At 33.7% G+C, this 257050-nt stretch overlaps 6 protein-coding genes and 1 pseudogene across 14 annotated transcripts; 4 read left to right on the forward strand and 3 right to left on the reverse strand.

Moving 5' to 3' along the window:
- Positions 1 to 35125: 35125 nt before the first annotated feature.
- Positions 35126 to 56243, forward strand: LOC124361240. Its single transcript, XM_046815284.1, has 4 exons — positions 35126 to 35149; positions 42335 to 42471; positions 43834 to 43931; positions 56137 to 56243. Exons 1-4 carry the CDS (start codon positions 35126 to 35128, stop codon positions 56241 to 56243), a joined length of 366 nt encoding a protein of 121 aa, XP_046671240.1.
- Positions 56244 to 70608: 14365 nt separating this feature from the next.
- Positions 70609 to 84229, reverse strand: LOC124361241 (annotated as a pseudogene).
- Positions 84230 to 89939: 5710 nt separating this feature from the next.
- On the forward strand, positions 89940 to 108115 carry LOC124360364. Of its 2 annotated transcripts, none has more exons than XM_046813926.1 (5): positions 89940 to 90077; positions 97033 to 97211; positions 104613 to 104841; positions 106972 to 107148; positions 107549 to 108115. In XM_046813926.1, exons 2-5 carry the CDS (start codon positions 97046 to 97048, stop codon positions 107697 to 107699), a joined length of 723 nt encoding a protein of 240 aa, XP_046669882.1. In that variant the 5' UTR covers positions 89940 to 90077; positions 97033 to 97045; the 3' UTR covers positions 107700 to 108115. The 2 variants fall into 2 exon arrangements, with proteins under 2 accessions (XP_046669882.1, XP_046669881.1); XM_046813925.1 differs by lacking the exon at positions 89940 to 90077 and adding an exon at positions 90177 to 90278.
- A 17079-nt stretch (positions 108116 to 125194) lies between these two features.
- Positions 125195 to 169007, reverse strand: LOC124360365 (protein SDA1 homolog). 2 transcript variants are annotated; one of them, XM_046813927.1, is made up of 19 exons: positions 168808 to 169006; positions 166416 to 166619; positions 165433 to 165615; positions 164776 to 164841; positions 159111 to 159203; positions 157649 to 157723; positions 152113 to 152211; positions 151426 to 151498; positions 149115 to 149276; positions 147250 to 147308; positions 146696 to 146772; positions 146265 to 146350; positions 146040 to 146128; positions 139810 to 139914; positions 135520 to 135684; positions 132563 to 132732; positions 132202 to 132286; positions 126288 to 126443; positions 125195 to 125298 (listed from the first exon to the last, which is right to left on the reverse strand). In XM_046813927.1, exons 1-19 carry the CDS (start codon positions 168895 to 168897, stop codon positions 125254 to 125256), a joined length of 2082 nt encoding a protein of 693 aa, XP_046669883.1. In that variant the 5' UTR covers positions 168898 to 169006; the 3' UTR covers positions 125195 to 125253. The 2 variants fall into 2 exon arrangements, with proteins under 2 accessions (XP_046669883.1, XP_046669884.1); XM_046813928.1 differs by lacking the exon at positions 146265 to 146350 and having other exon boundaries at positions 146040 to 146214; positions 168808 to 169007.
- Positions 169008 to 176603: 7596 nt separating this feature from the next.
- LOC124360367 (ATP-dependent helicase brm-like) lies at positions 176604 to 222102 on the reverse strand. 6 transcript variants are annotated; one of them, XM_046813934.1, is made up of 4 exons: positions 221820 to 222102; positions 219859 to 220000; positions 212000 to 212333; positions 176604 to 176786 (listed from the first exon to the last, which is right to left on the reverse strand). In XM_046813934.1, exons 3-4 carry the CDS (start codon positions 212285 to 212287, stop codon positions 176619 to 176621), a joined length of 456 nt encoding a protein of 151 aa, XP_046669890.1. In that variant the 5' UTR covers positions 212288 to 212333; positions 219859 to 220000; positions 221820 to 222102; the 3' UTR covers positions 176604 to 176618. The 6 variants fall into 6 exon arrangements, with proteins under 6 accessions (XP_046669890.1, XP_046669891.1, XP_046669888.1 ...); XM_046813935.1 differs by lacking the exon at positions 221820 to 222102 and adding an exon at positions 221243 to 221721 and having other exon boundaries at positions 219908 to 220000; XM_046813932.1 differs by lacking the exon at positions 221820 to 222102 and adding an exon at positions 221243 to 221720.
- Positions 179828 to 196901, forward strand: LOC124360366 (inositol monophosphatase 1-like). Its single transcript, XM_046813930.1, has 6 exons — positions 179828 to 180080; positions 187580 to 187713; positions 190892 to 191142; positions 192863 to 192968; positions 195312 to 195463; positions 196671 to 196901. Exons 1-6 carry the CDS (start codon positions 179841 to 179843, stop codon positions 196775 to 196777), a joined length of 990 nt encoding a protein of 329 aa, XP_046669886.1. The 5' UTR covers positions 179828 to 179840; the 3' UTR covers positions 196778 to 196901.
- A 3984-nt stretch (positions 222103 to 226086) lies between the features above and the next one.
- LOC124360368 (LYR motif-containing protein 2-like) lies at positions 226087 to 236367 on the forward strand. 2 transcript variants are annotated; one of them, XM_046813937.1, is made up of 3 exons: positions 226087 to 226879; positions 230646 to 230786; positions 236255 to 236367. In XM_046813937.1, the coding sequence occupies exons 1-3, from the start codon at positions 226838 to 226840 to the stop codon at positions 236330 to 236332; spliced, it is 261 nt and encodes an 86-aa protein (XP_046669893.1). In that variant the 5' UTR covers positions 226087 to 226837; the 3' UTR covers positions 236333 to 236367. The 2 variants fall into 2 exon arrangements, with proteins under 2 accessions (XP_046669893.1, XP_046669894.1); XM_046813938.1 differs by lacking the exon at positions 226087 to 226879 and adding an exon at positions 227779 to 227869.
- The last annotated feature ends 20683 nt before the right edge of the window (positions 236368 to 257050 follow it).

The following is a 257050-nucleotide window of genomic DNA, read 5'->3' on the forward strand; positions in this document are numbered from 1 at the left end:
GACAGACCGATAATGGAACAGAAAAGAAATTTTATATACACCCCTCTCCCCCAGCCATACGAGAGAAACTGAATCTGCCGGCTCAGTGATAGCACAGAGGATCAAACCTGTAGTCCTACATCGTTAGGCTGTGATGATTGGCGATCGGCAAATTCCATGGTTGGAAATGTACCAGCACAGAGCTCATTCTTGTCTGTGTAGAAATGAAGGTTCATGTAAATTTTACGTTTGCATATGAAATTGGTCTCGAGATATGACACAATTTCTCCTACTATTTTCGTTGTCCAGTAGAGGCTACGGAATTATGAAACACTCTCCAGCATGGTTCTAAACTTTAGACAAAATAAATAGCATTGTTTTCATTTTTGAGTCACTGTTGAGTTTTCTTGATATCAACTTTATTGAGCCAGGAATTTCGTCTAATTCTTTAAATGTTTGTAAATAGGGCCCTCTCGAGTAGCTCTGTAATTGTTGTTGAATAACAGTGATTAAAAAAAATTGATATCATTAGAATACTGTGTCCATTTTTGGTTGTGAAGTGTATTTTATGATAATAAGCCAAGTCAAAAAAAAAAAATCCTTTCATATCCATTTTAGCAAATGTTTTCAACTTGTAATAATTGATTCATAAAGTTGCTGATAAGAAACTGTAATATTTTTATTAAACTTGAAAATGTACGAGTTTTAGTCAAAGAATATCTTACAATAGAGAGTTGTTTTGTATTGAATAAATTTTATTTTGTAACAGTTAAAAATTATTTATCAACTTATAAAAGTTGCCTGTATAGGGCAAATTTGAATAGCCATAAAATTAACGATTGTGATTTTAGCGAATGTTCAACCAGTACAAGCCTAATATCATCTTGCAAATGGGTATGCAAATGTAGCAGCCTTGAGATGCGGATAACAAGGCTTACGTGGAAGTCGTTATCTTGTCACACTGTACCCAGAGGGACGCCGTTTCTAGGCCAGGGAAAGTGGAAAGCCCCGTCCATCTTTCCGCTTATTCTAGTGATTAAAATTATGACAGAATAATAATTAATGCTCATTAAACAATTTTTAATAGTTTTCCATTGCATTTTCTTCCCAGTAATACGTAACTAAAGCTAACCCTAAATAATTGTAGATAACCGTAAAAGGCTTTATTCGGGGTGGGTTTCTTTCAAAATAAGAGCTGTTGTACTTGTAAGATAAAATATTAAAGTAATTTATTCTCCTTAATGTGTACGGTTATTTAAGGTTAAATAACGAAGGAAATCTACGTCGTTATCACTACCAACTCATTTTACAAGTAGCATATCTGGAATTTGTTATTTAGTTATTTTAATCCTCCAACAATTTCCACGGCGCTAGGGGCGAATTGAAACATCCGTGAAAACCTATGTAAACTCTTGGTCCAAAACATTCTGTGTACGCGTGAAGAGGAATGTGAGTAGTAGAAATAGTGGGTGACAGGTTTGGCTGAAATACGATCACTTCAGCATATACTCAACACACAAACACCTCAGACAATACACTGTCAGGAACCCATTGAGCGAGTAAGGCACTGCAGCCAACAACCACTCCATCTAGACAATTAAGCTGTGTTGATCACCTTGGTAGTCATTTTCTGATAGTTAATTGCTACTCAAAGCTAATAACTATAATTTTGTGCACGCGACAGACCGTGAAACCGTGAGAAGGCAGTACGGTATAGAAAGTAAAATAACTGTTCTTCTTACTGACACTTGTACTGTCTTTGTCGTTTAGTTGAGAGATCTAATCTTATCTTGCGTACTGCCGAGATTGTTTTAGAGTATGCTGCCTTAAAATAGTTTACAATATTTAATTTATTATTTATTTTGAATAATAGGCTATCTAAAGATATGCAGCATTTGAAAAAAGTATCTCAAAACTTGTTTAGTGAATCTCAAACAATTTTAATATATGTATGTTTAGGGCTATATGTATTTAAATATCAATAAATAAAATTAATAGTAATTTGACTGAAAATATACATTGAGGAGAAATGGCAGCAACAAATATTTTCATAAAAGAAATATATTTATATAATAACAAAAAGAATTTGGCATATAGGCTATGCTATGCAAATTCATGGAATTTAAAGTGAAGTTCCTTTGTTTTCTTTAATTTTCTTGGTTCTAAGAATTATTGAGCATAGAATAAAAATTATAATGCAGAATCAATCTTTCCAATTTTCTAGGTTTTGTAGTTTCTTTAATTTGTTGTTGTCAGTTTATTGTACATAATTTTGCAGAACCTCACCGTTACTCTAGAAATGAAACATACCAACTGAGCTAGCCGATGCGACAAGACTGTGAAGGGCTACTTAGTTTCTCAGCCCATAACATTCCGCTAGCAGTACAGGAGTTTGATTGCAAAATCCCATTAAAAATTTAATCACTCTGTAGTTTGAACTCCAATCTTTAGATAATGGTTTTCTTTTTTACTTCCATTTAATTTTTGTCTCTCACCTACAGGAATTTTCATAGTGGAATTAGGCCTAAGTTTGAATCTAAAATATTTAATGGACCTCCAATTGGAAATTCACAAATCCAAGTCACCTTCTCATTTCGAAGACATTGTTACTGCAGAAAACGTATCTGGATATCGTTAAAATTTCTAAGTCCGAAATAATTCTATATTCACTTGAATAATTTACAATTTGGCCAGTATTAATCTGGCATTTTTTTCTAAAAGTTCTATAAACGTAATGAATATCTGTGTTATTTTACTCAATTGTGATGTCAAACAGAAAGTTTTTACTTCCTTCAATTATTCATATAAATCAGGGTTGTTTTTAATTGGCATAGACCTCAGACTAAAAACTATACATCTCCAATCGTCAGTCTTGCCTTGTAAATCCGATATAAATATACAGGTATGCAAGGTGTTCAACAAAGGGTGTCACAAACTTTTGTGGCAGTTAGTACTTATGATTCGAAACAAAAAATGTTCTATAAACAATAGGTCGAGAAATGTGTCGTTTAGCCGCTAGCCGCCATTATGCATGAAAAAAAAACTATTATCTCTAGAACTAGTCATGCTACATTATCAAAGTTTGCACACAGGTTATGACAAATGAGAGGAAACTAAAAAAAATAATTGTGTGATTTGCTTTAGTTTTAACAAAATGACGCATGTAGAAAAATTTTAAAGCCAAATAATAAAAAATTAACCAGTTATAAAACATTTACAAGATACAAAACTATTTTTCAAATTTTTACATTTGCAACGGTACTTTTTTCAATGAAATCCGTCGACGCAATAAAGTGAGCACGACCACTCTACAGGCACAAGTCGGGAGCAACAAACATGACACAGTTGAGAGGTACAGCTGTTTACTTTGAAATAACAATTTTTATTAAAAAAAGTACAAAATGGCGTTTAGCATCTAAAACACATTTCTCGACCTTATGGTTATAGAACATTGTTTTTGGAAATTATGACTACTATCCCCCACATAAGTTTGTGACACTCTTTTGTGAACACCAGCTGTATAGCCAGTTGATAAAATAAAAATGGTTTGTTCTAGATGGTTTGTTTTATGTCAGATATCGCAAAAAGTACTTCACTAAGGTGTGTGTAAAAAAAGGTTAGCAGGACAGGACATACAAAAATGATGAGTAAAATAGCAAATAGTAGCAGTCATTAACAGCAGCCTTGGAAATTATTGGAGAAAATGTAATGATTTAAAAAACCTAACCGACAGGCTTTATTTATTTATGAGGTGAACGGATTTTAAAATACGACTATCGGTTAATCTAGTAATGGTTTATATTTTATATTCAGTATAATGTTTCTTATGTGGAAATCTATACTGAATATAAATAAAATCTAGGTTTTTGAAGACAAACATTTACGGATTTTGGCAGTGGTCTCTTCGCTAATATTACTACATTATCTGTTGAGGATAGCGTCTCATCATCTTTCTTCTTTTCAATAATGTTATTTGCACTTACATTTTTCTTTCAACTTTGAGCTTTACCTTCCATTGCTAATAAATCCCCAAATTAATAACCCAAAACATAGTTTTTGACGTGACAACGTCTTAAATTAGGTTGCGGCTCGGAGTCACTCATGAAAAAGTGTAACGCCCGGTAACGTTACGATGCCCGTCCAGTGGGTCCGCCGCACGGGATCCCGCACGGGATAAAGCAGATAAACTGTGGGTCCGCCGCACGACGGGATAAAGCAGATAACTATGTTTATTCGTGAAAATGTGGAGTGCTTAGATTCGTCATTTACAACAACTACAACAATAAAGGTAAATAATTGTACACTGATATTTCATTATCGTAAACTATGATTGATTGATTAATTGTTAGATTGACACAAAAGTTGAGAAACTGAGTTTATAGGTTATGTCATACTATTGACAAATGTTGATAGTGTTAAGTAAATTATTAGTTTAAATCACTCTGCAATCAATCGTAATTTGATAAAAATCAATCAACATTAAATAACAAATTATAACCTCTAACCTGTCATAACAGTGCGACCAAACAAACGAACTAAACCGACCAATCACCACGCGCGGAATTAGAATTTAACTGTGTTTAGCAAGAATTTCAAATTCCAATTTTAGTAAATGTTTTATTCAACTTTACCATTTACAATAACAAATTTTAATTATTTTCAAATTATGTACAATGTTTTAGTAAACAAAATATATTACTATAGTTAAAATTTGTGCAATTCTTATTTTCATTCAATTCCCTTGTTCCCATTGTGCAATTTAATAATATTCATATCAATAAATATTCTACCGAGAAAAAGACGTTGTCACGTAAAATCTTCGCCCGTAAAACCGACTTTACAGGCAACCATAATTTTTTTTTTTAATTACTACAGCAGCTGTACTGCCATCTTCATGTTACAATCTTCTTTTTGCAAACACTTACTGGTTTTATTCAGTCTTTCAAGCAAGCGGCTCCATACAATTGTCACAACGGCAGTTTCGTAGGAGGATAACTTTTTGGCAAGCTTTTTAGTTTTCCCCCATTAGTTTTTATCCTGAAAAAGTATTTTTGGTGTAGGCTCTAAAAAAATGTTTACTACCCTGAGTAAATGACTTTTTATGGTTTCAATTTTACCAACATTTTTAGGTACATTTTTCCATAATCTATCATTTCGTTTTTTTGGGTTTAAAGGCCACAGTGCGAGGTCTTAAGAAAATTCTGTCTCAGTAGTAGGCCTAGTTCTAGGGATGAGCTCAGTTCTACAACATTAGCTTCAAGCTCATTATTACTTAGACATAATTCAGGATTCAGGATTGCAAGAGGAAATAAGATTAATCCTGGTTGTCAGATGTATTTATCTGAAGGCAGTTGATTAAAAATATTTTTAATTAACTTAGTGTAACTCTACTAGCCTTAACGTCTCGTTTGTTAATAATACGGTCGTTAACTGATGTAACAGAATTAGATGCAGACATACCTTCTGCAATCTCGTCAACTGATTTTATATTACTTATGTCGGTCTTCTTAAAAGTTTTTAACATGCTGTCTTTGTGTTTAAAAATATCTCTTCATGTTCTTTTCTTCTTTTCCGTTTTTGTTGCACCGGACACATATGTTCGTTTCTTGATCTTATTGGGTTTACGATTAACACTGACCACACTTAACAAAATACTTAATGAAACACGGTATTGACACTACGGCGATTACACAAGTGTAAACAAACAACAACAATTTAGAGATTAGACTGCTTGATTACCAACATACTTACCAGTAACTGTTCATTCCCTCTAACTCGCAGAGTGTTGTCCAGCCCCAGTTGGCGATAGTTACCCACAACCGTTTGGTAAACTAAGGCAAACCGAGTGTCCAAGTTCGCGTGATCAGCCAAGGTCGGTGATATTGACACCCCCGAATGGCAATATGTTAATTAACATACACAAATATTAATTTTAATTTAGATTTTAATCTATCCAGTTCCATAATACTGGTTACCACATAACCATAAACAAATACGGCGGCTATGTTGTAAATGAATTGGAGATACTTGTAATTGGTGCAACAAAGAAGTTAATTATATATTATTACTAGCTGTTTCCGCGGCTTTGCACGCTTTTCATAAGTCTTCCACCCGTGTATGTGAACTTCTGGTTTAATTGGAATTATATTTCCGCAACGCCGGTATGTAGAGGTTTGCGTTTGCTTGCCCAACGAGTCAAAGAAAAATCTATTTATGTCTTATAGCCATTGTTAAAACGTACCTGTACTTTGTTATAAAGTGGTACGTACTTTACACTCAAGCCTTTAAGTCTCAATCAGAAAATGTACCTTAAAGACAAATTATACATAATAACTTAGCGCCTTCAAAATAGTGATTGGGCTATGGTACATTACGTAACTGTCTCATAATTGCGAGTTTATAATGTGCGCAGGCGACTATGAAAACCTTTTATCTTTTGCATCCCCCCCCCCACCCCCCCCCCCCCCCACCCCCCCCCCCCCCCACCCCCCCCCCCCCCCACCCCCCCCCCCCCCCACCCCCCCCCCCCCCCACCCCCCCCACAAACAAAGGTACTTCCGAATTTATAATACTGCTAGCAGTTACCCGCCTCTTCGCACGCAATTTCTTAGGTTGTGCACCTGTGTACAGTCCACTTCTGGTTCGAGTGAATTATATTTCCGACGCCAATGTGAAGTTTGCCTTCTTGCTACGATCAAGAAAATCTGACAAAAAGTGTATGTTTATGGCCATTGTAATTTATTCCTGTGTTAGTATTGTTGTTCCATAGTCGATTTTGCCTTTATCACGATCAAGAAAATATATATATACAATACTGAGGTCTGAGAAGTCTACTTCTGCCAAAGGACAACTAACGTAGGTTTCATAACAGTCTAAATGTATAGTAAAAAGTTAGACTAATTTGTCTTTTATATCTGCTTTTCTAGCAGTTAGCCGCTGCGTTTACACGGTTTAGCAGGCGTTGCACGTGTACAGGTATAACCACTACCGGTTCGAGTGCATTATATTTCCGAGGATCAATGTTGAGTTTACCATGTTCCAACGATCAAAAAAATACATCAGAAAGTGTATATTTATGGCGAACTGAAGTTTAATTCATTCTCAGAATGTTTTTACCGTAAGTTGATTTTGCCTTCTTTTTCCGATCTAAAGACTGCCACTGATTAAGAAAGACCTACGTCTGTCAAAAGACAGACTAAGATGGAATTTTAAGTCTTTAAATTGATAGCAATAAAATTTAAATAGATAATTTGGCCTTTTACACCTGCATTACCGTCTGACTAACCACTGCAAACTTAATATTTCGCTAAAATGTACAGTTACGAAGAGATATTTTTACTAGACTAAGATTTTTTATTATACTTTAAATTATAAAAAAAAACTTAAAATATTGGTTACATGAATTAAACCAAGTAGTTGTTGCTATTAATGTTATACACAGAAAAGTTTCTTACATTTATCATGTTCTTTCAATTAATAATGATGATTTGCTGTATTGCAATTTTAGAGACCAGATGTGATTTTTTTTCACAACTTTTACACTCCAGTGGGCCCGACGAACGCTAAGAATGTTCATGTAACATTTTCAATAAAATCGGTCCGAGTAGTTTTTATCGCGTGAAAGCGTAACAAACAAACTCATTTTCGCATTTATAATATTAATTCGATATAAAAAATTCCAGTAAAACAACTAAACACAGCTATGGAATTTGATTAAGCTACATTTAACTTCAAAAATGAAGTACATTTCTTTAGAATAGTCTACCGTAAAAATATATGTTATGTATTTAATAGTAAAGTTCGATAATTTTAACATTAACTTGTTTTAGAGCAAGAGCAAAAAATTATTATTCGGTATTTGAATAGAATAATGAATTGCGCCTATTTCTTATGAGCGACAAACAAAGCTTTTTTATGAAGGTTTAGTTAGTTGAAATATGTTTATTTAGTTACTGGGAAGCGTATTTATTTCATTGTTAGCGTACTCACAGTTACAGTAAAAACGCAACAGGTTTGTAGTTACGATAACTTAGTCACTGAGGAAATTAAATTGGAATATAGATTAATTCCTCTCAAAGATGGTAGAGTGAGATGTAGTGTTTTCTCTGGATGAGGTGTTACCATTATGTTAAAATTGGTAATGAACCTTATAAATATAGCAACAGACAATCTTTAACTAGACCTAAATAATATTTCCAGCTAATGTTTGGCTGATGTATTATTATATATTTGAAATGTATATGGGTCACAAGTTTTTCCTAACTGCCTCTTCTTCACAGGAAAGGGGTCCAGCAGGAGGCTTTGTTTGCACGAGTTTTTTTTTGTCTTCACCTAGAAAATATATATTTGACCAACTATTTATAAAAGTATTTAAAAAAATCTGATTCACTTAACATGGATACTGTAATAACTTATTGATCACATTTTATTGCCAACTAATGCCTGGACAATGATATAGTTTTGGTCATCAAATCAGTATCCCAATACTGGCTGGAATTGAAAATCCCTCTAAGCTCGAATAGACTTGAGTATATAATAAAAATAAAATGAGTCCAACAATGTGTTTACCCCATTTAATTCTACGGCAAGTTTCTAACTACGACAATACAAAATTGGCTGTATCAGAGGTTAGAAAATGTAGACAAACGTGAACTCCCCACTAACTTAGATCCAAAAGATCCTCAAGATTATTTTTACAATGGCTTTCGTGGATCGCGTGGATTCCTAGAATTCGATGTACTAACTGGGGCCAACATGATTTCTAGTGGTAGAAAGTGGAACTAAAATTTCAACCGTCCTATGCAGATTCAACTTCGCTATCGTCTTTCTCTCTAGGGAGCGCGGGAAGAGTGGCAGTAACCTACTAGCGCGAGCCTTGTGATCGCCTATAAGTTACTGTTTATCTGACTGTTATAATTGCAATATCAACAGAAATAAAACTGAATTGAGTTTTATTGGATCGACAACGAAAATATTTTCAATATAAAACGAATTTATAATGTAGCTTAAATATTTTTATCAATGCGTGAATTACAACTCATTCAAATCCTCCCCAAGGATAACGCCTATGGAAGTGCCGAAGCACAAGTTATCCCATTCGACTAAATTTTAGAACCGTTTAAACGCACATATAGAAACGTTTCTATCTGGAATGCAGGTGTTGCTGGCTGGAATGTTTATCTTTATAAGGAAAAGTGGAGCTGGCACTGACCTGGTAGAACCTTGTGGGTCGCCAAACATGGGGAGTCGGTTCGCCTTGAATTGGGGGTCGCATCTCTGCTGACTGTTTCAAAACTCGTCATATTGGTCATTTTGAGAAAAGAATAAATAGTAACGATGGTGAACGATTTGTAGCTGCCAAAGCAAGCTCATTAGAACAATTAGTTGATAAAGATAAATAACGGTTTGCCTTAAACCTAAAAGTATAATCGAAATTGCCAAGATTTATTAGTATTATTTTTGCAAAATAAAAAAAAACATATGGTCCTATTATGTGCGGGTCGAGCGCCACTGTAGAATTTGAATTTTGGGCGCGTTTAAGCCTATCAGTAGCCGTTGACACGAATAGTCAGCCGGGCCTAATAAATTGAGGTCCATAGTTTTCACAATTGGGTAGCCTCCTTCTATCTGGAATACCTCCAGGACAGGACTACTTCTCTGGTAGGCATATTCCCGTGCCAACGATAAACAAGCGGAGAGAGGAGGTTGTGTCGAAGTCCGTTTGGCGGCTATCGTGTTGAGTAAGCTGTTTAGCAGCGTGTTTTAGAATCGTATAGGACCAACTTTTTTATAGTTTAGGGAAAGGTTCGGAAACTTATCTAAAGTAATAGTTTATAAAATTCTCATCAAAGCTGGTAAGGTTTGATTAGACGACCTGGTGGCGGAATCCACGGAAGATAATTAGACCACTGTAAAGGTGCTCCTCTTCCGGTCCGCTATGACATGAGGTCGCAATAAGCAAATAAGCAGATAACAATTGTTAAAGATATTAAAAATATGTTTTTACATTGTTTAGAAATGAAATAAGTTATTAATAAACGAGTATTTACAAAATGGAAATACACAGAACAAATTTAGAATTTATTTTAGTCATTACTGTAATAGTGGGTACTAAAAAATCAATGTTGATTATACTGGTAGACATTCTAATGTATTGTAATGTGTTGAAAAAGTAAATGAATAATTTTATAAAGAATGTTTATACACATATATGTTGTTCATTATTAAACTGCCCTTGATAATATTTAATGCTAATATACTATGTAGTTTAACCTTTGGTAAGACGATATAGTGGTGTGAGGTCATGTGTCTTGAAACGATAAAATCTGTTCTCATCTGAAACTTTCAGGTTGCGCACTATTTATTAGCGTTAAACGAAACAAGAATAAAATAAACAGGTGGTTACCGAACTCTCTATAAAACCTTTCCAGATGTTATAACCTGGACCTAGGTACAACCCCAAATGTTTATAGTCAATCTTTCAAAAATCCGATACATATCATTTTGCATGCTTCTTTCTTCACTGATATAGTTTTAACTCAAGAACGTATTTTTTTGTAATCAGTTGAAATTTGGTTAAAAACCTTTTTTACCTAAAGATCTAATTACAGAATAACAAATATTTGTACCAAGCTTTATTTATTAAAACGGCGGCTTCTTGAAACATCCCTTCTCTTTTTCATCTAATCCTCACCCCAGCAACATAAGATTATTTGTCTCATATAATACCTTAAACCAGCTACAACGAAGTGGTCCCCTTTGACAAGAACATCAGTACATTCAATATGTCACGGAACACTACAATATTAAATAGACTGCAATGAGTGAAGAATGCTTGCTTGCGCGGGAAATCCATCCCCGATCGTGTCAGGCCTATTCGATATAGGCCTGTCTCCGATTACGAAGACTAGACAGACATTAGAGATCACCCGCAGGTCCACTCCGGGGGATGACGTCATCTAGAACACAAGTTCCCCGGTCCGCGCACCAAGGTACAATTTACATGGTCTATATAGGTGTATAGGGAACTAACAACACGATTGGCGAGTATATCCATAATTCATCAGTGGCTGCGATATACAATATACTAGTTCACATAGCCGTATCTATGATTAAACAAATAGGGGATACCACACCCAAACAATCTGTGAATTTCCGTACCTCTCCCAGTCAGGGCAATCATCGGGAATAATGATTAAATACTAATAATAAGTATATATACTTCAAGGTTGACAGACACTTTTTATAGCATAATATTCTTATTTTATGCTCCAAAAACAGTCATTCCCTAAGTCCAACATTGAACTTTTTTGTAGACCACTCGATAACTCATAACAATAAAAAAACTACGCTATTTAAAAGGGATTCAACTAGAGATTCTGGTAAACTGGACGTATCTTAAGAACATCCACATTCCTTACACTTACATATTCCTTTAATTTATAAAATCGTACAAAGGCTTCCAGAATGTATGCCTTTTACTTCAAAAATTGCCTATGCAATTGCAGTTTTTTAAAATGAATTATGTAACTGTATTTAAATGTTTTTTATAAATGTCCAAACTATTCCAACTATGATAAAACGTATTAGCATATAAACTGTGCATATAATTTTTATAAGTATATTGTTTACTGTAACTACGACTTACACAAATTGTGACATAGAGCATTAAAGTAATCGGTTTCCTTTTTAACCACCGAGAGGAGTCGACGTCCGCGCATAGCCGGCGTTGGCTAGGAAACAAACATAGGCATTTGAAATATAAACTTCTTTCTAGTTACATAATTATAATAACAAATCATGATAATTCACTACTTTAGTTGCGTAATTTCGGGTTTTCATCCCCCCCCCCACCCCCCCCCCCCCCCACCCCCCCCCCCCCCCACCCCCCCCCCCCCCCACCCCCCCCCCCCCCCACCCCCCCCCCCCCCCACCCCCCCCCCATTTAGAACAGCTGCTACACAATCTTAAACCGTAAGACAAATGCGAATGTACCAGACCAAAGTAGACCCTATTTAATACATCAATAGAACAAAAGTTTACTATGTTACGCAAAACATAAATGCCAGAAGCAACCTTTAAGCAGATGCTGTCAATGTGAACATCCCACGTCAGCCCCCGAGATCGGCTTCTTCCAAGAAAACGTCGTCCAATATTGTCGCGGGACGATACTCTTGGTCTAGTCGATGCTGAAGTTTATTGTATTTGATTTTTAGCTGCTTGTTTTCAAATTGAGTCTTGACAAATATTCGATGCGTGAATTTAATTCAAAAAATGATTTCACTTCATGATCATTTTTAGATATAGATTTTAATGCAAAAATCGTGTCAGCATATAGTATCATTTTTCCATTGTGTTTTGAGCTAACGAACTTGTTGACATAAATAAAAAAGATAACTGGCATTAATATTGATCCCTGAGGGACCATAGGGCATCTTGACCCGGCTTGACACGAGGATTCGAAATTCGCACGCATTAGTTTATTATATATACAGTTATTAGTGAAGATACAACGAGAGCTAATCGTACAGCGAACACCTGATACCACTATTCCATATAACTGGTGCAACAGTGTCCACACAGTAAAAGCTTTGGTGAGGTCGTATAGAAATATGCTTATCACAAGTTCTCTTCTCTGCAGTCCATCGACAACATTATCAATAAGTTCATTTACGGCAACAATAGTAGATTTGTTTTTCCTAAACCCAAACTTCTCAGGGCAGAGAATTTCGAAGCGGTCACGAAATTGTTCAAACTTATTAAGGAAAACTTTTAAAAAAAAACTTTGCTAATAACTGGAAGAATGGAAATTGAACAATAGTTGGTTCAGGTGCAAGGGTCGTCTTTTTGTAAATTCGGAATCACAGTGGCCGCAATTCAGTGCGGACGGAAAGACACCCTGCGCAAAGGAGAGGTTGGTCAATTTTTTGAATGGTGTAAAAATATGCTTGGAGCTTTTTGATTAATCACACAAACATGCCATTAATGTCACAAGGCTGGTTTGAGATCTTGCATAATACGGTCCACCTGTACCTCCCTGACAGCACAAAGGAACATGGGCGAGGCCGATTACGTCAATAACTCCCGCAGGGGATATTCTGATTGGGATAAAACTGTCTTATTATTAAGATTATTCAGGTAGGGTCTATTTTCCGCAATTTACGCAGATACTATTAATTCCTGGGCCAGTAGATGCTTGGTGTTCCTTCTAAGATGCATTCCACGTTATGTAAAAGCGCCTCTTCCGATGTTATTGAATTGTACCACCTCTGCCCCACGGTGCCTTGCACACAACTCTTCTATATTTCTTCTGTATTCTTCAGTGTGGTTAACCAGCACAGTTTCTGGATTGATTTTGTGACTGGCTGGCAGGTCGTGAATGTGAGGCAGGGTGGAAACAACTCTGGAGGTTTTCAGTTTTACACGTGATACGGCGTTTGAGATGCCGGTGTATGTTGGCACTGCTGACCTGAAGCAACATTATTGGTGCTACCCCAAGATGACGCAGCAGCAACCGGTCGGAGGAGGATCTTCAAATGTTGCTCTCAATAAATTGATTCCAGGCTTGTAGACGCCTCCAACCTTGGTCTCACAGGTCACCATCTGCAGTAAAACACCTGTCAAACCACTTGTATGACTATCTCCTTCAATAAAAGAATGGACATTGGAATTCAATGCTTCAAGAATTTCAATTGTGATCTAGAGGTTGTCCACAAGGTCCCTGATATCAGCACATTTTCTGTCTCAGCAGTTCGAGGGCAGGTCACACTGCACACCGCATTCAGCCGCGGAAGCAACCCGCAACGCTCTCGTTACAAAGACCTCGTCAGTATAATGCATCAATCGAGTATCTGATTTAGTTGCTATAGTACATATTTATATCGTTAATTGAGTTGCAGTTTACTATCTTTTAACTTGTTGTTTTCAGCAAGCAGGTTGGCCACTCTTTCTGTTGTCGACTCCTCAGAATTAGCTAGTGGAGTTGAAGTACCAACATACAGCACGGGTGACATGGCAAGAGGCGTAATCGGGACAACCTGTAGTAAGCGGTAGTCGCGGATGATCCAACATCGTTCACCGGCGACGATGGTGACACGTTGGATTGACCGAACGATGTTGTAGCCCCTGAGGACAGCCTGGATCCGATGGGAAAACACTTAAATGGAGATGTAGCCAACATTGTAACAGGGTGGAGGCCATGGTATTCACATAAAATTCACTATCGAATAGCGGAAAATTTCTAACTGGTGCCGCTTTCTTGTACCACACTTTCTTGTGCACTTGTAGGGCCAGTGTATTACATTGATTACATAACATGCTGTGTTAATTGCTTCTATCCATAACTACATCGGTAAATCTTTGTTTGAATTTAACATACTGTAAGCAGTATCAACAAGTATTCTCATTTTCCGTTCTATGGAACCATTTTCAAATGTCAGTGCGGGTTTCGGTGGCCCCGAAATTCTAGCGAAAAAGAGAAAAACATCCCTACAGATAGTACCTAAATTTAAAGCTCACATCACGTAATGTTTGTATTCATATAATACGTATGTATGTATTTATATACTTATATATTCTAATAACTAAAAAAAAATAGGGACTGAGTCGCCTCCTCCTCGCCGATAGTGACATCGCTTCCTTTTGGGAGGCAGAAAACAAAAACCGATCGTCATAATGAGATATAATTTTCACAATAGCCTAAGTCAAATCAAGTCTTTTTGTTCCAATAATGTGTTTTAGGTCCCTATTAAGAAAAACAATTCCAAAAATAGTAGTCTCCGAATAATACCAAAATACCATTTTTGTATTGTATGAAATAAAATGTATATTGGAAAAATAAAAATAAATATTTAACTATGAGAGAAAACTATTTTTAACTTATATCTACATCCAACTTTGTTTGTGAATTCTTATGTGTTCAACTTCTAATTTGCTATAATATTTCCAAATTTTTGTTAAATATTTTATTTTTCGCAGTATTTATATTTTTTAAAGAAAAAATACCCAGATATTAAATGTTTTAAACTTGAAAAACTACCGACTTTACAGGAGTTAATGTCTTTTTATTTATGTTTGCTCGTTATTAAGCTATAGAGTATTATTTTCATTAAAAATCCAATTCTTTTTTACTGACTATTTTATACAGGCTAAGTAGGACAAATACCGCCGACGCAAGTTATAGATCATTCAGATTTTGCTTACTCGTGTAAAGTAAAACACAATAATACAACAACGAATATCAACACTACGTAACCAAACAAACAAATGTAGGGAAAGACATAAACAATCGTCACCGTCAACTGGAACAGAAACAGAACGAGTCACGTGCAGTCAGCGTGTGTTTCAGGTTATTTATGTCTGTTTTGTGACCGGGCGTAACTTAATTGAAGGTGTTGATATATTTGGATGCAATTGTCAGTACACAGCAAAAAAACTATTAATATTTTACTTTAAAAAGGTGAAAGTATAGCTTTGGGTGGACATACGAAAAAATAATTTAATACTATAAGATAATTCAATGCCCAAGGCTTTTGAAAACAAAATGTAACCGAACAATAAGTTTGTGAAGATGAATATGGTAGTAAAGTGAATACACTGTTCAGAGAGGAGGTAAACACTATCACGTCTAACTTGTTAATACTGCCAACACCGCACCACAGACAACTCTGCCCCAGTTATGTCACGCTCGCTAGCGTGTTTACACACAATTCCCTCTGGAAAAAGCGTTTTAAAAGCACAATTGCAAAACTGTTACGGCGAAAAATTATGAGACTTGAGCCAATTGCCACCAAGCAAAAGTTAAAACGATTCTGTGAGATGTCCCGTTGTATTGCGTTGTCTTCCTAGCCCTTGTTATTGCTAAATGCTAGGAAACATGGCATTCTGTGTCTAGAAAGCTTTTTTAACAAGCGAGTTTTTATAAAGAGATCGAACTACTGGACTCTATAGTAGTACGCTCAAACCCGGAATAAGTGAACTATCTAAATATCAAAGTATCTAGAATTTGTTTTGAGTGATTTTCAGACTTATGTCTATGCAATTATGTCTCAACATGTTTTTCTATACATCCACTAAAGGTAGATTTTATACAAAATGTTGTCCGATTGTATACAAAAATTAATGTAACCCTAATTTCTTCGTTTGTTAAATTCTTTTTAAGTGGTGAAGATCGATTAAGATAAGAATAGTTTTTATTAAACAAAAACAGTTTAAGAGTTGTTTTCCTTTTCTTTTTCCCAAAAATATCTTACTGTATATTGTACAGAATTACGTGAAATGTTGCAGATTTTTGTCATTAGTAAACTGTTTCACTCTCAAACTTAAGGCCTCAGACCCACTGAGCGTTGGGCATCGGCGGAATTAGTTATCGAATAAACATCACTTATCTTCTCTTGGTATAAGATATTTCCAGTGCTGGAATAGAATTTACCATATTGTCGTCATAATTCTACTACTGTCAAAAACCTCTACTCCTGGTATAAAGTAAAGTATATATGTCTTTTATATAGGGGGAATATCCACTAAGTTCTTACAACATTTCAAAATAATCGTACATACTAGGTTTTGGATTATAAAAGTCTTGTTTTTTGTACTGCAGTCTGGAAAAGAATGGCTCGTTGTTCATTCCTCTTTTTTCCCTTAAGCCACTGTTAAAATGACATTGTGTGATAACAATGTCAAGGAAAACAATCAATTTCGAATACCTTATATGAAATCATTCACAGCTTTGTTCATTAAGGTGTCCTAACAGTGTTTTAGTGGTATTTCAGCATTAGATGTTTTTAATTTGTCATTGGCGCAATCTGGATAGTTATAGGGTGAGTTTGTCTTTATTATCTGCATTACACTACTGATCAAGCAATGTATACTTGATATTTTATAATATTTCAGCTTCTTTGACTTACTTCAGATGAGACATCAAAGAAAGTTTAAAAGTGTCAATAGTTGTCTAGTCACTTTAATTTGTGTTATAAAACATTATATTTATGTTTTACATTATTTTTTCCAAATTCGAAAGTGTTCCGGGATACTTTTTCGATATTTTTTTATATAAAATTCCTTGGACTTCTCAAGGCCCTCAACGAATATCTCAAAAAAATAAATGGTCCAGTCGTTCTTGGGATTAGCGCTTAGCAACACCTTTAGTGATTCTTTTTTTATCTTTAAGATTTTTTGAAAATCCATCTCCATCATATAAAATAACTATAACATTGATCGCAAATTGCGTGTTTCTTGTAACATTTTTTCTGCGTGATGTCAATAATAACATTGCCTGAGATACCGCTCGCCCTTGGCGTTATCTGCAATGAGTAAACGATACCGAGTACTCAGTGTGTCACGTGCCACCACATCACAGCCCGCCGCGCCGCGCCGCGTGTGTAATCAGTCCTGTGAATTGTCTTGGCTCATTGTTTTACAGAAGGCCTGATTTGTTTGCAATCCCAGCAACTCAAACGGCAAAATGGAATAGAAGATTTTAGTAGAAGAAATAAAAGATTATTCGAAACGTGTTGGTGCCCTCATTGCTATGTTTTAACTCACCGTATTCTCCACAGGTGGGATGGTGATGGACACATTCATATCCTTTCCTCGGCGAATCCGAGTGACAGTTCCCCTTTTAAACTGGGAGTCATCATTAACAGTGGTTTTTACTGATATTCAGCTGCCTTTGCGGTATACAAACCACTCTACTCCACTACCTTAGACACACTGACGCTTCTATTGGAGACTATATCGTGTTTATTGCATCTTCACCGGTGTGGAATGCCACAGTCGAGCCAGATTCAGGTAAATCCACCGCCACTTAGTGCGATCGCCATGTGTTCATTCTGTGGTAACTTTTCATCAGTATCCTGCACAAAGCAACTGAACAACGTCTTCCACTTGTATAACGTGTAGGTACATAGGTCATTTGAACATGGACAAACCGAACTGATCCCGAAATAGGATACCATGGAAGCGAAGTCCTTTCGTCATATTGATGCGATGACATTTAGAATTCCTCTTAACCCTTTCACTACCACTTTTCAATTTTTGAAATTTTGATTTTAATTAATTCGTTATATCAAATTATGCAAGAAATATTTTTTTCAGATTTTTTTTCTAACGTTTACTATTTTTTACAGACGTTTTTTTTAATTCTTTTTTGCTGGGACATATGTGTCCCAGTGGTATATGAACACGGGACACATATGTCCCACACATATGTAGTATACACAAGTATGTAATTGGTAACAATAAGGTAAATAATAATTAGTAATTTATTCAAACACATGTTTATTACAACAAATAAAAAGAAAAAATCAATTCCAATAAATTGCACAAATACGTGAAGAGATACATTTTACATAATTAAGTGTGATATATTGAAAAAACACGTTTTACAAAGTGGGAGGTCACACATTCTGCGCACATGGTTTTTGTTCGTTTTTCTGTCTGGTGATCCGAGCAGCGCTTTGCATCTTCTTCTGGTCTATCCTTCCACAGGCAAATGAGTACCGACGTTTGACATTGTTTTCACTCTCTTTGATGTTCTTCCAATGCTAGCTCTTCTTTTGACTGAAGTATTTGTTGATCCTTCGGCGAGCAGCTGTTCCGCTAGAGGCACCATGAACGTCAGAAGAGACGTTTTCCTGTGTTGAACTTCTTGGTGCAAAAATCCATGCGTTGACAACTGATGTTAGAAGAAGTTTATAGAACACCTTTTTCCACCATTTTTTTGACTTCCTATCAAAATCGTACACACCTACTTTTTGATCAGAAATATCAACTCCTCCCATTATTTCATTGTATAAAGCAATAGCTTCAGGGCATGTCCATGTAACATCCTTTCTTTCTCCATTTTGTTGCATTCTCTTGAACTGTTGTCACAGTGTCTGAGTGTAAGTTACTCAGGACAACAAACTGCTTTGAATCCTTCCATGACACTGCTACTACACCTTCCTTACAACATAAAAATTCACTCTCATATTTTTTAAGTTTATTTTCAAACTTAGGCACATTTTACCCTGTTCTCGATGCAAGTTGCGACACTAGGATGGCGTGTTTTCATATAACAATTTGACCGAGGTGAAAAAAAAACGATCAAATGACAGCACAACTTCTTCCTTGTCACCTCTTACAGTTGACGAAAGTTTGCCCACAACTCTTTCACCTAATGAACCGTCCACATTTTCAAGATCTTTACCTGCATAAACATTGAAGTTATAGCAATAGCCAGTGTCAGAATCGCACCTTTCCCATATTTTTATGCCCCTCTTTATGGGTTTCAAGGGAACATATTGTTTCATGGTCGACCTTACCCTTGAACTTAGCCATTGATTCATCAATGCTTTGAAATGTTGCTTCTGTTCTTGCCTTAGGAAAAGTATGTTTCAAACAAGTAAACTAATTCATATACATAATAAGTCTTGGTAGCATTCTCAGGTTTGTTTGGCAGGTTGAAGTACAGCTTCGACATCAACAACTGAAACCTGTTCCTTGATATAGCTTTCTTTATAGCTACATTTCCCATGGATTCTTGCATGGACCAGTAGTCAGATATGTTTGGTAAGCGATTGTAGCACATGATGAGAACGCAGCCTATTACAACCATTATTTCATGATAATTTGTCTTAGCTATATTTTTTTTCTTTTGTTTTTGTAGTATGTATAATCTTTCATTTGTGCAGTGCGATATGTACATAAAAAGGCTTTTAGGGAAAAACTTCCAAAAAATACTGTCATTTCCTTTGAACCTCTGTTGATTTTAGCTAAAATTATAAGCCTAACTTTTATTGGCAAGGATTTTCTAGGTTTAAAAGTTTGTTTTACCTTATTCCAAATGATTTTTTTGGTCTCTCGTTACCTACAGGCTTATTTTTACCTAGTTCCGTTCTATTCTTCTTGTTAGTTTTCGGCTGGGTACCTGTTCTTTCACCAGAAATCTGCAGTGGCCTGATGACTGTTTATCGGCAGTGTCCGGCTGGTTGCTAGTTCCCTCGCCAGGATCATTAGAAACCTGCCCCACCGTCATCAGCATCATCCAGGTTTTTGAGCAGCTGGATTTTCAGAAGCGTCATCACTTTTTTCGGAAGTATCAGATTGGTGAAACGTCATTATCACTGTCAGCAAAAAACTGTTCACATTCACTTTCAGAACAGTCAGAAAGGTTTATAGTCAGGGTCTTTGTCGCTATCATACATCAAATCACCTTCCGAAGGTCTATCAGGTTCACTTGAAGGAAACTCTAGCAAACTACTTATGTCTTTACTATTTAAATGCGACATGGTCCTACACTACCACTGGGACGTATATGTCCCGCACTGAAACACCACTGGGACACCTGTGTCCCAGCACAAAAAAAGACAAGAATATGGCAAATTTAAACAAGTTTCACTGAAATAAATCAATAAACAAATTGATTGTATATACAGTTACGGTTATCTGTAGCTATTAGGGACACAAAATAACTCACTATATTGAATTAAACAGTCACTAGCAAAAACAACAACACCATAACCTCAAAAGTGCAACCACATGGTCAGAACAAAACAACAGTGAAATAAAAACTGAGTGCTCCAGCAAGTTATTGTGCCAATACAGCAAAGTGAAAATACCCACCTGTAGTGGACTATTACAAAATTGCCCTCAAATTTAGCATCATTTAGTGTCCATATTTTTTTTTATTCTCTCGGGGACATTATGTGTCCCAGTGGTAGTGAAAGGGCCCTCTTAATAAGTCCTTCCCGTAGAACTTTTTAATGCTCTTCCCCATCTCCAATAATGAATGCCTGCTAGAGTTGTCTGAATATCCCATTTTAATTAAGCACATAAGAAAATATCGGCAGCGAAAATCATACAGACAATCCCTGGTTCCTAATCTCAAAACCTAAACCAAACGCTTTAACCTAATCTCAAAATCTGGACCGGCTCTAAAACTACTTCCACAAAATCGGTAAAAACAGACCACGTTATACCATAGCACATACGATAAAATGTGTGTGTGCAACTTAGAGACAACGCTATCAAGTTCATGACGAAAGAAGAAACTCAGTGGCTTGGTTTGTAAGTTTCCAGAGGAAGAATAATCCACACAAAAATGGACTCCAATATTTCGCCAAGGACAAATGGATTTTTTCTGAAGAGAAATTCCTGAAACATAAATGTCTCAGAACTAAAGCGACGAGAACTTTAATCGTTTCAATTCTCTACTCGAAAGAATACCAAGAAATTAGTCCACCCGTGCCACCCGTGGCCAACGTGATACAGTCTGGGTGATAGAAACATTTTGCAGCACCAAATCGGAACTCATACACCTGTCTATGTGCTAACAATGGTAGTTCGAACTACAGGCAACTTTATCTAAGCGACGATTCTTGTACTTGGCACTTATCTCAGATAACAGTGTTGGAGATTTCACGGACGTCTGAGAGATTGTTTTTACAGAAGAGAAATCTGAAAGCCTTTGGACAGGAGTGGCAGGCGATACCTGCAACTACTTCTAGGTTCAGAGCTGTCTCGACGAGGACCCTATACTCGAACATTCCTGACTGTACTTACCGACGGGCAGAAACGATATGAAATGATATTGTGGTTTATAAATAGAATACCTTGTTGAGCAATACAGGTTCACGAAACTCTTTTCTGCATTGCATTTATGAGAATACGCCATTTGTTGATATATCAATAAGTTTTGGTGATAATGTCAGATTTATGCAATGTTAATTGGGGCTTTGACTAAGGAGATCACTGACAATGTCAGTAGTAGTTTCAAATATGAGAGAAAATATCAGATCTCATTTTCGAGATATAAATTTTGCACAAATATTACAAAATACAAAATAAGTAGCAGATATTAGTGTTTCCATTCTAACCCTCACTGCATCACTATCGAGCGACACGATACAATCACGATGTTGTAGTAATTAAACATCAATACATCTGTAGTACTCTCGCTTACACACTCAACAGTGGTATGTCGTTGCCGGAACCCGCGCTATCGACAACGTCAGAGACCCCTTCTTTATCCGATCTGACGTCAGTGCTACCTACACATGTCCCAAGAAAGGCATTTTCCTGCTAGATTTGCAGAGAAAATTATAAACTTTATATGAGGTCATTAAATTATCGAAGGCAATAAACGTTCAGTGCGTGAACGCCAATCAAACATCCACCATATAGTTTATGACTAAACATTCCTATTTAAAAAAAAATATTTGAATGGTTTTTCTTAGATCTTATAAAATAAATTTAAACATCTCTGAATCGTTAAAGCAGTATTGGTGAAACTGTTATTTCGGCTTGAGTTTACGAACAGATAAACATCTAAATATGGCACATATAATACGCGATATTAATTTCGTAAGCGAATCGGTTCCCACGAAATTTCTCGAGCTGTGAGGAAAGTAAGATACTTTTACAAGATTCGTATTAAAGTTAGGGTGTACAGAAGGTGGGAAAACAACACAAGATATGACTGAACTGAAGAAACTAAATTGTAGTCACACGTTCAAAGTAAACTTTACTCACTTAACTCATGTTGCCACAATGAACTGGTATACCAAACTCAGCCCAGAACAAACCCACAATTACAACACAAACTGAACAGGTTGAGCAGGTATAAGTACAATTATATATTAATTAAGTAACCTATGTGTTACAAGTGTGTACTAGTCATGTAGTTGTTTTTAATTACATTACTGTTTTATTTATATACTGAAGTTAAATCTGGCATACTTATTAGAAGTTCTCTTAGTACACTGTATTATAGCAGAACCCAGTTATTAATTAATAATACGTTTTTATACATGTTAACAAATTGGCATACGAAAGTTTGTTTGGGATTAAACTACACAATATATTGTAATGTTAGGTAGCCAAAACTCATTAGAGTAAGCTATTATTTTATAAAGTAGTACACAAAACCGGGCCTACCCTGGAACTTGTCCATGTCCGCCAGACTGAGGGGGCGCGGACGCTGATGCTGCTGAGTGTGGGGGTGGTTCAGCAGATTATACTCGGCCACGCTGAGCGACATGCCCCGGCGGCGGCGGCGACCCTCTCCAGCCCTCGCCATACTATTCCGCACTCACTCACTATACTGCCGCTGTCACGGCTCGACTGCAGCTTATCGCTATCACAGGCCTTATCAGCGTCACCACTCATCTCGCCTCAACAATAGCGCGGTGTTCCTTTCCAAGAGTTCATGGCTCTCGGCGAATAATGATAACTTTTAAGATTTAAAGCGGAGTTCATGCCATGTCGCAGTACCTCATACAAATAACAAAACACGGAAACGAACAATTATGTAGCCTTTTGAAATGTAGAGTAGGCTATATAAAAATGAAATCGTAGATAATCGTAAGTTTTGATTTTAGCATTGGTTATACTACACTATTTTATTATAAAATTTAAACAGTGACTAAGTGTTTCTGTGGACATGTTCAACTAAAATGTCATGAAGTGTTTGTGGTTGCTTCAAGTAGGCTAATTGTTAAAGGAGGGTACGAGTGAGATAACGGGAGGAAGTCATACTACGTTTCGAGATCTGCAATCTAATATCTTCTTCAGGTAAATGTCTAAACTAATGCATACCTAAAACCTAGGTTAAAGTAAACAAAACATACCAGAGCGCTGCGACACGCATCAGTCAGGAATTACAACAACCATGTTGTGTATCTATTCCATGCAAACTAACTCTAAAACATGCACTTAATAAAAACTAAATAATAATTATTATTAAAACTGAGCTACACATACAGGTCACAATAGGTCTGCACTCACTGGCTAACCAAATAGAACTGATCAGAGGCCAATAATAAATGGCGGTCGTCATGGCAGAAATAAGAAAGCGCTATAAAAGGAGGGACGAGAATGGGGTTTTTTTATATTGGTTTATTTTAAATAGAACCTCTTAAATAAAAAAAAAAAAAAACACAACAAAACAGCGCTCTGATATGTTTTGTTTACTTTAACCTAGGTTGTAGTCATGCATTAGTTTGCAGATCAGATTGCAGATCTCGGAACGTAGTGTTACTAAATTTATTGTACTTCCATTGTCAAAAACAAACTCTAAACAAAGAAGTCATAATGATTCTACCTGATTAACCTGTTTCGTGTTTCCCCGATGCGGATTTCAATCCGCAAACCAAAAGAATATATGGATGTGTTCAACCTTTAATATGGTTTTATAGGTAATTTAGGATAAATGCACTCACTTTTTGGAACGTTTCCGGCCAAAACCCTTAATGGTATGAGTAAAATGCAGCGCGTAGATGCATTGCCTTAATGGCACAGAAACAGTAATGGTATAGATAAGACTATCGGGTTATGGTTGAGAGGCTGTCCCAACTCACTTTTAAATGGCGTTAGGGGAAGATTGTTTGAAAAGGAATAGTAAATATTATATGTATTTACATAATTACCGCAATTACCATGAATCTTTTGTCCAGAAGATTTTGCTTTTATGCTATCATATTAGACTACTTTAAAAACGCCTTTAGATCGTTTAAAATAGGCTAATAGTATTTTTATGCCAAAGAAACCTTTGTTGTGATATCTTTACACTACCTTAAATGCTGCACGAGTATAACATTAACATTCTCATAGATGCTGTAAGTATCTATTTGAGGACGTCCAAAATGTAGATTTAATTTTTAAAGGTTTTTATATAATATTTATATCAATATCTGGGTGAGTCCGTCTGAATAGCTTTAATATTTCTTTTCAGTTAATTAAAATAACTTTTTATGGCATTTATTGAACAATATTCATAGGAAAAGATGTAACGTGGAATTTCACGCAAATATAACCCACAGTTTCGGGTTAGACATTTTCAGAAACATTTTACCCCGCTTAAAGACTCGGAGTTGGCTGAGGCTCAGCCTTGGACATGCAGCTAAAGTACAGATCGAACTCCTCCCAAAACCCCTGCGGCACGTTTACCATAACGCACATGTCGCTGGTAGGAGAAGCCTTAAGACCCTGGGGCTCCAAAATATAATATTAAATTATAAAAATATTTTAGGTCTTTCCTGATTTTTTTAGTAACTGTTTTCTTAATAAATGTGATTTTTACTGCTCATATACAATTAAATGTAAATATACACTTATTTCTCTCTTTTATTTATAAGCGTAATTGGATCTTAGAAATGTGGAAGGAACCAACAGACGGAGATATGCGCAGTTCAGACGTGTTGTAGTTTGAGCGTCTATTGTTCTTAATTGAGTGTCTTGGGGAGCGTATCAAGTTCGCTGGCCAAGTTCGTGAATGACCGAATAGCAACCTACGCTGTAAATAAAGGAGAACATAATTATGTATTTCGAAATGAAAAATATATATGGCTGTACAAGACAAAAACTTACCAAAACAATTAATGTTATATGTTATATCAACTAATAATTCGTAGGTTATCCTTCGTGTATCAAATACTCATTTATAGACGAACATTGTCCTATTTATTTAATATTCAACATTACATTAGCACTACCAGAAATATAGCATTAAACAAGTTTTCACTAGAAAAAAAAGGATTATTCATTAATTCTTGACGATAAAACAAAACATTTTTTTACATAAACAATTAATTACTTATATTTTTATGCGCAAAACATTGAATTACACGGAAATTACTTTCATTATATTTAAGTAATTGACAAATTATTTAGCATGTTTTAATAATTTCTTATCAACAAATTCTAATTGTGTATAACTTGATGCACTAAATTTTTCATGATATGCTAAAGCAATAAAATTACTAACGTGAACAGCATATAATGTTTGAATATTTAGGGTACCATCCAATTTTTATGTACACCAAAGATATATATTACACTTTTTTACTACATTAAAGCCAATGCATTGTAACTAAATCTCCTTGGTGGACCAAAATATAACTAAAATTCCATCATCTTAAAAATATTATTATTTTTTACAGTAATAAAAGACAAATAATTAACTTCTTGTTGCACCAATACCTGTTTGGTGCAACCAATTAAGCACCAACAAGTATTCAATTCATTACACATAGCGCCGTATTTGTTATAATAACGAAAAATAAATAGTAATTAATGTTTTGTGAACCAGTATATGACTGGTAGATTAAAATATAAATAATTAATATTTGTGTATGTTAAAACATTAGCCATTCGGTTATTCACAACCTTGGCTGATCCGCGAACTTGACACGTTCTTTAGTAACAACGTGTGGGTAACTATCGCGACTGGGGCTGGTAACACTGCGATAGAGGGAATGACAGTACTGTAGTATTTGCTAATCAAGCAGTCTAATCTCTAAATTGTTGTTGTTTGTTTACACTTGTGTAATCGCCGTAGTGTGAATACCGTGTTCATTAAGTATTTTGTTAAGTGTGGTCAGTGTTAATCGTAAACCCAATAAGATCAAGAAACGAACATATGTGTCCGGTGCAACAAAAACGGAAAAGAAGAAAAGAACATGAAGAGATATTTTTAAACACAAAGACAGCATGTTAACAACTTTTAAGAAGACCGACATAAGTAATATAAAATCAGTTGACGAGATTGCAGAAGGTATGTCTGCATCTAATTCTGTTACATCAGTTAACGACCGTATTATTAACAAACGAGACGTTAAGGCTAGTAGAGTTACACTAAGTTAATTAAAAATATTTTTAATCAACTGCCTTCAGATAAATACATCTGACAACCAGGATTAATCTTATTTCCTCTTGCAATCCTGAATCTGAATTATGTCTAAGTAATAATGAGCTTGAAGCTAATGTTGTAGAACTGAGCTCATCCCTAGAACTAGGCCTACTACTGAGACAGAATTTTCTTAAGACCTCGCACTGTGGCCTTTAAACCCAAAAAAAACGAAATGATAGATTTGGAAAAATGTACCTAAAAATGTTGGTAAAATTGAAACCATAAAAAGTCATTTACTCAGGGTAGTAAACATTTTTTTAGAGCCTACACCAAAAATACTTTTTCAGGATAAAAACTAATGGGGGAAACTAAAAAGCTTGCCAAAAAGTTATCCTCCTACGAAACTGCCGTTGTGACAATTGTATGGAACCGCTTGCTTGAATGACTGAATAAAACTAGTAAGTGTTTGCAAAAAGAAGATTGTAACATGAAGATGGCAGTACAGCTGCTGTAGTAATTAAAAAAAAAAAAAAAAAAATTATGGTTGCCTGTAAAGTCGGTTTTACGGGCGAAGATTTTACGTGACAACGTCTTTTTCTCGGTAGAATATTTATTGATATGAATATTATTAAATTGCACAATAGGAACAAGGAATTGAATGAAAATAAGAATTGCACAAATTTTTAACTATAGAAATATATTTTGTTTACTAAAACATTGTACATAATTTGAAATTAATTAAAATTTGTTATTGTAAATGGTAAAGTTGAATAAAACATTTACTAAAATTGGAATTTGAAATTCTTGCTAAACACAGTTAAATTCTAACTCCGCGCGTGGTGATTGGTCGGTTTAGTTCGTTTGTTTGGTCGCACTGTTATGACAGGTTAGAGGTTATAATTTGTTATTTTAAATGTTTGATTGATTATCAAATTACGATTGATTGCAGAGTGATTTAAACTAATAATTTACTTAACACTATCAACATTTGTCAATAGTATGACATAACCTATAAACTCAGTTTCTCAACTTTTGTGTCAATCTAACAATTAATCAGTCAATCATAGTTTACGATAATGAAATATCAGTGTACAATTATTTACCTTTATTGTTGTAGTTGTTGTAAATGACGAATCTAAGCACTCCACATTTTCACGAATAAACATAGTTATCTGCTTTATCCCGTGCGGCGGACCCACAGTTATCTGCTTTATCCCGTGCGGATCCCGTGCGGCGGACCCACTGGACGGGCATCGTAACGTTACCGGGCGTTACACTTTTTCATGAGTGACTCCGAGCCGCAACCTAATTTAAGACGTTGTCACGTCAAAAACTATGTTTTGGGTTATTAATTTGGGGATTTATTAGCAATGGAAGGTAAAGCTCAAAGTTGACAGAAAAATGTAAGTGCAAATAAAATTATTGAAAAGAAGAAAGATGATGAGACGCTATCCTCAACAGATAATGTAGTAATATTAGCGAAGAGACCACTGCCAAAATCCGTAAATGTTTGTCTTCAAAAACCTAGATTTTATTTATATTCAGTATAGATTTCCACATAAGAAACATTATACTGAATATAAAATATAAACCATTACTAGATTAACCGATAGTCGTATTTTAAAATCCGTTCACCTCATAAATAAATAAAGCCTGTCGGTTAGGTTTTTTAAATCATTACATTTTCTCCAATAATTTCCAAGGCTGCTGTTAATGACTGCTACTATTTGCTATTTTACTCATCATTTTGTATGTCTGTCTGCTAAACTTTTTTTACACACACCTCAGTGAAGTACTTTTTGCGATATATGACATGAAACAAACCATCTAGAACAAACCATTTTTATTTTATCAACTGGCTATACAGCTGGTGTTCACAAAAGAGTGTCACAAACTTATGTGGGGGATAGTAGTCATAATTCCCAAAAACAATGTTCTATAACCATAGGTCGAGAAATGTGTTTAGATGCTAAAAGCCATTTTGTACTTTTTTAATAAAAATTGTTATTTCAAAGTAAACAGCTGTACCTCTCAACTGTGTCATGTTTGTTGCTCCTGACTTGTGCCTGTAGAGTGGTCGTGCTCACTTTATGCGTGGAGGGATTTCATTGAAAAAAGTACCGTTGCAAATGTTGTAAAAATTTGAAAATAGTTTGTATCTTGTAAATGTTTTATAACTGGTTAATTTTTTATTATTTGGCTTTAAAATTTTTTTACATGCGTCATTTTGTTAAAACTAAAGCAAATCCCATAATTATTTTTTTTAGTTTCCTCTAATTTGTCATAACCTGTGTGCAAAGTTTGGTAATGTAGCATGACTAGTTCTAGAGATAATAGTTTTTTTTCACACATAACGGCGGCTAGCGGCTAAACGACACATTTCTCGACCTATGTTTGTAGAACATTTTTTGTTTTGTATCAAAAGTACTATCTACCACAAAAGTTTGTGAAACCCTTTTCTGAACACCTTGTATACCTGTATATCTATATCGGATTTACAAGGCAAGACTGACGATTGGTGTGGTATAGTTTCGTCTGAGGTCTACCAATTAAAAACAACCCTGATTTATATGGACTGAAGGATGGAAGGGAGAAAAAACTTTCTATTTGACATCACAATCGAGTAAAATAACACAGATATTCATTACGTTTATAAAACCTTTTAGAAAAAAATGCCAGATTATACTGGCCAAATTGTAAATTATTCAAGTGGAATATAGAATTATTTCGGACTTTGAAATTTTACGATATCCAGATACGTTTGCCGCAGTGAGGCCTGACAATGTCTTCGAATTGAGAAGGTGATTTGGATTTGTGAATTTCCAATTGGAGGTTCATTAAGTATTTTGTATCAAACTTAACTCCACTATAAAAATTCCTGTAGGTAAGACAAAAATTAAATGGAAAAGTAAAACAGAAAACTATTATCTAAAGATTGGAGTTCTCGTTCCGAGTGATTAGATTTCCCGTAATGGGATGTGCAATCAAACTCCTCTACTGCTTGCGAATGATAGGGGCTGAGAACTTAGGTAGCCCTTCACAGTCTTGTCGCGTCGGCCAGCTCAGGTGGCCAATGTATATTATATTTTATTTCTAGAGCACAGGTAAAGGTTCTGCAAAATTATATACAATAAACTGACAACAAGAAACTACATAGCCTAGAACATTGGAAAGATTGATTCTGCATTGTAATTTTTATTCCATGCTCACTTCCTAGAACCAAGAAAATTAAGGAAAACAAAGAACTTCACTTTTTATGTTCCATGAATTTTGCATAGCATATATATGCCAAACTCTTTTGTTATTATATAAAAACATTTCTTTTATGAAAATATTTGTTGCTGCCATTTCTCCTCGACGTATATTTTCAGTCAAACTACTATTAACTTTATTTATTGATATTTAAATAGCCTACATACAGCCTAACATACAAATATTAAAATTTTATTAATTGTTTGAGATTCACTAAACAATTTTTGTGATACTTTTTCAAATGCTGCATATCATTAGATAGCCTATTATTCAAAATAAATAATACATTAAATAAATATAAACTATTTAAGGCAACGTACTCTAAAACAATCTCGGCAGTACACCAGATAAGATTAAATCTCTCAACTAAACGACAAAGACAGCACAAGTGTCAGTAAGTAGAACAGATATTTTACTTTCTATACCGTACTGCCTTCTCACGGTTTCACGGTCTGTCGCGTGCACCAAATTATAGTTATTAGCTTTGAGTAGCAATTAACTATCAGAAAATGACTACCAAGGTGATCAACACAGCTAATTGTCTAGATGGAGTGGTTGTTGGCTGCAGTGCCTCACTCCTCAATGGGTTCCTGACAGTGTATTGTCTGAGGTGTTTGTGTGTTGAGTATATGCTGAAGTGATCGTATTTCAGCCAAACCTGTCACCCACTATTTCTACTCACATTCCTCTTCACGCGTACACAGAATGTTTCGGGCCAAGAGTTTACAGGGTTTTCACGGATGTTTCAATTCGCCCCTAGCGCCGTGGAAATTGTTGGAGGATTAAAATAACTAAATAACAAATTCCAGATATGCTACTTGTAAAATGAGTTGGTAGTGAAAACGACGTAGATTTCCTTCGTTATTTAACCTTAAATAACCGTGCACATTAAGGAGAATAAATTACTTTAATATTTTATCTTACAAGTACAACAGCTCTTATTTTGAAAGAAAACCACCCCGAATAAAGCCTTTTGGGTAAATAATCTACAATTATTTAGGGTTAGCTTTAGTTACGTATTACTGGGAAGAAAATGCAATGGAAACTATTAAAAATTGTTTAATGAGCATTAATTATTATTCTGTCATAATTTTAATCACTAGAATAAGCGGAAAGATGGACGGGGCTTTCCACTTTCCCTGGCCTAGAAACGGCGTCCCTCTGGGTACAGTGTGACAAGATAACGACTTCCACGTAAGCCTTGTTATCCGCATCTCAAGGCTGCTACATTTGCATACCCATTTGCAAGATGATATTAGGCTTGTACTGGTTGAACATTCGCTAAAATCACAATCGTTAATTTTATGGCTTTTCAAATTTGCCCTATACAGGCAACTTTTATAAGTTGATAAATAATTTTTAACTGTTACAAAATAAAATTTATTCAATATAAAAACAACTCTCTATTGTAAGATATTCTTTGACTAAAACTCGTACATTTTCAAGTTAATAAAAATATTACAGTTTCTTATCAGCAACTTTATGAATCAATTATTACAAGTTGAAAACATTTGCTAAAATGGTTTCAATACACAAACCATTATAAAATTAATAAGACATAACACTTTGACATAACATATGAAAGGATTGTGTTTTTTTTTTTTTGACTTGGCTTATTATCATAAAATACACTTCACAACCAAAAATGGACACAGTATTCTAATGATATCAATTTTTTTTTAATCACTGTTATTCAACAACAATTACAGAGCTACTCGAGGGCCTATTTACAAACATTTAAAGAATTAGACGAAATTCCTGGCTCAATAAAGTTGATATCAAGAAAACTCAACAGTGACTCAAAAATGAAAACAATGCTATTTATTTTGTCTAAAGTTTAGAACCATGCTGGAGAGTGTTTCATAATTCCGTAGCCTGTACTGGACAACGAAAATAGTAGGAGAAATTGTGTCATATCTCGAGAACAATTTCATATGCAAACGTAAAATTTACATGAACCTTCATTTCTACACAGACAAGAATGGCCTCTATGCTGGTACATTTCCAACCATGGAATTTGCCGATCGCCAATCATCATCACAGCCTAACGATGTAGGACTACAGGTTTGATCCTCTGTGCTATCACTGAGCCGGCAGATTCAGTTTCTCTCGTATGGCTGGGGGAGGGGGTGTATATAAAATTTCTTTTCTGTTCCATTATCGGTCTGTCTATCGTGACGCTGGACATCTCAGGAATAAAATGAGCTATAGATTTAACATTTTTCATGCAACCTCAGCGAAGCCTGTTATGCGACACGTGGTACATTGTAATATTGTGGTGTTGAGAGTTTGGTTTCTCGAAACATGTTATAATAACTCAAATGTTACACTGGTACTGTGCTAGGTTTTAAGTGATTATACATAATCACTTAAAACATGTACAAGTGATAATACATTTATATATGGGATTCTAATAAAAAATAGTGGCTTTTTAAAAATACTATGCCAATTCCAAGAAACTTACGTAATAGAATATATATGTATGTATTATGAAACAATGAATATACTTTAATGTGAACATTTTGTTCTTCTCGTTAGAATTTGATAGAAACATTGCGTAATGCATATTTATAAATAATTTTAACCATGCATTAATTACATACAGTACTGCTGGTTTATTATAGTAGTCAGTAATTATCTAATTGAAGTAGTTACGACGTTCTGTGTCGTTATGGTGGTTTTTAAGTGATGATATAAAAAAACTTGGCACAACGAATATTTTTGAACAGAAACTTTTTACACGTATTAGTGGCATTGTAGAACGACATATAGTCATGGGTAAGTTACAGCTTATACAGAACACTATGTTGGGGTAAATATTTATAAATCAATAGTCACAATAATAAACAAACATTCGTAAAACGTCCTTTCTTTAAATAATTCTCTACCCCTATGTTTTCTTATAAACACGGTCCTGCATTATTTTCAACTACGACTGAAAGTTTTATGCAGATGGTTATGCAAATACTTGTTTTACACGAATCCAGTTTGACAAACCTGGAATTGGAATTACCCAGTTGCAGTGACGATGTGAAGGCAAGAGCCATCTACCGGCGACATGGAGAAACAATTATTTGACTCTTGTAGCGTAGCGCTCCCAACAGTGCAGTGACAACACAATGAACTACAAACTAGTGTTCGACCTACCGATACATGATAATATATCGATGGTTTAATCGAAACAAAATTAGTGTGTCATGACCATTGCGATGTTAAAAAGGAAAGAAAGTGAATTTCAAGAACGTATTGTAGTTTAGATACCATTACGTTTTATGTGTATGTATAGGCCTAAGTTATTTTAAAATAGCCTAATAGTAGTTTGTAAATGAAGACTCATACAAAATTTAAAGCGCATTACGTGACTATGGTAGAAGGGTTGATTCAATACAAATGTTGAGTTCAGCTCCATTTCACCTTCCGCTCAGCACAGTGCCTCAAACATGACTCTCCTAGAACTAAAGACCAAAACTGTCTGAAGAGGTTTAAAAAATTCGGCGACGAAGACGTTGAAATCGAACTCCATCCTTTCGAAATCAGGAATACTTAGACGACAGAGCTGGGTTTCCAGCAGCCACCCAGTGTAATATAGATGAATAGGTGCTCTCACTAGGCTATATATCATCAGGTGCACAATTGAGTAGACAACGATGTTTTGAGGCACGATCCCAAAGCTCGGTGGAGTAATCGAGTTACAAATAACGTAGGTCTGTGACCAGTGTCAGATTCCAAATGTGCCAATGAGCGGAGGGAGAAGTAGAGCTAAACTCAAAATTACTAAATCTTATCAATACTCTTCTGTTAAAGCTGTATTTTTACCAGATAAAATATCGTAAATAGAGTAATGTTGTTTTGCGATTGGAGTGCTTATAGTGCACACGACGGGTGGAATGCACACTAACAAAAAAAAACCCTCTATGCCATATAATTTCTTCACATATATCAAACATAGCTCTACAATCACGCCTCTGTGATCACCCGAAACATCATCAACCATTTCAGATACTACTATAAAATTTGACCTTACACTTTATGTATTAAATAAGTAATCACGAGCGTAGAAAATATATTACAAATGAAGCTTGAGAAAAAAGCTAAAAATACAGGGTATGCCAATGTTATTTTTTTTGCTGCCGCACTTTGCACTCGCACTGTTGGCATCCCAGTCGCGCTGAACCTTGCTGACAGACACGATGAATTCTTGTATCGTGATATGGAATGTGATCATCAACATTCCTCTGACACCACAGAATATTAATTGTACTCTCTTACTTCGCGTACTTATAGGGATGCAAGGCCTTTTATAAACTATTTTGACTGAGATGTAATTCTTTAATTATTTATAAGTCATAATTCACTTCAAAGATGAAGTCAGATTTATTATTTATTTTAAATTTCATTGATGTTTATCATGAACCCAACATTTTCAGAAAAGACTGGAATTGATTTAGTGCTGCTATCTTACAGCGAAACGTATAACTTTCGTAGTATTCTTGTACTAAGGACAGTCTACTTAGACGCTAGTGTCGCTTGTGCCTAAGCGCTGCTCGCAGCACGGCCAAATTTTGATGTACCAACTGAATGTATACAAAGTCCGCGCCTTTGCAGTGTAAGGCTAACAAACTGTTTCATGTATCTGTTTAGTTGTTTTTGCCAGTTTTATACAATTTAAAAGATGAAAATTAGTGATTTTTGGTGCCAAACTTAAAGGTTAAGTGGGAGAACTCAAATGGAAGTGAAAGCAGACTTGAACGATGAATCTAGGTCTAAAGCTAAAATGTGACTACTGGACAAGGTGAGCCTTGTTCAAAAATACTTCTTTAGAGCTATTTAATATGGGGGTCCTAACGCCAAAATCGTTTGTCCTGTGTCAATATGTTGGACAGACCAACTGTATGCTGATTTTAGACGTAAGAACACGCCGCTTATTATTGGACCAGAGCTACTATGTGAAACACACAGACATGTTTCAAATTTAGGTTCTGCTAAACCCTAGAGCCTTAAATCTGTTAACAATGGGTACAGGGCACTGTGAGACCCAACTGGTCAGACCGAGTCCAACCACAACAATCGCTGAGGAACAAACATTTGAACATAAGAACTTCAAAGCTTACCAAGCGGTAGAAACTATTCATGCTTTGGCAAAAAAGATATCAATTTAAATATATTTTGTATACATGCATAAAAAAGAGCAGGAAAGTACAAAAAGGATTTTCCGCACAGCACTATTGGCACTATTGAATAGACGAATTTAAGAGTTTGAATCTATAATCGATCAACAATGGACTAGACATGGGTCTTATCCTCCATCCCAAGGTTTGCATGTTCAAATATTGTCCATCACATTTCAAGAGAAATTCAGAGAGACTTGGTAAATAAATTGTTAGAGAATAATAGTAAGTTTTCTCTCAAAATCGATGAGTCCACATAGTTCAGCAACAGATCGTATTGTATTGTATATATCAAAACAAAATTAGAAGGGATGGATTAGAATAATAAAAACCTAATATATGTTACTACTGACAGTGAAGCTGTCATACTCGGTAAAAAAACAACTAAACAATAATTTCCCATTGTGCTATTTTGGTATTGTTATAATCGTCTTGAGTTCTTCTGTATCTTTCTTTGAAAAACCTCCCTATATTCATGATGTTCTCGAAGAACTTCCAGATCTTCTTCTGCTGTTACAAAAATCAAACTTAATCTTGATTCCAGCCCTCAAAAATATGTCACTTATAAAGTATATGGTTTTTAAGTATATGGTAATATGGTTTTAAAAAGTATAGTCGATCTTCCTTGAAGTGGAAAGTGTTTGAAGCAGAGAACGCAAGAAGTAACATGACTTTTAAAGGTGTCTTTATACAGAGAAACCCAAAATTCTTAACATACCTGGGACACAATTTTACAGGATTTAGTCGTATGTTAAATCTGTTTGTGACTTATTATTGATAAAACAAGTTTGATCCCCTGTTTACCAATACAAAGTAATACGCCACGTTAAATCTTAGTATTCAAAGGGAAACATTCAGAAAAGATACCTGCGAACTCAAAGGAACGATCGAGAAAATCTATATATATATAAAAAATGAAACTGTTCGTGTGTAACAGCATCACTCACAAACGGCTGGACGGATTCGCCTAATTTTTTTTTTAATTTGTTCGTCTTGATCTGTAGAAGGTTATAGGATACTTTTTATCCCTTTCCCGATTCAGGATTCCGCCCCACTGGTTACAGAAATACCCGTAAGAAATGCATTGCAGCAAACATATGTTATTAAGTGAAAGAGTCTTTTCAAATTTTTAATCAGCTGTTCTTTGTAAACATATATAATGCGACAAAAAATATATTTATATATAAATTTCTTTACACTTATAGTTTTAAAGCATAGAGTAAGCTTAAGAGAAACGACAAATTTTGTTTAAACTGTTTCTGCAATCATAATATATAAAAATGAATGTTTGTGTGTTTGTCCTTTATAGACTCAGAAACTATTGGACCGATCACTATGAAAATTTGTATTTTTCTATGTAGAAGGTTTATACGCAATGCCCATTGATGTAACTAACCACCAGGCTGTACTGCAAGATATAAAAGTTATCAAAGCGCCTGCACATTATAAACTGCAATTACAACACAGTAGTTACGTATATTAAAATATCCAAACACTATTTGAAGGCAAAGAAATATACGGGCAAAGCTTAAGAGACGCGTGCGAAGCCGCGGGAAACAGCTAGTAATATATAAGGACAAGTATGTTTATGAACAGTCATTTATGAACATTTGAGTTTATGAATTCTTAATGAATTATACGATGATAAATAGTTAATAGTCTATTTGGATTGTAATGTCAGTCTTAGATGAAAACAGTACAAGACTACAGTACCTACATAATATTCTTATATCTGTCCAATATTTAATTACAAATATAATAAGCTACATTGAGAAATATATCGTATTTTAGCAATGTTTTAATATTAAAATATAAATTTAAAATATAGTTACTACGGATGATGTATTGCATTGTATGTATTAATATGTAATTCTAAATTTTAAGTTCAAATTAACACTTATTTACTATTGTTGGAAATAAGTTGTTTCATTAACCTTTTCAGTCGTGTTGCCTATGTTTGGAATCACGAATTTATACGAATAATATAAAGTAGTCTGAGTCTAAAAGTTATTAACGCCTACATTGTGTTAATGATCTGTGTTCTAAGTATAATAACACTAATATACACTGTTTAAGTTATTCGGTTCCACGAACCCACTATACTATAGGGATCTTCGCCTGTGCACATTTGAATTTCAATTATTTTATTCTATTTGGTAATCTTGCGTGCTTGGAAGTGGCGCGTCCATGAGAAATTGTTAACTAAAATTATTTAGTAGACCAAAACACCAAAATTTTACTTCCAAATACTTTCCTTTACATTTTTAGCGGGAGGCCTTCCGGGCCCTTCCTATTTCTTGGGGATTATTCCATATACCCCGACCGAACCCCGATACTTCTAATTTTACAAATTAAGCTTTGCTTGAACGTCAGTTGTGATGAGTATTACCATCATCAATTAGGTGATAATCATTCCGACTCCAATGCCTTTACTTTGTATACTAATATAACGTAGTTACAGAACTGACATATATGATGATTACTTCCATCATCAATTAGGTGATAATCAGTCCGACTCCAATGCCTTTACTTTGTATACTAATATAACGTAGTTACAGAACTGACATATATGATGATTACTTCCATCATCAGTTAGGTGATAATCAGTCCGACTCCAATGCCTTTACTTTGTATACTAATATAACGTAGTTAGAGAACTGACATATACAGGGTGTTCTGAAAAAAGGTTTTGCCCATAAGTCAGGGGCGTGATTCCTCACATCAAAATAAGAAAAAAAAGGTCTAATTAACATAGGTCCGAAAATGCTTAGTTACCAAGTTATACAGGGTGAAAGATTTCGTCTGAATTTCAGATCCCCTGCTGCAACGAAGCCCTACGGGTATTTGTTGGCTGTTAATTAAGATGTACAATTTAGCGTACTTTATGTAAAATGAACTGAAAAAATTGAATAAAACCGTTTTCCAGACCTGTAGCTACAGTAATTTTTAAGATATGTGACGAAATACGCGAAACTTGGTCCCGAAAAAAACAAGTTACATTTAGGTTTGAAGCAGATTTACTATGTTAAAATGTACAATAAACACAAAATATTTTTTCACGGTACTTGTAGAAAAATTTAATTTCGAAGAGAAAGATGTAAAATAAGTCTATAATAGACAAACGCAAACTTTAAAAAATAATCCTTAATTACATACAAAACGCATGAAAAATAGACAAAATCTGTTAAGCTCTCTACAAATGTAATATTGAAATTAAAACAGCTGTTTTATTAAAATATTTGATTTGAGAAAACAAAATAATTTCTATTTAAAACATATGTTTTAACAAATGTTAACATTGTTTATAATAATTTAAATAAACATTACAAGCAGCTATTTTTCCATTGCTCATTAAGTGCGTGTGTTGATCTGTACTTTAATACAAGTTAGTGCGAGTGCCGTTGAAGTTATTTTTTGATAGCTAATAATATCTTATTCATCATGGCAGGTAATATGAATATTATGTACACTAATGGTGAAATGGCAGACATGCATTTAATGTACGGTCTTGCACATTGCAACAGTTGTCAGGCTAGACGACTCTCTATCAGGAACATTTTCCTCATAGACAGTTAACCGACTCATAAAATGTTTTCTTCCATTCATAGAAGGCTAAGCGAGACGGGAACCTTTAAATCTGGAAAAGTTGGTAGATCAGGACGGCCACGTACAACGTGTACAGCTGAAATGGAGGAGGGCGTGTTGGACGAAATAGAGAATCATCCTGGAAGAAGTACTAGAGAAACTAGCCTTGGATTTCGGTGTTAGTAATTCAATTGTCTGGAAGATTTTACACGAGCAGCAGTTGCACTCTTATCACTATCAAAGGTCCAGGCTCTTTTGCCTCGAGATTACTTTCCTCGTGTTCAGCTATGCCAATGGCTTATCCAAAGGTGCAGAAATCCACATTTTTTAAATTACATTATCTTTACTGATGAAGCAAAATTTTCAAGAATGGCTATTCTTAACACCCACAATACTCACATGTGGGCAATTGAAAATCCACGTGCTATTTCAGAGAACCGTCACCAATATCAGTTTTCTATAAACGTAATGGGCTGCTATTCTGGGTGATAAAATTTTTATTAGTTTTTTACCTGATACGGTCCATGGTGAAAATTATTTACATTTCTTGACGACTAATCTGAATGAGTTACTCGAAGATGTGCCACTATACACACGCAACAACATGTGGTTCATGCAGGATGGAGCTCCAGCTCATTACACATTACAAGTAAGAGAATTTTTTAAATGAAGCATATCCAAACAGAATGGATTGGTCGAGGAGCCCCAGTAGCATGGCCTGCAAGGTCACCTGACCTCAATCCTCTAGACTTTTCTTATGGGGACATTTAAAGACGCTTGTCTACGACTCGCCTGTGGGTACCATAGAAGAGTTGCGAATAAGGATTGTTAAACGGGATTCAAAAGGATACGTGAGACACCTGGGATCTTCAAAAGAGTTCGGCAGTCTATGAGAAGACGGCTGGATGCTTGTATTTTGAATGAGGGGAAACATTTTGAACATCTACGGTGACGTGGTTAGTTTTTTTAGGACAAGTGTAACTTTTTTGTTGAATGATAATTCAGATAACTTTTTTTATGTATGATAATGTATGATTGTTAAAAATATTTACTTGATAAAAAATAAATAGTAACTCATTAATTTGTTTTAATAAAACAGCTGTTTTAATTTCAATATTACATTTGTAGAGAGCTTAACAGATTTTGTCTATTTTTCATGCGTTTTGTATGTAATTAAGGATTATTTTTTAAAGTTTGCGTTTGTCTATTATAGACTTATTTTACATCTTTCTCTTCGAAATTAAATTTTCTACAAGTTACCGTGAAAAAATATTTTGTGTTTATTGTACATTTAACATAGTAAATCTGCTTCAAACCTAAATGTAACTTGTTTTTCGGGACCAAGTTTCGCGTATTTCGTCACATATCTTAAAAATTACTGTAGCTACAGGTCTGGAAACGGTTTTATTCAATTTTTCAGTTCATTTTACATAAAGTACGCTAAATTGTACATCTTAATTAACAGCCAACAAATACCCGTAGGGCTTCGTTGCAGCAGGGGAACTGAAATTCATGACGAAAATCTTTCACCCTGTATAACTTGGTAACTAAGCATTTTCGGACCTATGTTAATTAGACCTTTTTTTCTTATTTGATGTGAGGAATCACGCCCTGACTTATGGGCACCTTTTTTCAGAACACCCTGTATAATGATTACTTCCATCATCAATTAGGTGATAATCAGTCCGACTCCAATGCCTTTACTTTGTATACTAATATAACGTAGTTACAGAACTGACATATATGATGATTACTTCCATCATCAGTTAGGTGATAATCAGTCCGACTCCAATGCCTTTACTTTGTATACTAATATTACGTAGTTACAGAACTGACATATACTATAATGATTACTTCCATCATCAGTTAGGTGATAATCAGTCCGACTCCAATGCCTTTACTTTGTATACTAATATAACGTAGTTACAGAACTGACATATATGATGATTACTTCCATCATCAATTAGGTGATAATCAGTCCGACTCCAATGCCTTTACTTTGTATACTAATATAACGTAGTTACAGAACTGACATATATGATGATTACTTCCATCATCAATTAGGTGATAATCAGTCCGACTCCAATGCCTTTACTTTGTATACTAATATAACGTAGTTACAGAACTGACATATATGATGATTACTTCCATCATCAGTTAGGTGATAATCAGTCCGACTCCAATGCCTTTACTTTGTATACTAATATTACGTAGTTACAGAACTGACATATATGATGATTACTTCCATCATCAGTTAGGTGATAATCAGTCCGACTCCATTGCCTTTACTTTGTATACTAATATAACGTAGTTACAGAACTGACATATATGATGATTACTTCCATCATCAATTAGGTGATAATCAGTCCGACTCCAATGCCTTTACTTTGTATACTAATATAACGTAGTTACAGAAATGACATATATGATGATTACTTCCATCATCAATTAGGTGATAATCAGTCCGACTCCAATGCCTTTACTTTGTATACTAATATAACGTAGTTACAGAACTGACATATATGATGATTACTTCCATCATCAATTAGGTGATAATCAGTCCGACTCCAATGCCTTTACTTTGTATACTAATATAACGTAGTTACAGAACTGACATATATGATGATTACTTCCATCATCAATTAGGTGATAATCAATCCGACTCTCTTTATTATGTGTACTATTACAACTTAGTTACATGAATGAGCGCTAAGGCGTGTACTTTCATTATAATATGCCATTGTTATTATGTTGTAATGTACATTTCTTTGATACCACAGTCTCCATTTTGAATACTTAGACCTCTTACTCATAATAACGTATAATAGGTTCCAGTTGGAAAAGTAAAAATCTGCATAAATTCAAAATTCTTGTACTAATTCTTGTACTAATTCTGTACTAATTCTTGTACTAATTCTTGTACTAATTCTGTACTAATTGTAAAATTCTTGTAATTGGTTCCTTATTCCGCACATTTACACACTTTTTGTGTTTTATAATTACGTATAACGTACGGTAGCTATTTTCTAATTTAATCCCATTCATCTTAGCTCTTATTTATTTTTTTCTGAAGTAACAGAAATTACATAGAAAAAATACACAAGTGAACAAGCACAGTTACGTAGGAAACATTTCCTTGAAAATTCTCTGCTTTGTTTAATCATAGTTTAAGTCACCAACCACCCAAAACTACCTAATTAAGTCATCTGAAAAAGTTTCTTTTAAATTCTAAGAATATTTTTCCATGCATGGTGCATAATCTTTTTACAATAAACAAATCATATTCACCTTAATTATGGGTTAAAATTAAAACAGTAATTTCTCTCTTACTTTTACTTAACTAATACAAACGGTAAATCTAGTTAAGTAAAAGTACAGTTTTACCTACCTTATAAGACATAAATCAGTTTCTTAATTTCAAAATTTTACTGTTCAGTCTTAGAATATTTCTATGGTTTTACTATGATTGAGAATTATTGTTTAATTAATATTGAATAACTTTTCAAAATCGTCGATACTCTATGGACTATTTTTAAGAAGGCCACCTTACACTAATATTTAGATAATATTAAAATCTGTGTTAATTATCACGCAGGTAAAATAAATAGCTTTGAACTAGATTATTTTAAACATTGGCAAGTGAACATTGTTATATGAACACCTCCCGATCCTGTGGTTGATCTGTATGTACCAACTCCAGGTCGTTGTGTATCAACACAATGACCGTTGTGTCTTCATGTTTCAGAGCGAATGGTCCTCGCAGGAGTCGGCCGACCGAGTACCTCTGTGTCACTTCTACTTCAGTCACCCGTTCCGAGTGGGAGACGTCTGCCATGGTACACTGCCACTGCGACACCCGCGTCTGCCCGCCCCGGCTCCCTTGTCAGTACGCAAACTTATCTAGTAGAGTAACAACTCATTAGTATTTATTAATTAAATTAAATTAAATTAAAATTAAATTAAGTTAAATTTATCTAATCATTCGTGGGTTATCTAATTATCCCGTTTATAACATTTAAATTAATAAGTGTAACCAATGATTGTGGGATTGATTTATTTTAAGAGTTAAGGCTGTTCTTCTAGCCATATTGATTCTAGTTGCTTAAAAATAACCTTTTAACCTTAAACACTTAACGCCCTTGTTTTTGCCATACAATTATCGTAGATGTCTAATTTCAAGAATATTATTATTAACCATTCCAACGTTATTTATTGGTTTTTAAACATTGTTAACTAAGAATACTAATTTTAATATTTTAAATTCATAGCTTTAATATACACCTATAATAATTCGGCAAAAGAATAAGGATATAAAAGTGTTTTGGTGTTAAACATTGTACTTATGGAGGTAAAATCCAAGATCCAACTCTTAATACTGCGATGAATTTCCAAATGCCTATTACCAGATTTGCTTCAGATGCATATTTCGATATCCCAGTAGGAGTACTAGAAGTTCAAAAATTACACCATGCTTCCACTAATTAGTTGTATAGGATGTATCTACTAATTAGTAGTTCACCATGTATCCACTATTTAGTAGTGTGGGGTGTATCTACTAAATAGTTTTATAGGATGTATCTACTAATTAGTAGTTCACCATGTATCCACTATTTAGTAGTGTGGGCTGTATCTACTAAATAGTTTTATAGGATGTATCTACTAATTAGTAGTTCACCATGTATCCACTATTTAGTAGTGTGGGCTGTATCTACTAAATAGTTTTATAGGATGTATCTACTAATTAGTAGTTCACCATGTATCCACTATTTAGTAGTGTGGGCTGTATCTACTAAATAGTTTTATAGGATGTATCTACTAATTAATTGTATAGGATGTATCTACTAATCAGTAGTTCACCATGTATCCGCTATTTAGTAGTGTGGGCTGTATCTACTAAATAGTTTTATAGGATGTATCTACTAATTAGTAGTTCACCATGTATCCGCTATTTAGTAGTGTGGGCTGTATCTACTAAATAGTTTTATAGGATGTATCTACTAATTAGTAGTATAGGGTGTATCTACTAATTAGTAGTATAGGATGTATCTACTAATTAGTAGTATAGGATGTATCTACTAATTAGTAGTATAGGATGTATCTATTAATTAATACACACATAAAGTTACCAATCACAAATTTTCAATTAATCACAAAAAAATCACACACCTAACGACTTATATCGTATTCAAATGAATGCAGACATTGTATTGCGACCTTTCTGACTAATTCCTTGTTCCTGGGCAGGGCGTGGCGGAGGGGGCGAACCCGCGCCAGACGTCGCGGCGCACGTCGCTACGCCCCGGCTGCTCACCTCAAGGCTCACGTCTTCCTACACCCACCAGGTGAGAGACCCGAATTTGAGGAAATGCTTCCACCGCTACCACTCAAGCTTTAGTAGTCTAATTTTATACATTGAGGAACTCTCAGGTAATAAAACAGGCTACTTTGCGACACTCAGTTATTTGAGGCAGCAGATTGTCGTTACTACGTTGTTCTACTAGGCTCCAACACTTTTCTATTGATGCACATGAAACCGAATAACCAGTAGGCTACACAAATAATTTATTGTGTGGAACCAATACACCACCTTCATAAGTGACATAATAATACAATAATATTTATTTACTGTAAACGTACGAGTATGTTTGTAAAGACGTAAAATTTAATTGGAACTCAAAGTCAAATCCGAGAAAAATCTCTGTTTACACAAAACAAATCTCTGTTTATCCGAGACAAGTCTCTGTTTACCCAAAACAAATCTCTGTTTATCCGAGACAAGTCTCTGTTTATCCGAAACAAATCTCTGTTAAGTCGAGAAAAATTATGTTTATTCGAGACAAATCTCTGTTTATCTGAAACAAATCTCTGTTTATCCGAGAAAAGTCCCTATTTATCCGAGACAAATCTCTGTTAATCCAAAACAAATTTTTGTTTATCCGAGATATTTTCCTGTTTACCTGAAACGAATTACTGTTTACCCGAAACAAATATCTGTTTATCCGAAACAAATCTGTTTATCCGAAATAAATTTATGTTTAGTAAAAAAAATTCTGTTTATCCGAGACAAATCTTTGTTTATCCTAAACAAATCTCTATTTAGTCAAGAAAAATCTCTGTTTATCCGACACAAAGGCAATGTTGGAACATTTTGACTGAGACTGATAGCGCAATCTAAATAAAACAATTTTGGACTTATCAACAGAAATGGTCAAATTAACTATGGTCATTGTGGAACTAAAGTGCCAATCTCGGCTATAATACGTACGTAGCCTGGTGTGTTGTGGTGGGGGCGGGGGTGGAGCGAGGGCGCGAGGATGCACGAGACTCGGTCAACAACCCCTCCTCACATTATTCCACTTTCTGAAAAATATATGCCAGTTGTGCCGTTCATTATGCACTGACCCGACTGTATTAGCCGAGTCGTGTTTAATCCCTTGCCTTTAGAGATGGCAGATTACTTTTCGTCGGATAAAATAACACATTTCGGAAAGCTAATTTCTTTTGAAAAGTAAAACAGATCATTGCCGAGAATATGAAGAAATACATTTGAAATTAAAAATTCTCCTTGGGTAATTTATAAGGAAAATTAGGTCTTAATTAATAAATAATATTTCATTTGCTATGGTATATATAATAAATCTTGGCTGTTAAACTATTTGTTAAAATGTTCAATACATGTGACACACACACATTTCGTCACTGTCGACTTGCTGACGTGTAGGCTATTTGATACATGAGCTATATAATGCGAAATAATTTTTTTGTCTGCCTACGATGATTACTGAAGTTATTAATAAATTTTGGTCTCAAAATTATATTAAATAACTAAGTGACCAAATAACGTATTTCTTATTCTCGACGTATTCTATCTAAGTTCATTACAAGGGTATGCCCTAATCGGTAAGTACAAAGTATGTAGTGTAATAATAAAGAGTTTAGAGGAACTGGGCCTTATTTTGATGTCAAATGATGTTTATTGCGAGTAAAATTCAGAAGTTACACTTTAATAGTAATTTATTAACAACGTTTGTATATTGTTTCTTTGCCAAAACATAAAGACATTTGACAACAAAACATGTTGTATATATAAAACATTTAAGCAAATAAAATTAAGCAAAGGTGCAATTTTGCTCAGTCCACTATAGTAAACAAAAAGTAAGTGACGCCACTTACTATACATTTCAATTATGTCCCATCAATTTGGTAAAACAGATTATGGACAACGCAATGTTATATATTTTCATTATGTACCTAAATTTAAAATCAATTTTTGATATTTTGAAAGTCAGATATATTTTATACACTATAACGATGCAATACAACTGATGTTTGTTGACAGGGATCAGTTACATATATTATTGTCTTGATCATGTCGTCAAGATACAAAATATTCATTGATAAATCCATTTTAAACTGTAAACATCGAATTTGCATAATGGTTGATTAGCATAAATTATTTTTCTGCGTTATTATTATGGTATAACATCTCAGAATTCTATTACTATGTTTGTTTTATTTATCTAATAAAACAAAGATTAATACTAAGAGTTAAATTACAACAGTGTCTCAAGTTTATATAAAGCAAAGTAAAACAGTTCTTTGTTATTTAGTAATATAAATAACATGTTTTAATTTTACTATATTGCTATTAATAAAGAACTAATTTGAAGTACTGTACCTAAGCAATTCGATAATGTCAGGCTTCCAAATTTTGCTCTTTGAACCTATTTATCTACTCGTATGAGTTATATGGGCAGAGAACAAGAAGAGTTTCTGCTTTAAAATGGCCTCTGCTACAAGGACAGATCATTATTGATGTTACAGCAAGACAGTAAACTTCCTTACAATAGAAATAGTGATGCAGATTAGTAGAATGTAACAGGGGGATCTATTAGTCAATTGACACAGTTAAGTATATAAAAAATGTCTGTATTATTTTTATTTTCATATACCATAAAATATACATAAACCAGCTGTTCCCCGAGGCTTCGCACGCTTTTTGTAAGCTTTGCTCGTGTATGAGCACTTCTGATTCAAGTGAATTATATTGTCAACGCCGATGTAGAGTTTACCTTGTTGACACTAACAAGAAAATCTGCCAAAAGTGTATGTTTATAGCCATTGTACGCGTACATGTTCTTAAAATAAAGTGGTCTAACATTCAAGCTATAAGGCCAAACAGAAATTCATTTGAAAGACGAATATCCATAAAAACTTAGCGCATTCACATAATGTGTGGTTATTATACACAACTATATCGTAATTGTAGTTTACAATGTGCAGGCGCTTTGATAACTTATATATTTTACAGCGCCTCCTGGTGGTGAGTTACTTCAATGGGCATAGCATATAAACCTTCTACGTGGAAAAATACATATACATACAAACTTTCATAATGATCGGTCAAATAGCTTCTGAGTCTATAAAGGACAAACACACAAACATTCATTTATATATATACATACTAGCGGGCCCGGCGCGCTTTGCTGCGCATTTCAATAATTTTTTGCAAAAGTTGCCCGCGGCTTCGCACGCAATTTCCCGTTGAAAACAGTACACTATATTCACTTATTCTTTTTCTATCACATTCTAAACATTGCTGAGATAATTGATAGTCGTTCCATCGTGAGCCTCTTGGGCGTATTATGAAGGTATGTACCATATTCCTGCCTCTATCTAGCTGTTACCCACGGCTTCGCACGCAAATCTTAAGAACCGAAGTCCTTATATTACTTAGTAAATTTTTTTTTACTATAATAAATTTTAGATTAAATTAGTTATATCTCCGATGCCACGATTGAGCTTGCTTTGTTGTCTCGATCGAGAGAATATGTACACACGGAGTTTTGAGAACCATACTTCTGTCAAAAAAAAAAACAACTAAGGTTGATTTTATAACATTCTTTATATTTGTAGCCAACGTAAGATAGTAATTATGATATCTGCATTACTCTTCTGATCAAGCATGAGCATGGTTTATATTAAATAAATATTGCAGTTAAAGGTGAATTTTTACGTCAAATTTGAATTGTATTATCTGGATAGTAAAGTCTATGTTTAACAGTGATTGCAAAAACAGTTTTAAACAAAATTTGTCGTTTCTCTTAAGCTTACTCTATGCTTTAAAACTATAAGTGTAATATATGTTTACAAAGAACAGCTGATTAAAAATTTGAAAAGACGTTAACATATGTTTGCTGCAATGCATTTCTTATGGGTATTTCTATAACCAGTGGGGCGGAATCCTGAATCGGGAAAGGGATGGGCATAGCTTATAAACCTTCTCCGTGGAAAAATACATATACGTACAAATTTTCATCATGATCGGTCCAATAGTTCACGATTCCATAAAGGACAAACATACAAACATTCATTTTTATATATATAGATAACCAATTTGAAGTACTGTATATTTCCTAATTCGGTAGTTTTAGGTTTCCCAATTTTGCTTTTTGAACCTTTTTTTATCTGCTCGTCTGAATTATATGAACGGAGAACAAGAAATGTCCCTGCTTTACACTATTTATATCTTATGAGTCCGCTCTAAGACTTATTTTAAGAAAATAGCGTTCAAAGGTTCAGATTAATTTTATATATTTTGCTGAAACAGTAATTGGTCACTATCGATGGCATTAATTCCCTGGTGGTTTTCATTGGGCACCCTTATACGGACATCGGGGACTCCCCAACCATCTGCGAGAACAGAGATGTTAATTGAGAGAAAACTCTGCCTCCTTTATGGGAATATTGTTGTTCACGTCCGGAAGTTATTAGTACATGCCTTAGATGTAAATATCCTTAGATGTAGTATATGACTTCGGTTTTTTCGTCGGGCGCTTTTATAGGCGATGTCTCTAAGGGCTACTGAGATCACTGGAGAAAAACTAAAAACTCCATATACAACTCGCCGAAGTGGACTCAAGAGCTGGAGAATCTACCATAAATATCATTGCACTTTTGTATGTGGATGATGAGGTTTATTTATTCCGCATTAAAAATTTGAGATCTCGTTATACCTACTTATGTTATGTATATTTAAGGGGGATAAGTGTGGAGGATGGGTTAGTAATATGTAGGTAGCCTTGTTACTAGCTAAGTTCGGCTGGTTCTTAGCTCATACACAATGGAAACCAAGAGAGTGCAACCTACATTTGACGTGTAGTCCGAACTATACGGAAAAGGTGTTGGCTGATTGAATCATTTTCCATACCCTTATATATACCATTACTCCGTGACATTCAACGCCACATGACAGAAAACCCCGATTCCAGAAAAACGTTTAACTTACACCGTCCTCAAAATAGCTAGAGTACAGGACTTTGCCACCAGTCTTGAATTTATTCATTCTTCATTCATTAATAATGATTATTAGAAAAAACAAACAAAAATACACTTAGCATCCGACCTTATATTGCCCCCCCCTCCTTTAGTCCCCCAGTGTTTGAAATCCCCGAGAAGGGTAACATCGGGCATTTCTATTTCCAGGTGAGATATCTCATTGTATATTGAGAGTAATCCACCTTAGAAAACTCTATAAACACATCCAATTTCGTTTCCACATGTCCAGAAATTTGGAAACTACTGAAGAGGCTTCATCGGGAAATCTTCACTGAACGAACACTAGATTTACAGTTTGTTTGGATCTCACTTCAGAAACACATGTCACGTTAAAATCCTCTGTATTTGGCTTCGTGCTTTACAGAATAATACTCATAGTGTGTAACTATACCGTTACGAAGGGTGGGTAAAAAGTTAGTATCAATTACTATAAAGAGAAACACCTATCGTTTTTACAATAGACGTAGTAGATGTCCAAGAGATAAAAGTTCAAGCAAACTTCTCTAACTGAGCCAGAGAACAGTAGTCTCAGTAGCCAGAGAACTTTTTCATCATATTTGAAAAGATAACTGCATCAATTAGTGAGTATACTAGGTACATCGATTTACACCAAAGTCGAGGTTCTGAATAAAGGTTTGACAGGCATTGTACGAACAGTATAAATGTCAGGACTAGATAATGGAATTGCTGTCAACGACAAGGTTTCTATCAGCTTGGTAGATACAGTTAACTGACTGAGCCATGCTTGGTTGACGCTGTAGCCGAGTTCTGATGCTCGTCCTGCCGTATTGAACACTCTCGTGAACAACTGCTCGGTTTGATGAGTGCTGTACAATTACGCAAGAATACTTTAATGTGCCGGAGGTTCAACTGGTCGGGTACACGAGTACGTACACAACAAGGCAAGACAATTAGCCAGTGTATGAATGGTAGCACAGAAGGGGGCCGTATCGACCGAGGCGGTTGGTGATCGACTTCTTAGTCGCCAACCCCCCACCGGCCACCACACAGAGCCAACCTTCAACCAGCAGGTGAGTCACCAATGTTTATCTAGGTGAGTCGCACGTCACATTTCCGCTTACATAGCTTACTAAATTTACGAGTTTTAAAATGTAATAAATTCTATTTGGATTGTTTAAAAAAACTGTTAAACTTATGTTTTGTAATGTATTTGTAATATATTCCTATGGTTAATAACCGATCCTGTGTGGTATACAGCACTCATTATACGTTAAGTACTTATATACTCTAGGGTTTTTATGTTTTACTGTATTTAAAAACTTTTAACAGCTAATTAAATTGTATATTTCATCTATAGACTACATATACATTTTTAAGGTACCAAATATTCAAGTTAGATAATAAATATAAACAGTTCCAAATTTAAATTAACTAAAAATGAATTCAAAATATGCAGCTAAGTTCTTGAGTGAACGAGTTATGGTGTGTATTTGCGAAAAGGTGATAAGGGAGAAATGGGAGTGTTGCTAACATCAAACCACAGGAGGACCGTGTATCTTATCTATTCGTTATTATTTGGTCAAAGCACTGAAAAGGGCGGGGGGGGGGTTTCAGACCTCTTACCGGTCCGGCCTGTTTGTTTCATCGAGATTGTTTTGGTTGCACGTTGTTTTTATTTTTTTTCTCTTCAGGAAATGTATCTCAAGACGCTGATTATGGTTATTTATACTTAAAGAGGAATAACCTGACCGAATACCAACTAAAAAAATCATACTTTAATTTAAAAATACATAAACCTTACTTCAGAGAAGCATAACCGTTATTTCCCTATTAGCTGGGAAGAAGAATTTCACGCTAGTAAACAACGAAATCTGAGTGATCTTGATATTACGAAAAGACGGTGTTACTGATCTGTACACTGTAGGTCTGAGTTCAAAAGAATCTCTCCGCGTCGGGCATCTTTCAACTTGGCCAGTAAATATATAAACAGTTGATCTCCACCACTGTTAAGGCATTCAAAACCCAAGCGATTCGCTTCTAAACCACTCGAAGTCTGAAACTGCTGTGAAGATCAGGGATCATGACTTGACATAGCTTTTTAATCTCCCATGTAGTCAAACCTGAAGATGGAAGTCATAAAAGAGATGCCTAGTTTACCCTCATACACGTTATAATGGACCTTAAACACGTACCAGAGCAATCAATCGATCTCAACTTATGAGGACGAAAATGTAATAAATACGAGTGATGAGATATTAACGCAACATTTTCAAATTCTTCTGTGGATTTCAAAAGGGCATTAATTGTCTGATCAAGATATAGGCTAAGTGAATAAAAAAGCCATACAATTAAAGCCATAACTAACGTAGATTTTCTGGTTCATTCCTCAAAGTACTTTTGCTAATACATTTAAATTCTTTAAAAATTTCAACTGAAACTCAAAATTTTATCTCGAAAATCTCCTAACTGAAGATGGCTCTCAGCGAGGCCGAAATAGTTAAAGAATTTAATTGTGTTAACAAAAATTGGGAGTGGTCGGAACCGGATGTAGGTTATGAAATCAGATGAGCATATATATATATTTATATATATACATATATATATATATATATTTATATAGGTACTTCTTAACAAGAGAACTCTTGTGTATTTAGTCCTTAAGTATATATAATACAAAATAGTGAGATTTGGGATTTTATGTCTGTTTATATATTACTTAACGGACTAATTATTTCTAGTTTTACATTTGGTACCATGTTAAAAGTATTTGCGTAATACATTTATTAGATTAATTACATTTCCATAGTTAAATTAACATTATTTATTTTATAGATTTAAAATATTTTTTGCTCGGCCGTTGTAAAAAGAGGACGTATTTAATAAAATAGAGAAAACCTCGTAAGAGACATCTATATTATTATTTTACTTTACCTATATGATAGTATGTGATGATAGTAAATTATTTATGACAGCAAATAATACTTGGATCACCATTAACCATTATACGTTTAAGTATTATTAAATACCAGCTTAATGTTCAAAATGTATTATTATTTATTATATTTTTAACGTTATGGAGACTTTAAGGTGATAGGATACACAGCATCACTAATGGTCTTACAATATTTGATAATTTATTATGTATAATCCTAATATCCAAATAAGTCTATACTATTATACTCTTTTTAGTGAAATAAGACAGAATTTCCTTAAAAGAAGTAAAGAAGAAATACAATTTATGAAATATGTTTTATGAGACGTCAGGATTTTTCACAACTGTTCAATAACACTTATTCGATCTGTGCCGTGCAGTGTTATTAGTGAGTAAGGTCACACAGATCGAAGGTATCATCTATCATCGAGGACAAAAAATAGAACACTTACTTATTGATGTGTGCACTAGTCACGAAGGCCTATAGTCAAATCTACAACCCCAGAACTTTACAGCAGAGCAAAAGCTGCACGTACCAACTTTTTTAGTTCTCTCTAATTTTGAGCATTGTTGATATTTTTGGGTAGAGTCATTTTTAGGAAGACAGAAGCACTTCTCTCACTGAAAAATACAATTAATTAATTGTCCTGTGCAGTAACTTGATATTGACATTAACAATTAATGTAACAATCATTAATAGCATGATAAAATGTGTTGTTCACATTTAATAACTGATTTTTAAGTCTCTTAACTATGTTGATATTCATGATTGCACATGTCCAACGCTTACCCAGATTTATTCTTTTCAGTATAATCTTTTACTAACAATTATTTTTCCTGTTCCATGATGTGTTATTCACCACGAGCAGTTTTAAATTCTTTATACTATCTCTATCTGAAAATAAATTACCAACATGAAAGATTTGTGTAAAGATTGCAGTAAAGTGGTCGGAATAAACCACACAAGAAGAAAATAAAAGAACAAATCAACGCAATGTATACTTTTATAGAGTAGGTTGAAACATATATACAAGTCTAATATTTCTAACAAACACTTTTTTACCTCTGAAAGTTTATACTTGTATTGAAACGGTTGGGGTATGGGAACTTCCAATATGGCAGGGTTCCCGAGAGTATGGTCTCTGGAGCTAGTGGGCTCTAACAGTTTCACCATTTGACATTTCTGGCTGTTATAAACTTTTGGTAAATGGAAAACCGCTATGAAATAAAATTGATATACACTAAACTCGTTTTCACCTTTCGTCCAAAATTAATAGTCTTTTGTTTCGCCTATGGAACTATTTCGATTCATGCCATTTTCGCTAAGGTTAATGCATTTAAAGATGCTCTGGATTCTTTTAAAGAATGGGAACTCCACTCTTCGCCTGTGAAAGTGATCACAAACACAATTTAATTAATTAATGTTCATACACTGTATCTATAATTCATGTAGCTTTTATAAACTCTCATACTTATAACATACGCACGGAGAAACGTTTCCGGTATCGGTATCATTTTTTGTGCAAAAGTAGATAAACACTGTTTTGTGTCAAAATTATTTCACAAAAACATTCAGGTTTGTGAAAAAATTTTAAAGATGCATATACTGTACTGTTTACGTTAGTTGCATAGAAAAAAATCTAGGTTGGCCCTATCGGGTTTAGCGCTCTAGTTTCTAAAGGCACTCTAGAATTATGCTTAATTACATTCTATCCAACACAACGTACATACCAATTTGGTGTCAATCCATGTACATAGCTATTGAATAACTATCCTTGGATAGGCTACCATTGTCTGTATAATGTGCACTCCAATACTGATTAACACCATGGACGGCTAAGAATAACGTTATCATGTTTCACCTTTTAATGCTTAATAGCATTACAATTTTACAATTTGAAACATAAAATTCAAGCAATTAAATACAATTGTAATAAAAAATATTAACCAATGGCGGGCCTATTACGGGAAATGTAGAAATATTCAGGTTTCGATTTACACATCGGCTTAAAGTGCTACAATCACGGGGCGGCAGATTTTTTTGGGAGGGGTGGTTTGCAAATTTTGGAGGATAACAAACAGAAATACATATGAACTAAAAAAAGTTCAAAAGAAAGTGATAAAATACATTATAACAAACCGTTTAAAACATAGGAACTTAGATTATAGAGCCGAGAAAGCCTCTAATAGTATCGTTGCTAGAATTATTAAGACTCTGACTGCGGTTCGATAATTATCCTTTTGCTTTGCTGATTACTGTACTTGTACAGTATTACAAGATATTACGTTACTGATGGAAAATGTATCGATTTCTCACTCACGATTATAGTGCAGATTTGATGAAAACGTCGTAGAGAAAGATTGACATGTTCCTTCAGCGTGCGGCCATCGAAACAATACCTACTGCACGCTATATACGAGTACTAGTACTACCTCTATAATCTCCAACACACAGATTTCATAATGTTTGCTAAACCTGTGCAACGATCTTTGCAATAGTTGTGTAGTGAGTATGGGTCCTGTCGATCGCCATTGGACAACTCTGATACGCAATCCACAATGATCACAGTTGCGAAAAAAATTACTTTGATAGTAGTTTTGTAAAATATATAATTACTTTAAAAATATTTTTTGAAACCTTAATTATCAATATTTTTCATTTAATATAAATGCGGCGCCTTCCATAAAATATAAAAACAGTTATTAAAAACTCGTTTATTAAAAGCAGTTTTTAATAAACCATTTAATTTATAGATTTTTTTGAACGATAAACCATATGTAAAAGAATCTTCAAGAGCATTTTTATATATATACAAGATAACAATATAAATATTTTTATTTCAATGTTATGATGATAAAAAATTGAAATCAAACTAGCATGATGAGAAAATAAATAACTCTTTGAGGCCTCAAGGCACAGAGATACTGTATGAACAAGGAAACGAGGACGTTAGAAACAAAATCCCTCATCGCTCAGATTTCCATTATTCATTTCATTCATTTATACGAACTGTACACAGCTCTATTGTGTCGGTATGTAATGGTTTAGTGAGTGGCCTGTACATCTCTGTGTACTTAACTCGTACCAAACGTGGAGGCTGGAGGGCACTATTTCGTAAGTACTTTTTAATATCAGGCTAATGTACGTGTGGATTTCTAAGATTCACTTCAGTCCAACTCCTTCTATCAAACTGGATAATGTTTAAAAAGACATTACAATACTGTCTATTGTTTAACGATTTTGATTCGAAACACTTACACTATTTGTCTGTATTATAGCACTTTTTTAATTTTCAGAACAATAACGAGTTTGAACAAATACAATAACATCACTTTGTTACACTATTGATTGAACTTTGAATCGTCGCTAAAATATTGATCAGTGCCATGCAGTGATTGATTGTATTACCACTACTATTTCCTACTCGATTGTAACTAATTTTCTCTATTAACCCTTTGGACTTTACAATTTAACAGTATTGTTGCATGCATACCCTTAAAGTAAGTAGGTTGTTGTTATTAGTAGTTATTATTATAATGTGCTTGAAATCGATTCCACACAGTAGGCCTACCCTTACTTGGCATATTAGCCTACTCATTATTAGTACATTCACAGCCAACAGAAGCATGCTAAAACTACGAGTAACTGTAGTTCCAGTCACACAAACTATTGGTTTTGTTAGTAAATCTGTATTTATATGAACACATTGTAAAATGCCCGTTTTAAACGTTTTATGCAGCCCGTTACAGAAATTATAGGTTATGTCTGATAAATTTATTTCGTTGTCATTCAGGAATACCCCTCCTTGAATCTGCCTCTGTATGGCTATTTCTGTTGTGAAACTTAAATAGATCGCTTTCGCACTCTTTATTTTTGAAACGAATCTTAATTGATTGTTATAGCTTTTCAAACCATTCTTTAACTTTCATTTCTGTTTAGACACTGTTGAGGCTGACTTTTAATTTATGTTGAGAAAAGTGCTATATGTGTAGGGTTTTTACATAATATTCATTCAGATCAGTGCCACTAACGCACTTCTTCGTCACGTGACCTGTAGGCTACACGTCATTGTCCATATGCAGCAAAATGACAAACTGTTTGTGGTATCCGACTTATTAAACATAGTCTACAATTTCGGTGTCGGTAAACTGTGTGTTGGAGGTGATGGTGAGGGGGAGGGGGGAAGTGATGCTCGCTACAACGTAGCGGACCAGTCAATTGGTGAGAGTCAATTAGTGTTGTGTGGTGTAGTCAGCATGCAGCATGGCCGTGTGGTGGTGCCTGCCCTCACCGTGTTACCTGGTTACTGTCGCAGGAGCTGCCCTCGTGCCCCGGACACCCCCCACGATAGAAGAGCTTCTCTGGACCATCCGAGACGCCTGGCCGCCCCCGCCTCCCCGCAGCCTCTCCCTTGACAGGTAAACTTCTCTCTGTCAATTCACATTTTCAGATGTGTTGTGTCTTAGTAACAAATGCATTCTATTTTTGTATACCAGACACAGTTTATTTTTCAAGTAGAGGCACAGCCTTGGCACTGACCCCCGCACCAATATTTGATGAGCCTTTGTAGCTAAAATATGGGCTCAAACAAACTTAAATACAAGAGAATATAAATTTCTTTGTTGCAAAGTTTTAAAACATAGTTTGTGATCACTGTCTAGTCGTAGCATGTAATCTAAGGAAAATCACGTAATTATTGCTAGTTGATTGGAAATCGTGACTGTTTTCCTCGAAGTAATTCCTTCCTTACAATCAATCGTATTATATAACTTTATGTATCCTTGATGTCCTCACCATGATAGTAGTTAGTTGTGAAACACTGCACTTTGCATCAATAATGTTACATTTAGTGCAGATGCTATAAATTTAATATGATTCATCGTATAATGAATTCCATTCGATTTCGGACTGGTCTAGAAGTCATAATTCCGAGCAACATCAATCCGAAACAAGTCCAAATCCAAAACGAATTTAAAAACATTTAATTTGGGTTTAGGTTTTTGTACATGTAATATGTGAGATAAATTATTGTGAAAATTGCAACAATATTCACAATTATTTTTTTATTTTTTTTATTTTCATACGTTTCCACGAAGATTAAAGTGAGTATAGGTCTAAGTTAGTAGTTGAAAGAATGTAAGTAGAACTAGCATGTCCGATGCGGATGGCAGCTCGCAAGGACGTCTGTTGTGAGCTGTGCTGGTGCTAGTTTCCAATACGAACAGCATGTAGTATAACAACCTGTCGGTCAGAAGCGTAGCCAGAAAGTTTAAAAGGTTACAAACCGCCTATTCCACCATGAAACTTCATGAGAACTCAAGAAATTTAATAAAAGAGAAAAGTAGATTGGAAAAGCAATCCACGATTAAGAAACGTAACATATGCTTAGCATAAGTCACAGTTATGGGATTGTTTCATCCTGCATGATCAAAGTTCTCCGTGCTTCTTTGAATATCCTGGTTACGCCTTTGCTGGCAACTCCGATATCTAAAACTTAACTTACGATTCGTAGGTTATACGAAATTAAACAATATCTTGTTTTTCTCATCTTCCATATCTTTTTTTTACATTTCGAATACCTGTACGAAAAAGTAAGGCGATGATGACATAAATAGACATTTCTAAAGTTTCTTCAGGCTGCAATGTAATGAGTTCAGAATAGTAAGTAAATGCTCACGGAACCTTGTAAGCTAACCGCAAGTCTCTTTTACGTAGTGTACACACAGAAGGAGTTCTACCCAACCAGTGAGCCCTAGCCTATATACGTACAGTAGTGTTGTCTGTCTGTCTGTCAGCCTCGAGCAGGGGGGGCCAGCGCATCACATCCACATTTAGACTCCAGATTCCACAGTCAGCTCGCCTCCCGCTCCCGCTTCCCGAGTCTCATCATGCTGACTTCTCGGTACTTGTATCAGTTGTAAGTACCTAACTGTCATTACTCATACCGGCAATGACCACCAGTGTTCGGCTGTGTATGGTAGATACAAGGGGGTAAACACATTATATGTTGACTATTTTCGTAAAACATGACAATTTTGTTAGTACACATCTAATAAGATGTACATTGTACACAATAATAATTATTAACTGTGGAAAGAAGCCTTAATTTTATTTTTGGTTACTGTGTTGATAAGCTTATCTCGCAATCAAGAAGTATCTCTGCACGCACTCGACCAATATTGAATCTGGTCACATACAGCAAACACAGAACACGACATGGCCCAAAGCCACTTGAAACTTGGAAAAACTATATACATCTTGGAAACAATAAAAACTACTAGGAAGCTTTTATTCGTCATTTTACATAGTCAATCTTAAAGTAGTAGTTATGTGTACTTGAGGTTATAATAATTATCCCTCTATTATTTTAAGGAAACCAATCATCACTTTAATCATTTTACATTAACTTGGCATTGCCTCAAAACAACTTGGTGGTTCATTACATGGGCTAAAGGGAATAACTTCAGGAGGGAAGGACTTTTATTTTGTCGTTGTATAAATCCGTTGTCACATGGTCTGAAGGTGTCAAAAATATATTCAGTGATAGTATACGGTTTATGTGATGCTTATAGAGATAGTATTTTATTTTGGATTCGAGCAAGTTTCTTTGCTCCAGTTCGCATTAGGCTGTAGAGTACTGGTGTTAAGTGTAATCTTCCTCCACGAATAAAGCAAGCGCTTTGCATAAAAGAATAGGAAGCTGAAGAATTGTTTGAAGCGGAAATCTAAGTCAGCGGATTTTGCTTGATACTTTGGAGAAATTTACATTTCGGATAATAGTTTAAATGTATCAGTGTTTCCCGCCTCTCTTTGCTTCAATTTGGCTACATACAGTAACATCTCAAATAAGTTTTGCTTCTTTCTTTAAACCTGACTTCTGGCGTTCCAACAGAAGAAGTAGACACCTGAGATTTATCTTCAGCAGCATTTGTTATGAAGTCCTCGCAAAAAGCCACAAGAAATTATTCAATACAAATGTATTAGTTGTTCTACTGGATTGACCGAGTTTTCTAATAACATCACTGCACAATCTAGAAACATCGTTCTGTAGTATTTTGAATCCTCGGATTTATCTACCGTATTTCCTTCATTGAGAAGAATGACAAATGGTCTTTCTCTCCAACGTGGAATTGTCTGGATTTATAAAATAACGTCATATAGAGTTCTTGGCGGGAAATTGGTAACTCTATCGTGACAATAAAAATATATGTATGTACTATGTGTATAAATTATATTATTTTTCCTTTAACTATTGCTAAAAGTTTAAAATATGTTAAAGCATGTTTAAAGACGTTTTACTTTAAGCGCAATGGAATAAACTGAATAATTCGTTCATTCACGATTCTTGTATGCACTTCGAAACTGAAATTTCAACCACCTTTAAAGCGGGCAAGTACAGGCGATTTATTCTTACACCACAAAAAGTGCGTGGATTGAGCTTTACAACGATATAGTATCCAACGCCGGGACTCTTAGGATTCTTTTAAAGCTTTGCATAAATAATCAAGACAGGTACTTTATCGTGTATATTTTATTTTAAAGTTTTTTAACTTTATTAAATGGGAGAACGATTTTCAAATACCCCTATCCTAATTCTAATAATATTATAATGCGGAAGTGCCTTTGTTTGTTGTTTTGCTTTCACGCGCAAATTATTTAACCAATTGTACTGAAATTTTACAAGGACATTCAGTGCAGAGTTAAAGGACAAAATAGTCTAACTTTTACTAGACACTTAAAGACTGTTATGAAACCTATCTTATTTGTCTTTCGACTGAAGTAGGCGTCTCAGAACTGTGTATGTCTTTATCAGGAAAAAGGAAAAATCAACTTAGGAACAAAAAATCTAAGACAGGGGTAAATTACAATGGCCGTAAATATAACCTTTTCAACAAATCTTCTTGATCGTGGCAAGAAGGCAAACTCAACATTAACGTCGAAAATATAATTCACTGGAACCAGAAGTTCTCATATAGGGACGAAGGGACGGGTAACTGCTAGTAATATTATACATCCAACATTGCCTTTGTTTGTTTGTTTTTGCTTTCACGCGTAAACAATTCAACCTATTGTACTGAAGTTTTACATGGACATTCTTACATTCCCTGGGATGAAAATAGGCAAAACCTACGAAATTGCGTGCGGAGCCACGGGTAGCTGATAGTAGTATTATAATTGGGAACTATAAAAAAAGAAACAAACTGAAGGAATATAATATCGCTTACATTATTAGTACTCAGAGGTCTTGTAAGTATAAAGCGGTTATCATGTCAAATTAAAACTGCAGAACCAACCAAAGCAACATCTATCAACTATGAACCATTGCAATAATAACGAATGATCAGAATGATGGAAGGATCAACGATCAAGGAACCAACAAAAGAGTTCCTTGATTGGTTTAGTTAAACCCTACAAATAAAATAAAGCCATGCCCAATGGTTGGTCTTATCAAATTTTGCCAAGAATTTCCCTATATTTTGGACTACTGTACATCGTATTGGTCTTAGGACTTTTACTCGGTAGACTAGCCATAAATATACGAAATACTAGCCTCCGCACATAATCAAGGTTGATTATTAGTCACATTTTATTCAGGTAAACAACAATTTTGACTCGAAAACTATGCATACGCTGTAATTTTTTTTTATTTATTGATTATGGATATCTACTGACTATGTGTATTATTCAGACACTTATTTATCTTAATAATATAAAAATATATAAATATATATACAAATATACCTAGACAAATATCTTTATTGGAATTGAATACTATCTGGCAGTACAAAAAAATCATCATCTGGAAAAGCATCAATTTACTGGATTTTAGTGAAGTTAAAATCATAATTCCTAAAGAAGTTCATCGTTTCAGAGTTTCAGAAACATTGTTTTTGTTTGCGTCAATTTTATTTGAATCACTGATCAACGGCATTTTTTATTACAAAGTTTATTTTGTATATTCATTTTATGCTGGACTCCCAATTTAAGTGTTTTTTACGGTTACTTACTTTTACGTTTTTCATTACGTTTAAGAGTTTTATATAACGAATATGAAAGTGTATTCATTGAAACAAAGAAATTACAATTAGTAGTTATTTTTTAAATCAGTAAATACTAAAAACGCATCGTGTTATTTATTTATACAATATTGTAAATGTTATAAAAATCACAGTTTGAATCTTAAACAATACAGTAAGAACGTCAAGAAATAATTAATGTTAAAACCATACATTTTTCGAAACTGAAGCTGCCGGCCTTTTATAAGTGTAGGATGTTTGTGATTCGAACTATTCCTTTTCACAACAATAACTTCATAATTAATTGTGGCAATCATGTCGAAATGATCTCACAATAAAATATATGTTTTAACTAATTACGCTGTACTGTACAAAATACGTAAAACCCTTAAAAGATATCTCAATATACAAAAAAAATTGTGAATAATCCAACAACTTTAACGTATGCATGTACTGTACTTGGTATTACGCCAATGTATAAGCGTACAATCAAATAAAAACGAACAGAAAAAACCTTTTTTACCTAATCGCACTTATTAAATAAATGCTACATCCTACACTAAACATAACATTCCTTAAAGTACAGTGATTCACTGTAAAATACGTAGATAAGTTGGAACTATTCGTCATCGTTAAAAATAAACTAATCAGTCTCGCAGTGACGTGAATGGAGCGAATTGCCAAACATAGAAAACATTGTCTGCTCGTGACAGCCAAGCTCTTGCCCAGACATAGAGGCCACTTGCTGTCCGTAATAGGCAAGCCATTACCCAAACATAGAGGTTACTTACTTCCCGCGACTACAATCAATCACTAATTTCTAACATTAACAGCAGCAGTACAATAAGGACTATTCAGGGGCGGATTTCCCACTAGGCATTCTAGGCCAGTGCTGGCCCGAACTGTCGGCGGTGCACAGTGGGGCTTATTGACTCAAACCATTGTTTAACTAGATAGAATATCTTAGGCGCATTATATACAAGTTTATGCTTTATAGCATATGTACACACCTTTTTATAATATGAGGAAAAAGTAGTAATATAACACATTGTAAGGACACCAAACCACATCTAAGGTGATGAGTGGTATGTTAACTTCCTATTCCATAAAACATCTAGGCCCGCTGGGCCCCGCACTGTACACAGAGGTCATTACTATGTGATCGTGCAATGGAGCGAAGCTTTCGGCACGCGCAGTGAAAAACCTGCAAGCCTTTTACGAAGTGTTTTGTAAAATATTATTAAGTTGCTGGGCTCGTGCTTATGGACGGAAGGTGAGAAATACGTTTCAGAAGCACAAGGAGAGTACTTAACGGTTCCTGAAGATAGTCAAGACTTGGCTTAATGGAACGATTAACTTCTTGAGTAAAGGAGAGCAGCGAAATAAAAAGAAAATAACATTAAACCTTTTTACCAAACAATATTTTACTTGCGCAAATATAAAAAAAAATCTAATAATTATTAATTTATGTGTTCAAAAATAATATATTTTTACAATCTAAGGTAATAAATAAAATAATTTCAAAAATAATAATGAAGTTGAGTTGTTTTATAAATATTAAGTCTTTATTAAGAGCTGTAAAAATTGATTTATCGAGGTAAATATTGTACTTTACACGTAGCATTTACAATTTTGGGAAAGTATAATTCTTTCCAAATGTTGTACAAACATTCCGATTCCATATTCCAAATTCCGATAAAAAGGTCAACTATATTGTGGTCCTCATTTGAGTATATTTTGGGATTTTAAATCTTTATAACGTTAGGTCAGTTAGGTGTTTTCTAAACTTGTGAACAAGAACACTAGGGCTCCCAAATACAAGTATATAAGTGACAAAGGAAAGTTTATAGCCTATAACAATTTTATATATAATATATATATATATATATATATATATATATATACAGGACCATCAAGTGCCTCGTTTCCGTAGATATATATATATATATATATATATATATATATATATATATATAATTTCAATAAACATTGAATCGCAAAAAGTACGGTACAAAAAGTACCGCCGGGAGTCGAACCCGGATCTCTCACTTGCCGGGTGAATGTGCTACCATTACACCACAGAGCGCTTACTTTTTCCGATTCAATTATTTTGTATTTGGCCGTATCTGTCACATATGCGTTTTTAAATAAGCAAACTAACATATGATCGGAAGACCAAATAACTGTCAAATGACTTTTATTTACGTTAAACTTTATAAATGGCAATAGCCTTATTTAATTTCAATAAACATTGAATCGCAAAAAGTACTTGCTCCGCCGGGAGTCGAACCCGGATCTCTCACTTGCCAGGTGAATGTGCTACCATTACACCACAGAGCGCTTACTTTTTCCGATTCAATTATTTTGTATTTGGCCGTATCTGTCACATATGCGTTTTTAAATAAGCAAACTAACATATGATCGGAAGACCAAATAACTGTCAAATGACTTTTATTTACGTTAAACTTTATAAATGGCAATAGCCTTATTTAATTTCAATAAACATTGAATCGCAAAAAGTACTTGCTCCGCCGGGAGTCGAACCCGGATCTCTCACTTGCCAGGTGAATGTGCTACCATTACACCACAGAGCGCTTACTTTTTCCGATTCAATTATTTTGTATTTGGCCGTATCTGTCACATATGCGTTTTTAAATAAGCAAACTAACATATGATCGGAAGACCAAATAACTGTCAAATGACTTTTATTTACGTTAAACTTTATAAATGGCAATAGCCTTATTTAATTTCAATAAACATTGAATCGCAAAAAGTACTTGCTCCGCCGGGAGTCGAACCCGGATCTCTCACTTGCCAGGTGAATGTGCTACCATTACACCACAGAGCGCTTACTTTTTCCGATTCAATTATTTTGTATTTGGCCGTATCTGTCACATATGCGTTTTTAAATAAGCAAACTAACATATGATCGGAAGACCAAATAACTGTCAAATGACTTTTATTTACGTTAAACTTTTATAAATGGCAATAGCCTTATTTAATTTCAATAAACATTGAATCGCAAAAAGTACTTGCTCCGCCGGGAGTCGAACCCGGATCTCTCACTTGCCAGGTGAATGTGCTACCATTACACCACAGAGCGCTTACTTTTTCCGATTCAATTATTTTGTATTTGGCCGTATCTGTCACATATGCGTTTTTAAATAAGCAAACTAACATATGATCGGAAGACCAAATAACTGTCAAATGACTTTTATTTACGTTAAACTTTATAAATGGCAATAGCCTTATTTAATTTCAATAAACATTGAATCGCAAAAAGTACTTGCTCCGCCGGGAGTCGAACCCGGATCTCTCACTTGCCGGGTGAATGTGCTACCATTACACCACAGAGCGCTTACTTTTTTCCGATTCAATTATTTTGTATTTGGCCGTATCTGTCACATATGCGTTTTTAAATAAGCAAACTAACATATGATCGGAAGACCAAATAACTGTCAAATGACTTTTATTTACGTTAAACTTTATAAATGGCAATAGCCTTATTTAATTTCAATAAACATTGAATCGCAAAAAGTACTTGCTCCGCCGGGAGTCGAACCCGGATCTCTCACTTGCCAGGTGAATGTGCTACCATTACACCACAGAGCGCTTACTTTTTCCGATTCAATTATTTTGTATTTGGCCGTATCTGTCACATATGCGTTTTTAAATAAGCAAACTAACATATGATCGGAAGACCAAATAACTGTCAAATGACTTTTATTTACGTTAAACTTTATAAATGGCAATAGCCTTATTTAATTTCAATAAACATTGAATCGCAAAAAGTACTTGCTCCGCCGGGAGTCGAACCCGGATCTCTCACTTGCCAGGTGAATGTGCTACCATTACACCACAGAGCGCTTACTTTTTCCGATTCAATTATTTTGTATTTGGCCGTATCTGTCACATATGCGTTTTTAAATAAGCAAACTAACATATGATCGGAAGACCAAATAACTGTCAAATGACTTTTATTTACGTTAAACTTTATAAATGGCAATAGCCTTATTTAATTTCAATAAACATTGAATCGCAAAAAGTACTTGCTCCGCCGGGAGTCGAACCCGGATCTCTCACTTGCCAGGTGAATGTGCTACCATTACACCACAGAGCGCTTACTTTTTCCGATTCAATTATTTTGTATTTGGCCGTATCTGTCACATATGCGTTTTTAAATAAGCAAACTAACATATGATCGGAAGACCAAATAACTGTCAAATGACTTTTATTTACGTTAAACTTTATAAATGGCAATAGCCTTATTTAATTTCAATAAACATTGAATCGCAAAAAGTACTTGCTCCGCCGGGAGTCGAACCCGGATCTCTCACTTGCCAGGTGAATGTGCTACCATTACACCACAGAGCGCTTACTTTTTTCCGATTCAATTATTTTGTATTTGGCCGTATCTGTCACATATGCGTTTTTAAATAAGCAAACTAACATATGATCGGAAGACCAAATAACTGTCAAATGACTTTTATTTACGTTAAACTTTATAAATGGCAATAGCCTTATTTAATTTCAATAAACATTGAATCGCAAAAAGTACTTGCTCCGCCGGGAGTCGAACCCGGATCTCTCACTTGCCAGGTGAATGTGCTACCATTACACCACAGAGCGCTTACTTTTTCCGATTCAATTATTTTGTATTTGGCCGTATCTGTCACATATGCGTTTTTAAATAAGCAAACTAACATATGATCGGAAGACCAAATAACTGTCAAATGACTTTTATTTACGTTAAACTTTATAAATGGCAATAGCCTTATTTAATTTCAATAAACATTGAATCGCAAAAAGTACTTGCTCCGCCGGGAGTCGAACCCGGATCTCTCACTTGCCAGGTGAATGTGCTACCATTACACCACAGAGCGCTTACTTTTTCCGATTCAATTATTTTGTATTTGGCCGTATCTGTCACATATGCGTTTTTAAATAAGCAAACTAACATATGATCGGAAGACCAAATAACTGTCAAATGACTTTTATTTACGTTAAACTTTATAAATGGCAATAGCCTTATTTAATTTCAATAAACATTGAATCGCAAAAAGTACTTGCTCCGCCGGGAGTCGAACCCGGATCTCTCACTTGCCAGGTGAATGTGCTACCATTACACCACAGAGCGCTTACTTTTTCCGATTCAATTATTTTGTATTTGGCCGTATCTGTCACATATGCGTTTTTAAATAAGCAAACTAACATATGATCGGAAGACCAAATAACTGTCAAATGACTTTTATTTACGTTAAACTTTATAAATGGCAATAGCCTTATTTAATTTCAATAAACATTGAATCGCAAAAAGTACTTGCTCCGCCGGGAGTCGAACCCGGATCTCTCACTTGCCAGGTGAATGTGCTACCATTACACCACAGAGCGCTTACTTTTTCCGATTCAATTATTTTGTATTTGGCCGTATCTGTCACATATGCGTTTTTAAATAAGCAAACTAACATATGATCGGAAGACCAAATAACTGTCAAATGACTTTTATTTACGTTAAACTTTATAAATGGCAATAGCCTTATTTAATTTCAATAAACATTGAATCGCAAAAAGTACTTGCTCCGCCGGGAGTCGAACCCGGATCTCTCACTTGCCAGGTGAATGTGCTACCATTACACCACAGAGCGCTTACTTTTTCCGATTCAATTATTTTGTATTTGGCCGTATCTGTCACATATGCGTTTTTAAATAAGCAAACTAACATATGATCGGAAGACCAAATAACTGTCAAATGACTTTTATTTACGTTAAACTTTATAAATGGCAATAGCCTTATTTAATTTCAATAAACATTGAATCGCAAAAAGTACTTGCTCCGCCGGGAGTCGAACCCGGATCTCTCACTTGCCAGGTGAATGTGCTACCATTACACCACAGAGCGCTTACTTTTTCCGATTCAATTATTTTGTATTTGGCCGTATCTGTCACATATGCGTTTTTAAATAAGCAAACTAACATATGATCGGAAGACCAAATAACTGTCAAATGACTTTTATTTACGTTAAACTTTATAAATGGCAATAGCCTTATTTAATTTCAATAAACATTGAATCGCAAAAAGTACTTGCTCCGCCGGGAGTCGAACCCGGATCTCTCACTTGCCAGGTGAATGTGCTACCATTACACCACAGAGCGCTTACTTTTTCCGATTCAATTATTTTGTATTTGGCCGTATCTGTCACATATGCGTTTTTAAATAAGCAAACTAACATATGATCGGAAGACCAAATAACTGTCAAATGACTTTTATTTACGTTAAACTTTATAAATGGCAATAGCCTTATTTAATTTCAATAAACATTGAATCGCAAAAAGTACTTGCTCCGCCGGGAGTCGAACCCGGATCTCTCACTTGCCAGGTGAATGTGCTACCATTACACCACAGAGCGCTTACTTTTTCCGATTCAATTATTTTGTATTTGGCCGTATCTGTCACATATGCGTTTTTAAATAAGCAAACTAACATATGATCGGAAGACCAAATAACTGTCAAATGACTTTTATTTACGTTAAACTTTATAAATGGCAATAGCCTTATTTAATTTCAATAAACATTGAATCGCAAAAAGTACTTGCTCCGCCGGGAGTCGAACCCGGATCTCTCACTTGCCAGGTGAATGTGCTAACCATTACACCACAGAGCGCTTACTTTTTCCGATTCAATTATTTTGTATTTTGGCCGTAATCTGTCAACATATGCGTTTTTTTAAATAAGCCAAACTAACATATGGATCGGAAGACCCAAATAACTGTCAAATGACTTATTATTTTACGTTAAACTTTTATAAATGGCAATAGCCCTTATTTAATTTCAATAAACATTGAATCGCAAAAAAGTACTTGCTCCGCCCGGGAGTCGAACCCGGATCTCTCACTTGCCAGGTGAATGTGCTACCATTACACCACAGAGCGCTTACTTTTTCCGATTCAATTATTTTGTATTTGGCCGTATCTGTCACATATGCGTTTTTAAATAAGCAAACTAACATATGATCGGAAGACCAAATAACTGTCAAATGACTTTTATTTACGTTAAACTTTATAAATGGCAATAGCCTTATTTAATTTCAATAAACATTGAATCGCAAAAAGTACTTGCTCCGCCGGGAGTCGAACCCGGATCTCTCACTTGCCAGGTGAATGTGCTACCATTACACCACAGAGCGCTTACTTTTTCCGATTCAATTATTTTGTATTTGGCCGTATCTGTCACATATGCGTTTTTAAATAAGCAAACTAACATATGATCGGAAGACCAAATAACTGTCAAATGACTTTTATTTACGTTAAACTTTATAAATGGCAATAGCCTTATTTAATTTCAATAAACATTGAATCGCAAAAAGTACTTGCTCCGCCGGGAGTCGAACCCGGATCTCTCACTTGCCAGGTGAATGTGCTACCATTACACCACAGAGCGCTTACTTTTTCCGATTCAATTATTTTGTATTTGGCCGTATCTGTCACATATGCGTTTTTAAATAAGCAAACTAACATATGATCGGAAGACCAAATAACTGTCAAATGACTTTTATTTACGTTAAACTTTATAAATGGCAATAGCCTTATTTAATTTCAATAAACATTGAATCGCAAAAAGTACTTGCTCCGCCGGGAGTCGAACCCGGATCTCTCACTTGCCAGGTGAATGTGCTACCATTACACCACAGAGCGCTTACTTTTTCCGATTCAATTATTTTGTATTTGGCCGTATCTGTCACATATGCGTTTTTAAATAAGCAAACTAACATATGATCGGAAGACCTAATAACTGTCAAATGACTTTTATTTACGTTAAACTTTATAAATGGCAATAGCCTTATTTAATTTCAATAAACATTGAATCGCAAAAAGTACTTGCTCCGCCGGGAGTCGAACCCGGATCTCTCACTTGCCAGGTGAATGTGCTACCATTACACCACAGAGCGCTTACTTTTTCCGATTCAATTATTTTGTATTTGGCCGTATCTGTCACATATGCGTTTTTATATATATTCTAAGCCACTATCAGTCACAAATAACTTTACCTATCGTGGTTCATTCATTTTCCTCGTTTGATTCATTTTCGCTCCTTCTCAGTAATTGACGGTAATACTGTACAACAGTATTAATTGTAAACAGTTTTGCACTATTAAATGTGAAAATTTTACAGCTAGTCAGTTTCTTATTTACAGTGCTTAATTTCTAAGCCATCTATTGACCACAGCTCGGTTGCCCGTTTGAGGTCGGGGTTTCGGCATTGTACTCTACTAATAAAGACCTTTAATTTTATATATATATCTACCTATGCTTACATTTTAGATTTTCTTTCCGACTCCCTTTGGCCCAAAAGTTGTCAACCTTTGGTTTGACGGTCCGTCAACCTGAGGAAGCAGCAGGTGACTGGATATATGTTAAATTAGACTTTTATGTCCAGTAACTTTAACCAAGTTTTTTTTTGCTCTATGTTAAATCTTTTAAAAATATTTAACCGCCCCGGGACATTTTTAACATATTGTATGTGTTTACATATTGTATATGTATGCATATACATATATAGTATTAAAGATTCAACCCTAAAAGTGTGTTAACAATTACGTCTTACAACAATGGAGTGGAGTAAAATGATGACAAATGTCTACAATTCGTTATCAAAGTTCTAAATTCGTAAATTATATACGGTTTATTATTATTTTTTGTTGTACATTTTAGCTGATTTCACCTAGTTACATGTTTTATGTTTTTTTAACTGTGCCCATACGACATCTTCCTAACTAAAACTTGTGTATTATATTAATCAGTGAGAGTGATTTTACAACTTGAGGCATATAATATTACAATGAATATTGGTAACGTGTTAATCTATTAAAAACTGTTTAAACATGGTTATAACGTCATTTATATTCATTGAAATAGGGTTATTTTTGTTTTAAACAAATTATTTTTGTTAGAAAAACTTAAATACCAAGTATTAAACAATTATTTTGGTTACTGAGATTTTTGACAGCATAAAGTGAGTGCGACTCTACTTGCGGCGGCGGTGAAAACGGCAGTCAAAGGGCGCTCGCTTTACAATCTTGCTCGTAAACCAAAAACATAATTAATGCAATTCATTTTCTAACATTTCGATTCATAGGTGCAAACTTTTATTACTTTACTATATCAGGTATATTTTGAGCTGTAAATTTAACATGTTGCAACAAGCGTTGTCTTGCTGGCAACACTGTCTGTCAAACAGATCTCATATTTTTGATATTCACGTTCAGTAATGTTTAGTGTTTGTCAAATAGATATTATATGGTTGACGTGTAGTAGTGTTTAGCGTCGTCGTTTTTTAATGAGCCATGCTTACCCCAACGTTTAGTTTCATGTTAATATATATTTTCTTTTGCTTTCCTGTTAATAATAATAATGAGTTATAAAGTAAGTGGTTCGAGCTATCGGAAACTTGCAAGTGAAAAGAAAGAAAAAGAAACTAACCCTTCAAAGACTTATAAAAAGGTGGACAGTATTTTTAAACTCTTGAAAGAAATCCAGGAAAAGTGGAGAAGGCTTAAGCACTTTGAGCCCACATAATTATACAGGGTTAACAGACTTATGTTTGGTGTGAAGATTGATCTTTCCATTTGGCAATGATTCGTGGACAAAATATTACAAGGAATTTCCAATGTTTAGTGCTTCTTTGAATATATTGTTAAAGAAAGTTCTGCAGATGATCTTCATTCGAAACGTAAACACTGTACTTGAACGTCTGAGAAACAACTTGCAACTAACTAAGACAAGTGTAGACAAATATGAGACGTTCTCCCTGAACCTGGATTACCAAATTGACCCATATGTTCAGCAAGGAAAGGATCGAACTCGGCTATTAATTCTAGTGACACCATATACACCAGACAACAGTAGGAAGTTGCCTGGGTCCGATCCTTTTCACTTTGTATACATCGGATCTGGACAACTGTGTGCGCCACTCCACAGTGCACATGTATGCCGATGACTGCCAGTTGCATATGCCCTTTGGAGGCTATTTGCTGGAGTCAGTTCAGATTTGAAGAGCATAAGGATGTTGTCGGGAATATATGGTCATAAGCCGATCACTAATAAATGCATTGTTCTCTACATATCACTAACAGCTCGGCTGCATTGTATCAAAGAGAAAAACGTGCAAATCAGGATTTGTAAAGAGAACTTGAGCGTAAATGACACTGTAAATATGCTTGGCGTTGTGTGCTGAACAGTAGTCTATATTTTTATGACCATGTGACGTGTGTTTCTCAGAGAGCACTGAGGCTCTGACAGGCATGTATATGCTGAGATCCATCCTTTCAGAGTCCGCTAAGCTGCGTTTTGTCCTATCTCTCGTGATGTCAATGATTTTATTACTGTTTTCCTGTATACGGCAATAGCATATCAAAGGAAGACGCAGAAAGAATTCAAAGAATGCAAAACAATGCAATTCGATTTGTATATATTTTGTTTCACACTTTCGAGATGCTGCAGGACTCATGACTATGGATGCCGTGTGTAGGATGCAGATTTGCTGCCTTATAAACATTGTGCTGTTCCAACAGGAGTCGCGTTACCTGGCAGAAAAACTATGCAGTCACGGCGAGAGCGTTTTGCCGCAGCACTCGGCAAAATGAACCAAATTCACTTCAATGAGTGTAGAGATATGAGATTTTAGAGATTGGTCGAGGGAGGGGTTTCTCCACTTAGATTCAAAGTTGTGCAACTCCCCCCCCCCCCCCACCCCCCCCCCCCCCCACCCCCCCCCCCCCCCACCCCCCCCCCCCCCCACCCCCCCCCCCCCCCACCCCCCCCCCCCCCCACCCCAAAAACAATATTTGACATACCTTATTAACTTGAGTAACCACACCATCTAGTACTTCACCTTTGAAAGGCCTGAATACAATGGCTTTATACTTGACAGGATACCACCACAAAACCTTGTCCTGTCTGGATGATACCTGCTCCAATATTGTCTATTGTTGTCACAGCAAATAACAAAACCGTACCTAAAACAAGACGTTAAAACAATTTATAGTGAAAATATTAAACGTTTTGCTTCAGTTTATGATTTTGTGCAAATCATGCCAAAACTTGGAAGTGGTATAAAGTATCTCTGGAAGATTTCATAAGTGGCAGCCATGTAAAATTATAAAAAGTGAAGATACATTGTTCGTAATGAAGGATAATTTATATGACACTGTTAGTATGGCCACGTTAATCTCTTATAACATAATGGTTGGTACATTCACTGACTCTTATTACTAAAATTTAGAAACTACTTTATATTGAACACAAATGCCAAAAGCCACCATTCTTAAAACTCTTTATTAATTGAAAGTGGCTAATGTACTGATCCAATACTATCTCTGTTTTGTGGTGGACATACCTTTTAGGTGGACTTCGATTGATATCTACTTCACGTGACTGAAAATGGCTGTCGGCTATCAGCCTGTGTACCCAGTTGCAATTTTGTATCAACTCAATTGTTTAGTAATGGTATACATAGAAGATGGCGCCTAGAAACAAAAATTCGTTGTGTGGTGTTTGTTTCTAAAAAGGGTCACTAATAGCAGCGGTGGCATTATGTGCGAGGGAATTTGCAAGAGCTGGTTCCACTTTCATTGTGCAGGAAAATCTAAAAGTGAATATTCATATTCAAAAGGGGAAAAATCGGATTTTAAGTGTGATGGCTGTCTGGGGCAAACCGGTCTGCTAGATGACTTGAATACATCTTCTAGAGTTGCTGTGAGTACATCACCTGAAGTTGCTAGTGCTGTGAGAGCAAAGGAATTGAGGACAGTATGGTGTAAATGTTTTGATTTTATTAAAATTTTGACCGATCAAATTTCTGATCTAACACAAAATCAGCTAGAACTCAGAACTCAATTAAATATTATGCAAAATGAAAATGCCAAACTAACCTCAATCGTGAATAATCACACAGAGGCTATTGGTGACATTTATATTGGAAATAGCAGTGTTTCTTATGCTGGTGCCATAAAATCTGCTTTGCCGAAAATTGACTCTTCTTTGGAAACCAAAGAATTTGAATTTTACAAATAACTGTATGAAGTCAGTTAGAAGCGTAAATGACAAACATATTTTGACGCCAGCAGTTAATTCACCTTTTTCCTGTAAGAGCAAAGAAATTTCAGTGCTACCACCTAAAACTTTTGCCTAACGTGAAAAGAAACCTGTCTGAAATGGAAAAAAACGACAAGGTGAGGTCAGCCAGGCTACATGAGAACCAGGCATTAACCGTCCACATCACGTCCCAGGTCTGCAAAAACAACAGATGTTCCGTCTGTCCCATCGTCCAATGTGGAACAAGTGGTTTTGGAAGAGGAACGTGAGTACTCCAATAACGGATTTATTGAAGTGAAATACAGAAAGCGTAAACAAACGGAAAAGGTTAAAAATAACCCCAAAAGATATCAGTTCTTAACGGGCCGCGCTTCGGTTAATGACGATAGACTGAAGATTGTGGAAAAACATAAGTATATATTTGTTTCTAGGTTTGCCGAAGGTGTTGAAAGTGACAATATTAAGCAATATGTTAATGCTCGAGCCCAAAGGTTAAAAATAATTTTGAAGTGACAAAGTATAAAAAATAAGTTTCCAGGATACAGTTTCATTTAAAATAGGTGTCCCTTTGTCGCTGTGGACCACAGTATATGATGAAGAATTCTGGCCTGAAGGTTCTTATGTAAGGTCGGTTTGTGTTTAAACGCCAAAGTCCCGTGGAGAAAGAAGCCCATGAGGCTTCTTTTTTGGAAAATGTACAGGCGAATCTGCAAAATACTTAGGCCTAGTTTGTGGATCTAAGCTTGTACCCTCTATTGAGGATGGAACTAATGTTTGAGGTTAGTGACACTACTACGATTAGGTGCGACGGTGCCCTACCCAGGGTCGCCGACACAAGACGTCATATATAGGCCTACCTCAAAGGCCTAACCTAAAGTTACTGTTCTTAAATGTACAAGGTTTGCAAGAAAAAGAAAATATTTTAAGTGTCCTGGGTGATGAAAATCATTATGACCTGCTGTGTTTTTGTGAACATTGGCTCAGTGAATCAGGAAACAGGATTGTGTGGATGTGGAGGGCTATGTGCGAGCATCTTTATTCTGCAGAAGTAATCACATTAGAGGTGGAACAGGCATATTTATTTCAGCTACTAGTAACTTAAGGTATGAGCGTATAGCGGTGGATCAATTCTGTGAAGAGCTCTCCATTTTGAATGTACAGCAGTTTTGCTTTCTTACCTCAACCTACTCACAATAACTCTTTATCACTCTCCAGCTGGTGATGCAAATATATTTTTTAGAAAAACTGGAGCAGCTTTTAATTTATTTGGGTCGCTTCAAGGCTTACATAGTTAATAGGTGGGGATGTTAATGCTAAATTTGGACGTCACTATGAACTCGCCTACAGTTAAGAAGTTGAAAATTGTTTCTTGCTCAGTTTAACTGTCACTACGTCAACAATCAACCCACAAGGAATAACAACTGTCTTGGATAATATTTTCACAGATATTGAGACATCTGCTTATGAGTACAAAGTTGTATGCCCTGACATAGCAGATCATGAGGGTGTCGAGATGGAAATAAAATGTAATTGTTTGCTGGAAGTTTGCGGCCCCAAAGAAACTCCTGCAGTAAAAAATGGTTAGAAACATTTTCTGTAAATAGCATTTTTGTATTTTAAATTTTGCTTAAGTGAAATGAACTGGCTAGAACTTCTCAAGTGCAAAACAATGACAGCAGAAACCATGTTTGACCAGTTCTTCAACAAGTTTTTAGAAAATATTCAATGATTGTTGCCCTTTGAAGTGTGTAAAAGCTAAAGCTCATACCGTGAAGAAAACGGTCTATTAAATCACATCTTGCGTGGTATACTCCGGAGCTGGAAATTTTAAGGAAGAGGGTGATGGGTTACCGAACAGTTTTCAAAACTACTGGGAGCGAACAGGCTCTTAGGGGCCTATAAGGAGATCAGATGTCGGTACAGGAAATCAGTAAATCAAGCCAAACTAGTAGCCAATGTCAACTTTTATTGAGTCTGCGAGCAAACCCTTGTCAGGCAGCCTGGTCTCTTATAAAAAAGAAGACATCCCCAGCCGTAAACGAGACAACAAAACATTTCCGCTGATGAGTTCAACAACTTCTTCATCGAGTCAGTACACGCTATCAAGGCTGCGGAGTCACAACCTGTTGCGACTTCAAGCCACTTTCTGCGGAACATCGTGCAACCTCAGCAGCAACTTCATTGGGAAACTGTATCTGAAAAAAAGCTTGTTGTGTACAGTGAATAAAATGAAGTGCACCAAAAGCAAAGATGTATATGGCCTGTCTAGTTATATTTTGAAAATGGTGATTAGTGAAATAATGCTGCCTCTTATGCTGTGCATAAACGCTTGCCTTAAAGAGGGTGTGTTTCCTACTTCACAGAAAGTGTCCCAGAGTTGTGCCGGTGTTCAAGAAGAATGACAGAAACCAGGTCTGTAACTACCCGTCCTGTATCTCTTGTGCCTTGTATTGGTAAAAATCATAGAACATGTTGTACATAGGCAATTGTGTACCTTTTTAAGTGAGAATGATATTTTTTCAAACTCACAATTTGGTTTTCCGTAAAAAATAGATCGACAGTTGATGCCCTTGAGTCCTTTAATTTCAAAAATGTTACAGGCTTTCGAAGACGGACGCCTTGCTCAGATCACAGCTTGTGATCTGAGTAAGGCGTTTGACTGTATTGACCACCAGATTCTTTTTGGAGAAACTTAATTATTATGGTGTTTGTGGTCACCAATTAGATTTCTTTAAATCGTAACTTACTTGGAAGGTCGCAATATGTAGATAATGGTAAGGAATCAATCTAAAAAAGTTGAGGTAAAATGAAGGTGTGCCTCAGGGATCTATATTAGGCCCAACATTGTTTCTTTTGATTATGAATGATCTGCCAAATAATATTAGTCGATCCTTTACCGCTATGTTTGCGGACGACACTACTTTTTTAAGTGTTGACAGTGATGTAAATAGTCTTTCATTAGTAGTAGAAAACACCATGAAGCAAGCAGTAGATTGGTTTGCAGCAAACAGTTTTAACACTGAATCAGGGCAAAACCCAAAATCTTTTATGTAGCTTAAAAAATAGTGTAAGCCTAGGCCATATTGAATCCATCACAGGAAATTAAAATATTAGGAATTAATAGTAGATAATAAGTTAACTTGGACTCCCCAAATAGAATCAATGTGCACAAAGTTAGCCAAAGTAATTTACTTGCTCAAGAGTCTTTCTTCCATGTTACCATTACAATATTTACGTATAGTTTATTTTGCCTTTTTTTCATTCTGTGATATGTTATGGTGTTCTCCTGTGGGGAAACAGCAGTCATGTAAATAATATTTTATTGCTTCAAAAGAAGGCCATTAGGATTGTTACCAAATCTCTAGTCAAAGCTCATTGCAAACCCCTTTTTGTAGATAGTAGAATTTTAACTGTGATAAACCTGTTATATATTTGTCTGTGTGGTAAATGTGAAAAAAAACTCAAATTTAGTTTCCGTACATAGTGATGTTCACAATCATGACACTCGCAATCAGTCTAAGGCAGTAATCCCACTTTGCAGATTAAGTAAGAGTACAAATAGTTACAATGTTGTTGGCCTCAAGTTGTACAATAAACTACATATTGCATCCAAGTCCTTACCTCTTAGTCTATTTAAGGTCAGATTTCACAAATGGTTAATTGCTAACCCTTTTTATGACTTAAAAGATTTTTTAAAGTTTGATAATATTATAATTTAACTAGGGCCTACTTGTTATATAGACTATTATTTTAGGCTACTTATGTTTCATACATTTAAATTATTGTAATAGCCTAACTTATTGTTACAAATTGACTATGTCTATCACATTTTTGTAATGTTTAATGACAATAAAGAAACTTATGACTTATGACTTATGTCAATTCCACAGTTAAAGTGCTCAGCACAGGTTTATGACGGAAAGGCGACTTTAAACGACTAATGTCTCTCACCACTGCTATCTGAGATAGGCAAGCAGTGTCTAGAGAGGGCTGGTAGTGGCAGTACGGTACTGGGCTGTGATGAACCGGGATGAATACACCCTCGACCTTGGCCATGTTCCACCCAATTGTTGTGATACGTTGACTATGCATTGTAAATATACCGTTTTAAGAAAATGGTTCTTATAGATACACATATAACAAGGACTGTTTTAAGGTTAAATTTGAATAGTAAAACACATTTTACTGTGATTATATGTTTATTTATTAAGCCTATATTATTTATCTAAAATAATCCAACATTTGATAATTCGGCATGCCTTAAGTCCTGACCGTGTCAGATTAATGGAAGTTTACAGTATTTTAATGTATGTATATGACACTATTAATTGTGTAATACATAAAAATATGAATACAGATATTTTACTATTGCCCATGTAACAAACACAAAAGAAGACTCCTTAAGTTTTTTAAATTAACAGTATTCTTGATTTCTAGCGGGTTGTTTATAGTATTTTCTTTTATAAATTTTGTGTGGTACGCATAGGCGTAGCGTGACCTAATAATTTGGGGGGGCACGGGGTCTCCGGGGGGGGGGGGGTGGTCCCGTGGAAACTTTTTTGAAAACTACCACTTAAGAACTAAAGTAAAGTATATGTGTATTTTTGTTAAACATTGGTTTTAATCAATTTTTACTATATTGATGGATTGTAAAAAGACTCAATTTCAAATTATACAAGTTTATTCTATTCTAGACATAACTGCAAGGACATTTATAACACAAAAACAAATTTGTGTACAAGACAAAGTTTTAAGGTGAACAGAACTACAGTAATGGTTTTCAACGAACCAATTTTCGTTACTTCTAATGAAGCATTAGCCTCCTATCGGCTAGATTTGAAAATCTGTCAACTAACAGATCTAGTTTTTTTATCTTTCATGTATTCAGACGTCAATTCTTGCTCAATAGACATCAGGGCAAGCCCACTTAAGCGGTCTTCTGTCATGGTGCTTCGAAGAAATGTCTTTAGCCTTCGTAGTGTAGAAAACGATCTTTCTGCGCTTGCTGTTGTGATAGGCCACGAAAGTGATATTTCTAGTAGCTGCCAAACATCTGGTGCACTGGCTTGAAGATCATTCTCAATAAAAAAATCAGTCAACTCTTGGAACGTTATTCTTGTGGTTGCTTTGTCTGTTTTGACAAAATTGTTCTTTGCATAACAGTAAAAAAACTTAAGATGTACAGAGAAACTTAAAGACAAGTTATAAAACTTTTGGATTGCCATAACAGCGTTGTTGTCAATTTCGGTCCAATTAAATAGTAACTGGGCAATGCAGTTGATTTTATCATAATCGTTCTTGGAAAAACGAGATTGCAGGTTTACAATTACTGTGTCTAAAGCAGCAAAGTAAATGCCAGTCTTGAACATCTGTTCAGGTTCAGGTTCAGGTGATTGATGAAATGCAGCATCTGAAGAGCTACTACTAGCTTCAAGTTTTTTCGGAATCTTCCGTTTGCGTGGTAGTGAAGGCCTTTCAACTGACAAACCTTTCATACCATATTTGTTACACTGTTCTTCTGACTCATTCCACATCTGAATAAAGCCATCATCATTTCTGTCCAGTTTTAAACAGTCAATGACTGATTCAACTTTTGCAAAAACCTTAGAAACAAGAGATTCACTCTGCAGTTCTTTGGAGAGTATATCAGTCTGACTCAAAACGCTGTGCAATAGTTTTAAACTGAATACAAATTCAAATGTGCTGATTTGTTTGGCTAGACCATCAGCTTCGGCTGCAATTTTACGATTTGATACATCGTTTGCAATAACTTCCAAAGTTTCGTACACTTCAGGGAGCTGCTCTAGAATTACATGGATTGCTTTGTGTCGAACTGTCCATCTAGTTCGAGACAAGCTCACCAGTCTTTTCATTTTTTGTTTCTCCGCTTTGCTTACATATTGATTCAAATATTGAAAACCTGTTAGCTGATGCATTAATTAAGTTATACAGGTGATTTACTATGGATAAGCAATTCCGAAGCTGTCTTATTTCTTCAAAAAATCTCTGAACAGCCAGATCAAGCAAGTGGGCATGGCAGTGTGTGTACAAAGCTTTAGGCTCTTCTTCTTGGAACCTTGAGGCAACACCTTTGAATTTGCCGCTCATGTTACTAGCTCCATCATATGCCTGGCCGTGCATTTTATTTAAGCTTATACCCAACTGCTGCAGATACTGTTTAATAGTGTGATGTAAATTTTCACCAGTAGTGTCTGACACATCAACGAAGCCCAAAAACCTTTCATTGATTTTAATGTGTCCATCTATTTTAGTAATGTATCGAATGCAAATGCTAAGCTGTTCACGGGTTGAAATATCCGTAGTTTCATCACAAATAATTGAGTAGGCCAAAGCCTCACTCACCTCTTGGACAATTTGTTGAAGCATTTCACTTTTTATGCAATCTATTATCTCATTTTGTACCTGGGCACTTTTGTATGAATGGACTGGGGATTTCATTAATGTTTGGATTCCTTCCTCCATTTGAGTAGATCTCAGTTGTAGCAGTTCTATAAAGTTCCCCCTGTTAAATGAAGCAGTACTCTCATCATGTCCTCTTAAGGCAAGATTCTGTTTTCCAAGGAATAGGATGTTTTCAATTATGAATTTTAAATACCTCCTATTCATCTCAACCATTTTAGTATGTGCCGAGGACAACGAATCTGCTACCGTGCTTCCTGCTTTTCTATACTCATTGAGAAACTGTTTAGATTTTTGATGCATTTCACTATTCTCATGTTTCCTGAATTTTTCCAAAGCTTTCTTCCAATTGTTCATGCCCAGTTTAGTGAATGACTCCTCCCCGCGACCAGACTTATGTTGACAAAATAGTCGGCATGGGTAACAAAATGCAGCGTCTTTAATGGGGCTATATTCGACCCAATTAAATTCACTGTACCAGGATTCTTTGAACTGCCTCGATTTGGATTGAATCTTGCTTACCTACCTTAAAACAATCAACAGGCTGAAATGCTCCTTTTGCAATATCTGCACTTTGTACTCCCAATGAAGGATCTCTACTTTCGCCCTGGAATGTAGCATCACGATCTGGGCGTAAACAAGATGGCGATTCATCACCAACGCTACCTCCAGTGCTACTTCCCGCTAAATGTCTATCTTCATTTACACTTTCACTTGAATTTCCAAGTTTTTTAAAGAATGTTAGTACAGAGGACTGTTTCTTAGACATGATAACAAACGAACATCCGCAAAAATTACACAAACAATAGCAGCTCAGCTAGTAACAATAAGCTTATTGAACGAATAAAACGTGGCGACCACCTACACAACACAACACAACACACGCGCACTGAGCTGGTATGATATCCCTCCGCCAGGCGTCGTCAATGCTCGGAGGCCCTCGGCCGGCGTCGGCTGGGCTCGGGTGCATTCGATCGGCTGCTCCAGCTCGGGCGGAACCGGCCAGAGTCGGCTCACCGGCACTTGTAAATTTAGTTGTAACACGCGCATACTTTACACACACAGAATCAAATTAGATGCATACAGAAAAATAGACTAACGGGGATCTATATTAGTTATTCATTTGTAACTTTTAGTGTATACATATACGTAATTTAAAGATAATTTATATTATTTTTTTCTTTTTTTGCATAATGTTGGGGGGGCACGTGCCCCCCCGGCCCGACGCCACTGGTGGTACGTAATGGGCCATATAGCTAAATAAAATTGAATTTACCTAGATCATTTGGATACCACAATTATCAGATATAGATCTGCAGAACTAGAAATAAAACAAAAAACTACTTACTTTCCTGTACAAGTACCTTCAACTTCTGTGTATAATTTTTGTTTAACAGTTTCATGTAGTTGAGGTCCAAAGTACCGTGGGTGTAGGAGAATTTCATGTTCCAATGATATCTAAAACACAAATACTCAGTACAAATAAACAGAATTCACTTGGAAAAAAGAAGAAATAATAGGTATTTCAGTAACGATATTACATTGTTCTAATAATGCATCATCACATCTATTCACTAAACCTGAGATTAAAAATATACATAATCTAATGTGAAGTGAATAAACAAATGCTAAACTTGTGAGGCAACTACTTCAATGATAAGAGAAATATCTGTAAATGTATTGATCAATTGCTTGCTTCAGGCATTATATGAGTCTTTATTTTTGGGTAATTACTTTAATATAGTCCTGTTTTGAATTTCTGTCCATGCCTATGTCTGTTTTTTGATTATATATGTTTGCTCATTCACACATTTCTGTATGTTTTAATTATAATATGTTTATTATACATGTCATATGATGTCTTAGGATAAGCATGAGGAAGGAACACTTTGAAGTGTATAACAATTGCTTGTCTTGAATATTTATTCGTTATGAAACTCTAAAAAATTGTGTTAATTTAAATCTAAAGAAAAAGGAAAAAAACAGAATTCTTCATAAATTAACAAGTTTGCTGCTACCAATAGTCACATGAGCACTTTGTGGTATGTGTGCCAACATTAGACACTGTGCCACTTGGTAGTGAAAGTGTTATCATTGTATACTATAATCGTAGTAGTGTCTACATATAACACGTTCACAACCAATAGTCGTCACAGGAGCACTTTGTGGTATGTGTGCCAACATTAGACACTGTGCCACTTGGTAGTGAAAGTATTATCATTGTATACTATAATCGTAGTAGTGTCCACATATAACACATTCACAACCAATAGTCGTCACAGGAGCACTTTGTGGTATGTGTGCCAACATTAGACACTGTGCCACTTGGTAGTGAAAGTATTATCATTGTATACTATAATCGTAGTAGTGTCCACATATAACACGTTCACAACCAATAGTTGTCACAGGAGCACTTTGTGAAATATTATTTAGGCAATTCTCCCTTTTATATCTATTGTACTACTCTCCTATAACTTTATTTTTTAATTTTAAAAAGCCTAAAGAAAATAATTTATTACCAATGATTGTGTTAGCTTTTTTAAATTTCTAGGAATTCAAGTAGATAATAACCTATCATGGAGTGCACACATTGATTAAAACACATGCACAGTACACAGACAAAAAATGTTAGTTAAATTTTCAATATTAAACCGTATTGTTTGTTACCCGTAGTTACACATCAACAGTTTTAAGTCTATCACACTAAACACAATATGATCTAAAAGAATGTATCTCAGGTGAAATTTTTAGCTTAGGTTGAGAATCATAATAGTCCAGGAGCTAAGAGAATAGATAATAGAATAGATGGCTCTCAACTCTCTATAATCCAGATATTGAAAAGTTTGAATTCGTTTCATTATTAATTTTTACTGAACACATGCAGCTTGATCGTTCGACTCATAACAGAAAAGATCTGAAAATTATTACTGTACCTAACCAAATTTTCTATAATGAAATCCATTGACAAAAATGAGGTTTATTGAACGTGCCATTTAGCATATGTTTATTATTTTAGGGCTTTACAACTTTTAAAATCTTAATTTAGTGTTACAGAATGATGTTGTTATGGCCGTTACAAGTTTCTTTGGTTACACCTGCAACATAATTTTCAGAGTATTCTAAAGCTAACATTATTCTATTAAATACAGGATGTAATCATTGCTATTTAATCTAATATCCATTAACTGTGTTTTAGCTGTTTTGATATATTACCATTTTCAAAATAATTAATATACTACACATAATAACAATCTCATAAATAATGAAGGAGTTATAATGGAGTAGGGTACGATGAGCAGACCCGGTTTTTTATATCGAAATTGGCAAACCATATTACTTAACCCTTTGAGTGCCGCAGCGTTTTGCTATATGGTATGCATAAAATGCCGAGCCAAAATGCCTGATTCTGCAAGGGTCTGGTTAAAAATTCATAACAAATTTATTTATTGGTATAATGTCTTGGGTTTTTGTTTTTTTTTTTAGATAAATATATTTTCTTTATACATAATACATTGATCACTTATTTAACGGTTTTATACATATAAAAAAATCATTAGCAAAAACTTTATGAGAAAAAACATTTAGTTTTTTATTTTGACACAACTTTTAGTGTTATTGAAATATTTTATTTTTTCACTTTTAGTTATTCTATCTTATACTCCATTTAATTCTTTACAAAAAGACATACAAACATTTTTTATACTTATAAATAAAGTTTGGAAAATAAATATGAAAATATGAATCACTACAAAACTAGAAATTTTCGAACCTAACCTAACACTCTGTGTATTGTCGACACTGATAATGCTTAAATCTAATGCCTGCAATACTAGGTCTTCATTGTCAGCAATGATTTTACGACTCATTGTTTATAAATATCACTGAACAAACATAAAAACTATACAAACGTATTTAGTAAAGTACTCGATGCTTACAATCGCCGTAACTCGCAGCCAAGTCATTGTTCTACTTACACACAGACTAGAACAACATACACAAATGAAATAATTTGAAGATACTAACACTAACTTACAAACCCATTTACACTTAAAAACTTTCAATATCATTTGTGAAATAAACAGCAGCGCAAACAAAACACGTGACGGCTTGTCTGCGGAGCGGTTGATTCTAAACTCGACTGATGCGCTCACTTTACAACCGCCGTAAAAATCAGAATCTAACCAGAATTCAACAAAACCTACATCAAAAGTTACGTTGAAGCCTTTGGTCACATAAACTATCTGCAAGCAGATCAGCTGATATACCACTTTGTAAACTTCCTTTCACAGTCTTCCACGAGTTATAGGCTGTGTTTACTGTTTATAAAAGAAGGTATGTTTTTATATGAAAAAAGTGTTTAAAGGTTATACAAGTTAGTTATTGTTAAAAAAATCAGTATTAGTTCATTATATCAATAGTTATAATTAAGTAATATCTATTGTAAATATAGATATAAAAACCTGGGTCCTCTTATCCTACTCTAGTATACATTAGTATACATTTATTTATAAGTTTAAAATGTATTTTGAAGAGTAAGTTATGAAATGTACTTACGTGATAAAACATTTTCAAAAAGAGAATACAATCCTTCTAAGCAGGTCTAGTGTCTTGAGCGTAGCTCCCAGTCACCAATTCTATTTGGTTTGGTTAAATACTCAATAATGTACAGATCCAATTGGTAAGACTAATATCTAAAATCAAAATTATATAACAACACTTCCCAAGGCGTATTTCAATTACTTGATTGGCATCCGAAATTATTATCAAATAACCAAATTTAGACACAAATACCGTAGATCTAAGTTTGTATAACGCTGAATAAAACAAAACAAACACAAAGACCAAAGACAAACAACAACACACAACTCACATGGTCATAATACAAAGCATCAGCAGAACTGTTTTCAAGTTTCAAATCCCTTCGGAGTTGAAGGAGACCATAGAGTAAACTTATGGCAGAGACCCACAATTAATTTCAAGATTTTCAGTGAGGCAAAGAAGGATAAACACATATCACTATACATTTGTTTTATTTCGCTGTCACGGACTATCGTGTGATGCAATACGACTGTTTTTCTTAATGCCGAATAATTTCTCACTACTTCAGTGGATGGGTGTGAAAATACTGTAGATTACTTTTAGTTCGGAATTGTGAAACGATGTATTAAATTTTATATTCAGTTGGAAAATGACGTAGTAATTACATTTCAATGTAGTAAGTAATTTTAACAAACTATTTCAATTCAAAAGATCTTTAAATTCACTTATAACATTTTTTTCTTTTAAGCCTTTCAGCTACAGTGCCCTATTTATAAAATAATAAACTTAATATTCTATATATAATATTACAAATTGCGATTTTTTAATTTTAACTAATATCAACATATATTTAATATGTGAACAATAAAATCTACCTAATGGATGAATATAAGTGTCATTTGCGTTTTGGTTTGAAACAAAACTGTAGTTTCACTACGTTTTCCGAGAATACTTTTGGTAGAAACTCGTCCGAGTGTTAATCATCTATACTTTTATCCTCTTCCTCTTTCTTGACTTACTTCTTGACGGCAGTGTGTAAAGCGCGTTTCTCCTTTGTACTACGCATTTCCTTGATCAACTGCCAGTATTGCATTTTTAACATTTCCTCAGAGTCCAATTCACCCCGTTATAACTGATTATACCATGAGCGTTACCGAGTTCCTTTATTGGCTTACCAAAGAGGTCGGGAAACAGTTTGAACCGAGATAGCAAGTCTATAGGTTCACGCACCGTCCCGTTTAGCATATATTCATGGTAAATTATCAATTCAATAAGCACACTCTTCTTCTGACACTCTGCGATAAACGCTATCAATCTATATCTGTTGTATATATGTTGGCTAGATGAAATCATCAACAATACTATTGGCAGTAAGCTCCGGCTATAGCAGTCTGGTCTTTTATGACACCAACACCATATAATATACGCGTTGCTGTGTGCACCACGTCTATTGCAATAGTTTCCGCAAAACTTGTTTTATCCAAATAAAACCACGTGCAAAGATTCGAGCTTACATTTGTCGATCTCTTGATGCCACTTGCATCTGTATACTTTGTAAAGTCGTTGTAATAATAGATCACGTACTCTTAGTAACTCAAGGAAAGTGTCAATATCTAAAATGTATTTGCCCTTATAAAGATCGCGATTCTTGTCGATGAGAAGAAATCCGTGCCTGTAACTCTACGGTAGAGTGCATAGCTTTTTCAAAGAGTCATGTCTGTTTTGATGTAATCAGCGTACACGTGTTTAAGATTCATAGCATCCTACTTAAAAAGTATTACGAAATTTGCATTGTCCGTATCAACTGTTTTGGAATATACTGTACGTTTGGCCAAAATAGAAAACATCGATATTGTTGTGGCGGCATATAGTGACGCGGATTTTGTGGTTTAGCTTCATTAGGACTTATAATGGTGTTATTGTCATCTATAGGGAATCAATAGTTAACATGACTGTTAAACCATTTCTCAACCTGATCGGTCTGAAAAATCTTAATCTTGCGCCTTTTTCAAAATTGGTTCTGACGCTCTCCCTACCTTTAACCCAGTTTTACTTTTAACCGGTACAGCAAAATCAAACTTTGTAAACAGTTTACCATTGTAAGTACCTCATACCTTTGTTTTCACTAGTGTAAGGTAGCATCTCTACAAGATCCGCTTGGTAGAGATCGCCTTTGCTTTTCAAGGTAACGCAATGACTTTTGAAATTGTGACTAGCCTGTCAGTTTAGCTCGTTAGCTATTTCTAGTCGCTTGTCCATTACGAAAATAATTAATTTCAATGCAATCATTAATATTTACCCCCCAGATTCTACAGGCCCTCCACCGCTTTAGACCGTAGCACGCTCCAAAAGACGCTAGCGTATGCCTCCGTGTTCCCCCTAGTATTATCGATAGCTGTCAACACTCTTCTGGTCGACTATCAACAGTTTAAACGAGAATACCCATACAGCCCTAACCTAACCTTATCTTTTTTGTTCCTAGTAAAAGGGTATAATACTTGTGCAAGTAACGAGAAAGAGAGAGTGTAAGAGGGGAGAGAGAGAGAGAGAGAGAGAGAGAGAGAGAGAGAGAGAGAGAGAGAGAGTGAGTGAGAGAGACTTTGATACTTTCTTTATTTATCCTGCCCCGGTTTTGGACCAGAGGTCCACTCTTACACCGGGACAGGCTCAAATTTGTACAATTACATTGTTTTTTTTACAGAGTTGTGGCACACAATTTTATTAATAACACACATGAAACATTGACTATTATTTAAATCATTATAATCTTAATTAACTTTATCTAAACTTTAAATTGAATTGTTAATTATAATATATTATTTGACTAAAATAATTTTACTTTATAATTTTGGTCGATTTAGAAAACACTAGCTACAATTATTTTCTACGGAAAAAAGTTTACACAATTTATATTAATCTATTTTATTTTATTTACTAAAACTTAAATGCGCAAATGTTTCTACTTTTTATATTGCACACATAAAAAACACACTTTTACTGTTTTAAATATAATAAACTATTACTTAACCAAATTAACAACAACAAACATAAGTGGAGTTACTCTAGACAATTAATATAAAGATAAAGTGTTTGACATATTAAGACCCAAATTTTACAAAACTATTTTTCATATTTCAGTACTGTTCCTTCAATCACGATCGGTAATACATTTTCATAATCTATATTTGCTAAGGTTCGGGAGGTTCCCAATATCATAGACTTACATTTTAAAGCATTCAAATTTAACCCAGGACTTTTACACCAGCTAGAAATATTACATAAATCGGCGTTCATTGCATCAACAGCATCATTTACCTTATTTATATTACAACTTATGTACATCTGCATATCATCAGCATAACACATAAATTTGCTAAACATAAATAATCTCATATATTTCTATTTATATAAAGTGAGAAAAGTAAGGCAGACAATGTTGATCCCTTGGGGAACTCCTACAGGATTAATCTTCCAATTGGATAACATTCCACCACTATAGTTTTTACTCGTTGATTTCTATTCAAGAGAGAGAGAGAGAGAGAGAGAGAGAGAGACTGAGAGAGAGAGGAGAGAGAGAGGAGAGAGAGAGAGACTTTGATATTTTCTATATTTATCCTGGCATGGCTTAGACCAATGGTCCACTCCACCACCATGACAGGCAACACATATTCATATGTAATACAATGTTTTGAGCAGTAGCCTGATTTTACAAATTACATTTTTTTATATCTATCATCTTATTCTATTTTATTATGTGTTTATAAAACTCTTTTTCTACAACTATATTCTTATTTAAATCATATATATATATATATATATATATATATATATATATATATATATATATATATAGCACTTAAATATACCCTACTTACAGTTAAGTTCTATATTTTACTATTTGCTTTATATGTTTATTCAATACAAACATATTTTTTTTCTTTTTTTGTATGGTCTTAATTCTAAATTCCTATACGTATAGGAAAAATTAATCTTACACAAGAAAGAATAATTTACACAGTATTGATGTACTATGAACTTATAATTCATATCTTTCTAAAAGTGTCATTTTGTATTTTCTTAACAAAGCTGCATTGCTTTCCCTATCACTTTCCCGCAGTTTCTCTTTCTAGTACATTCAATAATCTAATAGATGTCACTAAGAAGGACTTACTGTAGATAACAGTTCTATGAATCGGAATTTGTAAAGTTATTCCTGAAAACGAGTATTTCTAAACATGTACATCAGTCATTCTTTTGTATCTTTCAAAACAAATACACTGGTTGTTCATTTTAAGTACTGCCAATTTCATTATATTCAATTCCATCCGCTCCTTAATTTTCAATAAACCAAGGTCTTTATAATATGGTGTTACATGTTGATTCCACCTTAAATTATAGATATATCTTATGCATGTATTTTGCGCTTTCTGTAACTTATCAGTTTAACTCATTATTTTATGTCACAAATAAGCTATATTTACATAATCAAAAAATAGGTAATACTAGTGTTGCTACTAGAAGCTTCTTAATATAAATTGGAGGATTAAAGCTCAATTTTCTAAATTTATACAAACACTGGAATACCCTCCGAACAATATAATTTACTTGTAATACGCCATGATAAATTATTAGACATTCTTAAACCTAAATTGACAATTGAGCTCTCTAAATTTAAATGTACATTGTTTATCATCAAAGGTGTCAAACTGTTTAACATCAATGTGAGGTAGCAACCTTGAGGATCCAAACAATACCGGCTTACACTTTGTTATATTAAGCTGTAATCCATGATCTTTACACCATGTAATGTAATGTACCCAAATCCGCATTCATTACAGTTAACAGCATCATTTACACATTGAATATTAGGCCTACTGTTTAAATATAACTGAAAATCATCTGCATACATCATATATTTTACAAAATATAACAGAACTACCAATCTTATTAATGTATAAAGAAAAAAGCAAAGCAGAAAGTGTGGATCCCTGTGGAACACCTACAGAGTTATTCTTCCATTCTGATAAATTTCCATTATTTTTTTGATCCGCTGAAGTCTATTGGTCAAGTATCTCGAAACCAATCAACCACAGCGGAACTAAAATTGTAAGATTCCAGAACAGACAATAATAAATTATGATTCACAGAGTCAAAGGCACGACTAAAATCAAGAAGCATTAATAATGTTATCTCTCTGTTATCAATAGCATGTCTAATATCGTCTGTTATTTTAACCAGTGCGGTTTGTGTACTGTAAAAGGATCGATAACCAGACTGATATTTATCTAAAATACTATTCCTAGTAACATAATTACAATTGGAGGAGGGAAGCTCCTCTTAACTCTGTTTTCAGTGTGAAATATCTCATTTGATTTTATTAAAAATTTCTGTGTCTAATTTTGCTACATATTGATAAACGAAGGATGTTAGACATATTAATAGTTAAAAAAAGATGGAACAAACTAAACAATTTTTGCACAAAACAGAACAAAAACACGTGAAAAGAAATGAATATTTATTTAACTCACTCTGTTGAGTCACTAATTTGTCATTAATAATTTGTTGCTTTGACGTAATTGGTATTTATTGTTTCCCCTCAACGATGCAGATCAAAATAATATATAGTTTTTATATATTTTGTGCAACCAACACCGGACTGGGCCAGTAAGTAAGAGAGTGCAAGTTCCGGTCCCCACAATGCTTTACAAACGGGCACAGTTCAGATTCTAAGTCACCGTTAGTGACGTTAAAACGGAAAGGAGCCTACCGACCCAGAGGTAATGCAGCCCCGAGCTAATCCATTTTCATTTTCCCAAATCCACTGTTCTAATAACAAAACTATGTGTATAATAGAAATATAAATGAGACCACTAACATACCTTACATGTTTGAACTCTAACCTTAACATTTTTGAAGATTCAGGATCGGTAACAACAATATAAATAAGTCTTTTAAATGTGTAATTCAGTCTTATTAATACTACATACAAAGTGTATGGCGTGGCTGCATGGTGATACCATGAAAAAAAAAAGAATAAACATTATTATTTATTATTTGGCGGCTAACTTTGTTATATTAACTTGTTTTTGTGTCAACGTCGTCATATTATTCTTTAGAACTAATTAATTTAATCGTATATTATAGTACATTTCCTAGGAACGGAATATGTTATAGTTTCTTATTATAAATAGTAAGTTTTAGGTGTTTAGGTTCGATTTTTATTGTGTATATGTAGGTTACCTTAGAGTACAGTATGTTTACTAACCTAAAATATTGTAAGGAATCGTTTATGTTTGAGTGATCGTGGATTTAAATCATCAAGATAAATTTTAGTATATTAATTTTAAGAAATCTTACCAATTTATACTATGTTGGATAAACTTTTACCCAAGTAACAGCTTATTAAGGCTATATAATATATTGATATGTGTTTTGACAGTAATCATGATATTGGCATTACATCTAGCCTATTTATTGCATTTTGCATCATTATTAAATTTTAAAATGTTGGTTAATTTTTACTTTATCCACGTTATTTAAAATGGACTAATCCACTTTTTGGTAGAATATGATAAGCGGACCCAGTTTTTTTTATATTGATATTGGCAAATGATAGTACTTAATTATAACTTTCGATATAACCAAGTGATACTGATTATTGAACAATAATTAACTTGTATTAACTATAAACACTTTTTCATATAATAAATGTATTTTTTTTTATAGATAGTAACAGACAGTTAAAAGCTTGTGCAGAACCATAAAACGAAGTTTAAAAAGTGGCATATCAGCCTACCTGCTTGCAGATCATCTCTGTGAGCATTTGTACAGAAGAGAAGTACTGTTTTCTAGAGAAGATGCTTCAATAACTTCTCGAAAGTGTTAATCATTGCTACCCAGGAGAAAACATAACTATGCATATTTTGTATTATTATAAATGTTTTTATCATTTCATTACTATTTGAGTTTTTTTCTATTTTCTGTTCCAATTGTTTGTAATCATTAGAGCTCATTTATTATGTATAAGATTATCACTTTATGTATTGTATTAATTGTTGTAATTACTTAAAAATATAATTGTTAATATGACTATAGATATGTTGATATGATTTATAAACACGTATTCAATAAATGAATATTAAGCATCAATGATTGTACTAATCAAAATGAAAACTGGGTCCGCTTATTGTACTCTACTCTCACTTTTATCAATTTCTTTAAATAGTATACTTTCCTTTGCAGAAAGAAGTTTCAGGCGGTCATGAACCATATATCACAAAAACATTATTATAGTGCTTTAATTTACTAATTACTTACCATAAGTATTAGGCTAGTGTTATCGATGTAGAAGAATGGGTGTTTCTTGGTGGGGGAGAATAACAACCTTAGAAGAAGGGATAGGAATAACAGTAGGGGATATCAACATTCACTTGAGAGTTGAAGTTGGAAGAATAGATTCCAACTGCATTTGAGGGTAATTGAAGAGGTAGTTGTTTTGGTACTTTTTCTATTTTTCATTATTTTGATCGCAAGTTGAAGCCAAACTTTAAGTACAAACATTATAATTTTTAGAAGAATTGTTGATAGGTGCAATCAAAGTCATATCTTGCTTTTTAAATTTGTTTAGGTTTTACGAGTTTGAAATATCTTAAATTTAAACTATTTAAAAATAATGGAAATATGCTGAAAAGTGACAAATGTAACATATTTTTAGAAAGAGTACTTATTTGGTAACCTGGGATAAAAATTTGGATTTGCTAAAATTTTTAATGAGGTAACAGTAAAAATAAAACTGTGTAACCATTTTGGACCACGATATACAACAAGCAAAATAAATTAAACCTTTTTTAAACTATCCAAATCCCTCAAAAAAGTGCTATTTTGGAGTATTTTTTAGTGTTAAAAATTATTTTCCCAAATTCTTTGGGGTCGAAAATGGGGATTTTTGTTAAAACAAAGAAGGTAGATTTTCGCTTTAGTTGCTATACATCGTGGATGGGAGGTCTGCCTCATCGTATTATTTGTTTTCTAGATACAGTTTCAACTGATTTTAAAATGCATATTCGAACACTTTTAATATAAATGATAGCAAAGCAACGATAATAGTTCTTTAGTTTGGTTTTGGTTTATTTTGGTTGTTTGCTGGCACTAACAATGTCCCTGACAACTGTGGTGGTATTCTTTCATCATTAAGTAAATCATTGAAAGAGTCAGTCAACACCAATGTTATCGTTTTGGGTATACCTCTGAGGTATGATAATAGGGCCCTGAATAATAAAATCGGACAATTAAACAATGAGATCAAAAAACTTAGTCAAATCCGACGATCACGTCACCTTCTTGCCTATAGAATCCATTCCAAAGCACCACTACACGAGACGGGGAGCTGCACTTTAACAATCGGGGAAAGAACCTCATAGCTACCATAATTTCTGATGCTATCTTGTCTCGTGCGGAGTACCGTAAGTCCCACGCCTTGTGTCATGAGATCCAGGAGAGAGTCAAAAGAACGTGGAAATGGTAAATCGTTCAATGATCCCCCCACGGGTATACCGTACAAGAATATGGTTATAACTCTCGGTTTGGCTCGGGCGCTTTCGGTGCGGAGAGTTCACCGCGAGAAACTCCTGAAGGTTCTGCCCGGCGGAGGGTGTGGGTCAACTCGGGAGTTGAGGCCAGCCATTTTTTGTACGGGGGTCGAGTCCGACAGCCAAGGGGATAGCACCATCATCCAGCTCTCTTTCTCAGCGGCAGGGTCGGGGAAAAATGTTCTTAAATGTATTTCACCAGAACATTTGTGGAATACGTTCCAATATTGACCTACTCCAAATTCATCTGGAATGCGAGCCGCCAGGATATCTTGTGTCTTTCCGAACACAATCTTACGCAAGCGCAGTTCGAAGTTTTTTAACTTGCCAGGTTACACAAGCGTTTCTGATTTTTGCTGCAATTTCAGGCAGAAGGGAGGAGTTTGCATTCTGATGGATAGTAAACTGCAAGGTGATCATGTCGATGTTTCCCGATTTTGCTCTGAGGACGATTGTCAGATGGTCGCAGCAAGAATACGTCTTCAACATGAGGATCCCCTTTTTTGTACTGGCGGTATATAGAAAGCCCGGGATAATGACTGCGAAGCCTTTTTTAACTCAATCAGCCAATGTCTTGAAAAACTGCTGAGTAAATCTCGAAAAATCATAGTGCTCGGGGACTTCAACATAGATGTCTTGAGTTCAAGGCCTTCAAGTAGAAACTTTATACATATAATGGGATCCTACGGTCTCAGGTGTACAATTTCATCGTACACAAGAGAGTTCAAAAACTCCAGAACCGCAATCGACAACATTTTTACTAACATTGATACACACTGGGATAAGCAGCAAAGTTGTTGTCACTGCCTTGACAGACCACCACGGCCAGGAAGACTTTAGTAAGGTTGTCACCAGTGGTCCTCGATAGCTTCTCAGTATAAGTGGTCTCGCCGTTTCTCGCCACAGAATGTCCAGACATTTAGACATTACTTAAGTAATTGAAATGTGGGCTGACATGCTTAGCACAGAGAATGTCAACGACAAATTTGAGGAGTTCCTCAAAGTCATCAATCACTACTTTGAGGTTTGTTTCCCTTTGGTAAAATCTAGGATTTGTCCTAGAAAGTCTGCCGGTTGCTCTGTCACAATCCCTGAGATCTTGCATATGCGGGATAGGTTGCAGTTTTTGCACTCAATAACAAAGGATTTCGATTCATCCCATCCCTCACGAGTATTGTATAGGAATGAGAGACGAGATTACAGGAAGGCTATTCGGAAAATCAAATCAGATCAAGTACTGACCAAGATTGCCAACATCCTCTAATAAAAGCAAAGCAGTGTGGGAAATCATAAACAACCAAAAGTCTTCAAATTCCAAGAAGAACTTGAACATTCAATTATTGGACGAAAATATACCCATATTACAGATCCTACAACAGTTGCCAATATATTCAATAAATATTTTGCTGTTGTAGGACAAACACAATCAGATGTGACTTGTGGTAACACTGCTGCTATACACTCATCTTCAACTAGTATGCAGACAATAATGAACTCCTTCTTCCTTTCACAGACGTCGGCAGAGGAAATATCACGCGTCATCCTTGCTATGAAATCCAAGCCATCTTGTGGATCTGATGGTATTTCTTCTAAACTCTTGAAACAGATCCATGACTTGATATCACCACTGCTGGCCTTTCTTGTGAATGAATTTTTTCAAGAAGGCGTTTTTCCGGATGTTTTGAAGCATGCTATCATTCGACCACTACACAAAAAGGGTAAAAGGGAGGATTGCAGTAATTATCGCGCCCGATTTCCCTCTTGTCAACCTTCTCTCCAAGGTAATTGAAAAGATTTTTCTCGAGAGATTCTTGTCCTTTGTAGACAAGGAATAATGTCCTTTTCTCCTCAACAATTTGGTTTCATCAGAGGGAAAATCCACGATGGATGCCGTGAACTTTGTTGTGTCATCTCTGGCTCAAGCCATGGACTCAGGAGATCCGGCCTTAGGTTTGTTTTTTCGACCTTGCTAAGGCATTTGACATGGTCAATCATGGCTTACTGATGGAGAAGCTTGACAGACTTGGAGTAAGAGGAGTACCACATTCCTGGATCTCATCATACTTAACAGGGAGGACTCAGTCTGTTCAGATACGGTACTCGGATGTCTTTGGGTGTCGTAGGTCAGCCAACTCAATCTCAGCTGGTGTTCTTAGGGGCGTTCCACAGGGCTCAGTTTTGGGTCCTGTCCTCTTTTTGCTCTTCATCAACGACCCTCCCGAGGATTGTGTCTGGTGTCAATGCCAGGATTTGCTTGTTTGCGGATGACACATCACTCACGGTAAGAGCTCCGAATCAGTTAAGTCTTCGGACCTTGACATCGGAGAAGGTTTGTGAGATTGTGCATTGGTTTGAAACCAAATGAGCTCAAACTGAATGGCTCTAAAACAAATCTCATGGAATTTTTCCATAAGTGGTTCGGTGAGTTCCGAGCCTCTTGCAATATCTGTGGGGGAATGACGAGATCTCTCCGTGTGCCGTGAGCAAATTCCTCGGCGTTCATATTGACAGCAGGCTCAAATTCCATGACCACATTGAGTTCGTTTGCAGAAAGCTTAGTTCGGCTATTTTTCGTAAATACGGAATCTCTCAAAGATCGCTGACACTCGAGTGACACTGGCTGCATATTTACGGGTTAGTTTATCCGTACTTGTCATATGCAGTCGGGATTTGGGGTGGTGAAAGCACGCGCACGGGGTTTATTTTTAAACTTCAAAAGAGGGCATTGAGAGCTGTCTTCAGCAAACCTAGCCGATCATCCTGCAGACCCTCTTTTCAAGGAACACAAAATCCTCACATTTCCATCAATTTACATCCATAGTTGTCTCACTTATATCCATAAAAATCCCCTCCTGTTCAGAAAATCCCACAACTCCAAACACTTACCATCTCAGACATTCCAATAACCTTCAGATCCCTCCACACAAGACCAGTTTCTTTGAAAGGCAATTGCGGTTTAGTGGTATACGGTTGTTCAATGCTCTTCCCGAAACCCTTAAGGCAGAAGGTGACGGGAAATCGTTTTTGCTAAAGGGGTAAAGAACTTGTTGGAGGTGAAGTGCCACTACAGAGTCAGGGACTTCCTCAACGATAGTAGTAGTCTAAGGTGAAAGGTCACCTATGATCATGTTTAAGTTATTGTTATGGTCATGTACCGTACCTTGTTATTCTTAAAATATGACTACTTTAGTATTATTTTTTATTTGTTGAATGGAACAATCCTATTTTGTACATGACGCCATTGTATGACACCATATTGTGTTTTGTCAATAAAGAAATTTGAGTTTGAGTTTGAGTTCTAATCTTTTTTTATATATAATTTTTAAAATTTTTAATTTCTTTGTAAAGTTCTAGAAATTAATGAGGAATATTGATAGAATGAGAGATAGGCATCGTTAACAGTTTCTTAGCTTTCTTTTAATGGTGATGGGAATGTCATCATATCCAGCACTAATCTTATTCTTTAGACTACCAGTAATATTTTCAGCCTCCTCCTCTGTAACTGGTTCTAGTGCAGTTGGCAATGTCAGCTTTGTTTTGGTTGAAGATCGAATGCTGGTTGGCAAATCAGGAAATATACATTGTTCAACAAAGTTTAAAAAATATGTGTTGACAAATTCTCTTTTAAAAAAATAAAAAAAAACTCAGCTGTATTTTTCCAAAACTTGCAGGATTTTGCGTTTTTAGCCAAAGCAAGCATTTTAGCTTTTAAAGCTTTTTTAAACATGCATGTAAACTTTCACAAATCAGATAAGGCTATCTGAACATTTAATCTGTTGAATTGAGAATATTAACATTAATTTTTCCTTGCACACCTTAACCAAATTAAAAATTTTATATTTTGGTAATATGATCAGCAGTGCTGTGTTTGCTTTTGATGAGTAATTCTAAAATTAAAAATTTTATATTACTTACTTCCTCATAATAATAATCCTACCATTAATTTACGTATTGTTATAAAACAAACTATTTACTAAAAACTATTACTATTTATTAAAAAAGCAGGAAAAATAGTAAATTAAAATATGTGAATATAGGCAAGATAAGTTTTGATATCATGTACATCTAATTTGTTTATATTAGGTAAATGTTGGGTTTAGTAGCTTCACTGATAATGGAATTTTAGCTTGGAACATAATTAAAAGACAGTATCAGGTAATATAATTTTAGAAGGCCTGCTTACAAATGTCTTCCTGCCATCAGTGAGTGAGCCAGATTTGCTGGTAACAAATTAAAAATATCACTTGAGATAATCCTATCTGGGACAACTAAGAATCATTCATCCTGTGTTTGGACAGTTATTCTTCTTGTATTTAAATGACAAATTGGTACTTTTACTTAATCTCTACTAAAAATGGTGGTGTTAATTAAAGTTTAAATTGTTAAGAATATTGTAAAGGTAGTTTTAGATTTGTATCAATGGAGCCATTAAACGTAATGCACACCTTACATTGCTGTATTACGTAATACAATTTAATTCTGTAACAAAATTATTAAAGTTTTTAATAAAAGATATTAAAATTGTTTTGACGTGGTTTATGCCTTTATGTTTTTCAGATACAACCGTAAAATGGAAGCAAGTTTAACATTATCCAGCATAAATGGCTCCTCCAAAAATATAACGGAGAATTCAACATTGAATGAACAGGAGAAACTCCATCAATTAGAACATGCTCTTACAGTGATGAATTTAATTGAATCTCGGCTGACTTTCGTAAAAGCCAAACTTAAAGAAGGTTTGTCTTCTATATTTAATTGTATGCTAGAATTATGTTGTTAACTGGTTTAGCTTGGAACTTCCCATAGTTATTTGAAATATGGCCATTCTATAGGAATCATTACAAAATATTATCAAGCTATTAAAATTTAATTAAGTTTAATGGAGTTGATGTTTGATCTTTTCATACAATTATCTACCTATCTTAACTATTCAAAAATGTCTTTTTTCTGTCTTTACTATTTTTATTCTAAACATTAATAATTTGATATTATTTAATGCAACCTGTTTATTTAAAATATAGATGTTTGCAGTATTGGGATATCTCGAACTAACCAGCCTAGCTAAGCACAGAAAGTTGATTTAGAAAAATATATTTAGGAATCTATGTTACCATAGTTTCCTCGATTCAGTGTCATAATATTCTACTGTTATACTGGTAAGTTGGTGCAAGGCCAAGAGAGACCAAAAACATACAATAAAAATTTTCCAAGCTGGTATTCAGTTTTACTAGTGAATGAACTTCTGAGTTGTAGCAACACCTTATAGTAGCATACGGTTGTTATCATGATCCCATAGGGTAGGTGATCAACACCTCTTTGTAATTCAAAAAGACGGTTGTCAAAACTTATCTCGTGGGTTTCACATCTTTAGCTTTGTGTTAGCTCATTCTTTTATTTCCACACCATACCTGTATTTTGTATTCAGGTATCCAGTGATGGCTCTATGTGTCACTCCTGGTTAATACTCACTTGAATAAACTATCTCTCTCATCATAAAAAAATTGCTTCAATTACAATGCACTGTAAGCAGGTCTGAACCCATTTTGCAAGACTTCTTTGAAAGATCTAGATCATTAAAAATTATCCTGAAAATAATTCTGAATTGTTTATATCTACATTCAGAGACATTTTATAAAGGATTTCTTCAAGTGTAGGTGCCAGTTGGTACCAGTGACCTTTCAGACATCATTAACAGTACATTTGTTGGAATTGGAATCATTCATTGTTCTTCCTTCAATGAATGATTGTCCTAAGGAGAAACTATTGGACCTGACATAGACATAATCACTGTAAATATCCGCAATGAATTTCAGTTGTAATTTTTTTTTTTCATTAAAAAAGGAATAACTCCACAAACCTGGCAGTTGGCAATAGGATAGGGGTAAGTTTAGCCTGACTGCTCGATTTATTGTCTCGTGTACAAAAGAAACACTTCTGCAATGACACCCATATGCAATTTCACTTCCAGATTTTTCCATCTACCACCACAGGGATAAAATAATTCAATATATCTTTTATTTGAAATCTTTTTGTTTGGTTAAGTTTTGTATAGTCATGGAATATTGTACTTTTACTAAAATGTCATAAAATATGCATAGATGTGCACATAGTTTAAGGAAAGAAATGTATATGTCTTAGCAAGAGAAGAATTATAAACATCAAATGGAGACAGAAGAAATTGAACATACAAATTCTCCATATTTCGTCTAAAATACAAGACATTTTCAAGAGATATAAAGGTGTAAATATACTAATAAAAATAATAAACAACTCATACATCATATGTTAATAAAACTAATTATGAATTACAAAGAGTAAATAATTTTGCATAATAAAAGGAATATTAAGTTATAAAATAAATTTGTAATTAATTGTGTAATTTAATAAAATAAAAAGTTTAATAGTTAATTTTATCCCTAAAACTATCCATATCTTAAATTTGGACCATCAGGATGTTTAGTTTGTTTAGGATGAGTTATTCCTAAATGGTTAATTTTAAGTTTATGTGAATTCTGAATTTGGTTAATAAGTTTTTAAGGAAAGCATTCACAGAATTCTTTGTCATGTTCCATTCTATGGACCAAAATAAGATTGGATTTAATTTTAAGGTTACTATCGCTGCAATTTTTGTTCATTCGAGTGTGCCATGGAATTATTGGAAACCATCCCTAAAGGAATCTTAGTCTTTTGGACAGTTTTACATGATAATTGGTAAATGACATTGCTGGATTCAGAAGTAATGTTACCAATTGTCAATTAATTTCTTTTTATTGTGTTACTACAGACATTTTTGAATTTATTATTAAATTGTACGTTTTGCAGTGAGGCTTACAACAAGGTTCAAAGCCAGAAGGTTTGCTTAAATATTAAGTTAGCCCAGTAGATAGTTTAGGTCTCCCTATTACATTGTTCAAATTTTGAGGCTTTTGAAAAAATTACTCGATGTGGATTACTAAATACATTCCTTATTACAGATGAAGCTTGTAGAATACTACAGGGAGCCACAAAAGTCAGTTAACTGAAATACAGCTTAGCTATATTTATAATAAATATCACACCACACCACCACATCAATCTAACAATCTGTAACTCCTGAGACAACATTTAATTTAAGTTCTGAGATATGTTGTGACATGAGAGTTTTCATCGGTCCAGTAAACACATTTATACCAGTGGTAATGAGAAAATTTAGTTAAAAATTTGCTTCATCTAACCACGGTATTGATTAAAATATAGTTATAGAGTACTTGTTGTACCAGTTATTCACTACTTGTATTACTCACAAAACTGAACATGCCAGTCAGGATTGTCATTATTAAGTGATTGCAGTAGCCTGAGCCTTTATGGCTTGAATTATAAATACTTACATAAAATTCTCATAAGACCGGTCAAAAATATAAACTTCTTTAGAGTCCTTTCTTGCAGATGTTTGTGGGGATTTAACCAACTTCACAATTAGATAAGCAGTGATACAGAGATAAACAACGAAACTCACAAGTCATCAGTTAATGTAGTTGTATGATCCCTGACACATTTGGTGGTGATTGACTTGAGACTGAGCTAATTAGTGTGAGAAAGCCTTAATCCTACAAAATAATTATTTACACAGAGATAAACAAAGTTTTAATTTAGAATCAGACTTGCAAGAGATCAGAATGGTGGACTGGAGCGTGCCAGAAACATTCATTATGATCATATTAATGAATTCATAACTACCAATATTACAAATGATAAAACTGCCCAGTGGTCACTAAGAGAAAAACCCCATGGAGAAGTGAGGGCTATAGTTAAGTTGTGTAAGGTATAAAATAAATTTTGAAATAGGTACTGGGAAATAAGGAATAGTGATAATTAGTTGAACTATTAAGAAATTAGAAACAATTTAACTATTTAATATTGAGGAAAAATTTGAGAAGGCTCTTCAATAAAGCCAAGTGCACTGGTAGGTGGGAAGAGTACCATAAAGCCCTTACCAGCTACGACTTTGAATTGATGAGGTCAAAAAGGAGGATCTGGCTGAACTTCTACGAAAGATCAGCTTACTGTAGCTCATCTCCAAAACATAATCTCAAAAGACCACTCAAATGGGTTAGGTACACTGTTAGAACAGTATTGAATACACACAGAGCAGCTGGGAAACACTGGAGCTACTTCTGAGTACTCACTTTCCTCCACTAACATACCTACCAACGGACGATTGGACTGGGCATTTACGAGTACATGGTCTACCAGTAGAATGTTAGGGCAGGGGAGGAAATTTTTCTGCGAAAACAAGATAACATTGGATATTCTTATCTTTCAAACCCTGCAAATCAACTGGAGCAATGGCATTTTCCCAGCTTTAATGCAAAATTGCATTAACGACATTGCTCCTATAGTAAGAAAAATGTATAGAGCCAGTCTAAGTGGAGAAAAGTAAATGTCATCTTTATACACAAGGTAGGAAAGCATTCTAGTAACCTACTTAAGTCTTGGGGACCAATCAGTCTTATCTCCGTCATGTTGAAAGGCTTGGAGAAGGTACTAGACCAAATTATAACAAGTTAATGTGAATAAAAATCACCACTTCACAAGTATCAATTTGCCTAACAAAAGGAAGATCTACAATTAGGCCTATATAAATTAGAAGGTTAGAACTTGCATGCTTAAAGCAAAGAAATTGCTCTCACGTGTTTGTAGACATTGAAGGTGCATTTGATAACATCTAAAGAGTGCGTAAAGAGAGCAGCACAAGACAGGAGTGCAAACCCTACCATAGCGGGATGGATCACTGCCATGTCAAATAGGAGGTGATGAGAGCAAGGTTAGGAGAAGAATCAGTCATGATCAAAGTGACAAGGGGTTGCTCTCATCAAGAAGTACTGTCATCCCTCCTCTGCAGGCCCGTTTTACACCCTGCCAGCGCCCTAGGCACAACGAAGAGTTGCGCCCCTTTTTATACCCTTGCCAGCTGACTACGCCCCCTCTCCCACCAGCCCTACCATAACGCCTATACCCCGTAACTTTAGATTTAGTCTGAAATGCCAGTTTTGGTTCGGTAGGGACTTTAGACTTAATGTCCTTTAACTCTCCTTTACAAATTATCCTGATTCTTTTCGTGAGCCTTCTCATTATCCACCACCTATGGACCTGCCGTGTCCCGGACTGGCAACCGGTAACCGTGAGGTATCTACTGGCCTCCGGGGGAATGCGTGTAACATACCTCACGGCATCACGGACCACCCACCCTCCCTTCTTTACATTTGAAGTATGTACATTATTTATAGTATTCGTATAATCACATTTTCTTTGGATTATTTTGGGTTTGTTGGCTTACCACGAGACTGACTAGAGATTCATATATAGCTTTTTCTGGTTTTCCGTGTTGCAAAGTCGTCAATAATGTTTTTGTAGTCTAATTTTATAGTAATGTCGTTTTGGGTGCACAGCAATAATAAGCCATTAAGCTTTTCATCAACCATCGACGATCTAATTTCTGACTTTACTCTTTTAAAACCTGAAAAGCTAAGTTCAAAGTCTTGCCCATCAATATCGTTTTTGTATACTTCTCCTAACAGTTTAGCTTCACAAGCCAACTCTTTGGAATTTTTCTCTTCTAGATTTTGTAAGATCTTAAATCTTGTGTCGAAATTTGTATAGACCTCCCTTCTTTTGTTGAGATGCGAAGCTATGTTGTGAACAATGGCAATAAACACCCCAGACAAAATCTTTCTCGAGGAGATGTTTCTACCATGCTTCTGTCCTTCTTTTCATCGGGCAATAACTTTCATTTTCTTACTTTGTCGTATACAGCTTCTTCATTTTCTGCAAGTTTTCAATGCTTTGGACTCGAAATCATCAAATAAATTCTCTTTTCACTCAAAAACGATGATAGTGTTTCAAATTCCTTTGTAGCACCAAATATGTATAAAGCTTGATTTTGAAGAGACTTACTTGTTTTATCAACTCTCTCGAGAATTTCGTCCCAGATCGCAGTTAATAACATGGTTTGGAAATTTCCAAGTGTTTTTAGAAACCCAGCGGCTGTGCATTGTGTTTCTGTTGTCTGAGTATCGTCTTTATTTAGCTCTTCAAGAGCATCTTTTAATTCATGTCGACTTATTTTTAAAGCTCGAAGAACGTCTGCCCTAGCAGACCATCTTGTGTCACTCAGGGGTTTTACCATTAGCTCTCTCTGATCTTTCTTTGATTTTCCTTCGTTACTCTTTTCAATATGATTTTTTTAGGATGTTCCACCTTTAAGTGGATGCCGAGAAAAAAGCATACAGCTCTTGTACGAATGTAAAAACTGTTGTGTGTTATCTGGACACGCCTTCTTGGCAGAAAAACACCCAGCAAGGTTTAGTGAGTGAGCTGCACATAGTACATAGTCAGCAAGATCATATTTGCTGTTAATCCTTGCCTGAAGACGTGAGTATATACCCGACATGTTCGATGCACTGCCTTAACTTTGTCCACGACAGTTATCGACATCCAGCTCAAGTTTCTCAAGTAAGCTGAGGGTTGCTCCTTCCAAACTTCCAGATTTGTGGCATACACCTGAAAAGAGTTGTATCAGGCGTTCGTTGGCACAAGCATTGGGCAATAAAACATACCGAAGTACTACAGCCAATTGGTCTGTGTGACACGTCAGGTGTGGAGTCTATGTTTAAAGAGAGATAGCGAGCTTGCTTGATTTCATTTAAGATTCGTTTCAGTACTTCTTTGCTCATAATCTCAATAAATTCACTGCAAATGTCAGACGAAAGCTATGATACACTACCTTTGCCTTTGTTACCATATGTTGCATGCGTTGGGCGAGAAATGGATCAAATTCACTTATCAGCTCAAGACAGCCTAGAAAAAGTCCGTTTGATGATGATGCATGTAGATACAACCACGGCAACTTGTTTTCCATTTTTTGCGCCCCCCCAAAAATTCCAATTGCCCAGCACCCTAGGCACGTGCCTACCGTGCCTATTCGGTTAAAACGGGCCTGCTCCTCTGGTCGCTAGTAGTTGGCAATCTTCTTGGTTTTATTATCCTGGGGATTTCACGTCCAGGGGTAATCGTGATAAAAAGGAAGGCATGAGGAGGTAATTTTCAACCTCATTCAAATCAAAATGCCCTGAACAATGTTTTGAGTTGGTGCAACAGCACGAAGCCTAGTATAATCCAGGAAAAACTGTAATCATTCCATTCACAAAAAGAAAGAAAGTGACTCTTAGAGCCTCAAAGCTGAATGGAATAGTCATAAATTGTTTAAAAGAAGTCAGATATCTATGGAAAATCTAGGCTAGTGCTAAATCAGAAATTGACCTGGAAACCACACTTATTAACTTGATTATAACTTGTCAATTTTTGATCTGGTGACTCATGTAACTAAAGCTCTGGAAATGCTTATAAACTATAAAGATTTTGTACATTTTGCCACAAATTGCACAACCAAAACTGATTCAATGTCTGATTGTCTCTGTGTTCTATTGTTCTGCATACAGCATCTCTGGAGATGGTAAGGGAACAATACAAAGGCTTCAGAATTCTGATTTGTAGTTTCTCTTTAACCTCTACCAGATAAGATGGTGTTTCACCATAACGGGATACTAACTAAGATTGTTATATATGGATGCTGTTTGCAAGGTGCAAACTTGTTCCTTATAAGTCTTGTCTTGACACTGGGGAGCTGACATATTTGACTGAAAAACTTACCTCCAGGGTCACTTTCCCACAGAGAACCTGGAATTAGGTTGGTAACATTTTCCCTGTATCGTTCAAAGATGTAGAATGACATTCCCAATAATTTTAATGCACACGAGGACCTTACTTTTAAAGGTAAATTTAGACTCCACTTTAAAATGTTTCAATATTACCAGTTCTGATTAATGAAGATTTTATTGTTTTAAATATTGTGTGAATTGTTTTATGTTATATTATTGTATGTAGCGGATATCATCACTTTATTGCTAATAAGCTAAATAAGTTGTTCCTAGTTTTGTATTTCTTTATACGCAGAAACATATAATAGCGATTTACTTGTGTATTGTTAATTTCAATCTCCTGTGAATATTATATTTAATATAAGTTTAGAATGTCTGTTCTTTTTTTCTGTACTATTTTTCAAGCATAATATTAACTTACAAATTCAAATTCTACTTTAGGAGTTCATCAGAGGAGAAACAGTGTGACTCAGACTTGCATGGATATAACACACATCAGCAAAAACAGCAAGACTAAACTTGATGAGTTATGGAGTGCTGTTGAAAATTTACAAATCAAGACGGCAGGTCTTAAAGCAATTGTTTTTAACATTATTGGGCTCCAATTGCTCTCCTCGCAGAACCAGGACAACCAGCAACTATCTGTTTTTGGCATCAGAGAACTATCAGAGTAAGACTTTATAATATATTCTACTCTCTTTTTAATTCACATTTATGTCTTTGGATTAGTTGAAAGTAAACATCATCCTAGGGTCAGTTCATCAACAAAAACATTTAGAAATCACAATCAGTTGTGTATTCCTCGCCAAAAGACAGTTTTATAATGCAAGAGTTTGAAAACAGTGATTTATTCTAATGAGCATCATAAATTTTATCGATGTTTGAAAACAGGTTGACACCAGCTTGTCAATTCTACAGTTGCAAATACAAAAGGACGAAGCTGTAATGTGCATGCTGATTTACAAAGTATCAAATTTTTATTCCAAGCGTTAATAGTTTTTATCACAGTTGCCATGGGAAAACTACAGATTGTTTGTTTTTACTGTGTGTTAACTTCAAACGTTTATTCTCTGAAACCCACAATCAGATTAAATTCTAATTTTAACTCATGGCTAACAAGATTGTTTTGTTTGGAATAAAAACATAATCTATCCAGAAATGTTATTGTACATTTTACAACTTTCTTTGCCTTTGGGGCTATAACATTAATCTTTTGGTATTGTCTTAATTGTTATGGAATTTAAAGTTATCACAGTTATTATAAACAGTAATGAATCCAATAATTGTAAAATAGATTGTATTTGTACTGATTTCATGAAATGATACAGGGACGGGAAAGACAATGTGACACTAAGCAAAAAATATCGTTTTAATAATGTTCAATATCATAAACTTTTAGTAATTTAATTTCTTGCTCAGCCAGGTCAGATATTCTACAACCTTAGGCCTACATATCAGAATAAACTATACAGTTTTGTTGGAGAATCATACAAAACATTTATAAATTAGTTAAATGTAGCAAAACACTATAGCTAATTAGTTTAATGATTAAATCAAAATAAACCAACGAAAACACTCATATTTTCAAGAATTTATTTTGGAGCACTGTTAACTAGACGCAAAAATAGGTATGCAACACAGAGACAGTCGTTAATGAGTATAGCCGACTTTTCATAGAGATCCCACTGACAAGCAGCGATGAAACGTCAAACTAGGAAAGTCTCATATCACTCCAATAGTCAATAAGTTAATAACAAACCATAGTAGAAAACAGAGGAATAAATACATAATAGTAGCAGGTTATTTCTTCAAAAGATTTGAAAAAAATTACATGTGAAGAATTTTTACAATCTCTAGGGTATGGGGGTGGGGTTCTGACCTCCTGGACTCCCTCCTTATCTATGCCAATGCGTTCAGCCAAATCCCATGGAGCAACATGCATCATCAAACTCAGTGTTGCATATATAAATATAAATTAAGCTTCATTTTAAGTCCTTAAAAGAATTTATAGGTAAATTCTTTCTCATGATATTGTCCACACACAGAAATGAAATGTTTCCGGCTAAAATTGTTATCGTAGTCTCATTGTCAGAAAATGATCTCTTCTAGATTTAATTATGTTTTCTCAATACTGACTTTTCTAAATAAGAACCTTGACTGTTAGCTTCATTTAAAGAAAACATACAGTATTTGTAACCACTTCTAAAATCTGGTGTCGGGAGACTTGATAATGAAGTTTGATTGCAGAATACTCAATATTCACATTCCATTCCCAATTTAATTTGCAAATTACAGTATAATAATGTCTTAATATGTCGAGTTGAGGGCCATCATTTGGACCTCAACTAATGTGAGAATTAAGAATTGGCTTTTTCAATCACCTCAGTGTGCGACCAGTATCTTAAGTTGTTGTGGTTTGCAGCCCAAATTCAAGTTTATTTTGCTTAGATTCTCTGATCTTACGGCCCTTTTAACTTGACCTTTTCTGAACATAAATCAACAAGACATTCTCAATCATACAATCACACATTCACCCATGACTTGATGTCCGACATTGAAATTAAAGGAAGATAAATGTTTGTGTAACCTCGTAATGTTCATAGTCGTACATTCATTACTATCAACTTGCTGATTACAAGCATTAGATATCTTGAATTTCCATAAAGACTAAAACGGAAATTTAATGCGTGATTGATCAGGAATGTTGGGCTTTTAGATTTATGTCTACAATTACAATTATGGACAAATTTTAGTCATGTTTTAATTGGATTAGTTAAGCACAACCTACTATTCTTTTCAGGAATATACTGACTACTGCATCTCGGTTAGCTGTAGTTTCAGATGAACAGAAGAGATTGTATGAATTACAAGAGAATGAATCGATTGTGTACATAGAGAGACAAGATCATTTCATTGAACTCATGGCAGATGTAAACCAGAAAATAGAGCAACTTGACAGCTTTGCTCAATACAATGAGTAAGTGATAATTTTTAATAATTTTAATTCAGTTATTAAGATAATAATGTCTATAATTTCAAAAAATCTTGTATTTATAAAGAGTAATGCAGACATTATCTTATTACTTAATACTGCTTTCTGTAGTTAATTGAACATTGCATGACACTGAAAGCAATATGACACAAATAAAGATTTGAATTTGAAATTTATACCTTCACAAGACTTTTGTGATGTGTCTGAAGAAGATAGCCTTGCTATCGAAAGGCCTCACAAAAATGAAAGTTTTAAATATTAGTTTATGTGTTTAAATGTAATTAAGTTAACAGTAGCCAATATAAGCTCCATCTTCAACATATCCAATGTAGTAATACTGTAAAATAATTATAATTTTAGCTAATATTCAGTGTTTTGTTTTCAGGCGTTATAAGAAGACAAAAGAACGAATTGCAAACATAAAAATAGCTAGAGCAATAATTAATGGACTATTGAGCAATGGTGATATTAACTTTGAAGAAAACCCTGATCTACTAGAATTGAAAGAAAAATGGAGACCACAACGAAGCAAATGATTTTCCAATTAAATGCAACAAATCTTGTTATAAAACTATAATTTTGTCTTTTTGTGCCATTTTACTGCTTAAAAATGCCAACCCCCTTTTGAAGCACTTTTACAAAGTGTTGTACTAAATTTTTATAATAATTTTGATTTTTACATTAATTAAGTAATAATGTTGTATCTACTTTTTATTAACTTGCTACATAAATAAAATATCAGCTTACAATTTTAAACGTTTAAACAATTTTGATTGTTTAAAGAATTATGTACCTATACACTTTTTAAGCCTTTAAAAAATTTATATTAACAAAAGTTTACAGCTTGAGCATTTTTTATCTGGAATACAAACAAATTTGATTCTTAGTAAACCTGTCAAATTTTATATAGCTTTACTAATATTATAATTAATAAAGGTTTACTGAAGTGTTTTGTAATGTATTATTTTCTTCACATAAAAAAATTTGCATTATCCAGTTTCTTTTGGGTACTCCCTCTATTAGGTATTGCTTCAAGTATGGCTATTAAAAATAAAAGTATTTTGGTAATAAAAGAATAAAACTAATATTCTTACTAATAAAATCAACATTAGTTTTTTTTTTTTTTTTTTTTTTTTTTTTTTTTTTTTTTTTTTTTTTGTCGATATGTTTTGTAATGCTCTTGTTCCATTTTTTAAATAATACAAGTAATGAAAGTTTATAAAACAAATATTCTTCTAGTGGGATTAAGATACAAAATTACACAAGAAGTTGCATTTCAATAACTCTATGAACTATTGATAAGAACTGAACATAGTACCAGTCGGTAACTAACATAATTCTAGCCCCTTCTGGAAAGATCCTATCCTCCCACGAGACTTCAATGCATATTTTTTTTAACATTTTTGCATCTAAGCTTTCCGATGGTGGTAGATGATCTTCTTAGCAAAGCAGAGAAGAGGGGAACAAGGCTACTATGCTATGCGGACGACCTAGTGCTTATGGTCAAAAGTAAAAACAAAGGCACGGTGGAACGCCTAATTCAAGAAGAATTAAACCTCATTAGTAACTGGTGTCATGGGGAAGGTTTACGGATCAATCCATCTAAAACAAACAGGCCCGTGCGCATGGGGGGGGGGGTTTTGGGGGTTCAAACCCCCCCCTTGAAGATTGGGATATACGAGTATCATATTGTTTCCATATATCAGTTTAATTGTGCTCTATTGCGCCGTCAGTTTTAGATGAATTTTTTTCTGTACCTCGACGCATCAACTTATTGAAAGAGTAGATCACATATGTTTTTATTTGAAAAAGTTTTTACTTTGTTTAAAGAATGAGTTACAAATGTATTAAAAGTATGTAGTTTTACAATTTTATAATAAACTCATTTTCCATACGTATTAATTTTTAATCTATTACTTATTTAAGTTTCTTCTTTTTTATTTCATAAAATAAGTATAGAACCCCCCCCTAAATAAAATTCTGCGCACGGCCCTGAAAACAAATATGATAACCTTTACCAGGAAATGAAAGTTCCAGTTTACACAACCTGTCCTGGAAGGAATCAGAATAAACCAAGCAAAGGAAGTGAAATATCCTTCTTTTGGGGGGGAGAGGCTCACTTGGAACTCACATATTGAGAACAGAATATCCAAAGCGACAATGGCCCTTGGGGCCTGTAGGAGACTATTTGGATTTAAATGGGGATTGAAACCCAAAATGATAAACTGGATCTACGAAACTATAATAAAACCATGGTCACATATGCTTCCTTAGTGTGGTGGCCAAAAGTAGAACAAACAACAGCTGCTAAAAGGCTACAGAGTCTTCAAAGGCTAGCTTGCTTAAGCATTACAGGAGCGATGAGCTCCTGCCCAACATTAGCAGTTGAAGCGGTCCTGAGATACACTCCTCTGTGGCAGGAGGTGATGAGAACAGTCGCTCTAAGTGCAATGAAGCTTCTAGGAATAAAGGTAATAAATACTACCTCCTTAGAAAGTCACATGAAGATAATGCAGGAATTTCCTGAGGCTGAAATGCTAACCAATGACAATGTGTCAGATGCAATGAGTAAGACATACTCCTTTGAAAACCCATATACGGTCTCTATCAATGGAAGGGAGAAATGGATTAAAAAGGAGGCCTACCCCACCAAAGGAATCCTGAAGTTTTACACAGATGGTTCAGGCTTTGACTCTAGGGCAGGATACAGAATATACGGACCAGGAGTAAACATGGCAGTGCCTCTGGAAAAACATGCCACGGTCTGGAAGTCATGGCAATAGACTCATGCTCCAGAAGACTCATACAAATGAGGACAAAAGGATTAAAATACTTGATACTTTCTGATAGTCCGGCTGCACTAAAGGCACTTGATACTGTTCGTTTGACTCGAAAGCAGTCTGGGAATGTAAGAATGCTCTAGCTGAGCTGGCAACGAATAACAGAGTAACACTCGGTTGGGTGACGGGTCATGAGGGCATTCATAGAAATGAAAAAGCAGACATCCTCGTCAAAAAGGGAGTGGAGTTCATAATGGTGGGACCTGAGCCAGGTTGCGGGATAGCCTTGTCCAACAGCAAAGCTCTTGTCAAAGATTAAGAAAAGAGAATAAGAAACATTAATTGGAGTAGAGCCTCAGGATTAAGACTATCCAAAATGTTTATCTCTCCTTACGTTAAAGGGTGGGCAGCTCTCTTGGATCAGAATAAGGAGGATATAAGACTGATATTAGGGATGTTGACAGGACACAGCTCTCTAAGGAAACATCTTATGAGGGTAGGCCTTAGCCAGACTGACGAATGTAGACTCTGTGGAGAAGATGAGGAATCAGCAGAGCATATTATTTTGGTCAGATTGTCCTGCCATCTTAGAAACTCGGAAAAGATTTCTGGGAGTATATCTCCTCAGCCCCAAGGACATCAGAAAACAGGAGCTCAAATCTGATCGGCTTCTGCAAAAACCTCGGACTTTGAGGACACAAATTTAAGTAAGGGAGGCACAAAGGTGCTTTTGGAATAAGCGCAGGGACAAACCGTCCTTTTCCCTCAGGAAAACAATAAAGCGTTTCCAATAAGTTATCAATAGAATTTTGGACAGAGTTCACTGTCTAGCGCGTTATACCTTAAGTGAATAACTTCCCAGCTTTACTATTGTTCCAACCACTGGAATAAGACATTGGTTCTTTACAGGGAAAAATTACCTTGGGACCCACGGAAGGGTCAGAACGCAGAAACTGGGTTGCTAAGAGGAGGCTGATGGTGTCTGTGTATGCTTCCGTAAAGATATGTCAAACCAATAGTTCATGGTATGGTCTCTTAAGGGCTTTCTGCAGTCTAGATATTTTCGGAATTGATTCTAAACGTGTGCAGAAGTACTTAAGGTGAACTCCACAATTACATCCAGGGCAAAAAAATTGTTTTCTTTTTCAAGATTTTGAACTCATATAGGGCAGACAAGTGTCAGTTCATCTTGGGGAGTTTCGAAAGTTCATGAGCAGGGTCTTGGACATCACCAGGTGTAAAGTACTCCTCTGTCTGTCTCAAAACATTGTGAGAGAACATTTACTACGAAATCATGTTTGGTACATGGTCTGTCAGGTTTAAACCTGGTTTAAAACCTGAGTCAGCTGTCCGTTGAGAACGATGTACGATAATCAAAGTAAGAACAATAAATCGGTACTATAGTTAATACTCTACAAGAATATATAAAATACAAATCATTTATATGACTTTAAATGCCTAAAATTAAAAAACGGTACATGTCTACTTTGGCGACAAATATTTGTTGTTGCCAAGTTAGACGATAAGTTTAACGACAAAAATTCTTTTCATGCCAAGTGTAGGGTTAAAAAAGTATATAGTTCTATTTATTTATTGTGTACTTAAATTGTCATAAATGTGTACCTCTAGCTGTGTTCAAATGTAGGTGTAAAAAACCTACACAAAGAAATATTTTTATATTTTAATACTTTACCTGTAGTATACCATGCCTAGTAAAAGATATTTGATTACTCTTTTAGTTGGTTTTGTTTATTTCTTGACATTGACAAAGGCAAATAAATTTATGTCCACAACAAAGCAAAAAAAAGTGACCAAACTCCAATTATTTCCACAGAGTATTAAATCGAAGTACGTGTTTTCACCAACATAGAACAAACAAAAAAACTGGTGTTATTCAACAGCTGGCGAAATGAATGTGTAAAACATAAAGGCACGCACATCGATGCTGCTACGGTCCACACGTTGCTGTGCCTATTCTGCTACGATCCACTTTGGTCGCCCTTCTGCTACGGTCCAGTCCCCAGTTGGCTGTACGATTTTGCTACGTTCCAGGCCCCCGTTTGTTGTCCCAATTTTCTCACAATCGGTATTCAAAGTGTGCTGCCCCTCATTGGTTGTGCGACTTGCTTCGTGTTGGCTAACTCATATTGTTCCAAGTTGATATTTAAATAACGATCAAACTTCAATGTCTGTGGTGTTGTTGAAAGTGTAGTTTGTATTAATGAAAGTAGGCTACACGTTATATATCACTAGCACTGGGTCTATATTATCTCAGGTTTTTTAAGTAGGTTGAATAATGGTTCAAACTTAATACTACTCTTTTGAAAGTTCTGATCAATATGATTGTTTATATCATAATAAAGTTCACAAAATATTCACTGTTCTTACCAATCACTTTGAATCAAATAAGTTTTGAAAGTAATATTCTTTAATTTAAAGCTTATTATCTTACTTACCACATTTCTTTGTAGATGGGATACTCAATGAAAGACAAAGCAAATGACTTTGACGTCAATTTATTTTATATTATACTGTCTAATTCTACTCACTTTGCTTTGATTTTTGTTCACTAACACAACATCCCATCCCTTATTACAACTTCAATGCACTATTGTACAGTTTCAAATTTCATCTATACGAGTAGACGTCCTTACTGCTTAAAGTCCAGACAGAGAAGAAGGATTCTCCGTATAAAAACTACGCATACCGGTTCACACAATGTTCATCCCCTCTCCCGTTCAAATCAGCGTCTTCACGATTAAATATAATTTGATTCTTTTCTTATGATTGTCGAAATTTATCACGTTCACTATAATTATTGATCAATTTAAGTCTTCCTTTTTTCTTTTATTATTTTTCTAAAGCTTTTTTATTTAAATTTTTAGCAACATGTGCTTTCTGACGTCATCAATACGCAAGTCATTTTATCCTACAATTGGCTTTTCTGCGTAATTTTATTTAGTACTTTTGTAAAACACGAATTTTGGTTATGTATAACTCATTTTAATTAATTAAATTTGTTCCCGTATAAAGTTTAATATATTTCTCCGTTATTAATTAAATAAATCTCAATTCCGACAACATGTGATTCACTGACGTCACAGTCTGCCGATTCACTGACGTCACAGTCTGCCAATTCCCCGCGAATATTCAAATGTCGTAATTTGACCTGTCACAATGCCTGAGGCATCAACGGTATTCATAGGGTTAAGAGAATTATTAATATAAGTTCACATTAAGTTTTACACATATTAAAAAAAGATTTGGCAAACCATCAAACATCTCTTGACTGAAATGAGAAGGTTTCATTAATGGTGTGTTTAAACAAGTATTTTTTTTCCTTTTACTTTGTACTCAGGCTGTGCAAGTGAAATCAAAAGTTTCTATTGTCTTAAAACATTTGACCTGTCAGAGATAAATGGATTGAAGGAATAAATCTATTTTCCTTATCATAGGATTTTATTTCATGAAGAGTAGAACAGAAACTCCCTTAAATGCTGTAAATCTCTTGTATGTGAAAGCAAGCAATATGATATAAAGTATAAGTCGAATCACAAATATTCGTTAATGTTAATAAAGTGATTTCATGAAAAATTATTATTTGTTGTTTACAAATGCATTCAAAAAATTTGCTTTGTAATAATTTAAACATAGATTCAAAGGCTTTTTTGTTATTGAATGTGCAGAAAATATTATCCACGGTGATACATGTATTTTCATAATCACAAGATTTGCCATTATGGTGCAACTCATATAATGACAATATGATCAAGACACTACAACCATAGGTAGTTTAGCTGAAGAATGTTAAATTGGTAGCTTTGTTGTTTATATTTTTCAGAAACGTTATACTGGTGATGGTCAAATCCAGGATATTTGAATCAGATTCTGAATTTGATAAATACTCCTAATTCTCAAATATAGAATTCTATAGTACAAGACATGTTTGAAAGATCACAATTTCACAACATTATTGATATGGAGAAGCTAAATCTCGAATCCAAAAATAAGTCTTGCTAAAACATTTGTATACTTTCTGTCTGGAAAAAAGTAGATAGAAGATAACCAAAGTAAAAATTACTGTAAGTTAACAAGTAATATTTTAGTTATAATTAGTATTTTTTATATTTATTTTGGCGCATAGAGAGTCTGCACTGTCTATTTGTGGGCAAGAACGATCGCCATTACTCAAATTGAATCGTGAATTGTAAAAACCCCATAACTGACATTTTGGTCAAAATGGGTTTTTTTTTTACATATTTGGATAAAATGAATGCAGATGCAAGTTTTAGTGTTAAAAACAACACATCTGACATACCCACAACACATTGAAAAATGGCCTTGAATTATGTGTTTGTTGGAAAAACCACACAAGTAACACTACTTATGTTGTTTTTACAACAAAGCAGTTGGTGGTCCTGTAAAATCAGCTGTTTTAAGGTATTTTTTTTTATGTTTGTGAAGAAACACTGTTATTGATGTGTTGTTAACCTAACCTCTAGCTGTGTTCTATGAAGAATAAGCAATATGAGTGATTCGATAGATAGTGAAATGAACACTAATGAAGTGTTGAAAAGAAAACGAGCATAAGAAATGATGATAAATATCAAAGAAAAGTTATTAAACATAAAAGGTTGAAAGGTGAAGAGTACACAACAAAGAAAAGAAACCTTGTGCCGAAGGCCACAATTGGACCAGATTGCAAGTAAGTTTTACCTTTTTGTGATCTTTTTAGACTTAATATTAACTTAATTCTGTCATTAGTATAAAACAACGCTTAGACTACTGATTGATTTGTTAGTAACTCTAAATGCAATAATTGTGTTTTATTGGGGATAGATTTTCTATATTTAGTACTTTTCATCATAACAGTCTAGAGTAGAGGTGGTTATATTTACATAAAAATATTATTCTTCTGAAGTTCAATACTTTAATAAATAATGTAGACCAGTATTATACCAACAGTGATGGAATAGTGATTTCATTGACTGCTGTACACACGGGTCAATTTTGTTATAGCCAACATTGCATGATATTTACATATAGGCCTACGTTATAATCAATTAGCCCTAGCTCTAATATCGGATATAGGTTTCAGTAATCATAATCGTATAGCCTAGAAAAGAATTGCAGGAGAATTCAATAAAAAGCCTCTTTTCTGGATGTTAATTAACTTTTTTTACTAAATCTAAAAGGCATCGACTGACCTAAAAAAATTGTTTTATTTATTGGAATGGGCTACCGTTGTAGCTTAGTAGTAAGGGCGTACTGTTCGGTTTTCTATGAACTAGGCCTACTAGCTGAAATTAGTACTGTTACTGTTTGTTTATGCTTGTTTTTGTTATCAGGTGCAGAAAAAAAATGTTTTGACCGAGTTAAATGAGTTTGGAACGTATCAACGCTATTTTCAAACTTTTGGGATCTGGATTCAAAAAAACAGTCAAGATGTGTACTTACAATCTTTGATTGAGCAACTGCAAGTCAAGAGGCCTAAGAAACCAAAAACTGAAAATAATGACCTTGCAAAACGTAGTGTTACGTATCAATACTGTGTGAAATTGCAAGACACTTCTTGGAGGTATGTAAATTTGCTTTCTGTAGTTTTCTTTGGAATCACAACTGAACGGTTAAGGAGGCTGTGCAACCTACTTAAAGACAACAAATTGCCTTGTGACTTACGTGGCAAAGCTCCTTGTAAATATGCTATGCCAGGAGATGTTTGTTGTTTGGTTGAAGATCATATTAGGTCTTTTCCACAAAAAGTCTCCCATTACTCTAAAACTGAAGTAACGTATTTGAGTTCAGACTTAACAGTAAAGAAAATGCACAGTCTCTTCAAAGAAAGACATCCTGACCTACAAGTTACGTACTGGTTTTTAACCATAAAATATTTAGAGAACGCTTTAGTTTGAGGTTTGGGCGACCACAAATAGACTCATGCGTGACTTGTGAAGCTTTAAATGTAAAAAAAAAAGCCCTTGTCTCAATGATGCAGCCAAACGTACAGCTGTCGCAGAGCTTATTGTACATAAGCGTAGAAGTAATAAATTTTACAGTAAAATTCAAGAAATAACTGAGCTATGTGCCAATGATGACACAGTTTGCTGGACTTTGTTTTGACTAAATGATGTGTGTTCAGCTGCCTGACATACCAGTTCAGGATATATTTTATCTTAGACAGTTAACAGTAAATGTTTTTTGTGTGACCAACTTAAAAGACAACAGCTCTAAACTATATGTTTATCACAAAGGCACATGTCATAAAGGGCCAAATGAAGTGACCTCCTTCATTCATGACTACATTCAAAATGAATTAAGAGGAAAATACTAAAATTCTGTATCTCTTTTCTGACAATTGTGGAGGTCAGAATAAGAACCATACTTTGGTCAAGTATTTTAATGATCTGGTTGAAATGGGGAAGTTTGAAAAAATTGAACAGTTTTTATCCTTTGCGGGGCCATTCCTTTTTGCCTTGCGACCGAGCATTCGGTACAATAAAAAGAGTAAAGAAAAGAGTTGATAGAATATACACAATAAGAGAACTAACCGAAATTATTGTAAACTCTTCCCCATTGTTTACAGTAAACTTGGTTGAAAAAGAAAATGTACTCGATTTCAAAAATTGGTGGCAAGCTTACTACAAGCAATCATGTATGTCTGATCGCTCTTATGGACGCAATGTTGCCAAAACATGACAAGGTTCATTTTAAGATCTCAAAGTTCAACCACTTTCTGCATACAAAAGAACAGAAAGGGAAGGTACTGTGTAATGAATTTATTGGGGGAGTTATTCCTCATGAAGTTTTCACCATACATCTACCCGTTAGAAGTTCTTCTCAAGATATTATTATCCCATCCACAGCGGCCTACAATGACCGAGTGCCCATAAATATAAAGAAGATGAACGATCTAAAAAAGATCTTTCAGTATATTCCCGATGAAAAGAAATGGTGGTATGAAGAAATTTATACATGGCCAACTACAGACCAGATTAATAAAGAAAGAGATATAATGATGCAGAATAAAGTCTTGAAAAAAATATTCTGTAAAAATATGATTTAAGACTATATTAAGTATCTTAGTAACATAGTATTTAGTAATAAACTGTTTTCAACTTAAATTACAGTAAAATGTTATTTAAACCCACCAATTCAGCATAAAACAATATGTTAAATGGTGATTTTGTTGGAAAAACCCATAAGTGCAACATAGTTAATTATAAAATTACAGAGATGCTTTTGGTGTTAAAATTTAAAAAAATATGTGATACATATGTCTTTTTACATGTACTAAACACACACAAAAATGTAATAGTATTAAAAACCTTAATAAACTATTTAAAATAGTTTTTTGTAGTTTACCGGAAGTTTACTTTTTGTTACTTATGGGGTTTTTACAATTCACGATTCAATTACAGTTGGGTGAAACATGTTTTTGTTGTTCTTTTTGTATTAAATATTTAGAAATATAGAGCAACAGAATAACGTGGTTTATATAAATAATATTTTAATTGAAGTTCGTTTTTTCTGTGTTTATATTTGTCAACGCTAGCGTGTCTGCTGGTTCTATGCGCGGACTTTAGCTCTTCGATAGTAAACAGACCGCTAATTCCTATTTTATCCGTACATTGTACTTTGTGTAGTTGTAAATAAATATACATCCATACATTTTTACGTAAATGTAATATATTCTGGAAGCTCATTTTATAACTTATTCTATTACTTAAAATGAAAAATGATTTGGAATTTTAAATATATTCATTTCCCTGAATCTTTGCAAATTCCTTTGAAGTAACGTGGTGTTCTTAGGCTGGTATGAATTGCTAGAGTACCGCAGCTTTGTGGCATTTTTTGCAAATACTGCTCTAGTGACGATAAAACGTCATTGTTGCACTTGTTGTAAGGGTTAAATACAGTTGTCTATTTGGTTTGAAAATAGACTAGAAATTTTCAACCAAGAATTTGAAAAGAGATTTTGAGTGGCCATTCTGATTTCAGATAATATACAATGAATTTCAAGAATATGTATTTGATCTACAAAACATATTTGTATTAAAGTACTTATAAATTGTAATTTATAACTTAAATTTGGACAAATTTCACATTATCTCTTGCTACGATATAAAATATAGTATGTGAACATGGAAGTATTTTACAGATGACATATGTATATGATTACAAAATGACAGATGTACAATTTGACACCCTCTTTCAACAACGCATGCTTCAGTTCGGCGGTTTAAGGACTTTCTTGGTCTTTGCACATGTCGGAGCAATTCTTATACATCAGGAATCTCTATTTCATACACCTCTGTTTGTAATTGAGTGTACCTATGATTAACTAAAGAGACATTATTTTTTTAAATAATATTTTAGAAATTATTTTTCAAAAACAATTTTGTCAATTGTTTACAGCAATAAAGAATTATTACTATTACTATTACTACAGTAGACTTCATAAAAAGCGTACTCCTCATTGCTGTAAATAGCCACCTTTTAAATAATTACTACTGGAATAAATAGTGCCAGTGAGCACCAATCTAAGTAGTATAGGAGCTAGCAACGTTTCTAAAACAAGAATTTCAGGTCAGCTGATTTTTTTATATGCTGTCTTTCTTGCTCTTTCGGTTGGAGTCCGGGCTACCTGGCTGGCGGTAATGGTTGCGTTTACTAATGTGCATCTTACCTACACAGGTAAAAATCCTGGAGTTTAAAAGAATTTTTGTATGCGTAATTTTCAATTTTTTCCCTTTAGATAGATCTACCAGACATTAATTTTTTATTGCCAGACATTTTTACTGTTGTTAATTATGTGCCATATACGCGAAATTTTTTTTTTAAATAAAAAATTCAAAGTATTTTTTAATGTCTGTAATTTTTATATTAGGTTATTTAAACATAAAATAATCTAAAATTAATTTGCCAGACGTTAATTTGATTGTTAAATATTAAATATAAATAAAAAAGTAATGAAAATTATTGCGGTATGATGCTTGTGGTTGGAGAGAGACAGTTTGAAGTGCAAGAGAGACAGAAAGCGACGGCAGCGCTTCGGCAAATGGACAATATATGGCGTCAGTCTAAAGTCACATGTTTGTTTTGTGTTTGTGTTATTTGTTATGTTTATTTATTAATTTCGCTACAATGGCCAGTGGTAAAATGAAATGTGTTTTCTGTAAAGGACATAAAGATAAAATAATTCTTTTCGTGATTGATAAACTGAAGAAGTGCCAGGAAGTTTTGAATATACGTTTAAAATATAAATTAAAGTACAGTGACATTGAACTGTCTACTGAAATAAATGAGACAGATGGACACCACAGACAATGTTATAGCAGTTTTACAGCTTTAATGGCAAAATATCGTGATCCATCGACTGAAATAGATAGTACCAGTAAATATATTCCACATAATTTGTCATCAAACACTCCAGCAAATATCAGTGATACTATTACGAGTAACACAAACAGTGAAATCGTAAGTGAGATTGCTGCTTCAAGTTTAATTCATCAGACAACATCCCATGATCTTGAACTGAGTTTAAATAAAAAAAATAATACCGGAAGATGCTGGTGAAAATGTAAATAATCTGTGTATGTCAGGACATCCTAACCCAAGTTTTAACGATGAGGTACTTTCAGAGGATGCAGCTGTAAGTTTAGATAGTCAGAGAATGCTTGGAGATATAGCTTCCAGCTCTGTTAGCAATTTGAGTATCAATGAAAAAAACGTTTGTGATAATTATCCTGACGCAAATATTGAATGTGTTGAGGCAAGTCGACAATTCAAAAATGTTTGTTTTTATTGTGACAAAGATCGTAAACAAAATAAAGGAAAACAACAAAATCTTCATTCATCAAAAGATCCAAAACTTTATCAAAAAATAACTGAGTGGATGGAGGAACTTAATAATGATGTGTTGTTACAAAAAATTAATGATTTAAAATCCACAAATACACCAATTTTTTATCATCATTTGTGTGAACTAAATTATTTAAATGAGTATAATAAAGTAGTTTCAGACATTCCATGTACTTCTTGGCATAAAAATCGTAATATCCATAAAGAAATTTTCAATCATATTGTATCAGCAATAAACAAAGAAGTTTTAATGAAAAAAAATTGTGTATCACTATCATCTCTTCGTGATATGTACAATAATGAGTTGAAGTATGAGCAGAAATTTCAGTCTCAGACAGATATAAGTTTAATAACTAATCATTATCTGGAAGAAAAAAAAAAAAAAAAACAAAAATATTTCAAGAAAAATATCAAAATTATATCGAAGCAAAAGAGAAAAATTATTATTCATAAGGATTGTGGTTTATTAGAAGATGATCTAACAAAACTTGAAGAAAACGACCTTATTGATAAAGTCGCGTTAATATTACGAAATACAATTTTGAAAATTGAAAAATCAAAATTACCATTAAAAATTACAACAAATGACTTGATTACTGGTGAATGCAAGATTCCTGATAAATTAGATCGATTCTTCAAGGGATTTATTGGGGGTAAAGATATTAGACGCAGAGATGGGTTAAATTGTAGTAGATTTGAGTTCTTCAATGGCTGCTGATACAATTTTTTGTGTTAGTAATGATACCGTTAAACCATCCAAACACATTACTCTTGGTATGTCTATAAAAAGTCTCACAAGTGGTAAGAAAATAATAAATATTTTAAATAGATTTGGACATTGCTGTAACTATACTACTCTAGAAGAATTGGAAACAGAAGCAACTATCTCATCAGTACATAGAACACAAGTTTGTCCTCCAGACATCATTTTAAATCCCTCACTATGTACTGGTGTAGCTTTTGATAATTTTGATAGACGTTGATACCTTGAATGGAAAAGAAACTTTGCATGATACTGTGGGAATCATATACCAAAACATTGATAATAATTCACATGCTCAACTAAATCAAGATAATGATAATTTAGAAGATTTATTACCAACAGAACCATCACAAAAAAGAAAACAATCGTTGACAGACTTCACTCCTGACATAATTCCTTATGGTAAGCGATTAAAGATGGCAGGTCACTTAACACCGGTCGACATTGATCGATCATCACCATAACCTGAAAATTTTTCATCTTTACAAACCATTGATCTGTTACATTTTCTATCATATGTTTTTCGTGTGCCAAATACACCATCTTGGACAGAATTTAATGGCAGAATGATAGAAAACAATACTCCAAAACAGAAAGTATCATATCTTACTCCTATTAATTTATCACCAACAAATGTATCAGTGGTCGCGTTTATAATGGAACAGCACAAACAGTTGGTAAAGAATGTGGTCAAACTTATGTACAGGTCACATACGATTTAGCAATTGCTAAAATAGCTTATAAAATTCAAGCAACAGAAGGTCTCAAGTTTAGTAATCTTTTTATACATCTTGGATCGTTTCATTTAATGATGGCTTTTTTTAAAGCTGTCGGTACTTTCATCGATGAGTGTGGATTATCCCATATGATGATTGAGAGTAAAATCATTGCTCTTCAGGGTTTGTAAATGGAATAATTGAGGGTAAACACTTTAATCGTTGTAAACGTCTACATCCGTTGATGGCATTAGGCTTACAGATGTTACATTTTGATCAATTTTTGAAAAGTAAGAATGCTGAATATGATTTTGTAAAAGGACAAATTTATGAAGATCTTTTAGAATATCAGGAGAAAAAAATTTCCTTCTCATCATCAACGGACACTGATTTATTACCTAATGAAATGTTATCGCAACTGCTCAATTCATACAAGAAATACGTAGCAAAGACCAGGCAAGGTAACCATAGAAAAACAGCACAGTTCTACATGATCTACATCCAGTTGATTAGTTATTACATAAACCTTTCGAGAAGTATACGTATGGGTGACTTTCAAATGTTTACGCACGCAATTCCAAAAATGACGAACTTATTTTTTATTGTAAATCAATCTAACTACGCTCGTTATTGGGTAAAATATTCAGATTATTTAAATAATGTCGATAAAACCCCCCCTTGGACTACAAGATGATTTTAATAAAGGATGTTTTTGAGTCAAAAGAACTGATAAGCCATTTTCACAAATACCAATAGATCTTACACTGGAGCAAACGATAAATGCCGATGCAGCTAAACGACTGAGCGGAATTGCTCACTTTACTAATTCTTTAGCTGCACGTCAACGCTGGACCAAAAGCCACAGCATAAGAGCAGCTTTAATATCACATGTCTTGGATGTTTGTGGCTTAAGATACTTACAAGATGTTACAGCAGAATTACAACCGAACAGAATTAAAATCTATGGAAAACAAATTGCTGATTTTAATGAAATTCTCAATAAAAATTGCTATCCATTTGATCCAAAATTAGACAAAGAAAATCTATACAACATTGCTACTTCAAAGCCTGCTTCTCCCAACGTTACTGATTTTTTACTAAATATTGAAGAGAATGGTGAGACTTTAAGAAAACAATTTATCAGTGAATGCATTGAAGATGAGAATAAATTTGATAAACCAATAACAAAAAATAAAGTTTTTAATTTTGCTGAGGTGCCAAAGAAAAAGAAGGAAATAAAGAAGACTTTATGAAATAAAGTCGTTGAGTTGTGAATGCAAAGAGATCTATTTGGTAGAATGCTGGGGATTTCTCTAACTCACAAGGTTCACATTTAGAAGGTTTTGACATTCCCACTCAACCCTATGCCAACATCAATGTGTCACCCAGATGGTTCAATCTGTAAAACTGATAAATCACAATTAGCAAAGCTCATCGAAAATAAATTGGGCAACACTATTCATCAACAACCGTCATCTTTTGATGTTTGTCTTGTTGATGGTTTCTTTTTGTTGCATCTCATGAAAGATGTACCACAAACGTATGATGGTATACCTAAAAAGTCTATAAATACTATCTCCCAAATGAAATCTATTCGTATTGACATTGTCTTTGACCAGTATTTCTCGCCTTCTATCAAAGATTGTGAACGTTCACGCCGAGAAGAAGCAACCAGTCTAGTATCAATTGGTCCAAATCAAGCTCGACCACATAATTTTGCAGCAGAACTTAAAAATATACAATTTAAAGAAGCTCTAGTAAACTTTTTTATAGATCACTGGGATAGTAAAGATATGGTACCTTTTATTGCTAATAAAAATATTTATGTAAGTTACAATAAATGTTATTCTTACAAGATTTTAAATAACAAAGTGATTAAAACAACTGAAGAATCATTATCATGTGAAGAACACGAAGAAGCTGATTCTAGGATCATTTTTCATATTTGTCAAATCGATGTTGACGCTGAAGTTGTTATACGCTGTTCTGACTCTGATATTTTAATTATACTTCTGGGAAATATGGATCACTAAATTAACTCATCTTTAAAAATCTGGATGGATATGGGCGTAGGAAATCATCAACGATGCATAAACGTCAATGAAATATACCAAATACTTGGAGTATCTTTATGTAAAGCTTTTCCATGCTTCCACGCAATCACCGGGTGCGATTACACACCAGCATTTTTTAGAAAAGGCAAAGTTAGACCTTTTAAAATATTAGAGAAATCGAACGAATATCAATTAGCTTTTCAAAATATTATTACGGATGACGAAGAAATACTTGAAACTACCTTTCTAACCCTTGAGAAGTTTATTTGTCAAATGTATGGAGTTAAAATTCTTCGAATGTTAATGATGTTCGATTTCATCTATTCTCAAGCACTTTACAGTCAAAAAAATCCGATGTGAACTTTGAAAAAAAAATATCGTAACTTCGACTCATCCAGTTTGCCACGATGTAAAGCAGAATTGCTCCACATGTATTAAGAGTTCGCTATGTGACTAAGCTATGGAGAAATGCTCACTTAAAACATCCAACATCTTTATCTCCAGTTGCTTCCGGTTGGACCATCAACGATGATAAATATGATTTTATCTGGTTTGTGGGAGAGCAATTACCTTCCACAGTTTCAGATGTTATTATTCAAAGTAAGTATAAAATAGAACATTTATCAATAAAAACTGAATTATTAAATAAAAAACAAAAACAATTACAGAAATTTAATTTCTTTTTTACAGATGATAGAGTATTGGAAGACAATGACAATTCCCAAGACGATGATATAAATAATTCTGACAGTGAGAGGAAAGATGATGATGATGATTATGAAATTGCCGCCTTTTTTGTGATATTATAGAATGAAAATATTTGTAATTTACATGTGATAACCACTTTTGAATAAAAAATGTCATTTTTGAACCTTCTATGATATATTTTAATTCCATTCTTTTCAATTTATACTTATTTTAATTTTTATATTAAAATTTTTTCATTGTAAGTTGTATTTACAAGAAAAAGCGTAAGTAATGTATTTTTGCAATTATTTTCTGTCTCATTCTTAAAAATATTCTGTTATACACTAGCCGAAGCGCTGCCGTCGCTTTCTGTCTCTCTTGCACTTCAAACTGTCTCTCTCCAACCACAAGCATCATACCGCAATAATTTTTCATTACTTTTTTATTTATATTTAATATTTAACAATCAAATTAACGTCTGGCAAATTAATTTTAGATTATTTTATGTTTAAATAACCTAATATAAAAATTACAGGCATTAAAAAATACTTTAAATTTGTTATAAAAAAAAAATTGTGCGTATGGCACATAATTAACAACAGTAAAAATGTCTGACAATAAAAAATTAATGTCTGGTAGATCTATCTAAAGGGAAAAAACTGAAAATTACACATAAAAAAATTCTTTTAAACTCCAGGATTTTCACCTGTGTAGGTAAGATGCGCATTAATAAACGCAACCACTGCCACCAGCCAGGTAGTCCGGACTCCAACCGAAAGAGCAAGAAAGACGGCATATCAAAAAATCAGCTGACCTGAAATTCTTGTTTTAGAAACGTTGCTAGCTCCCGTACTAAAGCCAACCTTAAAAAAAATACAACACGTCATAGCCTTGATATTAAACAATATTTTTTAATACTATTGTTAAGGAAATAATTTATAATTTTTTATTATCAAAGTAATATTTTATAAAACTACAGTAATTATTTATCTATTTACGTCTCTTCACACAAAAAATAAGACAATATGAGTTTGAGCTATTGGTAATTTGTGTACTACTGATCAGTTACAGAAAAATCAGTGAAAGAACATAAAAAGAGAAGACATAGGAACAGGTAACATTTTTTACCTCCTGATTTTTTGAAGTTGGTTAAAAGAAAAAAAACAAGGGTTTATATTAACATACAATAACATTTATTTTCCATTTATAACAAATATGTTACCTCAGGATCATCTCATTTTCTTTTGCTTGATCAAATAATTTCTCAGTGCAATCTGGAACAAATTATAACAATAAATGTGTTATGGAGAAAAATTGTCTTAATATTGTATTAATTATTGTTGTCTTGATAATGTACAGATGTAAAAGATCCATGACAGCAATATAATAAATAAATAAAGATGGAGGTGTGGAATTCGGGACACCTTACTAGGAAATAGAAGTAAACCTTTTAGTCACTGTTACAACTTTGCCTATTTCCCAAAATGGGATTTTTGGGGACGGCTCAAAATTTTAAAATGTAAAGATCCATTAAGTGACACTTCATTTAAAAAGTCTTGACAAAAGAAGAAAAATAGCAACTAGAGCTTTCCTTCTCAACCCACTACAAAATGGCAGTTCATTTAAATGAATTAAGTTAAAAGCATGGATGGATCCTGTTCAACCTTCAATGGACAAAAATATAAAAATGAAATTCAGGACACCCCTGCAAGAAACAAAAGTGAAATTATTTCCCCAAAATAAGCTTTTTGGGGGGTAGTTTAAAGATTTTAAATGTAAAGTTACATTAGCACTAATAATTGTATCAATTAACTAAAAAATACCAATATTTTAGAACATTTAGAGATTACATCTACTTTGAAGATCTACAAATAGCATGATACTGGAAACTTAGTGTTCATGACAGGGTGGCCAAATTTGTAAAGAATGTAAACTTTGTAAGATGTTGACGTTTTGATCAGTTGTCACAAACTACAATAAGTTTTTAAAACTGCTACTTTTAAAGACTATTAAAAATATACTTTCATATGAAAATAATAATTTTGTTAAAATGGTTTCTTACTTTCAGAACACACCTTGTACAATTTATAGGAACTCATTCAATAATCCTACAAAATCACAGATTTTTTTATCTGATACTTCTGTGTGTAGAAAACCACTGCTTTCTAAATATTTTATACATCAGCTATGAGACTGTATTTATGTATATACATCTCAGATTGACAATTAAAGTACCAACAAAAAGTTATACTAAATATATTACCTGTTTGTCTTTAAAGGAACGCTTTGTTTTCCCTCTGACTTTATGTTTTATCATCATAAAATTCTTGTTCTTCTTCTTTTCTCTGTTAGTTTTACTTGAAAAGGGATTCAGTCTTCCATCCTTGTAGCCAAACTTCTCCCTTCCTTCTTGTCCTTTCTAAAGAAATAAACACAGTTCTTTAGAAATTCTCTTTTAAAAAGTACATGGAAAGTATTTTCCTCATTAGTATAAAATCAGAAGTGCACGAAAACGTACATTTCACATGTACGTGTGATAATGATTGTCTTTGAATTCAAGCATCCCACATGTAGCGAGTGAGCAAGTTCAATCACTAAAAAAAACAGCTTTTATAAGTAAATGGCACAATGTTCTTGGTACCCATGAAAATAGAAGATTCCATTGTGTAGAAATCAATAGCTGGTTTTGTACCCAAATCAACGTTTTAATAAACAGAATAAATAAAAGAAAATGAACTGCGATTTTGCTTAAGTTTAGTGACCTTAGAATGCTAAAACCTGAGTCTATACCAACATTAAAAAATAGATTTCTTTCCCTTTTTATGGCACCAAACTAGTTGCTTCGACCTTTAATATATTTTGTTAAGATTTATTTATAAACTCTTACAATCTGTATTTCTATACTGGTTATGCCTATATATTGACATGTAAATAGTGATCTTTATTTTCAGATTTACTTATTGAGCAATTGTCTGAAGAAAATACCAATGTACAATTGAGACACTAAATGCATTGATGTGCAGCAGCGTTATTTTGAGTAACAAGTTGGCAGCAATAAAGAATTTGCATTTATGTCAAAACAAAAGTAACAGGGGAGAGAGGTGGTTGTGAAGCCAAGCCACACATTTTCTCGTTTGGTTAAGCTTCTAGTCGTGATCTTTCCAGTTCGTAAATTAATTGTTATTAGTTTATTTTACTTCAACAAAGTTATAAACATAAAATAAAAACCAATTTGTAATATCAAGTTTTATAAGACTAAATTTTTTATGTTTAAAAAGCTTTTCCGTAAGACTTTATATTTATTTTTCATGATTGTAACATTTCTTAGATAAATATTTTCTTAAACTATACTAAAGACATACTTATGGAAAAAATATCAAAAAGTAATTCCTTTGTTATTTTTTGGATTAGGAACCAAGTTCTCAAATAGACAAAATTTGTGCATAATTAAACATTGTTTAATAGTCCGGTAAAATAAGGATGCAACCTCGGAATGAAGATAATAAGCTAAAAATTTGCATACGTCTTTATTTTGATGGTATAAAACTTACCTCAAAAGTCTCATATAATCACGTGTACGCGTCTTTGGATATTTAAGGTCAAATTTCACGAAAATCAGTTTTTTTGCAAATATCTCGTTTCCCTTACGCTAAATGGCTATGAAGGTTGGTTAGAGAAAATTGTAGAACGGAAAATTCTCTTCAACTTTTGTCTGAAGTAATTTTATGTACGTTCAACCCTTTATGAGATACAGCGCAAAGAGTAGGGGACCGCTTACATGTATATACGATAATGCGAGGTCAGCCAGTAGAATACAATAAATAAATGAGTTATATTGTTAATTATTCACTACTATTATTATTACTTAATACTATTATTATTGTTAGCATTATTATCATTATTATTAAATATTTATTATTATTTACTAGCTGTTTCCCGCGGCTTCGCACGGTCTCTTAAGCTTTGCCCGTATATTTCTTTGCCTTCAAATAGTGTTTGGATATTTTAATATACGTAACTACTGTGTTGTAATTGCAGTTTATAATGTGCAGGCGCTTTGATAACTTTTATATCTTGCAGTACAGCCTGGTGGTTAGTTACATCAATGGGCATTGCGTATAAACCTTCTACATAGAAAAATACAAATTTTCATAGTGATCGGTCCAATAGTTTCTGAGTCTATAAAGGACAAACACACAAACATTCATTTTTATATATTATGATTGCAGAAAACAGTTTAAACAAAATTTGTCGTTTCTCTTAAGCTTACTCTATGCTTTAAAACTATAAAGTGTAAAGAAATTTATATATAAATATATTTTTTGTCGCATTATATATGTTTACAAAGAACAGCTGATTAAAAATTTGAAAAGACTCTTTCACTTAATAACATATGTTTGCTGCAATGCATTTTCTTACGGGTATTTCTGTAACCAGTGGGGCGGAATCCTGAATCGGGAAAGGGATAAAAAAGTATCCTATAACCTTCTACAGATCAAGACGAACAAATTAAAAAAAAAATTAGGCGAATCCGTCCAGCCGTTTGTGAGTGATGCTGTTACACACGAACAGTTTCATTTTTATATATATAGATTATTTAATATACCATATTTATAGATATTAATTATAAATTATATATTCTCTAAATAATACTTATTTTTATTTTTACCAAACATACAATATTAAAAGAAATATTTCAAATGAAGTTTAATTATATATTATTATTTATTGATCCAATAATCAATTTATTAAAAATTACAAATATAAAATATTTGTTTTCATTATTAATGATTAATATTTTTTGTTTAATTTTCTTCTTGTTCATCGTCTTCTTCTTCTTCTTCTTCCTCTGGCTGTTCAATATCGGATTCATTATCATCATTCTCGTTTACTAAATTATCAGAATAGAAAGATTCAAGAATATCAGGTACATATTCACTTTCTTCATTGAAACCATCCGAAGTTGATGAAGCGTTGAGGCATGATTGTCCATTACACTGCCCACAAATTAAAGTGCATCCTGATTTCCTGCATCCGCAATTAGAACCACAACCTTTCTTGCAATAATATCCTTCGTGTCTATTATCAGACCCAAATTTGGGAAATGATGAGAACCCCAGGAATTCGGCTGGGGTACTGCAAAATGAACTCCTGGAACCAATAACAACATTATTACCACCAGCACCAGAAGATCTGCTGAATACAATATATTTTCCAATAATGCTGACGAGCTGCTGTACTTGAAGGAAGAAGTCTTGATAACTGCACTGGTTGTTGAGTCTTGTTGATTTGATGAACTGGGGTGTATCGAAAAGAGTCTATATCGTCTTCTGATTTCGGAGCATTATACGTTGCTAAGAAAATACGTACTCCATTTCCAAATAATTCTTGTACAGAGCAGTTTTTTTGTTTAAATAGTTTCAGCTGATTGATTTAAATCGTGATGATTTTCGAACATTTCAATAAACGATATTTTACCTTTTCTATAAAGCGCAGAAGAAGTCATATCACATCCACTAAATGCGTGTAAAAATAATATGTGTTTCTTAGAATGAGGGTATTTATCAAAACTTTTCGATGAATACAGTTTTGTCTCCACATTACCCTTACCCATTTTTTTGAAAAAAATTTCTTGATGATGTGATTGAGCACGTCCTATCAAGATAACTAGCAAATAAATATCTTCGCCTACAATGACAGAAGTTTTTTTTTTTTAAGTTCAGACTCTGCAATAGCTGTTTCTACAATGACAACATCAGCATCATCTCTGGCTTGTTTTGTAGTGATATTAACAGTTTTTAATTTGTTGATAAGCATGTCTATAAATATTTTTTTATTAGATGAATTCGATAAAAACTGTTCTTGGCTGATTGGCACCTCCATTGTTTTATCAAAGCGGAGTTCGTAAGATTTTGAAACAACAGCAGTTCTTCTTAATTGTTCCATTGCTTTAATGTTCTTAGTGTTAGTCTGAGTAACCATCAAATACAACAACGATACTTGACCCATAATGTGTTTGTAAAATATTTGACGTATTTATTCAAAATAGATAGATAGAGATAGTATCATCTTTATTCCATACAACGCGATGCAAGAGAAAACCACCATCGATGATATATGTTGTAGTGGTTTCGTCTCGGTATATTAAATAATAAATATTTAATAATAATTGCTAACAATAGTAATAGTATTAAGTAATAATAATAATAGCAAGTGAATAATTAAACAATATAACTCATTTATTTATTGTATTCTACTGGCTAACCTCGCATTATCGTATATACAGGTAAGCGGTTCCCCTACTCTTTGCGCTGTATCTCAAAAAGGGTTGAACGTACATAAAATTACTTCAGACCAAAGTTGAAGAGAATTTTCCGTTCTACAATTTCTCTAACCACCTTCAAAGTCATTTAGCGTAAGGGAAACGAGATATTTGCAAAAAAACTGATTTTTTCGTGAAATTTGACCTTAAATATCCAAAGACGCGTACACGTGATTATATGAGACTTTTGAGGTAAGTTTTATACCATCAAAATAAAGACGGTAAGCAAAATTTTTAGCTTATTATCTTTCATTCCGAGGTTGCATCCTTATTTTGCCTAATTTTACTGAGTTATAAACTTAATAGAATATAAAGAAAACAATAAAAATAGCTAAATAAATTATTATTCTAAAAAGTAAATCTCTTTTGTAATGTTCATTTTCAATTTTATAGTAACAGATTTTTAGTTTTCGTAATAATATTATGAATCTTGAAATAAAAAATAAAATTCTATTATTAAAATGAAATGGTTTTTTTTTCCTAAAAGTAAAACTTAACGAGCTACACAATAACACTTTTTGAAGGGTTATGCAGTTTTCTATACAATCAGAAATATTTCAAGTATACAAACTTTTTCATTAAGTTATTCCTACAAAAAATGTACTACTCACTACTAGATGCATAAAAAGACTCAAAATATTCTTGGGCTTCTGGTGTATACTGCAGTTGTTATGACCTGCTGGATGTGATTTAGTATGATTACCTGGACTTCAGTGAATAACTGGTATAAATTAAAGGTAAGCTTGGCGAAGTCATCTTTATCCTTCAGAATCTTTCCTAACTCAAATACACTTAATGACAAAAGTGTCTACCACTATTTATTCGAGTTGCATGTCTCTAATACCCAGTTACCCTTTGAAGTGGTTTAGCATCAAGAATTAAAAGCATAAGTCACTTAGCAAAAGAAGGTCATTTGTTTCACTCTTCTAATAGTTCAAAAGCTTATGTTGCTGGCCAACACCTCCAATTGTGGGCCAAACTTCTGCTGATCCTAAAGTATCAAGTACAAAGAAGACAGTATTGGGCACTCAATTACTGATGTCATTCACAACAATACTAAGAAAAGGGCCAGTGTAAGAACAATACTCTAAGAAACTCGACAATCAATGATTTCATCAGTTTTTGACTCAAGATGCACCTATTGATATTACGGAATAGAATTTCAACTGAATGAGTCCCACTAACCAAGTATGATTAAATTGCAAACATTGCTTCTGAAAGCAAAATATTATAACTTATTTATTTATTAATGATATTTTATTAACAATATCAAAAGCTTTGCTCAAGTTAAAATATACACAAAAATTAATTATTTTCACTCATCCAGTGCAAATAAGGAAACAGGACATTTTTTAGCCACTGAGTGATAGCAAATGTCAGGAAATTCTTTTATTAGTAAATATTTTTTTCTGGTAGGCAAAATTTTTTCTTATAAAACAAAACTGATATCAAATCAATAGAAACAAAGGTGTATGAGAAATAACTATTTCAACTTAGGAGAAAATAGTCTGTGGTATTCTCATTTTGGGCAGATGTTTGGTTGCTAATCTAGGTTAATACGTACATTAACAAAGAAGGAGTATGGTATAAGTACAGGTATGTCTACATATACTAAGAGACATCATTCAGAGTTAGGTAGGACAAAGCATTCTCAATATACAGTCAGACCAATACCTGTAAGATTTATAGTCCTTTATTTTCCTTGATCTTTGAGTTATTAGTTTATGGCCCTTTATAAAGATTAGTCAATGAGTAACACAATTAAAAAAAAACATTAAATTTATTCTGTGAATCACATAAAAGGTTTTCATCTCTATTTTAGTTTAAATAATAACCACCTTAAATCTTAACTTACCTTTACAGATTCAATCCGAGCTTGTCTGTCATGTTTTCTTTTTTTGTAAATATTTTCAATATCTGCTAGAGACACTAATTCCTTTCTGAAACAGAAAACAAATATACTGATGTGCATAAATTTGTCTTGTCAGATATAATAAACTTGCCATATGTCAATGTTATATAGAGTGTTCTATACAATATAATTAGGAATAAAATGTTTATTTTAATGACTTTTATTGAGCTCACATAAATCTCTTGTCAATTTACTAATTACAATCAATCAATCTCTTTATAGACAAAATGCACATTGCACATATCATACTTTCAGGCATTGTGGCAATTGTTATTAACAACATTCACTAACAAAAATTACTTACTTTTCTTTTAAGTCTTCCATTTTTCTTTTGACTCCCTTCTTGGGAGCCTCTACTTGTTTTCGAATCAGAGCAGCATCAATTTCCTTAAAGTCGTCATCAGTAAGAATACGCATTACACTTACTTCAGCAGCTTGTTTCTTTTTCAGTTCTAGAGCTTCTTTACAGTCATCCTAGAACAAAATTATGAATAAATTAGTGTTATGATTCCTTTATCAAAAACTTAAATGAAATTCTACCAAAATTTAGCATGCATTTTTTAAATCCTAAAGATGGATTTTTGTATTAGCTTTTGTACAATTTATAAAAAAACCTAATACAAATAGCTTGTATTAGCAATTGAATATCTGATGAAAAAACGAGAGATGCCTTAAAAAATAATTAAACTTGAACATAATACAACTCTTTGAATGCCTACTTTGGTGTACACTTTTACACAGTTACTTATTGAATGGCACAACTTTCATAAATATTGAACTAGCACCTTAGGTTTTATTCATATACAGGGAGTTCATATAAACTGCCTACCACAGCGTGCATGCAAGTTTTGAACACTCAAAACTAAGTGTGAATAAAATATGTACATTATGAAAATAGTGTTAAATGTTATAGTCTTTTCTGTAATAAAAGTGAATCTCAAAATTGTTATGAGATTCAAATCCCTCCGTGTTTTTAAAATGAACTGTGATTCATCTGCAGTGAATAATAACGAGAAAGTACAATATTATATATCCTTTTTTTATAATTATCATTGCAAAAATACTGTAACACTGCAACATAGTCAACAGAAGATGGCACACTTATTATTCTCTTATAAGTACACTCAAGTTAATGTATAAAATTTAAAAAATGATCTTGTACAACCTGTAGTTACTTTTACATTGTATATTCAACATTTGTTTTCTTAAATATAATGTATTAAATGTTCTCTTATGCTGAAAGATATTATGTACACAGTTTACGTTTGATCATTTCCTTTGCAGTTTTTCCATTTTTGACATATTCAAGATACTTATTAGATAATTAATTAATTATTAACCAATTAAAGATCTAGTCCAAGTATCTTTTACTTTAAAAATTGCTGTACTCCTATTATCTTTCATAATTTAGGAGCCAAAATGATTGTTGAGCTTATTTTTTTACATATTTCCATAACTATAAAATTATGTTAGTAAAACTTACAAACACTTCTATAACATTCTTTATAAACCTTTCAGTGTCAAACACTTTTTTGGAATATTAATGAATAATGCCAAGTGTATGTTTACAGGTGTTATCCAAAAGTGCCAACGCCATTTTTAGCAATTTACATACAATTATAATGAATGTCATAACTTTGATATTTATTGGCCTAGTTTTATAATTTTTTTGTACAAAAATGTGTATATTAACACTAAATATTCTAAAAAATGTCTTATACTATAAGAAAAATAAAAGATAACAATAAAATCTTAAAAATGTTTTTCCTTTTATAATTTTCTGGTTTGACACTCAAATAAGTTCTAACAAATTCTCACACTCAACAAAGTCAAGCACACTAAAAGAACACTTTATTTTAAACATACCATCTAATTTTTATCCTATATTATTTTAAAATCCTATATTTTTTGTAAATATAGGATTTTTTAAACACTGCTCACGTTTTTTTTATAAGGAACTAAAATTCTATCTTGATTAGCAAAATGTCCATGTCTTGTACTACATTTCTATGAGTGATAGCCATAATAATAACTATATAGCAATGTAAAAAAGAATAGGCCTAACATGATTTTGGCTATTTACAAATATTTTCATGATAAAAGATATATTAGTTACAAAGTTATCATTTAGGTATTCTTCCTCCACTACTCTTCCGAGTATTTTCACTCAGTGGGCACCTTCAACGATTCATAATACTTCACTGCATGCCTAAATTACACACGATTTGATTATATTATAGTTATAAACAAACGTAAACATAACAACAACATTCTAACAGAGCACTCGCCTAAACAGCAGACTGGAAAAACTCTACGAAAACAAAGACTTCATTGACAATCGGCCAATTTAATCCTAAACTTCTGTCATTGTTACTGATTGATCAGCTGTGTTCGTGCACTATATAACATGCTTAACAGAAAGTACATTTACTTTTAATGCAAATTGATATAAAATATATGTACAAAAATAATGTATTATATTTTCTTAAAAACTACGGTAAACAGAACATTGGCAATTTATGCATGTTTTAAAAACACCCGGTTACCCAGACATTGGCACTAAAGGGTTAATCAACCAACAACTTAGTAAACAATCCATAGTATTTACATATGATAGTAAAATTAGAAATTTACAACACATGATAAAGTTTGTGGCTATGTTACCTAAAAATACCAAACAAAAAGGTATCAGTCCCATTGGGTTATCAATATTCTAATATAAAGTATGACAGAAGAGAAAGAAACAGGTTGAGTTATTTCTTTCAGAGTTAATAGCTAAGTACCATTACAGTGCATTCTGTTACAGCCAAATTTAGTTTATTTTCAAATAAAATTTCTCTTGCAAACTTTCACTTCCTTGGGAGGGGTGGAGTAAGACTATCAAAATTATGAACACGCTTCACGCCTGGTGATCCGCAAAACTTTCTACAGTTAAGAATTATCAAACTAGAATAATAAACTAATTATGTCATACTTCTTTATAATTAAGCATTTATATATTCAAAGTCTGCTTTGATTAAAACTGATTTAACTAATAACATTACATTACAACAATAAACTAGTACACTACTGTGAAATACTTTATTGTTACCTGCACATTAAAAATAATAATTATGAGATTAACTAAAGATTAAGAACGGAACATTTAACATCAGTTACAAATATATTCATTTCATTTGGTTTTTAACAGTTCAAATTACCTGTATTGTACAAAAAAATTAAGTCTACAGGGAAAGCTAGATTACTTTGTAATAAATTTACCTTTTCTTTTGACAAATCTGTATCTTTTCCATCAATTTCATCAGTTTGGTTCATATCTTTGTCCTTTTCCACGACTGAACTAATTTCATCTTCAGAATGTGAAATATCAACCCACGATTCATTATCACTGTCTGAGTCTGATTCATCACTGTCTTGTTCCTCAGCCTATAAAATAACATACATTGGATTACACTGTATACAGGTTTGTAATCAATTAATAAAACATCTTCACTCAAGACTCAAATATATTGCAGGGATAAGAAGAAATTTAGGGATAAAAAATGGTTATCACTTTAACTCTTCCTTATTTACTCAATGCTCTAGTGGTCTGCTTATATTATCTAAGTGGTGAAGAATTCTACAACTGTGACGCACTCAAGCCTTTTCAAAACAAGGACATGGATAGGCATCATGCATAAAAAGCATCATGAGTCAAAGACTTGTGTAGTTAAAAAATTGTTACAGAATCATCTTAGAACTGTTGCAACCTCCATATTTATTGTGATGGTGGAAAAATGCTGAATAACCACTGGTTCCTTGTCTGCTACAGAACGAATGACATATATCTATGCGTGATAGGTCAGTCAGCAGTCATGTCCAGGAATAGTTAGTTATAGAACTAACTGTTATGTATTTATGTATATATATACATGGTGTTTCAGAACTATTATAGGATATTTTAGAGGATCGTTCTTATGGTTAAGTAAACTCATTTTTGTCTATAGTTGGATTTTTAAGATTTTCGTATTCTGTCTGAAAGTATGTATATTTTTTATTTAAAAATATGTTTTCTGGAAAACCCTTAAACATCACTAACTATATACAACATACAGCAAACACATAAAGGACTCAATTACGCTAATAATTCAGAACATGTCTGTTTAGTTCAATAATTGCTTTGATAAAAACATAACAATGGTAAAATAAATAAATGTATGTACTGTAACAGCTGATAAGATTATGCACAAGTTCCAAACAATCAGCTGTTTGTTAATCTTAAAGCAAAGCAATAGTTTCAATAATAAACATGCTTAAGTGGGTTTGTTCTTTTTTTTCAGTATGATTACTGCCACTGGCCTACATTTGATAGTTAGTTAATAAATGTCTTGTCACCTAAATAATTTAAATTTTTACACTGAGAACTGGCTTGAATAACTGCAGAGTGTACCTGCCATCTTCACTAAAGTTACAATATTTTAGTTATTTTCCCCTTGTTTTACTTAAACATATGCTGTTGGCTTTCATAACATGTAAACAAAGTTATTCTTCTAACTTGATCATTAAGTCGAACATTTTAAATGGTCTCCATATTGAAATGGAGATATAAAATTTAAGTTTATGTTTTTTAAATATACATTATTACTGCTACCATCCATGCAACATTTGGTTAATGTACGTATAAGTGTTTCCAATATAATTCCATATAAGTGAAGATCCAAGTACAGATAAAAATGAATTTATTGTAATCTTAATGATCCCCTTGAATATCCGACAATAGTTCTGAAACATCCTGAATATGTATAATTGTATATAATATACAGGGTGTCCAAAAAGTCCCGGGTCGGTTAAATATTTTTCAAAATATTTAAAATAGATCTACAAAACCTTACACAAAGTTACTGGACATAAAAATCTATTTTATCACATATTCAGTGATCCGCTACTTCTTCAGGGGGGCGGCCCGCCAGGAGTCAGAAGAAAATCTTAAACGTAAGCATTGGTTGATATGCATATAAAATAAAAGGTCTTTATTAGTAGAGTACAGAGCCGCAAACCCGACCTCAAACGGATAACCGAGTCACAAATGGCAGCCGTTCAAAGATGGCTAGAGTTTGGGTCCAAAAAGTCCCGAGTCGGTTAAATATTTTTCAAAATATTTAAAATAGAGCTACAAAACCTTACACAAAGTTACTGGACATAAAATCTATTTTATCACATATTCAGTGATCCGCTACTTCTTCAGGGAGGCGGCCCGCCAGGAGTCAGAAGAAAATCTTAAACGTAAGCATAGGTTGATATGCATATCAAATAAAAGGTCTTTATTAGTAGAGTACAGAGCCGCAAACCCGACCTCAAACGGATAACCAAGTCAAAAATGACAGTTGTTCAAAGATGGCTTGAGTTTGCAACTTAGGTTAATGTAAAAAATAAACTGATGAGCTTTTTGATTTTAACTTTACTAACCCAAAACTCCGATCCCTCTCAGAAATAACGAAACTTATTATTCCACAACAACAATTAATTGTAAACAGTTTTGGGTTTATAATTAATTTTATAATTAAAATATTTAACCGACCCGGGACTTTTTGGACACCCTGTATATATATATATATATATATATATATATATATATATACTGGGTGCTTCAAAAAAATGTATACACACTTTGAACTATCGTAGTTTTCCTGCTCTACAAGGCTAATGTTATATTTCTTCGCCAGGTGGCAGCATAATCGTCCCTTTATGTTATATTGTTAGTTGGAATTTGTAATATCAACATGGCGGACGTACGTTTGAGTTTTGAAGAACGTAAGCAGGTTATTAAGTGGTACTGGAAGTTTGAGAATGTAAATGAAGTTTAAAGACAGTGGAGAAGGGAATATGATACAGAACCACCTTCAAGATTAACAATTACACGCATACGAGACAAATTCGAAGTTAATGGAACAGTGTGTGATGTGCATAAAGGTCATTCAGGTCGACCTCGAACAGCTACAAGTGATGAGTCTTCAACAGCAGTCTTGGAACTGTTTCAAACGCTCTCCTAACAAATCTAGCAAGTGGTAGCAGCGTGCTACGCATTCTGAAGAGAGGCAAGTATCGTGTTTACATTCCAAGGCTGGTGTAACAGCTAAGTGACGACGATCCAGATCAAAGGTTGCAATTTTGTGAATGGATTCAGGAGATGGTGATACGTGAACCGGTATTTATGGGTAGCATCATTTGGTCGGATGAAGCCCAATTCAAACTTAATGGAACTGTCAATAGGCACAATTGTGTTTACTGGGCTGAAAACAATCCTCACATTATAACTGAAACAGCTGTAAATTTGCCTGGTGTGAATGTGTGGTGCGGTTTGTTTCAAGGGGACTCATTGGACCTTTTCGATTTGAAGGTACTGTAACTGGTATTAATTACCTAAAAATGCTTGCTGATTCCATATTTCCTGCCATTCGTGCATTATACGGTAATTATAATTTTTATTTTTCAACAAAATGGTGCCCCGCCGCACTATCACAGGGATGTACGAGCTTACCTGGATCAAAATTTGCAGGATAGGACGCAGGGGGCCAATCGAGTTTCCAGCACGCTCTCCAGACCTTACACCACTGGATTTCTTCTTATGGGGCACAGTAAAAGATGAGGTGTACAAACGTAAACTACGTAATCTAGACATTCTTTGGAATGAGATTCAAGCTGTGTGTAGAGAAATCTCATTGGACGTTTTGATACGATGTACAGAATCAGTGGTGACTCGTACTCGGAATTGTGTTGATGCTGCAGGTCACCAATTTGAACAGTATTAACATTTGTTATTTACGTTTCATTTAAATTGGACTTTAAGCTTTCTAATTTACTGAAATTTTACTTTGTAGAACGGTAAATAAATTTTCTATGGAAGTTCAAAGTGTGTATACATTTTTTTGAAGCACCCAGTATATATATGTATGTATATATACACACACGCACACACACACACACACACACACACACACACACACACACACACATAGTATATATATATATATATATATATATATATATATATATATATATATATATTACTCATACCACCATAAATGCAATTTGCTGACATTGAATATATATTCAGAAAAATAAAACTAAAAATGAAATAGGAACATATGTTCTTTGTTTGGCTTACAACATTCTCTTATAAATAGCTACAAGATAGAACCACATAACGAGCTGTTGTGTTCTATGGACGTCAAACCACGTAATGAGGTTGTAAGTTGGCAATTCCACATGACGTCAAACCATGTAAATTGGTTAAAGATTCATTCAGAACAAAATAAATATCTTACAGCTATTACTGATATTTGAAGTTTTTGTTACAATTTTGTTATTATGTTATAGATTTTCACGTAATGTTAAATAAATGAAATAAGGTTTCAAGATTCTTTCAAATAAAATTTGCTCTTAAGTAACTTGTTTAAAATAATACATACCATTTAAAGTGAAATAGTCAACTACCATAGTGAAAAACTGATATTCCATATACTTAAATATGAAAATATTGTACATATTGTATTGTTAGACTTCAGGCCCTACCTTGTTTTCTTCAAGCAAAACTTCTGCCCCTGGGACATATTCTTGTACATCTATTTCTCCAAAGTTTTTCATCTTTAGCTCCACTGATGCTTCTGTTGGTCTTCCCTGAAAAACAAATTTTATTCAATTAATACATTTCTATTTATAATCCAACTGACATAAAATAATACACAGCACATGCATAACATTTAGTTTGTTTTATATGGTTCACAATTTTTTTATTAAAAAATTAACAATATAAAAATGTGTTAAGTTTTATCCTAAAAATAGCCTATTTATAACATGTTAAGCACCATACTAAATTTAATATATTTTAAAAGAAAAGTAAAGCATCTGAACTTGTAAATTGAGATCTCCTACAATAAATTTGTAAATTAGAACAATTGTTGGATCTGTTTGTTATGATTGTGTTAATATCTTTACATTTTTTTGAGGACAACTTAAAAAATGATTGTTACTCATACTTTTATTAGTTTATCTTTATCCTAAACTCATTTTTTAACTTCGCTGTTTAATAAACTTTGCATATTAAAAATATATTTAGTTTGTACTTTTCGTAAACTTCAAATAGTCTATAGGAGTAGTCCAATTAATTTTGTTATATCTTTGATTCATTTCATCAATACCTTTAAGATCATATGTAAAATAACCTATGCTAACAATCAAAATTTTTTACAGATACCTTAAGAAAGTGAATCTACTACACATGGCATAAAAAGTAGATTTTTAAGTCCTATATTGTTGTGCTATTTTTTTTAAAAGAACCATTAAAAATAATCAAATTATCCCAGTAGACAACGCTAAACAAGAGTGACTTATTAAACACAAATAAAATTGAGACTGGAAATGGAACTAACAGCTAAGCAGCCCAAACTAAATCAAAATATACTTTGTATACAATGTTCCATAGGCTATTTTATGAATATGTTTTTATTTATCAACCCTTAATCCTTTTAACATATAGTGCGGACATCCACTTTTTATTATTTTACTGGCCACCTATTTTACCATATACTTTGAAACTCCACAGACTAGCGTAAAAAGATGTATTGCAACGAAATAGAACGTTTCGCAATCCTTTGTATTTTGTCAGTCTGTCATTGAGAAATTGCAAATCATCTCAGCTGAATGCTAACTGACTGTCACAGACAGCTGTATTTCACTTGTTGTGAATATTCCACCTTGTTTATTGTTTTTAGGTTAAAACAGTATAAAGTAAAGTAGTTGATATTAGATTTTCATTTATTTGATTTGAAAATGAGTTAAAGGAATCGTTCTGTAGATGAAAATACACCAATTACTAACTTAGTTGCAAGTGGCGTGGATGTGGGCCAACAAATTGTTGAGTGATAGCTATCTTGACATTTCTGAAAACATTTTTTAGAGATATACATATTGTATTAACCCTGGAACTGGCAAACGCCTGATATCGGGCGTAGCGATGAGTCAAACTGGTTCATTCGGCTATTGTTATTTTCGTCAGCTGCATGGTGTTCTGTCTGGTTTATTATTTGTGTGAGTTTGTTGTAATGATGGTTGTGTATATGACACAATAATAGAAAGTTTTTGTGCGTGTTTATGTAATGGATCGTAATTTCCGCGATCATTCAAGTGGACTTTCGAGAATTAGTTGTACATTGACACCAATCGAAAGAGGAAGGTTCAATTTATGTAAATAATACACTAATAAATAATTTTTATCGTTTCGCTACACGTCCATACGTTTTTAATAATCTCTGAACTGTTTGTTTACATTCTCCCGCGCTAGTTGCGCGCGCAGCGATGAGTCAACTGGTTCATATTCGGCTTGTTATTGTTATTTCGTCAGCTGCATGGTGTTCTGTCTGGTTTATTGTTTTTTTTGAGTTTGTTGTAATGATGGTTGTGTATATAACACAATAATAGTAAATGTTTTGTGCGTGATTACGTAATGGATCGTAATTTCCGCGATTGTTCAAGTGACATTCGAGAACTACTTGAACATAAAAATAAGCAACGATGAGGATTCCGATTTAGACATTCAATCAGAACATAATTAAACAAATATATAATAAATATTAAAAAAAAAAGAAAATTAATATAAACTAATAGTTACAAGATTGTACAAATCCAAGTGGGCTTTGAAGTTCTTACTTTTGTTGGTAAGTAGCACTTTCGAATGTCAGTGTATGATTTTTGTATCATTTTATCACATGTAAAAATAAATACCTTATAAACTATGTGTTGTTTTATTTTTACTCAGAATTATATGCTCTTCCTTTTCTATATTTTGGATTTTGCATATCACTAACAACAACAATTTTACAAATCAAAATCTTTGAACTAACTTTTCTTTTCTCTAAACATTTTTTTTTTTTTCATGAAGAGTTAGAGTAAGGGTATTTTTTTTTGTTTTAATTATATTATGTGAAAAATGTTCCTTGAACAATGCTGAATAAAGAAATATATAATATGAAGGGCTCAGGGGAAGAAGGGGGCAAGTCAGTTTTTTGTAGATTTTACAGGAAACTGATTTTTAAGTTTTAAGATCGAAATCTCTATATAAAATTTGAGTGTTTTCTTAATTTTTTTTAGATTCTTTATACAGTTTTATCTTAAATCTACAAAATTTTATAGGTTAGATTGTCTTACCTTCCTTGATTTTTTTTAAAAATAACATAAATTGTTTATAAACTCCATATTTACACGTTATAAAGGGGGTAAGTCATAGAAAATAAATGGATGTCCAGGGAAAAAAAGAGTTAAGTCATCTACTACACAAAGTGATTTTTTGTTAACACCTGTTAATTGTTAAAAAACTATTACAAACTAAATATTCATGACATTCTGCAACTTTCTCAGCTTCTCTACTTGTATGGCAAGTTTTCTAAGTACTCTCTAGCTTCTCTTTCGCAGAACCTGGACAAGTGCTTCACATCTTCATACTTTGCCTTGGGTATCGGTATCAAAATCTATAAATGTAACAAAAACTGTAATGTAGAGATGTAAATTAATTACAATTCAATTTTATATAAATGAATACAATTAATTACATTATTTTTATTTTATACAATTTTAATTTAACGCTAACCATTTACATTGAAAAATCAAATGAGTGGTTCAGAATGTTTTCTAAATTATCCCTCCCTCTCCATATCCTACTCTTTATAATTTCTTATTACAAGAACATAGAAAAATACAGTTCATAAAAAAATAAAAATAATACTGTGTTAAATAGAATATTATTGTCGTTTTGTTGATTAAAGCACGATAACATTAGAGCCTTCACTCAAACACTTATTCTAATACTAAGCTTCTTAAATTAATAACGTTATAAGACCTACCTTCATATAGATAATCTGGAAGAATGAATTCGTTGTCTGCCAAGTTCCTTCGTTTTTTTTCACTTGTCGGTTACAAACCACTGCAGAATCAAAATGCCCACTGTAGGAGCTTCGATGAAAGATGAAACGAGGATGAGTTCCAGTTATCTTAAGTTCTCTTATTGGCCTGGATTTGAAGGGGCACTTGTTAACATACATGCTATTGAGAAGTCCAGACCAGTTCCGAAACATTGATTGCTTTACTTCTACAACGTCAAAGGGTCGAGGCTTAACCCTGGCTTGCCTGAACACATCTGCCCATTGGCTTGGTAGCTCGACTCTAGTCTTTTGCTTAATAACTCCATATTCTTATCTGTCCTCCATGTAGGAGTGACCTCTTATGGGGAAACAAACAATGATTTCATCAAATCTGTGTTTGCTCATGTACCAGTTGGTGAAGGAATCTAAAAACATTCCAGTTCTTGTTTTGCCCTCCACATGAATCGCAAAAAATGCGCAGTCGTCTAACATTGGATCTAGAAAGTTATATACAAAATCGTGAATCATGGAGCAAACCTCGTCACTGCCTTTGCTACCAACAGTCTGTGGATACGTATAAAAAAACGCTGGTTCCAGTGGATAAAATGTGAATGTTAAAGGTATAAACTGACAGCTGGCGTCTATAGTACACATCATTTTGTCGACAAGTTTGGGGACTGGCAGATTTTTCTGGAAATCAAAGCAAATTGCCTCAAGGTCTTCATTTTTTCTGCTAATGAGCTTGCAATCCTTTTTCGTTCATAGAACCTTTCAGCTTTTTTCTTATGAACTGTGTTCTCAATACGCAAAGCGTTTTAAAGTTCAGTATCCTTTTGCTCTATTTGATCGGTGTCTGTATTTACATTTAAATGTAATTTTTCTGCTTCTAAGATTTTTGATTTTGCAATGTACTCATCGCATGTGCCACAAGTCTCCATGCGGGGATAGCCAAATGATATATTAAATTCTGTGGAGAAAATTGTACGGTATGTTTCATAGGACACTTTTATATTTTCATGCTTAATACAGACATATCAAACATTTTTTTTATGTTTAATTCTTCTGGTAAATATATTTTGTTGGACTGTGACAGGTTGTAGTGGCCTTTTCTGCCCTTGAAAGACCCTATATGTTCTACTATAGCTGTTTTGGCTTCTTCTGAAAGTTTTATTAGGCCTTACATTGTGCTTACCTCGACCGTCTCGGGGTGCCTTAACCTTCTTTTTTAAGACCTCTTTGGAGGATTTGTAGTTTTTTTCTTTCCAATTCCGTGAATTGAACGAAATGCTTGCTGGCAAACCTGTACTTCCTTTACTGTTTCATCACACAAAAAATCTGACTCTGTAAGAATAGGTTGCATCACGAAAATTAGCTTCATCTTCAGCTAAACGAGGGCGCCTGTTTTGTATTTGTTGCACAGAAATAAGCCCACAAAGATAAGTATTTTGTTCGTCAACACAGAATTCATTAAATTAAAATTCAACAAAATACTTTTCCGGCAATGTTGTGGGACATTTTCAAAGCATTTGAGATGTTTACATTGGCAATCAGGCCCTGGAGTATGGCTCTGAAGGTTCAACTTCTTTATTCGCATCACTTAAACGTCCAAATTGTTTCTCTTCTCTTCTTCGTATTTTTTCACTTCATTCACTGCACTATGCTCTTCATACTCACTTTCACTCTCCATTATTCACCACAAAAGATTTTAAAACTGCAAAGAACACTATTACAACAGCATAACATTAAAACATAACCTCAAAATCAACTACACTGACGGATCAATACTGGAGAACAATCAATATTACAGATACGAAAAGCCTGCAGACGATTTCCTGTTTACTTCGCCAGCTGACTTGCCCCCTTCTTAGCCTGAAGCGCTCAGACTTACCTCCTTTATAACCTGTATGGATATTTTTTTTAAATACGATTTTAAACTAACTAGCCTCTTTCTTCTCCTGTATAATTTTAACACGAGGTAGCTACTTATCTGACCTATCCGCTGGTAATAGCCAAAACTAAAAAAAAAAAAAAAATTGACTTGCCCCCTTCTTCCCCTGAGCCCTTCATATGACATAGGTATGTATAGTAAACATGTAATAATAAAATAAATATGAGGCAATGTATGAAGTACTAAAACACTCTGCCACTGAGAGAAATATGACCGCCAGTTTCCAGGGTTAAAAGGTTTTTAATTTTCTTTAAAATAGGCTATAAACAATTTTAATTACTTTATCAGAAATAACTTTGGTTTTATGTAAAGTACTATGCATTTCAAAGCTTGTGTTACATTTAAGTGCAAAGAAATGGCAATAAAGAAAAATGACATGTCATTACCCAAATTGATGTGCTTCAAGGGTTGAGAATTAGAGGTTTTACAAAAAATTGGAATTAGAATTGTTGGCATTTTGAAATAGGCTATTATTAGTTAACTAACAAATATTTGTATTGGAAATAGCATATGTAATGTATCAACATGAAGTTTTACATTACGAAGTAATCTACTTTGTAATGGAAATCAAAAAGGATCATGGACTAGGACAAACGTTGATTAGACCCAGGCTGCATTAGAACTAAATGATAGCATACATCAGACCTCTATAAAAAACTTTGTTAAACTACTATACAAAACTCTATTACAGTATACTATTGCATGCTTGCCAGTATTCTTAGAGTAAAGCATTGCGTTTATCTGACTATTTTCTATTAAAAAAGTAATAAATCTTCTTATTTCAAAATGTATTACAAATGTATAACTTAGAACATTAACTAAAGTAATATTAACTGAAAAATATCTAATTAAATAATTATATGTGTATTGTGCATTGACTTAAAAAACTTAAAATATTGGCGAGTATACTTGACTAGTATTCACTCGTACAGCAACCTTACCCTATCTTTCTTGTGCAACATTTTTGGCATGGTATGACGATACAACTGGATGAGAGAACGGGCAGCCATCATGACACTACGCTCTCTATGTGACTTGTATTGCACCAGGTCTCTCAGGAGATCCTCATTCATCACAAGAGGACAGCGTGAACACATTTCCCGAACTGCATTCAGCCTAAATATTATCATAAATTACAAGGCATGACATGACACTACGCTCTCTATGTGACTTGTATTGCACCAGGTCTCTCAGGAGATCCTCATTCATCACAAGAGGACAGCGTGAACACATTTCCCGAACTGCATTCAGCCTAAATATTATCATAAATTACAAGGCATGACATGATATTTTATATGTTACAAGATAAGTACACTCTAGTGTCAAAATCTGTAAAATTATATTTTATGTTAATATTTTTATAAATAAATAAATAAATATATATATATATATATATATATATAGAAAAAGAATTAATACATATTAAAATATTTTGTTTAAGATTTTCTTTCTTTGACATTGTAGCCAAGAAATTGAAGGCTAAAGATACACATACACACTATAACAAATTATATCAAATAAAATAATTTAATGCAACAAATTTTTGACTGTTGGTTTGTTTAATACCCCTAATCCACTAACTGTCATTAAAACTTACCCAATAGCCATGACATCTGAAGAGTTCCTTTCAGTTACAAAGTTATTGACCAGAGTTTTCAACACAGGCTCTAAAACCTACAACAAACATGTACAATATTTTTATTTAACCGTCAGTTTAATACTACTGTATTAGTGGTAGTTTCCATTTATTAAAATGTGTTTTAATGTGGGATGAAAATTTATAATTTTCAATTAACAAACTTGAAAAGGTAATTCATCCTTATTCAGTGTTAATTTAATAAATAAATACACTAGTAGATGGTTTAATAATATTTGTTAGAGCGTTTACGAACATCCATTGATAGTATCTAGTTAGCCTTAAAAAAAATTTTAATACTGAGATACATGGCAAAGGTTTTACAACCAATGGATAAAATCATGATTCATTAAGAATATCACTGAGAGAGTCAGATCTCATCAACAACCACTTCACAGTTATGAATAGTTCTTATATACATTTATTTGTTAGCAAATAAAACTTAAGCTCTGAAATGAAAAAAATATATCAAATAAATTTATTTGCAATTTTGTACAAACAAAAAGTACACTCACATCAGGAGGAAGCAGTTCATGGGAGGCTTGAGCAATATACACCAACAACTTTGTGACCTCTGAAAAATACAAAATTACAAGAATTTAAATAAACATTACTTTATTAAAAAAAAAGTTAGGGCTGATTTGATTCTATCTGGATCAATTCGTAACAAATGCTGATTAACTAGCATAACTAGCATCTACTAAGCATCTGCTGAGATGCTTAGAAAATACATTTTTTACCTGTGTGTTTATGGCTATAACATTCTTTATTTTTGCTATATTTATTTCATATAATCTCCTACACAAAACCCTTGCATCACTTCACAAGAGGATTTCACTGTTCAAAACCATGTCTAAAATTACTATCTTCTGAAAGCATGTTAAAAGAATCTGTCTCTTTTTCTTTCGAACAGCTTCCACTGTTTCAATGAAGATTTATCTTTTAGGAGAAGGAAAAAGTCATTCGGAGTAATGTATGGTGAATAGAGTGGATGTATCAACATCAAACCCAGCCATCAACACCAAACTCCACGATCCTATGTTTTGCCCAAAAACAACGGTGCTGGCAACTAAAACAGTATGGCCAGAGGAAGTTTTGCTGATCAATCATTTTCCCACTACTTAGGTCCTTATTTTTCACAGAGCTCCTTATTCAAAGTTCAACCTTCTGGCACACATTTCATGTACACACAACAACATACATATTTTTTTAAAGATAATCATTATTGTTAATTTTTCTATTGAAAATCAAGCGTTCTTCAATATCAGTAAAATGTGGCTCTTTCAGAGTATTGATTTATATTTTGTTTCACAAATGAGAAACTACGATTTACCACACATTATAACTTTTAAATTAAATTAGTGGTTTCTTTTCGAAGTGTCAGCACAAATATTCATTCTTCATTCATGATGTTCCGGTAAAACCTGTCAAATTGATTCTTCGTCAATTATTACAGTCTAAGCAATCCCATTTATACTTAACCAAGAGTCTTTCTCTCTTTCAACTATTCAAACTATTTAGAAACTTGAGTGCTGGTCAGGTATTCATCACCATACACTTATTTCAACAGCGAATGAGCTAGAGCCTCAATTTGGACTGTCCATGGCTGACAGAGGTTGCACACAACCGGCTGTTGGGAATGGAGATGGTCATATCACGTAATTCGGCAGAGTAGACATTTTTTGTTATTACACTACTTACACAGAAATTAAGAAAATGATCATGCATCAAATAATACTATTTAAAATAAAGTATATCTTTGTAACCATCGGGTTTCCATAATATATTAGCTATAGTTTAGTTCATTTATAAACTTAAAAGTATTCACTAATTATATATTATCTCGTAAACGCACAAACAGTGTGAAGACATTTTTCAGTGATATGTACTTTTCTGGTAGTGTATTTCTTTACTCTTCCAAAGGTAATTTAAGAATTGTCTTCTTAGATTGCCATTTTTGTGTCAGCTTGATAGTACATTTACCAAAATGTCATCTCAAGGTCAAGTGGCCAGCACTCCTGGCCAATGTGTTTTCTCAGTAATTGCTCAGAATAAAATAAAAAAGTTAGTAAGTCTGGTTAGGGTTGACATCCAGTCTGATGAAAATATTATTAGTGCTGGACATCTGACCTCAGGGAACAAAGGAAGTTACTAATTATCTCCAAGCTCACACAGAAACTGCAACAGACAGTAGTTCTGGTCTCCTGAGCTGAAAATACAATTCTAACTAAACAAACTCAAGCTGGCATAGGAATTATCGTGGCCCTTCAAGTGCCAAGGTTTAATTCAATTCTTAATGGATCTGCAAGAGCCTTTTTGATACATTTTATGACACTACACATACTAGACACACTCTTTTAAAAGAATTTTTTTAAAGTACCTTTTTGATGTGGTTGAAGAAATTTTTGAATATAAGGATAAAAGTTTAGGAGAATTAGCTGATGCAAGCCAATCAATCTTGAAATAACGTCAATTGTTAATAAACGCACTTCAAACCTTTCATGGGTAGATTCAAGCTGATGAAATAGCTTCTCAGCTAAACCTGTAACAAACATTTCAATGTACAATACATACAAAACAGTTATAAACATGATTTACTAACAAAGTTATATTAAATTTTTAATTTCATAATTTATTTTTTTGTGAAGGAAGATTATTTATTGCTACTAATTCATTATTAATTTAAAGTTTAAAAGTTTCAATGTTTAGGTCATTTAAAAAAATGAGGTAGTGAGATTCTTATACTAGGAAACAATGGGAGAACCAAGAATCGAACCATCCGATCACAAGTACCTATATGAATGATCAGCTTTACAAATGAAACTGACTCGACTTCCCACAATTACAAGATTTACATATTACAATCACAAGTAGGCTACATATGTGTTATGAGATCCATAGATCTTGTAACAAAAATTGTAAATATACAAATCTTTTTGTAAGGCCAATAGTTAGAAGTTGAAATATTGCAAATGAAAATACTGAAAGAACAGGGAAATTTCTTCTCGCATCGATCGGAACATGTAAAACGAGACCCCGAAGGTTTCGTAATGCAGTCAAGGTATTGAAAACTGTTCATTCACTTAGTACACAATATTTACAAATAACTACACTGAATTATATATTATAGTTTTTAGTTATTTATACTAACATAAGACTCAAAAAACTCTTAAACAATAAAAGCAACACTAACTCATTATTATCACAACATGAAAAGAATTACGAAAGACTTGTAGCACGTTCTCGTACTAGCCGGTGCAGAATGGAAGGAGTAGACACAATAATCAAACAGCCAATAATGGGAGACTACAAATCAACAGTTCCTATGATTCCCCTTAAAAATGCAGCATATTGGAATATCCTCATTGTCTTATTTTACTTTATTCTGTACATTATAATTTTAAAAAATGCTGGGAATGTGTAGGAATGCGTAAATGTATTGATCTGTAATTGTCAGGAAACAAATTAAATTGTATTTCACGTGAAAAATTAATAAAAAACCAGTGCCATTTTTATTGACGGCTTGTCTGATGGTGCAAGGTGTGGCATGCATATTGTTTACCCACATATAAAGTGTGTCGTGTAAAACTGTAGAGCTTCCTTTAAAAAACATTGATTGCTATTTCTTTTTCCAAGAAATAGAAAATAAATTTAACTTTGGCAAAAAAAACACTAAATGCACGTTAATTGAACTGGGACCAAATTTTTTTCAGAGCTTTAATGGTTAAACCTAAATGCAGATTGCCGTAAATTAGAGTGCTTTTTTGTGTATTTCAAAGTACATAGTAAAAACAATCCCAATACAACCCAAAGTTTATTCCCATGCAACGCTATATGAAGTAAAATTAAAATTAAGAATCTCATTCCTCTGCTAATTCCGTTTTTAAAGTTAATAAAAATTAGAAAAGGTAATTCAATAATTATTGAATAAGTAAGAATTTTTCACACTAGTTACGTGGAATACAAGTTTAGTAATTTTTTTACATCTTAACGGCCAGCTGTAGTGAGGCGACCTTGAGTTTACCCCATCAGAACACTTATTAAACTTTAAACACTTTTAAACCCTTATTTTTGGCAGTACACTCATAGGTGGTGTCACATTTTAAAGGTATAATTAATATGTATCCAAACACCTTATAGTTTTTATTTTTTTAAATCACACTTTTTAAATATTTAAATGATAAAAGTACAAAAATGTTTCGGATTTTCCCTGCATAAAAGTACCAATACATTTTTTTAACTAAAAGTGTTTGGATGCATATTTATCATATCTTTTAAATGCATCACCTCTCACATAGTTCTACAACTAGCAATAAGAGCGTAAAAGTGCTTGAAGTTTAACATTGTTCTTACAGGGCTAAAATCAAGATGGCCACAGTACTGCCGGCACTTCAAAAACAAACATATTTAGAATTAATTATTTTATATTATTTATAAAAAAATGAATTTCGAGATGAATTTTGTAATTATGGCAACGGTTTACACAATAACAGTATAAATTTAAAAGATTTTACTAATTTCAGTAAAGTTTCTTTTTTTGTCTTCTGACTCAACCAAATTGCCGTGAGAATAATTTAGATTGACTATTAACATTTAGACTACTACTTGCCACCGTTGGCACACACACCACACAATGCTACTGTAACTTTTGGAAGTGAATTTGTTAACTCTGTGATATTTTTCTGACATACCTTGAGGATCATGGATTAGCTGGAGAGCTGAGAAATTATAAACTGGAGCTGCTGCTTTTTTCTTTTTCGACTTCTGAAAGAAAAAAAAAACTATGTTACAAACTTTTTAATGTTTTAATAAGATTTTACATGCAATGTTTTACTATAAGTTATAAATCTATTATTTTAAGTATACACAAATATTTTTGTTAACTGATTTGTATACTCAAGGCTGCTAAGAAATCTTTATTAACTAGTATAAAAATACTGTAATACAATTTATTATTTCAAAACTATATACTCATCAGAAGGAATTAAGAAATTCAAGGAGGTGAAATGTTTGGAGCCAAGCATTTTTCATATGAATGCATGAATGAAATTCACTCAATACCAAGTTAGATAAAACATTAAATCACCAAGTGGGTTTTACTTTTGGAAGTCAGTATGTGGCCAAATGTTCTTGTGTACAAATACAAAAAGACAAATATTAAGTTAGATTAAGACTTGAAATTTATTCTACTTTGCATGAAGTTAAGCAAGTGATTAAAATTTGGGAATTAACAAATAATTTTTCTCAGAAAAAGTGACCACAAAAAAATATTGACCAATAGTCTTAGAAAATATATCTGAGGCTGATGGAACCTTAAAAGAAACTAGAAAGTAACATAGAACTTTTCTTATAATTAATGTTCTCAATATTCCACGTACCTGGACTAGCTGTTTTACTTTCTTGAGTTGTTTTTCTCTTTTTCTTGTTTTTTTATTAACTTTGTTGGCCATTGCCACTTCTTTCGTATTTGGCTCGTCCTACACATAAATCAACATCAGTTTGATTGAAACTGCACCTGCTACATGAATATTAGTACCAAATATGACAAAATTATTACACTACTTTGGAACCATGTAAAGCTTACAGTTAATAATCAACAAAACATCCTTTAGAGACATCAAGTACCAGTCACAAAAACTTGGTATTGATACATTAATTAAGACATTTCATATATATATATATATATATATATATATATATATTATACACATTACATATATACATACACAGGTCTGAAAAGTCTACTTCCATCAAAAGACAACTAAGATGGGTTTTATGATGTACTTTAATTTATAGTTAAGTTAGATAGTAACGTTGTCATTGATATCTGCATTACAGTACTGACCACGCACTGCATACTTAATACTTACTCAAAAGAACAGTTAAAAGTATATTTTTACTAAAACTTTTAATTTTCTTGCCTGGATATTTTCTTAATCTGTGCTCAACAGCAGTTACAGAACAGGTTGAAATAAGGAGTGCTGTTACTATTAGGTTTCTCTATGCTTTCAAGACTTCAAATTGAAAATAGTGGTTAAATTAATTAAACATATGGTTGTACTGTCATAAAACAATATTTAAACAGAACAGTTGATTAGATTTAACAGGGTTTTTTCAATTAATAATACTACTTTAACCCTAGAGCTGGTATGAAACGAATTTTCGTCGCCAAAGGCCCGTCCGATTTGGCAACGACGAATATTCGTCGCCAAAGTAGACATGTACAGTTATTGAAATTGTAGGCAATTAAGATCATATAAATGATTTTTATTTGATATATTCTGGAAGAGCAATAACTATAGTACCGATTTACTGTTCTTACTTTGATTATTGTCTTCTTTGTTTACCCTAAAACATCGTTTTTTTTTTTTTTTTTTTGACAGCTGACGTGAACGTAGTACAGGTCAACCACATTGTTGATGAGACATCAAGAGAACGCAGTGCATTCAACGAACTGCTAAGGGTATCTAACATCCAGAGATTAGACCTCCCCACCTACCAGAATCACCGAAATTCGTATATCCTCAATAGATAGTGATGCTCAGATTCTGGATCAAGACATGATAAAAGTGTAGAAGTGACTATCTCTGGGCTATCGACCACACTGGACAAATACTGTACAAATAGACATGCCAAAGAGACCATAGGAAACACATATAAATTCACAAAGAATCTTACACATAATAATTCCTTAACTTAATAGATACCGACTGTCTATGGAAACTTGTGGACTCGTAATTAATTCAAATGGTGGTCGACGAGCATATTTCCACTATTAGCACATCTTTTTCCAGTTTGCACTTGACGGACTTGCCCTAGGTGAGATCTCGTGCTTAAGCAAAAAAAGGGAAAAAATGATTACTTATACCAGAGAAATGTTCCATCCTTAAAGGAAGAATTCCTGAAAGCAAAAGAAAAAGTTTTACTAATGGAAAATCCAGTTGGACAAACAGGCTGCCACTGAAAACTTAAGAAACATATGACCAATAAAACTTAACAGTTCCAAGACAGGGCCAAATGCTACATACATCAACAAGCAGATAATAAATCCCAAAGCTATATGGAACACTGTAACAACGAGAGGCAACAAAGGAAGATAGGCGTTGTGAACTACTAATATAAGAAATATATTTTTTCATGACGGAGAAACTGTTGACAGCTACTGACAAGAACAGCTAATTGTTTTAACGAGTATTTTGCAAACATAGCTGAAGAAAACGCTTTAAAATAAATTACATAAACAATGTTTTCAGTCCAGCCAGCTCAACATGTCGAAGCAGTTCTAAGAGAAAACTCAACAACTTTGGAAAACCATCCACAGCTGATGAAATGTACAAAATTGTAAGGTCTATAAGGAGTTCATCTTCTCTTGTTTGAGTAGATGAAATATCAACCAAAGATCTTTAAATGTTGTGCTGATGAATTAATAACACCCCTTGTAAAATCACAAATTTGTCCATTTCAATAAAGCATCTTCCATCAAAATTAAAAATTGCTATAACTCTATCCGAAAATTTAAACAGGTGTCCCTCAAAAACATTGCCAATTCAGACCTATCTCTCTTCTCCCATCAATCTCAAAACTTATGAAAAACAGTTACTCTTATAGGACTCACTAAGTATCTAAGAGAGAACCAAATAACTAAACTGACAAGCAGCATGGATTCAATCTCTGGAAAAAATCTAACACAACTTGCAAATTATTGACCTAGTCTGGAATATATAATTGACAATATGGAGATCTGCAACACTATCACCAGCTCTATACCTTGATCTCAGTAAAGCTTTGATTGCCTTGGACATGGAATCATATTGAATAAACTTCAAAAGGTTGGTTATTAGACAACAGCACTCAGTTGGTTTGAAAGCAATTCAAAGGACGAAGCAAATAGTGGAACTAAAGAAACAACCAAGGGAATCACACAAATCACTACTATCTCACCCGCTTACCAGTGAGAAGAGGAGTTCCTCAAGGCTCGGTCCTTGGAACCCAGTTTTGTTTATTTTATTTATAAATGACTTTCAGAACACTTGAGAGAATATTGTCAAATGATACATGTACGCAGTCGACACAGTTTGCTTGCAGCAAATAGATATGATGAACAACTGGAAATTAACACACCATACATAGCTTTCAACGTGGCTCAAGATATATACAATGAGAAACGACCTCGTTCATCAATGAGAAAAAAACAAAACAAATGACTCTAGGCAGTTAAAAAGGCCCTTGTAAAACTGAACTACCCAATATCCAAGCAGGCAGATGAAAGTTAAACATCTTGGCATATTACTTGACGAGGAACATGCGCTGGAAAATAACCATAAGACAGCCTATGCCTAAACGCTTAACTCAGCATTGTTTGCCATTAAAGAGAACCTAAGACTACTAGTACTCATGAAGCCACGAAGAACAGCCATTCATGCGTTATTCGAAAGGCCACCTGCGTTATGGAATAGCAGTGGGCTCGTTTTGGTCTGGGGCGTTGTTAATTTTTGTTTTTGGCGTTTGTTTTTAGTTTTTGTTTGGCGTGCCTCTTGTTTTTTTTTGTGTTGCTATTTTGCTTGTTTTGCGGGATTTGCTTTGTTTTTGTTTTTGTTTTTTGTGTTTTTTGGTTTTTTATGTGTTGTTTTTATGCTGTGGTTTTGTGTATGTTGCTTTTTAGGTTTTGTTTGTTTGTTTTTGTGTGTGTGATTTGTGCTTTTTTGTTTTTTTTGCTTGTTGGTTTTGGTTTTGGCTTGCTTTTTTGTTTTTTGTTTTATTGCTTTTTTTGGATTTTGCTTTTTGTTGCTTTGCTATTTTGTGGATTTTTTTTTTTATTTGCTTTTTTTCTTTTTTGCTTTTTTTTTTTAGTTTGTTTGTTGTTTTTGATGTTTTTGTTTTTTTTTTTTGTTGTTGACTTTTGTTTGTTGCTGGGTTGCTTTTTTTGTTGCTTTCTTTGTTTTGTTTGCTTGCTTTTTGGCTTTTTGTTTGTGTTTTTTGCTTTGCTTTTTGCTTTTTCCTGGTTAGCTATTTTGTGCTGTTTTTTTTTGTTTTGTGTTGCTTTTTTTTTTATTTGTTTGTTTTTTGTTTGCTTGTTGCGCTTTCTTTTTTTTTTTTGATGTGTTTTGTTTTGTGCTTGTGTGCTTTTGTGCTTTTGTTTCTGTTTGCTTTTTTGCTTCTTCAGCTGGCAATCTCACAGAGTTCTGGTGGATTGCAGAATAAAAGCAATAAGGTTAATGGCTGAATAGGGGACCTAGAGAGCAGCTGCAAGAAACACATCTTCAAAACTTGAAAAAATATTGACAGTAACATCCATTTACATCATAGAAACGTTAATTACTGCATAACTAAGTATCTCCAAAACAAAGAGATCTCCACGTGCCACTACACCAGACACTGCAGGGGATCTACCACTCTACCAGTCCATAGAACAGCATTATACTGAGGGAAAAAACGATCATAGCTGGACATGAAAACTGTCTCAACAAGCTACCAGATCACATCTGAAAAAGACAACCAAGAGCTATAAAAGTGAACGACTTACGGTGTTGGCTGCAAGACCACGCATACTACACGCTCGATGAGTTATCCTCATGGAATGTGGAATTTTAAAAAGACTCTCATTTAATAATACAATTCATTTTAAAACTGTTTTTTGATCTGTAACTATGTCTGATGATGTTGTTAATAAAGAATATTGGCTATTGTCTATTGTCTATTGTTGTGAAACTGTAAACAAGTGCCGGGTTTTGTGTTTGAGGTTACGAATCCAATAGTATTTGGTGTTGTTATTATTGTTTTTTTAGCTTTCTTAGGTTATAGTTTTAGTAGTTCAGTATGGGTGAAAACTTTAGAGACCAATCAAATGATCATAGAGAGCTCGCAGGGCGGGATCTAGTGACGCTGAGTGAAAAATGAAACTTTGTATATATTGTACATATGTAAATAAGGTAAGATTAAAATTTATTATTTTATTTTATTTTTGTTTTAACTGTCATACTTATATAAGTATTAATGCAGTCAAGAGATTATGTTTACTCACGAACAATAATATTTATTTAGAAATGTACGCATTTTGGAAATAAGTAAATATGGGTGCTTTTTCATACAAAGCCCTGTAACACATACGTTTTGAGGTAAAAGTTACAATAATTATATATTTTGGAATCAGGACAAAATTTTGAATAAATTATACATTTACGGTTTTGATGTAAAGCTTATTGCTAAGCAGTTACACAACGGAATATTTACAAAAAAATTTCAAAAAAACATTTTTCTTACATTTTGTAAAAAAAAAAAATAAAAATATGTTTCCATGGAAACAATAAGATATTGTTATTATAATGCTCTCCATATAGTTGTGAATACATTGACATATAACAGTTTATATTTGGACTAACAGTTATGAAATGTGATACATTATAAGAAACGTCTGCGAAGCTGTTAAAATAGAGCCGCCAGTACAGAGTGACACCATTGCCAGTTCTAGGGTTAAAGAACAATATGGAATGTTTTGAAACTTTAGAGACAAGTGGAGTGAAGCCCAGAGGGGGTTTCAAAATAAGAATTGGCCTATATGTTAACCAGGAACCCTAAGAATGTGCATGTAAAATTTCAGTACAATCGGTCCAGTATTTTTATGTGATTGAGTAACACACACACAGATAGACCCATTTGATATTTATGTAATGGTATAGATATAGATTTTCCTATATCTATACCATTTTAGTAAGAATATCCTATTAATTTCACCTTAACAGTACAATATTCTTATATTTTATTACCAATCAAAATAATGAAATTTCATGACTTCTTCACTGTGGAAACAAAACTCAACTAGCTGAATAAAACAGAGAAATTAATAGGAAACATTATTTATTTTCATCAGACACAATACAATTTAGGCATTAGGAAAAAAATATATATTAAACTTACATCTGAGTCACTATCCTCCTCATCTTCTTTAGTGACATTTGAACTGACAAAGAATTTTAGAGCTGTCACAACAACCTATAACAGAAAACTAATATGTCAAGGTTCAAAATGATGTACTGGTATCAGAAGTGTTACAGTTGTATTCATTAGTTCCAGTTTTAGGCTGTATACAAAATCAGTCTTATTACAATTGCCCTTATCATTTACTGAAGATTAAAACATGACTCCCAGAACCAGAAATATTTATACAAAAAGTTTTATATATCTATATAAATATCTAAACTATATAATGTAGCTTGTGAAAACAAATACTGTCCCAAAATATCCCCAAAAAAGTTGAAATTTGGTACAAAAATTGATTTTATAAATGTCTTGGTTAAGTTCAATGACCAGCTTGTCAAACCATTTTGTTTTCGATTCCAGTTCACCTAGTGGAAGCACCAAGTGAGAGTTGTCCTGTCTTTAGCCAGCCACGATGTTGTATCAAGTTAGTATTCATCTGTGATAGACCTATCAAATGTTGTGTATTTCATTATTTATTCTTGTGTTTTGTGCTGTGTTCCTAAATTTTAAACTAAGATGACTCCAGTTGGATAATCCTCACTTTTAATACTTATTGATGTCATAAGTCGAAACCGTTGTAGTGTTATGACTACAGTTTGAACTGTTTGACAAAGGTACATGTTATTGATTATTAGTTACTTTATTGGGAGTCATTCAATATGCAAACATAATGCATCAATTTTGGACCTTAATTTTTTAAATCATAAATGCTTTAAATATGTATTACTTGTGTTTTACTTTTACAATGTCTTCCAGGTAGTGTGTTATCTTCAGTTTTTTTAACAAGTTTTATTACATTTTTTATCTCATAATCAAGGGATTTGAGAATGTTAGTTCTTTATTTTCCTGAATAGTTCAAAGAAGCTGGAATCGGATATTGGCACTATATACTTTGACATCAGACTCCGGGGTGCCTCAGATAGACTGTAGGGCTCAACAAAGAATAAAAACTGATTTTGTACTATGAACTAGAGTCTTATCACTCATAAATTTTTGATGCTCAGCACACTTCACACTTCACACTTCAGCAGTTAACACTAGCTTTAAGGTAGCCATATTTGATATATGTCAAATCGAGGCATTTACAATGCACATCACTGTTACGAAATCTTTTTTATTGCCAAAGATTATAAACTTATGTCAAGCATACAATTTGACTAAAGGTTTAACGGCTCCACTTACAATGAAGAAAATTTAATAGAAATATCAAACAAATGAAAACAAAAACAAAACAAAAGACAACACAATATAACTAAAAATAATAATAATACAAATATAATAACAGTACTTGTAACTTGTTTTCACTAATAAATTTTAACTAAAGAATATCAAAGAAATAATTTTCTATATTAATAAATTAAACAAACTTAATTCAAAACTAGCTAGCCTAGCTACATACCTTTGTAACTTTAGAGAAACAAGCAGTAGATATTACATTTACAGTCTTGGTGTCATTCCAAATATTTTTCTTGTACAACTCAATCATAATATCCTGAAACAAAGTAAATTTAATAAAATATAACATTTGAACCAGATGGGATGAGGTAAACTCATTATGTATTCCTTCAATGATTTTGTGAACAACTATCTTGAATAAAAGTGAATAAATTGGATTACATGGTTATATAAAATTCTTGGCCGTTTAAAAATTTGTAATGTAATATTATGTAGGTATTAAAAGTTTAAACTTTATATATTACATTTCAGGTTTTTCTTCAATTTTATTTTTATTGGGGATATAATATTATGCCAATTATTCTATAACTAAATACTAAATGTTTAGCACAAGTATTTTAAACAGTAGTCAAATGGGTCAGCATTTCTTTATTTTCTATGATGAAAAAGTATTTCCTCCACAGGTGTCTACAATTCAGATTATTGGTGAAATAATGCAAGGCCTTTGTAATCCGTCTGTTCTGTTCATGGAGGCAAACCAAGGTTTATATATAAAGCAGTACATACTGAAGTTAAAATAAAACTAAAATCTGAAACTCCCGATAGTGCTAGTAGTATATTGACCCAAAACATCAGCCTGGACAATACAACCAACATCCAAACAGACATCTTGGACCAGCTCCTCTCCAAAGAAATAAGAAAATTTGTGATCATGACAATACAAATGTCAATAATCCACAGATATAACAAGAAAAATACTATTTTCTATTATGCTTCAACATAATTATATTCAAGTTCCTGCCAACTACAATAGCGCAACTAACCAAAACATCCGCACAATAGTTATCTTGAGAGGCCTATCAAACCATACTATGCAACTTGCCATATGAAATGTTCTCAAGCATCTGCTAGAAAACCAAAGAAATCAACAGAAACACGTAGGAAATCTGTATAGACCATTTCAAGACAAACATAGAAAATCAAACTTGGAAAGTATTCTCTTGACTAAGGATGTTAATCTGGCCTACAAAAATTTCCATAATATTATTGAGACAAATTTGAATAGTGCCTGCTCATTTTTAAAAACCTACAAATCTAAAACAAGAAAGCAGTGCTGGGACGATGACTGCACAAATCTGAAGAAAGCTAACATTAAAACTCTCAAGCATAATCTCTGCTAAAGCCAAGTTGGAGATAAAAGAATCACAACTGCAAAGAAAATGGAATGATGTTAAACTGAAAACCTATTGTAAATAGCAAAAGGTACTAGCTACATCAACAATGCAAAATTAGTCTAAAACACTCTGGTAAATAAAAAAAACTCACAGCTAATTCTGAGAATCAACCTCAAGTTTAAGTAAACGAAAATATCCATTAATCTAAGGATTTATTTCGCTGCTCTGCCGCGGGAGAACACTTTTTTGATTTAATTATTTTAACAACTCTATTGGAACAAACCTCTTACATTAGACAACACTATAAAAATTGGTAAATTCTCTAAAATTTAATTAAATTTTTATAATGTTATGGTATTTGAATAATATAAGTTTAATCATTTTTCAAATACCACATACTTCTCTATTTTATTGTTGCTACATTAAAAATTTATCATCACTGTCACCAAATTCTTTATTTCAATTGCCCCATAAAGATTCAGTTTTAAAATTAACATCAGCTGAACTTTGTACGATTTACTGTGACATCGCGGAAAAAGCCAGTTTTTAACATATAAGTTTTAATAAGAAAAAAAGAGCAGCCTATCTTTACCAGATTGGAAGGTTGTTTCTCTTCTTCTTAACACAGACATAAAAATAAATCAAAATAAATGGGATATTACTTGCCACTGGGCACTTTATCAACTACAGAGTGATTTAGATTGCATTTTCACTGTCTTTCACACACTTACTACATTTCTAATACAGTCTATCGAGTTCATAATCTATTCCGTCTATAGTTCATGTTACCTGATCCTTGTAAACATGCAAGGGAAGAAATTAAATATGAAATTTATCTTAAGTTTAGATTAGGTCATTCTCTAAATTTGGTCACCCAATAGTATGCTGACCCCCATTTCCTCAGTTGATTGATTTGTCTAATATGAGAGAGCTTTTATAACTCTGGCTGTGAAACAATTAATTATTGAAGGAAATGGTATTGTCGGTCAGCTGAGTGCTGAGTAAAAGGTTTGTTGTTGTATTTGTTATTTACATTTACTCTGTGCTCATTCATGTGAATGCGTAGACTATTGGATGTTAGGCCTATGTATTGAGCAGGTCAGTGATTGCTGTCAAGTTGGTAGATCAGATTTTCATTAGCACAAGAATTGAGTTCTTTTATCTGATAAGACTGCTTGGATAAGAGTTCTTAAACTGCTTTGTTCTTGAAATGTATGAACCATACAAGTATTGTTTTTAGGTTGGCCGATTGTTTCCTGAACATAGTAGTTGGAGGAGATTATAAGAGATCTTAGGTGTGTTGAGAAGCTTTATAATTTTGTTGGCTCCAAGCTTTTATTGGAGCAGTTGTTGTTGGTCTTCGTTGCTGATGTGTAAACAGGTAATTTTGTTTAACCCTTTTAGTGCCAACGTCCGAATTTTCGGACGTTGGATTATTGTGCGTAGTTTGCCAGCGTCCGTATTTTCGGACGTTTTGTAAAAAAAAAAAAATAAAAATTACTTTAATTAATTAGTCAAAATAAATATACTTGTAATGTTTTAGAATCGCAATACAACGATCTTTCCGATAATTATATTACCCAGTTTATGAGTCATACTAGGTAGCCATATTTTGATTTTAAAGTTGGCTATTCTGTGCATTTCGTTTCTCAGCTGTCAACAATTTTTTGAAACAATTGGAGAAAAAAGGAAAAAAACTGTTGTGTATGTAACGTAGCAAGCACTAAATCAGGAGGAAAACTAAAAAAATCATCCTATATGTGTGTTAAATGTAAGAGAGGAGTGCACACCAAGTGTTACCCTCTACACTTCTGCTGAACGTTCTCTAAAAATTTTCTATTTTGTACATTTTTAAGTAATTTTTTTGTACATTTTACTTGTTATTTTAAGTGATCCCTAGAGAACAATTTTTATTTATTTCAAGAGAGTTACTAGCCTATTGATCTGTGAAATATTTTGACTCTTGTGTTAAGACCTTCAAGAAAACAAGAAGACATTTAACAGATTAGGCAAAACGGAGTGTTTTTCCAGGTTAGCAAACTTTTGGATATTCTTTTTGTACTTTCACAATTTTTAATTTATCAGTTTGAAAGTTTGTAAATTTCAATAGAATAAAAATAGGAATTCAGTGATGTAATCAATGTTTTTCCAATGTTCTTTTTATTGTTGTGTATCACAAGTTAAACTCAAAAAAGTAAAAAATAAAAAATTTTAAATACTAATAATTTAATTTTTTTTAAGTAATAAACACAATTTTTTGTTAAATAATGTGCAGGATACAAAATACAACTATTTAAGTTTAAAACAAAAAAAACCCATGAATTTATCTTAAAAAATAGTGTATTTACAATTGTTTAAAGAATTACGGTACATTTTGGCTAAACGTGGCTGGCAATCTTGGTACAAACATGCATGTGTACGCCTGGCATTCCTGGTACAAATTTTGAAAATTTTGTTTGGCACTAAAAGGGTTAACACATAGTATAGAATCTTTTCTAAGACAATATTATCAATAATTTTTGAAAAAGTAGGTACAAGAGACACTGGTTGGTAATATTTATTTCTGTAGCATGCCTCTTTTTGTACTTTTAAATTTAATAACTGCTATTGATATTACTTGTTGGTTCGTGATATTCGGATTGATGGTGTTGTCTCGGAGGGTATTTTTCTGCTATTGAGTTGACCAAATGCTACGTTAGGAACTGCAAATAAACATATCTATAGAGCATTGTTGTTCTTGCTCAGTGAATGTTTTTCATGCCTAGGTATGCTACTAATAGAAATTTATGAAATGTATTCATGTCTTCATTGACTTTTAATTAGTTATTTTAATCCCAACTTTTTTTGTTATTGTATAGAATTATTGAAACAATTTGTAGATTTCTGCAATTACCGATTCACTGACATATTTTTATATTATTTTCTTTCTTTACTACTGAAGATGGTGAAAACTAAACTATGAAAATAACAGAACAATAGGATGACAGTAAAACAGTAGTTGTTGCAAAACATTCTTATAACTGTTAAAAAATCTTCAAAAATGTTAACTTATTTTAAGACTTATTTATTAACCCTTTGAGTGCCACAGCGTCACTAATTTTGACGGTATGAAAAGTGCATAAAGTGCCAGCGTCGCCAATTTTGACGTTTCGTATTTCGATAATATTTTATATAGTACAAGATTATTTTAGCCAAATAATCAGACAGCTGTATTCAATAGGTTCTAAACTAATAATAAATACGAGTTTTATGTTGTTTCTCTACTATTTTATCTGTAAAACTTATGTTGTTTGGGTACTTATCAAGAAGCCACTATTTTTTGGACGAGTTTTCCTTATCGGGGACAAAATAAATAACAGTATGAAAAACAACTGACTTTATTTAAACTATTTAGGAATTTACAAGTTATTACGACAATCAATTAAATAAAAAACTATAAGAACAACGTTTCATTATTCGAAAATATCAGGTCATTCGTATGTCTATTTGGAGACGATTTGGAGATAGGAAGTATGACTCATCGAGTATTTTTCAATTCATTATGGAAGAAGGAACGTATAATGAAGTTTATTTTGATCTCTGATAAGGAAAACTCGTCCAAAAATAGTGGGCTGTGATAAGTACCTGTACGATGATTCTGTCTTCCAGTCACGCGACGTAGCGGACGAGTACCGTGTTGCGTAACTGCCTTTCTTGTTGTTTATGTGCCGATAACCAAGCATTTGAGAAAATACAAAATAAAATAGTAACTTATACAGTATTTTACTGTATTTCTTTACAAAAGTAATGTATGATTTGAGTTGTGTTCAAGCGAAAAACGTGAATTTTCAGTGTAAATATAATTAGGGTTATTATTTAGTAAATGTAAACTTTTATGTAAATATGTTAGCAAGTATTTGTTTCTAAATTTACTAATCATATTTATTTGTGTTGTATTAATGTTTTATTAGATTTATTGGGAAAACTACATCATTACTAAGTAATTTCTAAACTCTGGCAAATGAAGTACAGTTTATACAATGTCCGTACCGGGCAGCATTTTGTTAATACATATAATGCCATGTTTTTAAAATTCGAGAAAAAGATATTACACATGGGTTTTATTTAGAATCATATGACCTTTATTATGTTATAAGGAAAAAAAATCTTAAAAATACCGTATACACACAAATTAGGTCGAAACTTAACTTTTTATACAAAAGTAAAAAACCTTTTTTTTATAAATACTAAAATTTTTATATTTTTATAAATCAAATTTTATTTGTAACGATATATATCATATTCTGCATTTAATAAGAAAAAAAACAACAACAAAATGATGAAAATCTGTTAGGTAGTTATTTTACAACAGCTTTTTTCCCAAAAGCTTACAAATATATGAAAAACAGCGTGGCACTTTATGCATATGCCTTCAGAAAAATACCCGTGGCACTCAAAGGGTTAATAACTTATTTTATTCAGTTTAAGAATAAGTTAAGACATAAATATCCTTACCAATGAAAGTTTTGCAGCTTTTGGATTGCTATCCTTGAGCATGCTAAACATAAAGTTCTGCAGAGTCTGAAACACAATAAAGTAAACAATTGTAATTAAATGGCTAAGTGGTTTCAACACAGATAGTTTTTACTTTAAAAAAAGTACATTTCTATCTTTTAAAATGTAAAAAAAATTTCAAGTAGCAATATTTTATTTTAATGTTGGTATATAAAGTGCTCAATTTGAGGGGAAATGCAATTGAAAGAAGTTTCGGTATCTCTCTCTGAAACATACAAGCACTTTTGGTTTGTACACAATAATGTTCCTCTGTACCTCAAAAATAAATAACAGCAACCTTTCTTGTCTTTCCTCTGGGAGATATTACACACCTCCAAGATCTCTAAGAGGTTATAGTCCACCACCTTAGTTCTAGATATGGAGCACTAGAAAAGGGTTGTCTAGAAAGTAACATACGTTAGACTGGTAATGGACAGGACTTGAGTTCTCATCTGATTTTATAAACATTTTATTAAAACTAACATCCTTGAGGAAAATCTATAGAAAGTTTAGTAAACATTTTTATTTTATGGTCTGCCACTTAAAGAGGTAAGATATATTTAATCATTTACATGGTTCATAATATAATATAGCTTCAAGCTGACATCAAGTACTTACTGTATTTAATTGTGCGTTCTTGTGTTTTGAGTTTAGATTCTTTATATCTGTTACAATGTGTGATTGTAAAAAATCTCTTAATGCCTTATCATTGCATCGGAGCAACTGGAAAAAAAGAGAAAGAAGATCTGTTGCTTGAAGCAAATTCTTGTTTCGAAGAAGAATCAGTGCTCGACAGAACGTCTGTAACAAATATAGTTTTTACAATTATTGTAACTTATAACATCTACACAAATACTACAAATAAGCCTAAAATAATGTTTATAACAATCCCCAAATATACTTCTATTTTTACAATTAGTAAAAAGACTTCAGTTACATTTTTTCATTGTGTACATAATGCGTTTAAGATAAGGCCTATATGCCTAAAATGCCTAGTAGCTAAAAATATTAGTGAAGAACCTTGGTTTTTTCCCATAAAATTACTTCCAAAAACTAAAGATGCTAAAAATTATATTCTGTACAGTTAAAGAGTTCTAGAACTGTAGGTCACAAGTTCACATATGGCGAAATTCAAATATGAACATGGGCCATGCTGAATTGAATATTACGGTACTTTAGAGGTAATTTGTACTGAACATTTTTGAAGAAAAATTATTTTGTTCCAAATGGCAGTCGGAAATGTAAATGAAATAAGTTTTTTTTGTTTTGACTACCATTCCTAAGATATGGATCAAAACTTTTTTATTCTATTTATTTCAACGTCTCTAATCCTGTTTTTGTTTCCTGATTCAATTATAGATTATTTGTTAAAAGCGGTCAATCTAAAGCAAGAGTTAGACTTGTTTTAAGATGTTAGTAGTTAGACATTAGTCTGAGTTAATCTGACCAACAACTCAACATCTAGAGACATAAAATCCTGTGGTAGTGCCAAAGAAAAGCTTGCATATACCTAACATCCAAATACAGCAGTTAAATGCCATATTATTTAAATACACACACAGCTAGTTAAAATAGGGCTTAATCATACAAATAAATCTTACCATTCGCATGGAGGGATCCAAAACTGTGTTATGGCTGTTCAATAAATCAATTAGCTCTTGTGCATATCCAGACAAAATGTCAGGATAGCAATGAGCTACTTGAGCAATGAACATGACTAATTCATCCAATTTTTTGTTTATCTGAATAGGATTTTGCCAAAAAACTTTTAACAATGCTTTGTAGTGTTCATATTGAAGCATAAACTGAAACAAAAAATTAGTTTTATAAAACATAATACTATTAACTTATATAACAACTATCATTGACATAATAATTCTTACAAGAATGGAGAAATGCTTCTCTACTACACATAAATTAGCAGTCTAATTTATTTCAACACCAATTGCATAATGTATACATGTTAGTCTTAAATACGAGACTAAAGTTAATCAAATTGACAATTATAAGTCATGTTTTTTTTCATCATAAGCATGGGGTGGAAACAACAACAAAAAACAGTAATGAAGGCCAGAGGCATTTGTAATCAGTAATTACTCATTCCAAATAGTCCATTATAATCTGAATACAAAAAACATTAATTAGAAATCCTTAGCTAATAGCATGAACTTTGATGCTACTGAAGTCAGAAATCACACCTTATGAGATGACAAGCAGTCAGAAGGTACTTGTAATACTCCTATTTCCTTTCATATTTTATTCTATCATATTGGTTTGTCTTAATTTAATAGCCTCAGCAGTTACTCAGTAACCATATTACTAACGTAATACCAGAAAGACGTTATGAGAACGCCAAATCATTCCGCTCTCCTGTTTCTGAAATAAAAGGGTGTTACTGGTATTACGTTATTCTGGTAGTAGGTTACCACTGAATAACGATGTTACCGACACTAATACTTTATATATCGCCCATTTAATCCAGGTTCTCCTGCTGTTCTTTCAAGTAAAAAGCTCAACCAGCATAATCTTCATTACTATAGATATGACGGTTAATGCACGCAATTTTCTGTTAGAGTAACTAGAATATGTATGCGAGGATTAACCAAAATAGGCTCTACCATTTTTTCAGATGAATCTATAAATTTGATTTTTTAGCACATAACGTGTAAAATCGGTGTGGCTCCGAAAATAGGCATGGCCTAAGAATGAGGGCTGTATTGTAGGATAGTAGACTATGTAATGAATGTGTATAGAAAGTTTTATCAAAATCGGCTAGTACGTTTTTGAGGTATGGTTATTTATAGATTGGTTTTGTCAGCACATAACTTGTAAAATCGGTGTGGCTCCGAAAATAGGCATGGCCTAAGAATGACGCTTATATTGTAGGATAGTAGACTGTGTCTCAAATGCTTATGTAGTTTTATCAAAATCGGCTTTGTTATGAGGTACGGGACCATTAAAAGTTTTCTCAGAACTTGCCTTGTTAAATGAGTGTAGTCCTGAAATTGGCCGCCATAAAAGGCGATTTTTATCATAAAAGTAGTGTTTGGTCATTTAAAATCTTTTTGTAGTATTTATGTTTACGTTATTAAATAAATATATGTTTTGTATCATTTAAATTGATGAACTAGGTTAGGATTCAGTTAGGAACTAGGTCCGGGGCACTCGTTTCTTTTTATGGATAGAATCTATGGCCAGTTTCACGTCTGCTCTTTTTTTTTAATGTTTAAACCTCATTGAAATGAATTACTTTCTATTAGGGCATTCAAATAGGGGTCATTAACAAATTGCTTATACTCAACCTTTTACAATTATCTGTCATTCCAAATGAAATCTGACCATAATTAAATTATCCAGAACTAGTTACAAACGTCCAGAAGATATTTAAAAAAATAAATTTTGCTTGTGAAAGTGCTTAATTTCTATGTGCGTCAGCCAGATCAAATCAACACTGCTGTCATAGAATCAAAGCATGGCCATTCATTGGACACTAGGCTGTGCCTGACAATTAATTTAGATGAAATTGTTTACAGTATATATATAACAATAGGTAATATGATCTAAATCACAAGCTATACGCCTATCATTGAAAAATAACATTTTTAACGTCTTCAACTTATTTTAAAATCAATAACTTCCTCTGTTTTTATTTTTCGCTACCTTTACAATTTTTTATGACATTTTTTTAAACTGCCTTATTTTAGTGTGGAACATAGCATATGCATATCAACTTAAAACGTGGTGGATTAATCAAAGATCCTTACACTAATAAGTAAACTCCCATTGTGTGTTATAAAAATATTTTAAATTCTCCTAAAATTATGTCATTAGTTGCTATGAATCAACTTTGACACTGCTACTTATCTAAGGTCCAGCATGCAATTTTAACACATTCATGGTTAATATGTTTATATAATCTTTCGGAAAAAATCACTAAATAAGTATGAAAATGACCTGTGTTAAATGAAAGTACTATAATAGGCTAATTCTAACCTCTTCTTTGTATGAAACTGTATCCCTTTTAATCAGATTCTGAAGCTGTGAGAGATTATTTGGTAGTTGGTTGTTGCGCCTTTTAACCATTTTGAAATGAATAAAGATGTATACAACATAGAATACAACTAAAAATATTAATTTCAGTTTATTCACAATTACTTTAACCTAACTTTATAGGTAAGCACATGATTCCACTGCCTAATTTGTTTGTGTTGAATGTTGATACTTCGGTCCAGTGTTGCCAACAATAAGCCGTCATATCACCACCAATCGAACTCAAAATTACCCCAAACTAAAATATAAAACACCATTTTTTTCCAAACTATCCCAAAATTGCATTACGTGGTTTCATTAATTATTTACATAATTAAATGTCAAAACATGCGTTTGCATTGGGTGTTTTTTTTTATATAATTTCACTGAAAACTATTTCTACATAAGCAATTGAGTAAGGCAATAACATCAGTTGTGTAATAACTATTTCCAAATTAAAGAAAAGACAATCCACAATTTGCTTTCATTTTAAAAACATCTACCCAGTTCTCAGTATTGTTCTGCATACTTTTATGGATCAAAATTCTCTATTCCATTATCTAAGAGTGTATGCGACTTCCACTTCGACTGTGGAGCTTACATATTAAGACGGGTTATCTCTGGACTACATTACAAGACTTTTAACTGTAAATTATGTTTAAACATATTTTAAAAGAGATCATCTTAAATAATAACTCAGCTGAAGTACAGCGCATTTTACACCAACCTACATCTCATCTTCCCGTTAGGTTAGAATGAGACTGTGGGCAGAAAGAGAGGTAGTTATGCCAAAATATAATGTATGTACAAAATTGAATTAGTTTACTAAATAGTGCCAAGTGAAATAATTAAATCTTATTTTTACCGAAAAACCAGTGAACACTTAGTTCAGTTACACCAAGAATATTGATGTGATAATAAAATAGTAGTAAATGTTAATAAAACAACATTTTTCAATGTAATAGATTTTTTGAACGAAGCCATTCTAAACCACAATCGGAATCGTCTGACGATACCTTAGTTTCGAAAGGCATCGTCCAAAAAAAGATAATATTTGGAAAATGTTATTTTAACAACATTTACTACAAGTTTAAATTTTTTCCCAAGTTCTCCAAGCGTCTTTAATTGATGAGATAAGTTCAGAACTAACAACAGTTAATCAGAGTTATCAGGTTAGATTTTCGAATCACCCCAAAATAGCCCCAAATACCAGGTTACCCCAAAATTATTCCAAGTGGAGTGATTTTACTTTAAATTGAGTACTCCATAATTGACAACATTGCTTCAATGAAGATTAGTGATTCCACTACAAAACCATTTGAATTCCGCTGCAACAACAAAAATTAATATTTTGTCCTGGTAATTAAAGAAAAATAAATCCTTTCTCATTTTACTTCAAGAAATTTAATGTGTGTGTTTTTTTTAATTTACAGCAGAAGTGCACTATAGTAAGCGACCACCTCCACAATCTAATCAGGGAACAAAATTATCGATTTAGATATACCTAAACTATCGAATACATTAACATTGTAGTTTATAGTTCTTTACATTATTGCCAGCTCTCATTAATGTATTAAATAACATGAATTCCAGTTAGTCTCGGAATTCAATTGTACGTTTTTAAACGTTCTAAAGCCGTTTATTATTTAAGTGCACAAGACAACCAAATTCTACCCACGGTTCTACGGTTAATCCAACTAATCACCAAAGAAAGCACTAGTGCAGTGTTTGTAACTTTAAATCTGATTTTGAAAGGGTCTGCAGAAATATGCAGGTTCAAAAGATTCTCAACAATAGTAGTCGGTTATGTCCGTCGCTTCGGTCACTTTCACGAAGATATTGGTACGAATGTGCGCTTTGAAGATATGACCATTTCATCTACGAACATGGAATAGAGTCCCATATAGCGGTCCTGTGTTGGGTCCTCTCCAACGCCATGATCGATATGACACGATTTCTTCAGTCTCTTCAACCTTAGTAGTCACTGGGCTTTTGTACGTGGACGACTTGTTCTTTGGACAATCTCCAGCTATATACCTAATTTGGAATCAGCTGTGAATTATGAATTGGGCCGGCTGTCCTACTGACCTTCAGTAAAATAATGGGAGGCAACAGTTAAGACAGAGTTTCGGTTTTTCACACTATCTATGGAATCTTACCCCATTTCTGTGTCACTTGGTGACTATCTCGAGAAATTTATGCAAATTGTAAGTACCTATCCAACTTATTAGTAACGTCTAAATTTTGTCGTAAATAATAATAATAAACTTCAAGTTGTTTTCATGTTAAAAGACAGAGTTAAATTGTTTAAAGCTAAAGTAAAGAATAGAATTTTTGTTAATGTATATATACATATATATATTCATATATATGTATATATATATATATATTAATCTTCAATAAGAATTCTTCAATTATTGTAATAAACATTTTCTATATTTCGGCTTAAGCCGTCTTCAGGAAATTACAAAAATTATATAAATAGGGCTATAAGAACAGAATAAACATAAAACATCAACACAGAAAATGAAAAATAAGAATGAATTATTGTACAATGGTGAACATATGATTTAATTTTATAAATTCACTTTGTTGACTAAGTCACCTTAAATTTAATCCACTTGGAAATTTTGATTTAGTGACGAGTTGATGGGCTTGTTCCATGGTTCTCAGACTGTGTGTACTTAAATTTTGTGATATTTTTCTAATTGGTTTCACTGAAAAATGTTTTCTTCAAAATTTAAATTATGTATTAAGCCATGTGCCACTACAGGTTGCTCTGTTTTTTTATGTTTATATGCATACCTGTGCCCAGTCATCCTTGTTCTAAGTGAATTTATCGTTGAACCAATATAATCTTTAGGGCATAACTTGCACTGAATTTGGTAAACAATATTTTTTGATTCGCATGTTAAGTCTTCAAATATACTGTATGATTTTTGTGTAGAACTACTTGTAAATGTTTTTGAAGTAGAGCACATGTTGCAAACTAAACACCTGGGTTTATTGCAAGGATGTGACCCAACTGTCATGTTTTCTTGGTCTTTGTGCTTAGGTAATTTTGGATGGACTAAAATATCTTTCAAAACTGGTGGTTTTCTAAATCTTATTTTTGGAATGTATTTGAATATGTTTTTAGTTGAAGCAGAGCTGTCCAATAAACTGTATGCTACTCGAAGTATATTGTTAATTTTATAAAGTCCTGGATGGTATTTTGTTAAAAACTTTGGATCATTATTGTCAAATTTAGATTTACTTGTTCCAATTGATAGTGATTTGGTGTTCAGTTTGTTGTTTAAAAGTTTTCGTGGATAACCCCTTTTGGAAAATGCTGATAATAAATTATCAATATATTGTTCTAAGTGATATTTGTCACTGCATAAATTTTGGGCTCTTTTAGCTAAACTCTTTGGAATGGCTTTTTTGACATGGGACGGATGACAACTATCATAATGTAGATATTGAAATGTATTGGTGTTTTTTATATTGATCTTAGTTTTCAACTTCTGATTTTCAATAAAAATATCTATATCCAGGAAACTCACAATTGAATCAGATATCTCCCACGTAAATTTTAAGTTGCAGAAAGTGTTCAGTGATTGTAAAAAAATGTTGCAATTGTTCGTTACTATATGTCCATATCATGAAGATATCGTCAATGTAACGTTTCCAAAATATGGGTTTGTATGTTTGTGTTTCTAGAAAATCATGTTCAAGCTTGCCCATCACAAGATTAGCATAAGAAGGAGCCATTCTTGTTCCCATGGCTGTCCCTTTTTGCTGCAGATAAAAGTTATTTTGAAACCTAAAGCAATTCATAGTTAGAATGAAATTTATTAATGTTAAAAGAAAATCTGACGAAGGAAGTGTATTTTTGGGACGTTTGTTTAAGTAGTATCTAACAGAATCAATTCCTTGTTGGTGTTCAATATTTGTGTACAATGATTGAACATCGATTGTTACTAATTTAGTATTTTCAGGAAGAGGTTGAGCTACATTTTTCACAAGGTGCAAAAAAATCATTACTATTTTTCACAAATGAAGGAAGGTTAGTCACAAATTCTTTTAAATGGTCATCAACAAAAGAAGAAATTCTCTCAGTTGGAGAAGATATTGAAGCTACAATTGGTCTTCCTGGTGGATTTGAAATATTCTTGTGGATTTTGGGCAATATGTAGAATGTTGGTGTTTTCGGGGATTTATTTATTAGTAAGTTGATGGAATGATCACTTAAGTTTTCTTCTAAGGCATTTTTCTTTATGTAATTAGATATTTTTGAACAAAATTCTTCATTAAGATCTCTATTTAAAATTTTATAAGTAGTTGTGTCACTCAGTTGTCTTTCTGCTTCAGCAATATAATCCTTTTATATTCATTATTACAGTCATATCCCCCTTGTCAGCAGGAAGTATTATTATGTCCTTGTTATTTTTTAAAGAATTTATAGCTTTTTGCTGCAGTTTTGTTAAATTATTGTTTTTTGGTAGAGAATCTGCAAATGAAGGATCAGAAATGTTAGAAATAATTGTATTTAAAAACTGCTCTATAGGGTGATCTGGATTCAAAGCTGGGGGATCCCAATCTGAAGGTGGCTTAAATTTCAAGAGAGATTTGTGAATCTTCTCATCTGCTTCTTCATTTTGATTGTTATTTAAAAAATAATGCTTAATTCTAACTTTTCTTGAAAACTCTAATGCATCAGAAACCAATTTTATGTGGTCGAATTTTGGAGTTGGTGCAAAGTTAAGCCCTTTGGTAATAACATCAATTTCATTTTGTTTTAAAGTGTAGTTGGATAAGTTAATATAGTTTGGTTTTGGTAAATTGATATCTTTAGATTCAAAACAATCATCTATGTTTGTAGTTGGTTCCAAGTCATCAAAAAGTGATGAAATATTCAATATAGCATTATTAATTGAGTCATTTGATGGTAAGGGCTCCATTGAAGAAGCTGGTTTAAATGTGTGACGGTTGTTACAACTCATTGAATTATTTCGTAAAGCTGACAGTTTTTTTTAAAAGTTTTTCTGATTTCTTAGACATAAAATGTATTGTTGACATCGTAAAGTTATTGATAATTTGTGAAACACTTGGAAATTTTTCCATTATTAATTCATGGTATTTTGATAATTCACGTCTATGCAATTCTGCTTGTTTTTTGTAAAGGAGGTATACTGTGTTGGTTAGAATTATGTTTGTGTTAGTTGCTATCACATTAATCGATTTATGCATATAATTTGGAAATCCAGACATAGGAAATTTCAATGTCAGTCCATTTGGTATCAAACCTGAACTTAAGCAAGCACCTAAAAAGAGGATATGGCAATAGCAGTTAGCTAATTTCATAGTGTGGAATTCAAACTGTTTTATCCAATATTGCTGTAATGTTTCTGTGTTTGACATTTTTTGCAACAAGAAGGTAAAGTACAATGTAACAAAAAAACAAACAAAATTATAACAAGTACGTAACTAACCAGAAACGAAGACAACAGAAGAAAATATGTGTCAATAGACTTTCCTTAGTGTCTTGAGGATTATTTGCCTTGGGCTTATATATTAATCTTCAATAAGAATTCTTCAATTATTGTAATAAACATTTTCTATATTTCGGCTTAAGCCGTCTTCAGGAAATTACAAAAATTATATAAATAGGGCTATAAGAACAGAATAAACATAAAACATCAACACAGAAAATGAAAAATAAGAATGAATTATTGTACAATGGTGAACATATGATTTAATTTTATAAATTTACTTTGTTGACTAAGTCACCTTAAATTTAATCCACTTGGAAATTTTGATTTAGTGACGAGTTGATGGGCTTGTTCCATGGTTCTCAGACTGTGTGTACTTAAATTTTGTGATATTTTTCTAATTGGTTTCACTGAAAATGTTTCTTCAAAATTTAAATTATGTATTAAGCCATGTGCCACTACAGGTTGTTGCTCTGTTTTTTTATGTTTATATGCATACCTGTGCCCAGTCATCCTTGTTCTAAGTGAAATTTATCGTTGAACCAATATAATCTTTAGGGCATAACTTGCACTGAATTTGGTAAACAATATTTTTTGATTCGCATGTTAAGTCTTCAAATATACTGTTATGATTTTTGTGTAGAACTACTTGTAAATGTTTTTGAAGTAGAGCACATGTTGCAAACTAAACACCTGGGTTTATTGCAAGGATGTGACCCAACTGTCATGTTTTCTTGGTCTTTGTGCTTAGGTAATTTTGGATGGACTAAAATATCTTTCAAAACTGGTGGTTTTCTAAATCTTATTTTTGGAATGTATTTGAATATGTTTTTAGTTGAAGCAGAGCTGTCCAATAAACTGTATGCTACTCGAAGTATATTGTTAATTTTATAAAGTCCTGGATGGTATTTTGTTAAAAACTTTGGATCATTATTGTCATTATATATATATTGAAGGTGGTAGAGTATGATGTAATTTACAATACAGCCTCTGTAAATCCATTTAAATTTACATAAATGGTTCAATTCTTATGTGTTTTGTTATTATTTTGTCTGCAACAATGTTGTACTTGTTATATAACCGTTTTGAAGGGTTCAAAACAAGAATACCGTGACAGTTATTCGGAAGGCTTTCAAACTTGCAAATTTTAATATTATAGCATTTAAACATATTCCGGGTTAACATATTTACGTCCCCTGTGCCGTTGCTTAACTGAGAGATGTGTAAAATTCCCAGATTTCCCGATAGTGATAACTCCCTCCCCACCGATATAATGATAGTGATAATGTTAATTTATATTGGCGAGAGTAATATATCTACATTTTCTTTGTTGTTTTTAGCTGCTGCGAGGTTTTATATGGTGGAAGAATCCAATGTTTTGTTGTTGTTTGGAGTGAGGTGACGAAAGAAGAATATACAAATAATTTTTGTTATTACACACATTTAATCAAATCAAATAATATGAATTCTTCACTAAAAATCATATTTACTTTTAGACTCAAGCATTTTTTGTTACTTTTTTTGTCAGAGAGAAAGGTTTATGTTTTAGGTGAGCTTTGGGGTTTGAACAGTGAGAGAGCTCTTGGTAATCAAATTATGATACCGACTTTTTACACCTATATTTTTCATTTTCATTCCTTACTCTATGGTCGGTATACCACTAATTTTCATACGGTGGTATATAGTATTCGATGTATTTTCGATGATCTGATACAGAAATTCATCCTATTTTCAAATTAGAATTTATGTGTGTTTGAGAGAGTGGAGTATTTTTTCTTTTCTATACAACAGAACTGTTAAAAATGGAACATTTTGTTTTTTTAATCTGACATATTTTGCAGTCTTGTTTACAGTGGTTTGGAGTTGCCTATTTACCGCCATTTTCACATTTAAAACTAAAAAGAAGAATAAGAAATTATCTGCAGTCTCTACCAGAAACAATCATAAGTTGTTAAAATAAATGAACATAGTGACTCTGTGATAGTGTGATAGTGTTATTATTGTTAACTTTCTCAGAAGAAAAGATTATGATCACAGTCTTATGAATAAAAATTTCATTATTCAAACTTTACTAAGGGAGTAAAAGATCATGTCCTTACCGATACCTTCGGCAGGTTTTGTCCCCCCACCCCCCCCCCCCCCCACCCCCCCCCCCCCCCACCCCCCCCCCCCCCCACCCCCCCCCCCCCCCACCCCCCCCCCCCCCCACCCCCCCCCCCCAAATAATTTATTTCATTATCAGTGGTTGATATGTAAGCTGAAGTGTTACTTATCAGCAAGTATGAAGGCTTAACTAATTAATCATTGTTGTAGATTATAGACCTGGGTGGTGCGAGTGGGCTCCATGGTGCCCTGCCGAGCTCTGAGGGCCAGCAACTGTGAGTAGCGAGGATCCTCTTGTAGCCCTTTCTCCTCCATGGAGTCAATGGCTCTCTGTAGAGCATTCAGGTTCTCTTGGGGTGTTCCAGCCTGAGCCAATACAATTACATCAAACATTGATTGACAACCTACGAATTAATGTTTCATTTGATTTGAAATAAATTATATTTCCTTAGAAATGAGAAAACTTTAAACCATTTTTACTAGCATGTATAAAAAACATAATCAGCTATATTTTTAACAATAAGAATAAGCTGGATTTTATTTTGTTTTCCATATACACTACAGATTAAATGTAAATGTTAGTTGTTGCTCAAGATCTTCTGATTACTGAGAAAATATTAATAAAACATCAGAAACAACGACTGATTGTGGCTGAAGATCATTTGGAGTAACACAGCTTACAGATAACTATGGGTTCAGTTTAATGCCTCTATAGACAGGCCCATATTTAGGTACAAGCTTAATCACATTGCAGCAAGATTTGGGGGATGGCAAAAGTTTTAAATTTTATTTTTCATATTCATAATAAAATATTCATAAAGTAATAAAATAATTCTTTATAATATGCTATATTGTATTACTCATGAGTCATACCATTATAAGATTGTCTGAATGAGGGTATTGCACCGTACTGTACATACGTTTATATAAATCAACAGATATTTGTGGGAATCCATGTCACTGCGCTGTGCTTACTACCACAATACTACTCTCAGATCAAAAGTATAGATATCCGAGTTTGAACAATAACCACAAACTAACTAGTGGTAAAACTGCAGTAACAGGAGTTACATTAAACTTCAGTTTGTATATTTCTGAGTTTAGAAATATAAAGCAAATAGTTGACAAGCTACCATATTCTTTTTTTTCAATTACTACGAAAAAAGGTACTAGTTTTTGGCGATTTTCAACTAAACCAACTTGAAAGTTTACAACTCGGAAATGTGTGATTCGATTAAGAAAAATTATTTTTGTAAAAAGTCTGTTGTCATTAGTATAGGCCAAGACCCAACAAATGTCACGAGTTTTATTGAATTAGTCATTTCGATACAGTTGATAAAATCCTAATAGTTTTTATTAATTTTAATATTGTTTTTTAACCCAGGTACTGGTCACGATCGCTGCAGTGACGGTCAGACATCACCACAATAAAACCACTTTACAAATTAACTATAATGCTTTTCAATGAAAGTAACAGTAGCATTCCATAGTGAATGAATAAATCTATTGATTAATCTGAAGTTCAGTATTTTTCGATCTTTGATACAAGTCAGAGAGAAGAAGTATATTGTATTTAATTTTCATTCTTATCATTTCTTTGCTATTGGTTATTTTGTTTGTTCATGTTTCTTGTTGCAATTATGTAATACTATTTGAAGTTATTATTTAGTCAAGTGGTATAAACATGTTTTACAAAGTATTTCTCTTTCACAGGAGTAATGTAGTAAAACAAATAATTAGTGTTTAAAATCAAAATAACCTAAGTTTCATAATCTATGTGGGCCTAAGTTAGAAGTAAAGTTTCTATATTAGCATTTTATTTATTTTATATGTTAAATTTTACCAACATTATATGCATATGAAATGGATAAGGACTATTTAAATCGATCTAGGGATATAGGAGAATTGTTAGAAAGTGAATCAGTAGAACATGACAGCGGTAGTAATCTGGATTAGGCCCAGTGTAAGATCTCAGTGTCCCAACCGAAACTAGATTTATAACTGTACATATTTGTAAATTAATTTTTATAACAATTAGGGATATGTGTTCACAATACATAATGAGTTTAGTGGATGAATAAAATTTTATTTTATCAAATGAGATGAAAATTTATGTTTTCCGGGATTCATAAATATGATGAGTTATGCTACACAATTTTGAACTTGCACTTGTTATTTATAAATTATATATTATTGCTAACTCTTGATGTGCTATAATACTGTTTCACGTAAGGAATAACTATTATTGTAATATAGTATGTTACCAGGGTAATGTCAATTTTCCTACAAAAAATGCTCTGTTACAAGTTTTATCAATATAAAAATAAATAATTATTAAATAAGTACATCAAACTATATATTTTCTGTAAATAGAGAAATGTATACATAATTTTTATATTTTGGAATTTTTATTTAGTAAAAATATACCACTTCTGTGGGTATGGCCCTACCCTTAAAGAAACAATATATAAAAGGTTCAAACTAAAAAAAGAATTTAAAAAAGTATGTATAGTGCAAAATACAGATTTTAATGAAAAAAATAATACATGACCGTGCATAATCAAATAACTTTGAGTATTTCTTATAATTTTTATAAAATACCCTTGCAAAACCTGGAAAGTGCCCTGCCAATAGAGGTAATTTAGTTGCCAGTTCTTGGGTTAAATTTAACATTTTTACCTTATTTAGCTTAGTTTGTTTAATACAACATTTTATTAAAGAACACTATTACATCTTTTTTCTCTACCAATTATTTACGACACATGAGATGCTTAGCAAATGATACAGTCAGTCTATCTCGAAAAATGTTTAAAAAATCTTATTGAATTTTAAGTGAAACTAGGATTGACAAATGTAAAATAACTGAATAGATGGGATGGTCTTGTTTTAAATTTGGCATCTGAGTCTAACTTATGTGTATATCCAGATAAATGTGTATTTTCACAAAACTTTTATAATGTTACACATTTTTGTAAAATCCAACAAATCATGTGTTTTTGATTAAACCATATATATATATATTATATATATATATATATATATATATATATATATATATATATAAAATACATTATAAAATACTCTATATAAAACAGTAATAATTAATTTATATTGAATTGTTCAAATAATTATATAAAAATTTATTATTTAGTCTATTATTTCGCCCTTAACACAGTTTATATGTAGAATTGTATTCATATTGTCAGATTATGTAATAAAATTCAGTATATGCAATTGCAATACTTGTTTATTTTTCACTATTTTCTGTGAAGTATATTCTGTGATATCCAAACTAATAAATTATATTTTTACATGGTATGTAATATAAATTATTCAATAATGAATATAGAACTGATAATGAATGGCTAACAACAACAGGCATCAGCACAGAGAAGGGAACAGATTTAGGTAGTACAGTAGATGCCAGTGAGTGTAAGGAACAAGAACAAATGTAGTGGTAGGGAGGAGGAGAGGTTGAGACAGCAAGAGGTGGGGAGACATGGGTGGACACCTGCCCCCCCCCCTCATTCTCTCACTATTCCACTCTCAGTCTCAGTCAGTATTGGTCTGTTACAGTTACTAGCCACAGACAACAATAAGATGTGTGATGTTGAACACTGTTATTCTGTAGTTCTAGAGATTGTCAAATCTGCTGGAACAGTGAGTATCAAACTGCCATCAATACAACTTTACTATACAATATTGTACTATACATAGCTCAGCCTTCTATTACAGTTTCATATAGCTCTCTGTATTAGTTTAGTTAGTAAACATGTCAAGTGGTGAATTTCATTAATGTTTTGAACAAAATTTGGACTGTTTCAGAATTTTCTTTAATCAATCAAAATCACTTACTGCTGCACTGTAAATCCTACAGTGTAGTTTGTAATAGGCTATATTAACAAATAGCTTGATAACATTATTTTTATTGCATATGAGGTAGAGCACTAAAGTTAAATGTTATAGGTTTTATTTTATACACACAATGTATAACATGTAAATAATAATGTGACTGACTGCACTACTTTAAATGTACGTCATAACCCAAGGATTTATACCATAACAATGACTTTTTAAATATTTTCCAGTTACAGTTTAAACTTTAGAAATGTGTGTACAACCATTCCTATAAATCTCAGACACACGTAGACCAACAATAACAGTTAAATAGAGATTTATTGTGACGCTATTCTTGTAATCTGTTACATGTCTGAATAAAGAAATTTTAATTTTAATTTGAATTAGACTGCAAATTGTAGACAACAAACCAATGTGTAGGCCTACAAATCAAAAAATATAAATTTAGACCTTTATCTTACTTCTTTAGTTCCTAACTCCTTTCATAACAAGATAAATACCATTTTGGAGATATTCCTGGCTGAAAACATTGTGACCTAGCATCATGTATTAAGCAGGCAAAATTTTCTTAAATACTCAAATTTAATCAGCAATAACATAATATTTACTTTATTATTAGTTAGAATTAGGTTTACAGCAAAAATTATTAATGCTCATTTGACATTTTTTGTCAAAATTGCATTCTCATCATTTTTTAAATGATGATACAAGAATATATTTGGTTTTAACTCTTACAAATAATATTGATTATATGTTATGATGATCATTATTTAAATGGGCAAGAAAAACTAATATAAGTTATAGTTTTTAAAACGCTGAAATACAATATGATTTCATGAAAATTAATTAATAATTTACACACTGTAAAAGTCACTATACTGTTGTGTTTATCTCTAATGATAAGGTATTATCATGTTATCTGTTAATTATTTACAAACCTGTCATGTGGTATAGAGATATATTATGAAATGCACAGCATTACCAGTATGAATACCATGAAAGTTAGTATATGCCTATATTATTGGAACTTAGGTATCTTCAAATATTTAACGCAAAACCTAATTCAATTGTGTTTAAAATGTACTGTTTAAATGCAGCTAAAGCAATGTAATGTTAAATTTATAACATTTTTATTTTAAAAAACTATGTAATGAAGTAACAAATACAAGGGCAATTTTGATAGAAAATTCCGTTTACTCATTGCATGCGAAGTTGAAGGGGTATCCTCAACATGCTTGTGCTAACATGCATGTCAGATCATTGGGCATTCAGCTGTGGTTGAGTGAATTTGGAGCACTAGATTTTGTATAATTTGCTAAAATGTGTACTATAATATAAAATCCCACTAACTTAAGTGTGAAGTGTGTACTACTGTCATTTAATTATTAAACAGCTAAGCAATTTATGGTGGCAGCAATTCACAGATAACTTTGTATCATATATAGAACAAAGATAATGAGTGAAGGAGCTGTACAAGATTGGGCTCATTAATTAAAGAGTACCAAACAAACATTTGTCTCAAAGAAAGAAATCACACGCCACATGTGGCCACTGTTGAACCTCTTGAGAAAATTAACGCAAAAGTTCTTAACAATCGATGTTTCATCCCCTAAGAGAATTTAGAATGAATTTTTACATAATATGTGGAAGACTGTATTGTTAAAAAACACTATTTTGTGACACAGGTTAGGCTACTAAAACTTAACTTTTGTGCTTGATAGAGTCCCAGAAATTCTTACAGAGGATCACAAAACACAATGAATGACCTTAGCTCTATGAATGACATTATGCACTATGATCAAGAAGGAAATCACTTCTAAACAGAATTGTAACTGGAGATTAAACTTGAGTCATATATGAGAATTCTGAGACTAAAAAACCGTTGAAGATGTGGGATCATATAGCATCGCTATACAAACCAAAGAAAGCTCGGCAAGATTTTTCTTGCAGAAAGCTCAGGGCAAGATTGGGCAAAATGAAATCCAATATGGCTGCCAGCCAACAATCTCAGTGAAAGTGCTCCAGTAATAAGTTATAGTTTTAGTGGTAAAAGTAAAAAACAACACCTAACTGTGCACACTAACAACTGTCAAGTACTGTGAGTATTTTCCATTTTTTTAAATCAAGAAAATAAGTTCAATAACAACAACTTTACTTACTGCAAGAATCATAAGCATATGACATCAACAAAAAGAACACTCAAGTAACCATTACCAAGCTTAACAATACAAAAATATATGTATATTTTACATATTAAACAGCACTATTACTGATTTACAAAGGAGAAGCTCTGTTTAATTTAAAATAACATTTATAGGAATAATCTGGTACCATATGGTGACCTACTTACACACAGAAGTGATGAAGGCCCGCCAACTGGCAATATTTTGCACAGCTAGCATCAACAAGCTGACATAACAACAACAACTCAGCATTGGCACACATTTCTACAGAGCCTACCTCAACTCTATTACTATATAGCTATTTAATTTTTTCCTTTCTGCTATTTTTAACAACTTGACTAAATCACAAAATTTATACAGGCCTGTATAATATGGACAAGCAGAATAAGACAACTTTTTCTGTAGGTGAACATGTGTTTGCAAAACTAAAAGGTTGTCCACAATGGCCAGCTGTTATTACTGACCACAAATCTTGGCAAAAATGAAAACAAATACAGAGTTAACCTTTTTTGGTGACAATAAAACTGCAGAAATCAAACACGCTGATCTGCTCCCCCTATATAGAATATAAGACAACCTTTGGCCAACTAAAAACAGACAACTTTAAAAATAAACTAATAAATCAGGCATTACTAGAAGCAGAGCAATCTTACAATAGCTGTAAATGTGATGACCCAAATAGTGTTCTCCATGACTCCAAACAGGATCTTGAGGACACACAGCAGGTGGAGGCACAAGAATGTGAGCTAACCATAAATGACATTCAAACTAAAATACAGAATAGTAACGACTCAGATCTAGAAACATCCCTTTCTCTTGCCCGCTGAAGCTGGCAACATACTTCTTTCAGAAAACTATAAATTAAAGCAAGACCTACATGAATTGACTCTAAAAAAACTCCCATCTGGCTAAACAAATAATGGACTCCGACCAACTGGGCCACATGAAATACGAAACACAAATTGAGGAACTGGAAAATGAGAATAAAAAACTACTGAGTAGATCAGCATCCCTTACAGATACCATACAACAACTGGAAAAAAAAGTTGTCAAAAGAGATTGACTTGCGGATACAATTACAAACAGTCTTTGAAGAACAGGACCAGGAAAAAGAAAAAAGCTATCTGCAAACATACAAATGAAAATACTACAACTAAAGAAAACAATAGTACACCTTGGCACAAAAATTCAAAATAACGGCTATAAAAAAAGCCAAGACGATATAACTAGTAAAGATACGGAAACCCAAACTGATCACTTTCCCTCTGCCCCACATAACAGCTCTCCATCTCTCCTCATACAAGTTGGACAGTTAAGCACCCGACAAGACAAAGTGGAACAACAGATGAAGCTACTACTAGACCAGTTACAGAATACAGATCACCTTTAATCCACTATCTCTGCCTACATCTGACCTTCACAGCTACCAAAGTACTGGGGAAATAATATCACACTTCCCAGTACAACACTGTACCAAGGATCCCAACGAGAACTTAACCGGGAGAGCCAGACAAACTCCTACAGAAAAACTGAGCTCATCACAAATAAGCGGGAGAGCCAGACAAACTCCTCGACTAAAAAACTGAACGAAAGTTTAACATGGAGAGCCAGACAAACTCCTTCCAAAAAACTGAAAAACTCTGTAAGCTTGTTGACAAAACACTGCCGCTTTGACCAAGAATAACAATCCTGCTATAAAGAGAAGGGATAACATGTTTAGCGTGTCACTGCAAGTTGCAAGAAGCAAAAGCACAGATTTACACAGCGGAAGTGTCACTCCCTCCAACACTGGAACTCAATAGAACACAACCTGTGAATCCTCAGTCAGACGGCAAAAAGGCTCATCCCCAACATGCAAAAATAAAAGACATCAATGAGGACTATGAAACCTTCTTTAAGAAAAACATTGACTTCTATAGAGAGCTGATAAATAATTACTGGCCCAATAACAGCTCAGAATATGCTAAATTGACAAATTTAATATCCACAAGTCACAATACATCTACAGAAACCTCCGCTGTCTCTGATTGCTCACTGAGTACCCCAACGCCAGAAAATGGAGAATTTTTTTTTAGGCCACAAACAACGAAACGAAACGAACATCTGACAATCCTTCATCAAAACATCAGGGGGCTACCAAACAAAGTTGACAGACTAAAACCATTTGCTCAATGAAACATCCCCTAGCCTTTTAAATATTGACAGAACACGGCTTGAGTCAAAGTGAAATTTTAAACACCAAAATACAAGGCTACAATCTGGTAAACTGAATTTAGCAGAACAGATCACAAGCTAGGAGGTGCCGCTATATACTGTAAGGACAAAACCTGACAACCAGTGTAGAGGCCATTGAAATTACACACTTTTGTGAAGAGCTCCTCTTTGAGGCAGCAATGGCACAGATCAAAATTAAAGAAAAGCAAATATATCTCCTTGGTGTATATCGCCCTCCTGGTGGAAACACAAGAAGTGGCCTAAACTTCTTATCACACATCCTAGACCACAGCCAAGCACACAATAAGTTATTTTATTACTAGGGGATATAAACATTGATAGCCTAAAAGAAAACAACCCTGACAATTTGATGCTACAAGACGAAAACTAACCACACACAACATAAGAAGGCTTCCCCTTCCTGCGACACGGGTAACAGCCGAGACGAGATCCTCGATAGACTGCGTATGCACCAACATCCCAGAAGCAGAGGTCACTGTAACTATTTTTACAAACTGGCCTCCTCCGACCATACAGCCCAATTGAGCAGCCTTAACCTAAATCAAGAGACCAACTCAACATCAAAACTAAAGCGACAAATGGGGAAAAAGAACCTTGAAAATCTCAAATCCATCTTCTACAACAAAAAACTGGAAAGCTGTTGAAACTGCTGAAGACACAGAAACTGCATATAATATATTCCATGACACCCTTTGTACTGCCCTAGATATCTGCTGCCCACAAAGGAAACACAAGAAACAGAGGCCCTACCAAACCATCTCATTACTATGACCTGGAATCTGCCGATATGAAAGCCTCCTACCTACGAGCCCTCAACACCTATGAAACAACAGGAGACATTCGAGACAAAGAAATAATGAGAAACAGTAAGAGGATATATGACCAAAAACTAAGAACACTGCATCGGCAAGCAAACTCAAAGCACATAGAAGAATCTGACAACAAGACCAAGGCTCTATGGAGTTTGATTAATAATGAGAGGCGTGGGAAACAGTGCAACCAGGAGTGCCCTAAACTTAACATCAAACAACACCACCCTACATAATCCTACAGAAGTAGCCGAAAGCCTTAACACTTACTTTACTCAGATGGCTGGCATGACAATTCAAAACCAAATACATACCCTAGCACCTGGGTGGACAGGAAAAAACCCGACCTTATTGCACATTCCCTTGCCACAGTCATTTTGCATGACACCAACAACTTGGACCGAGGTGAATCAAACAATTTGCAGCCTGAAAAACAAATCGTCCAGTGGCATAGATGAGTTTTCTTCAAAGAGTGTGAAGTTCTGTGCAAATGAATTAACCCAACCCCTTGTAGCAATCATTAACAAATCTTTTGCCGACGGTCACTTCCCCTCAAGGCTTAAAGTGTCAAAAGGTCTATGCAAAACACAAGAAAGGGAAGAAATCAGACCCTCAGAACTATAGACCCATCTCGCTAATATCTACATTTGCAAAAATCATAGAGAAACTTGTTTCTGAAGCGATTGATGGCCTACCTTAAACAACATGACCTAATCACAGTCAACCAACATGGATTTCAAAAAGGAAAATCAACCATATCAGCAATTATTAGCCTAGTAGAATCAATCATTGACAGCATAGATGACGAAAAGTACGTAACAGCCCTATTTCTTGACTACAGCAAGGCTTTTGACTGTCTGGGACATGACCTAATCTTAAAAAAGCTGGAAAATCTGGGAGTAAGAGGCATAGAGAACAAATGGTTCTCCAGCTACCTCCGAGGAAGGTCACAACTTGTGGAGGTACAGCATACTGAATCTTCCATCACCAGATCGTACACATCAATACTCCAAAACCACTGGCACGAGGTGTGGCCTCAAGGATCGGTACTTGGCCCAGTTCTTTTTATTCTTCTAACTAATGACTTCCCTACTTTCATCGCCAGCTCCAGTACGGACTGCATAATGTATGCAGACGACACTACCCTTCTTATAAAAAATGACACAGCAGATGAACTATCCCTTAACTCCTTGACTTCTCTCCAACAAGCCATCAAATACAGTGCACTGAATGATCTGGCAATAAATCCTAATAAAACAACGCAAGTGCATTTCAGTAGGAAAAAGGAAATACCAACAAATATTCCAGACATATCAGTAGTTGATAAAACACAATTTCTGGGCCTGACTATCGATAGTACACTTTCATGGAGTCATCATGTGAGCACCATTTCCAATAAAATATGCGCAGGCATATACGTTATGAGGCGACTCAAATCAGTGGGTACTCAGGGATCCGTCAAAGCTGCTTATTACGCACTGGTAGAGTCCCACATTAGATATGGTCTTATCATCTGGGGCAGCTCTACTGAAAACCTGAAAAGGATACTCACCCTTCAAAAAAAGGCAATTAGATCCCTCGCCAATCTTGAATCTCGACAAAGCTGCAGGGAAGCGTATCCAAATTTAGGCATTCTAACTGTACCAGCCTTGTATGTATACGAAAACAATTCTACATGTTGACAGACTCAATTTTGACACTTACAACGATTTCCATGACTACAACACACGACATGCCTCCAGATATGTTCTACCCCGCCATCGAACAGCCCTCTTTGAAAGAAAAACCGTCCTACATAGGACGAAAACTCAGAAATCAACTGCCAGAAGAAGACTTCCAATTGCTAACTGGAAACGCACTGAAGAAAGCACTTCAAGAATTCCTTGTCAAGACTCCATTCTACACCCTGGAGGAGTTCCTGGATGCAACAAACACCTAAGCGACTTTTCCTATTACATTATACTATGTTTGACTATATTACTGTACTTAATGTTCATGTAATAAAGAAATATTGATTGATTGATTGATTAAATTTATACTTATTTGTATTCAGAAAATGATGTTCTTGTCTTAGGTATTAGCTGAAGGATTTAAGAAAACAAAAAAAGTTACCACAAAAACATCAAGCTCTGATTTAGTTACTGAATATGACAAAAGAATAGAATCATTAATAATTGATGAAATCTTAAAAACATTTCCAACACACAAGTAAGTATATGTTTGCTTATTTATTATATCCCTCATGTTGTGATTATTATGATAAATATATTGTAGCTTAATTAGCTATTTCTGTTGGGAGAATTAACATGTTACTTTCTTCAATACTGAAATTGGAGTTATGAAAAAATATTAGCCTTTTCAAAGATGTCTCTCTCCTTTCTCTCATTTATGTAATTTCCATATTTTTACTATATTTGTAATAAAAATTTTATTGATTTTTGTAAAGCAGTTTCCGTTCCAACAGCCCAATCTTCAACATGTGCTTCCTTATATCTCTGAATTTAATGAGTGAACTAACTTATGCAGCTAGCCACTTTAACAAGTAAAGGCAATCCAGACTGACATAGAAGAGGGAGGCAAGGGTTAGAGCTCAGCCCTGTTAAAGATGATTATATTTATATGTGAAGGTGCCTGTTCAGGAATTTTGTTATTATGGTGAAGAAAAAGCCAATTCATGTTTAGGAAGATAGTTAATTTATTTGTTTGGATCTTATGAGAAGGTAGTGTATTAGTTTTTGATTGAGTCAATATCTTTTTACATCATAGTATTACATGTATTCTTAAACAACATTTTAATTCATAAATGCCATTTCCAAAAAACAGTTTTTGAAAGACAAAAACTGTTTTTTGGCTGGGAAAGTGATGGCAACTATTTTTTGGGATAGTCAGGGAGTTATTTTAATCGATTTTATCTTCAAGAAGGAAAAAGTATTATGAGAGCATATTGTGCATCATTTCTTGACAAGCAGAAGGCAGAACTTGTGGGAAAATGGTCACATTAGCAGAAAAAGAAAATTCTGACTCTCCAAGACAACCTCACCTCTGTCATTGACATAGCAAAAATCTACGAATTACGGTTTGAACTGCCTGACTATCTGCCTTACTCACCAGATCTAGCCCAAAGCCACTTCTTTTTGTTCCCTCATCTAAAACTTATGCTGAGAGGACAAATATTTGTATCAAATGAAGTGGCAATCACCTTCGTGAACAATTATTATGTAGAGTACTATTTGGACGGGTTACAGAGATGGGAACATCGCTGGAAGAAGCGTGTCAAGTTACAAGGGGACAATGTTGAAAAAAAATTTTCAGAAAAATGTCTTGTATTTTTGTTAGGTCGGAAACTTTTCAGACTACCAGAATCAAATATGAGTCTATATATAGAAGCTTCTACCATCATCTCATCTATGAAGTATGATACACTTCAACTAATCTATTCTTATTAAGTCATAATGACAATGAGAGCAATGAACTTTCAAACAATAACATTTTTTAAAACCATTGTTCCGCATTAAAATATCACACACGGTCTAACAAGTAATTCATAATAAATGCTCATTTAAAACTATTTTATTTATCACCCATCAAAAATACATGTTCTATTTTTTTGTTTAGTTTTTGGTTTTGTCAATAGAAAATTTGAAAATATAATAAGATTTCGGACATTTGCCATGTTACAAAATATATATCATGTTTCATTGATTGAAATCTATTCTCTTCGTCAGGTGAGACAGATTCGAAGAACAATTAAAAATTAAATAACAAAAAAATCTGTTGTAAATAAACATATTAATTTGGGTAAGAGACAACCAGTCTCATAATCTTAAAAATTCAAACTCGTATCCTAGAATAGTGAACTACATGGTTTTAGCACAAAATAAAAACTTGAAAACAGTTTTTAAATGTTTTCATGAATTTTTAAATACAGAGTAAAAGAAAATCTGCGGGTCTGAGGTTTTATTCTCAGGCTTTTAAAATAAAAGCATACATGATATAGATGATTTGGAAAATGGCAACCACGAGTTTTTATTTTCTTATTTACTTTCACAATGTACTCTGGGTTATTTTAGAATACATTATAATTTTCTCAAAGAGGTTTCTATGCGGCTTAAGCCCAAATTTTAAAATTATCATACGTATCTCAAATTTTGAAATGTGTTTGAGTCACACACAGGACTAATACTAAGTGCATAATTTATGCCAGCCACTATCATGTGAGAAAATTCAAAACATACACCTGCTGATAACTATCATACTGTAGGGGATTTTTAAATGTAAACTTGAAGCTTAAGTTTTCTTTCTATCAAGTAACACTGTATTTTTTGTAAATGTATTTCTTCCATTAAGTACAATTATTTTTATTGTAGCCATATATTTTTATTTTACTTACTTTTTATTTTTTACTATAAAATATAGTATTACATTTTTAATTGCCCATTAACATGAATTTTTGCAGTAATTGAGACTTAAATAATTTGGATCATATAAAAAATTACTCTTGTTTACTGGACAATAAAAACTCTACATCTTTGACCAATTAGTAGCTAGTATTTTTTAATTTTCAGAATATTTTATTTCAATTTTCATTATTTTAATTTTCAAATGTTGCAGTATTTTGAAATGTTCTTATCCACAGATATATCTAGCTAATTTGGTTTGTTTTGTTGTTTTGATAAAATTGCATCAAACTACATTTTTATGTAGTTTTGTCATTGTTTTAGCTAATTTATCAAGTGTAAATTTGCTATATACATAAAACCACCTACAAAAAAAATTTAAATTAATTAAACACATGATAAGACACTTCATATTTTTGTTCATATTATGTTTGTTATATTTATTTTTGCACATAGAAAATAACTAATTAAACAAAAATACTCTGAAGTTAACTCCTTATTCTAAATTACTTTTGATTTCCACCCATCTAAAAATTAATTATTTTAAATCTCAGGTAGAACACAACAGATAAAAACTAAAGCAGTACTTTTACTGGTATATATTATTATTCAGTAATCTTGAGACATTTTTTGAATATTCTTTGTTGAATATGAAAAAAGGAAAGTTGTATGGTTACTTTTCTATACGTACTAACTAAATATATAATTCTTTAATTATTATAAGACAATCAAAATATAATTTTGAGGTTAAGTTTCAATTATTATTTACCTTAAAAATTTAATGTTTAAAAATATAACTGTTTCAAACAAAAATGTGTTTTTTTTTAATTTTTAAGACTCCTTCAATTCATATCTAATAGATACAAATTCCAGGATTTTCAGTATCAGTAGACCATCACCATGGTACTGTACTGTTAGTTATAAAATTTAAAACTTACACAATTAAATGTTTGACAAAAATGAACTAAAAACATTTGCTGGATTAACAGATTTATTGGTGAGGAGACGGCAAGTGCTGAAGGTCTCACGAATGACCCGACATGGATGATTGACCCCATTGACGGGACCAACAATTTTGTCCATGGAGATGAAAACTGTGTTATATCAATTGCTCTGGCAGTAAATCAAGTATTGGAAATTGGGATAGTTTACAGCCCTATCAAAGACCAACTATTTTCTGCAAAGAAGGGGAATGGCTCATGGCTGAACGGAAAACCTATCCATGTCTCTGATGTAACAGGTATATCATTCATTAATAATTTAATTTACTAATAATAAAAACACTTCAAACATTAAATTAATTTTATTGTTTTTCATTGTTAGATTCACTGATAATTTGTTTAGTTGCCTGACTAACGTTATAAGTATTTCGAGAGTTAGAGAGTCTCTACTAGTACATACAATTAAGTTTCACTATTCTCTTGCAAAAATTATTACATACTTCGATGAATATGCCCGTTGTTAATTTAAAACAATACTTTTTTAGTTACTACTTTTTAGATTATGCCTGATGTACTTTGATTTATAAAATTCTCAACAATTATAGAGTATTTTTTTCTAGTCCTCACCAAAACTTGATCAGAAGTGAGCCTTTCGAATTGTTCAAAATTTTGAAAAAGTGATAATTTAACTAAAATGAATATATCAATATGTTCAAAACATCGGTAGCAAAAGTTAGTAAACTTTCCTTGTAAAGATTTAACACTTCTAATCAGCGAAAAATGAAGCAGTAGTAAAGTGGTTATGACTATCTTACAAATATCTTTACAGTATATAAATACAAGATGTGATCAAAAAGTAATGGGGACTTTTTAAGATTCACTGGTTTGGAGAGTCTGATTGTCAAGATAGTTTTTTTTATTATGTTGGTGCTCATGCTCCTAAGCATAATAACATTTCCAGCTGTATTCATTGTTTACTTTTTCAGTGGCAGCTTCTAAGGTTAGACATGTTTTATGTACTCACGATTTTCGTTTATTAAAAAAGATGGATCAAAGGATTTGATCAAATTTTGTGTGAAAAATTAAATAAAGTGGGGGATATGTTATTGTGAGTCTGCTTTGATTAAAACAAGGGTTTACAAGTAGTATAAACATTTTGAAGATGGCCCGTGAAGGCAATGAAAATGACAAACACTCCAGGTGCCTCAACACATCAAAAGTGGACGAAATGGTTATGAACGATTGCTGTATTACAATCAGAGAAGTTGCTTATGATGGCATATTAATTGGCTCATGCCATGAAATTTTTTGAATGTTTTGGGTAAAGTTTGACAGAAAATTTTTTCCAAAATTGCTGAATTTTGAAACAAAGTCAGAACCTGACTTTGAATTTATGCCACAAGTTCAAACTGTCAATAAGGAGTACTACCTACAAGTTCAATGCCGTGAGTGAAGCAATCCGAAAAAGAAAACACCCAGATTTGTGGCAAAACAATTCATAGCTTTTGCAACATGATAATAGGCCAGCTCACACACACTTCATTGCCTTTTTATGAATTTTTTGCCAAAAACAGCACTGTAACGATGCTCTAGCCTTCATATTCTCCAGACATGACTAAAGAGATCATTAAAGGGCCAAGCATAGATAACATTAAAAGTGCATCACTGAAAAAGCTAAAGGCTATCCCAAAGATCGAGTTTGTGAAGTGTTGCAAGGATTGGAAGAAGTGCTTGCACAAGTTATATTTAAAGGGGACTATTTTGAAAGTGACAAAATTAATGTGGAGGAATGAATATATTAAAAAAAATAAAAATCCTGTTACTTTTCAAACATACCTCATGGGAATGTTAAACATTTTGCCACAGACACACTACCAAATGTCTCTCCAGAATCTGTAGATAAATATTTACATATATATATATATATATATATATATATATATATATATATATATATTAGCAGTGTTTGATAAACTCATAGGATAATAACCATCTATATTGGCTCATTTCTTTTTTTAGATATCAAACAGTCACTCCTTGGATTTGAAGTATCATTAGCAGGTATACCAAAAATTAAAGAAACAGTACTCAAAAGATTAGCAGCCATTGTATCTCAAGCACATGGGTGAGTTATTAGAGCTCATATATGCTAAATATATTCAAAAATCAAGTTACTAACTAATAATACTCGTAGTTCATAACAGAAACAGAGTAACTCTTAAAGTTGCTGTAAGTATGTTCTTACTTTTTAAATACTCTGTTAGCATATTAATTTACAATACTAATTAATAAAAAAGAACACTGACAACTTATTTATTACACATACCTGAAGATATTTTATTTTAAATAATTTTATCTAACATACATAATTTTTTCATATGTAAATTTACAAACATTTTTTATTCCAATCATATAAGCCGGTCACTAGACTTATATAAATGCTCACAACCTGTCTCTACTGAACACGGAGACATAACTCTAGTTTGTACTCAACTACTGAGATTTATTTGTTTCTATCACGTTATAACTTTTTAGTTTTAGTGTGTTTAATATATTTTGGCAAAAATCATTACAGAATCTTTAAGTTTATAATGTCGAAAGTTAAAGAACTGAGTGAAATCATTCCCTGCAAACAAAAATAAAACACAACCCACTGAATCTTACAGTAAATAAGATATCAAAGCCATTCATAACTTTAGTTATATGGGACAGTAATTAAAACTCAAATAATGACTTTTAATTAAAGAAATGTAATACAAAATGTGACTATGTATCTTTCAATAATTAACCTTCTAGCACGTTGCCTAGTATTTTAAAACTATCTTCTGAAAGAAAATATTTTTTTGTGCTCTGTTTTATCTCAACGAGGTATTAAAATAATATTGTTTAAGAAATTACCATGTTACAGCAAATTGTACCTTCCAAATCTGTTCTCAACACATCACTCATCACTCCCATACACACCAGAAATATACAAGTTTGTGATTGTTTCTTCTTACAAAAATATCAATTGAAACTTAAAAGGGAGATTATACTGAAATCTAGATATGATGATAAAAAAGATGCCAACAACAGAAATTAAGTCACTTTCAGAATATGACTTTTAGGACATAGTGGCAGTTAACAACTGCAATCAATAAAAACCATAGCCTTATTTTTCATACTAAAAAAGAATAAATGTATTACTTATTTATATGTTTGCAGTGTATGTGGTACCAAAACGTACACAATAAAATATTCTTTCTTTTCTTAAAAATACACTACTAATCAATGTTTAATTGTTTTTCTAGTAAAATTTTTTAAGTACAAATATTCCCTTTCAATAAAAAATCATTGAAATATAAATATACTTGACATAATCAGGGTGTCCAGCCAACTTCATCATAAAATTCTCGCATTTTTCAAGTATATATAGCTTTAGAATTCCAGAACAATGGAATAACAAATTTTAGTCTTCGTGAGTCTTTTCCAAGGCTAGATAATGTTTAGTACGGCCTTAAAAATATATTTGGTACATTAAAATGTATTATTTTTTTAATTATATTCTACTTAATGATGTTTTTTTTAATAACATTTAAAAATTTTGTCACAATGACATTAGATATTTGAATTTAAATTTATTTTGAATAAGTGAGGGATTAGAAGAAGTAAATTAAATCCTGTAACACCTTTTTATCAGCACAAATTCAAAATGGCAAATGAATCACACTCCATAAATTGAAATAAAAGAGTTATTTAAACTAGTAAAAGAAACACATGATTATATTTTTTTCAAAGCCAATATATGGCAACCACTGACTGCTATACACCACTACAAACTAGACTATATAGACATAGACGGACTATAGACACTGATCGACTGGTGTGACACCAAGACACTTTCACTGGTGGTGAGTGGTTTTGAACTGTGAACTCACTTCACAACCCTCTCAACTCTCTGTCACAAAGACAGCGCTGTATAATATCCTTGAACTTGATCACAAAAAATCAGCATTAGTTTCAGCGTAGTCATGCTAAGTAAAGTTCTCTGCACGCTGAACACTCTGATAATGTAAACTTTATAAAACAAAATTTAACAGTTTAAAGGTGGACTTTACTTGTTTTTTATTGTAGTGCTACTACTCAAGAATCATTCCCTTATTTGATTATTTCATTTTTACTTAGTATGCCTGTTTTTCTATTTTTTAAGGTCTGTAGATTTACATAATAAACTTAACAAGTGGAGTACAATGATTCCTACATGAATACTAACTATTTTTTGTGTAATAGTTTATTAAGTTGGCATAACATAACAATGAGCAAACAACTACAAATTATTATACAATTATGACAAAGAACATGAGAGAAACCTGTTGACGTGAACAGTACCAAGCTGTTAACATGTTCATTTTACACAGATATTTAACGTTTTCATACGACCAATAACTTTGTTGAATACTTTCTACCATATTGTTTATAATATTTATAGGGTACGGGCAATTGGAACATGTGCTTTGTCTCTGTGTTACGTTGCCCAAGGCGCCTGGGATGCCTATCAAGTGGACTACCTTTATTGTTGGGATTATGCTGCTGGAGCTCTCATTGTACAAGAGGCTGGGGGCACTGTTATCAGCACTGATGGTAAACATAAAATATTTTAGAAATTAATTTAAACTCTTCACAATATTTCAAGACTTTCTTTGTTTCATATGAAGCACAATATTTAAGGAATTTGTTTGAGTGATCTAGAGCCTTTTACTCTTATTTTGAATCTTACTGATAGAGTTTCTATGGCAAATTGTTTGACAATTTTGATGTGTGGTAATTATTAGTTTCAATGTATGTTTTTGAATCTGTCCTATTCAAAGGATTTCACATTGAATAAAATTAATAATCACTGTTAATTATTAAATATTATTTCATCCAAAATATTTATTTTTCTTACATTTTGTTATCTTGGAAGATTGTTTAATATAACAAGTCAGAATTATGACACTGTAGAAGTTAAGAAATAATTATTCTTAGTTATAAAAAATTACAACTTGTTTTACTAGACACAGTACAGTAAATTCATATTTACACAAAACAAATATAAGGCACAGAAATGGTTAATATTGAGTGAAATTGACAAGAATAAACCAATTTCTTCCTCTCTGCCACTATCTCAATTACAGATAACTAATTAATGAAATATAACTGTCATATTTTCTACTTCTGATCTAAACAGTGTTTTTAATATGGAATAAAATTATAAATGTCTCAAAAGTTCTCAATAGAATTGACGAAATATTGCCTTTTGGATATCAAATTTTATTTATAGATATGATTGCCCAAGACTTGCCAATTACGAAACAAAAGCAAATGGCTTTAACTTTACAACGCTGTCACAGAGTATTTTTTAATAACATACCATCCACAAATAATATTAGAAAACGACAAACAAAGCAGAGCACCATCAGCATTTTGTCTTAAGAATTGTGTTGTGAAAAACTTTATTAACACAGAAAAAGACAAAAATTCCTTGTAATCAATAAATTATACACACAAAATAAAAATATAAATATATAGATACAAGTTAATAAATACAGGGATGGTTTAAATTAACAGCAATACAGAATTGCTTATTGTCTGAAAGAAACCTAATAGACGCTGATAACTACACCACTAAAAAACCAGTGATTAAGAGTTTATGGTACTCCAAACCTATTAATGTATTTCATTTTTAAATAAGATAATACATTTTTAATTTGTATAATATATGAAAAAGGGTACCTAGTCCAATAATCAAATTTTATAACAACAGTGTCTATTATTGATTTTCTGAATGTAAGTGTTTGTTTTGTTGTAGGTAGTCCATTTGAAATAATGAAACGCCGAATTATAGCTGCAAGCTCGAAACAATTGGCAGATCAGTTGGTTACAGTGCTGAAACAGGCAGACTCAAACTTGATATAATTCAACACATCTTGGTTAATGGAAAAATGTTCCCCACAAAACTTGCATTGCAGTAATACATTTTTTTAACAGTAAAAATCAAGAATTATTAAAAGTTTTCAATAAAATTGTATAGTATTTCAAATTGTGTATGTTTTTTAAAAAACTACCCCACGTATTCATATATTGTACATTCTAAATTGTACTTTATGTTCTACCGCATGTTTAAAAATATTTTTTAGGTAAAATCAAAATACTTATTAGCATGATATCGTCCACCACATATACTTAAAACGGATCACATGTTATTTATGAGAATCTAGATGGTAAAACATTAGTAGTGACTGTAACAATGGCTCTCTTGGAACAAGTAATGATAAAAGAAAATGTACTTTAGTTTGAGCTAATCAAAAATTTTCATGTGTAGTAGTTTCAAGCAGACAAGAGTTGTAGTTGGACAGTAATAATAGTTGTATTCTACTGAATGTTTTTTTTAACGACAGGCTTTCTTTAGTTTTCTTGAACTCTTTTGTAAATAATCTATAGATCAGTTGTATGTAGATGGAGAATCAGCTGACTACTCTTTGCTATGTAGCACTACTGATCTGTTGTTTTCCTCTGATTTTACATTTTACGGTATCGGTATATGTGTTATTATGTGCTGTTTACAACAAATACAGGGTTCGGCAAAAAAACCTCCCCGGTTTGAGCAAGTCACCGCGTGAGTTGTAATGGGGGTGGAGATGTGGAGGGGGTATTGTTCTGTAGCGGCGTACGTGCCATTTTCAGTGTTCGCCATGGCTTGTCTCGGTGAGCATAGGGCGTTTCTTGTGGAGGTGTTTATTAAAAATGGCGGTTCTGTGATTTCTAATCAACAAGCGTTTCGGATTCGACTCGAACTTGGCCGACGTGATAGTGTTCCTGATGCGAAAACGATTAGACTGTGGGTGTCAAACTTTAGACAAACAGGGTCAGCACTAAAAAGAAACCCAACTGGCCGACCTCGTACTGCTACAACACCGGAGAATGTGGCGCGAGTGAGAATATCCATCCAATAGTCTCCAAAGCGTTCAGCTGTTAAACATGCAGCTGCCCTGGGATTGTCAGAAAGGTGTGTAAGGAGAATTCTGCATAAGGAACTTCATCTGCATCCCTACAAAATAATGGTTGTCTGAAGAAGATTATGAAACTCGCAGGACTGCATGTGATGACATTTTGCAAAACATTCCCCCAGATGCTGTCTTTATTTCTTTTGATGTAGCCCACTTCCACTTGTGTGGAACTGTTAACAAACAGAATTTCCACTACTGGGCTGCAGAAAATCCTAGGGAACTCCACCAATAACCACTACACAGCCCAAAAGTCACAGTTTGGTGCGCCGTTGCGGAATTTGGTGTATGGGGGCCGTACTTTTTTTAAGAAGATGGACAAACATAACGGTCAATGCCGATCGCTATTGTCACATGATGGAGACATTTCTCCGACCCAAGATCAACCAGTTTGTTGTAGACCATGAGGAAGAAGAAGTTTGGTTCCAACAGGACGGAGCCACAGGTCACACTGCTTGGCAGTCCATGGAAATGTTAAGAGAGTTGTTCCCTGGACGTCTTGTTTCTTTAAGAGGAGACATTTCCTGGCCCCCAAAGTCACTCGACTTATCACCTTGAAATTTCTTTCTGTGGGGTTACCTAAAGGCTGAAGTGTACAAACATCGTCCCAGAACTCTGCAAGAACTAAAAGATGCCATTAGGCAGGAAGTGGCAGCCATTCCAAGGGAAGTTATACAAAGAACTATAGACAACTTCAGGGAAAGACTTCGTGTATGTCTTAACAATGGAGGAAATCATTTATCGGACATAATTTTCAAAACCAAGTAAAGTGTACTAAGTGATGTAAAATGGCATCATATAGGCTATTCACAAATATAAGTAATTGTTCTGTATGTTTCTTATTCTTTTTGCAAATGCCTATTGAAATCAGGGAGGTTTTTTTGCCGGACCCTGTAATAACAATTACGGTGTAGTATTACTGTTCTGGTGCCAACGCATAAATTAATTTGAGCCTATGGGATACGTGTAGCCAAACAAATCGATACACATTAGGTTATAAAACTGATCGTGTGATGACTGTAAAGGTTGAAATGTTAATAATATTGTAAGGTTAGGAATAAACAGAGAGTGATGTGATGCAAAATGTTCAATACAGTGAACATATACAATAAAATACACAGATCACGTCACGTTGTGCTCTGTCTATTTTATTCAATGTGTTAACATCTGTAAGATAGTTTTGCGGCGCTATCTATATATTTGGACCCTGACTGTTAAATATTTATAAACTATCACCTTGAATCCTTATAAGACAAAAATCATTACAAGTATTTAAAGTTGTTTTTTGTGTGTGAATCTGCTTTAGTTGCAATCAATTAGAAATTGTGTTTGTAAACATGTTTACTTATAATGATTCAATGTTATATGTATACTTCTTAAACTTTGTATCACCTCTATTACGAAATATAATAATTAATGTAAATACACACATAGTTGTAATGTAAATGACCTAAGAAACTTAAAACCTTTTTGGTTTTTTTTCTCTATGATATCCAATAAGTGAGATGTAAATACTCCTTTCCAAAACTTTGAACGGTAGCTACCTTGAAAATCTTAATAGATATAAAAAATGAGAATGTATAAAATATCTTAAAAAGCATGTAATTTTTTGTTAATGCAGTAAAATAATCAAGATATAAATTTTGAATAAATCTAAATGGCCACCATTTTGAAACATTAAGAGATATTTAAAAATATGCAAGAACAAGTTATTTAACCACTCAAATCTTGATATGGTTAACCACACAAAAATGATATATGGATGCACTGATTAACCCTTTGAGCCCCAGCCGCCGGTATATCGTCGGTAAATTTCACTGTCTAAAAACTCCAGGCCGACGATATTCCGGCGGTAAAAATAGTGCGAGAAACCCCAGCCGACGATATGTCGTTGGCATGATATAAGTTATTATAAATGGCTCTTAAGTGTTTAATTTTAGCTACACCACAATGTTATTTACATACATATACAATATGATTTCGACAGTTATATTATTGTTTCGGTACTTTCAGTATGAAATATTGTTTTATTTTGTAAATAATGGGTGACTCAAACCTAGCAGAACATTCAAGTGAAGTTGACAGACAATTGAATATTGACTTTTCAGATGACGATTCGGTATTATCTGATATTTTTGACGATGATAGTGACCTTGATCCGACGTATGATCCTAAATATGATAGAGACAATGGCAGAAATGTAGGCCTATTTAGTGCTAAAGACTTAACACCTGAGATACCATCTACATCAGCTCAGAATAATGTTACACAACCTAGGCCTAGTACGTCACAGGTTTTGTGTCATTTAAAAAAATATTTATTATTGAATAAACTGTCTGAAAATGTTTTTGTATGTTTGCAATAACATGACAAATGAAATAAAATTATGTCCCACGGGTTATTTATTTTATTTCTAAAAAATGTTAAATGTAACTTCTTCTTTTTTTTAGTTTGCACATATGCGTTATTTTACATATATAAAAGTACATAGCATTTCTTTAGCCCTTATTGAATTTTTTATTTGTAAATTACCTTATTCCAAACCTTTTAATGTATTATTTAGGCCATTAGCTAGTATATTAGTGATGGTATGATTTTTCAAATGAAATCGTACAAAATCACTGAAAAGGCCTTGGGGTTTTTAGACAGTTACTTGCAAAACTAGACTTGGTAAAAATTTGCACAAACTATATTTTTAGGTCCGGGGCTCAAAGGGTTAAAGACTCCATTATGTTGTTTGATGTCCAAATATTACACAACAATAGCCCATAATGTGGTCCTATCTTCCAGCTGTTCTTGAACTATTCCAACTAAGTAATAAGAGAATGTTGCAGACAAAACTATGGACTCATCTAAACATGAGAGGTTGGCTCAAAGGTTTCAATAACACAGGTCTCCAAAACATAATTCTCTCTGCTGCATGCAATATGTTTATGGTATACTGTTTTAAAGGTCACAGATTCAGAAAAGGCTTTCATAATGTCCAATCACAACAGTTTTTTTTTTTTTTTTTTTTTTTTTTTTTTTTTTTAAACATATGAACCAATTATTACCAAAAACATTAATTTCTTCCAATGAACCTACAGATTTAAAATTTTGCATTACGTAAGCTTAATTTCTATAATATATAATTTGATGATGGTGTATGTCAACTCCATGGGATTTGGCTGAGTGTAGCGAATATTTTTATATTGGTGATATGGGTAACCATGATGACGGCAACGAAAAAAATTACAGAATAAATAAATTTGTAAGCAAACCAAGTACATTTATATGAGATGTTAACATGTATGAGATGTAACATATGTAGCCTGACTAATCCAACATACACATTATTTTTTGGTGACTTCATGTATACACTTTTAATAGAGTAAAAAGAAAAAATGTCAATGACAAGGTTTAATTTCAGTGCGATCTTGTCTTTTCCAAGTTCAGAAGAGTTTTATTATTTAAACACTGCTATAATACCTAAATATTAATGAACAAAAATATGAATACCTCAAGAAAGATTTCATCTGTAGAGTTAAAACTTAAATTTTACATAAAATTTCATTTCCGTCTAGACAAGAATGAGTTCTATGGTTGTGCATGACAAACCCATGGAATTTGACAGAGCGTCATTGCAGCTTATCACTCTACTGAGTCTACTGGCTAACGCAATTTCTCATTTGTCATAAAAGTCTCATAAAAAGGGGAATGTAAAGGTTTACTTCATATCTGATTATCTGACTCTCCGCAGGATAACTTGAGAATTAAATTAGCAATAAACTTGAAATCTGGCATGCTATGTCAGCATAGCCTGTTACGCCACATGTGGTGTGACGTACGTCCTACATTGTATTAATTTATGCACAATTTTATTTTAGATCTAATCCTTTTTCTTGAAAAACCTTTTCTTTTTGTCTTTAGTGCTTCTCCAAACTCATATCTGATTTCTTTCTTTGATTTCTCAATTGAGAGTCTCAACAGTAGAAAGCGAACATATTGATATCTCGTTTTTCCTGGTAACTTCTCTCTAAATCACAGACTTTTAGTCTGTTCTTTACTGTAAACTCTCAAAATTTCTAAAAAGTTGTCAATATGGGAGAAACAAACTTGTTTAAACTCATCTTGCATTTTTGAGTTTTGTATGCTCCTCTATATTTGTAAAAGGGTACCTTCATTTCTCTTGTCTCAAACTGTTTCCAAAAAGAGGGGATCAGTTTGAAGTTTTCTTAGTTGGGCTGAATTAAAGTGAGTATGATATTACAAAGCCAGTGAAATACTAATAACTAGATACTGATAACAGTACTCCAATGGTACTTTTTTCATCAAAATCCATCAACACATAAGTGAGCAGGACCATTTTATAGATACACTTGCACAAGCGGGGAGCGCCAAACATGTCATAATTGAGAGTTTATCAGTTTTTTGTTGCTCTTGGCTTCTACAAGAGTATTTTTTAAAGTGGTCGAGCTTGCTTATGCATTGATGGATTTCATTGAAATAAGTTCAGTTGGAATTGTAATAACATTTTCCAAATAGTTAGTACCTTATAAAATTTTTATAACTGATGTAATACAGCTGATGCCTATCAGAAGACAAAATGATTGCTGCTTCTGGCTTGTGCAAGCATAACTTTAAAGTGGTCATGCTTGCGTATGACCTGACGGATTTTGTTGAAATAGGTACCATTGGAATTGCAATAAAATTCTCAAATAGTTGGTGTCTAATACATTTTTTATAACTATACTGGTTTTTTTGTTATTTGGCTTTAAAAGTTTTCAACAGACACCATTTTGTTAATATTAAAGAAAAATAACACAATGTTTTTCCTCTTAACTATTCAAATCTATGTGCCAAATTTTGTTTCTTTGGCTTTACTAGTTTTAGAGATAATAATTTGTTAATAAAAAATACAAAATAGTGGCTAGCCGCTAAACAAAGTTGAAATTGGAAAAAGTTATTCTTCATTTTTTAGCTTATAATCACACATAAAATCTGAAAATGCATAGCCAGCCCAAACTTGTTGTTACACCCTGTATATGTATACAGTATTTTAGTTATGAAGTTTTAAAACATTTTATTTATATTCCAAACGATCTGTGTGTTCTAAAAAATAAATATTTTATAACTCTTTATAATATTTAATCAATTATAAATTAAGAATTCTAGAATAAGAGCAATACTTCTGAATCAAAAAGATATGTAAAATGAGTAGAATTTGAACAATCTCCAACTCCAATGTATTCCTCCTTATTAGATGAGCTATTAGTACCTAGGAGAGTGACCAAGAGTTTTATAAGGTCCAAATTAGATAAAACAGCCACATAAAAAATCAGGTACCTTTTGTCAACTTTTGTTCTTATCTACAGCACTTCAACCTTATCTACTTATAGCTGATATTGCTCTCATGTTATTGCACAATTATGAAACACTTTTTAATAGATATTTTTATTTGTACTTACAAAAATTTGGTTTTATTTACCTTAATCAATCAAATAATTTTTACTTTACACATTGGTATAAGTTTTGTTTATCAACTCTTCAAAGAACCAATATAGACTGTCAAATAAAAAGGAGCACTTCAACTCACATAAATTAGATAAAACAGCCACATAAAAAATCAGATACCTCTTGTCAACTTCTTGTTCTTATCTACAGCACTTCAACCTTATCTACTTATAGCTGATATTACTCTCATGTTATTGCACAATTATGAAGCACTTGTTAATAGATTTTTTTTATTTGTACTTACAAAAATTTAGTTTTATTTACCTTAATCAATCAAATAATTTTTACTTTACACATTGGTATAAGTTTTGTTTATCAACACTTCAAAGAACCAATATAGATTGTCAAATAAGCAGGAGCACTTCAACTCACATGATGTCCAATCATATTCTTCTTATTCTCATTCAACTACATTTCTCAATGCTTCACCCATTCATCATAAACCCCCTAAAGAGGATCTATAAAATAATTCACAGATAGATAATCAAAGGTTCTTTTACGCCATCCAAATTTCATTTGTGACATCTATTTAGAATTTGAAACATATTGAGAAATAAAAAGAAGCCCGGTAGTGCCAATTTAGGTTGGGGTACCACTGCTCCGACTTGTCAATAATGACACTATTAAGTAGCTCGGTGTATTGATTGCAGGATCCAGTTATCAATAGTATCCTTTTGCATGTGTCACATCCTGTCACAAAACCGGTCAACAAGTACCTCACAGTAAACTGACTGTTCACTGTTACGTATTTAATGGGAAACACAATCTTATTTTTGTATTATTTATAATTTATGTTAATGACCTTCCAGGCTCTTTAAATAATAATGGAGTAAGCGCATACATGTTTGCTGACAACCTTCTAATTTCATTGAACTGTAAAATTCTTGTCTGTTTAATGACTCTTTAGATATTGCCAACTCAACTGTGGATGAATTGTAGCTAACATCCTTTGTCTTAACTATATTAAAAAACTCAGGAAATTAATTTTAATCTTAAATATAATCTCCATCATGAACATGTTACATTTTTAGGGGTACACCTCTAAGATAATCTGAGTGGAATGCTTACATTGAAGTAATATGTAAAAAAAAATCTAGGCAATGGTATTTTTATGTTGTTGAGATTAAATTTGTAAATATTGAAATTTTAAAAGCAGTAAACTAAACACATGTACATAGTCACTTGTCCTATGGGATTATTGTGTGGGGCAGTGATTCTAAAACATAAAGGCTATTAATATTAAAAAAAAGAGCCATAAGGGTCATATGTAATGTTAGCAGAAGGTCTCATTGCAAACTTTTGTTCAGATAGCTGAGAGTGTTGACTGTACCTTATTTATTTGTGCTCAATGTATAACTGTATGTTAGAAATAACTCACAAGATTTAACTGTAACTAGTTCTGTACACATTCCTTTTACTAGAAACCATTGTATACTTAGAGTTAATCACTGTAATTATCTACAAATATAGCTTTGCAGAGATGGGCATTAAAATGTATAACATGTTACCTAATCAAATGAAATGCCTTCATCTAAATAAGTTAAACACAACATAATAAATATTCTGATTCTAAGAATTAGCAGTTACCTACGGCTTTGCACGCAATTTCCTATTAAAAAACTGACACACCACAGGCAAAACCTTGTTAAATTGCACACCAAAAACTCCTGTGATAAGTGAAATTCAAACTCACTGCTTGATATTCTAATCTGATATAATCAGTTTTTAATAATTAGACTTTAATTTTAAAGAGCCAGTATTTGAGGGTCTGATATCAGAAATTAATTTATAAATACGATAAAATTAATTGAATTCCTATGCAACATTCCATGATATTTGATAGAATAGCTCCAATGGACACCAAATACTTTAGGCCAGTGTAAAGGAATAATAAAATCAAAGTCCGCAGTCTTTTTCCGGAAAGCACTTATAATGTAACATGGAGTCCTTATAATGATTTTAACCCTTTCTAAGGAGTGTGTGTAAACTCTACATAATGAGTAAAGACATCATATAACGTATACTCTTATAGTGGCCCATGGACGTCATGACGTTTAGCCTCTGTAGTTTTGTATTATCGTAAATGCATTGCTATTACTGATTGCCTTTAAGTAGATTTGTCTGTAAAGTGGTTCTATCTATCGGCAATATACTTAACTTCCATGTTTGTGCTCATATTCACTTGTAATCTGATTTTACCACCAGATCGCAGTAGCCACCTGGTAGAAGCCACTGACTCAAGGTCGCATCGCTTTGCTGTCAGAATATGCCGCCACATTATACTAGCCATTCCTCGTATACTGCATATTGTGGCCATATTTAGAGTGACATATTTGTTGAGCAACCATCTAGTTTGTTACTGTTGTCCAAATGGCAGGCCATATTGATTGAGTCTGCCGAGGTGAGGAAATAAGACATTTAATTTTAAACAGTACTGAAATATTGACTTGTAGAACACATAGTCCTTTTTTATTAAGCTTTAAAATACAAATAAACATTTTTTAAAGATTTTAAGTTTTACTCCTTTTGGTGCTTTTTTTATTTCATCCATTACTCATTGTAGCCTATCAAAAGAAGACTTCATATAACGTCCATACCCCTTAACCCTTTTGATCCCAGCGTCCGATTTTACGGACGTTTTGTAAGATCGTGTTCGATCCCAACGTCCGAATTTTCGGACGTTTTAAAAAATCACGTTCGATCCCAACGTCCGATTTTCCGGACGTTCACAAAAATGTTTTTTTTTTAATACAATTATAATCGGTTGAATACTTTTTATGTTATATTAAACCATTTGTAATGAACACCTTTACAAAGTTATAGTATGTAAAGGAACTTTTAGTTCAATTTGGGCAACGATGTTTTCGTTCAAACTAGAAGGCTGTGGCTGCTCGGTGCCATGTGCTGTCTGCTCTCATCGTCGTCAGTCGTGAGTGTATCGTCTGTTTGTTATGAGCTGTAGTTAACCTTATTGTTTGGAAGTTTATTGGTTACGTTATTTACAATGAGTTTATGATTCTTTGTAGTTATTTACAATGAAACGGGCAAATTCACCTCTTAGTGACAATACGATTAGTCGAGTGATAAATGAAGAAGAAAACTTTTTTCGTGATGAGAGTTTTCTTGAATAATTTTGGCAGTGAAGTTGACAGTAGTTTCTCTGAAGTGGATGACACGGATAATGATCCCACATATGATCCAGATCAACCAGGACCATCATCAAACATTCTTCCAATTGTAAGTAGGCCTAGGATTTTATCGGAAAGTGAATCTGAGAGTAGTATTGATGGTGAAAATGTAAGGAGTAGGCTTACTACTATACATCAGCAACCTAGACAACCTTCTAGGCCTAGGCCTAGACATACAAATGGTAATTCAACTGATGATTCCAGTGGAGAAAATAATGAAGGATGGATTGATGTTACTGCAGAAAATGATCCAGGTTATAGTCATTCATTTTCATTTTTAGAATTGCCCGGCTTGAAACATTGTCCTCCGATGAATACACCATCAATTGCTTACTTTAGGCTGTTTTTCACAGTTACATTGATGGAAATGTTTGTAAAATATACAAATATGTACGCTGAAGAAGTTGTCAGAAAGTACAATTCTAATTTGGGGACCGAATAATAGTTTGAGAACATGGGTCAAAGTTACAACTGCAGAAATTCAGGCTTTTATTTGTATCCTAATAAATATGGGTCTAAATCACAAACCTACCTATGCAAGTTACTGGTGGAAATCTAACAGTCAGAATTGTAGTTGGTTCGGGAGAATGATGAGTAGGAATAGATTTCAAGAAATTTTGGCATATTTCCATATGGTTGATACACGGAACCTTCCTAAACCTAAGTGAGCCAAATTATGACCCTTGTGCCCGTGTGCAACCCCTAATAGATCATATGAATAGGATATCTAAGCACCATTATAGTCCCAATATGTGCCTTTCTATTGATGAAAGTATTATACCGGACTAAATGCCAAAACCCCTTGATGCAGTATCTCCCTAAAAAGCACCATAGATTTGGAATCAAGTTGTGGGTACTGTGTGATGCAGTAACCCACTACTGTGTGCATTTTTTTGTCTATAAAGGAGCAAAAAATACCGATAGACAACATGTAAGGGAAACAGGCCTGGCCTACAATGTAGTTATGAAACTTCTTGATGTAGCTGGATGTTTTATACAAAGGTTTTCATATATTTGTTGATAATTTTTTTACTTCTGTTAGATTGGCCAAAGCTTTGTACACCAAGTGTACCCATTTGACTGGAACAATTAGAATGAACAGGAAGGGTGTGCCTCAAGAAATAAAAACAAATTACACAATTGGGGAAAGAAAATACAAAAGGAAAAATTTCAATGCTTGTTACTTGGTTTTAGACAAAGGAAAACACAAAAAAAACCTGTAATGTTGTTATCAACTGTGTATAAAGCTGGAGAACAACAAAAATAAAAAAAAACGAGGAAATAAAATATACATTACTACTAAACCTAAAATAATAAGAGAGTACAATAACTTTATGGGCGGTGTGGATGGCCATGACCAAAATGTTACACCAATACATGGGTGATCGCAGGTCGGCCAAATTTTGGAAAAAATTAACTTTCAATTTGTTATCCAGGATGATTTTGAATTCATATATTTTTGGTATAAACAAAATACCACCAATCCTATGACTAGACTAAAATTTTTAGTGACTCTAGTTGACAGTTTATCTGCTGAATGGTTTGATTTCAAAGAACAGAGACACCCGATTCCAGACACCGATGTCCAGTGATGATGAAAATCAAGGTGGAGGCGATGCTGGAATACTACCCCGTTTTTTGGAAAAACTTCCTAATAAAAAGGAAAGAAATTGCTGTGTATGCAGTGCAGCCAGCACCAGACTGGGTGGCAAGAGGAAGAAATCGAGCTACATTTGTAAAAAATGTAAAAAAGGACTACACACAAAGTGTTTTCCACTGCACAAGTGTTAGTGAACACACCAGAAAAACATTTTTTGTAACAATAAGATCATCATAAAAGCAATTGATGAAAGCTAAAATATAACTATTCATGTTCTTTTGTTATAATTTGTAACTTAGCAAGTGACAATACTTAATTTTATCTGTACATACATTTTTTCATGTGTTTTTCGTAATGTTGTGCCTGTGGAACTAAATGTGCATTATTTAGTTATTAAACCTGTATCTCAGTTATTTGTGAATATAACTAAGTCAAAATTTAGAATACAACTCATGTTTATATGTAAAAGGACATGATGCTTTCATTTTTGAGCAGAAATTTCATTTTATGCCTTCTATATCAAATGGAAACAGAAAAATTTTGAAAAAACATTTTTTGGTAAGTATCATTTTTTTTTCAAAAAATTGTCTGTGCATTTTTATTATAATTCTAGGTGGGCTTATGTTGTAGTAGAGTCTTAGAGAAGTATATTAAAAAAAGAATCAATAAAATCCATTGATTAATAAAAAGTTTGTGTAACTTTTGTCGAAGCACTACATTTTCAATAAATCTTGGCCGGGGGACTGGGGCAGATACCCGAGCGCCAGACGCCGGGACGTGGGCAGACGCCCATGCGAAAACCCCCGGGATCAAAAGGGTTAAAGGGTTAAAATAGAAATAGGCATATACTAAATATACATTATTCCAGTGTTTAAAGTTAAGAGAATTATAAAATAAGAAAATGGCAATTAATTCTTATTTCAGGTTTTGTGTGTGTAGGAGCACTAATGGTTTGAATTAATAATATTTCTGTCGCCACAGTTAAGTGATTTACATGCAGTTGAAAATGCATGCCTATTTTGTGACCTACCCAGCTCTCTTTCTTTTCTTGTACACTTGGTATTAGTTCATCAAAGGTATCCTTAAACTCGATACAGAATATTATAGCTCTTGCTTTCAAATCTCTGTTTGCTATAACATCACATTTTCTTAGCTCAGTTTAGGAGTTTATATACCTGATTAGGTTTTATACTGATTAGTATTGTATATCTCTTCAGTGCAAAACAGACTCTACCTTCTTGTGGTTTTCTGCCATAAAAATTGCACTTTGTGTCTGATGCATTACCTTGTGATTCCACTTGAAATTGTAGTCAAAGAGCAAATTATTTGTTGTATCATATTAGTGTCCTGTTTCTCTTGTTTTTGTTCCTTCAGCTACTGTAAATATGCTGTCTCACTATGTCAAAGTAAACTACATTTGAGTATCCAAAATAAATGGTTGACTTCATCACTATTGCAACGTTGCCATTTATAATAAAGATTATACTACTGTCATACTTGCAGCACACTACAACCAGATGGTATTTTGATCAAATACATAATTTTAGTATAAGCATTTAATAAAAGTAGTGTTTTGGAATTATAAAAGTAGTGTTTTAGGATTTAAATATGTCTACGTGTTATTCGAATATCCAATATACATTCCAAATTTCATCTAAATGTGTCTACTGTATTTTATGTCATTGAGTATCAAACATCTAAAAACCAAACATACAAATATAAAACTACATAGATCTAAAATTTTCTCTTGCGTTTTCTGAATGGGAACAATTATTAATGTCCCACTCACTACTCTGATGTTTAAGTCATATTCGAAAATCATGTTTGATATTTTATAATGACTGACTAAAAAACCAAGCTCAATTTCATACAGTTTGAGAAATTCCTGGAACTTCAACAGTCTTTTGAATACACATCTATTTATATCCCAGATGAGAACTTTCTGCACGGGTTTGTACAGATCTTCCTTTTAAAATATCCGGATCCGGAAAACATTATGAAGCATTGTCCACAGTTTACAATTTTTGTTGTTGCAGCGCATTCCAAGCATTTATCATCATTGATGTTTGCTATAACCTTTCCAGAACCTCTTTTAACAATTGAAAACTTTATTCTGTATTGGTTGGTTCATCCTCCTTAAAAGTTTGATCAAGCATATTTGGAGTATCCATGCCATTTTTAAAAGTTAAATGCAAAAAAGAATCTTGTTACACCGCTAAACACTTTTTTATGGGGATGTGTGACATACTTCATACAGAGTGACTCTCATTGAACCACCACACGCAGGCAACTGTACATTGTGCTGTGGCATTCTTTAACTATACCCCAGCACTTTCTCCATTGTGCTTTGCATGCTTATTTACCAAAATGCAAAAATTAATTACTGGCTCTTTTGGGACAGATGTAAAGCATACCAATTTATGCATTTTACACATACGTAATACATTTTTATGTTATTACTATTGTAGAAATAGATTCCCCCCAGTTATAATGCTTTACGACAGAACTGTCATAAAGCAATACATTCAAGATGATACTCAAGGATCCTCTGTCCGGTTTGTTAACCTATTACAGAAAATTCATCACCATCTATAAAACCCTATTCACCCTACTTAGGATATTTAAAAAAAATATTGTATTACTTTTCTAACTCATTCTTATCCTAATTTCCCTTATATCTTCTTAGTCATTGATAATAATACTCAAAGAATATTGAATATTCTAATTAATTAACTTGTCCTCCTCCGTAGACTAATGGTTATAGTCTCGGCTGTCTAACAAAGAGATCACGGGTTCAAATCCCGGGGAGGACCAGTGTACATCGAAGCTGGCATAGCTAAAGCTGAGGCTTAAAATAGAAAAAACTAATTAACTTCAGGATTCTTCAAAAAAACTTTATTCTTGCTTTAAAAATTCTTTTTTTTAATAAGAGAAGTATGTGATTCCAAAGGAAGGATTGGCTGTTTATTTTGATAAGACAATTTTATTCCCTATTTTTGTGGAAATGTATTAGAAATTTTTGACCTAAAACAAGAAACTGCAATATTGTAGTTGCTACTTGTACGGAACATTATTGCAATTTCCTCACAAGCTTCTGATTTTATAATTAATTAAAAAGAAATTATATAGGAGATTCTTTATTCAGTTATCTTATGATGTTCTAAAAACTATAATGTTAGAAATAACATAACATAGATGCTTATGAAATGAAACACATTTATTCAGTACCAGCTATAGAAATTGCTCCTGTCACATCACAGTATATCCAGCTAAAAGTCATATACTATGATGCAAATCTATAAAATCGGTCTGTACCTGTACATAATTTTAGCTAAACCTCTGAAGAAATCCAAGATACTACAAGAATTTCATGTCACACAGTTCAGAGACGGCTTTAGTGAAATAATGAGTTTAATCCTATAATAACAATGTTAAACCACAAAATAATGTTATACACTAATCTTTGTCCTAGAGCTATGCGAAATTTTTTACTTCAAAGATACAATTCATGCATAGACAAGTATTTTTTTAATTTTTCTTGTAAGGTTTATATTCTTTCAATATTTAAACAAGAAAGTGTGTACATTTTTAAGATGAACAATCAAATAAAATGTGCTACAATATCTCTGACAAATTATTGGTTGAATAATAACTTAAAAAAGATTGTTAACCCGTAACAAAATTAGGAAAACATTGCTGAATAAATGGTTAACTTAAAATAAGTTAAATGTTCAGGTGGACAGGTTGTAACTAATTTAAGTTATTTAATAAGCTTATAATTTTATATTCCTTGTTGGTTTTGATTTAAAATAACCTTTAGAATTTAATAGTCATGATTTTAAATAAAGCTTACTTGAACGGGCTGTTGTCCTTGAGTTTGAGCCATTGAATGTTGCTGAAAGGTTTGAGTTCCCTGTTGCATGGCAGATGGCCCATTCATGTGAGTGATGGGACCAGGTGGAGGCCCTCCTTGGTTGTAGTTAGTGGGACTGTGGGGATGGTGCTGAGGGGGGCCCATGGCTGGAGTGTTTTGGGCAGAGGGGGAGGGCATGGGAGAGGGGGCTTGTTGGGGAGGTCCCATCGGTGAGGGAACTTGAGGAGGGGGCATGGGAGAGGATTGGGGCGAGGGACTCGCCGCCATCCCACCACCACCACCTTCTCCGTCCAGTGTACCGGTTGAAAGAAATCTAAAAATGTAATTCCTTGTTATAAACCAACAATAGCAATTTATAATAATTAATGTCAACACTACAGACAAAACATTGTTTACATTTTTTTTTAATTTGTTGTGCTAACTAAAGATAGCTACTAGCTTATTCCTTTAAGTTAGTTAAAGGTGTGGAATAACTATGGCTATATAGTATAATATGAAATAATCTTAATTATAAATATGGTATGAAATTAAAGTTGGAGAGTCAAGTATTTCAAAGAGAAAAAAATACCAAATAATCATAACTAACTTCTCTTGGCACTTATTAAATTGAAAAAAAACTTTTATAAGTTTGCTGCTTGATTCAACGGTCACTGCAATGTGTCATAGCTATACTGCAAAGTTGTGTTAATGCTACTGTTGTCATTCCAGCACTGACCTACAAGATGCTTCTTCATTTTCAAAAACACATGGTAGCCTTGAAAGCTATATTAAGACTGTATGGAGAGTAATCAAATTGTACAAAGTCAAATTTGATGAGATCTAAAGTTGTGTATTGTAGTGTAGATGAGCATTGTCTTGCAGAAAAATTATCTTTTTTCGTTTAATACAAGTCCAATGAAAACACTTCTTGAAACTTGTGTAATATGTACTGGAGAAATCGTGTGAAACATCTGTTGTCGATGTTTAAAAATTAAAAAATTTAAAAGGTTTTTCAATTGCACCATCTTTCTTCAAATAGATGGTTCAAATCATCTCTGGGAGTATGTCTTGCAATTTCTAACTGATGCAAAAGTAAAGATTTGAAATTACAAATACAGTGCAATCTCACTTATCCTGCAGTATATCGGGATTGGTAGTGTCAGATTACCGAAATTGTCGGATTAATGGATATATGGGTAAAAACGTACGAAAAACATACAAATGTACATTGAAATTTATTAGAAACCTATTATTTCTCACTAGGCCTACTTTTGAAGAACGATTCAATTTTGTCTTTTTTGTTTTTAATGTTGTGTATTGTTGCACGACCAATGTTGTATTCTTTGGCCAAATGAGACAACTTATCACCTTTCTCTAAATGTTTTAGAATTTCATACTTTTTATTGATTGTTAACCCTTTGCACTCGAATGGCCACTGTCAGTGGCCGTGCCCTACACTTACATAACTTGCATTATTTCTCGCTTGCACAGATCTCTCAGGTCGCATGGCCACCGTGAGTGGCCGCTCACTCGTCTGTCGCAACTCGGCCGCCATATTGGCTGGCTGGTGTCATCAGCTCGCAATTATTTTATCAACATTCACCTGAAATGGACGTACAAGGCATTTCAAGACAAGCAAACACATTTGTTTGAAAACTTTGTTTTACTTATATCAATGAAGTTTATTTAAAATAAAAGATGTTTTTCTGGCTTAATAATAATTGTTATTTATAAAATTAAAATATACATGTTAATAATTAATTTAAATGAAATTGATTAGAGCTTACATGAAATCTTTGTTGTATTGAAAACACTAAAACTACTACAAACAACAAAGTATTGTTTTAGTTATATCAATGAAGTTTATTTAAAATAAAGATGTTTTTTCTGGCTTAATAATAATTGTTATTTATAAAATTAAAATATACATGTTAATTAAATTAATTAAATGAAATTGATTAGAGCTTACATGAAATCTTTGTTGTATTGAAAACACTAAAACTACAAACAACAAAGTATTGTTTTAGTTATATCAATGAAGTTTATTTAAAATAAAGATTGTTTTTCTGGCTTAATAATAATTGTTATTTATAAAATTAAAATATACAGATAATAATTAATTAAATGAAATTGATTAGAGCTTACATGAAATCTTTGTTGTATAAACACTAAAACAATAATAACTATCTGGTGTATTTTTTTAAACTTTGAGTTTTTTAGCTGTGTGGTATTGCTCAAAACATGGTCCAATGCACAAAACCAGGCTGTACAGTGCACGTTTTTGCATATGTACTTGGTACGCTTCCTTGATCCTCCAGCACTTCGGTCACTGCACACAAAACAGTCCTTAGATTTACCAGGCCCCATGGGCCAAATTATGTGGCAACTTTCCGTTTAATCTCTCTTCATCCTGTATGTCTGATGGTCTTCCACGTTTCTTGACATTTCTGACATCAGAAACAAGTCCTTTAATGAGCTCCTTTCGAAACTTTCTCTGTCTGACTTTTTTGTCTTGGTTCATGTTGAACAACAAATACGCGTTTACGATGGCTGTTTCGACCAACCAGAAAAAAATTTTCCTCCACCACTTTAGTGATTTTTCTGGTGAAACTGTATGACGAAATATATTTGGTCGGCAATGTCTACACCCTCCCATTGATTCGTTGTATTTACATACAACAGTAGGCTTGTTCACCTCTTCTATTACCCCTCTTTTAACAAACACGCCTCACAGATTTGTGTGCTACTATTCATACAAAGTGCTCAACATTGTTACTTCATTTGAATCCTTCCATAGCAAAAGATTGTACTTGTCGTCTTTTCTGAAGGCTTTAATTTCGCCCTTCTTCAACTTTACTTGGGTAACTTCTCTTCTATTACTCCCCTTCTTACTTCTTTTTGGTCTAACTTGCTCAGGTAAGCCTTTATCTATTTCTCATAATAGTGCCAGTTAAATGGATTTTCATTTCATAGAGTGCCTGAGCCAAATCCAAAATTAGTGTAATACCTGTCGGTAAACACATGTAGGCCTTCAATGTTACCATAGGTTTCTTTAATCTTATTACAAGATGTAAAAACAACTCGACTGGTGACACCTAAGTCTTGCCGAATCATTTTGTCTGTAGTGCATTTTCCAAAGTATGGTTCCAGGGCACAAATGTAACCAGACTTGGATTCAGATAGAACAAACACCTTTATCCCCCATTTGGTGGGTTTGTCTTTGTTATTAGACCTTGAAAGAAATTTTCCCCTTAAATCCAACAGTACTTTCGTCAATGCTGATTTTTTTTCTGGCACATAGTATTCCCTGTACTTTTTTGTCTAAGTACAGCACCACATTGCGTACTTTCCCAAATCTTGTCAAGGTCCCGTGGATTGGGCCCAGTTGGAGGAGGGACTTATGTGGAGATTCCAAAATATTTGTAAAAATCTCTCTTTTGATAATACGTCTTTAAAAAAAAGGCTGGTAGTCAATCCAATCCGTGGAGAAATAGTCACCGAGTTCTGGCTTAGGGGTTCATTGCCATGTTTATTAGGACTCCTAGGAAAGCTTTCATTTTCTATCAGATCTACATCTTTCCATGACCACCACATGGATCGTTTTCTGCAATGGAGTGATTTTTTTTTATTTTTTCATTCGCGTATCTATTAGTTTCTTTTAACTATTTCAGATATGAGATTATCTGTAAAGAAAAGCTGGAAATATTCAAGGGGCGAAGTTGGATTTTGCCCCTAGTGGTGGTTTGTAAACCTGAGTCATTTGACCACTGAAATTTAACAAAGTTTGTATCACCTTCAGTCCATTCCCTCCACACCTCCTCTTCTTCTCTGATTTCGTTCTCCTCCTCTTCTCTAATTTCGTCCAACTGTTCTTCTTCAAACTTCTGTATCTTCTTGAGTTCCGTTTCCAACATAAAACCTAGTCCATCACTCAGTTCACTGTTAATCAATGCCTCGTACTCTTCACCTAAGTTTGAGTCAACATCACTTTCGTGATCTGAATCAACGTTTCCACAATCTGAAATCTGATTCAAACACATGTCTGATGATTTCATCGGAATTTAAATTAAAGTCTTTATCCATATTGCTGCACTTATCAAACTTTACACACAGCGATTAGCACACGATAATTGAAACAGAAAGTCTCCTATTTCAAATCACAAGGATCAGATGTTTAAATAAAAACAGCTGGTATAGAGTCAAGTTGGCCGCCAATAGAACAGAGATTATATAATAGGCAGAAAGTACCGCGCTTTTCTACCTAGTTCAAGAGATTCCCTATAGGTCGCAGCACAATTTAGTGTAACTAGTATAATTTTAAAACATCCAAAAAAATAGTTTTCCATGGATACAAAGTGCAATGGCCATTCCCAGTGGCCATGCGGAGCGTTCAGCGGATTATGTATTGGCCACTCACAGTGGCCGTACGAGCTAGGAAGAACAAGACTGTAATATGAAAGCGGAGCCGGTATAAAACAGTAGCGCGGCCATTCCCAGTGGACATACGACTTGTAAGGAATATTTCTAAAAACTCTATTCGAGTGCAAAGGGTTAATGTCACATGTTTACGTTTTTCCGACATCGCACTCAACTATTATAAAATATCGTAATAACACACACGTCAACGAAACACAAACACGTCAACGGAACGAAGCTATATACAGTAGTACTGTAGCCAGAGCGCAAGTAGGCAAGCAACTGACGAGTGACTAGTGGCGGCGCGGCGGGCCGGTGAGTCATCCGTGCTTGCTGTGACACGAACCAAAGGGCATTGACCTCACCCGTCATCGCTCGCACAGTGCCGGATTACTGGACGTGCCATATTAGCGCACGGCCGGATTATAGAGACTGCACTGTACAAAATTTATATGATCTAAAATAACATGTTTCTCAATCAATTATTTTTGTTCTATATTATTATTATTATTATTTATTTATTATATTTTAAATGCATCTAATTTATTCCTATTATTTACCATAAATAAACTCTCTACAATATAATATTGATAATAATTTGATTGGTAAAAATTCAGAACCAAACATTTTGCTTAAAGCCTTTGTATTTTATAATTTTTTATTTTGGTTGCTGATAGTTTACTATAGTTTATTAACAAAAAATAATTTATTGAGAGTTCATACAACATTTTTCAGTTTCTTACTTTATTAGCTAGAAGATTACAAAATGTTATGTTGATTGGTTGGAAAATAACGATAAAATACACAACCATGCGTTGTGCACAAGATTCGTCACAGGTAGAAAATTTGTATTTATTTTTTTATTTATTCAGACTTTTTGAAATTCTAACATGTCTTTTATCATTATTAATCAGTTGCCTTGAACAGAATTTGAAATTATTAGTTGTTAAAAATGTATATATTTGATATTAAAGTTATGATTTTACCTAATTATACATGTTTACTACGGCATGAATCACCAGTGTAACTCATAACACACTTTTAGTTCAAAATCCTACTACATCCCGCCAAACCTAAACTTTTTCCAGAATGTATATTTATAATAGTCTTTTACTAATTTAACTGGAGATTGAAGTGGCAAGACGCATATTTTATAATTATTGTAATTAAAGAGTATTATATTACGAATGAGTCACTGTAGCTCATGGAGAACATGAATTATTTTGATTACACAGATATTTCTTGTGTTCAACAAAAGTTGCAGTGACTCAGGCCTAGTATTTCCCTTGTTCCCACTTTTCTTCTAATTTGTAGCATCAACTCCCAAAGTACAGGGTAGATCTTTAAGTTTGTCATGTTTTGTTTGCTTCATCTGATAATTCAATAATTTAGTATAAAGTGTGCGGCATGACTCATGACATGTATAATTATTTTCCTTGTTTATACCAATTTCAGTTATTGTTTTTGACAACCACGTCACTGCACTGAGCCTCCGAGGAACAAGGTAGATCATTACTATGTTCAGGAGCTTTATTAAAACAAAATTCAATATTGGCCTGATTAAATTAAAAGTGTGGTATGAGTCATAATAGTTAAACAGTAAACACTGGTGGTAGTGCTCCCTAATGGAATACTATCTGATAGTTCCGCAAACTTCACCTAGGCACTATAGTATTGACCTACACTCAAGTATCAAATACCCAAATCCATCAATGATTTAAAGGCTGCAGTATAATAAGCGTCTTTAACACTCGAGTGATTGATAAAATCGAATCAACAATTAGAACAATTTAAATGCTGTCAGACATGTAGTAACTGTAAGTAATATGCTGCTCAAACTTAGTATAATCAAAGTTATATTATTTTCTATACCGTAATCTAAAATACATATATTTCTTTGACACATAAAAAAAGAAGCTTCACTATGATAAAATCTTAAAAGTCTATAACACAATTCAGTTTAACATTATTGTTCCAAAGTAATTAAAACAAAGTTTAATCATGTGTATGGTATTTGAGTAATGCCCACTAGAGACAGGAAATACAGTTATTCATCAATACCTATTACAAAATAATGTGTTGAGTTATTATGTTCTTGTAACGTGTTACCATGGTAGCATATTAGTATACAAAATTTGGTATCAATTTACAAAATCGTGACCATGGAAAGGTATGTTAATTTTTTTTCCTGAAAACTACAATTTTTCCTGAAAACAATAGCGAAGAAAAAATTCGTCGGCAACGAAAATCAAAGGAGTTACGATTTTTTGAAATCCTCTGAAAACTCTGTTTTTGACAGTACCTCTAACAATTTTACTGAAATGATGACGTTAATCCTGTCAACGATGCCTGCCCGCTGCGCACTGCTTGCTCTTTTAGAAAAAAATTAACTCGAGCTTGCAAAAGTCGGGTACGGTCCAATAAGCGGACCCGGTTTTTTATATCGAAAGAATATAATCATCGATACCTAATATTCGCATATCGAATCATAGACTATCAATCGATATAAAAGTAATAACAATCATATGTTTAAATTAAAATGTGAATTTAATAATAACATATAATAAAATGAAACATAACCAAAATCAGGGAAACTCATAACTTTAACTAAATGAAACAGAACGAAAACGTTTTTTACTAAAGTTGTGTCCACCATTACCTTCTTTTTTTGCATCTGAAGACGACCATGTTAGCTCCTCTGACAGTTACATTTGTTACCTTTCCACAAATATCACATAATGGATTCTTAGGTTCTTAGGTACTAACCCAACATCCTGAAGCCATAAGAAACATATTTTATCGTCTTTTAAAGCAATTTCGTGAAGCTTCCTAAGATTGACAGCCATTTTAATACACAATGTTACGTGAAATTTAAAATATTACCTTGTATTATTTGAAAGTGGTTACAGCTGTTCATATAGATTATTTAAGTTGTTAAAAATAATTCATCAGTATCGATTGATTATATCGATGGTTATGATTAAGTAATATCGTTTGCCAATTTCGATATAAAAAACCGGGTCCGCTTATTGGACCGTACCCCAAAAGTCGAATCCCAGATCACGTGATGCCCCTGATCCTTAACCCTCCAAGTGTTGTTCGACAAAATTTTGTCGGTTATTTTCCATCCTTAATGCAATAATGGCCGAAAGGCATCAATATAATACAATGATATACTTTCCCCCCGTTTATATGCACCTGTGATAATAATACTTGGCTATAAATGCCCAACCCATGAAAAAAAGTCCATTTTTCATGGTCACGGTATTGTAAATAAATACCCAAAAATTTAACTAACTCACTAAAATGTAACATAGACTGATAAACTAATAAATTTATAAATGGGTTAATTCAAATTTGACTATACAACATAATTATTGGGTACTACAAGGATATACATACGTGTTACAAATATAAAAAGCTTAACTTCAACAAATGCTCACATGATCTGATCTTGAATTTGAAGACTATCTTAAGGGATGCTTTTCTTACTTCGTCAGAAAATTGAGGTGAAGCTTACACTGATGGCCAGGGGCATTTCCGGTATTTTCCCGATCTCAGATCACGTCCCAGATCGTCCAAAGTCTACAACATCAGATCACATTGTAAGAGTTGGGATGTAATCTAAGATCAGGAAAGAACTAATCGAAAATGCTTCTGGCCATCAGTGGGTTTTGGTGGTGCCTGCCACTAGCCTAGGCACTTCTGGCGAAAAAGAAAAAAAATCTTACAAAATAGTACCTAAGTTCAAGATCATAACACAAAGGTTACTTATAAAGGTTATGTTTAAATTTTATACTACTAGTAATATAATTACAATAACCTAATCTAAACCTACTTATATCACATAACATTGCATAATGTAATATTTCCATTCCTAGCCAATTGCTTGCACCAAATGATCTCAGCTGTTATTGGTTAATGAGTAACCCAAAACAAAAAAATCATTCAGCCCAATGTTGTTGTTCAGTCATTGAATTAGTTACTGAAACAACAGTATCCCCGTAATAAGATAAGACGAATTTACCTGTTAACCGACACAAATACTGCAGAATTGTAATGGCAGAAAATGCACAGGTTACGCGTACGTTTCATTTGTGTCAGACACATTTATCCTTCAAAATAGTAAAAAGTAAGCAAATTTTAAAACTATTTTGTTTGCTATATTTTATAAATATACATATCCTACATTGTTTTTTATTCACCATAACATTATTGCTTTTTATACTGTAATTTGAAATACAATGTAATTAAAATATAATATAACTTGGTTTAATTATAGCAAGGCTTCTTTACTCATGAATATTGATGATTCAATATTATCAATGTTTCACTTATTATACTGCAGCCGATTTATATCCCAAAGTTATAGGCCTAGGCCTAACTTAACCTATATTTAAGTCATCTGTGACTCACATCACAGTATGAGAAAGATTTTTAAATTCAACAATGCAGAAACTTAAACATGTTATACCCAAATGATGTCCACATTTTATATTATATTAGCCTACACTTAGGTGTATTACATATACTCTAAATTGAATTATGAAATACAAAACTTACTAGGGGCTACGTCTGCTCATGAGATGAATCATTTAGGTCATACAATTATAAATTTATTTCTTGTCCTTTTAGTTATTATCTAATTAAAAATCACAGTTAACATGTTAAAACTGTGTTATGAGATGTTCTAAATCTGTTCACAAATAAAAATTACATGTAATTTATCTGTAATAGCGTAACCAAACAATAGACTATACGTGGAAGAAATCAAATTATTTTTATACTAGTAAATGATTAATAAAGAAGTAAGTAACATATACACACCTCAGTGTAGAAACCGCTGTAAATAATAATAATCTACGAAGGCACGAAAAAAATTAAGTATAACTCTCGTTAATTATTGAAACCTATGCACGCAGACAACACAGTACACTTCACTGGCCACAAATAAAATTCTAGTTAGTTGTTTGTTGTCTTCTTGTTTCTTGACAGATCTTCCAATGAAACAAAATCACAGCTTATACTATAAAATACACACTAAAATAATAAACATCATTTCCTAATCTAGTAAACCACTATATTCATCCAAATCCAGAACAGATCTAAATACTCTAGTTCCAAATACAAATAATATGGAATATAAGCCGATCGTCAAAGGAGAGCTTGTCATGCGTCTATCATGGAACGCCGGTGGACAAAAGTATTGACAATTACACAAAAATACTATATATTTTGTAAACTTTTAATATAAATTATAAGAAAGAATATTAACAACAAAAGTGCAATAATTAATCAAAATCAGCAAAATATCATTATCTAAATTAAATATTTACTAAGTTGTTCACAAAAGTGGATCTGGAATGGAATTTTTTTAACACGACAGTAATACAACGTAACTTACCAATGTCTAACAAACTGACAATAATGCTGTCATTTCATATATTTAATACGGATAAAGAGCGTAAAACACGTAATAAGTAAGACCAAGCCTAAACACCCCACCCACTGTCCAACTAATCAATACTCCCTTGCTTGTAGAGCGCAGGTGTGAGAGAATTGTGATCCCGAATATTATTTAGTTTTTGTTATTATGTAAATCAATGTTTGTAAAGCAAATAAGTTTTATTTAAGAGCCATACGATCAAATATAACCCTTCATAATCATAACTATCCTTATAGTCATTTTTCTACAATGAATCGCAAAGTACAGTCGTCACGAATTAGAATCAGACAATGGCAAGCTTCCATGGGTTCAAGAGACGCTGGATTCCTAAATAAAAAATATACTAACAATCATTATTCTTTAACTTTGTAGGTTAATACGAAAATCTAGAAACATATTTTTCTACATAACTGAATATTTTGAAAAATATCTAGTTTCGTTTACGGATAGTTAAGTAGTTACTGTAGTTAAAACCCAAGGTTCAAAATAAACATCTAGCTAATTTTTTCCAACCATGAAGTATCGACAACAAGGTTAAATGCACGCCAAATTTCAAATCAGCTTGTCAGGCTTTGCATTCACGCTACAGTGGATAACACCCTCTCTCGGAGAGCGACTCCTAAAGGACCGTTATATATAATATTTTCATTATCTATATATAAATTTAGTAATAGCGCAGTTTCAAACCAAATTTCAACCCTCCAAAATAACTAGTTTGAAAGGTGTCGTTGACATAAAGACAAACATCTCTTAAAAACCCTAACTACGCCTTTTTAATAAAGGCATTTCTTTCATTCCATTTCATTTTTACATCTATTTGCAACATTAACTGATCTACATACTTAAACCTTGCAGTGGCTAATTTTAAGTACAATCATGCGTGTTAAGGCCCAACCATTCATTTTACAATCAATAAATGTAATATAAAATTTTCTTATAAACTTCTGTACACAAACAAATAAAAACCGAACTTATTTATGACTACGAAATTATGCAACTAAATAAAATCTGCGATTAATAAATTATAAATTTAAATTCTTACAGTTCCTTACTGTTACGTCAATTTTATTCAATATCGCGACATCTGAAATCAGGTATACTGGAGGAAACTCGTTTTATTATACCGGCTCTTTTCCATCAATTTAAAACCGTCCAGCCATTTAGAGCAAACATGTGGCCACCGGGTCGCAATATTTGTTTAATTTTCATTTCTAAATATTATTATTTATTTATGCGTCACGTTGTGATTTTCAATTTCATCTACAACGGTGCGTTAGGTAAGGTTATGTTAAAAGATAAATTAATAATTTATTAACATTAATAACGTTCCAGTAGTATGAAATTGAACTGCAATATTAAATAACAAACCCCTTTGGCTGAAGGTGGCATACCCTTGGTTTTAAGGGAGCTTTCTTAGAAATATGCAAAAATCCGTACAAGCATAGTATGTAAAGCCATTAATTGCACATTATCGCACTGTTTTCAGTTCTGAGCTATGTTTAAATCTTATATTTCAAGTCTTGGCAGAGTTAGATTAAAATATATAAATTTAAAGGCAATAAAAATTGTTCAATTACTTAACATAACATCCATGCTCCATGCAACCGGGTTTTCACCACTAATCCTAGTCATGACACCGTAAAAATCTTTTACCTTTTTATGAAAATTAGATAACAGGTTAAGCTAACATGTTTAAGATGTGTATTAAACCAACCAACCAAAGCAACTTCTCAAATTTGTTTGGTAGAAATAGTTTCACGCCAAATTTCAACCCTCTTGGTCAACTCGTTCGACACTTACGGTGCAAATAGAGAGACAGAAACCGGATTTTGTTAATCAGCAACCGGTGGGAGCGATTTCTTTAAACGACCAGCCATAATCAGAACATACAATGCCAGTAAAGATAAATAACAAAATAAAATGTATATTTTCCAAAAGTAAGCTCTTAAAATGTAATTTGAATATTGTTAAACACAACAGTTAGTGTTATAATGCCAAACCAAATATATTTTCGAGAGGCTCTCGCTCACAACAACAATCAATCAGTTAATCCGTCCACAGATGAATTTAACCCAAGAATATCAAAAAAATAAAACTTGCAAATAACTCTTAGAACCAACTACGCAATATATCGAAAAACAAGGTAGATGCAAGAATAACTTATATAGTTAAAGGTTCTATATGAATTTAATACTCAGTGTTAAGTATACAAATTATTTGAATTGTTTGCAATGTCAGTACAGTATATAGTATTTCATTGGCTTATACTACAAAGCAAAGACTAAAATGGATCGCTCATAAGAAAGATGAATCCAGCGTCTTTTGTAGGTACATTTATTTTTCACTTATGTGTTCTGACAATGCAGAACTCTATAGACGCAAGTAAACCACATTGTAGTTAGCCAAAAGACAGTAAAAAAGTCCAATTTTATTTCATATATAATCTACTCTGTCCAGTTCAGAAGAAGCCAGAACATCCACATAAGGTACTTCCTCTGCACAAACACATTTAGATATATTCGTGTAACTACGGTCTCTATTCTACTTAACAGTGGCAATCTGAACTTTATTTAGCACCAATGGCCTTTATAACACCATTCAAGAATTTTATTTTTTCAAATTCGGAAGATTTGAAATGACTTATGTTAAAGTCGCTCCAGTTTTAGATAAAATATTTGTTACTTTATTAGAGAAGATCAACTTGAAATGTGTTAACAACATGTTCAATATGCACCTGCACAATTATCTCTCTTGATCAAATAACTTTTAATTTCTTTAAAAGGGGAAAATATGTTTACTAGTAAAGGGAAGTACAACAGTTTTGTACTAGCCACTGCCAAAAGACAATTTTAGCTGTCAAAGCACTTTTCGAGAATCCATGTTTATGTGAAGAAATGAGATAACAAACTTTCCTATAAAGCCACTGTTTATATCGCTTTTACAACGCACACAACAAATATTGGTTTTTCAATTGTACGGAAATGGTTATATCAACAAATTATATTTGAACTGTAATGACACAAGCAAACCATTAACAATATTAGACATTATATAATGAACTGTAAAATACCGACAATCCTATAGACAAGGTTCCTGACAGCCTGTATAGTGTATATGTAATAGATATTATGTTAATTAGTAATCATATGTTTATTCTCTAAATGAACATTTTGGTTTGTTTTAATATGTTTATGGAATTGTTCTAACTCCAATTATGTCCTTCTCCGTAGATTAATGGTTATAGTCTCGGCTCTCTAACCGAGAGATCACGAGTTCAAATCCCGGGGAGGTCCAATTATGTACTTTGACAAAAAAAACAGATGCACTTCGAAGCCGGCATAGCTGACGGCTTAAATGAGATTAAAAAAAATAATTAAAACAAACTCTGATTATGTTTGTCCTCCTCCGTAGACTAATGGTTATAGTCTCGGCTCTCTAACTGAGAGATCATGAGTTCAAATCCCGGGGAGGGCCAATAATATATAGACACGAAACAGTGTGTGTACTTTAAAAATAAACCAGTGTACATCGAAGATACATAGCTGAAGCTAAGGCTTAAAGGAGAACAAAAAAAGTTTGTTTTTTATTAGGCACTAGCTCAATTGTGTTTATTAATTAAACCTAATTTCAGGTAAACTCTTTGTGATTGATATATATATATATATATATATATATATATATATATATATATATATATATATATATATATATATATATATATATAAGTGGAATATTAACGCTTGATTAAGTTAAATTCTCTATAACAGGTTCCTCTCGCAGCTGCTTTTCTTGCACAAGGAAGAAAAGTACAGTTCAGTTTTAAAAGAAAACCTTCCCATTAGTTACAACATTGCCATCAACAGATTTTCTAAAAGTTAGTTGTCTGATAACAAGTTACTTTCAAAATGTTGAAAATGCTACTTTTAGCCCAATAAAGTTCGTCCACTTCCACCACGCATTTCATGTCTGAATAAAATGGATAGCCAGTCATCTGTATCTGGAGATCGCTGAGATTTTTTATGAGCAAACCATTTCCATTTAGTCAAAGTAATTTTGTTATTAAGTGTTCAAGCATTAACTGGTCAAGGAAACCACATAAGTTTCCTTGTTCTTTTATTTCTTTTGTATGTTATACTTAATATACATATTTAAAAGCTTCAGCTCACGTACAATAGGCTACACGGTAGAAGTCGTTGCTGTATGCGCAGTAGAAACTGAAGTTTTCCCGTCACATCCAGGGCCTCAGGCCCTGCGTCACATCACTGTTTTGGCACGGAATCTACTGTTTTGCTTCGTTCTTCTATACAACATACTTCCCCGCTTGTTCTTTTGTTAGCTACATACAGTGTGCATGCAATAAACAGTGTGTAACATCATATCTCAAACCACCCTAATTGAAATTTGAAGTATTAAGAGGGAAAACAAAATGAAATATGTACACAAAATTTATATAGTAACAAGTTACCTTACACACTAAGTTTATTTATTGAATTTTAATATTGCAAAAGTCTGGTTGAGTTGTTTGATTACAACTCCATAAAGGAAAAAAGGAAACGCATAAACAAACGTGTACATACAAGTGTTTAGTGTTCAATTGGGTTTTTGTTGTAATGCGTCGTCAAAATTGTCACCCACAAGACAATATGAAAAAAATGCATAACGAATGGACGCAGTGCAGTCAGTCGACCCAAAACGTAAACAACTGTCGTCTGCTACTGTTAGTGCCTGCCTACTTTGTAGGTTAAGGTTATATTTAACAAAACAAGCACGAAGCACTTTGACAAACAAATGAGGGAGTGGAAAATTGAAGTGTCAGTTATGTACTATTCGTTTAATTAATATTCTTGCCGTGATAAACAAACTGAATTCATAAAACAGAATTTTATATTAAGAATCAAGGCAATCAGAAGTGTATTAGCCTATATGCAGTGTTGCACTGGCTTTGTTATCGTTTTCTGGTAATTGGTTCGTTCATTATGTATAGAAAGCCGTCATACCCAGCTCTTACATTAAAACAGGTATTGGCCTAACTACTGGTTATTTTAAACAATAATTACAATTCATTAAACCCATCCCAAGATTTTTTTAAACAAATTTATTGAATAAGGGCTAGTTGGGACAATTTTTGAGCTTAGCTTAGTATTTTGAGTGTTTCCTGTTCTAGGTTAAGATTTCATACTATTCAATTTAACATTATTTATGTATCAATGTGACATTTAGGTAAATATAGGATGAAGTTGGGGAGAGTAATAAGCGGCCCACACTCGTTATTTAATTGTTAATATTAATCGATTTGGTATATTACCAAACTTGGACAATATATAATAATCGTATAGGAATTATAGTACATTAACAACAAGAATAACACATTGCAATAGCAATAGCAATCCAACAGTAGCATTAAAGAATCAAAAACCAACTTTAGCCTAGACTTACCAACCGGATTTTTCAAATGAAGGAAAGGATTCTCTCCAGATAGGTGCACTTCTCTGCAGTAAAAAAATCACAAAGTTAGTCTGTTAATCAGTCTGCTGGTATTCTCCTCAATCTCTATAACCGCTTGTCAAGAACTTTCAATCTTATAGTTATCACCAATTTTGGAATTCTCCAAAAATTAGTTACTTCCTGTTTTTTGTTAAGATTTAAATGTAATTGTACTTACATTTTATAGATTTTACAGATTTATATCTTGAACTGCGTGAAATTTGTTCACAACAACCTCCACCTTTTCAAATCTCACAATCCCCAACATTGTTACAATCTACGTCACTCCAATATGATTACCATTCCTGCCCATAGAACAAGTTCTTTTGAAAGTCATTTATTAATTAGTGGCATTAAACTATATAATGCTCTCACAGACTGTATGAAAACAAAAACAAGTCCTTTTTTGAGAGGGAGGTAAAACGGCATTTGGTACAGTGGGCTTATTACAGTGTCAGGGACTTTGTTGAGTGCTCTGGTCAGACTAGCTTATATTGAGCTTTATGTTAAGACTAGCCACCTATGTAAGCTTTAGTTTATTTTATTTTAGCATTAACAAAAACTAAAGTCATATTAGAACTTAAATAAATTGTAATATCGAATTATTCATTTTATAAAAACAATTGAAACATTCGATAAAAACAATCGAATAACGAGTTGACTAACTTAATGAAATCTACTTGGTGTACATTTTACACAACTCCCCCTTAATATAAGATGTCCGATTTTGACAACAGTTTTTCTAAAGTGTGTTTCAATGTATACATTCTAGGAAATCCATCATACATTTTTATCCCCCATCTTAATTGTATCCTCATACTAATTATGCCATTTAAAGGGGTCTTCTAGATCTTGCCTACTTTAGTCCAGACATTGGTAAGTATTTGGCCTTTACTGCATGGGCTATACCTCTATAAGGCTTTACTCGTATGATTTTCTTCGCAAGTTAGGTTTGCTTTCCCCTTTAATCTCAAGATTAAATTAATATTTTTGTGAAAACAAAATTATGTGGGGTCGGTATTATCTATAACTACTTACTGAGTTCAGCATTCAGTATGAGACTCTTCTGAAGAAAATGAGGAGTAGGATGTGGATCCAATTTTCTGTTTATTCAGACAACAAAGGAGCATCTTGTGGACAATGCCTTGATTGCAAAACCACAACTCTACCAATGTGGCGAGAACCATGTGTGCTGACTGTGGTGTACCTCTTTAATCTCTCTCCCCAAAAACTACCTCCATTTACTCATAAACTTGTATGCTATCATAGTAATCTATTTCTCCTTTGATTTCATTTGTATATATTAGTTGATTCATCAAAATAATCCTATTAATTATTTAGTATGATTCTTAAAATAAATCGGCTGTTATAGGGCTGTGGAGAACCTGGCAGTTAAAGGGATAAGTTAACAATAAAGTTTGTTTAGCACAAACAATTACCTACTGCAAGTAACTACAGCCCCTTTTATAAAACTACCATATGTTTTACATTTAGTCTTGTACAACTTTTATAATAAAAAATTATATGGTTGTTGATTTGTGCAGTATTTTAATTATGATTAAATGGGACTTCTAATGCTATACATCCAATAATATCTTAAAGTTCCATAATATTGGAGAAATTTGTGGGTTATTTCAACATACACATTATTTGTTAAAATTATAGCTTGCTGGATTTCAAAATAAGATGTGTTAAGCAGTAACAGAAATGTTGAGGAATGTAAAACTTACTATATGCCAAATTACATTGGATTGTAGAGATCCAATTGGTCTGTGTTATGTTTAAGTTTAAATTGTATTTTACTCAAACTGTTTGTGCCATTTTGTTAGGCACCTTAGTGGCTATGAGTAGTAAAAGTTTAACCTTAGTGACAGTTTTAAAAATATAACAATTCTCTTCAAGTGAGAAATGGTCGAAGATATGTAGGCCTACAAGCTGCACTCAAAAGTCAAATATCTTTAAAATCAAACCATCCACATGTTCTCTAGTAATAACCATCTTAGACAGTGATGCATATACACACAAATTCAGATGTAAATGATCATATCTTTTCACAAGACCTATTTTTTAATCATAATATTCCAAAATAGATATTTCTACAAATATTTTAAATTGTTTTCCATTTCATTACAGTATGATGCAATGTTTATATAGATCTGCCTCCAGCTACATCTTATATATTCAGATAAAGTCTGAGTGAAAGTTATTTTCTGTGGAGCTGGGGCCCTTCCGTTTTTCGTAACTACGCAATGTCAAAAGAAGGGTTGCCAAAAGTGCTAGTATATTTCTATTCCATCTCATACTGGCAAGTAGATACCATCTTATGTATACCAAGATTGAAATATAGGAAATTATGCGTTTCGAAAATTGTCTTGTGCCTGGTGTGAAAGATTTTGTGGGAAAGCTAGTTTTTTTTTAAATCGATGAAATAGAATTTCCAAGCTGGTATGATGCCCTATATGAAAGGTTCACTTCTGGCTGACTTATACCTTCCAGTTGAACCTACACTGAGTACAGCAGTGACCAGTATCACTTGTATCTTGTTAACTCTATGGTGTCTAGGAGTAGCACATCACTAACCACTAATGTCAGGATATTAGGATGCAATGGGATGGGTAAGCCTAGTCTACTGTGGAAGATCATTTTTAAAGTTGGTGCAGGTTTCTTAGTGTCAAAGGGTGCTGGACATGAGGAATTGCTGTCCCTTGCCCACTTTGATTATAAAGGCTGGAACAGAGCTGGCTTTCCTTCTTCTGAGGTGAGCCCTCCTGGTGGGGTCTTGACAAGAGGTGGCCCCTAACCCAAACCTTACCCTTCCAGAATATCCGTCACTCCTGAAGCAAGTACAACAGGTCCTTTTAGGACTAAGTGCAATAAGAAGTTCCTCAGCTTTTTGTCCTAAGTGAAAAAACAAGAAAAAGTGGCAGAGTGCAAGCCATGGTGCTTGGAGCCTGGTTTTTGCATGCGCATTAATCACTTTTTCTCTCCAAACGGTATAGTACAGTCATTTTATCAAATTTAAAACAAATATGTATTTGTTTTTGTATAAAACACGTGATGATTTTTGCATCGTTTACATTTTCATGTGATCAAAATGAGGTGAAAGTAAATATGAAAGTTACACTTGTAAAAGTTAAAAATGTACACAAGTGATGTAACGGAATTATGATGGGGAATATTTATTATTTCTCTTGCATTAGAATGCTGAGCACAGTGGCCCGAACATGACATTGGAAGAATATTATTGGAACAACTATAAAGTATCATCAATTTATAATAATGTGTGTTATTTGTTTACAGTTCATGTTACGAAAACAAGTTCTAAAACTGTATAGAGATACACTGCGGAGTATTCGACAAGTTCCAGATAGAGACAGTCAGTTAGAACTGAGAAAATGGGCAAGACAAGATTTTGAAAATAATAAACATCTGGAAGAGGAAGTAAGTTATATATTTGTACATGTTATATTTAAAAACTTTTTTACTTTACGGTATTTAATTGGTGCAATTATCTAATATATTGTTATACATACACACACTGATTTTATGAAAATTGTATCTTAATAATCTTTTAATACCCTGTTTCAAAATTATTATTTATGATTTGAAAGGATAACAGGGTATTTTGGACACCTGCTATTGTTACATCTTACAACAATAGAAAATTAAGTTTCAAGGATTGGAATTTATCTTCTTTTTCATGTGTAAAAAATTAATACATTAAGTTAAGTAAGCACAAAGCACTATCTGCCTGCTTAACCACATAAATCATTGATTTGTGCTTACCTAACATTATGTATAACAATTTTTTGACACCTTAAGAAGATTATATTCCAACCTTCAAAACGTATATTCTATCCTTATATTGTATAACACTGGCAAATATCCAAACTACTGTTACCATTTCAGTGTTTAATAACAATTACAAAGGATATTGTCTGCACATAACAGTGTACTGTACACCATTTTATTAAAAATCTATTCTGTTGATCTAAATTATACCATCTATTCCTACATAGTACTTTTAATGGCAGGAAGACCACCAGTATAATATTTATAGTAATTACTACAATTATTTGAAATTGTACTATTAAAAAAATATTTTCAATCCATGGAAGTTCTTAAAAAAGTGTACATCATCAACAATGCACTTGAAACAGCCATAAAAACGTTAATGATTAAGATATACAAAATGTAATTGTAGCTGTTATAAAACATTAATGAACATATGTTAAAGGTAGTAGCCCTACAAAAATATAGTTCACCAAGTAAAACACTTTGTAACACAGCTTTTCATAAAGTAACGTTTATTGAGGAACTATGCAATAAATACTTTTAACATTTGAAAGTATTTTCTTTACACCACTTATTTGATGTACGGTAATATTAAAAGATTGACATGTAACATGATAAAATATATAAATCCCTGGTATACAGGTAAATTAAATGGTGCTAAAAACAATTGAATCATAGCCAATTGTACATAATTTTTAAAACCCCTTTTTGTGCAGATCTTTATACACATCCTGTCTATAAGCTACAACAGTGTTCTCCACTTTTGGCAAAGATGTACTCTTTTTTAGCCATTGTCAAAGTTATCCTGTTGAATTCACTTAATAACATTGCTTAATTATTTCTTGAAATATTTTAGTTTCTCTGAATAAAGCTCAACAAATGTTAAACCAAAATTGCTAATTATGTCTGAAGATTTCTTGTTCTGCACAGCCAGGTCAAAATACAGTAAAAGCCCGCTAATTCAGCACTTTCGGGGTTCGAAGTGTTCCGGATTATTGAAAATTCCGATTACCGAGCGTCATATGAAAATTGCCGGAAAATTCGGTTTTTAGCCGCTAAAATCGTATCACACTAAAGTAAAAGGAGTGAAATCAAGTGATATTAACTCAGAAAAGCTGAAAACCCAGCCAAAAATATAATCACTCTTTAAAAATAGTGGCTGGGTTTTCAGTCCCAAAGAGATAATGTACAGTAGCTTGATTTTACTTTTTCTACTTTAGCGATGATTAGCGGGCTAAAAATCGTCGTCTAAGTTTCAGAGTGTCTCTTTAAAAAAATCACTCTTTACGTGTAAATAATTAAAGAATTACTAAGGAGATAAATAAAATTAAACAAACATTAGTTTGAACACAAAATGAACATTTAATGCCTAGAAAAACATTTCTAAACTTAGGTTAACTTAGATGTAGGCTAACTAGTGCGTACATTATGTAATAAATATTATGGTAAACATAATTTTTGTGTACAGTATTTTATTTAAAAAAAGACCTAATGTCTGTTTGTTTTTTTGTATCATGTTTCTTCTTTAAAAAGTAATTTCTCAGAACATATAAAATTTACAAGCTCTGAAGCATTGTAGGAGCTGCTGCGTTCGGCAAATCGTATAAACGTGTGTCGATATTGGCACTTGATTCACTCCACGTAGGCACGGGTGTTGGATCATCATCTGCTCCCTCTTCATCATCAGATTCGGACGCCATAGGATGAGGCTCTGACTGAGGTCCAAGTACACTTTTGATGAGCAGTTCATCATGTAATTTTCTTCTTCAACTGGCTCGTCGCAATCAATGTGTATCCACTCCAAGATTTCTTCTTGTGGCACTTTCCTTATTTCGTCTTGGGAACTGTGTGGGCCACCAAGTCCAGTATTGCTTCATTGTCGACTGAAACAGCAATGTCTTCTTCTTGGTAGGCAGCTGGCCATAGTTTTCGCCAAGATTTTTTGTAGAGTGGTGGGCTTGACCTTTTTCCATGCCAAGGCGATTCCGAAAATTGCATCTTTTATGTTGAATTTTTTCTGAAAATCAACCACCATACATTCTGAGTTTATCAGGCCTTGAAGAAAGGACGCTCTGTAAAAACATTTAAAGTTCTGAATCACTCCTTGATCCATTGGCTGAATCAAGGACGTGACATTTGCCGGGAGGTATGCAGTAAAAATATTTCCCGATATCAACTCAGACGCTGCAGGGTGAGCTCTGCAATTGTCTAGGATGAGCACAACCTTGCTATTTTCAGGTAAGCCACGGTTTTTCAGATTGTTTTTTACAGATGGGACGAAGTGGTGGAAAAACCAATTTCTAAATAAATCGGAGTTCATCCATGCATTGGATTGAGCATCGTATATTACGGGTTAGGTGGGTAATACCTTTCAGAGGTCTTGGCTTTTTTGCTTTTCCGATGAAGAAAGGCGTCAACATGTGGTCCCCTGAGGTATTGCCACAGAGCAAAATTGTCAAACGGTCTTTGTTTTTTTTAAAGCCTTTGGCACATTTCACATCCCCTGCTGCCAAAGTCGAATTAGGCAAACAACGCCAAAGTAGGCCAGTTTCATCAGCGTTGTAAATCGGCATGCTGACAAAATCGTAGTCTTCAACTAGATTTTCAAATTCAGTTTTATATTCTTCAGCCGCATTTGGTCGGCCTGATCGGAGCTTCCCCAGCTACATTAAGCTTCCGTATTCCGTGTCGATTTTTAAATCGGTGCAGCCAACCATCAGAAAAGGCACATTCTTTCTCATCTATTTTTAATTCCTCACGGAACTGTTTAGCTTTTTTCCATGATCATGGGCCCAGTCACAGGCTTCCCTTCAGACCGCTTAGCGCTAAACCATTTGAATAAAATTTCGTCAAGGTCGTTCAAGTTTAGGTTTTTTTTAAAGTTTGGCGAGGACTGCATGTCTTTGACATTTGTAGTTTGAGACTTAAATTTAAGTAACTTTTCTTTATTCTTCTTGATGTCATACATTGTTGATGAACCAATGTTGAATTCTTCCATTAGCTTCATTCTACTCTCACCTTTTTCTACACTTTTTATAATTTCCAGCTTTTGTTGAATGGTAAGTGTGACATGCTTACGTTTATTTCCAACTTTGCTGGTGGATGAGCCGGGCTTGGAAAACATAGGGCACAACTTTGAGAAAGTTAAAACACAATATGAACGAGCACAACACTCACGACTGCACTCGAGTACGAACTGACAGTGACTGAGACTGAGGCAGGACGCTTGACGCTAGACAAACACGTAACGGCGGACACTCGGCAATTGGCCCTGAACCCCCTCACACACAGCTGCTGCGTCACATACGATCCCTTCCGACTGAGCACGAACCTTTCCGAGCGCGCTCTTGCGAACTGTAACGTTTCACAGTGCAGTTAAAATATCTCATTTACGCGATTTTTTTAAGACGGTGCCGATGAATGAAAGTGCCGAACCATTGGATGCCGAATTAGCGGGCTTTTACTGTATTTCAAGAATTTAACTGTCTTAGCAATGTGTCAACTTCAAAACTTTCATATATAGGATGTGTAAGACTTAAAATTTTACTCTTTTCCTTAAAAAATGTAATCTATTTTATTTTGAAAATGATTGATATTTATTTTGTTCTTCTGTAGTTTTATTTTCTCAAACCGTAATCTATTTTAATATAGTTATTTTGTTATTTAAAAATACATTACACACAAATTAGGTTTGATTTTATAATTTGAGTTTGGTGTATGGTACAAAAGACAATGCCACAACATTGATTATACCACTGAATCACTCATTTTATCTGGTAGAAAGTTACAGAATTTAAAATTGATAACTTAATTATTGTGGGAGTACAAAAATTCTTAACTGTACTAAGCAGGGAAAATGTTGTTTGGTAAATATTTTTATAGTTATTTTGGTGCAGTTTAGAAACACTAGTAAGTGAATAATAAAAAGTATTTTCACACATCAGTAGCCCAGCATTGAATGAAATAAAAAAAAGTACATTAACGATGACACTACGCGTTTGTTTCTTTATAAACTGAAAAATACTGTTAATATTTGGGAACATTTAGAGCAGGAATTGGTACATAAGTTCAAAAGCACAACCTAGCAAACTTTCATGATTTGCTTATTTTACATCTAGCTTAGTGCTTGCCGACTACTGCTCGGGGAGTATTCGGTGTCAAATTTTAGAGCATTTTGTAAGGTAGATGAGTACCTAACTAATCGCTAAAATCTTAAAAGGTATTAAAAATATTTGTTATTCGTAGACAACATACTTATTATGAATGTAAACAAACTAAAAATAATAAACAATGTTTACACAGAACAGTTGATTACATTAGACATGTTCTTTTAATTAAGATTTTACAACTTAAGAGACCAAGATGGAATTTATCGCTTCTTTAAAGACCAGTGAGGAGTAGTCCAGAGGGATTTTCAAATAAGAATAGGTCTATTCATCCCAGGCACCATAAGAATGTCCATATAAAATTTCAGTATAATCGGTTGAATAGTTTACACGTGAAAGCAAAACAAACAAACAAAGGCACTTTCGTATTTACAATTTTATTAAGATTGTGATTCTAAAACCTTACTAACATAGTTGGATTTATATTTTATTATAACCTATTGTACCCTAAATCTGGCGCTTTTAATTCTGTAATAAAATTACTCATAACTTTTCAATGTAAATTTATTTAAAAATGATTTTACAAAATGTCTGAAACAATCAGATGCTTGTAATATATGTATAATCTGCAATGTCTGATTTTCTTAGATATTCGCACTAAAAAGGTTAAAGTAATAACATTTATACTCTTAAGTTCAAAAGGTTTTGGAATTGTAGGTATTTGTATATCACAAAACTCAATAATAATAATGCACTGTACAATTGTTAGTATAAACTCTCTCAGATATTGCTGTATTGGTGTATGTTACCACCCCTGTGTGGCCATCCACTTCAACACTAGCAGCAGTAACTAAGTCTAGTTTACATTTGACTATCTTCTATAGTGTCAAACTAGTATGGATTGGTGTCTTTCTTGTAACGTTCTTGACAGTCTGTATGTTTAAAGAATGTAATTCTTTTTTTATATTTTGTTTAAAACATTTTACAACAAATTATTATTTGTTTCAGATTACAATAAAAATGATGATAAAACACGGAGAAAGGAGTCTGAAAGAGTTACAACAGTCATTAGAATTAAGTAAATAACTTATAATGAAATTTATTAAAAGTTTTGAATTAGCTACCACTATATTTATTGTTGTCCTATCACTCTACACTTCCACTTGCCAGTAAGTGACTGAGATAGATCTTCAACCTTTCAATGGCATGTCTTGTTGGTAACAGAGATAATGAGGAATACCAATTGGCTAGTTTTATGGAATGAATGATTAATTTCTAGACATGAGTGTATATATATATAAGCCATAGTATCCCATTTTACGTGCCTAGTTCCTAAATACCTACCTTTATAAATTTATACTTTACATTGTTTTAATAACCTTTTGAAAATACAGATGACTATCTGAGGACAAAGTATACCTATATGACGGAAAAAAGTCATGTACCGTAACGTTTACTAAATAGGAAAAAGATATATGTTAACATGTTGACTGTGGTAGACTCGTTTGTACACCACACTGCTAAGAGGAACCAAGATTTCCCGGTATAGAACCGCAGTAAACACATTACGTACACGTACAAGGTAGGAGTACACCACATCAATTGCACAAGAGGCTTCTCTGAGGTTGTATGCAAAATTTCAAGTCTATAGCACAATTCAATGCCGACATGTTCTGCAAACATTCAGGCAATGAAATTCAGGGAAGGAAATATTTACATCCCCCAAAGCAGAAAAATGAAAAATTGTGTCATCCTACTGAGTTAAAGGCTTCAATGAAGCTCAGTCAATTTTTTGTCTATGTAGAAATGAAAAATTTCATGCACAATTTAAGTTGTATGAATGAAATCTTTGTCGAAATATCTTGTGACATCATACATTCCATTTTTGCCATTGAGTTTGGTTTTGTTTAATAATACAAGTTCTGGTGAGGTAGGAAATGAACTGCAAGAGTGCACTGAAATCAGTTGTTACTGACTTTTAACATTGACATTTTATTGTATTGTTTTTCTTTTGACTGTATGAATCAGCAGCATGTGTTAATATATCACATGTTAAAATCTCTTATGGTTACACTGAGTCTGTTGACAAATTATTTATCCTCCAACTGTAATTTCTCATTGCCATCATGGTTAACCATAAGATTAATGTTAAAAATATTCACTAACGGTTAGCTAAATTCCATGGAGTGACATGCACCATAATCAAGTGTTCCTCATGTAAGATATAAGGGTTCATGCACAATTTCAAGTCTATAGGTCATTTCATTATCAAGTGACAGACAGACAGACAAAAATGAAATTTTTCCATATCCCACAAGTGATAGACTTTCAGCCAATTACAGCTATAGACAGTTTCTGTACACTAATTTCACATGTTAACTGTGATAAGACTCATTTGTGCACCATGCACTGTTAACCCTTTGAGGACTTCCGTGCCAATCCATTGGCCTCAATGGTTTTTGTAGGAAAAAACCACTTGCAAATTCATCTGCTTGTAGTAGTACTAATAGACTGAGATCCCAGGCCCCCCAGACCTTACTTATTTTCTAACTCCCAAAATTATGAGAAATATGTGGGGTAATGTATGCTTAAGCACCTATGCATACCCGCTAGCTTCATTAGCCGGCCCGTTTACAGGTAATATGTAAGAAAGGCACATAAAAATAAAGCTTACTTTACTTAAATTCTAACAGCTGGTTTTTGGATATGTTTCACAAAATATTGTAAGAAATCATAATACAATATTGCCAGACACCTCTTGTGGGCGGTAACTCCCACCAGACGCTTTAAATTTGCATTAAAAATTACTGCACTTTACTTATATTCTAACTTCCAATTTTTATATATAACATTCATGTAGCTATTTTAATACCTTTTGTAGGCAGCCAGACCAACCCCATGGGCCAATCATCCCCCCAGACGCATTAAAGCTATCCTGTAAGTGTAAGCGTGACAGCATTATCTATGCTCTTGAGTGCGAGTGAGATGTACTCTGTAGATTGCTTTCTCACTCTTAAACACATGGTCAATTTTTTTGTGTATACACGTGCTTGTAGCATATGATGTTTTTGAATAACAGGAGCCATACATACACAATTATCGAAAACAATCTTAAAATTACACACATGCAAAATTCACCTATTGTCAATTTAGAACTTTTTGTAATTTACAAAGAGCCAAGATTAATGCTAATGTATTATTAAATGACAAATATTTCTTAACAAAAAGATTTATTATTCGATAGAAATTTAAAAGATATAAATTGATGACGTGTATAAATTAAATACAAAATTTAGCCACCAAGGTACTTAAAACATATAAAAAAAATTTGGTTTGATTATTTATATACTTCATTTATTTACCTTAACCTCTACAAGTACCTGAAGATGAATTTTTCGAATCCAAACTGTACATTGTACCAATACAAACTTTAAAAATGTGTTCACAGGTATATTCTTATTAGTTATATTAAAAACACTTTTCGAGGCTATATCTATAATATAACATTTTGTTAGATAGTTTGACATTTTTCACGAAAAAATCGTACCTTACAGTACGATATTGATAAATGACCAGTTTATATTTGTACCCGTAAAGACATATTCAGTCAGTGTAGACAATAATTTTTGAACTGAGTTTTGTGTAATCGTCATCACATTTCCAAAGTCCTTAAGGCCAAGCTCTCATTACATGTACATAACTAGGGGTTGTCTGAAGATAGCAGGTCTGAGTTGTAGAACAGGTAAGTGAACTATTCCCGAAGTAACTGTTCAATTAGCCTTTAAGTGTTTTCAAATGTATCTGATAGCTTAACTAAGCTGTTAGTTACAACCTCATGAAAATATTTACTTGGAAACTAATTACTGCTAATGTGAATTGTATGTTCTTCTTTATGTCTCATCCACTTTCATAATCATTATTCACAATAGAATGCCTTCTAGGTACTTTGGGATTATACCGACCACACGAGTATGAAGAACACAAAAATATAAATTTATAGAAAACAAACATGATAGAACGAAAAAAAACTCTTTAATTACAAACTTACGAGCATTTCCAGGTATTGTGATCGGTATTGTTGTCGATGTTATCTTATCTTTCTCGAGAATCCCGATTACGGCAGGCAGCGCGGCATCAACATGATTATTTAAGTTTGTTGCATGGTACATAATTGCCTTTCCGTTACAATTTAATTTATATTTCTGATCAGCCCCTCTAGAATTTGATATTTTACTAATAGGTACTATCTCGAGGGATGTTTTTCTTTCGTTGACATCAGCGCCGGCTTCGGAAGTGCTGCCGAAGCCCAGCGCTGATGGCCGGATGCACTCGCATTTTGGGTGGCGGAGTGTGATCAAGAATAAAAAGAAGTTTTGAGTGTTTTTTTCAATAAAGAGTTTAGTTTTGTTAGATAATGTTTGTTTTTATCTATTCAATTTTTGTATTTGGAGAAATGTACGGGTAAAACACGGAAGTAAAAAGTGACGCACCAGCTGAACGGGCGGCGAGACTGCAATCACGTTATCTACTAGACCGTTCAACTTTGACCTCTATCTGAGGATGGGGAGGGGTTTGCGATAAGACAATTCCTGTTTTATATTGACGAAATATTGTTCTACGCTAATCTAGTAATCAGAAGAAGAAAAATGTCACGATTCATGTCTGGGTGTGGTCGGTATAATCCCAAAGTACTGAAACCTATTATATATAATTACAGTTACCTCGTAATCAAAGAACACTTTTAGCTCCAAAAAGGACCTTTCTTTTATAGTATCGATATCAAAATCTCTGTTACCCGGAGCTCTGTTTCAAACATTAGTTGAATATTAAAGATGACTGGACTAGGATCTGCAACACAACACACAGCACTCGTTGTTGGAAACTAGCAACAAAAGAATGTTTAATCAGCATTTCTTACATATAGAACAGGTGGAGCATAAACGAATAGAAGGAAGGCTTGCTTGCCCAGGCACCATCGACTCTGGCCCTGGACACAGGTGGATGACTCAGTATCGTGCATTAATATTTTTGTCAGTATATTATTAGTTCATGCGACAGTGTGGTCGGTATAATCCCAAAGTAACTTAGGTTTTCTGATTTTTGTTTTGTTGTTTAGATAATCCTCTTTTAATTTTATTCTTCAGGATTTATAATCCTGTAATACATTAAACGAAACATAAATATAACTTGTGAACTTGTACGAGAGCAATAAGTTTTAATCAGTTTATTTAGTGTTGTCTTATACTGAATATCTAGCGCAAAGTATTTAATACAAATCTAGAAGTTATTTTTGTAACAAAACGAAATAAAGAATAGTTTAAATGGTCTTTCTGTTCAATCCCATCCCTTTCAGTTTAATTCATTAAATATATTTGCTACCAAATAAACCAATACTGTAAATGTAAACAAGGTTTTTATGATGCATGATTCTAGTTTGGGAACATAACCATAAAAAAATACTATTCGTATTATTGGTAAAGTATATTTCATACATAGTTTTTTACAATTCAAACAAAATGGACCCCCCGCCACCCCTCAGTCTTGCGTCACATCCAAGATTGAGACAGCTCGTAGGACAGTCAATTTTGACATCTAGCTGTGCAGGGTGCATTACAATCGAAATAAATGGAGGCTCTTGAGTATTTGACTGCAGTTTTCTTAAAACTTTTCGCACATCTCCCACATCATCTCTAGACGTGCTGTTTGAGTCTTTGGGTGATTTCATAATTTCAAAGAGTACAAATGAATTCTAATTTATGGTGACCCATGATTTGGTATTGTTTCCAGCCGGAATTATTAAACCAACATTAAACTTGTTCTGCAAACGTGGTACCATAAATATCACCTCTGCCTCACTAGGAACTAGAGGTGGCCAATCTTCTACGCCCACAGGTGGGGAAAAACTGTTCTTCTCGTCTATACCGTCACTGTAGCTGACCATCCCTTCCATACAATGTGTAACAAATACTGAAGCTCAGCTGGGTTTTCAAGGTGTCCAGACATAATGATCAAGAATTTTTATGTATTTCTTTACCTTGATGTTATTACAATTATGATGTTTGGTGACCCATGATTTGGTATTGTTTCCAGCCGGAATTATTAAACCAACATTAAACTCGTTCTGCAAACGTCGGTACCATAATATCACCTCTGCTCACTAGGAACTAGAGGTGGCCAATCTTCTACGCCCACAGGTGGGGAAAAACTGTTCTTCTCGTCTATACCGTCACTGTAGCTGACCATCCTTCCATACAATGTGTAACAAATACTGAAGCTCGGCTGGGTTTTCAAGGTGTCCCAGACATAATAATCAAGAATTTTTATGTATTTCTTACCTTGATGTTATTACAATTATGAATGTTTGGTGACCCATGATTTGGTATTGTTTCCAGCCGGAATTGTTAAACCAACATTAAACTCGTTCTGCAAACGTGGTACCATAATATCACCTCTGCACTGCTCACTAGGAACTAGAGGTGGCCAATCTTCTACGCCCACAGGTGGGGAAAAACTGTTCTTTCGTCTATACGTCACTGTAGCTGACCATCCTTCCATACAATGTGTAACAAATACTGAAGCTCGGCTGGGTTTTCAAGGTGTCCAGACATAATAATCAAGAATTTTTATGTATTTATTACCTTGATGTTATTACAATTATGATGTGTGGTGACCCATGATTGGTATTGTTTCCAGCCGGAATTGTTTAAACCAACATTAAACTCGTTCTGCAAACGTGGTTACCATATCACCTCTGCTCACTAGGAACTAGAGGTGGCCAATCTTCTACGCCCACAGGTGGGGAAAAACTGTTCTTCTCGTCCTATACCGTCACTGTAGCTGACCATCCTTCCATACAATGTGTAACAAATACTGAAGCTCGGCTGGGTTTTCAAGGTGTCCCAGATATAATAATCAAGAATTTTTATGTATTTCTTACCTTGATGTTATTACAAATTATGATGTTTGGTGACCCATGATTTGGTATTGTTTCCAGCCGGAATTGTTAAACCAACATTAAAAACTCGTTCTGCAAACGTGGTACCATATCACCTCTGCTCACTAGGAACTAGAGGTGGCCAATCTTCTAAGCCCACAGGTGGGGAGGGAAAAACTGTTCTTCTCGTCTATACCGTCACTATAGCTGACCATCCTTCCATACAATGTGTAACAAATACTGAAGCTCGGCTGGGTTTTCTTATTACAGCTTGAAGGAGAACACAAAAATTTAGTAGTGTTTGTCTCACTTTTAAATTTAGAATAAACTTTTAAATCTGTATTACCATAGTAATTAAATTGGTCAATTGTTGTTTGAAATATTTCTTTTACTTTAATTACTTCAATTATTTATTAGGTAGAACAAAACAACAAGAATGTAGAATCATTTCATAAACTCTTGCAGGTTTTTAGATACAAAAGATGCAAAATGTAACTATAGTAAGAAACATAAATTATAACATTTAATTTAATTGTAAACCATTTTCTGTTGTGAAATGTATCAAATATATTTAAAAAAACCAATATGAAGACTTATAAAAATAAAATACATAATATTTTTTCTTTGTAGGCACACATTTTTTTAAATACGTTAAGTTACAGTGCAATCCATGTAGATGTGGTGTGCGCTCGCATCTTTAATCAAGATTACGACTGATGAAATATGGAAAGATTTGAGAAAAACTTCCGGAAGGTACTTGGAACAATCAATGTAGACATAATTCTCTTAATATATATTATATTTATGAAACTGATATATATATATTTTTAACATTTTACTTGTGTGTAAAAATTAAAATTCAAAAAATTGCTTAGGTAATGTTATATAATTTACTCCATGTAAACATAACTAGATCATATGTTAATTTAAAGAAGATATTAAGTAATTGTTATACATTCTGACTGAGTTTATACATTGAATATTTAAGGGTTATCTAGTTGAATTTTGTTGATTAAAAGCCTTAGTTTGTAAAAAGGTTTTCTTAGTTTCATTACAATTTAATCAACATTTTTGCTATACTAACTTCAATACTCTGTACATGGAAAAACTACTGAAACCTGAGAAATTTGCATGCAGCCCTGAAACAACAAATGCTTCTAAACAATGGAAACATTGGTTTCAAACGTTCAATACATTCATAGAAAATGCTGAAGTTAAAGAAGATAAGAAACTTGGAGTACTAGTGAAACTTTCTAACCTATGAAAACTATGAATTTATCAGTGAGTGTAAAGATTACAACAATGCTATACAAAACTTTAGAAACATTATTCATACCTAAGAAAAATGTACTTTTTGCTAGACACTTGCTTGCTAATCATAAACAACAAGAAGGAGAATCAATAAATCACTATTTGCAAACGCTTAAATCTCTTAGTAAGGAGTGTGATTTCGTAAATGTCGATGCTAAAACCTATAGTGATGAGTCTATCAGAGATGCCTTTATTAGTGGTTTAAATTCTTCTCGAATCAGACAACGTATTCTGGAACATAACGTTTTAACCTTGGAAAAAGTTGAAGAAATAGCTCGTTTCCTTAGAGTCAGCTCAGAAACATGCGGACGCTTACTCCATGACTTCAGGTGTACCTCAATCATATTGTCACTACGTTGATACGAGTAGTAATTTAAAGATTCCTTCAGACAAACTAAAAACTCAGGAAGACAATTTATTCTCTTAACTGATCAAAAAAGCTTTGTCATTTATTTTTGACCAAAAACATTCTAGCAGAATTAAAAACGACAAAATCATGCGCTGGCGACTAGAGCTTTCTCCTTTCTCGTACGACATTCAATATCGACTGGTAAAGAAAACGTTTCTGCAGACGCACTCTCTCGGATCTGTAATGCATCTACGACTGACAACAAACTTTTTGAAATGCACCAGGCTCTTTGTCATCCAGGAATAAACGCGTTTCTATCACTGGGTACGCAGCAAGAATTTGCCATATTCTTTGAATGAGATCAAATCAATGACTTTTATCTTGTCCTATTTGTTCAGAGGTCAAACCTAGATTCCACAACACAAACCAACACATTGATAAAGGCCCACTTCACCTTTTGAAAGACTCAATATTGATTTTAAAGGACCACTACCAATCGTCAAGTAGAAATCGATATATGTTAAATATTATTGACGAGTACTCTCGCTTCCCCTTCTCTTACCCCTGCAAAGAGATGACTTCGAGTACTGTGATAGAATGTTTGGAAAACTTGTTCTCTGTTTATGGGATACCAAATTACATCCATTCTGATAGAGGCAAATCATTTTTGTCTGATGAAATAAGGGCATATCTTCATCCAAAAGGGGATTGCTACAAGTTTAACCAGTCCATACAATCCTGCAGGAAATGGACAAATTGAGAGGTATAATGGAATTATATGGAAGACCGTTACACTGTCACTAAAATCCAAAGGACTGACCAACGATACTGGGAGTCTGTACTTCCAGAGTCTCTACATTCGATACGCTCTTTACTATGCACAGCAACAAAACTGCACTCCACACGAGAGAATGTTCATACATCCACGCCGATCAACTAAAGGTACTTCACTACCAGCATGGTTACTGCAACCTGGTCCAGTACTAACTAGGCGAAATGTAAGAAGCAGCAAAATACAACCACTAGTTGATGAAGTTGAATTAGTAGAAGCAAATCCACAATCGCTCTAATTCGTTACCCCAATGGAAGAGAATCTACTGTTTCACTAAAACACTTAGCTCCCCGAGGTGATAAAAGTCTAATGTGACAGACTTATCCAATTGGTCGGAAGTACAGGAGGTGGAGGATGAACATGAAGATGCATCACAAGGAAATAAGAAAGATTTTTCAAAAGACACTGAAGTTGAATCTGAACAGTTCAATCAAGAAAATAAAATAGTTTCTCCTCGAAGAGGATCAAGAATAAGAAGGATCCCTGAACGTTTCAATGACTACCTCTTAAATTCAGTGGGGGAGAATGTTATATAATTTACTCCATGTAAACATAACTAGATCATATGTTTAATTTAAAGAAGATATTAAGTAATTGTTATACATTCTGATTGAGTTTATACATTGAATATTTAAGGTTATCTAGTTGAATTTTGTTGATTAAAGCCTTAGTTTGTAAAAAGGTTTTCTTAGTTTCATTACAGGTAATATAAAATAATGAGGAATGCACAAAAGACCTATCAACCCTTTGATTCTCATATAACTATTTAGATACATCATTTTGACTTATCTAGTATCATCACCTGAGTGTTTACCTTCTGGGCAGATTTAGTTCATATTCAACGTGTTTGTGTAGTCAGTAGTCTATTAAACCTTTTAGGACACATTTAAAAGTGCTGGTTTCTCTATCTGGTTGTATTTAAGTGTTCCGTAAAAGTACAGTGTTGTACGTTTTTAAACTTTGTGACCTGTCACGACAATCTGCTTCTATTGCGGTATACCTGTATTCTGAAAGCACTGAGCTTTATAAGTAAACTTAAAACCACGATAAAGGTGCTCTAAGACAAAAATCAGTGCATCAGAAATAAATGTTCTGAGGTTAGTCACGACATAGACTGAGATCCCAGGCCCCCCAGACCTTACTTATTTTCTAACTCCCAAAATTATGAGAAATATGTGGGGTAATGTATGCTTAAGCACCTATGCATACCCGCTTGAGCTTCAATAGCCGGCCCGTTTACAGGTAATATGTAAGAAAGGTACATAAAAATAAAGCTTACTTTACTTAAATTCTAACAGCTGGTTTTTGGATATGTTTCACAAAATATTGTAAGAAATCATAATCCAATATTGCCAGACACCTCTTGTGGGCGGTAACTCCCACCAGACGCTTTAAATTTGCATTAAAAATTACTGCACTTTACTTATATTCTAACTTCCAATTTTTATATATAACATTTTCATGTAGCTATTTTAATACCTTTTGTAGGCAGCCAGACCAACCCCATGGGCCAATCATCCCCCAGACAAATTAAAGCTATCCTGTAAGTGTAAGCGCGACAGCATTATCTATGCTCTTGAGTGCGAGTGAGATGTACTCTGTAGATTGCTTTCTCACTCTTAAGCACATGGTCAATTTTTTGTGTATACACATGCTTGTAGCATATGTTTTTGACACAAAACAGTTGACCATGTATTTAAGAGTGAGAAAGCAATCTACAGAGTACATCTCACTCGCACTCAAACGCATATATAATGATGTCGCGCTCATTATATAATTTTACGAAACACCATAACTCCAAAAGGATAGGGACCACATAATTTAACACAATGCTAAAACTTCATAATAATACAAATCATGCCTTTTTACAGAATCAATGTTTTCATTTTAGGTTATTGAGCAATTGTTAATTTTACATCATAATCGCGCATTATGTAATTTGATGTTAATTTTGTTGTTAGTAACATTTTTCTCCTCTAAAATTTAGTATATCACCTCATTTACTGAGCAACAGCTATAAATATATGTTTGTACATCATTATACTGTTTTATGTGTAAACATTTTAAAAATATTGTACAAGGAAATTATTCATGTTTCTTGCAAAACAAATGACCTATAATTACCTAACTTTTAAATTATCCGTAAGAACTTACTTTCTGTATTTTCTTAGTGTGTGAGTAAAATATTATCATCGTTATTTTTTAATTTAAAATCTAACTTAACCAAAGTTTGTAGTTTTGTTCAAAATAAAACTGTAAAGCAAATTAATCAGTTTCCCATACTAAAATTATTATTTGTTTCCTTTCTAATAATGCTCAGACTATATTTTTAACATTTTTTACTTGTTGACTTATAAATTAATATACAAGGTGTTTGAAAAGTCTGGGTACGGCTTAATATTTTACAAACCATAGCAGATAACATCTATAAAATTTGCACAGTGTTATATGGCTATGTAAACTATTTTTCCTTGCTATTACCATGACATGCCAACCATGGGGGGACGTCCCACAGAGGAAAACATGGAAATCTTAAATTGAAGCATGGGTCGAGTGATACCTCATTTGAAAGAGCTAACTTAATAGAGTTGAATTCCGCAAACCGCATCTCAAAAGGTTTATCCAAACAGAAATGGCGGGTTGTTTTAGGTACACATTGTGAAGTACGTTATGCGCTGCCATTTCTGACTGGATCGTCATATTCTGATGCGGTAGGCGGCGTTCAGCTCTACTAAGTGATTTCTTTCAAATGAGGTATCACTCGACCCATGCTTTAATTTAAGATTTCCATGTTTTCCTCTGTGGGCCGTCCCTCAGGGGCGGTCTTACTTTTCAAGGCCGTACGGGTAGTGGCGACCCGAGGTACCCTAGCTAATGCTCCAGATCCCTTCTCTTCTTGTTCTGGAGGCCTATGGCTGGCACACTTCTCTATGTGTCAGCCTATCTCTCTTCTTCACTCTCTTCTATCTGAGGTAAAGTTCCTCAAAACTCTTCGATCTAGTTTTCCCTTTCATTTCTCCCACTAGGGGCCAAGCCACGGTGGAACAGCGTAGGCCAGGCTGAATGGCTGGTGGCAAACCAGTCTATACTATGCAGGACTCTGGACACCGGCGACCCTCCCAGTTTAAAAGCAGCTTACCCAGGCATGCGGGCTCTGTCTGGGCGGACCCTTCCATTCCCTAGCTTCTCGTGGGAACAACATGGAAAGAAGCAAAAACAAAAAACAAAACAAACCAACCCTTGAAACAGTTCCTGAAGCTGTTTCTAACCTACCTCTTCCTGCTGAGGTAGCTCCTGAAGCTACCTCGCACATACCACCACCTGGCAACACAACTCAAGAGGTTGTTATGCCAACATCCCTACCTTTCTCCTCACAAACAAAGTGCCTTAGGAACACAGGAGGTTCCATTGCACACTGAAGCTCCCATACATGGCAAGGCTTTATCTGAGGAAGGCAGTACAAGCGCTGAGGAAGCAAAAATCCCTTCAAGATATAGAAGATCAGCTCCTCAACAGCCCAAGCCACTCCATGTCTACAGGTAACGCTGGATGATGCCACAGAGCAACTCGGCAACCCTCAGAATGAAGAGGCCCAATCTCACCACTGCTCAAAGAAGAGAAGCACTAAAGGCTAAACTTCTTGAAAAGGGTGAAGCTTTTGACCCTTCCAAGTGGAGGAGGGGGAAAAAGAAGAAGAAAAAAGAATCCAGAACTGCAGGATGGTCTCAACTCCGGGCCCAACTGCGGGTACCAAGGCGGGTGGGGTCGGCCAAACGCCCCAGAGGCACCTTGGTCACCCCGCCCTCCGCTGAGGGACCCGCAAAGAAGGCTAGGAGGGAAACCCAAAAGCCGAAGCCCACGATCCCGAGGCCTCTGGTAGCACACCCAAGGCTACCTACAGAGAGGTCGCAGCGATATTAAAAATGGCCATAGCCCTCGAAGGCTACCCGGAAGCGAAGCTTAGTGCAGAGCAAGGAGAAGCCATCGAGGACGCAATTATGGAAGAAATCCAACCCCTGGAGATGGTTCCGTTCCATCGTTTGCGGGCACCTACCTAGAGAAAAGGTGTTTTAATTGCTTCCTGCATCAACGAGCACACCAAACGTTTGGCTGGAAGAAGTTATCCAAAGAATAAAACCTCTGGGAGATGATAATCTCTCTGAGAGTGGGTCTGCGTAAGGACATCTTGAGGTCCACTAGGGTGTTTTTCAGAGCTCACCCGAAGCTTCTGAAGAAGACACCTGAAAAGGTACTTGAGATGTTCAATAAGCAGAACCCCAACCTGAATGTAAACGAGTGGAAAAATCCTTCCATCCAAGCCAGACCCGAAAGGTTACGGATTCGTCTGCTTCCTGGACGAGGTCTGCTACAAGGCTGTGAAGGCTTCCAACTGTAGAGCCAACTTAGGACTCTGGCAGGTCTCAATTGTCTCCTCGACAGTCAAGGACAATGCCACGAGTTCTACAAATCAACCTCCAGCACAGTAGGGCTGCCTCGGCAGCCTTCTGCCAGTTCTTCCTCCAGGAGGGATTTGATCTGGCACTGATTCAAGAAACCATGGCTTCACCAAGGGAGAGTGGCGGGCCTAAATGAAACCAAAGGTAAGTTCTAATTTACTGTACCTCTCTAAGGAATGTCAGAACCTGCATCCTGTTGAGGAAGGAGGCTTGGATTTTCTAACCCTCAACGAATTCTGCTCCAGAGATCTCACTGTGGGCACACTGACCTGGAAGAATGGAGGTATAGTGCAGGAGCACAATTGTAGGCTCCGTATACTTGCCATATGATGCCAGGGAACTCCCTCCATCAAGAGACCTAGAGCTCCTGGTGGAAGAAGCACAAGCCAGACGTCAACAACAACTTCTTCTAGGTTGTGACGCCAACGCCCATCACTCTGCTGGATGGGGGCAGCACCAACACTAACGCTAGAGGTGAGGCACTTTTACAATTTCTTCTAAGTAGGGACCTATTTATATGTAATAAAGGTAACCGCCCTACGTTCGCAACACTGAATTAGACAAGAAGTTATTGACATAACAATCTGCACACAAGGAATACTTGGAATGGTTGATAAGTGGCACGTAAGCGAAGAGGCCTCATTATCGGATCACAGGTATATCCTCTTTAACTTGCAAGATGAGGCTGCAGAGGTCCTCTATCGTAATCCCAGGAGGACTGACTGGTTGGGATATAAGTCTGACCTTCAGTCACAGTTGGGATCGGTAGGCGGAAGGGTGCGATGCTTCACAGACATAGATCCAGATAGCTTCTGACCTGCAGAATGCTATAATCAATTAGCTTCCATGACAAATTGCCCATTGCGACGGGGGGAAAGAGTCGAACCAATAGTAAGTGGTGGACTGCAGACCCTCGCTCGCAAAAGGGCTAATGTCAGGGAAGCTGTACAATCAATGCAAAAAGGAGCCGTATCTGGGAGTCTATCATTAGAGCTCTAACAGAATACAGCCTAGCAATCAAAAAAGCAAAAACAAAGTTTCCTGGAGGCAGTTTACACAGAAGGTAAATGAGTTAAGCAGCGCGGCAGCTAGACTGCAACGCTTGCTAGCCTCAAGTCCAACCGGTCACTTGGGATCTTTAAGGTCCCAGGGAGGTCAACACACTTCCGGTCTAGTGATAGCCTCAAACTTCTCCTTGAGACTCACTTCCCTGATTGTATCTTTGAGAATGACGACACTGGAACGTCTCTGGGTAATCACGAGGCAGGCTCATGGCTCCAAAGAGCTTGTCGTGGTAGCTGGGCCATTGCCAGAAGGATTGTCACTCTCTCTAAAGCCAAATGGGCAATTTCTAAATTGCCCCTTTCAAATCTGCAGGAGGGGATGGAATCTTTCCGGCCCTGCTTCAACAAGGGCCCGGAGAATCTCCTTACCCTTCTATGTGAACTATTCAGGGCGAGCCTAGCCTATGGGTACATACCACAAGTCTGGCGTGCTCAACAGGGTGGTCTTCATCCCTAAAAAAGGGGAGAGCGGACTACTCTGTCCCTAAATCTTTTCGTCCCATCAGTTTATCTTCGTTTCTACTGAAAACATTAGAAAGACTGGTGGAGAGGCACCTTGAGAAAGGGAGTTCTCTCAGACACTCCCCTTCATCGCAACCAACATGCATACCAGCAAGGCAAATCCTGTGAATCAGCACTGCACCAATTAGTCAGTAGGATTGAGGATAGCTGTCCGCCAAGGAAATTGGCATTGTGCACACTTCATAGACATTGAAGGAAGCTTTCAACAATGCCAAATTCACTGCAATGGTAAGTGGAGCACAGCGACGTGGCCTCGAGCCAGCTCTGTGCCGGTGGCTTAGGGCCATGCTGTGCTCCACGGATACGGATCAGGGCCGATCTCAATGAAGAAGTATCGCTTGTGATCGCACCCACAAGGGGGGGATGTCCTCAAGGAGGCATCCTGTCACCTCTACTGTGAGGAATCTAGTAGTAGATGGTCTACTTGAGGACCTTACTAACACAACGGAAATCTATGTCCAAGGATATGCAGACGACATAGTCCTTATGGTACAGGGAAAAATACACAAATGTTGTTGTTGATATCATGAATACCAACCTTCAACATGTACACAACTGGTGTCAGGGAGAGAGGGACTGAAAGTAAAATCCCTCTAAGACAGTAGTTGTACCATTCACTAGAAAAAAGAACCTAGAGTCTCTTTCTAGGCTGAAAAACTCGCATCCACATCAGCTGGAGTGGTCAAAGACAGTCAAATATTTAGGACTGACTCTAGACCATAAGCTTACGTGGAATGATCATCTTAATAATATCCTGCACAAAGCAAAGTGGGCGCTCATGACGTCCAGGAGACTTGCAGGAATCTCATGGGGCGTAAAACCCCATATAGCACTATGGCTTTACAAAGCAGTTGTAAGGCCTCAAATCACTTATGGTTTCATTAGGTCTGGTTGGGACAAAAGGTGAATCAGGTAACTGCCAAAGCCAAAGCCAAGCTTGAAAGCTTACAAAGGCTTGGCACAATCTTTGTAACCGGAGCATGCATTCAGGAGCAGTCCCTCAGCGACCCTCGAGGTGGCTTCTTAGGACTTCTACCCTCTTGATGTTCATATAAAAAGCTGAAGCGCGTAAGTCAGCTTATCGGCTGATGGTTGCTGGCTTGTGGAGGAATGGCGCGTCTAACGCGAGCCATGGCGCCATCACTGAAGCTGTAAACCCAAGCGCTAATTCTCGAAATGGTCTCCGACACAATGAGAACGGAGGTTCGTATTCAATAAGCCATTCTCTGTTGACTTCTACTCCAGAGATGAGTGGAAAAAATCGCAAGATAACATCCCAACAATAAGAAAAGAAAAGAGCTTTGTCTTGGTACACGGGGATGGCTTGCTTATTAAGGGTTAGAAACTGGATATGGAGTGTTTAGTCAATCCCCTAGAGAACTGCCCTTAGCGGCAGTTTGGGGTCGGAACTGCTCCATATTTCAAGCCGAAATCTATGGTATCCTAGCCTGTGCCAACCTAGGCCTCACCAGGAATGTACCAGGAAAATGAACATCTGTATAATGTCAGACAGTCAGGCAGCTCTTAAAGCTCTTGACTCCAACAGCATTTCATCCAAGCTTGTGTGGAGTGCTTTAACACTCTCTGCAAGCTTGGATCACGCAACTGTGTGCGTCTTGGTTGGGTACCGGGCCACACAGGCATAGGTTGGCAACGAATGCGCCGACAAGGCTTGCCAAAAGCGGAGCAAGCATGCCATACACCGGTCCAGAACCGTGAGTTGTGGTATGATAAGCAAGTCAGCCGCTTAATCAAAAGTATATAAACAAATTGGTCCCAGGAAGGACACACCGCTTGCGGTTGGCAGAGTCACCAAGGACAAGCACTCGGCAAAAGAACTGCTTGCCGATTCTAGCTCCGGATTCACCAGATGGCTGCTGATGGGGCTGGGGGGGAGGGATCGGGTTTAAGCAAGTGATTGCTTGATCACTGGACAATCGGCCACTTCAGGAAACACACCTAAACACTCTAGGTTTACGAAATGAGGACTCGGATACGAGTGTAGACTCTTGCAATAAGTCTGAAGAGACTGCAAAACACAATAATACTGGACTGTGAGAGACGGGAGCAAGGAGAAGGGCTCTTTTCGGTGAATAAACAACCAGGCACGAACCAGATGCTAGTATCGGGGAAAAGCTTCTTAGCCTAATTAAGGGCACGAAGATAGGCTTACCCCTCTAACATCAAAGGGGCACACAATAAGCTCAGGTTGACGTTAAGTGAGGATCTAGGAATCCACCCCAATATCCCAAAAGGAAAAAAAAAAAAAAAAAAAAAAAGCCGTACCCAGACTTTTCAAACACCTTGTATATGTAATTTATATACATGTATATAAATTTGTGACTACTAGTATTTTTCCTCCATTTAGTGTGTTTCTAAACATTTAAGTGAAAAATTATAACATTAAGACAGATATTGTTAAATTGATATTTCTCAAACTGTTTGCAAAACAGCTATTTTAGCAGTATTGTATCGCACATTCTTTTTTATGAGACAATGAGAATGTTGGTTCTCAAAGGGGTTAACCCTTTGCACTTGAAAGGCCAGCAGCACTGGCCACACCAAGGTTGCAGACAGCTTGTGTTAGTTTTGCTGTAGTTTGTCCTCGCAACTCGTATGGCCAGTATAGGTGGCCACACCACTTTCATTAACAGCTCGGTGGCCATATTTGTTGTTTGCCTACCCAGATCGAAATTATTTTTCAATTTCCTCCGCGTTATTTGTATAGTAATTTAAAATGTTTAAAGAAGAAATGAAAAATAATTAAAATTAATTTTTAATGAATCTTTCTAATACAAAGATAAACATACATTTAAGAAATTTAACACTTAAACGTATATTGTTAACAAAGATATGTTAAAGATATGTTAAAGATTGTTATAAAGTAGGCATTTACAATAATTATGTTATACTCAGACATGAACTATTTTACATTTTTCTCAGTCTTTACAATTTTGTTTTATGGAATAACACTTTTAAAAATGCATACCTAAGTGTATTCAAGAATAGTTAGCACACGTCTTCAAGTAAAATTGTTAGGTTTATATCCCTTATATCATTTCAGTGTATAGGCCCACTAAACGTCATTCGTCTTATTTTCACAGTCAATGTTTGTTTAGAGAAGAATTATAGGCTAATTTAAAATTTACTGCATTATTATAAAAATTACTTTAAAATAAAGCTGCTCGATAGGTTTCAGCACACACCATTCATTATACAATAAAGAGAATATTAGAAAATAACTGCTATGTAACTACATGTATTATTGTCATAAAAATTGTGCAATAATAAAAAAGCCACTGTTCCTCTATTTGGATGATTATTCTTCAGATAAACTATGGACAACAGTAAAATACGTTCCCACTAAAAACAAAAAAATGTAAGTATTTTATACTATTGTGCCTGCTCCAATACGCAACAATGTTACATACAATTTATTTATATTATATATAAATGTTTATTAATAATTAGTTCATTGAACTTCAGAAATACCTCAGACAAAGAAAAAATTTTGAGATAGAAAGAAAAAAGTAAATAGAGGTAATATGGCAAAAAAGGCCAAGCCAAGCCTTAAAAGAGCTAAAACAACAACTATTGTTGGAAGAGAAAGCTGAAGAGTTAGATCAAGAAATTGATCTAAAAAAGAAAATTCAGTGTTTATAAAAATAAAAAATTTTATATTATAATATACTCACATTTTTTACAATACTGCGTACATGCAAAACTTCAAACTTATAAGGAAGTTGGTAAATTATTTCATGACAAATTCCTTCAGCCTATTTGGTTAGTTAATATAATGCTTTGTAAATGCCTACTTTTGTAAATGACAGTACAAATAGGTAATTGTCTTAATTTTGGGTAGACAGTTTTGATACTCTGTGTCTGCTGTGTTCATGGTCATTGACCTGGAATTGAAATCTTCTCACTTTGATTGCTTGGAGTGTGAATAAATAGTTAGTTTTCCGATGAGTTACTTATTGAAGGTGGTAGGAAGCATATTTTCAATTTCAAACAAAAATCAGATTAAAAAAACAAATTCTGTAACAAATTTATATGTTCAACTCTAGAACTGGTTATCTATTTTATCTCTACTTACTTAAAAAAAAAACCACATCTTGTATATTATGCAACCATACAAAAGTATTTTTAAGTATAATCTTACTTGGGATTTTTATGTTTATTTTTTTTAACTATTTTATATAATTTTTACATTTTGGAGTCAATTTACTTGAAAAATGTCCTTCTAATTTGATATCCAACTCAATTTCACCTTTTCACATGTTAATTTTCAGCCACTAGCTTTAAGTCTTGTAGTATAAATTCAATGAAATGGTGTGTTAACGTTTTCTTAGTCAGCAAATTTCTATAATGTATGTTTAATGATATACTAGGAGTATGCACAATCTTCCCATAAGGTTTTCGAGGTTAAGCAAACATGCAACTGGTACTTTTATCAGGTTTTTCATATGAAAAAGCACTTCTGGTTCGAATGAATTACGTTTCTAATGCTATAGTTGAGTTTGCCTTGTTGCTCCAATCAAGAAAATATATACATACATACATGGGTCCAAAGAGCCTATTTCAGTTAAAAAGTGGCTACTTTTGATGCAAGGGGTGGATTGAAAAATCCCAAAATCTGACTCAGCCTTTCTATTTAATAGGTCAAAATTGGTGCTACATCTTTTTACTGTATATCAAATTATTTTCAACGTAACAAATCTAAGTGGAAATAGCAGCAAACAAGGACTTTTTACACCAGCCTAATTTACAGGCTTTGATTTACAACAAATAAAAAAACTACAGTAAACATGGGTACTTTTACTTGCATAGCATGAATATAAATGTATATAAGGTTTTATTAGAGATCAAGCAAGCTTTTTCCACTAGAGCAATTTTGTAACAGATTTCAAGCATTTTATGATACCTTACACTTTAATTTATTTATTTACTAAAAACTGATTGTTTTCTTTGTTATTTTAGAACATTTGAGCTATTGTCAATAAAAAAATTATTTAACTCTCCTAAAATAAGCTTAACTCTTTTAATGCCAGACATTTTTTCAATGACCATGCGAAAAATGCCAACCTGTTTTCAAAAAGTACATGCAAAGAATGCCAGGCCCTTTTTCCATAATTTGACAACAATTTTTTAATGTATAACTTTTTTATTTATTGAGGGAAATTATCCATTGAGGTGTTGTTTTTTTATGTAATAATGTGGAGTGTTTAAAACAAATGAGTATTAAAATTTTTACAAATTTATATAATTTATAGTTGTAAAAAACAAAAAATAAAAAAACAAAAACTTAAAAAAAAATAGTTTGAACATATAAAGGTACCTTTATTATTAGCCTTAACTAAAAAGTAGTTACTGGCAATTGTACTATATTTAATTGTTAACACACACACCAAATTTGAAGAACTTGCCTTGAAAAATAGTAAAGTTGCAGCATTTTTCAAAAACCTTGTAAAGTCCACATTTTACAGTAAAATTCAGTAACACATTTTTTTTTTTTTTCTTCTCCTTGGGGCGGCCTACTGCCATGCACTTAAGCCTCAAGGGCTTTTTGCGCACCCCGGAAACACCATGAGACCCACCAGTCTACAACTTCAGCAGTTCAACAAACTGCCGAAAACAACCTATCAAGTCCTCCTGGGAAAATTCACCACCCATGTCCAAGCTACCAAAGATGGCATACCGATCTCTTGCTATTGCAGGGCAATCAAAGAGCAGGTGCTCAGCAGTCTCCTCCTGCTCATTACACCTTCCACAGAGCGGATCCTCCTGAAGGATGCCAACTCTGTGTAGATGCTTCCTCAGGTGACCATGCCCCGTAATGAGACCAATGACCTTAGAAGACATTGATCTGTTTAATGAGAGAAGGTCCGAAGCCACCTTGGAGGAAGGTGACTGTAATACCATTCTACTCACTCTCAAACCCGGATGCAACCTCCACCTTCTCCCATGCTCTGCGCGAATCCATTTCGAGACAACCCTAGAGGATTCACACCTTGGAACACCGCAGAACGGTTGAGGGCCCGTCATAATTGTTGCTGAGCCCTGGTTGGCCAGGGCATCAGCTCTTTCGTTCCCAAGAATCCCCTCATGACCAGGAACCCAACAAACGGTTACATTGTTGATTCTGTCAAGGAAGGAAACAGTCTGATAGCAATCCCAAACCAGTTTGGATTTGATCGCGCAAGAATCCAGCGCCATCAGCGCTGCCTGACTGTCCGTGAAAATGTTAATCGTCTTGTCCCTATATCGCAGACGAAGATTCTCACAAGCACATTCCATAATGGCTGTCCGCTTGAAAGACTGTCGGATACGGACCC

This window comes from Homalodisca vitripennis, chromosome 4 (assembly GCF_021130785.1).
Source record: "Homalodisca vitripennis isolate AUS2020 chromosome 4, UT_GWSS_2.1, whole genome shotgun sequence".
NCBI lineage: Eukaryota > Metazoa > Arthropoda > Insecta > Hemiptera > Cicadellidae > Homalodisca > Homalodisca vitripennis.

What these genes read in the sequence shown, in the direction of transcription:
- LOC124361240 (XM_046815284.1), top strand. Translation starts at nt 35,126, where the DNA reads ATGGGTCTTATCCTCCATCCCAAG. An exon ending in GTCTTATCCTCCATCCCAAG is followed by an intron (nt 35,150 to 42,334) that starts GTTTGCATGTTC and finishes TTCATGTTTCAG; the next exon opens with AGCGAATGGTCCTCGCAGGA. An exon ending in CGTCTTCCTACACCCACCAG is followed by an intron (nt 43,932 to 56,136) that starts GTGAGAGACCCG and finishes TTACTGTCGCAG; the next exon opens with GAGCTGCCCTCGTGCCCCGG.
- LOC124360364 (XM_046813925.1), top strand. Translation starts at nt 90,256, where the DNA reads ATGTTGGATAAACTTTTACCCAA. An exon ending in TTGGATAAACTTTTACCCAA is followed by an intron (nt 90,279 to 97,032) that starts GTAACAGCTTAT and finishes TATGTTTTTCAG; the next exon opens with ATACAACCGTAAAATGGAAG. An exon ending in GGCATCAGAGAACTATCAGA is followed by an intron (nt 104,842 to 106,971) that starts GTAAGACTTTAT and finishes TATTCTTTTCAG; the next exon opens with GAATATACTGACTACTGCAT.
- LOC124360365 (XM_046813928.1), bottom strand. Translation starts at nt 168,897, where the DNA reads ATGGTTAAAAGGCGCAACAACCAACTACCAAATAATCTCTCACAGCTT. An exon ending in AGGAGGATAGTGACTCAGAT is followed by an intron (nt 152,212 to 157,648) that starts GTAAGTTTAATA and finishes ATTTATGTGTAG; the next exon opens with GACGAGCCAAATACGAAAGA. An exon ending in TTTTGCTTGAAGAAAACAAG is followed by an intron (nt 135,685 to 139,809) that starts GTAGGGCCTGAA and finishes GTTATTTTATAG; the next exon opens with GCTGAGGAACAAGACAGTGA.
- LOC124360366 (XM_046813930.1), top strand. Translation starts at nt 179,841, where the DNA reads ATGCCAGTGAGTGTAAGGAACAAGAACAAATGTAGTGGTAGGGAGGAG. An exon ending in CCATGTCTCTGATGTAACAG is followed by an intron (nt 191,143 to 192,862) that starts GTATATCATTCA and finishes TTCTTTTTTTAG; the next exon opens with ATATCAAACAGTCACTCCTT. An exon ending in ATTGTATCTCAAGCACATGG is followed by an intron (nt 192,969 to 195,311) that starts GTGAGTTATTAG and finishes TAATATTTATAG; the next exon opens with GGTACGGGCAATTGGAACAT.
- LOC124360367 (XM_046813934.1), bottom strand. Translation starts at nt 212,287, where the DNA reads ATGGCGGCGAGTCCCTCGCCCCAATCCTCTCCCATGCCCCCTCCTCAA. An exon ending in AAGGACAACAGCCCGTTCAA is followed by an intron (nt 176,787 to 211,999) that starts GTAAGCTTTATT and finishes GTATTGGCTCAG; the next exon opens with GCTGGAACACCCCAAGAGAA.
- LOC124360368 (XM_046813937.1), top strand. Translation starts at nt 226,838, where the DNA reads ATGTATAGAAAGCCGTCATACCCAGCTCTTACATTAAAACAG. An exon ending in CAGCTCTTACATTAAAACAG is followed by an intron (nt 226,880 to 230,645) that starts GTATTGGCCTAA and finishes ATTTGTTTACAG; the next exon opens with TTCATGTTACGAAAACAAGT. An exon ending in ATAAACATCTGGAAGAGGAA is followed by an intron (nt 230,787 to 236,254) that starts GTAAGTTATATA and finishes TATTTGTTTCAG; the next exon opens with ATTACAATAAAAATGATGAT.